Source organism: Acipenser ruthenus, chromosome 5 (genome assembly GCF_902713425.1).
Source record: "Acipenser ruthenus chromosome 5, fAciRut3.2 maternal haplotype, whole genome shotgun sequence".
NCBI lineage: Eukaryota > Metazoa > Chordata > Actinopteri > Acipenseriformes > Acipenseridae > Acipenser > Acipenser ruthenus.
Window position 1 is genome coordinate 56,920,698 of NC_081193.1, and position 269,144 is coordinate 57,189,841.

General features: G+C 39.6%; 1 protein-coding gene and 1 long non-coding RNA gene across 4 annotated transcripts; one reads left to right on the forward strand and one right to left on the reverse strand.

The window, feature by feature from the left end:
• Positions 1–19,382: 19,382 nt before the first annotated feature.
• On the reverse strand, positions 19,383–219,911 carry elp3 (elongator acetyltransferase complex subunit 3). 3 transcript variants are annotated; one of them, XM_034004543.3, is made up of 15 exons: positions 219,715–219,908; positions 214,175–214,274; positions 196,140–196,278; positions 194,769–194,839; positions 190,734–190,797; positions 181,513–181,581; positions 178,787–178,941; positions 166,989–167,150; positions 156,931–157,057; positions 126,593–126,786; positions 104,597–104,687; positions 86,333–86,398; positions 84,859–85,086; positions 58,323–58,404; positions 19,383–20,160 (listed from the first exon to the last, which is right to left on the reverse strand). In XM_034004543.3, exons 1-15 carry the CDS (start codon positions 219,734–219,736, stop codon positions 20,084–20,086), a joined length of 1,647 nt encoding a protein of 548 aa, XP_033860434.1. In that variant the 5' UTR covers positions 219,737–219,908; the 3' UTR covers positions 19,383–20,083. The 3 variants fall into 3 exon arrangements, with proteins under 3 accessions (XP_033860434.1, XP_058880740.1, XP_058880741.1); XM_059024757.1 differs by lacking the exon at positions 219,715–219,908 and adding an exon at positions 218,852–218,870; XM_059024758.1 differs by lacking the exon at positions 166,989–167,150 and having other exon boundaries at positions 219,715–219,911.
• A 39,222-nt stretch (positions 219,912–259,133) lies between these two features.
• Positions 259,134–261,458, forward strand: LOC131737195 (uncharacterized). Its single transcript, XR_009328780.1, has 3 exons — positions 259,134–259,324; positions 260,020–260,186; positions 261,189–261,458. It is a non-coding gene; the product is annotated as an uncharacterized LOC131737195 (long non-coding RNA).
• The last annotated feature ends 7,686 nt before the right edge of the window (positions 261,459–269,144 follow it).

Sequence of the window (269,144 nt, forward strand, 5' to 3'; positions counted from 1 at the left end):
ATTGTGAGGGTCTGGAACCAACTCCCCAGTAATGTTGTTGAAGCTGACACCCTGGGATCCTTCAAGAAGCTGCTTGATGAGATTATGGGATCAGTAAGCTACTAACAACCAAACGAGCAAGATGGGCTGAATGGCCTCCTCTCGTTTGTAAACTTTCTTATGTTCTTATGTTCTTATTTAATAACCTATATACTCAGGAATTTCCTTACAAACCACCTAAATTCAAGTTTCAGATTGGGGATGCTGTTAGAGTATCAAAACTAAGGGCCCCCTTTATAAAAGATTACGAGCAGACATACACGGATGGCATTTTTAATATATCCGAACGATTGGCTAGGAAACCCCCTGTATATAGGATTATGACGGAGAGGAAATAAATGGGACCTTCTATGAGCTTGAATTACAAAAGATAAAAGGGTCAGAAGGTAGACTGTTTACCTCCGGCTCCAGCATTGTAGGTTTCATTACACCAAGGCTACTGACAAGATGGATCAATCCTCCTTTTATGTGATTCTACCCAGTAACGCCTCAAAGGATATATTTACGAAGAACACTATAGCCGATTTTACTATACGGTTATCAAAACCTATGAATCTACAAGGAAAATGGGAAGTTGGATTAGCAGAGATCCAATACCCTTATACGTGGGAAAATATAAGTGATACAGAGAATAGATTTTTTACCCGTAATATAGATACGAATGTTAAAACAGTATTTAAAATAGCCGCCGGTTATTATGATACTGTAAAGGAATTAATAAACGCTATGAATAATGCTTTTAGAGATAGATTGATCGACATAGAGTTATTATACAAATCTGTAGAAAGAAAAGTTTATATACTTGGAGATGCCAAATTGTACCTGTATACAGAGGTTCAATTAGGAAGGATCTTGGAGTTCTATGAAGCCACCGCTGAAAAAGCTTATAAGAGGGGGTTTTATCCGGCAAACATTAGAGCAGGATTTTACACCTTGTATGTATACACCGACATAATAACTCATCAAGCAGTGGGGGATAGCTACGTCCCCCTTCTAAGATGTGTTCCGATTAATGGATCCCCCAATGAAATAGTCACAATAATTTACGACAGACCTCATTATGTGGTTGTCAGTAAGATTAGTTGGTGGGTTTACCGGGGCTCCGGTAATGTACGGGGCTGGGATTGGGGTATATTCAGAGGGCTTTTTAGAAAAGCTATGCCTTTACTTAGAAGGGGTTTTGATATAGCTAAACCTCATTTAAAGTCAGCAGCTAAAAATATTGTGAAGGATGTGGTGTCGAACGTGATAACATCCTACGCCACTCACAACCATGAGGAGTCCCAATCAGGGTCAGGATTAATGGTGATGTCAAGAGGCTATAGAAAAAAACATCCCAGTCCTCCAGGTGCTCAAAGCAGATCCTGTAAAAGGGCTAGACGAACACCTTCTAAAGCATTAAGCAGCAGCTCGCGGAGAAAGAGGTCTGATAAAAAAATGAAGGCTTGTCGTAAAAATAAAACTAGAAACATCTTTTAAAACATGGCTCTAGTTCATCATTTATCTCAAGAATGTGTAAAATCTGAACTCGATTTATTCACCGTACCTTACACCCAGACAAGTATAGATAAAAGCCTTTATGTTGAAATACCACCGCTCTCTGCCCTTTCGGACACCGCCCCTCTTGAATTTTATATTGCAGGAAACGGGGAGGATTATCTGGATTTCACAAAAGCAGATAACACTGATATAGATATCAATAACCCTGTAAGCATTATCAGCTATCCTATAGCTACAATTTTCTCACAAGTAGACATTTCCTTAGGCGAGAGATTAATTAGCCAGAGTGGTAGCATATCCTTATAGAAGTCTAATAGAAGTCTTGCTCAATTATGGTAAGGTCACCCTGGAATCTCAATTTTTGGCAGGGATGTATTTTAAAGACACAGCCGGCAATGTGGATGTTGGAGATCCTGCAGGGGCAAACGAAGATTTAAGACAAAAATGTGTTTATATCCGAAGAAGTCACGTATTTGAACTTTTAGGACCTCTACATTCTGATATTTTTTTTTAAGAAAAACTCATGTTAAACAGTCAAAATTAAAATGATTATGGCTAGTGTTTTGTTTAATGCCAGGCGATGCAAACCAGTACAAACTTCACATTTTAGAAGCATCTCTTTATGTCAAGAAAGTTAAAGTGTCTCCGGATGTGAAAATAGGACATGCTCAGGCCTTGATGACTTCAAATGCTAAATATCCCATTGAAAGGGTCGCTGTCAAGGTTTATAGCATTCCTAGAGGGCTCAGAGTTAGTAATCAAGAAAACATGTTTCTGGGGCAACTGCCTAAATTTGTAGTCATAGGTTCAACAGATAACAATGCCTTTAGTGGTGATTATGTAAAAAATCCTTTTAACTTTAAACATTTTGACGCCAACTTTATAGCATTGTATGTTGATGGAGAACAAATACCCTCAAAGCATTTTCAACCCAACTATCCGAATACGCACAACTCTGTTAGGGAGTATTATAGTTTAATACAGGCCACTGGAAGACTGAAAGACAAACCTCTGATTATCGATCGTTCCGATTACTCTAGGGGGTACACCCTTTATGCTTTTGATTTAACCCCCGACCAAGAAGCAGGGGATCACTTTTCTCTAGTTAAAACAGGAAACATGCGCCTTGAAATGCGCTTTTCTGTTCCGCTGCCGGACACTGTAAACCTAATCATCTATGCGGTGTTTGAGAACGTCATAGAGGTCTCCCAAAAAAAAGCTGTTCTCTTTGATTACTGATTAAATGAAATTGAGTCATTTAGCATGTCCATGAATACTTTACAACTTACCTCAATACTAACTAGTAACCCTTTTACACAAAAGAGTTTTTATGGGGTTTTAGCATGTGACCAACTGCCTAAGGGAAAAATTAATAAAAATCCTGCTTTGATCATCGTGAACACTCCTCAGAATCCTCAGAATTATCCGGGGGAACATTGGCTGAGACTTTATTTATAAGATGGGAGCGGTGAATTTTTTTACTCGTACGGCTACCCCCCTGTTTTCGGCGATTTTCCTAAAACTATTTTGGAATTTTTATTCAAAAACTCTACACAGACTGTATTCAACAACCAACAGCTACAAGGACCAAAGACTGCTACATGTGGACATCATTGTGTTTTTTTCTTTATCACCATTCTAAAGATCTTGCATACTGTGAAATCCTGAAACTATATAGTGAAAATGTTGATAAAAACGATTATATGGTCTACAATTTCATTCAAAAAATGTATCCCTCTAAATCAAAATATATGTGTGACGATGTGTGTGTACAGTGTGTAAATTCCTGCCAGCCTTTTAAAAACAAATGTTTTAAATGTTAAATAAAAATGCTGTTTGAGACAATAAATCTTTAAATCCTCTTTTTTATTGAATGTATTCATAAAAAAATCAACAAGCATATTTGACACAAGCATATGTACATAAAAAACACACTGAAAATACACAAGAAAAAAGATTTACAAATTAATAGTCTTCCCAGTCTTTTTTCTCCTTTTCCTCCCTCTGGGGGTCTTAAGGGGTGTAATTTTAAAGGCTTGCATACGGCTGCAGGTCTGGGTATTAGGGATCACAGAATTAGGGATATTTATGCATGCTAGACCCTCTAGGAATTCGTCCCAACCTGCGGGGGCCCGACGATCTGTAACATTATTGATCCCGGTGGCTGTTTTAATTAAATCAACCATGTGGGTCCCTCTCACCACATTACCCCTTAAAATAAACTCTTCTTGATCATTCCATGAAGTAGTACTAGAGTTATGGGTCATGGCATGTAAAATAAATTCAGCATTCCTCTTAGATCTGTGAGGGACGCTTCTCATAACATAATCCTCTATCTGAGAAAATTTCCCTTGAGCAGTACTTTGACCATCTTTAGGCTGTGCCTGGGGTACAGGTGTATTATCTGTGACAGCATCATTAGGAGGGGTTAACAATGTTAAAGTCTCTTTTTCATCCTGTTTAATCAATGTCAGATACCTTTGTAAAAAGCAGTATATAGTTTAATTTTTTCATAATCGCCAATATCAGTTTTCTGTAACACACTTTTCATATCGTTATCAAGGTGACTTTCCAATCTGTTGTTGGGGGACGAGGTACATTTTCTGAGCATTCTCCATACTTTTAACGTCTTGCTGTTAAAAGATCTGATAAAAAAAGGAATGGCAATGCCTTTTTGGTTAACTGTTGTTCTCTTCTTTTTTAGAGGTTGTTTCTTATTACATAACTTCTTTATTACGCCCTTTTCTTTTTAAAGTCTTTTTAATTGGGCGTTGGTCAAAGGGATATTCCCCCTTAAAGTGTTTATGGCTATTTCAACAATAGATTTGATAAGATCATCAGAGGCCTCTTGTAAAATGATTCTTCTCTGGGGTGACTAACCTTTTTAAGAGGGGGAGGTTACTTTTTATTCTAGCTGACATGTTGTCTGCTGTTGATAAAATAATATTATTAAGCAGCTACAGAGCTTTATAACCTCTTAGCCTTAGGGTTTTTTCATAATATAGGTGGCAGGCCAATCAGGTTGGAACAAACCTGTTCGTAACCGATAATCTTCAGGGGTCTGTGCTTTTAAATCTACCAAGAGATATCTGTATGGTTGTTTTGTCACATCTTCAAAGGTTTCTAGGGTGTTAATCTGCAGCTTGTCTCTGGGATTTTTAAAAATAATCATGTAATTAGCATTTAAGTTTATGGTACGACTCATTTTACCCCGGAAAAAACAAATGTTGTACTAGATATAATATACATAAATTCCTATGGTGCGTGTATTTTGTAAAGGTTTTCTGTATTTCATCATTTTCACTAGCCACCTCCATCAAATCATCGATAATGATTAAATTGACTTTGTTAGGGGGGAGTAAGGAATCCTCACAGACAGAGGGGGGTATACCTTCAACAAATTTTAAATTAGGAAATTTACAAGCTAATTCACCGTATCATTTTTGCCAGCAGCTATAACAGTATATTCTCAGGAATTTGCGACAGAATCTGTGAAGTTTTCTAAAAGTTTTTTCACAAAAAAGCTTTTCACTGAACCAGAGAGTCCCGATATGATCGCTGCAAAAGGGATGGAAAGACGTACATAGAAACCTCCTTCAGTATCCATAGGGCAACATGTTGTAGTCAGACTTCAATACTCTCTTATTGTACACAATCTGAAAAGTTTTCCTGTGTGGTCTATTTTCTAGCTGAAACTCTTTTTTATTTCTCTGAATTTGAGTCCCTTCAATCAAGATTTTTTCAGGAGGGGTGTCTCGATCAGGACTCACGAAATTCTGAACCAAATCTTTCAGAGACGAGAGATTAATAGTTTTGGAGTTTTCGTAATTAAGAGTTATGCCCTTAATTTTCATTTTTTTAAATTTTCAGGTTTTGCCGTCCTTTGTTTTACAGCCGTATGTTTTGGGTCCCCCTGAAACAAATTCTGTAATGTAATCACCCGGTTTAAGCTCGCTGGCAAATTCACCTAGATAATCACCTAGCAGGGGGTTCCAATCTCTGTGTTTATTCACAAAGATTACACAGTCAGTGTCATGGTAAAGGCACCTTCTCTGTAGTCAATCCATTAGGTTATACAGCTCTAAACGAGTATAAATATTACGACAAGCAAGTACTCAATACTCAATCGGGTCTGGAACCAACTCCCCAGTAATGTTGTTGAAGCTGACACCCTGGGATCCTTCAAGAAGCTGCTTGATGATATTCTGGGGTCAATAAGCTACTAACAACCAAACGAGCAAGATGGGCTGAATTGCCTCCTCTCGTTTGTAAACTTTCTTATGTTCTTATGTATTAACCCTTTGCGGTCCTATGTAGGACCTGGTCCGACATTGCAATTATTCCTATCCGGTCCGACATCATCAAAAAAACGCAAAAAACGGGTTTCTAGTCGTTTTTTCTCCAGAAAAAGCCAAGAAAACCATTCAATGGCTGAGTGGGAGTGACAGGAGCCGAGACAAGCCGAAAAAAGGGCGTATCTCATGAATAGTCATACTTGCCCCTGGCATCAGATAAGGGCAGCCATAAGGAAACAAGCTGGCTGCTGCTGAATCAGCGCACAGAGAATATCTCGGACATTTGCAGAGCTTTTTTGAGATGTTATAGTAATAAAATAATGACTTGGATCGCATTATTGAGGAGTTTGGTGATAAAACGAGTGATCAGGAGATGATTGATCGGTATGTACGATTATTATTATTATTATTATTATTATTATTATTATTATTATTATTATTATTATTATTATTACTATTATTATTATTATTTATTTCTTAGCATATGTGAAAGCTATAGCAAACGAAAGGGTGGGGCGGGGCTGGAGATGCCTAGTGAGTGCTTTGTTGATATGCAGGGCCTTTTAAACCTGTTTGACTGTGGAAAAAAATACTTTTAAACAGCGCGTCTAAAATTAACTGCGCATGTGAAAATAAATTGGACCTGATGCGCCTGACACGCACTTAATAAATGGACTGCAAAGGGTTAAATAATCCTATTAGTCCAAAGAATGTTGTGGTAACATTAGCTTCTTAAAATAACTTGAAATAGTTTTTTTAGCATTCTCTGTAATATTAATAGCAACCATTATGCAGGGCCAGGTGCATTATGTGTAGGCTCCAACAACCCTAAAACCTTTACAATTCGAACCTGTGCTAACATTTATTAGATTCAAAAACAACTTTAAATAGTTTTTTTAGAGTACGTTGTAATATTAAAATCAACCATTATGTGAAACCATTTGTATTATGGAAAGACACCGTTACCACCCATGACCGCATACCATTATGGGTTAATTTTCAGTGTAATATGTGTATAATATACTGATGATTAAACTTCTTTCCTATGTTTAGGGACTCCCTGTTTGTTATTAACCCAGGTTATTGTTATGGAAGGACTCGAACATGGTCAATAAAGAAACACATATATACACACACACACTTCTTTCTCTTTTTCTTCCTTTTTTCTTTTTTTATGTAATAGGCTATAAATCACATGCACCACAGAAGCCATTTTTAGGGGGTGGTCTATTTTTTGATGGATATCTGGTTAATGTCAGAAAAAAGGGGGTGGGACATAAGGGTCATAAATCACTCAAAAAGGTGGGGGAAAAGGGGTGATGCTTAAGGGCCATAAATTAACCAATAGGGGTGGGGCTTAAGGGCCATAAATTAACCAATAGGGGTGGGGCTTATGGTCATAAATCTATCAAAATGTGTAAAGGGGCGGGGCATAGAAAAGTGACAGACGCTGTTGTGCGTTACTACTTAATATTTACTATTTATTTATTTACTACTTAACTATATATAAATAAATAAAAAGAGTATATGTACTTTGTGTGGAAGTGAGGTGAGGTTATAGGCTGCTTGTACTTCGTATCAACTATTAAATGACACAAGTCTACTGGTGATCAACAGAAATACAGTCACTGCAGCAACTCTAGAACACATCACTCTATAGTGAAACAGACAGTTCTGAAATGACCATCATTACTTCAGCCAAGCAAATATAATAGTGATAGTGTTTAAAACCATTGAGGGGATAACAACAGTAGAAGCCTATTATTGCAGTGCAGTACAGTGATTTGTGTTCTCCAGGGGGATGTGAGCCCCTGGTCCCTACACAACCCAAGAATGCTCTTTTTTTATTAACACAACAATTCTGTATTTCCCTTCACCTGGTTTAAAAAGCAACAGACCCAGATATGATACAGTTAACCCTTTGCAGTCCATTGTCGGACTGGGTCCGACATTGCAATTATTCCTCACAGGTCCTTTGTCGGACTGGGTCCGACATCATTATAGCGACGCAATAAACAGGTGTTTAGTCGTTTTTTCTCCGGAAAAAGCCGACAAAACCATTCAATTGCCGAGTGGGAGCGACAGGAGCCGAGACAAGTCGGAAAAAAAAAAAAAAAAAGGCGTATCTCATGAATAGTCATACATGGTATCAGGTATCAGATAACGGGGCGTTCATAGTAAACAAGCTGGCTGAGTGCGTCAGCGCACAGAGACTATCATGGACATTTGCAGAGCTTTTTTCAGATGTTATAGTAATAAAATAATGACTTGGATCGCATTATTGAGGAGTTTGGTGATAAAACGAGTGATCCGGAGATGATCGATCGGTATGTACGACTATTATTATTATTATTATTTATTTCTTACATAGCTGAACGCTATAGCAAACAAAAGGGTGGGGCGGGGCTGGAGATGCCTAGTGAGTGCTTTGTTGATATGCAGGGCCATTTAAACCCGTTTGACTGTGAAAAAAAATACTTTTAAACAGCGCGTATAAAATTAACTGTGCGTGTGAAAATTAATTAGACCTGGCGTGCCTGACGCGCAGTTAATAAATGGACTGCAAAGGGTTAAAGAAAGAAGAATGTGCTCTAAATTAATATTTCTAGGAGTGCCATCCAAGGCTTTAAATCTGATTTCCTTTCCTCCTATTTTGAATTAGCAGCATTATCGCTGGTCCCCTTTTTGTGTTGAGAATTTTTTGGAATGCTGGAAAGAGAAAAATAAACATGCAAGGATACGAGGGGTCATTTTAAAACCCTGGTTAGAACTCATTTAACCTCCTTAGAAAAAATGAAAACTATAAAATCTCATAAGAATTAAAGTAGGTTGAGTGGAACATCTTAAACAGGAAGGAAAATACAATACTTTTGTATTTCTCTTAGGTTAGACCAGTGGTGTGCAAACTTTTTAAATGCCATTCCCCATTTTTTAACATATATTTTTGCGACCCCCCCCACCCCACACACACACACACATTAAAACATTAGACCTTCATTTTATATTTTAACAGGTGTTTTTTTCCTCGATTTCATGTGAATCACTTTTTTTTTCCTTAACCACAAAAAGTCCAGATTTAGCTAAAAAAAAATTTTAAAACTTGGTGATTCAATATTTACCAGACAGATAAATCTGGGTTTTCACAAAAAAAAAGATTTTGCCAGCTAAATCTGAAGCTAAAGGGCTATGCACACTGGACGAATAAAGTATGCACACCGAGAGCGAGGCAAACAACACGAATACAGTACATAAAGTACGAGTACAAAAAAAAATGACAACTGTAGCTAGTCATGAAACGGCTGTCTCATTGTGCTCCTTTTGTGGAGATAAATAAATAAAACACAAAGAAATAGAGTGTGGGTACACCACACGCTAAAAAAGAAGGAAACAGTTTGGTGAATACCACTGGCTTGTTAAAGCGCTAATGTGATTGTTATTATTGGTCAACATTAACATAACCCTGGTGTCAGAATTCTGAGAGTTCAGATTTTATACATACTCTTTATTTGCTCTGCCCAGACTCTTAAACTCAGGGGAGACGTTTAGGAGGACAGAGATGTTAATAACTCCTAGTGGTTCATGTTCGTGCACTGGACCCGCAACATATCCAGATGACTTTTAACAATCAAGAAATTCACACAGACTCATTTAATTTGAAGTTTTACGAATCAGAGTATGATCAGTACTCATTCGGTTTATTAACTGCTAAAATTGGATTGAGTAGTTACAGTCTACGTCGAATCCCAGCTGACAGACAACTTGGGCAGTCCAGTGTCTTAACAGATAGTAGCATTAACACTTCAATACAATTATATGTATTTGCAAGGCCCGCGGGCCAGCCAAGAACACATTACCTAAAGTACCCACTGCTATATCTCAGCACATTCAACAGAATACTCTCGTAATTCTAAAACATAGTGTAAATCCCTTATAGCAATGCATTCAATACATATGAGAAAAAATAATTGAATAAATGCTTACCCTTCAATACAAAGAAGTACAGCGTAAATAAAAGAACAGAACTGTCTTCAAGAAGCAGATGAAACTGAGTTCGATCAGCTTAAATGTCTAAGTCTGCAGAAAATGGTCCACTTTACCCTGCCAGGTATGATTGTGGTACCCCATTGTGATTACCTAGAAGTTTTATAGGATTTTCTCCTCATTGGAATACATGAGAAGCCTCAATTAAATCCAATCATTAATCTGTTTAGACAGTTCTTATTTTTTTGGCAAATACCAATTTTCAAAAAGATCCGGCCAACTTTTCAGAATTAATTGGAGTCATATACCAATAAATTCAAAACTTCATTGCTGGAAAACATGGATCGAGAATTGATTAGCAGTTTGCTATGCATGTGGACTGGCAGAGCTATACTGGTGTTCTTTTCTGAAAAGAGACTAATATTGCAGATAGCAGACTGTTTGGTTCAAATTGCATGTACTGCTAACAATTGATAAGAGACCTTGCGTCTACAAGCTTCTTGTCCAACATTGACTGCAAGCTAACAAGATAACAATGCTGTGGACCAGAAGGGGCCAGCAGCACAAGGTTGTACAAACAAGTCCTTTGACCTCCAGCCCTGACATGAAAGACGTTTGCCCTTCGGGGAGTCCACTGTGGGGTATAAAACTAATTAAACAGGTTTTTGCTTAGAATATACAGCTGGTTTATGAGGGGGTCATAAAGCTAGTCTTCGGGGGGATCTGGAAGGAGCCAGACACTTCAAAGGGGCTGATAAGAGATTTGTAGATTTGTATAAACTAATCAAGAGAAACTTGTTTTTTCCTGATTGGAGTGCACATGGTACATAGTGACCGGAATAATGCATTGTCCCTTTGCCATTGGTTGAGTGTTATAGGAAGAGGAGGAGAGAGACACCTATGCAGAAGGGTATTTAATGTCATGTAAAAGATGTAACAACTGGTAATCGGTTCTATACTTGGACTGGTTTCCCCGCATGTATGAAATAAACTTAACACTGATTAAGAAATGGCGTCTGTGCAGTTTCTTAAGAAACATCGATACTCACGTTTTAAGTTACATCATTCATATTTGTCCAACTCTGAACCATGATCTCTTCCTCTGTTTTCTCGACCCCCTCCTTTATCTGAAAAGTTAGGTGAATTAAGGTTCACAAGATCCTGATTATAATCTAATACAAAAAATACTACTTATATATGCATGCAAACACTATTTCTTATATGTGTATATATGACAGATGTGTTTAATATGTGACATCATCTCCAATTGATTACATTTTGCTAGATTAAGTAGTATGTGTTTCTCCTAGCCTCATATTGTGTTTCAATATGTTTTTAATGAGTCAGTTTTGACTTCTTATACTAATGTCTACCAAAGTATTTGACAAAAGATTGCCTCAACAATGGTCAGTTTAATTAGTTTCATTAAGTTTAAGTGGTAATAGTAGTCTTAAATTAAATGCTCGCTCTGACTTCCACAGTCCTCTGGCACTACAGTAAAGTCATGAACAAGCAATAACACTCGCCAGTTTAAATATTATGTTTCTTATTAGACCAAAATACTTAAAACATTTCATTAATCCTATGAAATCAAATAGATCTTTTTAGTTTAAAATATTGTTCTGTCTAAAAAAGGGTTAATCATTTATTTTTACTTATTGGCCTTTGTGTCTAATTTCTATTTCCTTGACCATTATAACCTTCAAACAGTGTCAGTTAGTACTGAACTTCTTTCGTCTTCAACCATAATTAATTTACTTCAGTTTAACAGTTGCTCCTAGAATTTGTAATATTATTTTATTTCATTGGTAATTCTTTCTAAGATTTGAATGGATGGTCCAGTTATTTAAATTTAAATACAAGCCAGTATTAATACATTAAACTTCTATAGTACTATAATGACTTAACTAAGTCTGACCCTGTCCTCTGTTCACACAAAATCCAGCCAAAACAGGTTTTTCTTAAGACCTCGGCTGTTGCCAATTTCAGTGTTAATTTATATGTTTCAAAAGGTCATTCTCTATGCTGCTTTCTCACACATATATCTATAGAATAAAACTCCTCTTTGAATCTTGTCCTTAGAAACATAAATCTATAGGTAGGAATAATGTCTGCTTTTTCAGCCGAAATTGTACCTTTTTATCAAGCGTCATGCTTTCTGAAGATAAGACATGCAAGCGGTAAATCGTTATTCTACATTTTTTCTTTAAACTCCCTCTCCTAACTTCAAGGCTACCTAACCAACACTAAATCACAAGCTTTCAGCTTAATGTTTTGATGAAACAATGGGTGAACTGACCTATTTCATGGAGCAAGGGAGCCATCTACTGGCAATACAAGGGTACTCTCTGCTAAACAGACCTTCAATGTAGAGGGGGATTTCCCCTCATCGAACAGGTCTTGTAAAAATTGCAGTATAATGCCATGGGACAGGTCGTGGGGTCAAAACCCTTAGGTAGGCACCACGTTTGAAAAACGCCCCACTTGTACCCATACTGGGAACACGTGGACGCCGCTCTGGCATTCTGTAAGGTGTCAATGACTTTATTAGATAACCCAAGATGGCTCAAATGTTGCCGCTCAGGGGCCAGACCCAGAGCTACAGGCTCGATGGGTCTAGATGCCACAACGTCCCCCGCGCCTGGCTGAGCAGGTGGCAGCGTTTCGGCAAGCTCCATGGCTGGCCACTGAGGAGCTGTATTAGGGTTGAAAACTAGAGTCTCCTGGGACAATAAGGGGCTACTAATAGCACCCTGGCAAGGTCTTGCCTGATCTTTTCCAGGCACAGCGGAAGCATGATGAGTGGCGGAAAAGTATACAGAAGCAGCCTCGCCCACTGTTGTGCCAAGGCATCTATTGTCAGCGGTTCCCCGTCTCCTGTCATGGAGAACCAGAGGGGACAAAAAGGTCCACCTGTGCTCCCCTGAATCGCTGCCAAATGAGGCTCACCACATCTGGGTGAAGGCTCCATTCTGTGGCTCTGGGGACTCCCCTTGAAAGGAGGTCAGCTGCCCAATTCCTCACCCCTGGCAGATGCACTGCTCGCAGTGAGAGGAGGTGATAGTGTGCACAAAGCAACAGCTTGCAGACTACCCGGTGGAGACTTGGTGACCTGAAGCCACCCTGGTGGTTTATGTAAGCCACCACAGTAGTGTTGTCCGTCCGAACAAGCACGTGTCTTCCCTGAACCTCCTGTAAAAAATTCTGCAAAGCTATAAACACTGCCTGCAGTTTCAAAATATTTTATATGGAAACCCTGCCACGGGGGTTTCCATACTCCCCTGCCATTCCACACGGCGCCCCAGCCTAAGCTGGATGCATCTGTGGTGATCACCTCCCTTCTGGTAATGCTGCCCCAGTGCTACGCCAAAGCACAGGTGGGCAGGCTGTGTCCACCAGGATAGCACCTGCAGACAGTGCCGAGACACTGTAAACAGGTGGCTTGGGTTCAATGCAGGCTGAAAAACCCTGCTGTTGAACCAGGCTTGGAAAGAAAGCATGTGCAAAGACCCAAAGGAAGGGTCTGGGAAGCTGCTGCCATCAAGCCCAGAAGCCTCTGAAACATCACATCTGTGAGCTTTTCATTGAACTGAAAAAGCTCCAGAGAAGCAGCTATTCTCTGCAGTCTGTCCTCTGACAGAGTGGACAGCATGGACCTGGAATCCAGACACACTCTTAAATAGGAGGCTGTCTCTAAGGGTGTGAGCTGGCTCTGTACGGTTCACTGACAGAATCAACAGATGAAGGTGGTCTGTGACGAATTCCATGTAAGCCACTGCCTACACCAGAGACTGAGCACAAATTAGCCATTTAATTGAGTACCCCAATCCCTCTGAGTCTCAATGGAGCCTCCATGCACTTCGAAAAGGCACGGGGAGCTAAAGAGAGGCCGAATGGCAGTACCCAAAACTTGTACACTGTCCCTTGCAAAGCGAACCTGAGGTATTTCCTTTGTCCTGGTTTTATGGGGATTATTGACTGCAACAGCTGCTGCATAGTCAGCATTTTGAACCTCCGTCGACTCAGATACAGGTTGACCTGCTTGAGATCGAGGATAGGTCTGAGGCCACCATCTCGCTTGGGCACTAGGAAGTACCTGGAGTAGAACCCTTCTTCCAACTGGAGGAGATCTATCATGTGAATAGCAATTTTTGCAGCAGAGCTGCTACCTCCTGAGACACAACTGCGGCGCCCTGCTGGTCCGTGTCTAAAGTCACGCCCCTAAAGGGAAGGGGACTGTGCTTGAACTGCAGTGAGTAGCCAGTCTGAACGGTATTTAAGCACCCAGATATTCATGGTGCACCGACTCCAGATGTCTCCCTGAAGGGGCCCTGGGCCTGTGGCAGCAAACCCTTGCTGCCTGGCTTGGATTGAGGCTTCTTCCCCCCCCGGGCGGCGGAACCTATTGTAGCCTTTGCAACGAGCAGCCACAGGCCGGTTCTGAACACCACCTCTGGCAGCAGGTGCAGCCGGCAGTGCCGGTCTTGGAGGCTGCTGCGCCTAAGGCGCCAGTTTGCTGCTGGTTTGAGCACTGGGGGTGGTCGCTTGGGAAGCAAGCTCACCAGCTCCTTCGTGGATACCTCGTGTCCGGTGAGAGTGCTGCAGCATCTCGTCCACCGCAGGACCAAAGGTATGCCCTGGTGTAATAGGGGCATCCAACAACAGTGCTTTGTCACCGTCAGGCATGCCTGCCTGGAAAAGTCAAAGCTGCTTGCATGTGGCTACCTACAGGCTGCCCATTCAGTCTTGACAGATGGAGCAGGTTCTTATTAACCAGGCACAGCTCATCCAGTTCTTCTGGTGAGGGCATGTGGCTGTCAGAGAGGGACCTCAGCAAATAGGACTGGTAGGCTACCAGAATACAATTAAAGTCTGGCTGCACTGGGGGAGTGAAGGTTCACCAGTGCCTCCTTTGTGTGCTCTGGCCCCAGGCAGGAAGAGCATCTGCCGTGCTTGTCCTCAACAGGCAGACTGGCCTTGAATGTCTCACAGGGATAAAACCCAGGCATTATGCAAGTAGCAATGCAGTGTACAGTAATACTGTACAGGTGCTGCCTCAGTCTGCTTCAAGACAGAAACGGGGCTGTTCAATACCTGAACAAGACCGGCTTGATACCAGACCGGGGATATAAGCCCAGAACCGAGTCAGTTTGGTACCGGTCCACCGTTCACAGCTACTGCGGGTAGCATTGTACAGGGATGCCCACCTGTGCAAGCTACTGGCAAAGCCACTCATTTAGTACTCACATGAGACTGAGGGAAGCCTGCTTGTTAGAATGAACTAACACCTCTGTTAGAATCGGGATGGTACCGGTTTGGTGACTTTAGCACCGGGCCGCTACGGTACAGTACCGGTGTGGTAACCTCGGTCCCAGTTCTGTAGCAGGTTGGTGACCTCGGTACCGGTATGGTATAGGTTCACCAGTTCGCACTGTACAGCAATGACCACCTGTGCAAGCTACTGGCAAAACCACTCAGTCAGTACTCACGAGACTGAGGAAAGCCTGCTTCTAAGAATGAACTAACAACCCTCGTATTGGTGATGCTAAGAGCTGTGGGAGGGATTGCAAGCAACCACAACTGAAGCAGCCTCTTTGTCCTGCGCAGCGCTGCTGCCGCTCTCACCACATGTGTGCCGCAGCACGCATTGCCTGCGCTTAGTCTGTGAAATACACAGAGAAAGAAAATACTTCTTTTATACAAAATACAGTAATAACAATTACTTTAATTATACAAACCGACTTGTAATTGTAGCCAAAACCAAAACGAGAATAAAATAACTCCAGCCGGAGCTATTGCAGCCTGAGGAGACATCATGAAGTCAGTCAACTTACCTTGCTTGATCCCTGGGAAGGGGTGACTCAAGCCGCCGGCTTCACACGGGGTACAAGGCTGCAGTAGGACATAACAAACAACAGGCTGTAGTGCACAATATACGCATATTTCATTGTTTTAAAAAACTATTACAGTTATTTTAAATAATTGTACAATATTATCGCACAAATTATGTAAAACAATAATTAGCAAACATTATATAGTCATACGCAACAAGTATTTATCTGATAGGCTCCTCCTGTCTGGTCAATTCTTAAAAGGAAAAATAACGCTGAGGTCTGTGAGCGCTGTCATTTTATGTCCTCGGGGGTGGGCCACGACTGCGTCACAGGCTCAGCTGAGCAGCTTTGGTATAGAATATTCAGGTTTCTGGTCTTTAGGAGGTAAACACCCATTAGGGAATGGTTACATTTCGCACTTGAAAGGGAACACCCCCAAGACAACCTGAAAGCATATAGCTTTCACATTAATGTTGCCCTGAAGCTGCTAGAAGACTCGACACAGCAATTCCATATCCTGGTCCCCTAAATTTTCTGTGTTAAGTAACAGTGGACTCAAAGTGACCTGCTGACATGCAGAACACAGGAAGATATTAGAGGGAAATTCATTTTCAGGTGTTACAGGCTGAAGATGTAAAGACAAACAAGCAAATGAAACAGATTGAATAAGTAAACACAATTTGCAATGTCTCTTATGTAAACATGTAATCTTATTTTGTATTGCTTTTCTGGGGAAGACCTTTTAAAACAGCAATAACCATTCTGGATTAGTTATTCATTAAAGAACATAGCTTTTTAATTGAGCCATTAATTTACTTTTTATTGACTACTATACCACCAATTTGTTCATTTTGTTGAGATTCATAAATCCCTACCCACAGCCTTTTGGGGTTAGTTAATGTGCTTTAGAATATCTAGTGCTAATGTACATTTACATATTTATTATTTCCTATTATGCACTAAAATAAATGTTATTTCATCACTAAATTCAATTAAGTTGTTATAATTCAACCACATTACTATAATTATGATTTTACCAGAAGTACAAATCTATAAAATGTGTGGGGCTAATTACGTTAGTTTGTTTAATAATTAATTTAAACACTTAATTAACTTGTATAATTAATACAGTTCAAATTAACGTGCGTTAATCAACTTGAATGAATATTATATGACCATTACCATATTAGATCACCGATTAAACACAGACAGTCTATTAGTTATCTGTTAAATAATCTGAATATTCATTCATGTTAATTAAGACCTCATCAATATTATTTTATTTAATGACGTGTAGAAGATCGAGGAATTACAATGAACACACAAAACACCCTCAACCACAACAAGGTAGGTTAAAATATTGTAGCGGTTTATTAGATAATAATAATAAGGGTACAGAAAGGAAAAAGTTAGAAAATCATCATGAGGTAGCAGTTCACATACAGTACATATCAAATGCAGCATAAGTCAACACCTATTCATTGAATGTATATGCTTCTCTAGATGTCGTTTTTCAATAATGCAATTAAACTACAGTACAAGTAGAATCCTATTGCTCTCCTAACATTCATTATAGGTTCAATATCTCATTCTAACACAGTACGTCAACTCATCTGTCTCAATCTCAGTACAGGCTGCGCGGATCTGCCGGCAGGTGATGACATCACTCTGCAGACAGTTCCCTCAGCTCAGCTACACAGACAGTGGCCCTGTGCTGACTGCTCACAGGCAAAATAACTCATTAAACACAAGCACTTATTATTGAAATGCAAAACCAATTTCACAATTACAATTCTTCTAATAACATATCACAGCTACGACTGGACTACAATTGTTTACTAACAATTACACAAGTATACTTTTGCAACACTTCAAATGACAATATGAGTTAATCAGCTTACTTTTTAACAAAGTTCAAACTCTGAGGTTTTTCATACATGCGTTAAAAACGCAAATTTAAGATAACTATTTTATCAATTTCTATGTGTTGTAATTATCATTAATTACTCTGGTTCCACAAGGGAAAGGTAAGGGAATTATACTCAACGGTTCCTTGAAGAAGACCCAAAGTCTGCTGAATAAGTCTTCCGTTGTAGTTATGTTCTCGCTTCGTTTCCGCAATTTTTCAAACCCAAGTTGGGCTCCTTTATCTTCAAAATCTAAGTGGGAGTTTCACACATGTCCTGGGTGGTTTCTTCTTTGAATGCTTCACCTCGCAGGCAGACACAGTCTCGTTATGCTGTGGTTACAACTGGGATAAGAAGGTTGTATCCGAGCCGGGAATGGTTTGTTTTGATGCGTAGATAAACTGACTCGCAGACGTCTCTTTTCCTATTAGCAGGAGTCCTGAACACGGAGCTTTCTCTGACGTTCATTTATTGCAGGGTACAGAATCTTCTTGCAGTCAAGAGGTATAAGCTTAATGCTATCTTCTCTTATGTTAGACTCAGAAACCAGGTCAGACCAACTCTGAAACCAATTCAGAACCAATTCAAAGTTCTTGCTGCAAGTTGCCAGTTCTTATAGGATTTTCGCACAAAGACCTGTAAATTTCCCCTACAACTGTCTTCCGTTATTTTTGGACTATGATTGACTCACCCTGCATGGGATGACTTCATTATGTAATTTATGACTTCCTTCGGTGTCTCCAACTTTTGCTTCCACAATAAATCCTTATCTCGGGCCCCAATCTAATTATTATCTTGTAGAGACCCTCGGTGTTAGGTTCAGCTTAAGTCCCCCGATTCTCGGCTCATTAACCCCCCCTCCTCCTTTGTGTAGGATGTTTCAGGAATTTCTCCAGCCAAGAGTCCACATGCTGTGCTGCATTCTGCTTGTTCAAGAATGAATCCAAGAGATTAGTTCAGATATGTCCTTATATAAAAATAGTTATTAGTTCCAGGCAATTGTGCCTACAAATGACTCTAAAATTCCATTTAGTTTCTGAATCCAGCCAATTTTCCCCCCAATTAGGAAATTAGATTGAATTTGCAGAGGCAGGATGGGATAGGGTTAGAAGACGACAGCAAAGATGTTAATAGAGGAAATGAGAGAAGAAAGCAAGAGTGATATGTAGAGGTATGGGTATGAAGGAAAGAAAGGGAAGTGAACTGTAGTACCATTTTTGGTGAAATAAAACTTTGATAAAAGCCACACAAAAAAAAAAAAGAGCACGGTAGGTTGGAAAAGGTTGAACTTTGTAGTTTTATTGCACCTATCTATTAAATAATGTTCTATATTCTTCCATGTTTATATAATAGGAGAAACCTTTTCAACATGTGGAAACTGAGAGGATTACATATTGAACAATAATGTTTTGTGCTGTGAGTTAGTGATCGATTTGATCAACCCCTAAAGCAGGTGGTTCATAAACACCAGTGTGAATGCACCAGTGTAGTAAAATGCTCAAATAAAATTCAAGGGTGGATTAACCGAGCAGGGTTCAATTTCATATCAGCCCCTTGTGGAAGTAGAATTTCACAAGACTTTGTTGCTTTAGTGAAATGACCAAAAACATTTAAAGCAATGTAACAGCTGGTGGGATACATACAGCACCAGCTGTAGGAGAAAAACAAGATGAACAATTAAACTCAGCACTCAGATATTTTAATAGCAAAGCAGAGAAGGCTGAGCTCTTACATCATCCAGTTCTAGCAGGTCTTGTTCCAGTCACAAATGCTTTTCCCCCCACTAAGACTGTATATACATTAAAGATTAAAACAGATTCAAAAGATTGTGTTGCTTTTTGATACATCATTCATTTTATTTCTTGAATTATAATTACATTTCCGTAAATACATTTCAGGAAAAATACAGAAATATTCCTTGGGACCCAATATGACTTTTTATTATTATTATTAAACAAGACACAGCATGATGTTGGCAGACAACTTGAATTTGCTGGCAGACAGAGGTCCTTTCTGCTTTGTGGACATTCTGTTGACCCCTTCTATATGAAGGTCACATAAACAAGCACTTATTATCTGGATGAACATGAATGCTGTGTTTAAACCTCTCTGGGACAACTGTTACTATTTACACTCCTATCAATACAAATATAATTTTGGATTGTTTCTAATTATTTCAGAAACAATCTGAGTGAAAATCTTAAAAATGAATTAGTCACTTATGTTTACATATTAATCTAATGGGAGGTAGGTAGCTAAATATTATAACTATGTGAATATTAGGAAATATAAGTGCAGTTACAATACTTAGCAAGGTCTTCATATACTGTAGGTATGTGAGACTCCAATGTCAATTGCAGTAGTTTTGCAAATTATCTTTGATGTGAAACTTTTACTACCAAAATACAAAGGTGAAGCATTGATTGCTGCAGTACACCATTACTTCAGGAAAGTTGTCTGTCTACCGAGTGAAAGGGGAGATGGCTGTCTGGCTCCTTAGTCATATGATGTAGTGGGTCTGTTTTCCTCAGTCCAGCCGTTTCACCATGTAGGGCCCTTCCAGTTCATAGCCAATCTTTCTGTAGTAGTTCCTGGTACCAACACCTATAAAAAGACAACCCTTTTTATTATACAGAATATCTTCCAAAAAGTATTAGGACATCATATCAATAAAATGAGAACAACTGTTGCCCCTTTTATCCAACTGAGACCCACTGGTCATTTAACCCTGACGTGCAGGGCTGTTCTAATTTCGGTGCCTAGGCACCAATGATGCAATCTCTCTTCTGGAATATCACATGGCAATAATAAGCTGTGGGGCAATTAAATTAGTCTTTCTGAGCTTTGCCATTGAATAAGGCTAGGCATCAGGAACATAAAATGTGTATCCCTATATGCCAATATTGATGATACACTTCAAAAACATCATACAGGAAACACGTCCACCACCGCATATTTTAAAGTAGAAAGATCAATAGGCTTGACTGTGGGTATAGTAAATTCTGTAACTTTTTTCCAACCATATTGCTTTATTTCGTGATAACACAACTCCAGGGATTTCATCTGCCACACTACACTAAGGCATACCGCAAAGGGTTAACCCCCTTTTAGAATGTACTAAACAAGACTTCAACCATTAGTCATCCTTACCTATTTCACTTATTGGCAGAATAAACTCTGTAAAAATTAACATTTTTCCAAAGCTTTTATACCTCTTCCAAGTTTTATTCCAAAATCTTTTTTTTCCATATCCTTAACTGTTCAATCTGTTTATTTATTAGTTAAAATAAGATGCCATGTATTCACAGAGAATCCTTGCAGAGGCTAAAGCCTACTGGAGACTGGCTCTTCCAAATTTCCAGCTCTATTACTGGTCTGCCAATATCCACAGTGTTTTGCACTGGTTCTAATCAGGTTCCAATCCAGACACCTGAGTGGCTGCACACAGAGTAAAGTTCTTATAAAGCCTCCTCCCTATCTGCTCTTTTATGTGCCCCACTTCCCTTATGTGTATCTAAATTTAGTAAGAACCAACTTGTTTGTCATTCTTTTCAGATCTGGGCAAAGTTTAGACAGCATTTCAGGTTACAGTCTTTCTCGATTTTTGCCCCCATTAGACTCAAATCACCTATTTTCCCCTTCAGTGCAAGACTCCACTTTCTATATTTGGCGTAATAATGGCATTTTGAATATTAAAGACATATATTGATGATAAGTTTGCCTCATTTGAACAGCTGTCACAAAAATTTGGATTGCCTCAAACATTTCTTTCGATACTTGCAAATTCGTAATTTCGTTGTGTAATATGTGCATAATATTTTAACTCTAAATTGTCCTTCACTAATTATATTACACATTTTATGGGAACAGCATATTGGGTCTGACATCTCGGACGGCATCTGGGAACCTATTCTGTTCAGTATGCATTCTTCTTCATTCTGTGCACATCATGGGCTGATCCAATTTAAAGTTTAGCACCGTCTTCACTTTTCTAAAACTAAATTAACCAGAATCTACCCTGGATTGGATCTGACGTGTGACAGATGCAAACAAGCACCTGCCTCTTATTTCATCTGTCCCTAGCAGACACCTTTCTGGTCTTCCATTTTTTAAACTTTTTCTCAAGTGTTAGACACACCCATTGATCCCTGTGACAAGCAGGCTGTAGTAGATGACGTCAGACCAGAAAGGAATACACAGAGACAGTAGTGGAGTGTGTTGAAACTGAGTCGCGGCAGCGCTCAGTGTTTTAATTGAACAAAATAAAAGGTTTAAACAAAACAGAAGACAGGACACAGCACTTACGCCAACATAAATAGACAAACAAAACGGACTAACACTCAACAAACGGTGGACGGACAGACACACAAACACGGTGAGTAAGAATAAACAAACAAGTATCGTGCCTCTTGCACTCAATAGCAATTGTTTAATCTTTTATATTTCTCCTCCTCTCTCTCCTGTTCACTACTCACCGAACACCCAACCCCAAGTGAATGAAACGTGCATCTATATATATACTGTTGTGCTGGGATTCAATTACTAATTAATTATTCACTTGAGTCCCAGCATGTGAATTAATTATGTGCAACCTCGTGCTCGCATATTAATTACTTTAAATGCACGTGAAGTGATGTGCAATCCTCGTGCCTCAATACAATTATACATTTTAAATAACTCGTGCTGCACACACCCATTTATATCCCATGCAGCCATCTCTATACACCAACATTAACACACCACACGCAACATATAACACAGAAATGCACACAGAGGTGGGACACATTGCCACATATACCCCCCCTTGTGCGCAGCACACATGGCCTCAACGGCCACCTCCCCCCTTAAAAGCCCAAAAGTCCAGCACAAAGTCCTGGGCCAGAACCGGAGGCTTCAAGGGGCCCACAGGTCGTAAGGCTGTCAGCAGCAATGCTGATAGCGGGGTGGCATACTCCTGCCACTCTTCTGCTGTTGGTGGCAGTTCCAGCAGCTTCCCAGCTGACAGTGGAAATGCTGTCAGCAGAGACATTAATAGTCCGCAGTCTGGCTCCTCCAGCTGGGGTAGTCCTGGCAGTGGAAAGGCTGCTTGGGGGTGGTCTCCTGACCTCCCCCCTTCTTCGTAGCCAGCAGCTCCGCCCCGTGGGGCTCCGGCCACTGCACTTTCTGCAGCGCAAGTGCTGCAGGGGTAGCAGGTCTCCTGACCTCCCCCACGATCTCCGGCAGCAAAACTACTGCTGGGGTTGGTGGTCTCCAGACCTCCTCCCCCTTCTTCGTGGCCGGTAGCTCCCCTTGTTGGGGTTCCGGCCACAGTACTTCCTGCTGCGATGCGGAGCAACGGCAGCCCCAGGCGATGTGGAGCAACAGGCAGCCCCAGGCGATGCAAGGCAAGCATCCTCGGGCGAAGTGAGGCTGTCATCCCTGGGCAAAGCGAGGCTGGCATCCCTGGGCGGTGCGAGGCTGGCATCCTTGGGCGGTGCGAGGCTGGCATCCTTGGGCAGTGCGAGGCAGGCATCCTTGGGCAGTGCGAGGCAGGCATCCTTGGGCGGTGCGAGGCAGGCATCCTTGGGCGGTGCGAGGCAGGCATCCTTGGGCGGTGCGAGGCAGGCATCCTTGGGCGGTGCGAGGCAGGCATCCTTGGGCGGTGCGAGGCAGGCATCCTTGGGCGGTGCGAGGCAGGCATCCTTGGGCGGTGCGAGGCAGGCATCCTTGGGCGGTGCGAAGCTCAGCTGCAGCTCCTCTTGTGGTGGAGGTGGAAGCAGCAAGCAGTCCTCCCATGTTGGGGAAGACAGAACCAGCAGGTATTCACTCTCTGTTGGTGGAGGTGGGAGGGGCAAACAGTCCTCCCACGACAATGAAGGCAAAACCAGCAGGTATTCACCCTCTGCTGGTGGACGTGGGAGGGGCAAGCAGTCCTCCCACAACGGTGGAGGTGGAACCAGCAGGTATTCACCCTCTGCTGGTGTAGGAGTCAGAGGCAGCTCCTGCTGCTCTCCTCCTGGTGGAAGCGGTTGAGGTGGTGGAGGCAGAGGCAGCTCCTGCTGCTCTGCTCCAGGCGGTGAAGGTGGGAGCAGCGTGTAGTCTCCTGGCGACGAAGGTGGGAGCAGCGTGTAGTCTCCTGGCGACGAAGGTGGGAGCAGCGTGTAGTCTCCTGGCGACGAAGGTGGGAGCAGCGTGTAGTCTCCTGGCGACGAAGGTGGGAGCAGCGTGTAGTCTCCTGGCGACAGAGGTGGGAGCAGCGTGTAGTCTCCTGGCGACGGAGGTGGGAGCAGCGTGTAGTCTCCTGGCGACGGAGGTGGGAGCAGCGTGTAGTCTCCTGGCGACGGAGGTGGGAGCAGCGTGTAGTCTCCTGGCGACGGAGGTGGGAGCAGCGTGTAGTCTCCTGGCGACGGAGGTGGGAGCAGCGTGTAGTCTCCTGGCGACGGAGGTGGGAGCAGCGTGTAGTCTCCTGGCGACGGAGGTGGGAGCAGCGTGTAGTCTCCCTCTCTTGCAGAGGACTGGTGCGGCTCTGCCTCTCTTGCAGGGGACAGGTGCGGTTCTCCCTTTGTCTTGGAAGGGGAAACCAGCAGGCATTTTTCCTCTGCTGGTTGTGATGGGGAAACCAGTAGGCATTCTTCCTCTGCTGGTTGTGATGGGGACAGCAGGCATTCTTCCTCTGCTGGTTGTGATGGTGGAGGCAGAGGCAGCTCCGGCTCCTCTCCTCGTGATGGTGACGGTGGGGGAAGTTATACCAGCAGGCATTCACCCTCTGCTGGTGGAAGTGGACCCAGCAGGCATTCACCCTCTGCTGGTGGAAGTGGAGACAGCAGGCATTTTCCCTCCGCTGGTGGAGATGGGGACAGCAGGCATTTTCCCTCTGCTGGTGGAGATGGGAACAGCAGGCATTCTCCCTCTGCTGGTGGAAGTGGGGACAGCAGGCATTCTTGCTGTGCTGGTGGACATGGGAACAGCTGCCTCTCGGGCTTTGGATTCCCGCGGTCCCCCCGTCTGGGCGCTGGACGCTCGCGGTTCCTCCTCTTCATACTTCATGGGGCATATGGCTAAAGTGTGCCCATAAGCCCCACAGCCAGGGCATAACTCTGCCGCGAGGTTCTTTAAAAAAACCTCCCAGTCATCATCCCCGACCTCCTCCTGCTGTTGCTGCAGTTGCTATTGTTGCTGCTGCAGCTTTCCTTTCCCCATTCTGCTCTATGGTCCTTCTACCTACCTTCCTCTCTTGGGCTGGTTCCTCCTCCTCTTGGAAGGGGCAGATCGCCACTGTGTGTCCATAGACCCCACAGGCAAGGCCCCCGAGGAGGTCCTCCAGCTGTCTCTCCAGCCTTCCATTTCCCTTTTTTTTTTTTTTGTACAGTACCCTTTCTCGCAGTCTCCATGGAGGCGTGGGTTCGAATCCCACTTGTAACACCACGTGTGACAAGCAGGCTGTAGTGGATGACGTCAGGCCAGAAAGGAATACACACAGACAGTAGTGGAGTGTGTTGAAACTGAGTTGCGGCAGCGCTCAGTGTTTTAATTGAACAAAATAAAAGGTTTAAGCAAAACAGAAGACAGGACACGGCACTTACGCCAAAATAAATAGACAAACAAAACGGACTAACACTCAAACAAACGGTGGACTAAGAGACAAACAAACACGGTGAGTACAAATACTTATTGTTATTATTATCATTTATTTTCCTTTCTCCTCTCCACACCCGTTCTCCACTCACCGAACACACAACCCCGAGTGAGTAAAACGTGCATCTATATATACACTGTTGTGCCAGGATTCTATTAATTACTAATTAATTATTCACTTGAATCCCAGCATGTGAATTAATTATGTGCAACCTCGTGCTCGCATATTAATTACTTTAAATGCTCGTGAAGTGATGTGCAATCCTCGTGCCTAAATACAATTATACATTTTAAATAACTTGTGCTGCACACACCCATTTATATCCCGTGCAGCCATCTCTGTACACCAACATTAACACACCACACGCAACATACAACACAGAAATGTACACAGGGGTGGAGCACATTGCCACAATCCCTCACCAATTGCTGCACTCTTTGGAGTTGCACCTGAAGGAATTGGTCTATCTCGGATGCAGTCTGACACTCTGGCCTTTGCAACTTTAATAGCTAGACGCCAAATTGTATACTGTTGGAAGCAAGCTGCCCCTCCTCTGTATGTCCACTGGATTAGGGATCATATGCAGCTGCTCCAGTTGGAGAAAATTAAATTCACAATCTGCGGAGCCAGTGACAAATTTTACTCGGATTGGCAACCTTTCCTCTTCTGCTTTGAGAGCTCAGATTTCTCTCTCTCCCCTGACCTCTTCGCACAGCCTCCTTGGTGCTAAATGCGACAAGCCTAACCTCTGTCCCTACTACGGTCTCTTCTCTCTTTTTTCTCTGCCTTTTCCCCTTTAATTTAATTATGAATTATATATTTTGGTATTTATTTTTTTCTCATGACATTTTGTGTTGATTTTACAGAATTGTAAAAAAAAAAAAAAAAAAAAAAACTGTTTATATATAAATATGCTTTTCTCTTCAGAATGAAGAATTATTTGAAGTCAGGAAATATACAGTACATTATGTTTATAGGCCAAAAATGACATTTTTTTTTTTTATTTGTTTGATTACAGTGGTGGCCACATTGAATGTAGTACCAAAACATAGTTAGTTTAACTGCTTTATGACTATTTATAGTATTTTTTCTATATACTTTTTTGTTATTGTTGATTTGCTATTTGTTGTTATATTGAATGCTATATCATTTGTATATAAATATGATTTGTTATTCAAAATGATTGAATATTTAATTAAAACAACTGCATTTATGACTTGTATTTATTCATACATTTCAAGGTTAAGACCATGGCTCAGACAAACTATTGTAGCTCCTCAACAGCAGAAGATATTTGAAATCTGAATTTTTGGGAAACATATTATTTATTATTGTTTTATTTTATTTTTTTTGAGGGGGGGGGGGCTTATAGGGACCACCTTGGTGTTTGGATTTTTCCCAGAGTCCTTGCACACATTTTTTCACAACAGCATTTTGAAAATAATTTATATGTGTATATGTAGAAGTACATGTAGAAAGTAAAGTATTTATATAATGTACCTAACTTAATGAGATTCCTGGGCTTGAATCTTCACTACCAGGTCAGTAAGGAATGTTGTCATTTTGCACTTTGAAAGTTGCTGATGGCAAAGTTCCTTTTTTTTGTTTACATTTTTTTTCACATTTGAATGCATTGCAGATAAATGGTGTCTCCATCATTTGACAAAACCTCCTGACAAATAACGCACTGGGGCTTTGGGTCATCCTCGGATCCAGTAAATGTAAATGGCAGTGCAGGTCCCTGCAACCGTTACCTCGTGTAGAAAATTAATTTATCCATTTCTAACGCAACTTATTGCGTATCACGACATCACTGCGAATCCAAGACCATGCAGACATCACCGCAAGGGACATTACAGCACCGACCATTACAGTGACTGCCCATAACAGCGCTGCGACATCACCATGATGGACATTACAGCGCAGACCACTACAGCGACTGCACATAACAGCGCTGCAACATCACCACGATGGACATTACAGCGCAGACCACTACAGCGACTGCACATAACAGCGCTGCGACATCACCATGATGGACATTACAGCGCAGACCACTACAGCGACTGCACATAACAGCGCTGCAACATCACCACGATGGACATTACAGCGCAGACCACTACAGAGACTGCACATAACAGCGCTGCGACATCACCACGATGGACATTACAGCGCAGACCACTACAGCGACTGCACATAACAGTGCTGCGACATCACCACGATGGACATTACAGCGCAGACCACTACAGCGACTGCACATAACAGTGCTGCGACATCACCACGATGGACATTACAGCGCAGACCACTACAGCGACTGCACATAACAGCGCTGCGACATCACCACGATGGACATTACAGCGCAGACCACTACAGCGACTGCACATAACAGCGCTGCGACATCACCATGATGGACATTACAGCGCAGACCACTACAGAGACTGCACATAACAGCGCTGCAACATCACCACAATGGACATTACAGCGCAGACCACTACAGCGACTGCACATAACAGTGCTGCGACATCACCACGATGGACATTACAGCGCAGACCACTACAGCGACTGCACATAACAGCGCTGCGACATCACCACGATGGACATTACAGCGCAGACCACTACAGCGACTGCACATAACAGCACTACGACATCATCACGCCGAACTACAATTCAATTCACAAACACATCACTTACCAGAAACTCCACCCGCCCCCCTCAGTATGCAGGTTTCAATATGACCTAGCAGTGTCAGTGAGACTCATATTGCACAATTGTAAAGCAGTTGCATACCAGGTTTGAAGATCTCTTTCAGATCGAAACGTTGATCTTAGGTATAATAAAAAATATAAACACTTTGGAGCATTATATAGAAAATAGGAGGCACTTTTTTACACAGAGAATTGTGAGGGTCTGGAACAAACTCCCCACTAATGTTGTTGAAGCTGACACCCTGGGATCCTTCAAGAAACTGCTTGATGAGATTCTGGGATCAATGGGCTACTGACAACCAAACGAGCAAGATGGGCTGAATGGCCTCCTCTCGTTTGTAAACTTTCTTATGTTCTTATGTTCTTATAAGTGTGCGGGTACTGTGTTTGTTTAACTTTAAAAATCTTTCTACCCTGCACCTTGAAAGACTTTGGATGTGTTCATGTTTTCTCTTTGTTTACTAGCAGCCCCCCATCCCATTTCTCAGAGCGTCCATTTGTAAATAACTTTAGCATAACAGAGGCAGAAGTGTTAAAGGGCCTAGGAGCTCTTAAAATAAACAAATCCCCTGGGCCAGATGAGATCCTCCCAATAGTACTCAAAGAAATGAAAGAAGTTATTTACAAACCGCTAACCAAGATCATGCAACAGTCTCTTGACAGAGGCGTTGTACCGACAGACTGGAAAATAGCAAACGTAATACCGATCCACAAAAAGGGAGACAAAACCGAACCAGGTAACTACAGACCAGTAAGCCTGACTTCTATTATATGTAAACTTACGGAAACTATAATAAGATCCAAAATGGAAAATTACCTATATGGTAACAATATCCTGGGAGACAGCCAGCATGGTTTTAGGAAAGGGAGATCGTGTCTAACTAACCTACTTGACTTTTTTGAGGATGCAACATTGAAAATGGATAACTGCAAAGCATACGACATGGTCTATTTAGATTTCCAGAAAGCTTTTGACAAAGTCCTGCATAAAAGACGAATTCTCAAACTGAACGCAGTAGTGATTCAAGGAAATGCATGCACATGGATTAGGGAGTGGTTAACAGGTAGAAAACAGAAAGTACTGATTAGAGGAGAAACCTCAAAATGGAGTGAGGTAACCAGTGGAGTACCACAGGGATCAGTATTAGGTCACAGGGATCAGTATTAGGTCCTCTGCTATTCCTAATCTACATTAATGATTTAGATTCTGGTATAGTAAGCAAACTCGTTAAATTTGCAGACGACACAAAAATAGGAAGAGTGGCAAACACTGTTGAAGCAGCAAAGGTCATTCAAAATGATCTAGACAGCATTCAGAATTGGGCAGACACATGGCAAATGAAATTTAATAGAGAAAAGTGTAAAGTATTGCATGCGGGCAATACAAATGTGCATTATAAATATCATATGGGAGATACTGAAATTGAAGAAGGGAACTATGAAAAAGACCTAGGAGTTTATGTTGACTCAGAAATGTCTTCATCTAGACAATGTGGGGAAGCTATAAAAAAGGCCAACAAGATGCTCGGATATATTGTGAGAAGTGTTGAATTTAAATCAAGGGAAGTAATGTTAAAACTCTACAATGCATTAGTAAGACCTCACCTAGAATATTGTGTTCAGTTCTGGTCACCTCGTTACAAAAAGGATATTGCTGCTCTAGAAAGAGTGCAAAGAAGAGCAACCAGAATTATCCCTGGTTTAAAAGGCATGTCGTATGCAGACAGGCTAAAAAAATTGAATCTATTCAGTCTTGAACAAAGAAGACTACGCGGCGATCTGATTCAAACATTCAAAATCCTAAAAGGTATAGACAATGTCAACCCGGGGGACTTCTTTGACTTGAAAAAAGACAAAAGGACCAGGGGTCATAAATGGAGATTAGATAAAGGGGCATTCAGAACAGAAAATAGGAGGCACTTTTTCACACAGAGAATTGTGAGGGTCTGGAACCAACTCCCCAGTAATGTTGTTGAAGCTGACACCCTGGGATCCTTCAAGAAGCTGCTTGATTAGATTCTGGGATCAATAAGCTACTAACAACCATACGAGCAAGATGGGCTGAATGGCCTCCTCTCGTTTGTAAACTTTCTTATGTTCTTATGTTCTTAAATAAACAGTGGTTGTTGTTACTGCTATTTTGGCCCCAAAGCTGCCTTTGGTGTGTTTCTTTTGTCCAGCGCCACCACAATATGTATAAACCTTCATTTGCCTGTTTGGCAGGGCACCTAAAAATGTAGTCCTGTAAGCTGCTAGAGAATAGATTTATACCATGTGTGTGTGCGAATACAGTGGTCTTCCAAAGTTTACAAACCCTAATTTATGGAAGTGTAGCAGCCTACAATTAGTGTTGAATACATGTATATAGTACATTCCTATAAACACCCCTATGTATTTATGGTAAATATATGTAGATGGTACATTCCTAAAATCCCCCTATTCTTATGTTTTCTAATAAAAAAAAGGTCATCTTGTTAGAGTTACATACTGTTTGTTTGTTGTGCTCTTGTAGCCCTGAATAAATATATTTTCAAAGAAACAAGAAATCACCATTTAATGTGTGCAACAGAAGCATACATTGGGAAACTTTTGACAAACAACTGTGGATATCGGCCAATTGCAATATACGCTGAGACATTGAGGGTGGAAGAATCGCTCAAATAAAGATATGAATGCACAATTAAATAATAACAATAACAACAACACCAATAATAATAATAATAATAGCTTCTGCTCGGAACTCGGATACAGGGGAATGGGGAAGAGCTGCAAGTCTCATGCTGTCACTGGAAGAATTGGATCAAGCTTGCGCCTTTGACAATTCAAAAATATTAGTGGATGTAAATGTCTCTGTGATGTATTTGTAAGGGTATTGTAATAGATCCTTTTATTAGAAATCGTGTACAGACCCCGATTAGCAGTAGTACTATAATAATAATAATAATAATAATAATAACAGCAGTGTGGAGTAGTGGTTAGGGCTCTGGACTCTTGACCGGAGGGTTGTGGGTTCAATCCCCAGTGGGGGACACTGCTGCTGTACCCTTGAGCAAGGTACTTTACCTAGATTGCTCCAGTAAAAAACCCTACTGTATAAATGGGGAATTGTATGTAAAAATAAATGTGATATCTTGTAACAATTGTAAGTTGCCCTGGATAAGGGCGTCTGCTAAGAAATAAATAATAATAATAATAATAATAATAATAATAATAATAATAATAATATTATAAGAACATAAGAATGTTTACAAACGAGAGGAGGCCATTCAGCCCATCTTGCTCGTTTGGTTGTTAGTAGCTTATTGATCCCAGAATCTCATCAAGAAGCTTCTTGAAGGACCCCAGGTGTCAGCTTCAACAACATTACTGGGGAGTTGGTTCCAGACCCTCACAATTCTCTGTGTAAAAAAGTGCCTCCTATTTTCTGATCTGAATGCCCCTTTATCTAATCTCCATTATTATAGGACTGCCCAGTCCCTGACCACATTCCGGCGCCTCCTTAAGACTCACCTCTTCAAACAGCACCTGTAGAACTCCTCTGTTGTATCCTGGGACACTATCACCCTTCATTTAAATATGCTTTATTTTGCTCTTATCTGCCCCCTATTTTACTGCATTTAATCCTGTACCTCAGAATATTGTAATCTGCCAAGTGTTTAATCTGTAGTATTTTGTACTTAATCATATCCTGATGTAACTATCACTATTTAATCATATCCTGATGTAACTTTCACTATTATCTGCTGTATTATTGAATTGTGGTTTGTCACACTTGAGAATTATTGTATTTCTTGTTCTTATTGTATGACTTATATTGTAACACTTGAATGTATTTGTATTTGCTTGCGATTGTAAGTCGCCCTGGATAAGGGCGTCTGCTAAGAAATAAATAATAATAATAATAATAATAATTTGTGACCCCTGGTCTTGGTTCTTTTTTCAGGTCAAAACAGTGCCCTGGGTCGACATTGTCTATACCTTTTAGGATTTTGAATCAGAGCGCCATGTAGTCTTCTTTGTTCAAGACTGAATAATTTCAATTCTTTTAACCTGTCTGCATACAACATGTCTTTTAAACCCAGGATAATTCTGGTTGCTCTTCTTTGCACTCTTTCTAGAGCAGCAATATCCTTTTTGTAACAAGGTGACCAGAACTGAACACAGTATTGTAGGTGAGGTCTTACTAATGCATTGTAAAGTTTTAACATTACTTCCCTTCACTTAAATTCAGCACTTCTCACAATATATCCGAGCATCTTGTTGGCCTTTTTTATAGCTTCCCCACACTGTCTAGATGAAGACATTTCTGAGTCAACGTAAACTCCTAGGCCTTTTCAAAGTTCCCTTCTTCAATTTCAGTATCTCCTATATGATATTTATAATGCACATTTTTATTGCCTGCATGCAATACTTTACACTTTTCTCTATTAAATGTCATTTGTCATGTGTTTGCCCAGTTCTGAATGCTGTCTAGATCATTTTGAATGACCTTTGCTGCTGCAAGTGTTTACCACTCCTCCTATTTTTGTGTCGTCTGCAAATTTAACAAGTTTGCTTACTATACCAGAATCTAAACCATTAATGTAGATCAGGAATAGCAGAGGACCTAATACTGATTCCTGTGGTACTCCACTGGTTACCTCGCTCTGTTTTGAGGTTTCTCCTCTAATCAGTACTTTCTGTTTTCTACATGTTAACCACTCCCTAATCCATGTGCATTCATTTACTTGAATCCCTACTGCGTTCAGTTTGAGAATTAATCTTTTATGCGGGACATTGTCAAAAGCTTTCTGGAAATCTAAATAAACCATGTCGTATGCTTTGCAATTATCCATTGTCTATGTTGCATCCTCAAAAAAGTCAAGTAGGTTAGTTAGACACGATCTCCCTTTCCTAAAACCATGCTGACTGTCTCCCAGGATATTGTTACCATATAGGTAATTTTCCATTTTAGATTATCCATTTTAGATCTTATTATAGTTTCCATAAGTTTACATCTAATAGAAGTCAGGCTTATTGGTCTGTAGTTACCTGGTTTGGTTTTGTCTCCCTTTTTGTGGATCGGTATTACGTTTGCAATTTTCCAGTCTGTCGGTACAACCCCTGTGTCAAGAGACTGTTGCATGATCTTGGTTAGAGGTTTGTAAATAACTTCTTTCATTTCTTTGAGTACTATTGGGAGGATCTCATCCGGCCCAGGGGATTTGTTTATTTTAAGAGCTCCTAGTCCCTTTAACCCTTTGCGGTCCTATGTTGGACCTGGTCCGACATCGTAATTTTTCCTTTCCGGTCCATTGGCGGACCCTGTCCGACATCATCAAAAAGACGCAAAAAACAGGTCTCTAGTCGTTTTTTCGAGTGAGACCGATAGGATACTGATAGACCCGACACCGCATAGATAACACGGACATAAACAAACATGATAGCTGCTTCCGCATCCAGCGCTCAAAGAACATCACAGACATTTGCAGAGCTTTTTTTAGATGTTATAGTAATAAAATAACGTCTTGGATCGCATTATTGTGGAGTTTGGTGATAAAACGAGTGATCAAGAGATGATTTATCGGTATGTACTATTATTAGAGACATTTGAAAAATATAGCGAACAAGGGGTGGGGCGGGGCTGGAGATGCAGTACTGAGTGTCCTGTTGATATGCAGTGCCTTTTAAACCTGTTTTACTGTGGAAAAAAAATACTTTTAAACAGCGCATCTAAAATAAACTGCGCGTGTGAAAATAAATTGGATCTGACGCGCCTGACACGCACTGAATAAATGGACCGCTAAGGGTTAATGTTAAAAAAAACAAAACAAAAAAAAAAAAAAACACTTAGTCATTCCAGCCGAGTTTGGAATATCCAATGCAGTGTACTACTTTTATGCACAGCGAAAAGAATGGGACAGCCAGAATACGTTTTTTTTTCCCTCCTGAACAGTGAACACAAGCAGTAGAATGAGCACAGATTAGAAAGATGTGCATTTACGTGAATGCTAGATGTAAAAACTATTTTTAAATAATGTTGGCTAAATTATGTATCATGTGGTTAAATCAGTTTGTTGTGTTGCTTAGTAATACATATTGTAATAACACAATGTGTGATTGTGTAGAAATTAGTTTTTCCATAAACTGCGTAACTGAATTTTGTTGTTTGCGGACAACCTGGAGTTTACTCACAGACCACAACGGACCACATGTTGGGAACCACTGCATTATATCACTGGAAACAGCTACTTAAGGCCTTTCCATGGATATATTTGGTTTTCTTTTCTGATTTAAGGTTGCCAAACTACAAGATCTAAAGCACAAGGGTAAATATACTAGACACAGAACATTCACAGCTGTTTTGTAGACCCTGATTAGCACACATTTTCCCTGATGTTCTAGCTCCCCCCGCTTTGGCCCAGGTTGGATTCCTGGGCAGGGAACTTCTTTTAACTGGAATTGATAGGTCGATTGGCCACCTCTTGTTTGTAAAATGTTTTATATTCTTACGACAAGATGAAGTTAGGCAATCCAACATTAGTGTGTGTGAAACTAGGCACTTAAGTGGTAACAATCTTTGCAGTTAACATTGTAGAGACTCATTTTTGGAGAATAAATGATAAATAAATGCCCCACCTCACAGCACAGTTTAACTTAGAAGAGTTCTGAGTGGGCTAAAATAGGTAAATCAGTCAACATACTTGTTAGAGGGCAGTCTATGTAAAACACCTTGTCACATATTTATTTTACATTATATTAAAGTACTTGCCCCATCAACCACCATCTACCTGGTGGTATTCTTTCTATAAACAATATATTTATTCCCCTGCATTTATTATTATTATTATTATTATTTATTCCTTAGCAGATGCCCTTATCCAGGGCGACTTACAATTTTTACAAGATATCACATTATTTTACATACAATTACATTATTTTTTACACATTATTTTTACATACAATTACCCATTTATACAGTTGGGTTTTTACTGGAGCAATCTAGGTAAAGTACCTTGCTCAAGGGTACAGCAGCAGTGTCTCCCACCTGGGTTTGAACCCACAACCCTCCGGTCAAGAGTCCAGAGCCCTAACCACTACTCCACACTGCTGCCCAAATGGATTTATGAAACCCATTTGGAAATGCAAGCTCACTCTGAAAGAAAAATATCTTTCTCTTTAATAAACTAATAATGTACCTGTAAATTATTAAAATAAGCAGGCCAACAGAAATGGAATTTGATTGGCTGCATGTCTTCAGAACCAGCAGGGCTGGGAGAGAGATGCTGTTTCCTGCGTCAGTGAGCAGTTCTACATTGTTCCGAATGAAAAAAACCTTTGCAAACCCATTAATTTAAAGAGTCAGAACATCATCTGTCCCCTCTTATCTCTAATTAGGGGCAGGTGCAGTAAGGCTGCCAGGGAACGAGAGGAGAATGGAGCGTAGTAGTGGTGGGGGGGGGGGGGGGGGGGGGGGCTGCTTCGGTATTAGACTTTTTGACACCAGCCGCTTTGCTTAAATGTGTCAAGAGAGAATTACTGGAATTATCTTCATTTTCCCAAATGTTTGAAATTTGTTTTTCTTGGCTTGTAATGTAAAAAAGAAAGGTAACGAGAAGTCTCTCTACTGTCAATTGAATAAAATCCCATGCAGGTTAACTCTTACAGCAGGTAGAACTTACTCGCTTATCAATTATTAACTGTTTAATTCTAATACCTTTAAATGTATGCTACAGCTTTGGTTAAAATTAGGTCTGCCATAGTTTATGAACCAACAGGATCATGAAGAAGGCAAACATGCAACAGAGAGTTATGGTAAGTATCTTTTTAATACAAATAGTGTAATGCTAGGCTACCAAATTAACTTAAAACTACTCCCCCTGGGTATTTTACTACAGTAGGTACAAATAGACAAGTATAGTCAGACATATATTGACAACAGACAGATAGGAAGGCAGTCAGACACATCCACCATGGTCTTCATCACATGCACAAACAGCAGCAGCAGAGCCTATGAAATGCGATATTGATTTGCTGGGACTGAACATCCATAATAAAATAATGGGTCGGCCAGCCAAGGGGACCTGTTTCCATATTACACTCTAAATTACAATACTTTACTGACATGTTATTAGGACTGAGAGAGAAATCATTTCTTGTACAGTTAAAACCATCACAAGAATGATAGTCAAGGCAATTGTCATTTAATTGATGGTCTTTCTGATCAGGTTCTATTACTTGACCAGCTTGAGTTGTCAGTAATTTCAATTGCGTATGCTTGAGACGAATCATATTAAATAGATGTATTTATTGGGGGCAATATATAACTAATTGTGCAATATAACAGATTTATGCAATATTAATATATATTTTTTTTAATTGGTTCACTAATTGTGCAATATAATAACGTGTGCAATATAACTATTCTATAGGTGCTAATGTGCTATTATTAGTTTAAATTGCTTAACCTTATTAATAAGAATTATTTAATGCTGCTATTTCTATTTGCTATGTGTTAAAGCTCATTTACATGTGCTAAGGCTGCTATTAATGTCTGTTAGGTGTTAATTATTTGTTCTAAAGTCCTTAACCCACATTATTATTACTGACTACCAATAATGTCTTTGTTGTGTTAACCAAACCTTCGTACTCCTGATTGGTAAACTGTGTGTAACTTTTATCAACCATTGTTGGTTACTGAGCATTTAATGTTTGTTCTCTGCTAACCAATCTTGATTGGTAAATCTCAATGGTCTTTAACCTATTATTCAATACCTTCCTGGGTTATGTCTTTTCCTCCCCAATAATGTTGTTGAAGCTGACACCCTTGGATCCTTCAAGAAGCTACTTGATGAGATTCTGGGATCAATAAACTACTAACAACCAAACGAGCAAGATGGGCCAAATAGCCTCCTCTCGTTTGTAAACTTTCTTATGTTTCCTAAATGCAATGCAGTTAGACTACCCTATGCTCTGATCTGTCCAGTCATTTATAGTTATAGACAGTTAACTGACCGATTTATTTGTGTTTTTTAGGTAAATTCATATTTAGTTAGTTGTTTGCTTTGTTTGATTTTTCATGGAACGAGCAGAGCATAGCTAGCAGTAAAATGTAAGATTTCTTAAATGTGAAATACTTTCTGTAACTGTTTGGAAAACTGGAAACCTATCAATCTAATGATTATGTAAATCTGATACAGATAATAAAATGTATCAGTACCAATTAATGACTATCTGTCATTACAGAGTTTATTAAGGTAAATCGTAGTAAAATCGCTGTTTTTGGTTGAGTTAAATACTACCCAGTGCCCTAGGAAAATACACCGTTACAATTTAACACCTGGGCTTACAGACTATTTTTGATGTATAGTGCTACCCCTCTGCCTCTTCTGTCCTGCCTGTCTTTCCTATACAGTATATACCCACTAACATTATACTCATCTCCATCACTCTCGGATAACCAAGTTTCTGTAACACCTATCACATCGTAGTTACTTGTTAGTGCAGTAACTTGAAGTTGTAGTCTCCCTTCTGTTTTTTTGTTGATTTCTCCCCCCTTCCTTTCCAGTTTAAATGCTTCTGAACCTCCTCGAGGAACCCTTCTCCAAGTAGATTGGTTCCCTATTTATTTAAGTACAGTCCGTCCCGCCTGTATAGATAGTCCTTGTTGTAGAATGTGGTCCAATGTTCAAGAAAGGTGAAGGCTTCCTGTGTGCACCACAATTTCAGCCATGCACTTAAATGATTTACGTAGTTTTAGCCACCTCAAAAAAGCTTTAGCCACCCCAGGAAAGTGACCAATAACATTATACATAGTAAAATTACATGAAAATCAGATTTATAAAGTTTTAGCCACTCCAGAAACATGACCAATCACACTATACATAAGGAAATTACATGGAAATCCGCTTTAAAAAGTTTTAGCCACCCCAGGAAAGTTATTATTCACACTGTAAATCAGCTTTACGTAGTTTTAGCCACCTCAAAAAAGTTTTTAAATATATCTTTTAAGCTGTATCTTATCAATAATAATAATCATCATAACAATATTGTGTTGTTGTACTCCCCCCCCCATTCTTGTGTATACAAACATTACACCCATAATCATTTTTTCTATTCCTTTTCTCTAATTATATATTTATTAATACATATTTTTTCTTGATGTTACTCTTTCATTTCTTGTTTTATTACTGTAGTTTCTTTTCACGCTGTAACTGAAACATTCAAATGTATTCTCTAGTGTTTACATATTGCTGTAAAAACTGCACTGAAAATTTGATTGAACATTGGAAACTCCCTTTCTCCCCTTTGCCTCAGGGCAGATATTTCTCTTATTTGTAACTCTGCAACATTGTTATTTTCTTATCTCTTACAAAACAGTTGAATGTTCAGGAATTGTGAAGGTGTCCTGCAGGAATCACAGCGGGATCTTTACTCCAGTCCTGCAGGAGTTATAGCAGGAATGTAGGAACTGCAATTGTGTTCTCAAGCAAATCCTGCAGGAATCAAGGCAGTTCTACAAAGCACACCAATTATGTATTAGTATCCTATTTTGGCCCATGGGGTATACTTACAACATTTTATGTGGAGAGAAAGTTGCCGTGTCAACATTGCAGCTGCCTCGCCGTGGTTTAATTATTTTTCATTTCATGAAATAAAAAAAATAATGATTCATTTTGTTTAGGAATAGAAAAATAAATGGACTTGTATTTTAAATTATGTATTTAACATTTAATCATAATTCGATGTAGTTCATTCTTTTTCTTTTTATTTACTAATTAAACTAGAAAGGAAGGGAGGGAGAAAACAAAAGAAACAGAAGGGAGACCACATCAAAACAAAGGCAACAACTCAGGTAAGACAACTATTAAATGTATTTATCTTAATGCTAGAAGTCTCAGAAACAAAATGTTAGAACTTGAAGCTAATGCACTAACAAGTAACTACGATGTGATAGGTGTTACAGAAACTTGGTTGTCTGAGAGTGATGGAGACGAATATAATATTAGTGGGTACACACTGTATAGGATCAATTAAAAAAAATATTCAGCGAAAAAAGGCACTTTACAGAGCGTTTAAAAGGGACCAAAAACAAAGTACACAGAAAGAGTACTTGGAACTGCAAACACAAGTCAAAAAGGAAGTTAGAAAGGCCAAGAGAGAGATAAAATCAGTATTGCTAAGGGGGCTAAAACCAATTCCAAAATGTTTTTCCAATATTATAACAGCAAGAGAACATTCAAAGAGGAGGTTAAATGTCTAAGAGACACAAAATCATAGATCAAGAAAAATAAATAGCAAATATATGAAATGATTACTTTTCACAGGTTTTTACAAAGGAGGACACGGACAACATGCCCGACATGTCGACCTGTTCCTATCCAATTTTAAATAACTTTAGCATAACAGAGGCAGAAGTGTTAAAGGGACTAGGAGCTCTTAAAATAAACAAATCCCCTGGGCCGGATGAGATCCTCCCAAAAGTACTCAAAGAAATGAAAGAAGTTATTTACAAACCGCTAACCAAGATCATGCAACAGTCTCTTGACACAAGGGTTGTACCGACAGACTGGAAAATTGCAAACGTAATACCGATCCACAAAAAGGGAGACAAAACCGAACCAGGTAACTACAGACCAATAAGCCTGACTTCTATTATATGTAAACTTATGGAAACTATAATAAGATCTAAAATGGAAAATTACCTATCTGGTAACAATATCCTGGGAGACAGTCAGCATGGTTTTAGGAAAGGGAGATCGTGTCTAACTAACCTACTTGACTTTTTTGAGGATGCAACATTCACAATGGATAATTGCAGCAAAGCATATGACATGATTTATTTAGATTTCCAGAAAGCTTTTGACAATGTCCCGCATAAAAGATTAATTCTCAAACTGAACGCAGTAGGGATTCAAGGAAATGCATGCACATGGATTAGGGAGTGGTTAACATGTAGAAAACAGAAAGTACTGATTAGAGGAGAAACCTCAAAATGGAGTGAGGTAACCAGTGGTGTACCACAGGGATCAGTATTAGGTCCTCTGCTATTCCTAATCTACATTATGATTTAGATTCTGGTATAGCAAGCAAACTTGTTAAATTTGCAGACAACACAAAAATAGGAGGAGTGGCAAACACTGTTGCAGCAGCAAAGGTCATTCAAAATGATCTAGACAGCATTCAGAACTGGGCAGACACATGGCAAATGACATTTAATAGACATTTAAAGTGTAAGGAACTGCACACAGGCAATAAAAATGTGCATTATAAGTATCATATGGGAGATACTGAAATTGAAGAGGAATCTATGAAAAAGACCTAGGAGTTTATGTTGACTCAGAAATGTCTTCATCTAGACAATGTGGGGAAACTATAAAAAAGGCCAACAAGATGCTTGGATATATTGTGAGAAGTGCTGAATTTAAATCAAGGGAAGTAATGTTAAAACTTTACAATGCATTAGTAAGACCTTGTTACAAAAAGGATATTGCTGCTCTAGAAAGAGTGCAAAGAACAGCGACCAGAATTATCCCGGGTTTGAAAGGCATGTTGTATGCAGACAGGCTGAAAGAATTGAATCTATTCAGTCTTGAACAAAGAAGACTACGTGGTGATCTGATTCAAACATTCAACATCCTAAAAGGTATAGACAATATCGACCCAGTGGACTTTTTTGACCTGAAAAAAGAAACAAGGACCAGGGGTCACAAATGGAGATTAGATAAAGGGGCATTCAGAACAGAACATAGGAGGCACTTTTTTACACAGAGAATTGTGAGGGTATGGAACCAACTCCCCAGTAATGTTGTTGAAGCCGACACCCTGGGATCCTTCAAGAAGCTGCTTGATGAGATTCTGGGATCAATAAGCTACTAACAACCAAACGAGCAAGATGGGCTGAATGGCCTCCTCTCGTCTAAGGTCGTCTCAAATGCTTGTTGTTTAATTGGGACAGACGCTTGTTTGCGATAGTTCTACTTCTCCCAAGGTGTCCCAATAAAGCAGCGCCAACTGTATTTTGCACATTTTTTAATTGTTCTTTTTCATTTTATTTTATTTTATTTTTTTGGTTACTTTTGGTACTTTTTGCATATATAGCCATATTTTTTTATTATTATTTATTATCCAATTTGTTCACATTTTTCCCATGTTCCCATCATGTTGAAGTCTCACTGAACATTGTCGGATTTGAGCTGGCCATGCTAAAATAAATTTTAGAAACAATAAATAATTATTTATTTCTAATCTGCACTAAACAGGGTGAGTCTCAGACTATTTAACTATTATTTATGAAAGCCCAGTGTGTGCACATTTATTTCATGTATGACATGTACCTGTATCCTTTATAGTTAGAGTTAAAGGCACACATCTAACAGTAAAAAAAAAAATAATATATATATATATATATAGATAGATAGATAGATAGATAGATATTTGCCTGGACCCTTTATTCCCAACCTGAGAATATATTATCACTGGAACAATCCATTAGTATACTATATCTTGGCTCGAATTCTGGACACATAATTGGAACCTGCCATTAGACAATCATTTAATGTCTGGACGATATTATGAGAAAAACATGTCATACATGTGATATGTTAAAGGGAAAGCGGTCATCTCTATCTGTACATTGTTCATTTGTAAATGTTTGGAAATTAGCCAGCAATATAATCTAGATGTATTAAATGTAAGTTATGGCTGAATGGAAGCTTGTGAATGCCTCTGACATTGCACAACAGAAAAACAGTTAGGACTGGTGATTCTTTAAGCACAGTCAATTATTTGTGACACAGAGCTAGTAGACTGAGATTTCAACAGTAAAAATGTTCGGCTGAACATTGCAAACCACTTGTTAAAGCATATCACCAAAAAACCAAAACCAACAGCTAAAATTAAAAATAAACAATTCAACCAAATGTTCAAGGAATTAGAAAATGCAGCAATTTTGATTACTACATACGTCTCCTATTGAAAACAGAGATTGCATAAATGACATAAAGATTGTATCCAAAAGTAGTCAAGAAACATCAAAATGGTGTGTCTGTGAATTAGCGGGATGCAAAGGAGATTCCTTGAGTTCTCGCTGATGTTTTAGGTTTTCAGGTTACATACTGGGTTGTGTTACGTAGTGATTTGAATTGTTCCTTTATATGCTACAAATTGTTTGTGTTCTCTGGTTCTGTGAGCACATTTTCATGTATTTGAATGTTATAATAAAGCAATATAAAAAACCCTTGCCTAATTGTTGTGGTGGGGTGTGGTAGTGAGTAACGACAGTGTCCTGGGTGTAGGTGCAACACACTGGTTTAATGGTGGCAACACACACATGTATTTACAGTACTAGTGCACAGCAAGTATATACAAAAACCACACAGTGGGTCAGTTTACAAGCAAAAACTGAAAAGCGTGACAACAGATCTCTCCCGCTTTTATGGTCATGACAGTTCTGCTTCCACGTTTACATGAGAGTTTATTTCAGAGAGAGAATTTAGTCGTCCAAATGCAAACAACCTTAAATAATAAAATAATGAGAGGGTTTATTTAAATATCACCAAACGCGCTGAAAAGAGATGCTGCACGATAAAGGATATCGTTCAAATAATGCATAGGGGTTTACATGAGGCTTTACGCGCTAGGCAGAGATGAAGAGAAGGTTACCCCCATCTGTCTAGAATGTAAAAGGCTTGCAGTTAAAACGGTTCATGCTGCCAAGAAGAAGAAAATAATAATAGTTATTACTATTATTGTTTAGAATTAGTTGTTCTAGAAATGGTAGAAGTAGCATGTGTACAAAAACTGACAGCACTCACCAATTCCTATTACTGCTTTTCTTATGCTTCTTAGGCTACTGATGTCCTTTCACAAACCCATATATATTAGTCTTAGCGAACTGCGTAAATGTTAATGTACTAAACAAAAGTATTATGCGTTTAATAATCACAAATATGCGTATAAATATGCGTATAAAATGTATTAAAAACAACTCATGATGTGTTGGTTTCAAACACAGGTACTTTGTTGAAATATTAAAATTAATTATGCAGAAAATGTGGAAACTTACACAAACACTGTTAATATAATAAACACATAATTTGTGTGTATTTGCTAATTAGTTATAAGGGTATATAAAATCATAGGCCTACTTTACAACGTAGTTGCAACAAAAATGGATGGATGGTGATGATGCAGACAACATTCTTTCAGTCTCATGCAATGGGTTTGCAGGAAAGGAATCGAGCATCTATTGCTTTCTTATCTAGAGCTGTCCCCTCTTATCTCTAATTAGGGGCAGGTGCAGTAAGGCTGCCAGGGAACGAGAGGAGAATGGAGCGTAGTGGTGGTGGTGGGGGGGGGGGGGGGGGCTGCTTCGGTATTAGACTTTTTGACACCAGCCGCTTTGCTTAAATGTGTCAAGAGAGAATTACTGGAATTATCTTCATTTTCCCAAATGTTTGAAATTTGTTTTTCTTGGCTTGTAATGTAAAAAAGAAAAGTAACGAGAAGTCTCTCTACTGTCAATTGAATAAAATCCCATGCAGGTTAACTCTTACAGCAGGTAGAACTTACTCGCTTATCAATTATTAACTGTTTAATTCTAATACCTTTAAATGTCTGCTACAGCTTTGGTTAAAATTAGGTCTGCCATAGTTTATGAACCAACAGGATCATGAAGAAGGCAAACATGCAACAGAGAGTTATGGTAAGTATCTTTTTAATACAAATAGTGTAATGCTAGGCTACCAAATTAACTTAAAACTACTCCCCCTGGGTATTTTACTACAGTAGGTACAAATAGACAAGTATAGTCAGACATATATTGACAACAGACAGATAGGAAGGCAGTCAGACACATCCACCATGGTCTTCATCACATGCACAAACAGCAGCAGCAGAGCCTATGAAATGCGATATTGATTTGCTGGGACTGAACATCCATAATAAAATAATGGGTCGGCCAGCCAAGGGGACCTGTTTCCATATTACACTCTAAATTACAATACTTTACTGACATGTTATTAGGACTGAGAGAGAAATCATTTCTTGTACAGTTAAAACCATCACAAGAATGATAGTCAAGGCAATTGTCATTTAATTGATGGTCTTTCTGATCAGGTTCTATTACTTGACCAGCTTGAGTTGTCAGTAATTTCAATTGCGTATGCTTGAGACGAATCATATTAAATAGATGTATTTATTGGGAGCAATATATAACTAATTGTGCAATATAACAGATTTATGCAATATTAATATATATTTTTTTTAATTGGTTCACTAATTGTGCAATATAATAACGTGTGCAATATTACTATTCTATAGGTGCTAATGTGCTATTATTAGTTTAAATTGCTTAACCTTATTAATAAGAATTATTTAATGCTGCTATTTCTATTTGCTATGTGTTAAAGCTCATTTACATGTGCTAAGGCTGCTATTAATGTCTGTTAGGTGTTAATTATTTGTTCTAAAGTCCTTAACCCACATTATTATTACTGACTACCAATAATGTCTTTGTTGTGTTAACCAAACCTTCGTACTCCTGATTGGTAAACTGTGTGTAACTTTTATCAACCATTGTTGGTTACTGAGCATTTAATGTTTGTTCTCTGCTAACCAATCTTGATTGGTAAATCTCAATGGTCTTTAACCTATTATTCAATACCTTCCTGGGTTATGTCTTTTCCTCCCCAATAATGTTGTTGAAGCTGACACCCTTGGATCCTTCAAGAAGCTACTTGATGAGATTCTGGGATCAATAAACTACTAACAACCAAACGAGCAAGATGGGCCAAATAGCCTCCTCTCGTTTGTAAACTTTCTTATGTTTCCTAAATGCAATGCAGTTAGACTACCCTATGCTCTGATCTGTCCAGTCATTTATAGTTATAGACAGTTAACTGACCGATTTATTTGTGTTTTTTAGGTAAATTCATATTTAGTTAGTTGTTTGCTTTGTTTGATTTTTCATGGAACGAGCAGAGCATAGCTAGCAGTAAAATGTAAGATTTCTTAAATGTGAAATACTTTCTGTAACTGTTTGGAAAACTGGAAACCTATCAATCTAATGATTATGTAAATCTGATACAGATAATAAAATGTATCAGTACCAATTAATGACTATCTGTCATTACAGAGTTTATTAAGGTAAATTGTAGTAAAATTGCTGTTTTTGGTTGAGTTAAATACTACCCAGTGCACTAGGAAAATACACTGTTACAATTTAACACCTGGGCTTACAGACTATTTTTGATGTATAGTGCTAACCCCTCTGCCTCTTCTGTCCTGCCTGTCTTTCCTATACAGTATATACCCACTAACATTATACTCATCTCCATCACTCTCGGATAACCAAGTTTCTGTAACACCTATCACATCGTAGTTACTTGTTAGTGCAGTAACTTGAAGTTGTAGTCTCCCTTCTGTTTTTTTGTTGATTTCTCCCCCCTTCCTTTCTAGTTTAAATGCTTCTGAACCTCCTCGAGGAACCCTTCTCCGAGTAGATTGGTTCCCTATTTATTTAAGTACAGTCCGTCCCGCCTGTATAGATAGTCCTTGTTGTAGAATGTGGTCCAATGTTCAAGAAAGGTGAAGGCTTCCTGTGTGCACCACAATTTCAGCCATGCACTTAAATGATTTACGTAGTTTTAGCCACCTCAAAAAAGCTTTAGCCACCCCAGGAAAGTGACCAATAACATTATACATAGTAAAATTACATGAAAATCAGATTTATAAAGTTTTAGCCACTCCAGAAACATGACCAATCACACTATACATAAGGAAATTACATGGAAATCAGCTTTAAAAAGTTTTAGCCACCCCAGGAAAGTTATTATTCACACTGTAAATCAGCTTTACGTAGTTTTAGCCACCTCAAAAAAGTTTTTAAATATATCTTTTAAGCTGTATCTTGTCAATAATAATAATCATCATAATAATATTGTGTTGTTGTACTCCCCCCCCATTCTTGTGTATACAAACATTACACCCTTAATCATTTTTTTTCTATTCCTTTTCTCTAATTATATATTTATTAATACATATTTTTTCTTGATGTTACTCTTTCATTTCTTGTTTTATTACTGTAGTTTTTTTTCACGCTGTAACTGAAACATTCAAATGTATTCTCTAGTGTTGACATATTGCTGTAAAAACTGCACTGAAAATTTGATTGAACATTGGAAACTCCCTTTCTCCCCTTTGCCTCAGGGCAGATATTTCTCTTATTTGTAACTCTGCAACATTGTTATTTTCTTATCTCTTACAAAACAGTTGAATGTTCAGGAATTGTGAAGGTGTCCTGCAGGAATCACAGCGGGATCTTTACTCCAGTCCTGCAGGAGTTATAGCAGGAATGTAGGAACTGCAATTGTGTTCTCAAGCAAATCCTGCAGGAATCAAGGCAGTTCTACAAAGCACACCAATTATGTATTAGTATCCTATTTTGGCCCATGGGGTATACTTACAACATTTTATGTGGAGAGAAAGTTGCCGTGTCAACATCGCAGCTGCCTCGCCGTGGTTTAATTATTGAATATGAAATATGAAATAAAAAAAATAATGATTCATTTTGTTTAGGAATAGAAAAAAAATTGACTTGTATTTTAAATTATGTATTTAACATTTAATCATAATTCGATGTAGTTCATTCTTTTTCTTTTTATTTACTAATTAAACTAGAAAGGAAGGGAGGGAGAAAACAAAAGAAACAGAAGGGAGACCACATCAAAACAAGGGCAACAACTCAGGTAAGACAACTATTAAATGTATTTATCTTAATGCTAGAAGTCTCAGAAACAAAATGTTAGAACTTGAAGCTAAAGCACTAACAAGTAACTACGATGTGATAGGTGTTACAGAAACTTGGTTGTCTGAAAGTGATGGAGACGAATATAATATTAGTGGGTACACACTGTATAGGATCAATTAAAAAAAATATTCAGCGAAAAAATGCACTTTACAGAGCGTTTAAAAGGGACCAAAAACAAAGTACACAGAAAGAGTACTTTGAACTGCAAACACAAGTCAAAAAGGAAGTTAGAAAGGCCAAGAGAGAGATAGAAATCAATATTGCTAAGGGGGCTAAAACCAATTCCAAAATGTTTTTCCAATATTATAACAGCAAGAGAACATTCAAAGAGGAGGTTAAATGTCTAAGAGACACAAAATCATAGATCAAGAAAAATAAATAGCAAATATAAGAAATGATTACTTTTCACAGGTTTTTACAAAGGAGGACACGGACAACATGCCCGACATGTCGACCTGTTCCTATCCAATTTTAAATAACTTTAGCATAACAGAGGCAGAAGTGTTAAAGGGACTAGGAGCTCTTAAAATAAACAAATCCCCTGGGCCGGATGAGATCCTCCCAAAAGTACTCAAAGAAATGAAAGAAGTTATTTACAAACCGCTAACCAAGATCATGCAACAGTCTCTTGACACAAGGGTTGTACCGACAGACTGGAAAATTGCAAACGTAATACCGATCCACAAAAAGGGAGACAAAACCGAACCAGGTAACTACAGACCAATAAGCCTGACTTCTATTATATGTAAACTTATGGAAACTATAATAAGATCTAAAATGGAAAATTACCTATCTGGTAACAATATCCTGGGAGACAGTCAGCATGGTTTTAGGAAAGGGAGATCGTGTCTAACTAACCTACTTGACTTTTTTGAGGATGCAACATTCACAATGGATAATTGCAGCAAAGCATATGACATGATTTATTTAGATTTCCAGAAAGCTTTTGACAATGTCCCGCATAAAAGATTAATTCTCAAACTGAACGCAGTAGGGATTCAAGGAAATGCATGCACATGGATTAGGGAGTGGTTAACAGGTAGAAAACAGAAAGTACTGATTAGAGGAGAAACCTCAAAATGGAGTGAGGTAACCAGTGGTGTACCACAGGGATCAGTATTAGGTCCTCTGCTATTCCTAATCTACATTATGATTTAGATTCTGGTATAGCAAGCAAACTTGTTAAATTTGCAGACAACACAAAAATAGGAGGAGTGGCAAACACTGTTGCAGCAGCAAAGGTCATTCAAAATGATCTAGACAGCATTCAGAACTGGGCAGACACATGGCAAATGACATTTAATAGACATTTAAAGTGTAAGGAACTGCACACAGGCAATAAAAATGTGCATTATAAGTATCATATGGGAGATACTGAAATTGAAGAGGAATCTATGAAAAAGACCTAGGAGTTTATGTTGACTCAGAAATGTCTTCATCTAGACAATGTGGGGAAACTATAAAAAAGGCCAACAAGATGCTTGGATATATTGTGAGAAGTGCTGAATTTAAATCAAGGGAAGTAATGTTAAAACTTTACAATGCATTAGTAAGACCTCACCTAGAATATTGTGTTCAGTTCTGGTCACCTTGTTACAAAAAGGATATTGCTGCTCTAGAAAGAGTGCAAAGAACAGCGACCAGAATTATCCCGGGTTTGAAAGGCATGTTGTATGCAGACAGGCTGAAAGAATTGAATCTATTCAGTCTTGAACAAAGAAGACTACGTGGTGATCTGATTCAAACATTCAAAATCCTAAAAGGTATAGACAATATCGACCCAGTGGACTTTTTTGACCTGAAAAAAGAAACAAGGACCAGGGGTCACAAATGGAGATTAGATAAAGGGGCATTCAGAACAGAACATAGGAGGCACTTTTTTACACAGAGAATTGTGAGGGTATGGAACCAACTCCCCAGTAATGTTGTTGAAGCCGACACCCTGGGATCCTTCAAGAAGCTGCTTGATGAGATTCTGGGATCAATAAGCTACTAACAACCAAACGAGCAAGATGGGCTGAATGGCCTCCTCTCGTCTAAGGTCGTCTCAAATGCTTGTTGTTTAATTGGGACAGACGCTTGTTTGCGATAGTTCTACTTCTCCCAAGGTGTCCCAATAAAGCAGCGCCAACTGTATTTTGCACATTTTTTAATTGTTCTTTTTCATTTTATTTTATTTTTTTGGTTACTTTTGGTACTTTTTGCATATATAGCCATATTTTTTTATTATTATTTATTATCCAATTTGTTCACATTTTTCCCATGTTCCCATCATGTTGAAGTCTCACTGAACATTGTCGGATTTGAGCTGGCCATGCTAAAATAAATTTTAGAAACAATAAATAATTATTTATTTCTAATCTGCACTAAACAGGGTGAGTCTCAGACTATTTAACTATTATTTATGAAAGCCCAGTGTGTGCACATTTATTTCATGTATGACATGTACCTGTATCCTTTATAGTTAGAGTTAAAGGCACACATCTAACAGTAAAAAAAAATATATATATATATATATATATATATATATATATATATATATATATATATATATATATAGATAGATAGATAGATAGATAGATATTTGCCTGGACCCTTTATTCCCAACCTGAGAATATATTATCACTGGAACAATCCATTAGTATACTATATCTTGGCTCGAATTCTGGACACATAATTGGAACCTGCCATTAGACAATCATTTAATGTCTGGACGATATTATGAGAAAAACATGTCATACATGTGATATGTTAAAGGGAAAGCGGTCATCTCTATCTGTACATTGTTCATTTGTAAATGTTTGGAAATTAGCCAGCAATATAATCTAGATGTATTAAATGTAAGTTATGGCTGAATGGAAGCTTGTGAATGCCTCTGACATTGCACAACAGAAAAACAGTTAGGACTGGTGATTCTTTAAGCACAGTCAATTATTTGTGACACAGAGCTAGTAGACTGAGATTTCAACAGTAAAAATGTTCGGCTGAACATTGCAAACCACTTGTTAAAGCATATCACCAAAAAACCAAAACCAACAGCTAAAATTAAAAATAAACAATTCAACCAAATGTTCAAGGAATTAGAAAATGCAGCAATTTTGATTACTACATACGTCTCCTATTGAAAACAGAGATTGCATAAATGACATAAAGATTGTATCCAAAAGTAGTCAAGAAACATCAAAATGGTGTGTCTGTGAATTAGCGGGATGCAAAGGAGATTCCTTGAGTTCTCGCTGATGTTTTAGGTTTTCAGGTTACATACTGGGTTGTGTTACGTAGTGATTTGAATTGTTCCTTTATATGCTACAAATTGTTTGTGTTCTCTGGTTCTGTGAGCACATTTTCATGTATTTGAATGTTATAATAAAGCAATATAAAAAACCCTTGCCTAATTGTTGTGGTGGGGTGTGGTAGTGAGTAACGACAGTGTCCTGGGTGTAGGTGCAACACACTGGTTTAATGGTGGCAACACACACATGTATTTACAGTACTAGTGCACAGCAAGTATATACAAAAACCACACAGTGGGTCAGTTTACAAGCAAAAACTGAAAAGCGTGACAACAGATCTCTCCCGCTTTTATGGTCATGACAGTTCTGCTTCCACGTTTACATGAGAGTTTATTTCAGAGAGAGAATTTAGTCGTCCAAATGCAAACAACCTTAAATAATAAAATAATGAGAGGGTTTATTTAAATATCACCAAACGCGCTGAAAAGAGATGCTGCACGATAAAGGATATCGTTCAAATAATGCATAGGGGTTTACATGAGGCTTTACGCGCTAGGCAGAGATGAAGAGAAGGTTACCCCCATCTGTCTAGAATGTAAAAGGCTTGCAGTTAAAACGGTTCATGCTGCCAAGAAGAAGAAAATAATAATAGTTATTACTATTATTGTTTAGAATTAGTTGTTCTAGAAATGGTAGAAGTAGCATGTGTACAAAAACTGACAGCACTCACCAATTTCCATTACTGCTTTTCTTATGCTTAGGCTACTGATGTCCTTTCACAAACCCATATATATTTGTCTTCCCGAACTGCTTAACTGTTAATGTACTAAACAAAAGTATTATGCGTTTAATAATCACAAATATGTGTTAATGTGGAACAAATATATTAAAAACAACCCATGATGTGTTGGTTTCAAACACAGGTACTTTGTTGAAATATTAAAATTAATTATGCAGAAAATGTGGAAACTTACACAAACACTGTTAATATAATAAATACATAATTTGTGTGTATTTGCTAATTAGTTATAAGGGTATATAAAATCATAGGCCTACTTACAACATAGTTGCAACAAAAATGGATGGATGGAGAAGACGCAGACAACACTCTTTCAGTCCCATGCAGTGGGTTTGCAGGAAAGGAATCGTGCATCTATTGCTTTCTTATCTAGAGCTTTCTTCCCAGCAGACACCCTCATCCACTTCGTCCCTATATAGACCTCTATTTGTGCATCGGCAGGACAGACGAATGCGGCCGCATCATCGTCCCTCTGTTTGGTGGGAGGAGGTTGTGCTTCACGAGTCTTTCTCTGACGAACAATGGATTGAAACATTTTGGGTCATCCGAGCTACGTTTGACCAACTGGTGGATCTTGTACGGGTGGACATGGAGCCGTCACCAATACATGTCCGTACACCTGTGCACTGCAGAAGCGAGTGGGTATTTCTCTGTACAAACTTCTCTGACCGCTGATTCGGCAGGACTGCGCATAGCAGAACGAGTGCCCACCTCAGTGGGAAATGGGGTAGGCACCTGCAGTTCTTTTGTTATTGTGCGCAGAAAATTCGGCGTGCAACGCAACCACCTCTTGGTGCTGTTGATCAGCGTGGTCCAGCCTTTCCAAGAGGTGGCTGCATTGCCGATCCTGCCTGGCAGCGGTGCGTGCAATCAGACGGTACATCCTTCTGTACTCCAGGCGCATCAGACGATGCTCCTGGATCAGCAGCTACAGCAGCTACAACGTTCAAACCAACTTTAATTTAAAGAAGAACAGTTGTGAATTGCTTCACAGCTTTTGTTTTACATGTGAATCCTAAGAATAATATGTGAAAAACAAAACATATCGCATATGCGCACACACTTAGCCTGACATGCGTAAAATGGCTTGATATCCCCAACCATTTTTTTTCCCACAAATTATTATTAGGATTCACATGTAAAACAGAAGCTGTGAAACAATTCACAACTGGTCTTCTTTAAACTAAAGTTGCTTTGAAAACGCTAGCTGCTGTGGTTGGGGATATCAAGCACTTTTAATTGACGATGGGACGGTGGTGTGTATATGCGATATGTTATTGTATTTCACAAATTATTCTTAGGTAAAACGAAGACCTAATGTGAAACAATTCACATTAGGCCTCCTTTAAATTAAAGTTGGTTTGAGCACAGTAGCTGCTGTGGTTGAGGAGATAAAGCCATTTTACGCGTGTCAGGTAGGTGTGTGCATATATGCGGTATGTTACTGTTTTTCACAATTTGTGTGATTCACATTTAAAGGAGAGCTTGTGAAACAATTTGGCGAGGCCATTTATTTTTCTTAAAAATATTTCCCAACATAAAACCAATGTCACCTTACAATAATTGATTTAGAGTTTCAGTGTTTTAAAATAAAATATCAAACAGAATGAAATTTCAATGTACCATTTGTAATTCAGTAATATGAGAGAATTGGTCAGGAGTCTGAATACTTTTGCAAGGCACTGTAATATATATATATATATATATATATATATATATATATATATATATATATATATTTTTTTTTTTTATTATTCATACAAGAATAAAATGTAAAAAAATATACAACTTTTGTGTCTGTTTTGCTTTATTGAATATGACTATCTAGTACACAGGAGTCTAAAGGGTGAATAATAATGTTATAAATATATTGACTTTTTTCTAAATATTATTTTCTACCAATTTCAGGAGTAAAAATACCAATTACTATAATTTCAAAATCTGGTACCTGGAGTGCACATTCATTTTTTGTAGTTAAAAGATTTCTTCCTAATTGATACTTGTTCCATAATTAACAATTGATTGTTAATTTGGTAATTGGATTTGGTTTGTGCTCTTTTGTTCTGCTTAGTTCAAACAGTTAAAATGTTTCTCTCATATTGTGGGAATGTCATGAGTTCTTTGGAGTTGGAATTTGAAATCCCACTTACAAAGTGTCTGTTGTAAGTGAAGATAGTAGTGAGGACTATGTTTTAGATGTGGAACATGAAAGTGGCATTAGATAAATACAAATGCAAAAAACAAAGGAATGTGAACCAGGACAGGAGAGTTATGTTTTAATGATTGTTTTGCCGAACCTAAAACAGATAAAGACCTAATTTCCTTGCCAGCGATTTGGTTTTTGAGAAGTACTCAGGCAAAATATACGTGGGTTGTAAGCTTGTTTGGACAACGGTTAAATGACAGAAATGCAAAAGCTGAGTTTACATGCAACGTCTTTGTGATTGATGGGGGATTTACCAAAGTGATGATGAAATTGCTGTTGTTCCTGAATCTGAAATCGCAAGCCTTTACATTTTAAATGTGTAAAACTGTAAATAGCTAATTGTTGAAATGATTGCCTAGAAGTTGGAATAATGGCAGGATGCACCATTTCTCCACTGGCTTTTACCATGGCAATGGAAGTAATCATTAGGGCATCAAAATGGGTAGTGGGAGGAGAGCGCTTGGCTTCTGGAATGCGACTACCACCAATTCCAGCATACATGGATGACATGACAACCATGACTACAACAGTAGCCTGCACTAATCGGTTATTATTATTTATTATTATTATTATTATTATTATTATTATTATTATTATTATTTATTTCTTAGCAGACGCCCTTATCCAGGGCGACTTACAATTGTTACAAGATATCACATTCTACATTATTCAGATATCACATTATTTTACATACAATTACCAATTTATACAGTTGGGTTTTTACTGGAGCAATCTAGGTAAAGTACCTTGCTCAAGGGTACAACAGCAGTGTCCTCCACTGGGGATTGAACCCACAACCCTCCGGTCAAGAGTCCAGAGCCCTAACCACTACTCCACACTGCTGCCCTGATTATTGGGCAAATTAACCAATAACATTGAATGGGCACGAATGCAATTCAAGCCCACTAAATCAAGGAGCATCTCTATAATTAAAGGTAAAGTAGTAGATAAAACATTCTTCATTAATGGTGAGGCAATACCAACAGTGTCTGAGAAGCCAGTGAAGAGTCTTGGGAGATGGTACGACGGGGATCTAAAGGACACAGTTCGTGTGGGGGAAGTTAGACAACAAGCAGTGGAAGTGTTGAAGAGCACAGACAGCAGCGCTTTACCAGGCAAACTAAAACTCTGGTGCTTTCAGTTTGGTCTACTGCCGAGGTTGCCGTGGCTGTGTACGAGGTTTCTTTGACAACAGTAGAGAAGCTGGAAGCTTTAATCAGTTCATACATCAGGAAATGGTTGGGAGTTCCACGCTGCCTCAGCATAGTGTGACTTTATGGTAAAGGAATACTGCAGCTACCAGTCCCCGCTCTAACCGAGGAGTTTAAGTGTGCCAAGGTCCGACTGGAAATGACATTAGTAGAGTCACTCGACAAATGCGTAAGGGAGGCAGCACCTGTGTTGAAAACTGGAAGAAAGTGGGCGGCAAAGAAAGCTGTGGAGGATACAAAGGCTGCCCTTCGAATTGGTGATATCATGGGGCAAGTTCAGCATGGAAGAGGGGGTCTTGGTCTCAGTTCAGCTCCTCCTACATGGCACAAGGCAGCCCCAGCTCAACGGAGGAAGCTGGTAGTCAACGAGGTGCAAAAGCAGGAGAGGATGAGGTGTATAAAGGCCATTTCCCAGGCCAAGAAGGGAGAATGGATGAGATGGGAGAGTGTGGAACAACGCAAGATTGGCTGGCAAGACCTATGGTCAATGGAACAGAGCAGGATCAGTTTCCTCATCAGGTCAACATATGATGTTCTCCCATCACCACAGAACCTAAACCTCTGGGTAGGAGAGGATCCCTCATGACCTTTGTGTTCATCACCTGCAACATTAAGGCACATTTTGACAGGATGTAAGGTGGCTCTTAGCCAAGGACGGTTTACTTGGCGCCATGACCAGGTGCTGCAGTGTTTGGCCTTAGCATTGGAAGACAAGCGTAACATGACAAATAAGAACATAAGAAAGTTTACAAACGAGAGGAGGCCATTCAGCCCATCTTGCTCGTTTGGTTGTTAGTAGCTTATTGATCCCAGAATTTCATCAAGCAGCTTCTTGAAGGATCCCAGGGTGTCAGCTTCAACAGCATTACTGGGGAGTTGGTTCCAGACCCTCACAATTCTCTGTGTAAAAAAGTACCTCCTATTTTCTATTCTGAATGCCCCTTTACCTAATCTCCATTTGTGACCCCTGGTCTTTTTTTCAAGTCAAAGAAGTCCCCCGGGTTGACATTGTCTATACCTTTTAGGATTTTGAATGTTTGAATCAGATCGCCGCGTGGTCTTCTTTGTTCAAGACTGAATAGATTCAATTATTTTAGCCTGTCTGCATACAACATGCCTTTTAAACCTGGAATAATTCTGGTTGCTCTTCTTTGCACTCTTTCTAGAGCAGCAATATCCTTTTTGTAACAAGGTGACCAGAACTAAACACAATATTCTAGGTGAGGTCTTACTAATGCACTGTAGAGTTTTAACATTACTTCCCTTGATTTAAATTCAATACTTCTCACAATATATCCGAGCATCTTGTTAGCCTTTTTTATAGCTTCCCCACATTGTCTAGATGAAGACATTTCTGAGTCAACATAAACTCCTAGGTCTTTTTCATAGTTCCCTTCTTCAATTTCACTATCTTCCATATGATATTTATAATGCACATTTTTATTGCCTGCATGCAATACTTTACACTTTTCTCTATTAAATTTCATTTGCCATGTGTCTGCCCAATTCTGAATGCTGTCTAGATCATTTTGAATGACCTTTGCTGCTGCAACAGTGTTTGCCACTCCTCCTATTTTTGTGTAGTCTGCAAATTTAACGAGTTTGCTTACTATACCAGAATCTAAATCATTAATGTAGATTAGGAATAGCAGAGGACCTAATACTGATCCCTGTGTTACACCACTGGTTACCTCACTCCATTTTGAGGGTTCTCCTCTAATCAGTACTTTCTGTTTTCTACCTGTTAACCACTCCCTAATCCATGTGCATGCATTTCCTTGAATCCCTATTGCGTTCAGTTTGAGAATTAATCTTTTATGCATGTCAAAAGCTTTCTGGAAATCTAAATAGACCATGTCGTATGCTTTGAATACGACACCTGTTCCATTAAAACATTACACACAAAAGACAACATTCCTCCGCCCAGGAAAGCAACCACCAAGAAAAGGTGTTAAAACCAATCCTCGCCCAGGACAACTGGAAGCTGCTAGAGACTGGAAAATGCTGGCAGATGTTCGTCAACGGCTTATTTTTCCACCTGAGATTGCCACCACTAACCTTCGACCAGATATTGTCTTGTGGTCTGGATCAGCACGCCTTGTTCACCTGGTAGAGTTAACAGTGCCATGGGAGGATGCTGTAGATGAAGCGTATGAGAGGAAGAAACTGCGGTATGCTCACTGAAGCGGAACAGCAAGGATGGAAAGTCCGGGTTTACCCAGTGGAGGTGGGTTGTCGAGGATTTGTGGCACACTCCACAACCCTGTTTCTCAGAGATGTCGGATTCAGTGGCCAAGAGTTGCGTCACACAGTGAAGAACTTATCTGAAGTAGCAGAGAGGAGCAGCAACTGGCTGTGGTTGAGATGGAAAGATTCTGGCTGGGGATCTCAAGCACAATAGAAAGGAAAGTTGATGTACGGGGAAGTAAGCTGGGCTGAGTTGAGTGAGGGCCAGAGGGGGGTGATGCTGGGATGCCAGAATCACCGTCGAGCCCTCTTGAGGTGTCGTGGGCTAGTCGACGAAACACTGAGGATGGAAGGTGCCCACTTGAAGACCCCAGAGATGTACCCAACAGCTCAATCCAGATGGTTGTCATGCTGATGCGCTGGGGAGACCGCACTTTGGTTGATCCCCGGAGCCAGCATCGCAGCCGTTGTGTGTGCTGATGCGCTAGGGAGGCAATAAGCTGATCCCTGGAGCCAGCATTACACTTCAGCCATCAACACCAGACAGAAGGATATCTACATCATCATATGGAAGGAAGTGCAAATGGATGGAGACACATATGGATCACATTAATTTACTGTAAAGCTACGTCTTGGTGCTTATCTTGGCGCTTATCTTGGCGAGAGCAGAGTTCAAATCAGCATGAAATTTTAACATCTACTCTCGTGTAATGGAAATCTTGCATAATAAAATGGTATTCGCTTTTCTGTTGAAATCTTTGTTTTCGTTGACAAATCAAGTTTTCTGTGGATTCGTAGCACAAACTGTGGCTTTGTTAATCAACAATATATCGGTTCTGCACTCCCCATCTCTTCAAAGCCACAGAGCCACTTTGTTAGAAAATTTGTAGAATTCATCAAATCAAAAAATGTGTAGAATTCATCAATCAAAATATCAAAGGGTGATGTCTCAGAAAAGTTAGTAAACCTTGCGTATTACACTTTTAGGTTATTCCTCAACATAGAGCCATGATATACAGGACATTTTATAAAGCTGTGTTGCTAGCTGAGTGACTAGCTTCATGTTTTTTTCCTAATAGTACACTGCTCGCACACACAGGTTGTTTGGGTGCTATGTTTTACATGAACTTGGTTTTCAGTGCTACCAGCTGAGACACCAGCAGCCTCTCAGATGTTCTCTAACCCATCAGCCTGTACCTGAATGCTCTGTAGCAACCTAATTGGCAGAGGGAGATGGAAGGCTGCATGCTACAGTCCAAAGGCTAATTGAGGTCGGGAGCATAATGGGGAGTCTGGCAACCTGTTCAGACAGACTTTCATTTAAGGAAAGCGCACTGCCAATCAACTATAAATGTCTTGTTTCAAATTCTGGAGAAACAGTTTCCAAGATATAGTCTTCAATCATCCAAGAGTGATAATGGAGTTACCAAGCATTACACTGTTCAGTGATCAGGTGTTAAAATACCCTCAATATAAAGTTACAAATGGATGAGTGATGAGCGATTATAAGATTCTGAAACAATGTAACTGTTAGATGAGATACCTCCAGTTGCAGGGTAGTGGTGGGGAAGTGCTTCAACAGATTATCTGTTTTTCATGATGGGACGATGTTGATGGTTTTCTCAGGTTGCCCCCCATCCCACCCCCCAGTCACAAGCATTAGCCTCAGATAGACTGTATTCTTCATACATGTGTAATTCCTTTCTTGCTGTATATATTTGTATATATATTTGTATATATTTTTCTTTTTTGTTTTGTAAAACAAAAAAAACAGTACAATTAAAAGAATAAAACATTTCTCAAAAGATGATATCAAATCTAATACATTTTAAATTATATTTTGAATAAAAAATATCACTTAACCTAGACTTTGTTGTTAGACTATTTATTTTTAAATTTTTTAGCCAATAGCCACAGTCCTCTCTGATTCTATCATTCCATCACTGAAACACAAATGTGTGTGCGTGGGCATGCTGTAATATAGTCACATCCTTTCCAAATTCTAATACCCTTCCCACTGTACCTGAGATGACTGCAATTTTGCTAGATCCATACTCTTCTTTCGCAATTCTTTCTGCTTCTTCCATCAGCAGCATTCCGAATCCCTGGGAATGGACAAAATGGACAACACTCAAACTTGGATGCAGAAGATGGCAAGCACTGATATTTTGATTTCTTGTTTATGTATTGAATTAATTAACATTTGTATTGCTATGCAGCCTGTTGACATTTTCATTGCAATATTTTACTATTTTACCATGTGCTGAAGTTGGTTATGTTGAGTATAATTAACTATAGGTTCAATAATTAATGTTAAATTGTGAAAAAAAAAATACTTCGTCTAAGGTAACACAATTTATTAAAATATGTTCTATTGTTGAAAAAAAATCCTACTAAAGTTGAACATAATAAAATAAAATAAAAATGTATGTCTCAATTTCTTCACTTTTGTGATCTTACAAAAAATACATGATTTGTTAGGATGGAAATGTAGTAGTGTGTTCTGGCAAAGGACTGTAAATAAATAAAAAAATAAACTCTACTCTCAAATAACTTGTTATAGCACTTTAGAGACAATGTGGTAAACACAGTCATAAAATGCTTGGCTGTGGGGTGACATCTATGACAAAAACACTTGGCTGTAAAGGGGTGTGGCAAAGTGGTGAGTGGATACAGGTGAGTGCAGTGCAGGTACAAATCACACGGACAATTACTAACAGGTGCAAGGGAGTTTATTGATAAATTACAAATGTCCAGAGCCTTAATGCAGACACCTGTAAATAATAGCGATGGAGTGATACAGCGGCGTGTATCACTCGGTATTTGTAAATCCCCGGGTTTGACCCGCAACCAAAAAGTCCAGTTTTACATACCAACACTAAACACAAAACATAAACACAGTTCTTAGTGATAGTGAAATAAGTGTAAGTGGTGTATTACAGTTCTCCGTGAAATGCAGGGGTGAAAGTGATGTTCGGGTTTATGGTGTAAGTCTAGTTTAAAACAAACAGACAGTTATAACAAACACTAACAAACAAAACAAACTCACGGTTTACAGTACGGTAACACAGGTTCCTTGTAGGTTGTCTCTAACCATTTTCCAAGGAACAGATCACATCAGCTATGACCCCTATTTATATCCTCGCTCATGACCCCTAGTTTAACGAGCGCATCCGCTCCTCCAATCCTCAGATGCCACACCGTTTAACGTCTAGGTCATTGAGTTTGGATACCGTAGCTGCTCCCCTTTCATAAATGACCAACTTCCACCTACCCTACGGAATAAATTGTCGTGCCATTTAGTTAAGGGTACTCTTTTCCCGTTACACAGTGCCCTCACAGGTCGAAAGGGAGATCTAACACCAAGCACCATTTGATCTATGTCACAAGGGGTTAAGGATACATTTTTGAGAGAAATGGAGAACATTAATTGCAGAAAAATTACACCTTTGAACTACCCTAAAACATCTCTGAAGCAAAGATTATATCCAATTTAAACATGAATTTTGGTATCAGTACCACTCGCACAACATTCTACAGACATTTAAAATGGACTTGTTCTGGTTCGTTTCGTTTGAAACAATGTATCAATGGGCTTGCTATTTGGTCCTTTTTTTCAGGACTGTGCAGTTTTCAAGTGCACTCGGTTTGTTTCGATATCTGGTCTGTGAAACGGATGTTTACAAATGTAACCTGCAAGGCATACTAGAACATAAGAACATAAGAAAGTTTACAAACGAGAGGAGGCCATTCAGCCCATCTTGCTCGTTTGGTTGTTAGTAGCTTATTGATCCCAGAATCTCATCAAGCAGCTTCTTGAAGGATCCCAGGGTGTCAGCTTCAACAACATTACTGGGGAGTTGGTTCCAGACCCTCACAATTCTCTGTGTAAAAAAGTGCCTCCTATTTTCTGTTCTGAATGCCCCTTTATCTAATCTCCATTTATGACCCCTGGTCCTTTTTTCTTTTTTCAAGTCAAAGAAGTCCCCCGGGTTGACATTGTCTATACCTTTTAGGATTTTGAATGTTTGAATCAGATCGCCGCGTAGTCTTCTTTGTTCAAGACTGAATAGATTCAATTCTTTTAGCCTGTCTGCATACGACATGCCTTTTAAACCCGGGATAATTCTGGTTGCTCTTCTTTGCACTCTTTCTAGAGCAGCAATATCCTTTTTGTAACGAGGTGACCAGAACTGAACACAATATTCTAGATGAGGTCTTACTAATGCATTGTAGAGTTTTAACATTACTTCCCTTGATTTAAATTCAACACTTCTCACAATATATCCAAGCATCTTGTTAGCCTTTTTTTATAGCTTCCCCACATTGTCTAGATGAAGACATTTCTGAGTCAACATAAACTCCTAGGTCTTTTTCATAGTTCCCTTCTTCAATTTCACTATCTCCCATCTGATATTTATAATGCACATTTTTACTGCCCGCATGCAATACTTTACACTTTTCTCTATTAAATTTCATTTCTTTATATCTTTATACTGTATAAAGATGGCAGCTATTGATGTATTTCTACAGTTTTTATTCTAGAATGTTTTAGATTCTTCCATATTGCTGTGGAAGAAAGCACTGGGGGGAGCCCTTCGCTAATTTAATTTATATATTTCTTGAATGCCCACAGTAGGACAACAATGCAGTTTCCGCAATTCTGCATGGTACTCCTACTGTCAGCATTAAACAAAGTAATTTACTTTCAGCTTGGATTTTGGTGTCTGACTAAATTTCTACCTGAGCTTCAGTTTCTTGCGCTGTCCTGTAGTTCAGGTTTACCAGATTTTCACAGTGAAAAACTGGAACAATTTTTTTTCTTCAATTCACTGACACCGTAGCAACTCTAAAGCCTTTAAAAATAACAGATACAAGAACACAATAGTTAAAAAAAATTAAAAATTGGGTGAAGTTATTGCAGATCATAACAACTCATTATTTTCTTTATATTGTAATCTAGTCAAAACATGTTAAATGTACAAAAAGCCAAATTTAAAAAAAGAGATCAGCTATTATAATTTAAACATATGGTATACACATAATCAGAATGATTAAACAAATAATCCATAAAATGGTTTATTTTATTTTTGAATGGCGCTAACACACACCCTAATACGTTACTCTGCTATTAACTTGCAGAGCACACTGATACAGGTTTGTACTTAATAAATAAATACAATAGCAAAACCGGGATGATCAACAATTTTACTGTTTCCGACCAGGACAAATAATGAAGGCTGGAAATGTTAGGTTATTATCATAACCTTGGTTCCCTGAAATAGAAATGTAACCATTACCTAACAGGCTATATCTCTTATAGCTCAAATTACCTGAGCATATATATCAAAACTGCTCCTTTAAGAGCCACGCATAAGGCTCAGTGCCATTTTCTATTCAGACTTGCTGCATTGGCGTGAACAGAGCGACCTTGAAGGGTAATAGTTACATTTCTATTTCAGGGAACCAGGGTTATGATAACAACCTAGAGTTGCCTTTCAAGTACGAAATTTAACCATTACCTAATGGGATAGAATACCCAAGCTGTCGCAAGTGAAGGACTTGCAGCACTGGCAGGTGTGCTAAAAACGAAGATAAACTGCCTTGAGGACCAATAAGGGTCCATGGCATATAGTCAACAGTACAGTGACGGAGATCCCTCATGCAGTGTATATGCTGCAAGGTTACATTGAGTTACCTCAGCGTTTAACACCAGAAGTCCAAAAAGGGTGTGTTGCTAACTACCCCAGGACTTAAAGTGGAACATAATAAAAATGTTTTAAAAATCAGAATGCGTGGCTGCTCTTAACACTCTGGTCCCAAAACCAGGGTTCTGCTGATCTACGGTATTCAGTCGGTAGAAGCTGGTAAAAGTATGAGGTGTGGCCCATTTACAAAACTCGAAAATGTTGCTGAATATGTCATTCAAGGTTGTTTTTCAAAAATCTATTTTGTCTGCTTGTTACTTTTTTTTTCTCAGCCAAGACAGAACATTTAAATGACTCATGTTCAATGGAAAATATATGGTAACAGTATCCTAGGAGACAGACAGCATGGTTTTAGGAAAGGGAGATCGTGTCTAACTAACCTGCTTGATTTTTTTGAGGATGCAACATCGACAATGGATAATTGCAAAGCATATGACATAGTTTATTTAAATTTCCAGAAAGCTTTGACAAAGTCCAGCATAAAAGATTAATTCTCAAACTGAACACAGTAGGGATTCAAGGAAATGCATGCACATTGATCAGGGAGTGGTTAACAGGTAGAAAACAGAAGGTACTGATTAGAGGAGAAACCTCAAAATGGAGCGAGGTAACCAGTGGTGTACCACAGGAATCAGTATTAGGTCCTCTGCTATTCCTAATCTACATTAATGATTTAGATTCTGGTATAGTAAGCAAACTCGTTAAATTTGCAGACTACACAAAAATAAGAGGAGTGGCAAACACTGTTGCAGCAGCAAAGGTCATTCAAAATGATCTAGACAGCATTCAGAACTGGGCGGACACATGGCAAATGACATTTAATAGAGAAAAGTGTAAAGTATTGCATGCGGGCAATAAAAACGTTCATTATAAATATCATATGGGAGATAGTGAAATTGAAGAAGGGAACTATGAAAAAGACCTAGGAGTTTATGTTGACTCAGAAATGTCTTCATCTAGACAATGTGGGGAAACTATAAAAAAGGCATAATTAAGACCTCACCTAGAATATTGTGTTCTGTTCTGGACACCTCGTTACAAAAAGGATGTTGCTACTCTAGAAAGAGTGCAAAGAAGAGCAACCAGAATTATCCCGGGTTTAAAAGGCATGTCGTATACAGACAGGCTAAAAGAATTGAATCCATTCAGTCTTGAACAAACAAGACTACGCGGTGATCTGATACAAGCATTCAAAATTCTAAAAGGTATAGACAATGTCGACCAAGGACTTTTTTGACCTGAAAAAAGAAACAAGGACCAGGGGTCACAAATGGAGATTAGATAAAGGGGCATTCAGAACAGAAAATAGGAGGCACTTTTTTACACAGAGAATTGTGAGGGTCTGGAACCAACTCCCCAGTAATGTTGTTGAAGCTGACACCCTGGGATCCTTCAAGAAGCTGCTTGATGAGATTCTGGGATCAATAAGCTACTACAACCAAACAAGCAAGATGGGCTGAATGGCCTCCTCTCGTTTGTAAACTTTCTTATGTTCTTATGATCTGAAACTTTGCATATGTCATCAGCAACCAAACGCACTTCAGGTATGCGAAGCAGAAGTTGCTGGGATAAATGTTACTATCAAAATGGCTGCCACAAATTTTACAGAAACGCACTCCTAACAGCAAACTGCGTTTATTTGAAAGCCGTTTGACCAACAAACTCCAAACTTAGTAGGCATTGTCCTGGTGACAATGGAATACAAATGTCAAAATGGTGATGTTTTGTAAAACAATATGGCAATATACAGACGTATATTTATGTCTTAAATTTAAAACTGCCTCAGTTGACAAACTGTTTACTTGACTAACTCCAAATTTCAGAAGCATCATCCCTGTCACTGTATCAATACAACTGACTTAAAAAAATGGTCTTGACCTGAAACAAAATGGTTGTGATACATTTTTTTTTTTTTTTTTAGAAACCTTTCGAAATCTTCTTCTGGAAACCGGTAAAGTGATTGATCTGACACTTGGCATCAACATCCATACCTGCTTCTAGTTTTAGGAAGCAGAAGTTGCTGTGATAAAATTTAATATCAAAATACTACCAACAAATTTGACGAAACGCGCACCAAACAAACTGCTTCTGCTCGAAAACCATTAAACCAACTTACTCCCAACTTGGTAGGCATCATCCTGGTGACAACATAATTCACAAAATGGTGTTGTTTTGTTAAACAAAATGGCCACCGGCCCTACATTTTATTCTTAAATATAAAATAGTTTCAGTTTTAAAAACTGTTTACTTGATTAACTCCAAACCTGAAAACCAGCATCGCTTAAGTGTTTGGTACTGGTACTGGGGATTGGAAGCCGTAAAACTGCCTGGTAGTTGTTATTATCATTATTATTTTCTTCCTAAAACTTTAAACTACTCCTGTGTGCACGCGGTGTAACCAAATCAACATGAAACCTGGCAGGTATCATCCCGTGTAGATTACAGTTCAGATGCAAAAAAAATTGCGCTCCTGCATCAACCAAGATGGAGGCCTGTGACCGAGCTGTCGTTGAGTGACGTGTGCGTGGTGACGTCACCTACCTGGAAGTAACAGAAACCAAACAATGGATGGCAGATGTGAAACTGAGCGCTACGGCACTCAGCTATTTTATTAAATAATAAATAAAAGGTTTAAACAAACACAAAACACACTAAACAAAAAGGCGCGTTGGCCAAACAAATAAAGCCTAGCAGTTGTTTAGCTTTTAATCTCCTCTCTCTCTCAAAACCCGTCTCGCCTCTGACACTCTCCCCGAGGGTAGAGAGCTGCAGGTTTATATACAGTGACCATCTCCCAATAGCAACAATTAATCAGTGAATTAACTCGGGAGATGGTCACCGTTTGCACGAGTTTAATAAGGATGAGTGACTGTCAGCCAGTTAAATAAATCACTAGCTGATCAGTCACGCATCCTCACAAGGTTTTCAAAAATACAAAAACAATAACACATACGCGGCGCTTTTATCTGCTCCGCAAACAATAATCCAAATAATAAGAAAACAGTGCACATATATATACACTACTGGTCAAAAGTTTTAGAACACCCCCATTTTTCCAGTTTTCATTGAAATTTAAGCAGTTCAAGTCCAGTGAATAACCTGAAATGGTACAAAGGTAAGCGGTAAACTGCCAGAGGTTAAAAAAAGAAGTTTAGGTTACCAAAAACTGAAAAATAATGTACATTTCAGGGTTATACAAAAAGGCCTTTTTCAGGGAACAAGTAATGGGTTAACAACTTACAGCTGTTCTGCAGCAATGGAAGTAAATTAAGCCTTGAAAGTTGATGCTAACAATTCCTACAGGTGTCCCAACTTTTGTTGATTACTTACAAACCCTCTGTCTGTATAAAAGCAGTGTTGGAACAGACTGTGTTACTACACCCTCTTAAGCATTATTTGGACAGTATTGTACTGCAGGAAGGAGTATATTGCTCTCATAATGGCGAGAAAAAGGCAATTAACAAAGGAAGACAGACAGACCATTATAAGTGTAGGTCTTTCCTTTAGAGAAATTGCAAAGAAAGCCAAGGTGTCAGTGAGTACAGTTTCCTACACCATCAAAAGGCACTTGGAAACTGGAGGAAACTCTGACAGGAAGAGGTCTGGCAGACCCAAAGCCACAACAGAATCAGAAGTCAAGTTTCTGAGAGTCAACAGCTTGTGTGATAGGCGGCTCACAGGACAACAGCTTCAAGCACAGCTCAACACTGGTCGAAGTAAGCAAGTCTCAGTTTCAACTGTGAAGAGAAGACTTCGAGCTGCAGGTTTGACAGGTCGAGTGGCAGTAAGAAAGCCATTGCTAAGATGGCAAAATAAGAAAAAGAGGCTTGCCTGGGCCATGAAGCACCGCCAGTGGACTACTGAAGACTGGAAGAAGGTCTTATGGACCGATGAATCAAAATTTGAAATCTTCGGTTCATCACGCAGGGTTTTGTACGCCGTCGAGTAGGCGAAAGGATGGTTCCTCGGTGTGTGACACCAACTGTCAAACATGGAAGCGTGATGGTCTGGGGCTCTTTTGCTGGATCAATCCAGAGTCGGAGACTTGCACAGAGTGAGTGGCACCCTGAACCAAAACTGCTACCACAGCATTTTGCAGCGCCATGCAATACCCTCTGATATACGCCTAGTTGGTCAGGGGTTCATCCTACAGCAAGATAATGACCCAAAACATACCTCCAGGCTATGTCAGAACTGCCTTAGAAGAAAAGAACAAGACAGTAGGCTTCAAATCATGGAATGGCCAGCACAGTCTCCAGACTTAAACCCCATCGAGCTGGTTTGGGATGAACTGGACAGAAGGGTGAAAGCAAAGCAACCTACAGTGTTGGGAAGAACTTTCCGAACAATATTTGATTTCCATTGTAGAAAGAATGCCACGAGTGTGTTCGGCTGTTATATCTGCAAAAGGTGGCTACTTTGATGAGTCAAAAATTTAGATTAAATGTTGTTAAACAAAACGATTACATGATTTCTTTTTTATCTCCAATTGTTTATTTGTTCTATGCTTTAATTTCAGAGTACATTGAGACATTAAACTGCGTAAATTTCAATAAAAACTGGAAAAATGGAGGTGTTCTAAAACTTTTGATGGTAGTGTATATATATATATATATATATAGGGGCGGGACACTCCGCCACACATGCCCCCCCTTGTGCGCAGCACACATGGCCTCACCAGGCCACCTCCCCCCTTAGTCCCCAAAGTCCCGGTTTACAGTCCCGGCCCGGGAACAGGGGCAGCAACGGGCCAAAGGTGGCGGCCATGGTGGGAGGTCCTCCTCCCACCGCAACAGCTGTAGCGGCCAGGCTAACTGCACACAGGCGGGCTCCTCTGGCCAAAGCAATCTTGCGGCCGCCCAGCGGCCCGTGGGGGTGGTCTCCTGACCTTCCCCCCCACTCTCTGTAGCCGGCAGCTCCCTCTTCTGGGGCTCCGGCCACCGAATTTCCTGCAGCGAAAGTGCTGCGGGGGAAGGTGGTCTCCTGACCTCCCCCTCCCTTCTTCATGGCCGGCAGCTTCCCAGGCGAAGCAGAGCCAGCGGCGACCCAAGGCGAAGCAGTGCCGGTGGCGACCCCAGGCGACGATGGCAGCAGCGGACCCTCGGGAGGCGACGGCAGCAGCGGACACTCGGGAGGCGAGGGCAGCAGCGGATCCTCGGGAGGAAACAGCAGCAGTGGGCCCTCAGGAGGCGAATTCGGGAGAGGAGCCCCAGGCGATGCATGGTAGGCATCCTTGGGCAGTGCGAGGCAGGCATCCTTGGACGGAGCGAGGCAGGCATCCTTGGGCAGAGCGAGGCAGGGCAAGAGCAGTCCTTCCCATGGTGGTGGAGGCGGAACCAGCAGGTATTCACCCTCTGCTGGTGGAGGTGTGAGGGGCAAGCAGTCCTCCCACGGTGGTGGTGGAGAAGGAACCAGCAGGTATTCACCCTCTGCTGGTGGAGGTGGGAGCAGTAAGCAGTCCTCCCACAGCAGTTGAGGCGGAACCAGCAGGTATTCACCCTCTGCTAGTGGAGGTGGGAGCGGTAAGCAGTCCTCCCACAGCAGTTGAGGCGGAACCAGCAGGTATTCACCCTCTGCTGGTGGAGGTGGGAGGGGCAAGCAGTCCTCCCACGGCGGTTGAGACGGAACCAGCAAGTATTCACCCTCTACTGGTGGAGGTGGGAGGGGCAAGCAGTTCTCCCACGGCGGTTAAGACGGAACCAGCAGATATTCATCCTCTGCTGGTGGAGGTGGGAGCGGTAAGCCGTCGTCCTACATTGATGGAGGCGAAACCAGCAGATATTCACCCTCTGCTGGTGGAGGTGGCGACTGAGGCAGAGGCAGCTCCTGCTGGTGGAAGCGGTGAAGGAGGCAGAGGCAACTCCCGCTGCTCTGCCCCAGGCGGTGGAGGTAGAGGCAGCGGAGGCAGAGGCAGCAGGTGTTCTTCCCCTGCTGCTGGAGGCCTAGGTTCTGGACCTGTGGGCCTTCCCCCCCTGGGTTGTGGTCGCCCGAGCTCCCCCTGTCTGGGCGCTGGTTGCCATATTGGATACTTTCAAGAATTTTGGACAATTTAAAAGAATCTTCTCAGTGAAACTTGGGGCACAGACTACCCTTATGCCCTAGATTTAGATTTGTTCAAGAGAAGTCGATTGGTCACATAGTCCTGTGGACATATTGGATTTGTCAAAAATTATTTTTTAATTTTTTTTTATAAATTTCTTATCACCAATTGTTTTTTTACCCCATTTTCTCCCCAATTTGAAATGCCCAATTTTAAGCCTGGTTCACCGCTGCAACCCCCCGCGCTGACTCGGGAGGGACAAAGATGAGCACACGCGTCCTCTGAAACGTGTGCAGTCAGTCATCCACTTCTTTTCACTCTGTAGGCCCGCCAAACAACTACCTTCGGAGCTACAGCGTCGGTGGACCACACAGCTCTGGGCCGCCTACAGACAGGCCCGCAGGCGCCCAGCCAGCCTACAGGAGTTGCTGGTGCACGGTGAGCCAAGGACACCCTGGCTGACCTAAGCCCTCCCCAATTGTGCTCCGCCCCTGGGAACTCTCGTCCATGGTCAACAGTGGAATAGCCTGGACCCGAACCGGTTTTTGGATGCGCCACTTGGGAGCCTCTGTCAACAATATTCAAGCGTCTTCTCCTCTGAAACCATTATGCAGATTGAAGCGAAACTTTGCATCCTGTAGGAACAATTCAATAATTGATAATGTAATGTTTTTATCTGGGTTGATTAGTTCTCTTACTAACACTATTTAATTGACGTGTTACAAAGATCGAGGATTTACTATGAACACATGCGCAGACACAAGGAATGTTCAATTAATAGTAGTATTTTATTAAGCACACAAATAACAAAACAGACATTAGAAAAGTCAGAAAGTAAATATCTTAGTCTAAGCACAAAACACAACTCAAAAACTCTCACTGCCTTAACTTGACTAGCAGGCAACTGAAATATGACACCGCCTGTCTCCTCACACACCAGCAGCACTCGAGCAAGCAAGCAGGCAGCCTCAACTGAGATGATGCAGACAATCTTAGAATATATCACATTAAGCTTATTAATGGTATATAGATTAAGTATATGGAAAGTTTACTTTTAAAGAAATTCTTCATACAACAATATGGGTTAGATTACTTATAGTTATTTATAGTTAGGACACATAGTTCAGTATGTCTGCCAGGAACCAAGGGGTCCTTTTTCTTAAGACACAGCAGTTTCATTAATTAGTCCAGTGATATCATTAACCCTTTGCAGTCCATTTATTAACTGCGCGTCAGGCACGCCAGGTCTAATTAATTTTCACACGCGCAGTTAATTTTATACGCGCTGTTTAAAAGTATTTTTTTTCACAGTCAAACGGGTTTAAATGGCCCTGCATATCAACAAAGCACTCACTAGGCATCTCCAGCCCCGCCCCACCCTTTCGTTTGCTATAGCGCTCAGCTGTGTAAGAAATAAATAATAATAATAATAGTCGTACATACCGATCGATCATCCCCGGATCACTCGTTTTATCACCAAACTCCTCAATAATGCGATCCAAGTCATTATTTTATTACTATAACATCTGAAAAAAGCTCTGCAAATGTCCATGATAGTCTCTGTGCGCTGACGCACTCAGCCAGCTTGTTTACTATGAACGCCCCGTTATCTGATACCTGATACCATGTATGACTATTCATGAGATACGCCTTTTTTTTTTTTTTTTTTTTTTCCCCGACTTGTCTCGGCTCCTGTCGCTCCCACTCGGCAATTGAATGGTTTTCTCGGCTTTTTCCGGAGAAAAAACGACTAAACACCCGTTTATTGCGTTGCTATAATGATGTCGGACCCAGTCCGACAAAGGACCTGTGAGGAATAATTGCAATGTCGGACCCAGTCCGACAATGGACTGCAAAGGGTTAATACATGTTCACATAGTAACCCTTTGACCAGGTCAGACATTACAATTTTACCTTTCTGGTCCGATGTCGTTTTTTCTCTGGAAAAAGCAGAGAAAACCATTCAATGGCCGAGTGAGACCGATAGACTACCCTTATGCCCTAGATTTAGATTTGTTCAAAAGAAGTCGACTGGTCACATGGTTCGGTGGCCATATTGGATTTGTCACAAATATTGTAACATCGTCTTCTGTGAAACAGTTATGCCAATTGAAGCGAAACTTTGCATACATAGCCTTGGCAAGGTTGTCTATCAAGCATGCAGCATCAGCTACACCAGTGCAGCCTAAGGAGTTTGTGCCTGCTGCACTTAATTGTGTGGCAGAAAACCTAGCTAGGTTATTATCATGTCTAATAAAAATTCTCAAGCCATTAAATATAAAGGAATCAAATGTAATGGTTTCAAGGGTTTCGCGGAAAATTCAAAGTAATTATTAAATTCAGTGTTTTCTACTCAACACCATGTTTAGCTATTTTTTTGCAGCAGTTCTTAGTTACCTGGTTAATTGTTTAAGTGCTTTTATTGCAATGCCCTGGTTCTCATTTAATTAATTAGCTTTGTCTCATTAAGCCATTTGACCAATTTCTTGATAACAGGCACCTGACTGGTTTGAGGGGAGAGGCAGTTTTTGTGGAGAGAGAAGGGTGTGGTGTTTGTTTGTTAGAAACCTATTCTAATCTACTGTGTTTTGAAGAAGAGAACGCTCGGGAAAGAAAGAGTATCTAAGACTTTAATCCTGATTAAAATTAACTTTCTTGAGCTGAGTTTTGCTTGGCATTAGCAAATTAAGAGTAATGTATTGACGTTTTTATCCACCATCCGGATCTCTGGACCTCGTCTCACCAAGCCGTTCCTGGTTTCCTCTGGAAGGATTATTCAAGGATTATCCAACCAATCTATTAGTCCAAAGAGAAGTTGTTTGCTGGGTGGATTTTTCCTACACCAGAGGAACCCTAACTCCGATGCTGCATCATTTCCTGAACTCTGGGTGTGAGATTACAAACTTAATATTTATTGCTGCTGGTTCATTTTTTACTGCTCTGGGCAATGACAATTTCAATAAGGACATTTGTATTGTTTTTGGGTATTTGGTTTTCATATTGATTACACATTTTATTGTTTTTTGTTTTAATTGTGAATGTATTTGTCTATTTGTTTTCTTTGGTAGACTCACCACCAGTATTTCTATTTCTATTTTGTTGTTCTACACCTCAATACACATTTATTACAGTGATTACTGTCTTACCCTGCATTTTTGTTCTTGGTTTCTGGCACTCAGCTCACCTACCTTTTAATTGTTTGTAATTATAGGTAGGAATGCAATTTCTATCAACTAGTTAAAATAATTGATTTTCCGCCAGAGCTGAGATTCTTACAAGCAAATCGCTACATAAAAACATGGCCGCCGTTAGCCAATCAAATTTCAGCTTTGGTCAATTTGCACATATTTGCACAAATGTTGTAGTCTCATGAATCTTCACAGAGTAGTGGAGGCCTATTTGAGTTAATGTGTGCTCTATAAAAAAAAAATGACCTTGACCTCTCATTAAGGTCAAATGTAAAACTAGCTTATAACTCCTTAAAGTGCACATAGGGTTATGGTTACTATGTAACACATTCAGCCCTTTGCGGATCACATTATTGAGGAGTTTGGTGATAAAACGAGTGATCAGGAGATGATTGATCGGTATGTACGACTATTATTATTATTATTATTATTTATTTCTTAGCATATGTGAAAGCTATAGCGAACGAAAGGGTGGGGCGGGGCTGGAGATGCCTAGTGAGTGCTTTGTTGATATGCAGGGCCTTTTAAACCAATTTGACTGTGGGAAAAAAATACTTTTAAACAGCGCGTCTAAAATTAACTGCGCGTGTGAAAATAAATTGGGCCTGATGCGCCTGACACGCACTTAATAAATGGACTGCAAAGGATTAGGAACCCATATAGGCTCTATTCAGAAATTACTCTGATCATGACCTTTGACCTCTCTTAAGGTTAAATGTAAAACTAGCTTAGACATGGTCATGGTTACTATGGTGTTTAAAGTTATAAAGCATCATGAGATGATGAACTAATGCAGTATTTTGAATTAAAACTGCTCCATAAAACTGATCTGTTGCTGACACTTGCGCTCCGTGGACAAGTACACCGCAGTTAGAAGCAGAAAGGAGGAATGACATCTTTAAATTAAATCTGGAGTTGCTTTAATCAGAAAACATTGCAGCTTAAAGCCTTACAGCTGCGTGTATTTTTCTGATAACAAGCTGAAACTCGGAGCAGCTGATTCAAATTCCGCGGCGTTCTGAGACACGGGGGAGGGGCGGAGCCCGCAGCACAAAAACACAAACAAACAAAAGGCAGGCAGTCTTCCCAACGACAGCGTGTGGAAGCGACATCGTGGGAGAAGTACAGTCGTAGACAAGTACAACGCAGTTAGAAGCAGTTGAAAGCAGGTTGACAGCTGCAGAAGCTAAACTAAACTTCCACTCAAAAAAAAAAAAAAAAATACATCATGGTCTTCAAGACAGTAATCTGTGACAACTGCATGATGTGGGGAATCTGAGAAAACCCAACAGAGCTCAACCAAGTTTGTGTAAAGTGCCGCACGATCCAGGACTTGCTTCAACAATTAAGTCTGCAAGAAAAGGAGCTGGAGGAAATGAGACAACAACAGGAGCTTGAGGAGCTGACACACCCACAATTCATGGAAGTCTGCACCCTAGCAGACTGAAAGCCACCACGGAGATGGAAGAGAGCAAATATATTAAATGATTACTTTTCACAGGTTTTTACAAAGGAGGACACGGACAACATGCCCCACATGTCGACCTGTTCCTATCCAATTTTAAATAACTTTAGCATAACAGAGGCAGAAGGGGCCCTAAGACTTTGATTTTTGATTGTCATTCGTGAATTTCTTTTAAAAAATACAATAAATTTTCCGGCCCCCTAATTATACGAGGAGATCAAATCTGATCTAGCCACTTACAGATAGGAGTCATGAAGTGCCAGGTCTAACCCATGTTTTCCCGGTGTTTATAGCAGGTATTGAATGCCCTATTGAAATGCACCAGAATTACATCTATTATCCCAGACAGATGCTCTCCATGATATAAAAGTGGCCTTTTACAAAGTGTCTGGCTTTCCAAATGATTTTAGGGCTATTGATTACACTCACGTAACACTGTCACACCCCACGATATAGAACATATCTTTCATAATAGGAAGCATTACCACTTCATTAATGTAGAAATGATGTGTGATGTGAAATTGAGGATTCTTGATGTGGTCGCCAGCTATCCTGGCACAGCACACGACTCGTACATTGGTACAGGCTGGTACAGGCTCTGGTACTGACCAGGTGACTGGTACGAGCTCTGGTACCAACCAGATGACTGGTACAGGCTCTGATACCAGCTCTGGTACCGACAGGAGTACCCTGATACCGACCTTGGTACAGAACGGGTCACTGGTACCGGCCCAGACATGGTACCAGGAGTGAGTCACTGGTACCAGCTCTGGTACCAGGACAAGTGCAGTGCAGATGAAGACATGAAAGAGCCACTGACAACTGCAAACATGCACTGTTAAACAGACAGGGACTGCAGTTGCCTGCTAACTAGAAAAAATCTCAGCAACGGCAAAGAGACACTCAGAATATTCTCCAGTCGAAAGCTCTCCTGCTAATTTGACAGCACAGTGTAGCTAAAAAGCCATTAACACTGGCAGTGTCTCCATAGCATAAAAAGCTGACTGGAAAAACAGCCAGCTAGCGCAATATACTGTCTGTGTACAGAGGCGGACTCTAGTACAGGGAGACAGCCTGAAAGAAAAACAGAAAACCATTAAAACTTGCTAAAATTTATATATATATTATTCATTAAAAATACAATATATTATAATAATAATAATAATAATAATAATAATAATAATGATATATACAGTGCCTATAGAAAGTCTACACCCCCTTTTGTTGCCTTACAGCCTGGAATTAAAATAGTTTGGTTTTTCATTTATCTACACATCCTACCCCACAACTTCCAAGTGAAAAAAATATTCTAGAAAATTGCAGAAAATTAATGAAAAATAAAAACTGAAATAGCTTGGTTGGATAAGTGTCCACCCCACTTGTAATAGCAATCCTAAATTAGCTCTGGTGTAACCAATCACCTTCAAAATCACACACTAAGTTAAGTGGCCTCCACCTGTGTTAAAATTGTAGTGATTCACATGATTTCAGGATAAATTCAGCAGTTCCTGTAGGTTCCCTCTGCTGGGTAGTGCATTTCAAAGCAAAGACTCAACCATGAGCACCAAGGCGCTTTCAAAAGAACTCCGGGACAAAGTTGTTGAAAGGCACAGAACAGGGGATGGGTATAAAAAAAAATATCAAAGGCCTTGAATATCCCTTGGAGCACGGTCAAGCCGATTATTAAGAAGTAGAAGGTGTATGGCCCCACCAAGACCCTGCCTAGATCAGGCCGTCCCTCCAAACTGAATGACCGAGCAAGAAGACTGATCAGAGAGGCTACCAAGAGACCAATGGCAACTTTGCAAGAGCTACAGGCTTTTATGGCCAAGACTGGTCAAAGTGTGCATGTGACAACAATATCCTAAGCACTCCACAAATCTGGCCTGTATGGTAGGGTGGCAAGAAGGAAGCCATTACTCAAGAAAGCCCACCTTGAATCCCGTTTGAAGTATGCAAAAAAACACTCAGGAGATTCTGTAGCCATGTGGCAAAAAGTTTTGTGGTCTGACGAAATTGAACTTTCTGGTCTAAATACAAAGTGTTATATTTGGCGCAAACCCAACACAGCGCATCACCCAAAGAACACCATCCCTACTGTGAAGCATGGTGGTGGCAGCGTCATGTTATGGGGATGTTTCTCATAGGCAGGGACTGGGGCACTTGTCAGGATAGAAGGGAAAATGAATGGAGTAAAGTACAGATTAGTACTTGAGGAAAACCTGCTGCCCTCTGCTAGAAAGCTGAAACTGGGACATAAGATTCACCTTTCAGCATGACAACGACCCAAAGCACGCAGCCAAAGCTACAGCGGAGTGGCTAAGGAACAAAAAGGTAAATGTCCTTGAGTGGCCCAGTCAGAGCCCCAACCTGAATCCAATTGAAAATTTGTGGTATGACTTGAAGATTGCTGTCCATCAACGCTCCCCAAGGAACTTGACACAGCTTGAACAGTTTTGTAAAGAAGAATGGTCAAATATTGCCAAATCTAGGTGTGCAAAGTTAGTAGAGACCTATCCCAACAGACTCACAGCTGTAATAGCTGCCAAAGATGCTTCCACCAAGTATTAACTCAGGGGGGTGGAGACTTATCCAATTATGATCTTTCAGTTTTGTATTTTTAATATATAATTTTTTTTCTCAATAAAAACTTTTCCCCTTAACAGTGTGGAGTACGGTGTGTAGATAAGTGGAAAAAAAATCCTCATTTAAATGCATGAAACTCTGAGACACTGACACAATAAAATCTGAAAAAAGTTCAAGGGGGTGTAGATTTTCTATAGGCACTGTGTATATACAGTGCCGTGAAAAAGTATTTGCCCCGTCTGATTTTCTGCATTTTTGCACATTTTTCACATTGTATTTGGTCAGATTTTTTTGTGGGTTGTAGTAGTATATAGAGGGAGTCTGAGAGAATGCTCGTCTCAAGTTTGCCAAAAAGCACCTGGATGATCCTCAAGAGTTCTGGAACAATGTTCTATGGACAGATGAGTCAAAAGTGGAACTTTTTGGCCGACATGGGCCCCGTTATATCTGGCGAAAACCAAACACTGCATTCCACAGTAAGAACCTCATACCAACGGTCAAGCATGGTGGTGGTAGTCATGTTTTGGGGATGCTTTGCTGCATCAGGACCTGGACACCTTGCCATCATTGAAGGAACCATGAATTCTGCTCTGTATCAGAGAATTCTACAGGAGAACGTCAGGCCATCCGTCTGTGAGCTGAAGCATAGCTGGGTCATGCAGCAAGACAATGATCCGAAACACACAAGCAAGTCTACATCAGAATGGTTGAAGAACAAGAAATGTAAAGCTTTGTAATGGCCTAGTCAAAGTCCAGACCTATTATTACACCGTGTAACAACTTCTTTTTTTTTTTTTTGTTCCTGGGTAGTAAGTGTTATTTCCTAATTGCTTATGCCTCAAAAGTATAGAAAATGGCTATTATTCCCCACAAACTTTGCTTTTGTGACCAGGACAGTGATATTTTGAAATTTACCTATTTTCCAGAACATTCCAGATAGATTCAGTGCTGAGTAAACTTGGAGAAACTTATAGAACTTTCCAGTACTAAAAATAGTAGTATAAATACAGGGGCCTTAAGCCCACCAGTTCAGTTTAGTTCCAGCTGCCTAAGTGGATACATATCTGCATTTTTCTGAGATGGCATCAAGAGGCTGCAAGCATCCGGCAGACGCACTTTGCTATGTCTGCGGCCAATTTATCAAGACAAGAGCGAAAAAGTACTCCGTGGAAGCATCTGCTAAGATGTGTGAGGCCTACAAGGCATATTTCGGCATGCCTGTCGGGGATCAAGACAAACCCTGGGCACCTCATTTCACCTGCGAGCACTGCAAAAAAACTCTGGAAGGTAAGATGGGCAATTGTTGCTCGGAATTTTATGTTATAAAATTTGTTAATTTTTAAAATTGTAAAAGTTTTTAATTTTAAAATGTTTTACAATTTTCAATGTTATTGAAAAAATATATCATATATGAAAAATGTTGCGATAATCTCTTACACATTAGTCATGGGTGAAATAAATGTATTTTTGTAGGATGGTACAGAGGGGAAAAGAGAGCCATGAAGTTCGCTATCCCAAGAATTTGGCGGGAACCCACTGACCACTCAAGCAACTGCTACTTCTGCATGGTGGAACCTTCCAAACGTCGAACTGGCAAGAATGCACCTGCTATCACGTATCCGGACCTTCCTTCATCCATCGCTCCGGTGCCACACTGCCATGAGCTCCCAGTACCCACTCCTCCGGAGAGAGAGCAGTCGTCTTTAGAAGAGAGCAGCAAGTCAGAAAGCGAGGAAGACGTTGTAGATCCAGATGACAATTTCAGAGGTGGAGCTGAGGAGAGAAACCCATACTACCCCAACGACTTGATTAGAGATCTTGGTCTCACCAAGTCCAATGCCGAGCTTTTGACGTCTAGGCTCAAGCAATGGAACTTGTTGGATGAAAGTGTGCAAGTTGCAGATCAGAGGAAGCATCACCAACCTTTTTCCAGCTTCTTCACCCGTCAAGATGGGCTCTGCTTCTGCCACAATGTGACCAGTCTGTTCGAGGCAATCGGAATCGCCTGTAACCAGAATGAGTGGCGCCTCTTCATTGACAGCTCATCCAGGAGCCTCAAAGCCGTGCTGCTCCATAATGGTAACAAGTACCCGTCTCTTCCCCTGGCTCACTTGGTGCACCTCAAAGAGGATTACAACAGCATCAAGACCTTGCTGGACGCCTTGAAGTATGATGAGTACGGCTGGGAGGTCATAGGAGACTTCAAAATGGTGGCATTCCTGATGGGTCTCCAAGGCGGTTTTACCAAGTTTCCCTGCTATCTTTGCCTTTGGGACAGCAGGGACACCAAGGCGCACTACCACAGGCGGGACTGGCCACAGCGGACCGAGTTCTCTGTGGGGAGGAACAACGTCAAGTGGGAGCCACTGGTGGACCCCCGGAAGGTGCTGATGCCACCACTGCACATCAAATTGGGCCTTATGAAACAATTTGTCAGAGCTCTAGATAAGGAGTCGGCAGCCTTCAAGTACCTTCAAGACTTCTTCCCTAAGCTGTCTGAGGCAAAGGTCAAAGCCGGTGTCTTCATCGGACCACAGATAAAGAAGATCCTGGAGTGCAATGAATTCCCCAAGAAGCTCACTAGTAAGGAGAAAGCGGCTTGGAACAGCTTTGTCGCAGTGGTTCGGGGCTTCGAGGCTGGTTGAGACTCTGGTGAAGAACTATGGCACAATGGGCTGTAGGATGTCCCTCAAAGTCCATATCCTTGATGCTCATCTTGATAAATTCAAGGAGAACATGGGAGCGTACTCGGAGGAGCAAGGCGAGTGCTTCCACCAGGATATACTGGACTTTGAACGCCGCTACCAAGGACAGTATAACGAGAACATGATGGGAGACTACATTTGGGGGGTGATTCGTGAAAGTGATTTACAGTATAATCGTAAATCTCGAAAAACTACTCACTTCTAAATCTTTTGTAGTCATTTTTGTATTACTTTAGTATAAATACATGTTAATTTGGATGCATATGTTGTTTTTTTCTGACTTTATGTGAACGAAAAGACACAAATTCGCCTGTTTTCTCATTGGAAATAGGTAAATTTTAAAATATCACTGTCCTGGTCACAAAAGCAAAGTTTGTGGGGAATAATAGCCATTTTCTATACTTTTGAGGCATAAGCAATTAGGAAATAACACTTACTACCCAGGAACAAAAATTGTGTTACATAGTGTTATTAATATTATTATTATTATTATTATTATTATTATTATTAATATTATTTGTTTATTTAGCAGACGCCTTTATCCAAGGCGACTTACAGAGACTAGGGTGTGTGAACTATGCATCAGCTGCAGAGTCACTTACAACTACGTCTCACGGAGCACAAGAAGGTTAAGTGACTTGCTCAGGGTCACACGAGTCAGTGGCTGAGGTGGGACTTGAACCGGGGACCTCCTGGTTACAAGCCCTTTTCTTTAACCACTGGACCACACAGCCTCCCATTGAGATGTTGTGGCAGGACCTGAAACAAGCAGTTCATGCTCGAAAACCCACAAATGTCACTGAGGTGAAGCAGTTCTGCATGGAGGAGTGGGCCAAAATTCCTCTACGGCACTGTGAGAGACTAATCAATAAACTATAGGAAGCGTTTGGTTGCAGTTATTGCTGCTAAAAGGTGGCGTAACCAGTTATTGAGTCTAGGGGGCGATTATTTTTTCACACGGGGGCATTGGGTGTTGCATAACTTTCTTTAATAAATAAATGAAATATGTATCACATTTTTGTGTATTTGTTCACTCAGGGTCCCTTTTATCTAATAATAGGTTTTGGTTGAAGATCTGATAACATTCAGTGTCAAAAATATGCAAAAATGCAGAAAATCAGACCGGGGGCAAATACTTTTTCACGGCACTGTGTTACCAGATTGGGGGATAACTAGCAAACTTGTCAAATTTGCAGATGACACAAAGCTTTGAGGAGTGCCCGAAACACCTATAGTCACCCAGGAAATCCAACCAGCTTTAGAATGCATACAGAACTGGGCAGAAACAAATCGAATTCAATGTCAACAAATGTAAAGTGTTACATGCTGGTCACAAAATGTACAATATAAATACCAAATTGGGTAGGGGGGGACCAGAACAGGCCCATCAACAGAAAGGCCCTATTTAGCAATGTTCACAAACCTCTAAGGCAATAGAAAAACTCTTTTGAGAAAAAGAGAAATACAAGAAATATGGAGTGGGCACTGGATTAATGTGATACTTTGTAATGCGTTACTTTGTAATAATTGTAAGTCGTCCTGGATAAGAGCATCTGTTAATAAATAAATAATAATTCCTACGTGGCCAGTCAGAGAGAGGAGGAGGAGGAGACGTCCCCAAATATTTAGAAGTCATCTGTCTTTTCTGAGCCTGTCTGACACGCAATGTATGCAGCAATTTCGTCTCAACAGGCAAACAATCACTGACACCTGCCAACTGCTTTAGCTGACCTGGAAGGAGACACGCGGAGAGCACACTGTTTGCCTGTAGCACTAAGGTACGCCCACCAACACAGAATAGGCACCTCTACATAAATCGTAAGGGGACCTATTCTGTCAACATGCAAGTAGTGTGTGATCTGTGATGCCAACAGCTACAGTAAATGTGCTCGTACAGTAATTGAGCAAACATTTGGAATCCTCAAAATGTGATTCCGATCTTTGGATGTCTCTGGGGGAACACTACAGTATACTCCTAACGTTAGCAATATCAACCTGCTTGTTGTGTTAACTGAACTGATCATTTGCTTTAATTAGACCTTTTTTTTCTTTTTTACATGTTTTCAGCTCTTAAACAGTTGCAGTTCAAGTTAGTTATAAAATGTTATAGCTAACTTGAAATATGCAACTGTTCAAGAGCTGAAAACAAGTAAAAAGGTATAATTAAGCAAATTATCAGTTCAATTAAGGGTATAGTTAAGTAATTTAGAGTTCAGTTGGAATGAAAACCAGCAGACACAGGGCATCCCCAAGACCGAGTTTGAGAAGCCCTGTTCTACAGGATATGTATTAGGCTATTTCAGATAACTTTTGAATCTTCAACAACCCACTGGTGACTACACATGTTGTCTGAAGTAAACCCACCTACTGTACCAGTTAATCAGTGTGTGCTAGAAAGCCTTGTCAGAACATGGGTCAGGTAAGGGCGCAGTACGGCCTTACCTGACAATTTCCTGTCTTTTTTGGAATCGTCAGCTCTTACTGTCAAGTAAAACGTAGTTTTTTGTGTTTAATATCCATTCTTTTTTCATTGGAAGACTTATATGCAATGGAAAGTAGATCCCTCCATTTAGATTGTAGTCCTCTCTGTATATCATAAAGGAAGTTTTTGGTTTGCAATCGATTCAACCATTTCCTCCCAGATACTTGTAACTCCGTTAACTAGGAATTTCAACATGTAAACCATAACGCTGGGGTAAATCGCATACAAAAAAAAATAGAGAAAGACTTTTAAGCGCTGCCTTTACTTTTTTTTGTTCAAATGCAGCTAGGGTTGCCACCTTTTCCACAGACCAAACCCAGACATATTTCTCAGTCAGCCTTGGTCAAAACTGTAATATGATTTAACACAATTCGCAGGTTGGTGATTCCAAGTCCTTACATAAAATATGCCTTTACCGTTAACAGAATGTATTATGCTACATTTATTATGTTACTGAACTAATTTGAAATCACGGAAACATCATCATTTATAACATATTTAAAAACACAATAATTGCAAACAGCATCCATCTACCTGTAATTTTAGGCAACTTGAAAACTGAACAGAAATAGTTATGCACGTACCTTACATATTGCTAATGCTGTGCTCCTTTTTGCACAGCATAGTCCTTTTAGTAGAGTCTCCTTAGCTTAAACGTTTAGCTGTTAGTCGCTGAAGTTGATTTGACAGGAAACCTACAGATTCTAGTTACTGACGCTTCGTAGAACAAAAGTGTAACAAACTATTGAAAATGTATTTTTTCTTAATTGGTAACATGTACCAGTAAGTTTTCTTAAAAGTAAAAAATAAACTTCGAAGTGTGCTTGCTCACTGGGGGTGCACAGTAGGGGCCACAAATTCCAAGTATCTGGGTGTGACAGGGTGGCTGGGTGGTGATGTCAGGACAGAAGCAGGAAGGAAACTGACACCAGCACTGCAGATCAAAATAAATTATGCGGCGCGCTGTTTTATTTTTAAATAACACAAATAAATAAAAAGCTCAAACAGAAAAAGACTTGCAGAGCAAAATAAAAGGTTTAAATAAAACAAATCACGAACACAAAATAATAAATACAGGTCAGGCTGGGCAGTCGCTGTCACTGTTCCTTTATATTTTTTAGGTTTTGTTTTACTCTCTCCTCGCTCTCTCTGCTCCTTTCATACACCCACTCAGTACTCCTCCCAGATCGCAGAGAGCTGCAGGCTCATATGCAGGTGACCATCTCCCGATTAGCAACAAAATTGATCACTTAATTCGGGAGATGGCCACCTTCTGCACAAGTTTATTAATTATTCCTGGCAGAGGACGAGCACCAATCTCGCCTCTGCCAGAACACGTTTTAAAATAAACAAAACCGCACTGCGCCTCTCCGTCATAAATAATAAATAAATACATAAACAAACAAACAAATACAAAATAACACAGGGGCGGAGGGGGAAACCCTGTTCTAAAAATAAATAAACAGAACACTGTACAGGGTTCCTTGCCCTGTTACATATCCCCCCCCCCCCCCCCCTTGTGCAACGCACACATGGCCCCAACGGCCACCTCCCCCATCAGTCTCAAAGTCCCGGAAGAGGGGGAAGCAAGGTGTTTCTGGGGATGGCCATGGTGGAATGTCCTCCACCCCCCCCTTCTTTGTGGCTAACCGCTCCCTCTTCCGGGGCTTCAGCAACATTATCTCCTGCCGCGAAAGTGCGGCTGGGGGAGCTGGTCTCCTGCCCTCCCCCCCCCCCCCTTCTTCATGGCCGGCAGCTCCCCTCCGTGGGGCTCCGGCCACCCAATTTCCGGCAGCGAAACTGCTGCGGGGGGAGCTGGTCTCCTGACCTCCCCCCCCTTTCTTCATGGCCGGCAGCTCCCCTTCATGGGGCTCCAGCCACAGCCATTTCCTGCTGCATGGCAGGACAGGCAGCAACCCTAGGAGAAGCAGAGCCGGCGACGACCCCAGGCAACAATAGCAGCGGCGAACTCAGGAGGGGAGCCCCTGGCCATGGAGGCGGCAGCGGGAGCTCCACTTCTCCCTCGTACCCTGTAACTGGTGCGGAGCAGCAGGCAGCCCCAGGCGATGCGGACGTGGCATCCTTGGGTGGTGCGAGGCAGGCATCCTTGGGCGGTGCGAGGCAGGCATCCCTGGGCGGTGCGAGGCAGGCATCCCTGGGCGGTGCGAGGCAGGCATCCTCAGGTGATGGAGAACTGGCATCCTCAGGCGACGGTGAACTGGCATCCTCAGGCGATGCACGACAGGGCGGCAGCGGACCCTCAGGAGGCGATTGCATGAGGGGAGCCAGTACCAGCGGTGGTTCTGGGGTTGGGCCTCTTCTCAGCCGCTGCGACCCGGCGGTTTTCCCCCTTGCACTGCTAAGCAACCTATGCAAGGGCCGCTGCGGACCGCCAGCCTTCTGTCCCGGTCCGTCCTGTTGTGAAGGGAGAGGCAGCTCCTGCTCCTCTCCCTCAGGTGGTGGTGGTGGAGGCACAGGCAGCTCCTGCTGCTCTGCTCCTGGTGAAGGCGGCAGGGGCTCCTCCCCTTCTGGCCACGAAGGCGGCAGGGGCTCCTCCCCTTCTGGCCGCGAAGGCGAAACCAGCAGGCATGCTCCATCTGCTGGTGGAGACGGGACCAGCAGGTACTCTCCCTCTGCTGGTGGCAGTGGTGGAGACAGGCAGCTCCTGCTGCTCTGCTCCTGTCGTCGTCGGTGGTGGAGACGGGACCAGCAGGCTCTCTCCCTCTGCTGGTGGCGGTGGGCACAGCAGGTCTACCTTCTCTGCTGAGGGTGGTGGAGGCGGGACCAGCATTAGCAACAAAATTAATCACTTAATTCGGGAGATGGCCACCTTCTGCACGAGTTTATTAATTATTCCTGGCAGAGGACGAGCACTAATCTCGCCTCTGCCAGAACATGTTTTAAAATAAACAAAACCGCACGGCGCCTCACCGTCATTAATAATAAATAAATAAATAAATAAATAAATAAATAAATAAATAAACAAACAAATACAAAATAACACAGGGGCGGAGGGGGAAACCCCGTTCTAAAAATAAATAAACAGAACACTGTACAGGGCTCCTTGCCCTGTTACACTGGGACATCATAAATTATATCTTTTTTAATTCTTGTGACTGGAGGTAAGAAGTATGCTCTGTGGTTGCAAATACATTACATTTTGCTGTGGAAGATATATTTTTTTCATTAGCTGCCATGGTTGTTTTGACCGCCAGTATGTAATGGTTAATCTATACAGCAGATAACTGCAATGAACTCAGTATATTTATATTTAGTGTTGTGTTGTGTATGGAATTGGTGACTGCACCTTTAACTGTGTACGGCTGTAATATGGGAAATAGCATGCTGCAGCTCACATACTCAGTGTTAGTGAAGTCTTGATCTGACAGCACATCACAGCCAGCTCTTATGTTTACCTGTTACCATTTATTTTTTCAGTGAAAAACAAGTTTAAGTTTCAGTGAATGTCTTCTGCTATTTACAATATTAAACACACCACAGTAAGCACATTGTCATATATTTTAGATATTTCAAAACCATTCTTTTTCATTACCACAAATCTGAAAGCTACAATTTGTAAATTGCAGTTTTTCTACTGCAATCAAGTAAGCTGCAGTACATTTAATTTTTAATTCCCTAATGTTTTACACTTCCTAATTACAGCTCCAAGTATTTCTATGCTTTCATCATTCTTAATGGTGAGTTTGAGACCTGCAGCAGCTGACCCTGCTTTAGACTTGGTATAACTGTGGCTGCTAAAGAGGAACAGTACTCGCACACCATACTGTTTCATAAAACTGGGGTTCCCGTATTCTGCTGGTGTTAATACAGCACCTCTGGACATCCAGGATTTTGTGTCCAGTCAGATTGTCCTTCTCGCACTTCAGTTTAAAACACCTTTTTGTCTTTACAGACTGATGTCATAGCACATTCATAAATATTGACATGTTTTTAAAGGGAGAGGCAGAATTTTTTGTGTAACCCTGCATTGACATCTATTTTAGTTGCAGTCTGGAGGCCTATATTTAGTTTTTTTATTTGGGTAGAGGGAGGGTTCTTAAACTGCAGGAATTGCGCGCACATCTCTTTTTTTTTAAAAAAAAAAGGAGGGGGGGAGGGGGTTCTGTCTGAATTGCGGGATTCCTGCAATTGCACACTGAAATGCAAGCCCTGTCCTTTAAGACCCAACTGGATAAAATTATGAGATTAATCAGCTAAAGGAACCACACAAGCTTAGATAGGCCAAAAGGCCTCCTTACGTTCGTAAAATTTCTTATGTTATATATCATGTTTGCGCCTCTAATCCAAAAAAACTTCAGCCCCACCTACAGACCCTCCACTTTCTCATTGTCTCATTAGTTTCCCACTCTGCCATTCACGAGTACCTGGTGCTGGAATTTGCCAGGGTCCCTACTGCTGATGGGAACCACGCTGCCGTAGACATGTAGCTCTCTCACAATGGAGACGCCCCCTTTCAGCTCGGGCCGGAACGACTCCGGTGAGCACTTCCGCAGGCGCAACAGCCCAATGAGAATGTCTTGTTGAGGGTCCTCGTAGGACAGGAACGTCTCCCAGCCGCTGTTCGCAACATAGTCTCTGCGCACCAATTCCACCTACCAGGAGAAACATAATTGCAAAAGACCCTTAAAAAAACCAGAACCTCCAAACCTGTCATTTTGGTACTAACAAATAGGGTGGTCTAGTGGCAGTCACACAACACAATGAGGTCCTTTTCTCACTGAAGGACTACTAAAACACGCTACTAACATAACATAGTTTTCATTTGGTGCACTGTATTTTATATGTGCACAATTATGGTACACAAGTTTGGTGGTCCTACAAAATAATTATGATGGATGCACAAACATGCATTACCACAGCAGCCATGGGAATTAACAAGATTATACATTTGTTTGTTTTTTTAAGAAAAATAAATGCCACCATCTCTCTTTGGGAATTAACAAGTGCATTTTAAAGGTTTGTTTGAAGTAAAGCTTTGAGGGCACCTGCTGGTCCCATGCCAGACAGTGGTCAATGACATGGACCACCATTTTCTGTGTGAATTTAACTGTTAAATTCTGACAGAAAATATAAAGTAGTGCCCTGCCCAGGGCGCTAGTATGAAGCAGTTAACCGTATTCTCCATTTGAAGAACACTATTTAATTAACTTTTCCCTCGTTTGCCCCTTCTTATCTGTGTGGAAGGTGTGATTACTCAAAGACAAGCCAGCCAGAAGTCACAGGAATGCTATATCCTTTTGTCATCTGTTTGTTATCTGCTGGTTACAGTGGAGACTTTCCCTCCACAGGACACCCTGGCCATCAACTTGTATTATTATTATTATTATTATTATTATTATTATTATTATTATTATTATTATTATTATTATTATTATTTATTTCTTAGCAGACGCCCTTATCCAGGGCAACTTACAATTGTTACTAGATATCACATTATTTTTTTACATACAATTACCCATTTATACAGTTGGGTTTTTACAGAGCAATCTAGGTAAAGTACCTTGCTCAAGGGTACAGCAGCAGTGTCCCCCACCTGGGATTGAACCAACGACCCTCCGGTCAAGAGTCCAGAGCCCTAACCACTATTCCACACAGTCTTTCTGTCTAAGAAAGGGATAAATAGCATTCCCAGGTACAGGACTCAACTGCATGTAGAGTTTCTGTGTTTTTATACAGCAAGGGTCACTCCTCTCTCCTCTTCTTGTAGGGCAGCTATTGGACAGAGCAGTTAACGCTACAATGATATATGTAGTGGGGGTGGAGGGAGGAGGGGACATTAACAATGTATATATCCATTTAAAATTAAGGTTTGAAATGTTTTTGTTGTCCCTTACTCACCTGATAGGGTCTCACTTTGTGATGGATTTCCTGAATCCCAACCTCCCTAGTTCGTACATCCCGACACTGAAAGAAATAGAAAAGGCCAGATACAATTTAAAAAAAAAACAACTTTCATATGCTTACAGACACCCAAAGCAGGAAATCTACATGTTCCTCTTTAGCATTTTACAAGAAAAAAACATGTATATGGTTCATATAGTCTAATTAGCAAATAGATATTTTGCATTTAACCAGAAAGGTTACAGCAGGTTAGCATCGAAAAGGATGCAGCGTTTATATACGTATAATTGGAATACATATAGTTGTAAGCAGTTATTATTATAGTTTGTGTTTTGACAAGCATTTGGGCTTGTAATTTTGTCGGTTGATGAATACTTTATCTCAATGATGATTATGTGTGTTTACACTATGATTTAATGTTGTATTGAGTAGGTTTTTTTTTTTTTTTTTTTTTTTTTGTAGTTGCAAAAATATAACCTCTTGAACTAACTGGAAGACCTGCCACCAGTCCTCAAATAGACACAATTATTGTTTAATATGCTGGTTTATTATTATTATAGCCTGTTACTATATTTACATATGACTATTAATTCTGCCCTTATAACTGAATGCAATGTACGTACCAATAGAAAGCAGCAACAAAGTAAGCAAACTTGTTAAATTTGCAGACGACTCAAAAATAGGAGGAGTGGCAAACACTGTTGCAGTAGCAAAGGTCATTCAAAATGATCTAGACAGCATTCAGAACTGGGCAGACACATGGCAAATGACATTTAATACAGGAAAGTGTAAGGTACTGCACACAGGCAATACAAATGTGCATTATAAGTATCATATGGGAGTGTGGCAGAGTGGTTGCAATGACGTCACAGACCAGGAAAGAGTAAATCATAAACAAAGAAGTGCTGGGCAAACTGTAGCGCAACCGGCGCACAGCGCTTTATTTAAATACAAAACAAAATATTTAAACAGAACAAAAGACAGAAACAAAAGGGCATGTTGGCCAAACAAAACAAACAAACAAACAACTGTGCTAACAAATATTGTGCTGGCGATTCCAGCACAATAGCAGTTGTTTTCGCTTTTCTCTTCGTTCCTTACTCCCTGAACACTCTCTCCCCCAGCGCAGAAAAGCTGCACGTTTTTATACAGGTGACCATCTCCCGATTAGCAACAATTAGTCAATTAATTAAATTGGGAGATGGTCATCAGTTGCACGGGGTTTTTAAATAATTAAACACAATAAACAAACACACGGCTTTTCGCCATCATCTCAAAATAATAACTAAGACGGACGGCTTCGTCCGCCTGCATAAAACTACAATAATAATAATTACAACAACAACAACAACAACAACAACAATAATACGTACATACATGAATAAATATAAAGGGGGTGGGCACTTTGCCACAGGGAGATACTGAAATTGAAGAAGGAATCTACGAAAAAGACCTAGGAGTTTATGTTGACTCAGAAATGTCTTCATCTAGACAATGTGGGGAAGCTATAAAAAAAGCCAACAAGATGCTCGGATATGTTGTGAGAAGTGCTGAATTTAAATCAAGGGAAGTAATGTTAAAACTTTACAATGCATTAGTAAGACCTCACCTAGAATATTGTGTTCAGTTCTGGACACCTTGTTACAAAAAGGATATTGCTGCTCTAGAAAGAGTGCAAAGAACAGCGACCAGAATTATACCGGGTTTAAAAGGCATGTTGTATGCAGACAGGCTAAAAGAATTGAATCTATTCAGTCTTGAACAAAGAAGACTACACGGTGATCTGATTCAAACATTCAAAATCCTAAAAGGTGTAAACAATGTCAACCCAGCGGACTTTTTTGACCTGAAAAAAGAAACAAGGACCAGGGGTCACAAATGGAGATTAGATAAAGTAGCATTCAGAACAGAAAATAGGAGGCACTTTTTTACACAGAGAATTGTGAGGGTCTCTGTTTCTATATATATATATATATATATATATATATATATATATATATATATATATATATATATATATATATATATATATACACACACACACACAGTACACCCTCACTGTAACGAACCTATTGGGGTCCAAGCCTTTTGTTCGTTATATCGAGGGGTTCGTTATAGCAAAAGGACAATCAAAATGAACGATAAACTGTTGGGAGTAAGTTAATGAGATGAGATTGTGAATAAAAGTAGAATTACATGTACCTGTTCGTTTCATGTATGCAGTATTCTGCCTTTGATTTATCCTATTTGTTAAATAATTAAAACGCAGTACAAAAAGCAAAAATCAATCTGCCATGAATCATTTCAAAATGCACCAAATCTTACATGCAAGAATCACAAATTGAGCTTTCATTCCAAATCAACCCGACATTATATTAGGGGTCCAAGCAACAAAGTTACTATAACACTATTGTAATTGTTAGGATTATTAGGCTTCCTAGCCGAAGGCTGGGGAAGCCTATTGTTTCTGTTAGGATTTTTATAATTTTTTTCTTCTGCTCTTTTGTCAAAAAATCTCTAAAATCAACACCGTTGCAGAGCGAAAATGAAGATCATAAGTCACATATGGTGTGGCGGCCACATTGGATTTCTTGAGAATTTTGGACAATTTTAAAATAATTCTTCTCCGCTTATCACAGAGATGTGAAACTTGGTGCAATAGATTACCCTCATGGCGGCCATATTGGACTTGTCAAAAATATTCAAACGTCTTCTCTGAAACGGTTATGCCGATTGAAGCGAAACTTTGCATATAGCCTTGGCAAGGTTGTCTATTAAGTTTGTTAAAAGCAAGTCGCTACATAAAAAACCTTGGCCGCCACGAGCCAATCAAATTTCAGCTATGGTCAATTTGCACATATTGTAGTATTCATTCATTTAAGGTACAATGTTGTAGACATTGTAGACATTGTAGACATCTTCATAGAGTGGTGGTAGAGACCTTTGGGAAGTTGTGTCAGAGCGAAGACAAAGTCATAGGTCACATGGTTTGGCAGCCATATTGGATTTTTCACAAATATTGGCCAATTGAACAAAATCTTCTCTAAAACCTCTTATGGTACAGATATGAAACTTGGGGCACATACTACCTTTATGGCCTATATTTAGATTTGTTAAACACAAGTCGATTGGTCACATGGTTCGGCAGCTATATTGGATTTGGCAAAAATATTCAAACGTCTTTTTATCTGAAACCATTATGCCGATTTAAGCTAAACTTTGCATACATAGCCTTGGCAAGGTTGTCCATCAAGTTTGTGCAAAGCAACTCGCTACATAAAAAACCATGGTCGCCGTGAGCCAATCAAATTTCAGCTATGGTGAAATTGCACATATTTGCATATATTACCTTGTTAACCCTTTGCGGTCCATTGTCGGACTGGGTCCGACATTGCAATTATTCCTCACAGGTCCTTTGTCGGACTGGGTCCGACATCATTATAGCAACGGAATAAACGGGTGTTTAGTCGTTTTTTCTCCGGAAAAAGCCGAGAAAACCATTCAATTGCCGAGTGGGAGCGACAGGAGCCGAGACAAGTCGAAAAAAAAAAAAAAAAAGGCGTCTCTCATGAATAGTCATACATTGTATCAGGTATCAGATAACGGGGTGTTCATAGTAAACAAGCTGGCTGAGTGCGTCAGCGCACTGAGACTATCATGGACATTTGCAGAGCTTTTTTCAGATGTTTTAGTAATAAAATAATGACTTGGATCGCATTATTGAGGAGTTTGGTGATAAAACGAGTGATCCGGAGATGATCGATCGGTATGTACGACTATTATTATTATTATTATTATTTATTTCTTACATAGCTGAACGCTATAGCAAACGAAAGGGTGGGGCGGGGCTGGAGATGCCTAGTGAGTGCTTTGTTGATATGCAGGGCCATTTAAACCCGTTTGACTGTGAAAAAAAATACTTTTAAACAGCGCGTATAAAATTAACTGCGCGTGTGAAAATTAATTAGACCTGGCGTGCCTGACGCGCAGTCAATAAATGGACTGCAAAGGGTTAAACGTCATGCATGACATCATCAACATACGCAACTGGCTATAAAACTGTCTATAACTTCTTATCGGCTGCACCAAAACGCATGAAATTTGACACGGATGTAGAGGGCTATGAGATGATGTGTCAGCCATCTTGGATTTAATGAAAATTTTGGACAATATTCAAAAGTCTTCTCATGAATGGTAAAAAGTACAGCTGTGAAAAATGTTGTACATAGTGCGCACATGTCCACGATTGATTCTACTTGAGGAAAAACGGATCAGTCACATGGTGTGGCAGCTATGTTGGATTTTGCATAAAACGCTTAAACAACAACTCCTCATGAGCCCTTTGGCTGATTGACGTGAATCTTGGGTATACGTTATCTTTGTGCTGTCCTCTAAAAAAAAGTTAGTCAAGAAAAGTTCCTACATCAACAAACATGACCGCCATGAGCCAATCAATATGGGTGACATGCCAGCTTTGCCCATATTTCACCCTGAAATGACACTCCCACTACTGGGGACAGCTGTTAACATGGAAAAGTCAGCAAGGCATAGAAAAAATATTTCTTGAAGCAGCCATTTTTTGCTGGTGTTTAAAAAGAACAGTTTTACTAACTCATGTAACAATTACAGTGGAAAGGATGATATTAATTCACAAGTACACACAGTACAGTATACAAAGACACATACTGTAAACTAAGAACATTTTAAGAACTGTTGCAGCTGCTTCCACGTGAAAAAACATAAAAACGGCACTATGCTTTTTAAACCACAAGACAATTGAAACAATAAAATATATACTACATGAGCTTTACAAGATACACGGATACAGTTTGTTTAAAAATTGGAATAGTTATTTCTATGACTGAACTGTAGTAAAAAGACGATCACAAATCCTGAATGTGTTGCAACGTAGCCGCGAGTGTAACCCATTTAAAACACTCATGATTGGGGTTGCAGCTTTGGGAGCGTATCTTTCATTGAACTAGTTATTTTTGTTAATGAAAAGTATACACAGGACTCTTCAGAATCGCTTGCTCTATGAAATTGCATTGTAACTGTAAAGATCGCATAGTTATTCATGGAGAATCCCCCCCAAAAAGCAGACATTTTAGTATAATTGGAGCTAACCAGCTTCTCTTCCATAATGCTGTTCGTTTACTTAAAATAACCTCGTGGGCTTGCAGTCAATACTGATACACACACTAAGAATTTGAAAAAAATGACCGTGATCTCAGGCTGTACAGAAATGTTCTGTAATCAGATTTTAAAACCTTGTGCAGAAGGTGGCCATCTCCTGTTGGAAAACATGGATCGAGAATTGATTAGCAGTTTGCTACACATGTGGACTGGCAGAGCTATACTGGTGTTCTTTTCTGAAAAGAGACTAATATTGCAGATAGCAGACTGTTTGGTTCAAATTGCATTTACTGCTAACAATTGATAAGAGACCTTGCGCCTACAAGCTTCTTGTCCAACACTGACTGCAAGCTAACAAGATAACAATGCTGTGGACCAGAAGGGGCCAGGCTCTAAGGGACTGCCGTTGGACCCAAAGGTTCACAGGGAGAATAAGAGATAATGCCACTGGACTCAAAGGGTCTCAGGCAAAACGGAGAGATAGGAACAAGGAAGATGACAAAAACCAGATGTATGGACCTTTTTGGGGCACCACCAGGGGTCTGAAGAATGCACTGAGTTCAGAGGTCGTCACACTAGATTACACACACAGACACACACACACACACAAAATTAAATATATGGTAACAGAATAATGTGTTGTCCCTTTGCCATTGGTTGAGTGTTATAGGAAGAGGAGGAGAGAGACACCTATGCAGAAGGGTATTTAATGTCATGTAAAAGATGTAACAACTGGTAATCGGTTCTATACTTGGACTGGTTTCCCTGCATGTATGAAATAAACTTAACACTGATTAAGAAATGGCATCTGTGCAGTTTCTTAAGAAACATCGATACTCACGTTTTAAGTTACATCATCTCCCGAGTTAATTAATTGTTTAAATTGTTGCTAATCGGTGCTCTCAGTTCGTGCTGGGGTGTTCAGAGGACGATCGAGAGCGAGAATGGAGAGTAGAAATAAAAGAAAGACAAGAAAAACGAAACTTAAAAAGGAACCGTGAAAGCTACTGCCCAGCCGGATCTTAAAGGACCTGTGGTGTATTGTGTTAGTGATTTGTTTTGTTTATATTTTTGATTTTCGATCTGTGAGCAAAGTGTTTGTTTAACCTTTTATTTTATTAAAAAAACTAGCACGCTGCGTCTTTTGCCTTTTTGTGAAGCTCTACAGGATCTACTCGGAGGTAGGCGGACAGACTACTCATATCAATATATAGATTATGTTTAATACGATATTCGTTTGGTTATTTGTATGTTTTAAAGTGTTTCTAGTATAAACCTACCGTGGAAATGTGTTAACAAGTCAATGAGAAAATTCAAAGTCTCGAGACAAAAGTTATACGCGGTTTGTAATACTTATGAACAAATTCTTTTTATTAAAGCTACCATGAATATGATTTCGGGAGAATGTTAATATATGAGAGATGTCAGTTATGTTCTACCATTTATTTTAATTATATTAAGTTGTATTTATAGGGCTGTGTTTACAGATAAATCGGGTCTGATTCAGTATAGTCTACATACGGAATTCAAGTGAATGGGTATACTGTACTGACAAGAATACTTACTGATATGGCGTCTATGTTATTTATTTATTTTTATTTCATAACTACAGTCATAGTTATAATTATTAAGACTAAACTGAAAACAACAATCGCAAATCCTGAATATGTGGCAACAAAGTCGCCAGTGTATTATTTAAAAGACGTATGGAGGTTTTTTTGTTTTTTTCACGGATCACAATATACATGATTAACCAAGGTGTGCAATATAACTAGCTTATGTGTAATATGCATGATTAAGGTGTGCAATATAACAGGGCTACTATTGATGTGCAATAATTACTATTTATGTGCAAACTATAATGAGTTTAACAAGTGTGCAATATGATGTTTTTGATTCAGCCGGATATAATGTTTATTGGGCCAGATGGTTAACTATTGAGTGCTATAATATAACTTTGGATATGATTTATTATGAAATGATTTGTTCTGTATTTGAGCCAATTGTCCAAAAGGTCTATTACCTGCAGAGCACAAAAAATGCTCCATTTGTACTGTCTCTCTGGGTTCTGTTCCAGCTTCTTCTCTCCTCTGTCCTGTTTATAATTCCTCGGCATAGGATTAGAGTGGTGTTACTCATGAATCGTGCACATGTTATGTCCTAGTAGCGGTTTGGTCACAATTACATATGGTGAATTGTGTATTTGCCAGGCACCCCTGATAGCCAGTCGTTACACTATTATCACTTTATATTGTTTTAAGAAAGCAAATTAAATGATAGTGGCATTAAAATATACAAGAACCAATACATGCTGTAGATTATATTTTATATTGCAAAATTAAGAATAGGGCACCACGCACGCACACACGCACAAACTCAAACAGAGTGCGATTTAGAATTTAGAACAATGGGGCAGTTTACAAGCAAAAACGGAAAAGCGTGACAACAGATCTCTCGCGCTTTTATGGTCATGACAGTTCTGCTTCCACGTTTACATGAGTTTATTTTAGAGAGAGAATTTAGTCGTCCAAATGCAAACAACCTCATTAATAATAAAATAATGGGAGGGTTTATTTAAATATCACCAAACACGCTGAAAAGAGATGCTGCACGATAAAGGATATCGTTCAAATAATGCATTGGGGTTTACATGCGCTAGGCAGAGATGAAGAGAAGGTTACCCCCATCTGTCTAGAATGCAAAAGGCTTGCATTAAAAACGGTTCATGCTGCCAAGAAGAAAATAATAATAGTTATTACTATTATTGTTTAGAATTAGTTGTTCTATAAATGGTAGAAGTAGCATGTGTACAAAAACCGACAGCACTCACCAATTCGCATTACTGCTTTTCTTATGCTTCTTAGGCTACTGATGTCCTTTCACACACCCATATATATTAGTCTTTGCGAACTGCTTAACTGTTAATGTGCTAAACACAAGTATTATGCGTTCAATAAATCACAAATATGCGTTAATGTGGAACAAATATATTAAAAACAATTCATGATGTGTTGGTTTCAAACACAGGTACTTTGTTGAAATATTAAAATTAATTATGCAGAAAATGTGGAAACTTACACAAACACTGTTAATATAATAAATACATAATTTGTGTGTATTTGCTAATTAGTTATACGGGTATATAAAATCATAGGCCTACTTACAACGTAGTTGTGACAAAAATGGATGGATGGAGAAGACGCAGGCAAACACTGGCTAGATTAAGTCTTGTATGGGAAGAACTCCTTCAGTCCCATGCAATGGGTTTGCAGGAAAGGAATCGTGCATCTATTGCTTTCTTATCTAGAGCTTTCTTCCCAGCAGACACCCTCATCCACTTCGTCCCTATATAGACCTCTATTTGTGCATCGGCAGGACAGACGAATGCGGGCGCATCATTGTCCCTCTGTTTGGTGGGAGGAGGTTGTGCTTCACGAGTCTTTCTCTGACGAACAATGGATTGAAACATTTTGGGTCATCCGAGCTACGTTTGACCAACTGGTGGATCTTGTACGGGTGGACATGGAGGGTACACCTGTGCACTGCAGAAGCGAGTGGGTATTTCTCTGTACAAACTTCTCTGACCGCTGATTCGGCAGGACTGCGCATAGCAGAACGAGTGCCCACCTCAGTGGGAAATGGGGTAGGCACCTGCAGTTCTCTTGTTATTGTGCGCAGAAAATTCGGCGTGCAACGCAACCACCTCTTGGTGCTGTTGATCAGCGTGGTCCAGCCTTTCCAAGAGGTGGCTGCATTGCCGATCCTGCCTGGCAGCGGTGCGTGCAATCAGACGGTACATCCTTCTGTACTCCAGGCGCATCAGACGATGCTCCTGGATCAGCAGCTACAGCAGCTACAACGTTCAAACCAACTTTAATTTAAAGAAGAACAGTTGTGAATTGCTTCACAGCTTTTGTTTTACATGTGAATCCTAAGAATAATATGTGAAAAACAAAACATATCGCATATGCGCACACACTTAGCCTGACATGCGTAAAATGGCTTGATATCCCCAACCATTTTTTTTCCCTCAAATTATTATTAGGATTCACATGTAAAACAGAAGCTGTGAAACAATTCACAACTGGTCTCCTTTAAACTAAAGTTGTTTTGAAAACGCTAGCTGCTGTGGTTGGGGATATCAAGCACTTTTAATTGACAATGGGACGGTGGTGTGTATATGCGATATGTTATTGTATTTCACAAATTATTCTTAGGTAAAACGGAGACCTAATGTGAAACAATTCACATTAGGCATCCTTTAAATTAAAGTTGGTTTGAGCACAGTAGCTGCTGTGGTTGAGGAGATAAAGCCATTTTACGTGTGTCAGGTAGGTGTGTGCATATATGCGGTATGTTACTGTTTTTCACAATTAGTCTTCTTCACATCAAAGTTGGTTTGAACGCTGTAGCTGCTGTGGTTAGGGAGATAAAGCCCTTTTACACGTGGCTGTGGCTAAGTGTGCGTATATGTGGTATGTTATTATTTTCCAGAAATTATTCTTAGGATTCACATGTCAAACAGAGACTGTGAAACAATTCACAATTGGTCTCCTTTAAATTAAAGTTGGTTTGAGCACTCTAGCTTCTGTGGTTGGCGAGATACAGCCATTTTCATTCATGTCGGGTTAGCTTGAGTCGAATATCAAACGAATATCAAACGTCAAGCTAACTTTACCGCGGTAGCATATTTTAGTTTAAAAAAGTAAATGACGGCTGGCGCAATTACCATATTGTATTGATGGGGCTGGTATTTCACAGGACGTCTGGGAGGATGAGGATTCCAGCAAATGGTCTGATGCCACTGCCACTGGCCGGTCACCCATTAACCGGTGCATTTCCTCCCAGAACTGAAATTGGGACCTAGAGCTTTGACCGCAGGACTGCAGGCGTTTTCTCTCCTGGAGGTACAGATATTTCAGTTTCTTGAATTTATCTCGTACCTGCAGGAGCGTTCTATTTATACCAAGTTCAGCCAGAGCACCGGTAATACTGGTGAAAATGGTGGCATTTCTTTGGCGAGGTCGATCCAGTTCATCCATAACCCCCAGGTCCGCAATAATTTGGAGGGGGGCACAAGTTTCCTCATCCGTCCAGCGGACCTGGTGTTGCGTGCGGTCAGAAGGGGTGGAAGCTTGAAACATCCTGCGGGAGTATTATTATTATGATAATAATGCTGGTCATAACGATCTAGTAGTTCTCATGCATCGTTCATAATACACTGAAATGAATAAATACTGGTATAAATCAACATCTCTATATGCAATTTATATATAATTTAGCCGTGACCCTCATCAGGAGAAGCAGATTGATAATAATGGATGGATGGATATTTAACTGATTTGTATTAGTAAGACTGGGATAAGGAAAATATTACTTACGCTACAGAGGACAGAAAGACCGTATCCCAGAGAAGAACGTTTTTTTACACAGGGGAAGTGGAGGAGGTATCGTGTTATTTCATGAAAGTATCGTTAAGTATTTTGCACGACTGTGGAGTTTGTTGCTATGGGACTAATTACGTCAATTAGCGCACACTTTACCGTGCTTTACCAAAGTGTAATGACACTTAAGTCACACACTTTTTTTGCCATGCACTTTTGGAACGAGCACAATCATGCGTCATTTGCGTGTGACACGTCATGAATGCACTATAGGAGCACAATTAAAACTTGCATGTAAACACCGCCAATGTTAGCCTCTTATATGCATTATTTTCAAAGTCTATATGACTGCATAATATTTAGAATTTTGTGTGCATCCAAATAAAATTTAAATTGGCTACTAACCAATAATTCCAATATTTGTGCCAAAATTGATACAGTCAGCACAGTTGTGATGATAATGTTTCATAACCAATGCGCTTAAATTTCACAATAACTGCTTGGAAGCCGTAAAGTTGCTCGCAACTCTAGTTTTATTAGTTTTGGTTATTTAAATAAACGGCGCACAGCGCGTCTTTTGCTCTGCAATACTGCCTGCGTTTTTCTTCCTGCTGCTGGCCTGACGTCACCACTACATCCATCCTGTCACAACATGTTTTGTTATGGTTTTGCATTTAAATGGTTTAAAAAACAAACAAATTTAAAGGCATTCAGAGAACTCCAGAAGGACGTCATTGATTACAAATAAATAAATACGCACCTCAAAACGAACATTGGTTTAACCCACGGTCTGCACTATTATCATCGATGTGTATGCAACAGAAGCCGCTGGTAGATTACAAAAACGATTAATTAAACTTAGGCTAGGTAGTTTGTTATCTTAGTATGTTTTTATTTTCTATTAATTAAATAATATTCATTGAAAAAGGCAAGACAGAACCAGATTTTTTTTTTTTAATTGTTTTGGTTTAATATAATATAGTAGGCTAATGTTAGAACATAAGAAAGTTTACAAACGAGAGGAGGCCATTCAGCCCATCTTGCTCGTTTGGTTTAGTAGCTTATTGATCCCAGAATCTCATCAAGCAGCTTCTTGAAGGATCCCAGGGTGTCAGCTTCAACAACATTACTGGGGAGTTGGTTCCAGACCCTCACAATTCTCTGTGTAAAAAAGTGCCTCCTATTTTCTGTTCTGAATGCCCCTTTATCTAATCTCCATTTGTGACCCCTGGTCCTTGTTTCTTTTTCAGGTCAAAGAAGTCCCATGGGTTGACATTGTCTATACCTCTTAAGATTTTTTAATGTTTGAATCAGATCGCCGCGTAGTCTTCTTTGTTCAAGTCTGAATAGATTCAATTCTTTTAACCTGTCTGCATCCGACATGCCTTTTAAACCCGGGATGATTCTGGTTGCTCTTCTTTGCACTCTTTCTAGAGCAGCAATAGGCTACAATATTTTTTTTCATTAAAAAGTTGTCGTTATTATAGGCTACAATATTTTTTTCATTAAAAAGTTGTCGTTATTTGTTGAAATTAATGTTCAGCTTTCATATTTTGTTCTGTACTACTCATTTAATCAAACTAAGTAGTGTAAGAAGTTGCTTGTATCGTTCATGGGGTTTTTCAAATCAAGTAAGCATATTTGTGTATAAAAAAACGACAACAGTCGCAGCCAGTTAAAGGCACTCAAGCTGAAATTGTAAAGTAATTTAAAAAGTAGGCTACAAATGTGGCAGCGGGCTGTCTCTCTTAGCGTGCATGTAAGAACTTGCAGACTTGATAAAACTGTGTTGAGAATTTAAAAAAAGCATTTTGAAATTTTCAACTAGAGGTAACGGGAGTATTACTGCACGCCCAGATGTTTCCGGGGCTGTGCCCTGGCAAGCCCCGGCACAAATTATGCACTGGTTTGCACGTGGGAACAGTACATTTGTGGAAATTACTGCACGTATGACGACTGCTGTCAGACCAGGAGCCTTAAAAATCCCAAATAGCGTGTATCTATTTTCATTATTGTTCATTTTAAAATAGCACAGACGATAAAAAATCACCTTTCTGCATCCTTTCTTTTATTAGTTAGTGGTTATTGTGGTTCCATTGCATATTGTTAGGAAATTATGTAGGCTCAAAACAAACTTAAAGGGACATTATGTCATCAAAAATAAAACCCAAAAACGAAGAGCCCTACTTATAGTAGAGTTTTGTTACAGAATACAGCACAGGACTGGACTGCACATATTGTACACAGTATAAGTGAAGGTTTGCATGTGTGTTGCATTGAAAACTGCACATTGTTGCATTGTTTTGCATTGTTTTGTCACTCAGGACATTTTTCCAGTGCAAATAACAGTAAGAAAACAACTTCCGATTTTGCCCCGCACCACTTCCGGTTTGTCGAATACACATCTGAATTCATAAACTAATAACACACACACACATACACACACACACACTGTTGTTGACTAAATACCCTTGCTGACACATCTGCAGTGCGCACGTGGTATCCTGCCTGCCTGCATTGTGCAGCAGCTAACTACAAAAACAAAAAAAAAAATGCAGCAGCAGGCCTTTTCCTCTACGGGCTGTATTTTCCAGATCCGCTGTAGAGTAGACCTCGCCGGCAAGCATTTTTCAGTGGGATGATCCCCTAGGACCAGGCTGTAGTTTTTGGCTGTAGCTGACTTCCTATAAAAATTCACTACAAATATATTGTTTACAGTAGCATCTTGCAAATGGTGTCCTTTTTTTCTGAACACTCTGGGGAACATTATAAAGTACTTCAGAAACCATACAATCTTTATTCTATGACCTGCGGGACCTTAAAATACTTCCTGAAAGTTCTGTTGAAAAATATTCATGTTTGGGTAGATTAAAAGCCATTGTTTCATCTGAGTGACTGCAATGACATAACACATGTTTATTCTCAGGGTCTTTATAAGCAATAATAGACACTACTCTCGATTTTATTTTCTCAAAATAAATATTTATAAATAAAATAGTTACTCATTTCCTTATCAGTAACAAGGAAAAAAGTGCCTGATACATTTAGTTCATGAAATAGTATACGCTTATATCTACTTGTTTCTTGATATTTATAAATGTTGTAAAAACATATATATATTGAAACACATGAGACAGCATAAATGTTGTAATATAATATCAAGTCAAATACATCAGATTAACATTGGTTCCCCCTTTTTATTCGCTCTAAACAAGTTTCTGTGATGTTTTGTTTCTGCTTTTGTCTCTGCCTGGCTGCTGTAAACAAGTAAATGTTTTTCTATGTGTAGGAATGGTATAAACAGGCTCATGCTAACAGCAGGTAAAGATTTTGTTAAGGTATTATTGTGTTTATTATACTGTCTATGTCCAGTAGTTGTTCTTTTTAAAGTGTTCAAGTAGTTTTGTCATTTTACCACTTTTACGTACAGTATTAGATTTTTTACAGTAATTCTGTAATCCAGCACACTGTCTAATCTGGCACAATTTTCCAATCCCAAACAACTCCAGACTGTACAGGTTTTACTGTTGTATGTCTTGCAGATTTTTTGGTTTCTTTGATTTCTCTCATCACACATTACTACATACTCTACACAATCACAAAACTCCCCAAAATAATTAGCAAATAAATAATGATTAATAAATACATCTTGCAGTCTAAGTGGTCTCCACTTCAACTGTGTAAATTAAATCACCACAATCACAAACATCCCATAACATTTGTCAATAAAAAAGAGTAAGTCTTGCTCAACAAGAATTAAAATGAACCATTAGGACTTTAAAACTATCAAAATCCTTGTTAAATAAACATGAAACCACAGTCTGGTCACTTTCTGGATGAAAATCAGGACCAGAGATTCATTTTAACAGCACATCCGGTTTTAGCCCCACCCACTTCCAATGACATCATCAAAGTAAATCCAAATACCAGTATTTGTACGAGTACTGGTTTCTGAGTACGATTACGAGGAATGGGTTTCCTGCACACCCCAAGTCGCAATATTGTACAGTATTAATGTATGCATACTAGCATTGACCTAGGCTCAATGCTGCAGTTGGTACAGTGAGCAACATCAGCAAAATTATTATTATTATTTATTTCTTAGCAGACGCCCTTATCCAGGGCGACTTACAATTGTTACAAGATATCACATTATACATTATTTCACATTATACAGATATCACATTATTTTTACATACAATTACCCATTTATACAGTTGGGTTTTTACTGGAGCAATCTAGGTAAAGTACCTTGCTCAAGGGTACAACAGCAGTGTCCCCCACGGGGGATTGAACCCACAAACCTCCGGTCAAGAGTCCAGAGCCCTAACCACTACTCCACACTGCTGCCCTAGTAAAATTGCCCTAAAATTGACATTTTAATTAGTTATCTGCAGCACTAGTAAAAGCAAGCATTGCTAAATTTCACTAGACTGAATGACTGGGATCAAATATCTAATGAATCATAGCCTGTCAATTCAGTTCCACTCTGTACAGGAGTGAATTGCACTGAACTAATCAAAAGGGGTTGCACCACTCAGTTTTGTTACAGGGATCAAACAAGCTGAATTTCTGGGGGGCAGCATTATTATCACTTGAAAAATAAGGTAATCTTTCAAGTCATAGAAAATTAAAATGAGAAATGATTTGCAGTGCAAACATTTTCTAAGAAGGAATTTTCTCATCCACATCCTTCACGCCAGGAGAGATTGAATAGAAAAGGCAGTTGTTTATGCAATAAGGCCCGACAGGGTGTCCGGATACGTTGAACACACGGACGCCTCGGGGCATTGTGAGGCACGAAGTCGAGTGCCTCCAACCCCCGAGAAGTCTGTATATTCAATGTATACAGACGCCCTGAAGGGGCTTATTGCATTTATAATCCAGGTCAAACAGTGGATTTGAAGAAATAAAAAGCATATATCATGTTTAGGGAAAAACATTAGTAGTTTTTTTATTAAATATCCTTACGCCAATAAAGTAGTCCCATTTATAACTTTGAACTACACACTAAGTTAAGCTGAGTAAATCAATTTTATTGGAACATGCAAAAGAAAGTACACCTGTATTTGATATTGTGGGCATTGCCATTGAAAAGATACACCAGGGGGTGGAGTTGAGACAGCACCTAGTTATTTTTTTCCCTGTCACTGACAGTGCAGACGTACTGTTTGAGCAGAACAGACGAGTGGAATAAAAATAAATGTGTCTTGGATTTCAGTAGTTTTTCAAGGTATGTGTCCGAGAGGGTTGGATAATGTGCAGGTGTCTGTGTTTTTCTGTAGTGTTTACAAACCGCTAAAAATACATTATTTTAAATGACAAAGTCGGGATGACAGTATAAAGACAGCAGTACATCTGTAACCATCCAATACTTTTAAATGCTGTGAGGCAGTGTTAGAATATGTGACAAGGCTCCAACTGTCCGTATCCATCCACTATACGGACAGCTGGAACCTTGCTCTGTGGCATGTGCCACATATTATTATGAGGCAATGAAAGTCTCATCTGCCTTGCTTAAGTGCAAGATGGGAAGCCTGGCCAGGCAGATTTATATACTTCAGTCTTATTCAATCTTTGATATTCGTTTTAATAATAACAAAAAATAAAAGAAATACGAATATATAAATATATGGAATGAACGTGTTCATGAGAAGTAGTTATTCACGAAGGTTTGGGACCTTTGCTGGTTTGATGGTCCGTTTGGGTTGTCTCGGGTTTTCTGAACGCTTTTTGGCACATGATCCCTCAGGCTTGCCGTACCTTTTAGAGGCAGGGTATGGTTTCTCCCTGGATTTAAAAGGGTTGGAAGGGACGGTAAGGGGAGACCCATTTCTTTTGTGTATGCTTTGGAGACTGGATATTCTATTATTTAGAATTTTGATTTATGTATCCTTAGTAGTGTAGTTCTATTGTGTTAGTCTGTGTTTAGCTTCTCGTCTTGTGTTTGGTGTGTAGGGTTGTTTGGCTGTCTGTAGAGAGAAACTGTAGCACAGTAATACTAACACAGGGTTTATTTCAGTTTATAATTTTTCTTTTGATACTTTGTTTTTTCAAGCCTGTTTGTTTTTTTGTTTTTGTTTTGTTACTTTGACTCATGTCTGCAACGTGGAGGATTTCAGCAGAGGTTGTAACAGCATCCGCAGATCATTAAATCAACTTGCGATCGGGACTGGGTGAGATTGAGCCATTGTTTTTTTTTTGCGTTCTGCTGGAGGATTACTATTTTTTGTCGATTGGCCATTTTTTTTTTTTTTTTTTTTTTTTTTTTTTTTTAAATTTAGTCGTCGCCAATTTTTTTATCCCGGTTTTCTCCCCAATTTAGTATGCCCAATTATTATCTGTATCCTCGGCTCACCGCTCGCAACCCCCCCTGCGACTCAGGAAACGGCGGCTGGAACACGGGTCCACCGAAACGTGCTCCTGCCAAGCCGTCATTTTTCACACTGCAGATCCACAGCAATGCTACCAGACCTATAGTGCCGGAGGACAACACAGATCTGGCAGCTCCACTGCAGAACTACAGGCGCCCTATCGGCCACAGGGGTCGTTGGTACGCGGTGCGCCGTAGATTAGCCTGCCGACCTAAGCCCTCCCTACCTGGGCAGAGCTCGGCCAATTGTGCGCCGCCCCCTAGGAACTCCTGTTTTGCTTGGATGCGGTTATAATTGGGCCTTCATCAGTTTTTTTTTTTTTGTTGATTGCAAGTTCAATTGAAGTCACATACGTATTCATACACATTACCGCTGTGTCATGCGTTGTGAACATTGACATTGATGGTCCATTTTCTTGCATTTATATTTTTGGGTATTGGCTGGGTAGGGTGTTAAGGGGACTTCTTGGTGTTATTGCAGGAGTTATTCATTAACTGTTTTCTTACAGCTTATTAGAATACTATGCTATAGCTTTAGCTTAATCTACTGCATGTTTTTACTAAGAGTTTTTTTTCTCTCTTGCTAACTTTATTTTACTTGTATACACTTTCGGGTGTCCTACTTTGTGGTTCTATTAGGCTTCTTATTTTCAATTTTGTCATATTTAGTTTCAGGTGTATATGGGTCTGGTAATTGTGCAATTGTTGGTAATTCCTAGAGTGCTAAACCAATAAAATTAAGCCGTTGGTGTCCTCTCGGATTTGAACTCTGGACATTCCTTTTTTTTTCCTTTATTGCTGTATCAGCTGTTGCATAGTATCTGTGGTAACTGTTCAATCAAGCTCGATCAATCACATCGCTTGTTTCATGTTCCATTGCCAGCCCTGGACTTCTTAAAACTGTACAGCGGCACATTTGCCACGCGTGTCAGGGGGGAGGCTGTGTGGTCCAGTGGCTTGTAACCAGGAGGTCCCCGGTTCAAATCCCACCTCAGTCACTGACTCATTGTAAATTGCATTCATGTAAAACATAAAATCTGCATCTCCCTGTTACAAGTCAGTTTTAGTGATCATGGGTAAGAGAGCAGCTCTGACAGGGGACTGACACTCAGTAGGACTACTTACAGTACTTGGTTGGAGGTGGAGGTAAAGGTCACTGGCACATAACAGCCTACTGTAGTTACTTATTTAGCAGTGCAAATATGAAATCTTCATTGAATTTGACATACCTATATTCACTTTAAGCCTGCTCGAAATCTCTAATAAGGCTGATATCCACTCATTTCCCCTCAATTTATAAGTCTTCTCTCACAGTCAGTTATACAAGGACAGTGTCTAATATATGGTTATTAATCCTGAAAGCCTCACCTCTGTGCCCAAATCCTTCATTCGAGCAAGTGCCAGCTCTCGCAGATTCCCATGTTCTACTCCAGAGCTCACAAGTGGCATTGGGATATCTCTGTTAAAGGGGAGAAAGCTTTGTTAGTAGTGCCCACCTCCGTCCGGTCAGTAAGAAACATAGGAAGTACCTTGAATAAACAGAACCCTAACATCGCATTTCCCTACTTTTGTCATTTTAATATCAACCCTAAATGATGCATTAACAAAGTTTAGTGCAAAGAATTCCTTTCCTTTTTGAGAATATATAATTATAAAGAAGATACCCTGTATATTGTAATATAGAGCACTACAAAAATAAAGGTGGCTATATTTGTGAACTTTCGTGACACGTTCCACACTCGACCCCTTACAGAGTAAGTAGTGGGGTTCCAAAAAATAGTGTTACACGTCCCCACATATTGCTACAAATCTTTAAATATCGTACCTGTATTTTTTTTTTTTTCTGTAGTACCCTGACAACTTTTTACACTTATAACTTTAACCCTTTGTGGTCCTATGTCGGACCTGGTCCGACATCGCAATTTTCCCTTTCCGGTCCAATGTCGGACCCTGTCCGACATCATCAAAAAGACACAAAAACAGGTCTCTAGTCGTTTTTTCTCCGGAAAAAGCCGAGAAAACAATGGCCGAGTGAGACCGATAGGAGCCGAGAGAAGCCGAAAAAAAAAGGGCGTATCTCATGAATACTGATAGACCCGGCATCACATAGATAACACGGACATAAACAAACAAGATAGCTGCTTCCGCATCCAGCGCTTAAAAAACATCACAGACATTTGCAGAGCTTTTTTTAGATGTTATAGTAATAAAATAACGACATGGATCGCATTATTGAGGAGTTTGGTGATAAAACGAATGATCAAGAGATGATTTATCGGTATGTACTATTATTAAGCGTTATTTGAAAAATATAGCGAACGAGGGGTGGGGCGGTGCTGGAGATGCAGTACTGAGTGTCCTGTTGATATGCAGTGCCTTTTAAACCTGTTTTACTGTGAAAAAAAACACTTTTAAAACAGCGCATCTAAAATAAACTGCGCGTTTGAAAATAAATTGGACCTGACGCACCTGAGACACGCTGAATAAATGGACCGCTAAGAGTTAAAGTCTGTTTCAAAGCTCTTTTCAAAATGGCCGCTCTCATGCACTGACAGTGTAAGGATTATTGCCCACATTGTCAAACAGGAACACAGCAATAATGATCCATGATAACAAGCCAGGTTAATGGTTACATTTCTATTTCAGGGAACCAGGGTTATGATAATAATCTAAAGTTCCCTTTCAAGTATGAAATGTAATCATTACCTAATGGGTGAGTATACCCAAGCTGTCGCAAGGGCAATATTGCAAAACAACTGGAATACTACAAGGCTAAGCTGAGAGGCTTCTCCATGAAAATCTCAATTTCTGAAAGAATACTATTTTTAGCATTTAAACATTTGCTTTACCAGCTAACAACACGTTATATGAAATCCAGTTGAACTTGCTTACCCTAAATTATGAAACACATGACACAGAGGTTTTTAAAAAAAAAGCTTTATTTACAGGACACAGACAAGTGCTACATTTAGCTCTTGTTAACAGGCTGACTGAGTACAGAATCTTTATTTTTTGCCAAATTTACCCTTTTTACCCGTATTTTTTCGTTATGAAGTTTGTTGTTTTTAAATTGGATATTTTTTTTATACCATTTTATTTTTACAATGGAAAAGTGATATTTTTTATTTTTGTAACAATTAGTGTGTGAATCACTCAGAAAACATTGATGTGTGTTTCTTTGAATTAACATTTCATCAACATAATTGGCTCTCTGTATTTATTTGTTGGTCTTGTATGAATGAGTATGAAAATCCCCTTGGTGCCCTTGGGTTGGATTTATATTTTGCCTTTTTGCCCCCTAGAACTGCCTTGGTGCCCCTGAATTTTGCCCAACGAAAGCAACATTGCCTAGCCCTCATGACCTTAACTTCGTGCCCTGTCCTTTGATATCGTATGCTGCAGAGAGCAGCCAGACACATGTTAAAGAGCCACTTGCAGCTTGCAAACCTCAGTCTGAGTATCACTGGGCTATGTCTAAAAGAGATTTTGCCAATCTCATCTAGGACAAGAACTTAAGTGGATTATAAATTGGGAAAACTGTTTATAAAGACTCCTGCTGTGAAGATCAGATAGGCTTGACTTTGTTAAACAAATTCAAATCTTTATCAGGTTAAGTACAAGCTTCAAACAGATTTTGTTTACACCTAATATCTTGAAACTGATAACAGGACCACGTAAATTTCCTGCCAGACTTGGTGTCTGCACAAGTCTTCGAATGGGTATTCAATACGAAATTTGGTCAACAATTGAGTAATACTGCCATCTCGTGGATGATGGAGATGGTTCAGTTTGGAATTAAATAAACATTGTTTTAAATGGGAAAATGTTAACTGTTATAAAAACATTATTCTTGTGAACTCTTAAATTTACATAAAAATGTAGGGTGTTAAAAGCCTTACTTAACCTCTTCTGTGCTACGGATGTACCTGGCACATCATAAAAAATGCTTTCCCTGTGCTATGGGTGTACCTGGTACGTCACGATTAAAAACATGGTTAAAAATAAAAAAAAAAAAAAGCTGGACTGCCGTTTTTTTCACTCATGGTCGCTCACCGAGGCATTATTATATAACATAAGAACATAAGAAAGTTTACAAACGAGAGGAGGCCATTAAGCCCATCTTGCTTGTTTGGTTGTTAGTAGCTTATTGATCCCAGAATCTCATCAAGCAGCTTCTTGAAGGATCCCAGGGTGTCAGCTTCAACAACATTACTGAGATATAAGGTTTTACTGAGATACAACATATTAGGTTGGTGGCTTTAATTTAATTATATTACACTGATAAAATATATTTGATGTGACGCAGTTGCTAAATGTAAATTACAGCCTGTTTGAACGCAAGCTGTAGCTATCTTTGGCTTATACTGTGAAACATCACAAATAAATTTAAACAATCTGTACCTAACTTTAGTTTTCTTTTCAATGAGGATAGTTAATAGAAAAGGTAGCTGTTTTATCGAGCTGTGCTTCATGAAATCAGCTTTGAAGTAACATCTGACTATTTGTCTACATCTTGTTTTGTTGATGTGACGGTAGCGGAAGATACTTCCTGCTCCCAAAAGTCACATGACACCATTATAATGTATCGAGTGTGTCGGAGGTACTTTTTTCTTTTGTCCAGTGGCATAAACATTAGGAACCACGTGTATTGTATAGAGTTACTGTGTGTGAAACCTTGTATCTCAGACTTGTTGTGTCTGGTTAAGGTTGGTTGGAGAGAAACTGTTAGGCTAGTGAGTTTGAGCATACGATTGATCTATTTTATATATTTTTCGAATACTGTATCTTATTTTTGTAATCCCTGTGGTCATCTTTCTTACTTTATAATTTTATATTCAATCTAATTTCATTTTTCTACTGTCCCCCAAAAACCTTGTATTCATCATTGTATATTTTATCTGATTTCTTTCCTGTTCATTTGATTTCTTTCTTTTCTTCTCTTTTTTTTGGAAAAATATATTGATTATAATTTATTGGATTTATTTTTTAGGTTATATATTTTTTCACCTCTCCACATTTCTCTCTACGATTTGACAACGATTTGCTTTTTTTGGGAGGGTGGCTTTTCGATTTATACTATAAAAAAACCTTTATATTATGTAAAAATATATTGTTTTGCAACTGTGAAAACGACTTGGCTTTGACATCTCTTTTTTGTTGTTTATTGAATTCTCTCCCCTCACAACACCTACAATTATAGTGGATATACAGTGCCCTCCATAAGTATTGGGACAGTGAAGTCAAAATTGCTATTTTTGCTGTACACTCAAGCAATATGAAAATACGATTAAAAGATGAAAGAGGCAAAAGTACAGAATGTCACCTTTTATTTCTAGCTGTTTTACCAACTAAGAATAACAGAACTTTCAGAGTTCCATCCCCCCATTTTATGTGAGCATAAGTATTGGGACATTTGGCTCACAGGTGTTTCTAATTGATCAGGTGTTTCCTGTTGCATTGTTTGTTCACATAAAAGAGCTGTGAATGTGTAGTCTCAGTTCTATCCTTTGCTTTTGCTTTTGGAGTCTGCGTTTGGTGTCAGTAGGCATACTCCAACATGAAGACTAGGGAGCTGTCTAAGAAAGAAAAGCAAGCGATTTGGATGCTAAAAGAAAAGAGGAACTCAATTAGAACCATAGCACAAAAGTTGGGCATAGCCAAATCAACAGTTTGGAATGTCCTGAAAAAGAAAGAAACCACTGGTGTCTTCAGCAATCGGCAATGACCAGGTCGGCCAAGGAAAACAACAGCAGTTGATGACAGAAAAATGACCAGAGCTGTGAAAAACAACCCTAAAATAAGTGTCAGTGAAATCACCAACAACCTCCAGAATGCTGGGGTGAAAGTGTCACAATCTACTGTTCGCAGAAGACTTCGGCAGCAGAATTACAAAGGCTGCATTGCAAGATGCAAACCTCTGATCAGCACCAAAAACAGAAAGGCCAGATTAGAATTTGCTGAAAAGTACAGAGATGAGCCAGTAGAGTTTTGGAACAGAGTTTTATGGACAGATGAGACGAAGATTAACCTTTACCAAAGGTGATGGGAAGGTAAAAGTGTGGAGAAAAAAAAGGAACTGCAGATGATCCAAAGCATACCACCTCATCTGTGAAGCCTGGTGGAGGTAGTGTCATGGCATGGGCATGCATGGCTGCCTCTGGAATAGGCTCACTCATCTTAATTGATGATGTAACAAATGATGGCAGCAGCAGAATGACTTCAGAAGTGTACAGAAGCATCTTGGCTACCAATGTACAAGAAAATGCCACCAAACTCATTGGGCGGTGCTTCACAATGCAACAGGACAATGACCCAAAACACACTGCCAACGCAACCAAGGAGTTTATCAGGGGAAAAAAGTGGAGACTGGCCAAGTCACTCCTGATTTAAATCCGATTGAACATGCATTTCACTTGCTGAAGAGAAGACTGAAGTCAGAAACTCCCCAAAACAAGCAACAGCTGAAAATGGCTGCAGTAATGGCTTGGCAAAGCATCTCAGATGACGATACAAAGAGTTTGGTGATGTCAATGGGTCGCAGACTCACTGCTGTTATTGCATGCAAGGGATGAATTGAAGTTGAATTGTCCCAGTACTTATGCTCACATAAAATGGGGGCATGGAACTCTAAAAGTGCTGTTATTCTTAGTTGGTAAAACATGTATGTCTTGAATCCACCAGAAATAAAAGGTGACATTCTGTACTTTTGCATCTTTTACTCTAATCTTTTACTTGTATTTTCATATTGCTTGAGTGTACAGCAAAAATAGCAATTTTGACTTCACTGTCCCAATACTTATGGAGGGCACTGTATATAGGATTACTCGCCAAAAAAAGTTTATAATTGACAGATTTTATTATCTCATTGTATATTTCAGATCAGATTTTGACTTCTCTCTTTTTTCTTCTTTTTTGTAAAAACTATTTTGATTAGTATTTATTGATTTATTTATTAGGTTATATATTTTTTTCACCTCTCCCTATTTCTCTCTAGGATTTCACAATAATTATTAGGGTTTTTTTTTTGGGGGGGGGGGGGGGGGGTTCGATTTATACTGTATAGCTCTAAAAAAGAAACTATCCTTTCCCAACATCCCAAAAACAACTTGTTGGACTTACTGGATTGATTTTATTTTTCATTTGCTCCATTTAAAATTATATAGATAGATAGATAGATAGATAGATAGATAGATAGATGATAGATAGATAGATAGATAGATAGATAGATAGATAGATAGAGAGATAGATAGAGATAGATAGATAGATAGATAGATAGATAGATAAACAACTTGGCGTCACAATGTATTTGCGTTTTTTTATTTATTGAATTACACCGTGTAACAATTTTTTTTTTTTTTTTTTTTTTTCCTGGGTAGTAAGTGTTATTTCCTAATTGCTTATGCCTCAAAAGTATAGAAAATGGCTATTATTCCCCACAAACTTTGCTTTTGTGACCAGGACAGTGATATTTTGAAATTTACCTATTTTCCAGAACATTCCAGATAGATTCAGTGCTGAGTAAACTTGGAGTAACTTCTAGAACTTTCTAAAACTTTCCAGTAATATAAATAGTAGTGTAAATACAGGGGCCTTAAGCCCACCAGTTCAGTTTAGTTCCAGCTGCCTAAGTGGATACATATCTGCATTTTTCTGAGATGGCATCAAGAGGCTGCAAGCATCCGGCAGACGCATTTTGCTATGTCTGCGGCCAATTTATCAAGACAAGAGCGAAAAAGTACTCCGTGGAAGCATCTGCTAAGATGTGTGAGGCCTACAAGGCATATTTCGGCATGCCTGTCGGGGATCAAGACAAACCCTGGGCACCTCATTTCACCTGCAAGCACTGCAAAAAAACTCTGGAAGGTAAGATGGGCAATTGTTGCTCGGAATTTTATGTTATAAAATTTGTTAATTTTTAAAATTGTAAAAGTTTAATTTTTAATTTTAAAATGTTTTACAATTTTCAATGTTATTGAAAAAATATATCATATATGAAAAATGTTGCGAGAATCTCTTACACATTAGTCATGGGTGAAATAAATGTATTTTTGTAGGATGGTACAGAGGGGAAAAGAGAGCCATGAAGTTCGCTATCCCAAGAATTTGGCGGGAACCCACTGACCACTCAAGCAACTGCTACTTCTGCATGGTGGAACCTTCCAAACGTCGGACTGGCAAGAATGCACCTGCTATCACGTATCCGGACCTTCCTTCATCCATCGCTCCGGTGCCACACTGCCATGAGCTCCCAGTACCCACTCCTCCGGAGAGAGAGCAGCAGTCTTTAGAAGAGAGCAGCAAGTCAGAGAGCGAGGAAGACGTTGTAGATCCAGATGACAATTTCAGAGGTGGAGCTGAGGAGAGAAACCCATACTACCCCATACTACTATGAAACAATTTGTCAGAGCTCTAGATAAGGAGTCGGCAGCCTTCAAGTACCTTCAAGACTTCTTCCCTAAGCTGTCTGAGGCAAAGGTCAAAGCCGGTGTCTTCGTCGGACCACAGATAAAGAAGATCCTGGAGTGCAATGAATTCCCCAAGAAGCTCACTAGTAAGGAGAAAGCGACTTGGAACAGCTTTGTCACAGTGGTTCGGGGCTTCGAGGCTGGTTGAGACTCTGGTGAAGAACTACGGCACAATGGGCTGTAGGATGTCCCTCAAAGTCCATATCCCTGATGCTCATCTTGATAAATTCAAGGAGAACATGGGAGCGTACTCGGAGGAGCAAGGCGAGCGCTTCCACCAGGATATACTGGACTTTGAACGCCGCTACCAAGGACAGTATAACGAGAACCTGATGGGAGACTACATTTGGGGGCTGATTCGTGAAAGTGATTTACAGTATAATCGTAAATCTCGAAAAACTACTCACTTCTAAATCTTTTGTAGTCATTTTTGTATTACTTTAGTATAAATACATGTTAATTTGGATTCATATGTTGTTTTTTTCTGACTATGTGAACGAAAAGACACAGATTCGCCCGTTTTCTCATTGGAAATAGGTAAATTTCAAAAGATCACTGTCCTGGTCACAAAAGCAAAGTTTGTGGGGAATAATAGCCATTTTCTATACTTTTGAGGCATAAGCAATTAGGAAATAACACTTACTACCCGGGAACAAAAATTGTGTTACATAGTGTATCCTCTCACAACACACACTGCATTTGTATAAGGTATAATTTTATTATTGCATTTTCTTTTATTCCTAATTTTATATGTACTGGGCAGTGGAGGTTTTATTTTGGTCAGTATGGGATTAGACTATATAAACTCGTGTGAGCTCCACTGGGTACACTCTGGCTACAACAGATTTATTTGAACACCACCCATGTAGTGTACAGTACGGCTCCAGAGAATCGGCTCACTTTTCTGGACTTTCAGACATCTATGATCTCAAGCCTCCTGTTTGATGCACAACAAATGCCAGAGACTGAAAGAGTGGAAACAGTAGCAAGACTTAGTGACACCATTTTATACGGATACTGCCAAGCGACGAAAAAGGTGCCATGTGTGTTTCCGCATTGGGCATGCAGAGGGATACATGGTACTACTGTTCCTGCTGTCCCTCTCAGCCAGACTGTTTGGAGGAGTGTTTTGAAAAATACCACATGGTACATGAGCACTGGAAAGACTAAAAATAAACCTCAGCCACTTGTTTTTATGTCACGCAAAAACATCACCTTGGGCTCCAAAAGGATTATACCACTTGAAATTAGGGTGGGTACTATGACCCATGGACTGCATTTTTCGAACACATTAAAAGCAGGTCCTAATATAATATGCAATTGCCTCAAATTGCAGAAGGATTACGGGTAACACACCATTGACATGCACGGTCATGTTACCCATTTCTAAAATCCTTATTTTGTGCAGTTTTTTAAAAAAGTATACTTATGGCAGTGTATCTCATTCTTTAGTGGCGTACTGGGCACATGAAATTGGGGTGGGTGCTATGAACCGTGGGTTGAATATTTCGAAGTGGAAAAGTCAAAGTTGCCTGGTGTCGGTCTAGAGCAAGTAAACCCACCAAAATCGACTAAAAGATGTACACATTGGCACAGGCATATCCAGCAGCTTAAAAGTTTCTACATTCTAACACCAAAAACAAGCATTTTAGGGACTAAATGTGATGCAGGTATAATACATTTTATGAAAAAGTAGCATTTTGTTTGCAATAATAGCTGTATATTGTGGTCACATGACGAAGTAGAAACTTCAGTCTGAAAAAACAAAAACAAAAACAATATATAGTTTGTCAGGGGTATCTAAAAAGGAACATATCCAAAATCACAAAATGCCTATAGCACAGGGCGTCACCAGGGCCTCAGCAGAGAAGGGGTTAAATCCCTAAAAATGAAGTAATTTATCATTCAGGAAATTGATTAAAATTAATTCATTCATTAGAATGATAATTAAGGGACTTGTATGATTTATTTTTGTACTGCATTGTGTGAAATTACATCATGAAAATAGAAATGTGATAATTAAGTAAGCATGAATACGTTATTTAAGTTATTACAATAAATAAAAAGTTATTTCACAACATAGTATTTAACTTAAGTGCATTTTGTTTGAATGAAGATGGGGAGGTATCTTTCTGATGAAGTTATGATGTCATCTAAATGGAAATGTTTTAACCAAGCTGAGAAAGCTATATAATTCTTCATTGTGAGACTCTTTCAACTTTTGTCAGTTTTAAGGAATGGTAACTACAATACCTTATGAATTTTCCACGGTGCATAAATCAATTGTATAATTAATTATTTTTAAATTGCGTATGAAGTAATATTTACCTATGTTGAATTACATGATAGAATATAAATGCATGGAATATATTTAGAATCTTAATTACAACTGAATATATGGTTAATTTGTCTTGAAAATACATGATTATACATTGAAAACGAATTACTACAATCTAATGCAATCTACTTTTAATTTTATTTTTGTAACTTTTCAAATAAAAGGTTTTACTTTCAACAAGATTTATTTGTTTTGATTTTGACTGTTGACTAGCACTGATATATGATAACATTGAATTGAATCAAAGTTGAATATCTAAACCTTAAATCATATGCCGAATTACTCAATCATATTTCTAGGCAGAATTTGATTACTGTAAAATACACACTCATATGTTCAGTGTATCTTTTGATTATATCTGAATATGAATGTAGTTTTGATGGTAAGATAGATGGTATGTGGTAACATACTAGATCATTTATAGTAAATTATAGCTAAGGGTGTTTGGACTTGTTTGACCTGAAAAAAGAAACAAGGACCAGGGGTCACAAATGGAGATTAGATAAAGGGGCATTCAGAATAGAAAATAGGAGGCACTTTTTTACACAGAGAATTGCAAGGGTATGGAACCAACTCCCCAGTAATGTTGTTGAAGCTGACACCCTGGGATCCTTCAAGAAGCTGCTTGATGAGATTCTGGGATCAATAAGCTACTAACAACCAAACTAGTAAGATGGGCTGAATCCTCTCGTTTGTAAACTTTCTTATGTTCTTACTTCTCTCAATTTATTTGCTCAAAATAAATATTTATCAATAAGTTATTAATTTCATTATCAGTAATAAGGAAAAAAACATACATTGAGTCTATATCCACTCGTTTCTTGATATTTATAAATGTTGTAAAAACAAATATATTAAAACGCATGAGACAGAATACATGTTCTAATATAATTATAACTCAGTGCCATCAGATTTACAGTGTTTCCCCTTTATTTATTGTCTCTAAACAAGTTCCTGTGATGTTTTGTTTCTGCTTTTGTCTCTGCCTGGCTACTGTAAACTGTCTCCGCCATTTAGACATTGAATGCCCCTCTCAGTGATGTTCTTATGTGTGTCTTGAGAATGTATCCAAATACATGTTTACTTGTCCCAAGATAGCTTAAGGATTTATGTTACAATTACTGTACAACAAATGTGCCTAAATTAAATGCTTGCCTGAAAAACAGTAAATTGCAGAATATTTTGTTTTTTATGTCTACCTTGTAAATAAAGTAATAAAAACAAATGTTGTTCATTGTTATAAGTTCTAATTTAACCGGTCTAAAAAAAAGTTTCCATTTCAATGTGTGTGGCCCAAGCAGTAATGTAATTACAGTTGATGTTATCTTCGATTTGTAAATGTTAGAAAATGTACATTATTTCTTACTTATTGATATTTAAGTTTCGGTTTAGTTTTCTTGATTATTTGAGCAGCACAGGGAAGTTGTTCAGAGCACAGTCATGAACAGCAACTTAACCCTTTGCTGCCGACTCGCTGTAATTTCGTAACTTTTGTTACGATGACAAAACACGTCATATCTCAGACGTCCAACCAGCAAAGTGTGTGTCATAGCCATGACGACGGGGCTTGTCATGACACCATTGGTTTAGGTCTAGGGTGGGCGGGTATAATATTTTGATTACAAGGATGAGTACACAGCAGATTCGAAGTTCTGTATCTCCGGTTTTACAATTCCAAGAGTGCTAATCTACATATCATCTAAACGGTAAGTACTTGGGCTAATTAGCCATATTATTTTTTTTTTTTTTTCAACTTTATATTCGTTTTTTTGTGCTGAGTACATCTGCAGGAGGGCCCTGACTGAGGAGGAGATCCAGGAGATGGACACCATGGAGGAGGATCTCCTTGATGAAGAGCTGCTGCGGGAGGATGATGAGGAGGAGAATGATCTGGAGGAGCCCCAGCCCAGAACTTCAACTGCAGGGTAGTTTTGAAAATAAATAAATACAGCACAATATGGAAGGTTTTTTTTGTCTGTCTCCCTCCCAAATAAAATTCTTAATATCAAAGTTTTATTTGTATATACTTTTTTTTTCAAATAAAAATAAACAAACAAACAAACAAACATTTTACTTGATAACTTGTGTGTTGTTTCTTTATTTTTATACTGAAATATAATTGTATCTCAAACAGGGCAATCATGTTTCCAATCTCACTTTAACCTAGTCTTAACCTTAACCTAGGGGTCTGCCTTTGCCATTTTGGAGGTTGATTTTTGTAAAATACTATACATTGCAATACCTTAGCTAGCTCTGCAACTGATTTCAGATTTGAAACCCTTGACAAACTGTGAAGCTACAATATACTCTAACTGTTTTTCTATAAAAATTGGAAAGAGTTTGAAATTGCCATTTTTTTAATTATTTATTAATATTTAACATTTGCCATTTTGGAAGTTGATTTTTGTAAAATACTATGCATTATAAAACCTTATCTAGCTCTGCAACTGTTCAAGATATTTCAATTCTGATTTCAGATTTGTGGATGCTCTAGTTACATATACAGTACTGTGCAAAAGTTTTAGGCAGGTGTGAAAAAATGCTGTAAAGTAAGAATGCTTTCAAAAATAGACATGCTAATAGTTTATATTTATCAATTAACAAAATGCAAAGTGAGTGAACAGAAGATCAATATTTGGTGTGACCACCCTTTGCATTCAAAACAGCATCAATTCTTCTAGGTACACTTGCACACAGTTTTTGAAGGAGCTCGGCAGGTAGGTTGGCCCAAACACCTTGGAGAACTAACCACAGTTCTTCTGTGGATTTAGGCAGCCTCAGTTGCTTCTCTCTCTTCATGTAATCCCAGACAGACTCAATGATGTTGAGATCAGGGCTCTGTGGGGGCCATACCATCACTTATAGGACTCCTTGTTCTTCTTTACGCTGAAGATAGTTCTTAATGACTTTCGCTGTATTTTTTGGGGTCGTTGTCATGCTGCGGAATAAATTTGGGGCCAATCAGATGCCTCCCTGATGGTATTGCATGATGGTTAAGTATCTGCCTGTACTTCTCAGCCTTGAGGAGACCATTAATTCTGACCAAATCCCCAACTCCATTTGCAGAAATGCAGCCCCAAACTTGCAAGGAACCTCCACCATGCTTCACTGTTGCCTGCAGACACTCATTCGTGTACCGCTCTCCAGCCCTTCGGCGAACAAACTGCCTTCTGCTACAGCCAAATATTTCAAATTTTGACTCATCAGTCCAGAGCACCTGCTGCCATTTTTCTGCACCCCAGTTCCTGTGTTTTCGTGCATAGTTGAGTCGCTTGGCCTTGTTTCCACGTCGGAGGTATGGCTTTTTGGCCGCAAGTCTTCCATGAAGGCCATTTCTGACCAGACTTCTCCGGACAGTAGATGGGTGTACCAGGGTCCCACTGTTTTCTGCCAATTCTGAGCTGATGGCACTGCTGGACATCTTCCGATTGCGAAGGGAAGTAAGCATGATGTGTCTTTCATCTGCTGCTGTAAGTTTCCTTGGCTGACCACTGCGTCTACGGTCCTCAACGTTGCCCGTTTCTTCTTCAAAAGAGCTTGGACAGCACATCTGGAAACCCCTGTCTGCCTTGAAATTTCTGCCTGGGAGAGACCTTGCTGATGCAGTATAACTACCTTGTGTCTTGTTGCTGTGCTCAGTCTTGCCATGGTGTATGACTTTTGACAGTAAACTGTCTTCAGCAACCTCACCTTGTTAGCTGAGTTTGGCTGTTCCTCACCCAGTTTTATTCCTCCTACACAGCTGTTTCTGTTTCAGTTAATGATTGTGTTTCAACCTACATATTGAATTGATGATCATTAGCACCTGTTTGGTATAATTGTTTCATCATACACCTGACTATATGCCTACAAAATCCCTGACTTTGTGCAAGTGTACCTAGAAGAATTGATGCTGTTTTGAAGGCAAAGGGTGGTCACACCAAATATGGATTTGATTTAGATTTTTCTACTGTTCACTCACTTTGCATTTAGTTAATTGATAAATATAATCTATTAACATGTCTATTTTTGAAAGCATTCTTACTTTACAGCATTTTTTCACACCTGCCTAAAACTTTTGCACAGTACTGTATATATATATATATATATATATATATATATATATATATATATATATAAACACTTGGAAAGAGATTGAAATTGGCAATTTTTAAAAATGATTTATTATTTTTTCATATTTCTATCATTTTTTGGGAGGTGTAGCTCATATGAAAAAAAAAAAAAAAAATCACCCCACAACAAAATAAATAAGGCTTGAAACACATATCATTGCATAGGAGAGGGACTTATGTTCACTTCCTGATAGTTTTTTTTTTCGTGTAACATCACTGAGAGGGGCATTCAATGTCTAAATGGCGGAGACAGTTTACAGTAGCCAGGCAGAGACAAAAGCAGAAACAAAACATCACAGGAACTTGTTTAGAGACAATAAATAAAGGGGAAACACTGTAAATCTGATGGCACTGAGTTATAATTATATTAGAACATGTATTCTGTCTCATGCGTTTTAATATATTTGTTTTTACAACATTTATAAATATCAAGAAACGAGTGGATATAGACTCAATGTATGTTTTTTTCCTTATTACTGATAATGAAATTAATAACTTTTATTGATAAATATTTATTTTGAGCAAATAAATTGAGAGAAGTAAGAACATAAGAAAGTTTACAAACGAGAGGCCATTCAGCCCATCTTGCTCATTTGGTTGTTAGTAGCTTATTGATCCCAGAATCTCATCAAGCAGCTTCTTGAAGGATCCCAGGGTGTCAGCTTCAACAACATTACTGGGGAGTTGGTTCCAGACCCTCACAATTCTCTGTGTAAAAAAGTGCCTCCTATTTTCTGTTCTGAATGCCCCTTTATCTAATCTCCATTTGTGACCCTTGGTCCTTGTTTCTTTTTTCAGGTCAAAAAAGTCAGTGGGTCGACATTGTCTACACCTTTTAGGATTTTGAATGTTTCAATCAGATCGCGTAGTCTTCTTTGTTCAAGACTGAATAGATTCAATTCTTTTAGCCTGTCTGCATACGACATGCCTTTTAAGCCCGGGATAATTCTGGTTGCTCTTCTTTGCACTCTTTCTAGAGCAGCAATATCCTTTTTGTAACGAGGTGACCAGAACTGAACACAATATTCTAGGTGAGGTCTTACTAATGCATTGTAACGTTTTAACATTACTTCCCTTGATTTAAATTCAACACTTCTCACAATATATCCGAGCATCTTGTTGGCCTTTTCTATAGCTTCCCCACATTGTCTAGATGAAGACATTTCTGAGTCAACATAAACTCCTAGGTCTTTTTCATAGTTCCCTTCTTCAATTTCAGTATCTCCCATATGATATTTATAATGCACATTTTTATTGCCTGCATGCAATACTTTACACTTTTCTCTATTAAATGTCATTTGCCACGTGTCTGCCCAGTTCTGAATGCTGTCTACATCACTTTGAATGACCTTTGCTGCTGCAAGTGTTTGCCACTCCTCCTATTTTTGTGTCGTCTGCAAATTTAACGAGTTTCCTTACTATACCAGAATCTAAATCATTAATGTAGATTAGGAATAGCAGAGGACCTAATACTGATTCCTGTGGTACTCCACTGGTTACCTCGCTCCATTTTGAGGTTTCTCCTCTAATCAGTACTTTCTGTTTTCTACCTGTTAACCACTCCCTAATCCATGTGCATGCATTTCCTTGAATCCCTACTGCGTTCATTTTGAGAATTAATCTTTTATGCAGGACTTTGTCAAAAGCTTTCTGGAAATCTAAATAAACCATGTCGTATGCTTTGCAATTATCCATTGTCGATGTTGCATCCTCAAAAAAATCAAGCAGGTTAGTTAGACACGATCTCCCTTTCCTAAAACCATGCTGACTGTTTCCCGTGATATTGTTACCATATAGGTAATTTTCCATTTTGGATCTTATTATAGTTTCCATAATTTATTATAGTTTCTATAATTTTACATATAATGGTCTGTAGTTACCTGGTTCGGTTTTGTCTCACCTTTTTTGGATCGGTATTACATTTGCAATTCTCCAGTCTGTCGGTACAACCCCTGTGTCAAGAGACTGTTGCATGATCTTGGTTAGCGGTTTGTAAATAACTTCTTTCATTTCTTTGAGTACTATTGGGAGGATCTCATCCGGCCCAGGGGATTTGTTTATTTTAAGAGCTCTTAGTCCCTTTAACACTTCTGCCTCTGTTATGCTAAAGTTATTTAAAACTGGATAGGAACAGGTTGACATGTGGGGCATGTTGTCAGTATCCTCCTTTGTAAAACTTTTGAAAAGTAATCACTTAATATATTTGCTATTTTTTTTCTTCATCTATGATTTTGCCATTTGTGTCTCTTAGACATATAACCTCTTCTTTAAATGTTCTCTTGCTGTTATAGTATTAGAAAAACAATTTTGGAATTGGTTTTAGCCCCCTTCATTTCGATCTCTCTCTTGGCCTTTCTAACTTCCTTTTTGACTCTGTAAAGTGCCTTGTTTCGCTGAATATTGTTTTTTAATTGATCTATTAAACCATTTTGGCCATTTTGTTTTAGATTTAGATTTGTCTACTTTTGGGATGTATGTTTTGCACCTTTAGTACTACATTTTTGAAAAACAGCCATCCTTTTTCAGTGGATGTTTTCTCTATTTTACTCCAATCTACTTCTGTTAGTCTCTGTTTCATACCTTCATAGTTTGCTTTTCTAAAATTGTAAACCTTAGCTTTAGTCATTACTTTTTAGGTTTTTAAAATCACTTAAAATGAGACCATGTTGTGGTCTGAGTTTGCCAATGGTTCTCTGACCTCTGTTTTAGTTATTCTGTCTTCGTTATTTGAAAAGAATAAATCAAGGCATGCCTCCCCTCTAGTCGGTGCCTTAACAAATTGCGTTAGGAAGCAGTCATTTGTCATTTCTACCATTTCAATTTTATGCGTCGTGCTCCCCACTGGATTTTCCAATTTTATATGGGGGAAGTTGAAAACCCCCATTAGTATGGCTTCTCCTTTCATACACGCATTTTTAATGTCATTGTATAACAGATTATTTTGCTTGGCGTCTGAATTTGGCAGTCTATAGCATGCTCCTATTATTATGCCCTTTGAATTTTTGTCCATGATTCTGACCCATATTGATTCTGCATTGTTTTCTTTGTCCTGATTTAACCCTCTGCAGTCCATTTATTAAGTGCGTGTCAGGCACGTCAGGTCCAATTTATTTTCACACGCGCAGTTAATTTTAGACGCGCTGTTTAAAAGTATTTTTTTTCACAGTCAAACGGGTTTAACCCTTTGCGGTCCATTTATTAATCGCGCATCAGGCACGCCAGGTCTAATTAATTTTCACACGCGCAGTTAATTTTAGACGCGCTGTTTAAAAGTATTTTTTTTCACAGTCAAACGGGTTTAAATGGCCCTGCATATCAACAAAGCACACACTAGGCATCTCCAGCCCCGCCCCAGCCTTTTGTTTGCTATAGCGTTCAGCTATGTAAGAAATAAATAATAATAATAATAATAATAATAGTCGTACATACCGATCGATCATCTCCGGATCACTCGTTTTATCACCAAACTCCTCAATAATGCGATCAGTGTCATTATTTTATTATTATAACATCTGAAAAAAGCTCTGCAAATGTCCATGATAGTCTCACTGCGCTGACGCACTTAGCCAGCTTGTTTACTATGGACGCCCATTATCTGATACCTGATACCATGTATGACTATTCATGAAATACGCCTTTTTTTTTTTTTTTCCCGACTTGTCTCGGCTCCTGTCGCTCCCACTCGGCAATTGAATGGTTTTCTCGGCTTTTTCCGGAGAAAAAACGACTAAACACCCGTTTATTGCGTTGCTATAATGATGTCGGACCCAGTCTGACAAAGGACCTGTGAGGAATAATTGCAATGTCGGACCCAGTCCGACAATGGACCGCAAAGGGTTAAAAGGCCCTGCATATCAACAAAGCACTCACTAGGCATCTCCAGCCCCGCCCCACCCTTTCGTTCGCTATCGCTTTCACATATGCTAAGAAATAAATAATAATAATAATAATAATACTAATAATAATAATAATAGTCGTACATACCGATCAATCATCTCCTGATCACTCGTTTTATCACCAAACTCCTCAATAATGCGATCCAAGTAATTATTTTATTACTATAACATCTCAAAAAAGCTCTGCAAATGTCCGTGATATTCTCTGTGTGCTGATTCAGTCACAGGCAGCTTGTTTCCTTATGGCCGCCCCTATCTGATCCCAGGGGCAAGTATGACTATTCATGAGATACGCCCTATTTTATTTATTTTTTTCGGCTTGTCTCGGCTCCTGTCGCTCCAACTCGGCCATTGAATGGTTTTCTCTGCTTTTTCCAGAGAAAAAACGTCTAGAAACCAGTTTTTTACGTCTTTTTGATGATGTCGGACAGGGTCCGACATTGGACCGGATAGGTATAATTGCAATGTTGGACCAGGTCTGACATAGGACCGCAAAGGGTTAACACCTGGGCTTCAAGACTATTTCTTATGTATAGCGCTACCCCTCTGCCTCTTCTATCCTGCCTGTCTTTCCTATACAGTGTATACCCACTAATATTATATTTGTCTCCATCACTTTCAGACAACCAAGTTTCTATAACACCTATCACATCGTAGTTACTTGTTAGTGCAGTAGCTTCAAGTTCTAACATTTTGTTTCTGAGACTTATAGCATTTAGATAAATACAATTAATAGCTGTCTTACCTGAGTTGTTGCCCTTGTTTTGATGTGGTCTCCCTTTTGTTTTTGTTTTCTCCCCCCTTTCTAGTTTAAATGCTTCTGAACCTCATCAAGTATACTTTCTCCGAGCAGATTGATTCATTTTTTGTTTAGGTGTAGTCCGTCCCGCCTATATAGATAGTCCTTGTTTGTGGTACTAGCACAAAGGATAGTAGCTTTTGAAACTTGCTAATCCTGATGTAAACTCACAAGTCCTTATGTGAAGTTCCTGAGTTGGAATCAACAACAGTTGGGGTCCCTAAAAATATTAGGCTTAAATTTTATTTTCCCCCAAAATAAACACTAATACATTTAAAAAAAAAAAATTAGATTATAAAAAAAAATTAGATTTTTAGCTGTGTCACCTTGTCGACCACGAAGGTCTGCCTGAAATTGACACCAATGGACACAAATAAAATGTTTATTTTATTGTTCATTACATGTGTTGCTATTTACAAAAATGCTGGCTGGTTTGTGGAGTTGGGGGTTAAGCCTGTGAGTGATAAATAGCTATGAATTACTATCTATAATAACTAATATTCTCATGTACACACACACACACACACAGTCTTCACTAAAGTCTCAATTTAAGACAGTACGTTTCACTGTAGCCCTCAGGAATGAAATTGTTAGCTAGGTGGTATTTTTTTTTTTTTTAAATCAGCAGTGGGAGGAAACCGCTTCAGTAAGTACAGTAGAATCTGCCAGAATTGATGGACGCTGAATCTACTAGGCGGGATACTAAAAAAAAAATAATACAAAAGAAAAACGAGGGAAACACAGATTTTTTTCAAGAAAGCTGGGGGACTTTGAATAAATGGATATGAATTTCTGGTATAATTCTGGAAACGCTGAGGTTTTCCCACAATGTAAATATCGGTACATAAGATAAATACAGTGTTGCTATTAAAATCATACTATTATACTGTATTGGTATAAGAAAAAGAGTGTTTTAACCCTTTGCGGTCCTATGTTGGACCAGGTCCGACATTACAATTTTCCCTTTCCGGTCCGACGTCAACCACAGGTCTCTAGTCGTTTTTTCTCTGGAAAAAGCCGAGACCGATAGGAGCCGAGAGAAGCCGGAAAAAACAAAAAACAAAAGGGGGGGGGGGTGGGGGCGGATCTGGGCAATATACATAGCCCCGGCACCACAGACACAGCCATAAACAAACAAGATAGCTGCTTCTGCATCCAGCGCTCAAAGAATATCACAGAAATTGCAGAGCTTTTTGAGATGTTATAGTAATAAAATAATGACTTGGATCGCATTACTGAGGAGTTTGGTGATAAACGAGTGATCAGGAGATGATTTATCGGTATGCACGACTATCAAGAGGTATGTGATAAATACAGCGAACAAGGGGTGGGGCAGGGCTGGAGATGCAGTACTGAGTGTCCTGTTGATATGCAGTGATTTTAAACCTGTTTTACTTTGAATAAAATTACTTTAACAGTGCGTGTAAAATAAACAGCATGTGTGAAAACAAACATGTTAAATAAACTTTAAACATGTTACTGCTGTTTATAGGTAAGAACTCAACTTTATTATGAATATATTATATTATGTTTTAAGCAACTTATTACGATAATGTTCATTATGGCAATTTTTTCTTTATTAGTTTTAAAATGTTTAGTAAAACGTGGCCTATTTTTTTTATCTCGTTAGTATAACCGGCCCCCTGCTAATCTTCAGTCTTTTTTTTTTCATTTGTGGAGGGGGGTGGAGGGGGTCACAACAACCCGGTATAAATGTTCCACATCTTTATAAAATGACTTTACACTTACTTCAAAGATGCAATATGTTTCAGTCAAATCAAACAGCAAATAAACTTTGCATCCCGTGCAGAGGGAGAAAACAGAAGTAAAACGTCAGTAAGTGGGGTTGGCATTGCAGGAGAGATGAAGGGAGGTTTCAGTTCCGCGTGACTGTTTTGTAAGCATTATGTAAGCACAAAAAAAAATAGCAAATATATTAAATGATTACTTTCACAAGTTTTTACAAAGGAGGATACAGACAACATGCCCCACATGTCGACCTGTTCCTATCCAATTTTAAATAACTTTAGCATAACAGAGGCAGAAGTGTTAAAGGGACTAGAAGCTCTAAAGATAAACAAATCCCCTGGGCCGGATGAGATCCTCACAATAGTACTCAAAGAAATGAAAGAAGTAATTTAAAAACCGCTAACCAAGATCATGCAACAGTCTCTTGACACAGGGGTTGTACCGACAGACTGGAGAATTGCAAACGTAATAGCGATCCACAAAAAGGGGGACAAAACCGAACCAGGTAACTACAGACCAATAAGCCTGACTTCTATTATATCTAAACTTATGTAAACTATAATAAGATCTAAAATGGAAAATTACCTATATGGTAACAATATCCTGGGAGACAGTCAGCATGGTTTTAGAAAAGGGAGATCGTGTCTAACTAACCTGCTTGACTTTTTTGAGGATGCAACATCGACAATGGATAATTGCAAAGCATACGACATGGTCCATTTAGATTTCCAGAAAGCTTTTGACAAAGTCACGCATAAAAGATTAATTCTCAAACTGAATGCAGTAGAGATTCAAGGAAATGCATGCACATGGATTAGGGAGTGGTTAAAATGTAGAAAACAGAAAGTACTGATTAGAGGAGAAACCTCAAAATAGAGCGAGGTAACCAGTGGTGTACCACAGGGATCAGTATTAGGTCCACTGCTATTCCTAATCTACATTAATGATTTAGATTCTGGTATAGTAAGCAAACTTGTTAAGTTTGCAGACGCCACAAAAATAGGAGGAGTGGCAAACACTGTTGCAGCAACAAAGGCCATTCAAAATGATCTAGACAGCATTCAGAACTGGGCAGACACATGGCAAATGACATTTAATAGAGAAAAGTGTAAGGTTAAAGGGCATTCAGAACAGAAAATAGGAGGCACTTTTTAACAACCAAAAGATGGGCCGAATGACCTCCTCTCGTTTGTAAACTTTCTTATGTTCTTATGAATGCTTGTTCATCATTGCTACACCCCGTTAGCAAATGTACTTTTCCTGCATTTTTTAACAGAAGACTGTGACCGTGAGAGTATATCAGTACATTTATTTTAAGTACTCACCAGAGGACTACTGCGACAGACATGAACTAGTCCTCATCTGATTTAATTCGCCTTGGGTGAGCGTGAGTCTCTAACCCTGCTCCAGTACCTTGTATTTAATAAAATGTCTCTGATCTGCCAAGAGGCAATGGACACATTAAAACGAGTCCTGGCTAAGCCAGAATTTAAAAAAAATAGAATAAGTGGCATTAGAAAAATAAAAATAAGGAATGTGAACCAGGAATGGATAGTAAAGTTATTGATCATTTTGCCAAACCTAAAACTACTTCTGTAGTGTCAGAGAAATATTTAATTTAGGAATTTGATATTCTGGATCATTTTCTGGTGCGCAAAGGAAGGTTGTCATTATGAAGTAGGTACTCCAGTAAAAAGTAAGTGCAGAAAAAGATGAAACGTATTTGGAAAATCGGGTTTACTTGGCGATGATGTGTGCCAAAGTGCAGCTTTGCAAGCTCTGCAGGCATCTGGCATCTTTTATGTTTATTTTTCAGTTTGTCAGGTAAAAAATGTTTCTTACACACAGGAGGCCCGCATTCATAAAGTTTGAGAATCGCTGGAATAAAGCAATGTTTTGTTTGTTACACATCACACACACTATATTTGAACAATTCACTTTGTTTAAATATTTAATGAACAAATGAACTAATGAATAAAATTAAATTAAATGAAAGATGGCCAACCTCTGAACACGGTACACACGTGTCCATGGGGGTACCAGTGCAAGGATGCGGGCCACCAGTTCCACAAGTGTGCTTGGCGAGTAGCTCTTATAGCGCCCCGTCTTCCAGAGCTCATACAGTCCAGTGCCTCGGATGACCAGTGTTGGGTATAGCTTCATTCCATCAGGGCGAAATGCAGGGTTTTCAAAGAACTCCTGCAGAAAGATAAAGAACTGTCAATGTCAAAGACATGGGTAAAATAAACCCCAAAACTCAAGGGAAGAAATGAGGCATAGCTAGCAGAACTGTATCCAAGTACAACTACCACATGACTGGATGGTATGATGCATCTTCCACCACTTAATGATGGACTTCACTGTGCTGAGAGGGATAATCAGCACCTTTGTACCCTTCTCCTGCTCTGTGCCTCTCTACCACTTTATCCCTGACTTGTTTCGAAAGCTCCTTGGTCTTCATGGTTGATTTGTTGGATCACTATGTGAGTTGCAGCTTGAAAGTCTTTATATACCTGAGGGAAATTATCTACATGTTAAAGCACTTTTTGAGTACACACAGGCTGAAACCATTTCACTAAGTTTGTGACCTTTCAAACAAATCATTTGCACCGGAGCTGATTTAGGGCTGCAGTAGCAAAGGGGTTGAATATTTATGCAACTGAGATCTGTTTCTCTGTAAATCTTACTTATTTATATTATATATGCATTTTTTAATCAATGTGGTGTAGTTTGTGTAGATTCTACATGTAAAGTCTAATTTGAAAGCGTTGTGCAGTACGCTGCCAACAAAATGTGAAAACTTTGCAGGGGGGTGAATACTTCTCACTGTGTATATATACATATATATATACATATATATATACATATTATACACACACATATATATATATATATATATATATATATATATATATATATATATATATATATATATATATATACATATATATATATATACACATATATATATATATATACACACACACACATATATATATATATATACATATATATATATATATATATATATATATATATACATACATACATACACATATATATATATACATATATATATATATATATATATATATATATACATATATATATATATATATATATATATATACTAGGGGTGAGACCGAATAGTCGAACATTCGACTATTCGATAACGATGGCACCTATCGACAAGTGAATCCAACATTCGAAAGCTAAAAAAAAAAATGTATATATTGATTTTATTTTAAAGCCTGTACTGCTGATTGGCTCTCTATGTAGCGGTAATGAAGATTGACTGGAGGGTGGGATTTGTTATTTCTTGTCTGTGATTGGCTAAACTAGAACGTACCTCGGCTAACGATGGCTTACTCACAGAAAAGTTCTGCATAGAAATACTCTGACAAAGTAAATGAAAACACTGTTAAGTGTAAAATATGTGCAGTGCAATTAAACTACCACAAATCTACAACTGGTATGTTAACCCACCTAAAAGCCAAACACCGTTCTGTGACGCTAGCAACGACAGAAAAGAAAAGAGGACCGCAACAAACCGCCATTGCATCCTTTGCGGTGAGGCCTCGTCAGTGTGACAACGTACGTGATGAAAAAACATCAGCCCTTATTGCTAATATGGTGGCAAAGGACATGCTTCCCATAAGTTTTGTTGAAGGTGAGGGATTTCGGGAGTTGATGAAATTTGTGGAACCTGAATACACACAATCCATGCACGAAAAATCCTGCACTTACGATTGTAAGTCGCCCTGGATAAGGGCGTCTGCTAAGAAATAAATAATAATAATAATAATAATAATAATAATAATAATAATAATAATAAAACAATTACCACTCGACTCGAAAAAAATGCATGCCGATTCAGCAGCGTCTGTCCGCAGAAACTTGTCAAAGGCTGAGAAGGTGGTGATTACTACAGATGCGTGGACTGCACCGAATACCGAGTCGTACGTCATAATAACCTGTCATTTCATCGAGGATTGGGAAATGAAAAACGTAGTTCTACAGACTCGCGCCACGCCAGAGAGGCATACAGCAGAGAATCTCGCAAATGTGTTAAACACCGCTGTAGACCATTCGGGTTTAACTAGGGGGGAAATCACTGCCTGTGTTCACGACAATGCCAGCAACATCACCTTCGGAGTTTGTTGAATGGGACTCGAATTTGTGCTTTGCACACACTGCAGCTCGCCTTCAACGATGGCTTTAAACTTGGTGCCATATATAATGTAGTCGGTGCGGCCAGCCGTCTTGTGTCGCATTTTCATCACAGTGCAATAGCTACTGAGGCTCTGAAGTTGAAACGAAAACAAACAAACTCTGCCTGAGCACCGTCTGCTGCAGTATTGCCGGACCTGATGGACATGCTGATTAAAGAAGAATAAGTGAACATGATGATAATAATGGACATTGCTAGCCTAACTATTCCTAAAGTATTTCGCTGTTATGACCGGAAAACATATTGCCACAAGGATGCTAATGTTAAGGCATTTGCCTCGCAGCTCACATTGCTAAACTATTATTGAATGAAAATTAAATTAATAATTGAATAAAAATTACTTTTTTTTTTTTTTTTTTAATTGTCACAACCTTTATAGTTCATTTGAAATTGTAATTAACGGAAAAGCTTGTGACAATATCGGTAAAAAAAATAACACTTGCTTGCAAAATACGAGTGTCTCACACGAGAGTTGACGGTATGCTTATGTTATTGCTGCTGTTATGGCATTTCTGTATGTTTCCTAATAGGAAGGTATTTTTTACATAGCCTAATGTTTATTTAACAAAGTTAGATAAGTATTTTAAAATAAAGTTCAGAATTTATTGCAATTGCAATAATTGTCACTTTGTATTATTTCGCATTTAATGTACGTCTCATTTTGAATGGGAGGCGGGCGGGGGGGGGGGGGGGGGGCGACTATTCGATTAGTCGACCTCAACAGCTGTGGAATTATCGATAGTCAAAATATTTGTCGTGCACATCCCTAATATATACACACACATATATATATAAACATATATATACATATATACATACACATATATATATACATATACATACATATATATATTATACACACATATATATGTATATACATATATATATATACATACATATATATACATACATATATACATATATATACACATATATATATTATACACACACACACACATATATATATATATATATATATATATATATATATATATATATATATATATATATATATATATATATATATATATATATATACACACACATAAATACAGGTAGTGGACAAAGAAATGGAAACACTTGGGTAAATGAGGGACAACAAGTATATTGAAAGCAAGGACTTCCACACAGGTGTGGCTCATGCGTTAATTAAGCAAATAACATCCCAGCATGCTTAGGCTAGCATGGCTGCAAGAGGAGACCTCAGTGACTTTGAAAGAGGGGTAATTGTTGGGGCGTGTTTGGCAAGAGCTTCAGTGACAAACACAGCTCAACTTGCTGATGCTTCACGAGCAACGGTGTCGAAGGTGATGTCGGCATGGAACTCCGAGGGAAAGACATCATCAGCAAAGGGCAACAGTGGACGGAAGCGCATACTCCAGGATCGTGATATCCGTGCATTAATTCGAAGTGCAAGGCAAAACAGGTGAGCAACTGCAGATCAATTCACTGCAAATTTCAACCTGGGGTGCGAGCAGCCAGCCAACGGTCCGCCAAGAACTCCACAGAGCGGGATACCATAGTGGCCCAACGTCCTATTAAGTGACTTTACACTGGTGTTTGCATTTTTTTTGTCCACTACCTGTGTGTATACACATATATATTATTTATATATATATATATATATATATATATATATATATATATATATATACCCCGAGCATCAAAAGAAAATTATCACTATTATAACACATTTATTTTCAAAAGAAAATAAAGTATATAAATGATGGACATTGACGAAATGTTTTTGGTTTCTTTTTAATCACTCGATCATTCATCTTTGACCATGACACGCTTGAGTGACTAACTGAAGCATAGGCACTTAATCACCTAAGTAGTGAGACAGTTGATTGGACACTGGATATAGAGTAATTTCAGCTGCTGAATTGCAAGCTTGAATAAAAGCAATAAAGAATATCACTGAAAAAAAAACAATATGCCACGTCTGTCAAGAGAGCAGCACCTTCGTGCAATACGCCTTGTTGACGCAGCGGCCATGTTTGGTTGAAAAAGAGGCTTGGTGTGCGAGCAACTGTCATGGCCGCCACAGCTACTGATAATATCACTATGTGGACGAAATCTTTAATATGTGTTCCTCAAATAAAAGTTGAAGAAATTGATAACACTATGTAACACAATTTTTGTTCCTGGGTAGTAAGTGTTATTTCCTAATTGCTTATGCCTCAAAAGTATAGAAAATGGCTATTATTCCCCACAAACTTTGCTTTTGTGACCAGGACAGTGATATTTTGAAATTTACCTATTTCCAATGAGAAAACGGGGGAATTTGTGTCTTTTCGTTCACATAAAGTCAGAAAAAAACAACATATGCATCCAAATTAACATGTATTTAAGAACATAAGAACATCAGAAAGTTTACAAACGAGAGGAGGCCATTCAGCCCATCTTGCTCGTTTGGTTGTTAGTAGCTTATTGATCCCAGAATCTCATCAAGCAGCTTCTTGAAGGATCCCAGGGTGTCAGCTTCAACAACATTACTGGGGAGTTGGTTCCAGACCCTCACAATTCTCTGTGTAAAAAAGTGCCTCCTATTTTCTGTTCTGAATGCCCCTTTATCTAATCTCCATTTATGACCCCTGGTGCTTTTTTCAAGTCAAAGAAGTCCCCCGGGTTGACATTGTCTACCGGGGGGACTTCGATTTATACTAAAGTAATACAAAATGACTACAAAAGATTTAGAAGTGAGTAGTTTTTCGAGATTTACGATTATACTGTAAATCACTTTCACGAATCACCCCCCAAATGTAGTCTCCCATCATGTTCTCGTTATACTGTCCTTGGTAGCGGCATTCAAAGTCCAGTATATCCTGGTGGAAGCGCTCGCCTTGCTCCTCCGAGTACGCTCCCATGTTCTCCTTGAATTTATCAAGCATCAGGGATATGGACTTTGAGGGACATCCTACAGCCCATTGTGCCGTAGTTCTTCACCAGAGTCTCAACCAGCTCCACATAGTTTTCGGCCTTGTGATTGCCCAGGAAGCCCCGAACCACTGCGACAAAGCTGTTCCAAGCTGCTTTCTCCTTACTAGTGAGCTTCTTGGGGAATTCATTGCACTCCAGGATCTTCTTTATCTGTGGTCCGACGAAGACACCGGCTTTGACCTTTGCCTCAGACAGCTTAGGGAAGAAGTCTTGAAGGTACTTGAAGGCTGCCGACTCCTTATCTAGAGCTCTGACAAATTGTTTCATAAGGCCCAATTTGATGTGCAGTGGTGGCATCAGCACCTTCCGGGGGTCCACCAGTGGCTCCCACTTGACGTTGTTCCTCCCCACAGAGAACTCGGTCCGCTGTGGCCAGTCCCGCCTGTGGTAGTGCGCCTTGTTGTCCCTGCTGTCCCAAAGGCAAAGATAGCAGGGAAACTTGGTAAAACCACCTTGGAGACCCATCAGGAATGCCACCATTTTGAAGTCTCCTATGACCTTGATGCCATCTCAGAAAAATGCAGATATGTATCCACTTAGGCAGCTGGAACTAAACTGAACTGGTGGGCTTAAGGCCCCTGTATTTATACTACTATTTATATTATTGGAAAGTTCTAGGAAGTTCTAGAAGTTACTCAGCACTGAATCTATCTGGAATGTTCTGGAAAATAGGTAAATTTCAAAATATCACTGTCCTGGTCACAAAAGCAAAGTTTGTGGGGAATAACAGCCATTTTCTATACTTTTGAGGCATAAGCAATTAGGAAATAACACTTACTACCCAGGAACCAAAAAAAAAAAAAAAATTGTTACACGGTGTAATTGGGCAGATAATAATGCGAGGATTCCAAAAAACATACAGCAGAAAGGGTACAGCAATTGGGTCGAGGGTTATATTCATGAAGTAGAAGGTAAATTAGCAAGCGTATTTGTGATCGGAAAGTGAATAAGCTACTAACCTATACTAGATTCGTAAAATATGTTTAGATCTCTCAGTTTCAGTTGGAGAACGTTTACTTTAAATAATATTGATGTTGATATCAAGCCTCTGTTTGTTTCATGTTTATTTGTTTGGTATAAGCATGTGTTAATTGTTTTCTAAATACAGTTAAGAGGCAGGAGAATGAATGTAGCGTTAGGGCTAAGGCGTTCTCCGGTCATATCTGAAAACTTAGGCTTGGTTTGTTTCTCCAAACTTAGTTCTGTTCAGTTATTAATCCCATTATTAAGATTCTGTTCAGTTGTATACTAATCCGCTGTTCCATTAGCACATTCAATGTTTTGTGTGTGGAACACGTGTAAGTATAATAATAAGAAGGCAAGTAAAGACATTTTTAAAACAAGAATCAAACGTCCCTCTTTCTGTTATTCCTGTACAGTTTATTTTGCGTTAATGTAACGTTAAGGATCTCCTTTCTGACCAAGTATTGTGTAACTCAAGCATATTTTTTGTCAACTCGCGTTACTAAACGTTTTTGTAATTTTGTTCAGTTGTCCTTAATAAACTCTTTTAGTACACTTGGTGTGTCATATATGTTTTTTTAATACAAACTGGGCATTGCATCCCACAAGACACATTCCCTTTAGTATCCATGCATAATCTCAAGCTTCTGCATCTTACTTACCTATTGATTAGGACTGATTGGAAATGCTCAATTGGCTCCCGGACAATATAACTGAAATGTAGTCAAATTTGTGACTATAATGAAGAATATGTACATTCACACAGAAATGAAAGTTGAGCTTTCTCTTCAGAAAATATATATATATATATATATATATATATATATATATATATATATATATATATATATATATATATATATATATATATATATATATATAAAATTAAATAATACATGTACAGAATTTGGAGTTTTAACATCTAAAAAGGGCAATGTGCACAGGGTTACTTCTTAAATCAGAACCACAAAACGGAACGCAACAGTGCAACGCCATAACTTCTCTCCACTGCAGTTGGAGACATCAGCGACCGGAAGCTAGCAGCTGCACTCCAAGCCTTGTTTTGAGTCTGGCGTGAATAAGGTGTATGGGCATGTTGAAGGCTGGACAAGGGCAGCGTACTGTGGCTCGTCGTCTTGATTGCTCACAGCCAGCAATTTCAAACCTGGTGAGACGGTATAACCAGACACACACTGTCAATGACCACGAACTGGGAGAACAAGAGTCACAACACCTGCCCAAGATCAACAGATCATTTTGCAGCATCTTCGTGATGTCAATTATTAATCAGCACAATAAAAAGTGTGTCATTTTTCTATCAATTTTGAATTTTATCCAAATATAAGTGATAAGTTTCTTTTGATGCTCAAATGTAAGTGATACGTTTCTTTTAATGCTCAGTATCTATAAAGAGCGCACTTACTTTTTTAATGGAACTTTGTATCACAACTGTCCATCTCTTTCCCTTTCTTGCTAGGATGTTAATAATAGCAGCTCCTATGCTCTGAGACAGGTTAACCGTGTCTCTCTGAGGGAAGGTAATTTATAATGTTGATAAAAGGCTATGCTCCAAGCAGAAGATAATAGCGAGAGGAAAATATGTACAAATCAGAGCTTCACATTCCAATTCAGTAGTTTGTCATTCCACTTGCAAAGGTAACTGGCTGCTAAAAATACCTTTCTCCCTCCACCCCCTCTCTGATCAACACTCCTCACATTTCTCCGTTATCTGATCCATTACCCGCTGATCAGTGCAAGATGATCTTACCTAATCCCTCACAGCATAAAAGGTGCACTGCCGTGCCTTCCAAAACTTGTCTTCCAGGTCCTCAAACTCAAGGTCTAGTCTTTGAGAATCAGGTCAGAATCTGACAATCCAATTCAAGTCTACGTTTTTGGCAGTCAAGTCCTCGTCTTCTAAGCACATGGATTCAATATAAAGCAAAAGTGCCCAGTTTTGAAGAAATGCAGTCCTTGTGTGTGTGGCATCGCAATGTTCCCTAATTTTTATAGTAGCAGAAGTGGAGGTCGCAATTATTAAATATGAGGTATGATTTAAGTATATCAAGTCAACAGTTCAGATGCTTGTCCTAATTTCTATACTCGGGCAGCAATATAAAGTGTTTATTTAAAGTATATTATTTCTACATTGTATATTGATTAGTCCTTCATATTTTTCTTCATAGATTTGCTTTGTTAGTTATTGTTTGAGCAAAACATTGTATCTTTTAATCACCCCCTCATTCATGTATTATTCTTGCACTAGTTAACCTGATTGGATTGCTTCATTAGGACACTCAACCTGCTTCTTGGAGATTATTTCTATAAAAGATTTGAAATTCTCTGATATGCGTTTGGTCCAGCTATTACTCACATTATGAAAGACGAAAAAAGACGTCACTGCCCGAGTACACAAACAGCAAAGTGACTGACTTCCGAAAAAAAAAAAAAAAATGTCATTGCCCGATTTCGAATTAATGTGACATACAGGCAGCCATTTTCAAAGAAGCGTCATTAGCTTCCTGAGGAATTGAAGAGAAGCTTTTACAGTTTCAGCATTTAGCTATTAGGCTCAGTTCTAACAAACAATACCAGCTTGGACAGATCGGAAATGCTGATCAGATGCCTGTATTTTCTGACATGCCAAGCAATACCACAGTTCACAAAAGGGTGAAAAACAGGTGCGAGTAATCACAACGCTTTAAGCCAAGGGGGACACTAGTCTACATGTTGGTAGAAAAATGTAGAAAGGGATACTTTTTTGTATAAAATCACATGCAAGCTACAAGTTTCAGGCAACATTATGTCACAAAATAAATCAGCCAATGAAAGTGAAGTGGCATAAAGTCGAACAAATTATTAATACTTTACTATTATGAACCGTTTTAAACAATGTTGTGTTGATATTATAGTTTAATATTAGAAAATTACAAAAAAAAGCCAGTTTGGTACCAATGCTGAAGCATTAGAATGTTCATGTTAAACTGCAACTGTGTTAACGATATGCTAAGGATGTGTTAATATGTTAAAGGTGTGTTAGATATGCTAAAAGTGTGTTAACGATATGGCTTTAACATGTTAACGATATGCTAACAGTGTGAACGACATGCTAACAGTGTGTTAACGATATGCCAACGGTGTGTATAACAATATTATGTTTAAGTTCCGAGTTGTGTTTTCAGTGGTCATTGAGTATTAAATAAAGGCTTTCATTTGATACAACTTAATAGTAATGGATAAAGTGAGTCCTACTTTTTGCTTAACCCTTTGCGGCCCATTTATTCAGCGCGTCAGATCCAATTTATTTTCACACGCACATTTTATTTTAGACGCGCGGTTTAAAATTATTTTTTTTCCCCCACAGTAAAACAGGTTTAAAAGGCACTGAATATCAACAGGACACTCTGTACTGCATCTCCAGCGCCGCCCCACCCCTTGTTTGCTGTATTTTTCACATACCTCTTCATAGTCGTGCATACCGATAAATCATCTCCTGATATCTTGTTTTATCACCAAACTCAATAATGCTATCCAAGTCATTATTTTATTACTATAACACCTCAAAAAGCTCTGTAAGTGTCTGTGATATTCTCATGTTTGTTTATGGCCGTGTTATCTCTGTGGTGCCGGGGCTATATGTATTGCTCAGATACACCCCTTTTTTTCTGCTTCTCTCGGTTTCACTCGGCCATTGAATGGTTTTCTCGGCTTTTTCTGGAGAAAAAATGACTAGAGACCTGTGTTTACGTCTTTTTGATGCTGTCGGACAGGGTCCGACATTGGACCGCAAAGGGTTAAAGCCATTTGAACATTGAAGTTCAGCAGATGCAACTTGCATATATTGTTACACAGTTACCAATATCTGATTTGTAGGAAAAAAACTGCATAATTAGGGATTATGTTCAAAATAATATAATAATAAAATTAAAAAAAACTATAATAATCACATTTCAACTTCTCTCTATTTACAATTAGTTTTATTTACACATTTATTTACACAAACAACAAAAACATTCAAGCCAAAAATAACAAATTCAGAACAAAAATGATGAGGGTAATGGTAAATATTGTTAATACAACCCTATATATATATATATATATATATATATATATATATATATATATATAGTAAGACAGCAGGGAGGGGGTTAATTTCCTCCCTGCAGAAAAACATGTGAAAATGCACTCCCAGGGCAATTGTTAATTGATTTATTGTTTAATTATCCCCTGCACCTGGGCGGCAATGGTAAAGTAGTACCAGGTGCAGGGTATAAGAGAAGAACAGTTACTTAGTTCAAGGCTACTGAGTAGAAGGAGGCAGAAGAGGTGCTCTGCTTCCGAGCAGTCAAGAAAAGGTGGATGCAGTTTAAACCGGTGAGGTTTTGTTTGGTTGTTCTGTGTTTGGTGGGGAAACGGCTTCGCCGTCCCACTTAAAGTCAGGGTGTTCCGGAGAGTTTAGTTAGTGCTTATAAAGAGCTAGGTGTTTGTTTTGTGTTTGTTTCATTTTTGTGAATTAAATAGCGCGTCAGCGCATAAAAATCCATTCCTGTGTGTGTTGGGTCAGTTTTTAAAGGGGGCAACGAACCCAAGTGGAAGCTGCTCGGTTACAATATATATATATGAATAAAGCGTATTTTATTATATTGAAAAAAAATGCTGGTGAAAATTATGTGGACACTAAAAAAAAAACATCTGTGTATTGTTTTCTTTGCGATGTCCATCAACATTATAGCCACAATTTCTACATACTGTATGTAGAAATTCTGAAAAAAAAAATATAGCAAATATATTAAATGATTACTTTTCACAGGTTTTTACAAAAGAGGACAAGGACAACATGCCCCACATGTCGAACTCTTCCTATCCAGTTTTAAATAACTTTAGCATAACAGAGGCAGAAGTGTTAAAGGGACTAGGAGCTCTTAAAATAAACAAATCCCCTGGGCCGGATGAGATCCTCCCAATAGTACTCAAAGAAATGAAAGAACTTATTTACAAACCACTAACCAAGATCATGCAACAATCTCTTGACACAGGGGTTGTACCGACAGACTGGAAAATAGCAAACGTAATACCGATCCACAAAAAAAAGAGACAAAACCGAACCAGGTAACTACAGACCAATAAGCCTGACTTCTATTATATGGAAACTTATGGAAACTATCATAAGATCTAAAATGGAAAATTACCTATATGGTTACAATACCCTGGGAGACAGTCAGCATGGTTTTAGGAAAGGGAGATCGTGTCTAAGTAACCTGTTTGACTTTTTTGAGGATGCAACATTGAAAATGGATAACTGCAAAGCATACGACATGGTTTATTTAGATTTCCAGAAAGCTTTTGACAAAGTCCTGCATAAAAGATTAATTCTCAAACTGAACGCAGTAGGGATTCAAGGAAATGCATGCACATGGATTAGGGAGTGGTTAATATGTAGAAAACAGAAAGTACTGATTAGAGGAGAAACCTCAAAATGCTGCAAGGTAACCAGTGGTGTACCACAGGGATCAGTATTAGGTCCTCTGCTATTCCTAATCTACATTAATGATTTAGATTCTGGTATAGTAAGCAAACTTGTTAAATTTGCAGACGACACAAAAATAGGAGGAGTGGCAAACACTGTTGCAGCAGCAAAGGTCATTCAAAATGATCTAGACAGCATTCAGAATTGGGCAGACACATGGCAAATGAAATTTAACAGAGAAAAATGTAAAGTATTGCATGCAGAAAATAAAAATGTGCATTATAAATATCATAAGGGAGATACTGAAATTGAAGAAGGGAACTATGAAAAAGACCTAGGAGTTTATGTTGACTCAAATGTCTTCATCTAGACAATGTGGGAAAGCTATAAAAAAAAAAGGCCAACAAGATGCTTGGGTATATTGTGAGAAGTGTTCAATTTAAATCAAGGGAAGTAATGTTAAAACTTTACAATGCATTAGTAAGTTGTGGTCACCTAATTGGAGACTTATCCAATTATGATCTTTCAGGTTTGTATTTTTAATATATCATTTTTTTCTCAATAAAAACTTTTTTCTCTAACAGTATGGAATATGGTGTTTGTTTGAAAGGTAACAAAATTAGTGAAATGGTTTCAGTCTGTGTGTACTCAAAGTGGTTTAATTTCCCTCAGGTATATAAAGACTTTCAAGCTGAAACTCACATAGTGATCCAACAAAGCAACCACGAAGACCAAGGAGCTTTCAAAACAAGTCAGGGATAAAGAGGTAGAGAGGCACAGAGCAGGAGAAGGGTACAAGAACATTTCAAAGGTGTTGATTCCCTCTCAGCACAGTGAAGTCCATCATTAAGAAGTGGAAGATGCATCATACCACCCAACACTACCCAGATCAGGTCGTCCTCCCAAACCGGGCAAGCAGGAAACTGGTTCGGGATGTCACTCTGAAGCTAACAATGACCTTGAGAGACCTGCAAAGTTCTGTGTCTGAGATGGGAGTCAGTGTTCACACATCAACAAGCCACAAAGCTGGTCTGTATGGACGGGTGGCAAGAAAGAAGCCATTTCTCAAAAAGCCTCATCTTAAAGCACATATGGAGTTTGCGAAAAAGCATGTAGATGATACTGCAGACATGTGGAAAAAGGTTTTGTGGTCAGACGAGTCAAAAATTGAACTTTTCGGTCTAAATTCCAAGTGTTACATTTGGCGCAAGCCCAACACTGCGCATCACCCAGTCAACACCATCCCAACGGTCAAGCATGGTGGTGGCAGCATCATGTTATGGGGATGCTTCTCTTCAGCAGGGACTGGGAAGCTTGTCAGGACAGAGAGGAGAATGGATGGTGCAAAGTACAGGCGAATCCTTGAGGAAAACCTGTTTGAGTCAGCCAAGACTCTAAAACTGGGGAGGAAATTCACATTTCAGCAGGACAATGACCCGACGCACAAAGCCAAAGCCAAAGCCACACTGGAGTGGTTGAACAAGAAGAGAATTAATGTTCTTGAGTAGGGCTGGGTCGGTATACCAGTTTTTCGGTTTACCGCGGTTTAGGTACATTACGGTATTAATACCATTCATTTTATTCTGCACCGCAATTATCGTAATTCCTTTATACACCAGTTAACGCATTTTTTCAACTGCAAACACGCTTCTTCTAAATCAAGCGATGGTACTTGCAGCCTTAGCAAAGTTTCTGAGGAAGATCCTTTTGTGAACTGATACTGTATTTTGATGATGGTTTTGAAGCAAACTGTTAACGACCAGAATACAAGTTTCAATCGCTGCGTTCTGTTACAAAGAGCTTGCTGCGCCGGCTGCTCTTGGCTACTGTCTTTCTGACGTCACACGCAGCTTTTAGAGAAACGCCTTCTCCAAACCTTGCAGCGCAGCACACATTTTCAACGTGCTATATTTTGTCTGGATTATCAACAGTCAGTTTAATGTAATTGATTAACATTAACTTTATTGTAAAATTATACATCATTTATCACAGATTTAATACATTATGTTTGTTTAAATAATTTATTTATTTAATATATCGTTGACAAGGCTGTTCACGGATTCATTGTATAATGAAAAAATGTTGTTCGCCTCCGCTAACAAGGTGGCAACAGTAGTTTTAGCGGTTATTTGCATTACGATGAACAGGTCAGTCATGATCTCTGCATCGTCCCTTTGGTTCACAGCTGTAGCCAGCCTCCTGCAGTAACATTTCAAAGCTGCACTGGGCTATGCAGAATCTGCACAGATTTCTGTGGGTTGTTAGTGACGTCTACAGCGCATCTCTGCGATTCTGTGCAGCACTGTGGAAATCTAAGAACACGACCAATGTCTCAAATAAAATGAGCACAGACCCGCGACTGCAGCAGGATAGCCTACTTAGTATCAATGTAGTTTTGTTTAACCCTCAGTGCACCACGTCACAGCAAGTGCTCTACGCCACAGGACTACAGCTGTCACACGTAAATAACAGCGTAGCAAATTACTTAATTTTACACCCAAAAATGTATATATTATATGAAACCTATATATCACAAGAAACGCAAGACATTAGAGTGTTTTGTTCTTTCTGTTATTGATATATTACAAATCAAAAGATATATTCAATTTTGCAAGAAATGCATCTATCTGTGCAAACAGATCGGAACCGCAGAGCACAGTAAACGTACTTGCCCTCGAAAGCCTTTTCTTTTATATAAAGATTGTTCAATATGTATACCAACACAAATAAGTGTTAATTAAATATAAAAGCATATGCAAAACTACTACTACTACTTTGAGTTGTGGAGACATCTGAATTGGCATAGGGAAGCTTATTCTCTTTTTCAGTGGTTTGTAAATCCAGTTTGGTGAAGTCAGTTGTTTTTGTGTAGTAATCTTGTTCTTGTACTTGGTTTAAAAAAAAAAAGTCCATGGCCATGTTTGATAGCTAGGGTACATCCAACATGTGTAGGCCTTAAAAAAAAAAAAAAAGTTTTCTACAGTCTGTTGCCACGCAGTGTACCAACAAGCTGGGTTTCGTGCTGATAAGTGAAAACTGAAGCGAGTGGTACGGATGTGTAAAAATTGTCAGTAATCAACAGACCATCCATGAGAGACATAACAACATCATAGGGCTGGCCAAATTCATTCTTCTGTGTCGTTTGAAGCACCTGTGTACAGTTTTAATTTGTATACGTACCCGTTTGTACTGTCAGCAAGCACCCACAGCTTTATTCCAAATCGGTGATGTTTTTTGTTTGGAAGATACTGCATAAGTGACGTTCGGTTTTTCAATCCAACCAGGCTTTCGTCGATTGCAATGAATTCATTTAAAACGTGGTACTTCGTAAGAAGAGACTCCACTTTAGTAAGTACTGGTCGCACTTTGAATAAACTGTCGTAACCAGGTTCGTCTTTTTTCTTTTGGTTTTTGTTCAAGTGCAGGTTTGCAAGACAAAAAAGAAACTTGTCGCAGGACATTATTCGCGCGAATCCTGGTGTTGCTTGTAGTGCATCTTTCGTGTTCCAGTATTCTTTCATATCACTTGTGCAATGTTGTGACGTGTAGCCATCAATCCAATAACACGTTTTAGTATTAAAATACATTATTTTTTGCTATACATATTTTATTTATCCGGTTGAAACAATATACAACTAATCTCTGCTCTTAAATAATAACCTGTGGTACATGTTTGTGTTTTAAGCAACAAGACCGATCATTAACAATTATATTTACCATCAGCTAAACAAAGTTATGTATAGGGTTGTCACGATACCAGAATTTTGAACTTCGATACGATACCAGTTCAGTTTCACGATACTCGATACCTCTTCAATACCACGGCAAAAAAAAAAAAAAAATAATAAATCTTAACACGCAAAATAAGAGAACATTCCTTTAATAAAGGCAAACAATCTTGACTCTAGGTCAGACGGTGCAGGTGCAGTAAACGTAATTTGCATATTATCACTTAAGAAAATGTTTTGTGTAGAACTATGATTGACTGGCCCTTTAATAGTTCTGCTTGTTTTTGGTAGTGAAATAAAGAGGATGAAGTAAAACTACACAGTGGATGAATTTGAGATTTTTATTAAGTGATTTAGGTGAGTGCTCTGTACAGTACTGATGGAGAAAAGTTCTCAAATAAGTTTTTACTGTTATTATATTTGTGCTTATAACTGTGACTACAGGGGTTTCATGTAAGTACCACATGTGGAATAAATCAGCACAAACTGGGGATTCAGAAAATAAAAAAATCCATTGTTTGATTTGATACCCACTAAATATAGTACAAAAATGTAGGGCAGCAGTTTGGAGTAGTGGTTAGGGCTCTGGACTCTTGACCGGAGGGTTGTGGGTTCATTCCCAGGTGGGGGACAGTGCTGCTGTACCCTTGAACAAGGTACTTTACCTAGATTGCTCCAGTAAAAACCCAACTATATAAACGGGTAATTGTATGTAACAATAATGATATCTTGTAATAATTGTAAGTCATCTGCTAAGAAATAAATAATAATAAACAAAAAACTAATGAATGGCAGGATGAAAATAAAATATGCTTTTGAGAAAAAAAGAACATTTGTTGTCAATAAATATTTTTTTCAGTGCTCTGTGAGTAGAAAAAAAAAGTATTTTACAATCAAACTTCAAGGTCTTGGGTACATGTCTAAAATGAAATAATTAAAATTGGAACACCAGACCAAAAGTTACAGCCATTTATAACAAAACTATAGAAAATGCAAGAAATGCAAAATAATATATAAAAGTAAAGAAAATGATCAAAAACAAGGGAAACGCTATCTTATTTTATTTTTCAATGTTTTCTTTGCTATCCTGTGCGTCTGCTCCATCCAGTGCTCTCACACAGCATGAGCAGTCAGGTCAGATTCTCACCGACGTAGATGCCCATATTTGGTATAATTAGAAAGCCACAGTCCGCCCCTTTCCAAGATTGACAGCCATATGCGCCTACGATATACCGCTCTCGTGTACTACGTCTTAGAAGGCCGAGCCCGGGGCGACCGCAATAAAGCTAGACTAAGCTCAGAGAGAAATCTGTGACGTGTGTTTGATACACTGACAGATAACTGGAGTCGTTTCCCCCCAGGTGAACAGCAGATAGCGAGTGAAGTGGCAGCGCTGTTTTACAGTTTAAATCCTGTTCCTGCATGGTGGCTGAGAGGTGCAAAAATACTTTTTTTCATGCGTTCCCATGACGTGTTTCTACAAGTCTCTTGTCATACAAACACTGTGCTATTTCAATGTAATTTTTAAAAAAATATATACATATATATTTTGCTTGTTTAAAGAAATGAGCTAACTAGGAAAGCTACCGATGTATTAGCTGATAACTTGCTTGCTCGCTGGTTATCTGTAACATTAATGTGAAAACAGACAAATACTATCTATCACTCCAACGTAGAGCACAACATTGTAAACATTAGCGCTAAGTTAGCTAGCTTGCTTTCTTAATTTCATATTTCCCCATCGTTTCCATTGAGGACATGTATTTTTAACTTACATATGTGATGCATTCATTCAATAATCTACGCTGTCGCTAACCTGTCTGAATTATTTGAAGAGGTCAGGGTGTCTTGTCCGCCAAATGCTTCACTAAATTTGAGGTGTTGCCTCCTTTTGTTGTACCGTCTAAACCACCGTTTGCATATGGGCTTGGGTGGATCTTTTGCTTTGCCCTGCTCATTCGCTTCATAAGCGAAATACTTCTGCTGTTCTCTTTTTCTAAGAGCACGGGGCACTGAGCTTGTGTGCCTCCCATCTTAACCTTTTACTCCTGAATTCTGGCTGTTTCGTTGTCGTTGTTTCCATCTGGAGTGTATAGTGTCCCTGCGCGGACAGAAAGGGAAGCTTTTTTTTTTTTTTTTTTTTTTTTTTTTTTTTAAGTAATCGACTCCGTCTTTTACATGAAGGACGCAAACACGAAATGTTCATTATACAAGTACAGAGTGCTCCGATACTTTCTGTTTTTCGGTATTACCGAATGCATAATTAATGAAGATCAGAACCGTTTTTTAAATTTGGTGTTGCGGTAGTATCAAAGTATTGGTATTTTTGACAACCCTAGTTAGTCATTTATTTATTTCATTGTATATGTTAAAATTGATTTAAAAAACTACAGCACCATGTCATTTTGAGCAAATAATAGATCTCAATACTGCTGAAGTATAACATTGAGTGTACAACTTTAGTTTTTTTTTGTTTTTTTTTAATTCTGATTGCCTTTATAAAAAAGAAACGTACTAAGTTATTTGGCATAGTAAAATAATAAATAGCAAATGTTTAAATCATTCCATGAAAGGAAGTGTGATTTGTTGGTTTTATTTTTGTGCATTACAGTAATTTAAGTGATTTACATTAGTCTTTCTTCATTTAAGCCTTTATTTTATAACTTGCATGATGTACTGTATATCGTGATATTAAGGTTACCACAGTGTTTTATTTAACGGTTATCATACCGTGCAAATTTTATACCGTCCCATGCCTATTCTTGAGTGGCCCAGTCAAAGTCCTGACTTGATTCCAATCAAAAATTCATGGCGAGACTTGAAAATTGCAGTCCATCGACAATCCCCAACAAACTTATCAGAACTGGAGCAATTTTCCCATGAAGAATGGGAAAAATGTCACCATCCTACTGTGCAAAGCTAGTAGAGACCTATCCAAAAAGACTCCTAGCAGTAATTGCTGCAAAAGGTGCATCCACCAAGTACTGACTTAAAGGGCTGAATACTTATGCAACCAGTAAATTTCATTTTGTACATTTACTTTGCAAGTTTTGCTGACATTTAACATCCTCCTCATAAAACAGTGTTCAGTTTAACCAATACAACTTTGAATAAAAAAAGTTAGTTTGAAAAGCTGTGCATACATTATTTAGAATTCAACAACATGTGAAAACTTTGCAGGGGTTGAATACTTCTGCAAACCACTGTATATATATATATATATATACATATATATACACATACACACACAGTGCCTTGCAAAAGTATTCAGACCCCTGACCAATTCTCTCATATTACTGAATTACAAATGGTACATTGAAATTTCACTCTGTTTGATATTTTATTTTAAAACACTGAAACTCAAAATCATAAGAAATTGCCCTAACGAGGACACAATTACCTTACCATTGGCCTCCACCTGTGAACCATTAAAGTTGCTGTCACATTTTCTGGATAAAAACCCCACTGTTGAAGGATCAGTGGTCAGGCTGTGAATCTGAAGGAATACTTTTGCAAGGCACTGTATATATATATATATATATATATATATATATATATATATATATATATATATATATATATATATATATATATATATATAAAAGAACATAAGAAAGGTTTACAAAACGAGAGGGGGCCATTCGGCCCATCTTGCTCGTTTGGTTGTTAGTAGCTTATTGATCCCAGAATCTCATCAAGCAGTTTCTTGAAGAATCCCAGGGTGTCTGCTTCAACAACATTACTGTGGAGTTGGTTCCAGACCCTCTCAATTCTCTGTGTAAAAAAGTGCCTCCTATTTTCTGTTCTGAATGCCCCTTTATCTAATCTCCATTTGTGACCCCTGGTCCTTGTTTCTTTTTTCAGGTCGAAAAAGAACGGATCTATGAAAAAGATCTATGGCGTTTATGTTGACTCAGAAATGTCTTCATCTAGACAATGTGGGGAAGCTATAAAAAAAAGGCCAACAAGATGCTTGGATATACTGTGAGAAGTGTTGAATTTAAAATCAAGGGAAGTAATGTTAAAATTTTACAATGCATTAGTAAGACCTCACCTAGAATAATGTGTTCAGTTCTGGTCACCTCGTTACAAAAAGGATATTGCTACTCTAGAAAGAGTGCAAAGAAGAGCAACCAGAATTATCCCGGGTTTAAAAGGCATGTCATATGCAGACAGGTTAAATGAACTGAATCTATTCAGTCTTGAACAAAGAAGACTACGCAGTGATCTGATTTAAGCTTTCAAAATCCTAAAAGGTATTGACAATGTCGACCCAGGGGACTTTTTTGACCTGAAAAAAGAAACAAGGACCAGGGGTCACAAATGGTGATTAGATAAAGGGGCATTCAGAACAGAAAATAGGAGGCACTTTTGGGGTATGGAACCAACTCCCCAGTAATGTTGTTGAAGCCGACACCCTGGGATCCATCAAGAAGCTGCTTGATGAGATCCTGGGATCAATAAGCTACTAACAACCAAACGAGCAAGATGGGCTGAATGGCGTCCTCTCATTTGTAAACTTTATGTTCTTAAAACCCGCCATTTTACCCCTATACCAGCAATGGTATGGGGGCATAACAAAATAAGGTTTCACAAAATAATAACACAGTACAGTGATTATTATTAATTAAATACTGACTATTTTTGTAATTATAACACTGTTTGGACATTCACTTTGTCACCCTACACCACTCACCACCTGACAGGCATGTATACAAAGAGATCAGACTGGAAAAAACCAGAATAGACAGCAAACCTTGACATACGCAGGTATGGCATGGTACTGCAAGTGCTCTTTCATTTGATGTACATGCGTACATCCCGGAGCTGAAGTGGTTAAACAATTACATAAATAATATAAAACGTCTTGTATTTTTGGCCAAAGCCAAAACTAAAAATAAATAACTCCAGCCAGAGCTATTGCAACCTAGGAGGAGAGCACAAAGTCAGCCGACTTATGTTGCTGGACCCCTAGAAAGGATCAACTAGCCGCTGGATTCACAAGGGGCACAAGGCCACAGTAGGACGTAACAAGCAGAAGACTGTAGTGCACAAACCACTTGTAATTGTAAAAACTATTACAGCGATTATATTAAATATCACATTTAACTTTGTTAAAAAGTGTGGGGGGGGACTGAAGGACTAACTGCCGAGCGTTGAGAGGCAAATTTATTTATTTAAAAAAAAAAATTTACAATTAAGAAGCTAAGAAACAAAGCAAACCGTGCTGTTGTGAAGTTGCAGTTTTAGTAATTACAAACCCACAAAATTGGGCAGACGTTTCAGTATAAAATGTTAAATATGTACTTACTGAGCACGCATTCATTACAAATACATGCAAGTAGCACCAAATGGTTTAGCATATATAAAAAAGGCTTAATTCTGAAGCAAATGACTTTTTTGGCTGAATAAAACAATTTCAACAGTATATATTTGTATTTGGGCATTTCCATGCTAATGGAAACTTTACACATGTAAATGTTTGAGTAAATTGACAAGTGTCAGCTCGATTTCTTTGAGATTAAATATTACAATTAGATAAAACACACACTGGAGATATAGTGTAGATAACTTTGTCTGAAAAAACTAAGTTGAAGAAATTTTATCTGGACATTGAAGTGTATACTATCCCTCTCAAACGTGATCCAAACTTAACATGGCAAACATGATGACTTACAGGGTGTTTTTATAAACAATATTGTCACATTTATGTCTAATTCAATTGATTATTCTAATCTAGAAAACTTAAAATATTATCGTAAGATTTTATATCGGGACTGAAGAGAGTCGTCATTTTGCGTCATATTGTTATTACTGTTATTGATCTGTTGGTTTCGGTCCTTAATGTTGCGAACATGATTGTGTTTAGGAACTATCACTTACTTGCTGAAGTCTATAATTATTTCGTGACGTACGTCTTCCATCTCTCTGGATTAATAAAAGAAGGTAAGTTTCTTGATTTCTACAGCAAATTTGACCGAGATTGATGAAGCGTGTGTTTAAGTATATCTTACAAAAAAGCTGTGTGGACGGAAGCGTATGCCTTTCCATGTAAACTTTCCATGTACCATGCTAGTAATAATAATAATGTTATGCAGAGGTACTGTTTATTATGCGGAGGGGTAGCGCTATACATAAGAAATAGTCTTGAAGCCCAGGTGTTAAATCAGGACAAAGAAAACAATGCAGAATCAATATGGGTCAGAATAATGGACAAAAATTCAAAGGGCATAATAATAGGAGCATGCTATAGACCGCCAAATTCAGACGCCAAGCAAAATAATCTGTTATACAATGACATTCAAAATGCGTGTAGAAAAGGAGAAGCCATACTAATGGGGGATTTCAACTTCCCCGTATAAAATGGGAGAACCCGGTGGGGAGCACGACGGACGAAATTGAAATGGTGAAAATGACAAATGACTGCTTCCTAACGCAATTTGTCAAGGCACCGACTAGAGGGGAGGCATGCCTTGATTTAGTCTTTTCAAATAACGAAGACAGAATAACTAAAACAGAGGTCTGAGAGCCATTGGCAAACTCAGACCACAACATGGTCTCATTTGAAGTATTTTTTAAAACCCCAAAAGTAATGACTAAAGCTAAGGTTTACAATTTTAGAAAAGCAAACTATGAAGGTATGAGACAGAGGCTAACAGAAGTAGATAGGAGTAAAATAGAGAAAACATCCACAGGAAAAGGATGGCTGTTTTTTTAACAATGGAGTACTAGAGGCACAAAACAATTAAATCCCAAAAAGTAGACAAATCTAAATCTAAAACAAAATGGTTTAATAGATCAACTAAAAAAAATATTCAGCGAAAAAAGGCACTTTACAGAGCGTTTAAAAGGGACCAAAAACAAAGCACACAGAAAGAGTACTTGGAACTGCAAACACAAGTCAAAAAGGAAGTTCGAAAGGCCAAGAGAGAGATAGAAATTAATATTGCTAAGGGGGCTAAAACCAATTCCAAAATGTTTTTCCAATATTATAAAAGCAAAAGAACATTCAAGGAGTAGGTTAAATGTCTAAAGCCCGCCGCACACAGCCCGACTCAAGCCGCCCCAACTCATCTCAACTGGCCGTACAGAGTTTGGATGAATCGTATCAGTGTGCGTGCACTTAAAACCAAGATTATGCAGATTTCAGTCGGGATGTCTTCAGATTTGAAGATTGAACATGTTGAATCTTTTTCAGACGCAGTTTCGTTCAGATGTGATCAGTCTGTCTGTGTGCAGCGGTTGCCGACCAAGACTGAGTGAGACCGATTACTCATAAGGGTGTCAATCAATGGTGAAGCAGGTTTAAGTGACGTAGCTTGTCATATAACTTGTCATACAAGATGGTGGAATATTGACAGCTTTAGTTCCACAGGTAAAAATACATTAGTCTTGAATTGCTCCGAGTGTCCCGAATTAAAAAAAATACCAGATATGTGCATATTTGAATCGTTTTTTTAGGCGTTTACTAAATCAAAGGTAAATTATCAATTTACCTTTTTATTATCAATCTACTGGCAGCGTATATTTTCTTACTGCGCAAAACAGAAGTAACTGGTGCGTCGATCTCCAATAGGTCACAAATCACAAGCCCCTAGATCCACATGCTGAGAAAAAAACACCATAGTCAAATAAAAAAATCAACAGTTTGGATTTTATTCACCACAGGCTAAAGTCTAGTAGACAAACTATACAAAAAGTCAAACACTGCCTGAAACGTTTGCACGGTGTAAATGGTCAATAGCTAAATTAATAGGCTAAGCGCTTCTTTTGGTTGCCTCGCGGCGCTGTCTCCACCGTCTAATCAGCATACGATGCCATGCATAATATGAGGGTCGCTATGTTGGGCTAAGTTAATACAAAAATGTGTACAGGGCAGTATTAATTCAATTTGCATACATAGAAATCACCAGTATCTAGTTGTGGTCAGTAATTCAGTCTTAGCAGTGTGCGACACCCAGTCGTAAAAAACTCAACTGTAACGTCAAACCAAAACTGAGCAAAACTGATCGCAAAATCTGTGCATACTCAGAAGAGATGAGTCGGGACGGCTTGAGTCGGGCTGTGTGCAGCGGGCATAAGAGACACAAATGGCAAAATCATAGATGAAGAAAAAAAAATAGCAAATATATTAAGTGATTGCTTTTCACAGGTTTTTGCAAGGAGGCCAGGACAACATGCCCGACATGTCGACCTCTTCCTATCCAATTTTAAATAATTTTTGTATAACAGAGGCAGAAGTGTTAAAGGGACTAGGAGCTCTTAAAATAAACAAATCCCCTGGGCCGGATGAGATCCTCCCAATAACACTCAAAGAAATTAAAGAAGTTATTTACAAACCGCTAACCAAGATCATGCAACAGTGGGGTTGTACAGACAGACTGAAATTGCAAACGTAATACCGAGCCACAAAAAGGGAGACAAAACCGAACCAAGTAACTACAGACCAATAAGCCTAACTTCTATTATATGTAAACTTATGGAAACTATAATAAGATCTAAAATGGAAAATTACCTATATGGTAACAATATCCTGGGAGACAGTCAGCATGGTTTTAGGAAAGGGAGATCGTGTCCAACTAACCTGCTTGACTTTTTTGAGGATGCAACATTGACAATGGATAATTGCAAAGATGCTCGGATATATTGTGAGAAGTGTTCAATTTAAATCAAGGGAAGCAATGTTAAAACTTTACAATGCATTAGTAAGACCTCACCTAGAACACTGAATTGAATCTATTCAGTCTTGAACAAAAGAATATGCGGCGATCTGATTCAAACATTCAAAATCCTAAAAGGTATAGACAATGTCGACCCAGGGGACTTTTTTGACCTGAAAAAAGAAACAAGGACCAGGGGTCACAAATGGAGATTAGATAAAGGGGCATCAGAACAGAAGATAGGAGGCACTTTTTTACACAGTGAATTGTGAGGGTCTGGAACCAACTCCCCAGTAATGTTGTTGAAGCTGACACCCTGGGATCCTTCAAGAAGCTGCTTGATGAGATTCTGGGATCAATAAGCTACTAACAACCAAACAAGCAAGATGGGCTGAATGGCCTCCTCTCGTTTGTAAACTTTCTTATGTTCTTGCCATTTTAAATTTTTTTTTTTTTTTTTTTTTACTTTAAATATTGAGCCAAGTTTTGCACTTGACTCGGATTGTGTATATTATTTGAAATATTTAAGAAGGGCTGACGAGAAGAGGCCTTGATGGACGTGGTTAAAGAAAGGGGCTTGTTACCAGGAGGTTCCTGGTTCAATCCACTGGCTCACTGTGTGTAACCCTGAGCAAGTCACTTAACTTCCTTGTACTCCGTCCTTCGGATGAGATGTAAAAACCATGGTCCTATTGTAAGTGATGCATAGTTCACCCTCTAGTCTCTGGAAGTCGCTTTGGATAAAAGCATCTACTAAATGACCAATTAATAATAATAATAATAATAATAATAATAATAATAATAATAATAATAATAATAATAATAATAATAATAATAATAATAATAATGTTAATGGTACATGCCTTTAAAGTAAGGTGACACTGGCTGCAAAAGAAGGACTGAGACACTTGTAGTTTTTTATACAAAAATAAGCTTACTTGACTTGAAAAACGTCTTAACCCTTTGCAGTCCATTTATTAAGTGCGCGTCAGGTCCAATTTATTTTCACACGCGCAGTTAATTTTAGACGCGCTGTTTAAAAGTATTTTTTTCCCCCACAGTCAAACTGGTTTAAAAGGCCCTGCATATCAACAAAGCAATCACCAGGCATCTCCAGCCCCGCCCCACCCTTTCGTTCGCTATCGCTTTCACATATGCTAAGAAATAAATAATAATAGTCGTACATACCGATCAATCATCTCCTGATCACTCGTTTTATCACCAAACGCCTCAATAATGCGATCCAAGTCATTATTTTATTACTATAACATCTGAAAAAAGCTCTGCAAATGTCCGTGATATTCTCTGAACGCTGATGCAGTCACAGCCAGCTTGTTTCCTTATGGCCTCCGTTATCAGATGCCAGGGGCAAGTATTATTCATGAGATATGCCCTTTTTTTTTTTCGGCTTGTCTCAGCTCCTGTCGCTCCCACTCGGCCATTGAATGGTTTTCTCGGTTTTTTCCGGAGAAAAAACGACTAGAAACCCGTTTTTTTGCGTCTTTTTGATGATGTCGGACAGGGTCCAACATTGGACCGGATAGGAATAATTGCAATGTCGGACCAGGTCCGACATAAGACCGCAAAGGGTTAAATGATGCAAGCAAATTCCTACTTGCTTTGATTGAATGAATAATACAAGCTTCAATATGAAATCTGAAAATGTATTTCAATAAAGAACACCACATTTAAAAAAAACTGTAGCCTACTTCCCTAAAGTAAAAATGGGTTTCTGTTATTTTGAAATACCACTGCTTCAGATTATTATTAGTGCTTAATAACAGTAACAACATTTTATGTATAGTTGGTGCTGAACTTAAACCCTGTGTCGCAAGTTTAAGTGTTGTTTTAATTCTTAAATTATTTGACTTTAATTATTGTATAACGTGTTTCGTTCAAAGATGAACTTCCTGTGTTGACCTAGAAGCGATGGAATCACCAGTGAACTCCCTTTGGGCGCTACATTTAAAGCAAAACAAGCATGAACTCGCTCTCTCTCTCTTGGATTTGAAAACATCTCACCATGAAGTGATCACGGAGTCTTCGCTTCAATGGGGACCCATTCAAGCATCGTATATAGCTTCATCCTGAAGATTTCTCATCTCTACATCCTGCAATTCTATGGTTTCCAAGACCACCATCTGCATTCCAAGCTTTGTTTTTCAACAACGACAGAATAAGTATTACATTTAACATTCAAGTAAAATACTATTTGTTTATATAAGAAATATCTACATGCAACCAGAAGAAGAAAAAAAAACATTTAATACAACATATCACTTTGCTAAAGATTAAAAATATAAACAATGTTACTTTGATGAACAATTAAAACACGATAATACTTTAACTGAACTGATATTGTGTGTATTTGAAAACAACTACAAACTTCGGAACTATTTCAACATTAACTGAGTTTGTCTACAAGTATGAAGTAACTAATATTACAACTCAGTATTATATGTAATTGAAAATGCTTACAACCAATGAAACAAAAACACAGTCTTCCTCCCAACACAACAGACGCTGCTTAACACCGTTACTGTACGTGTTATGAATCCTCCTTGCACATATACTGTATGTAACCATACAAATCCTGCATGCATATGAAATTGTTTTATTTGTGCCTGTCTATAATTGTCAATATGATTTCTAACTTTTATATTCTACTTTTCTTAGCTTAATAAACATAATGTGTCGACTTTCTTTGTCTACAGTACAGTACTCAAGTAAGCATTTATGATTGATTTGAGATCCTTAAACCATATTCTGTAATCAGTCGCGTACCTGCCCTAACCGTTTATCCGCCATGACCAACCTCTTCAGCAACGTTAGTTTATTATTGAACAGAGAAAATTTGTTCAGGTATTCTAGATCCTACCAAAGGTTTCATACACTGTGTTGTATGTACTCCGTGCGCTGCCATTGCTGATAGTGTCACATGAGCTGTTCAGTGTGTTGATATGTAAAATAAATCCCATTCGCCTGTGGGGCATATCAACTTCAACCTCCATCTCGATCTCCTGCCTGTCACTCAGCAGTGAATGCACGCACCCACACGGCAAACGGCTACTAAATACAAAGTACCTGTAGTACTTTGTATTTAATCACATCCTGATGTAACTATCACTATTTAATCATATCCTGATGTAACTATCATTATTACCTGCTGTATTATTGAATTGTGGTTTGTCAAACTTGTACTTTACTTGAACAAAGGTTATTGTATTTCTTGCTCTTATTGTATTACTTGTATTGTAACGCTTGAAATGTTTTTGCTTACGATTGTAAGTCGCCCTGGATAAGGGCGTCTGCTAAGAAATAAATAATAATAATAATAATAATAATAATAATAATACTCTGTCACAAGCATTAAAACCCTGTATCTTTGTAAACAAGGGATTTAGGGGAGCTCCCTAATAAAAGCTGAATCTCAAAACAATAATTGTGTGAAAACAGTAATTGTTACAGCTGTGTATAATTATTATTATTATTATTATTTATTTCTTAGCAGACGCCCTTATCCAGGGCGACTTACAATTGTTACAAGATATCACATTATACATTATTTCACATTATACAGATATCACATTATTTTTACATACAATTACCCATTTATACAGTTGGTTTTTTTTTTTTTTTTTTTGTTTTTTTTACTGGAGCAATCTAGGTAAAGTACCTTGCTCAAGGGTACAACAGCAGTGTCCCCCACTGGGGATTGAACCCACAACCCTCCGGTCAAGAGTCCAAAGCCCTAACCACTACTCCACACTGCTGCCCTAGCAGCATTTAAAACAGGATTCATTCATCCGACTTTTTACATATCCATCCTTACTCTGGTCCCACTGCAGTCAGACATGCAACGGATTACTGTATATATAAACTTTTAATATTAGTTTATTGACAGTTATCAGACTGGCTAACCTCTCTTTATCCAGAATCTAAAAGCATATTTTTATAACTTAGCCTCATATTTATTTTCTATGTTCATAGTTCTTTTGATATATTTGATAAACAGAATAATGGAATTATGAATATCATTTTATAATGAATAGGATACATGTTGGACTAAAACCGTATATTTATATTTAAATATTAATCACATAAAGGAGACATCTTCCTTTATATTATATTACTGTTAACTAATGTTTGTATTTTAATAACATAGTGGGGTTTTTTGTCTAGGATATTAAGGTATTAGGCCTAATGTTAAATATTATATCTTACTAAATATGCACGACAACCCGTTCATGGCCCCTCAGCAAAAATAATAAACTGCCTGGTTCTCTCTCTTTTTTCAATGCATATAATTTAATTAATATAACATAAAAAACAAACTAAACTAACAACTTAATATAACTTAAAAAACAAGCTACTAACAACCAAACGAGCAAGATGGGCTGAATGGCCTCCTCTCGTTTGTAAACTTTCTTATGTTCTTATGTACATTTAAATGTAAACCTACTTATTTTTAAACACAGTCCTTTCAGCAATGTATTTCTGACATTATATATTTTTTTGTGTTCCCTGAAAAAACAGACAAGAGTTGGAACGGGCCAAAATGAAATAATCAGATATGCGTCACACTCGTTTACCGACACTGAAGTCAATTTTATAGGGTCGGATGTGAGTGCTGACTGTAGTACATTTTTTATATTGTAACTAATATTGTAACACAGGCTTTAAATATACTGAAAATGTTGATGTTGTTCAGTACACATTCTTTTGGGGGTTATATGAAATTTGCTGGTGGTACATTAGATTATATATTTACTAAATGGTGGTAGGCGAGCAAGCAAGGTTTGGGAATCCCTGCTCTAGCAAATTAAACGTGATTAGCTGGAGTTAATTTTGCATATCATATTATGAAACATATTAACATGATCTAAATAAATGCAATAATTGCATAAAACATTCTAAAATTACGTAGGACATGTCTAAGCATTTAACATTTTAATACAAAGCAAATATTATTACTAGCGAGGCATGTATCAGATTTCCCATGAAGTCCATTCAGCGTAGGTATCTCAAATCAGTCAGGCACAGCAGTACATTTGAAGCAAACAGTTCAGTTCTTTTGTCCTTTTTTTAAAAGATGTGCATTTTCAAGTATATTTAAAACAAAGGCTTTGTGGCTTGTTACCGGTAATTAAAAGCAGGATCTTAAGTTGTCGAGTCCAGAGACAGGAAGCAGCAAGGTAGGGTTGGAAAGATGGAATGCTCTCGAGGCACGTGTCTGTATTTTTATAGACAGGTCAATAGGAGTGGCCCCCAAGTTACTGTCAATGATTTGATTGACTTTTCGTGGTCCTTGATTGGTAAATTACGACTTTGGGTGTTCTCTTCAGAATGAGGGCTTTTTCTTTTTTTTCTCTCCATGTGTCCTTGTTATTTGCTGTTCAAATTATGCATTTTGGATAAAAAGTCTTACTTCGCCATAACTAATTTGATACCTCAATTTCTTATACGTTTTAGATTCCCTCTCCCTACGAGATTTCAAACATGCTCATATTAAAATGTTATGTCTTGTTGTAAGCATGAACCTTATTTAAAATGCATTTATATTTCCTATTTGTCATGGTATGTCATTGGAAAACCTTTTGAATGTTCGTGCATCAAGTTGTTTTTAGAAAAATACCTTTAAAACAATTTCATCCGCGTTATACAAATGCCCACGATAATCTGTTACTTTTCTTGTGTGTTTATTAATTTAACGCACTAGGGGAGTTTACTCCTTATAACCCAATTCCTTGGTATTACATTGAATACAAGTCTGTTCCTTCCAAAAACACTATTTCCATTATCCACAAGATGGCAGTGTTTTGCTATATTTGACAGGTTCGCAAATTATCCTGGTGATGGTAAATCTGCGATACATACTAAATCCTAATCCACAATATTGTCTGTTACTTTTGTAAACAAAGGACATCTGTTCTAATAAAAACAGCATTTGTTTAGAGTTTGTTCCAACTAGCCGACTCACAGCAGGGGCTTTTGAAACCAAGTTGTAAAACTGGCCTCCACAGACTGTAATCTAATTAAATCAATCCTTTCAGAAGGTGTTATTCTCTTCAAAGAATGGGCCTGAAGTTTGGGGGGGAGAATTTTGAAACTCACACAGCGATTGTCTCAAGTCTGTTAAAGTGTGAAAAACCCCACACAGACTGCAGCTTAGAAATTGAGTTGCAGACCCGAATACATTAAAGGAAAATGAATTGTATTAATAATTAAAAATGTTCTCCACAATTCATGCAATGAATGTCAAAACTAAAAAACATGCATGAATGCATGACAAAATCCCTGGCTAGCGAAGGATCATTCAAACCTTAAAAATGAACACATGCTCTTACTCACTATGAACTGCTCTACATCTCTCTCCAGACCCACATTGGGCAGATCCGGCATCATGTGTGCCACCACTTTGAAGCCAGCGTCTTTTGCCAGGTGGAAGGACTCGCAGACAGCCCTGACTGTGTGTCCCCTGCAGATAAACAGAGAAAGGTTAGACTTCCAACAGCAAAGAAAATGTTAAGTTATTATCATAACCCTGGTTCACTGAAATACAAATGTAACCATTACCGCATGGGTATTACCTCTGAAGACCCGGAAACCTGAATAATTTATATCAAAGCTGCTCGACGAGCCTGTGACACAGTAATGGACCGCCCCGAGGACATAAATTTCCTACCCTCACAGGCCTCAACGTAATTTTTCCTTCAAGCCTGCTGCAATCATGAACGCAGCGACATTGAAGGTTAATGGTTACCTTTCTATTTCAGGGAACCAGGTTTATGATAATAACCTAACATTCCCTTTCAAGTACGAAATGTAACCATTACCACATGGGTAAGTATACCAAAGCTGTCGCAAGTGCAATATTGCAGAAGAACTGGAATGCTACAAGGTAAGCCAAGAGGCTGCCTTGTGCGTTACCATGCGGAACCCCAGTAACAAGTAGCTAGGGCTAACGTATTGAGGGAGAAACTCACCTCTATGCCTGTGTCGTAAGCGTCGACTGAGAGCCAACCTTAACACTCTAGTTCCAATACCAGGGTATTGAGGATCCACGGCATTAAGTCTGTAGGACCCAGTAAAGGTATGGGGAGTAGCCCACACCGCTGCATTGCAAATGTCCTTGACAGATGCACCTTGGAATAAAGCCCACAAAGTGGCCATGCCCCTGGTGGAATGGGAAGCAAGCCTTTCTGGATGGGGCAAGTTGGCCAGCTCACAGGCAGTCCTGACTGTCTGCTATCATTTGGACAGCCTCTGATTTGACAGGGTTTTAACTGCAGTATAACTGCCATGGGACAAGTCGTGGGGTCGAACCCCATGAGGTAGACACCATGTCTGAAAGACGCCCCACTTGTACCCATACTGGCATTTTGTAGGGTGTCAATACCCTATTGGATAGACCCAGGTGGCTCAAATGCAGCTGTTCAGGGGCCAGACCCAGAGCTGCAGGCTCAATGGGTCGGGTTGCCAGAAGGTCCCCAGTGCCTGACTGAGCAGGTCAAGGTGCTTGGGCAGTCTACGGTTGGCCGCACTAGAGCTGCATCAGGGTTGAAAACCAGTCTCCTGGGCCAATAAGGGCTACTAGGAGCACTAGGAAGGCATATACAGTTGCCTCGGCCACTGGTGTGACAAGGCATCTACTGCCAGCGTGTCACTGCCTCCTATTATGGAGACCCAGAGGGGACAGTGGGTTGATTCCTGGGAGTCAAAGAGATCTATCTCTGCTCTCCCAAACCTCTCCCAAAATGAGGCTCACCACCTTGGGGTGAATCCTCTACTCTGAGGCGCTGGGAACTCTCCTGGATAGGAGGTCCACCGCTCAGTTTGTCACTACAGGCAGGTGTATTCCCGTAGTGAGAGGAGGTTCTCGTGCGCCAAGAGCAAAGGCTCACTGGGCCACACTATGGAGACTGGACAACTTGAGGCAGCCCTGGTAGTTGATGTAAGCCACCACTGTTATGTCTGTACAGACAAGCGCATGTCTCCCTCGAACCTGCTACAAAAAATTCTGCAAGGCCAGATAAGCTGCCTGCAGCTCTAAAACATTGATGTGGAGACCCTGCCAAGGGGTGTTACTCTGAAAAGTCACTACCATGAGCGCTCTTTTTAGCTGAAAGAGCTCTAAGCAGTTGACTATTCTCTGCACTCTGCCGTCTGACAGAGTGGACAGCATGGACCTGGAGTCCAAGCAAACTCCTAGATAGGCGGTTGTCTGAGAAGGCGTGAGTTGGCTTTTCATGATTCACATAAAGCTCAACGGTTGAAGGCGGCCGGTGACAAATTCCATGTGGGCCTCTGCCTGTGCTGGAGACTGAGCACAAATGAGCTAGTCATCCAGATAATTGAGCACTCTGATGCTTTTGAGTCAATGGGGCCAGGATAGCTTCCATGCACTTCGAGGCACCAAATGGCAAGACGGGGAACTCGTCTTTGAGGTCCACCATGGTGAACCAGTCGCCTTGCCTGATAAACTGCAACAGCTGTTGCATCTTCAACATTTTGAAACGCCTTCGGCTCAGATACAGGTTGACCTGTCTGAGGTCGAGGATTGGTCTGAGGCCATCATTCCACTTGGGCACTAGAAAGCACCTGGAGTAGAACCCTTCCTCCAACTGGAGGGGGTCTATCATGCGAATAGCCTGTTTTTGCAGAGCTGCTACAGCCTGATACACCACCGCAGTGTTTTGCGGGTCCATGACTGATGTTGGAGTCACGGACTGAAAGGGAGGGGGACCGTGCTTGAATTGCAGAGAGTAGACGGTTTGAACGGTAGTAAGCACCCAGATATCCGTGGTGCACCGACGCCAATACTCCTGATGGCTCCCTGAGAAGGGCCTCTGGACCTGTGGTAGCAAAGTCCTAGGGCTGCTGCTCGGCCTGTGGCTTGATCTGAGACTTTTGTCTCTGCGCTGGGCGGCGGAACACATTGGAGCCTCCACAGCAAGCAGCCGCGGGCCGGTTCTGAACACCACCTCTGGCAGCAGGTGCAGCCGGCTGTGCCGGTCTTTGAGGCTGCCGGGGCCTTAGCCGCTGATTTCCTTTGTGGATTCCATTGTGCGGTGAGAGCGCTGCAGCATCTCGTCCACCTCGGGACCAAACGTATGCCCTGGTATAATAGGGGCCTCCAACAGCGGTGCTTTGTCCACGTCAGACACGCGTGCCTGGGAAAGCCAAAGCTGCTTATGTGCAGCTATCAGTGTAGCCAGGTTCCTGCCTACAGTCTGCCTGTTCAGTTTTGATACATGGAGCAGGTTCTTGTTAACCAGGCGCAGCTCATCCAGCTGTTCTGATGAGGGCCTGTGTGTCAGAGAGGGACCTCAGCAAATAGTTGTAGTCGAGGAAGTAAAGATAATAGTTTAAAATTAAACATTGGGTGAATTTATTGCAGATCATAATTCTTCATATTGTCATCTAGTCAACACATGTTAAATTTACAGATTTAAATGTACAGATTTAAAAAATAGATCAGCTGTTACCATTTAAACATACGCACATAATCAGAATGATTAAACAAATAATCCACATAATTATTATTTTTTTTTTGTTATATATACATATATAAAAATGTAGTAGTCGCCAATTGTTTTTTTTTTTTTTTTTTTTCCCCACTTTCTCCCCAATTTGGAATAGCCAATTATTTTGCTGACTCGGGAGGGGCAAAGACGAACACACACTGTCCTCCGAAGCGTGTGCCATCAGCCGACCACTTCTTTTACACACTGCAGGCCCACCACGCAGCCACCGCGGAGCTACAGCGTCAGAGGACGCAGCTCTGGGCAGCTAACAGGCAAGCCAGCAGGCACCCAGCCAGACCACAGGGGTCGCTGGTGCGCGATGAGCCGAGGACACCCTGGACAACCTAAGACCCCCCCCACAGGCGTTGCTTGGCCAATTGTGCACCGCCCCCTGGGAGCTACTGTCCACGGTCAGCAGTGGAATAGCCTAGACTCGAACCAGCGACGTCCAGGCTATAGGTTGCAGATGCACTACTCGGGAGCCCCTATTTATTTTATTTTTGAATGGTGCCAACACAACCTAATACATTACTCTGCTATTAACTTGTAGAGCACACTGATGCAGTTTTGTACAACAGCAAAACCGGGACAATGAACAATTTTACTGTTTTCTGACCAGGACAACAAATAAGGCTGAATCTGTGACAATCTCAGTTTTCACAGGATGTCTGGTAAGTAACCCTAATGTAGTTCCCAGAGACATTTTTTGCTTTTTGCTCTAATTGTTTCCTCAGAATATGAACTAAACTACGTGCAAAATGTTTACTTCCGAGTCTGGTTACTTTGTTTTGCCCACTGGATCCATTCCATCATGCATTTAACATGTGTAATTGTGATGCGTTAATTAATTTAACAAGCATCTAACGAGCACCTTGCACACAGAGGCCATAATTGTATGCACAATAGTGATGCCTTTTAGTCTTCCAAGATTCTGAGTATACATACTTTCACGTGGCGCCATTTCTCATTAACTACTGAGTCTGAGAATGAGCAAATGCAGGAATAAATAAATACATTTAAAAAGCACTTGCAAGAACTGTAATTTCAAAAACTGTTTATTTTACAGTTTTCAGAAGTTTGTTTCTGTTGCAATTTCTGTAAACAATGCGATTTCTACAGTAAGTTGTATTTCTTTCAATTTTAATATTTTTTTCAATTCTGTTAACTGTTGCTTGATTAAAGTAAATACAAATAACAATAATGTATTGGCATTAGATTGTATACAGTCTATTTAAGACTTAATATGTAATACTGTTGTAGCTCTATTTTATCAGAATGTGTCGCCACAAGAGGCACTCAGATGAGCTAAAAGCTGGTGAGTGCTTAGGTGTAAAAAGTGAAAGCAAACGCAGAGTTAAACCATTAATGCCTACATATTTTATACAGTGGATCTACGTTGGCACCATGCCTTTTAGCATCCTAAGACTGAATGTGAAGGAATTTTACAATTTTCAAATTTTTGCATTTGGAACATGTGACTCTCTTCAATTACTACTATGAATATGATTTTTTCGAATTATGATAGCTAATTTTATTGTAAGTGCTTTGGTAGCTTTAGCAACCGGTATGCATTAAAAGGTCAAGACATTTCGTGTTCGATATACATTATGTTGTAAAGTATAAAGATATGCAGTTAAATCAGTAAAGAGGAATTTAAGCTGCTGACAACAGGATTCAACTCAAGTCACAGAAAATGACTGGTATGTACTGAAATACTAAAACAAAACCAGCACTTCGTTTATAATCAAAATAGCAAACTGGTTCTCAACAAAAAAGAGCAAAACTGGGTGGGGGGTTGGGGGGGATTCCAGGTTTTTTTTTTTTACTATGGAAATCTGGTAACCCTAGTTTTTATGGCATTGACAGACTGTGCACTCAAAAAGAAGAGTCAATGCATAAGCTTACTGCTACTAAAAGTTTGCAATAAAAACTATGAATCGCAATAAGATGTGGCTTACTCACCCCTCCACTGTCCTTTGTTTTCTTGAGGGGGGGGGGGGGGAGTGTAAATCAATGATTGATTCTGTAACTGCTTCATCGTTCGGCTTTCATCACCAACATCGCTTGTAAGCTCGAAATGGATTGGTCCATCGCAATTCAGAGTGTCCATTAAAACATAAGTCTGGAAACAAAATGCCCTCAGACAACTAACATTTTACTCAACTTACATACCTAATTAATTGTAGAAATCGCCAGTATTTTACTGGAAAAAAATAAACATTTTGAATACTATTCACTGGAACATAAGAAAAAAAAATATTTTTTTCTTTTTGAAATAACTATTAGGCGGCTCATCTGGAAAGGTAGACACCAATTTAGCCACCGGCTGGAAATGAGAAGGTTGTACCAGAACAAGGTTGGAGGCTGTGTGGTCCAGTGGTTAAAGAAAAGGGCTGGGAACCTGGAGGTCTCCGCTTCAAATCCTACCTCAGCCACTGACTCATTGTGTGAACCTGAGCAAGTCAATTAACTTCCTTGTGCTTCGTCTTTCGGGTGAGACGTAATTGTAAGTGACTGTGCAGCTGAAGCATAGTTCACACACCCTAGTCTCTGTAAGTCGCCTTGGATAAAGGCGTCTGCTAAATAAACAAATAATAATAATAATAAAAATAATAACAATAATAACAACAACAACAAGTACACCCGAGCCGTGCAGCGAATGCACTTGCTGAATAGGCACACTTGCTTGAGGTTCACCTTCAGGACTCGGCACTGCGTGTTGGGGCAGATAGCCTCCACCGGTGGAAATTGGGCCAGGCCCAGCTTCTACGGATCATGCACCCTATATAGGTTGTCCATTGACCAGAAAACAGCAGGATCTCAAAAAGAAAATCCAGGCGCACTAAAGGGTACATGGGAGAGGTGGTAGGCTGATCAAAGATGGACTGCCTTGTCTCACCTTGTGTATAATAATATAATATAACAATAATATCTTTATTTTTATATAGCACATTTCATAATGGACCACCATCACAAAGCAGTTTTACAGAGGTAGGCTGTGAACTGTGCATTATATGCAGTTACTTACAATAGGACATTGATTTAACTTCATCCGCAGATTGGAGCACAAGGAGGTGGTCACACAGTGAGTCAGTCAATGGCAGAGGTGGGATTTGAACCGGTAATGATCTGGTTACAAGCCCTGGACTTTAACCACTGGACCACACTGCATCCTTGTGTAGACTGATGTGGCCCTCTTGATCAGCGGTAAAAGCTCTGCCGGCAGGGAAAGCTTAACCACAGGGGATGTGCTGTCTAACCATGTCCTCAGATGGGAACGCCAGGTCCTGTTCGCCCCCCTCATCGATGAACAGCTACTGTCCTGTGTGCGTCATCCGGTCTCAACTGGCAGAGAGCCAATGGGTGAGGATGCAGCCATCTCTCTACCAAAGGGTGATGGGGAAGAGCGCTGTGCAGGTGTAAGGGACGCAGAGCGCTCTGTAGAGCCATGGGAGAGACGTTTCTCCAGCGTGCGCTTGGAGAAAGGTGCACAAAAAACTCACAGAAACTGCAGTTAGTCAGTGCCTCTTTGGCTTGCTCTGGCCCCAGACTCTAGCTGATGGCTTCACGAGGGGCACAAGGCCGCAGTAGGACAAAACAAACATAAGAAAGTTTACAAACGAGAGGAGGCCATTCAGCTCATCTTGCTCGTTTGGTTGTTAGTAGCTTATTGATCCCAGAATCTCATCAAGCAGCTTCTTGATGGATCCCAGGGTGTCAGCTTCAATAACATTACTGGGGAGTTGGTTCCAGACCCTCACAATTCTCTGTGTAAAAAAGTGCCTCCTATTTTCTGTTCTGAATGCCCCTTTATCTAATCTCCATTTGTGACCCCTGGTCCTTGTTTCTTTTTTCAGGTCAAAGAAGTCCCCTAGGTCGACATTGTCAAACCTTTTAGGATTTTGAATGTTTGAATCAGATCGCCGCGTAGTCTTCTTTGTTCAAGACTGAATAGATTCAATTCTTTTAGCCTGTCTGCATACAACATACCTTTTAAACCCGGGATAATTCTGGTTGCTCTTCTTTGCACTCTTTCTAGAGCAGCAATATCCTTTTGTAACGAGGTGACCAGAACTGAACACAATATTCTAGGTGAGGTCTTACTAATGCATTGTAAAGTTTTAACATTACTTCCCTTCATTTAAATTCAACACTTCTCACAATATAGCCGAGCATCTTGTTGGCCTTTTTTATAGCATCCCCACATTGTCTAGATGAAGACATTTCTGAGTCAACATAAACTCCTAGGTCTCCCATATGATATGATAGTATCTCCCATATGATATTTATAATGCACATTTTTATTGCCCTGCATGCAGTACTTTTCTCGATTAAATGTCATTTGCCATGTGTCTGCCCAGTTCTGAATGCATTTTGAATGACCTTTGCTGCTGCAACAGTGTTTGACACTCCTCCTATTTTTGTGTTGTCTGCAAATTTAACGAGTTTGCTTACTATACCAAAATCTAAATCATTAATGTAGATTAGGAATAGCAGAGGACCTAATACTGATCCCTGTGGTACTCCACTGGTTACCTCGCTCCATTTTGAGGTTTCTCCTCTAATCAGTACTTTCTGTTTTCTTCATATTAACCACTCCCTAATCAATCCCAATCCAACCAACAGGGTGTTGTGCACAAATACGTGCGATTAGTAAAACTCATTCAGAGATTATTCTCAATATCACATATAAAACACAATAAATGCAAATATAAGGCAGAAAAAGTAACAAATACTTATCTGAACTTGGCTCTCCTGTTTCAGGTCAGTCTTGAAAGGAAAAATGGTGTTGAGGTCTGTGAGCACAGTAAATGTATGTCCTCGGAGGCAGGCCATGACTGCGCCACAGGCTCGTTGATAGCAGCTTTGATATAAATTATTCAGGCTTCTCGGTCTTTAGGAGGCAAATACCCATGCGGTAATCATTACATTTCGTACTTAAGAGAGAAGCAAAACTGCTCATTACTCGGAGAAAACACCCATGCACAAGTTGTCCTTCATGTTTTTTATTACATTCTTAGACAAACTATTGATCAAAGGGGTATAACATGGAGGAAGATATTCCATCAATACAGTAGCTCACCACTAGTGGCTGGAGTTGGAGGTTGAGTGATTATCATTCTGTGCAGCAATACTCAACAAAACAATGACTGACAAACATGCAGTTCTGTTTTTTTCGATTTTTAGAGAGTTACCATTCTTGAAAGGACATGTGTTTCACAAATTTCTGAATGTTGAGAATCTTCGGGTAGGTGCACCAAGTGGACAGCAGCAACATACAGTCCACAAATGGACAAAATCTCTTCATAAATAATTTTATCTTCCTTTATTCGTATGCAATAAGGCCCGACAGGGTGTCCGTATATGTCAAATATACGGACGCCTCAGGGCGTTGTGCGTTATTGCATTTATAATCCAGGTAAAACAGTGGATTTGAAGGGGGAAAAAGCATAAATCATGTTTAGGGCAAAAAATTATTATTTTTTTTATTAAATATCCTTAAGCCAATAAAGTAGTCCCATTTACAATTTTGAACTCCACACTAAATTAAGCTGAGTAAATTAATTTAACTGAAACATGCAAAAGAAAGTACATCTATTTTTGATAGTGTAGATTACCATTGAAAAGATTCACCAGGGGGTGGAGTTGAGACAGCACTTTTTTTTTTCCTCTCAATGCAGACTGTTTGAGCAGAACAGGACGTAAGGAATACATATAAATTCAACGACGTCTCAGGTTTCACAAGTATTTCAAGATCTGTGTCGGAGAGGGGTGGATAATGTGCAGAAATGTCTTTGTGTTTTTCTGTAGCTTTTACAAACTGCTAAAAATACATTATTTGAATTGACAAAGTTGGGGTGAGTGAGTTCTGCTGTCTTCTAGTTCATTTAATTGTTCTTCTATCCAAACCAGCATGTCTACTTACTACTATTGGGATTTTTTTGCTGGTAATGGGTCACTCAGTTTTATAGTTACAGCTGTACATCTGTAACTGTAAACAAGATGGCTACCGGTACTTTGACCCTTAGCAGTCCATTTATTCAGCGTGTCTCAAGCTCGTCAGGTTCAATTTATTTTCACAAGCGCAGCTTATTTTAGACGCACTGTTTAAAAGTATTTTTTTTTCACAGTAAAACAGGTTTAAAAGGCACTGCATATCAACAGGACACTCGGTACTGCATCTCCAGCCCCGCCCCACCCCTTGTTCGCTGTATTTTTCACATACCTCTTCATAGGTCGTGCATACCGATAAATCATCTGCTGATCACTCGTTTTATCACCGAAGTCCACAATAATGCAATCCCAGTCATTATTTTATTACTATAACATCTAAAAAAAGCTTTGAGCGCTGGATGCAGAAGCAGCTATCTTGTTTGTTTATGTCCGTGTTATCTATGTGGTGTCGGGGCTATCTGTATTCATGAGATACGCCCCTTTTTTTCGGCTTCTCTCGGCTCCTATCAGTCTCACTCGGCCATTGAATGGTTTTCTCGGCTTTATCCGGAGAAAAAATGACTAGAGACCTGTTTTTTACGTCTTTTTGATGATTGGACCGGTAAGGGAAAATTGCAATGTCGGATCAGGTTCGACATAGGACCGCAAAGGGTTAAATTCTGTGCGGCAGCGCAGCAATTTGGAATATGTGACAAGGCCCCAACTGTCCGTATCCATCCAATATACGGACAGCTGGAACCTTGCTCGACCAATGACTTGTTTCAAGTTCCATTGCCAGCCCTGGATTATAAACATAGTTATACATCAGGGAACCATTAAAATTACCCTTTCCTTTTCACACTCTAAACCAGTGGTCCTTATTAAAAAATTTCAAACATTTAAAACTTTTTCAGGGACATGAAGCCTGTGTGTCTTTATTTTTCTCACCTGTTGGTGTCTCTGGCCACATCCTCATACACGCTCTGCACTCCAATTTCCAGCCGTGTGCAGCCATATGACAGCATGTCACTGAGGTGTCGCTTCAGGCAATAATCTGGTCTGGTCTCTATCGTGATCCCCACACACTTGGTGTTACTGCGCTCTGAGTACCTAAGGAAGAAGATACTTTCACTATTAAGTCATTATTTTTGTTACGTGGAACACATTTCAATTAACTCAAAATTACCACTGTATGGGGCTCCCGAGTGGCGCATCCAGTAAAAGCACTCGCTAAAGTGCAGGATGCGCTCTATAGCCTGGACCCCTGTAGTCTGGCCGGGCGCCTGCGGGCTTGCCTGTAAGCTGCCCAGAGCTGCGTTGTCCTCCGACGCTGTAGCTCTGAGGCGGCTGCACGGTGAGTTCGCAGTGTGTAAAGAAGCGGGCGGCTGTCGGCACACGCTTCGGAGGACAGCGTGTGTTCATCTTCGCCCCTCCCGAGTCAGCGCAGGGGTGGTAGCGGTGAGCTGAGCATAATAAAATAATTGGGCATTTCAAATTGGGGAGAAAATAATAAAAACTAATTGGCAACGACTAAATTTATAAAAAAAATAAATAAAAAAATTACCACTGTATAGCAGTTCCGGACATTCAAGCTTTTAGTGTCAGTGTTAAACATACCTGAGCTTAACTAGACACATCAATCATCTTTAGTGCATCTATGGATAGACTGAAAAGCTGGAATGGATCAAACTGATAACCAATTAAAGACTTCTGCTACATTAAAATTACATAAGTTGAGAAAAAAATATAGCAGTATGCAAAATGTAACAGGACTTGTTGCACTGTTTTAGAGGAGAGCTTAAAATAGGGTTTTCAAATAGTATGTGGCACCTACAAGGTAGTAGGGGGCACCAATGTCATCGAGGTGCATTGGCACATTTGTGCATAGTTTAAGCATGTGAAAGACTAGTAGTGGTCTGCTTGTAGTTTCTGACAAAGTACTCCATTAGTGCAATGAAGGAGCTTTATTTCATTTCAGCACTACTCACAGCAGGGCAAGATCAACAAGAACACAAATGTACTTTAGGATCACCAAGGCCCCTGCAATACAAGGCTGGAAAAATAACTGGTAAAATCGATGAGATACTCTGATGCAAACTATTCTCCTTCACTCAACTTAAATATACCCCTACTGCTTTAAATCACACAAGTTATTAATTATTTATTTGTATTATGTATTTATTTAGAAGTTATAAAGAGTAGTGTGCAATACTTTGGGACCACCCCACTAAAAATTACCTTTGGAAGCTATAAACAAACTAGAATGTAAGCAAAGTCTGCATTTTAAATAAGTTGAGTGCACAGATAGCTGAACGATGGGAGAATGCAGCAACCATCCATATATAAATCAACAATAGTCTAAACATCTTTCAGAGATTATCCTTTCTATTTAATTAATTATCGTTTGATACAAAAACTATTCATAAATAAGTTACATCATTGCATACTGTAATGGAATGGGTAACGACAACATATTTATTTAGCTGCTGTCTTTATCCAAGGCGACCCACCTATATTAATTATTGATGATTTATTTCTTTTGCTTCAGTCGCAATAACTCAAGATATTTAAATACATACATGATAATATTTGTAATGTTGGATTTCTACAATGCATGTTAAGGCTTAAGCTATTTGAATATGAACAGAATGAAACAAGATTCATGCTGAAGCCGCTTCTGAACAAAAAAAAAAATCTATACTGTAGGTACAAAGATATCGTCTTTCATAACAATAAATCAAAAGCAATATGTATAACAATTTGTGAATTTAACAAAAACAATAGACTTCAAAAATACTGTTATTCAGTGATTCAATCTTTTTTTGTATACCCAGTAGACGTAACAATGTTGGACACAAATATGAAATATGCAGAGTTAAAGTACTACAAAGACGCAATAAAAACAAATAAAATCAATAAACTTTGGTGATTGTCGTAAAATACTGTATTACTGTATTAACATTTTTAACAAACTGCAGTCGTATCATATTGTCATGTTATTTTGGATATACATTATTTAATGAGAGCTCAACAAAATGCATTTTATAAATTAATTTAAATATCCACTGCATGAGTGAATTACGATTTTTCTTTTTTTTGTTGTGTAATTATTGACACCACATGATGTGCGAAACTTGCATTTTGATGATCTATAGCTCCAGCTTGCAAGAAAGAAATACAATACCCCAAAATAAGCGTAATATTTTTAAATAAAAGTAGCCGGGTCAGACGTTGACCTTGTGAGGATGCATGACTGATCAGCTACTGATTATTTAACTAGCTGACAGTCACGCATCCTTACTAAACTCGTGCAGACTGTGGCCGAGGAGTAATAAGATAATTAACAGCTAGTTGACCCCTCAGCCAGAATATAAAAACCTGCAGCTGTACGCGCTCAGTGGGAGAGTGTCAGAGGCGAGACGTGCTTTGTGGAGAGAAAAACAATTGCTATATTTAAATATACTTGTTTCGTTATTGGTTGTTTGTCCAATGTGCCCTTTTGTTTAGTGTTTTGGCGTTTGTTTTGTTTATTTAATAAAATAGCTGAGCGCCGTAGCGCTCAGTTTCACCAGCGCCATTATCTGTTTTGGTTTCTGTTTCTGGTCCGTGACATCACCACACACACGACACTCAACGACAGCTCGGTCACACATGGGCTGCATACTAGTTTGTGTTTTGTCATGTGAATTAAATAAAGAGAATAGGAAATGGATTGGGCAGTAACTCTTGGAAAAAGAAAATGTCTAAACAGAACTTGAAGGTTCAGTATCATGAAAAAGTCATCATCATATAATTTCATAACAAAATCCATAAACAGGTCAATTACCTTAATAGCTTAGCCATTGTGAAAAAATCAAAGAGCAGCATAGAATCAAATGCATCTGTCTATCAACTATAAGGCATTATGTGGTCTACAGTATACCATTGTTATGGCCAGATGTTAAAACAATGTAGTAGTGAAATGCTAAAAAAAAAAGTTACAAGACTTCAATATGACAGCCATTTTAGGTCAATGTCACGGTCACCAACACATTTAGCATGCAGGGCTTATATAACCCTGCAAATATGAAGTCGCCACTAATGGTTTCTTAGATATGAGCCTTTGATACTGTGACAGTGTTAAGTCTTTATCACCTTGAAAAAACAAAGTTGTATAACACCAATATGAAAGCCATCTTGATCAAAGTGTCAAAGTGAAGGGTACAATTCAATTTTGCCTAAGGGAGTAAGAGATATGTTCTAGTGTTGGTAGATTTTCAAATTCAAAACAAGCTTCCTTCACGGGGATGCTTAATACACTAAAATGAATTAGAGATTTCCTTTAACCTGATGGGTCAATTGGTAAAGAACCTCGAATGTTATCTTTCAGACTATGTTTAATCACTGTTCCAAATCAAGCCGCTGGAAAATATGTAAATACAGTATTTGTGTATTTTACCTTTTTTTCTGCTTTATGAAAGAAAATCTGTTCGCCCTCTGAATGTTGTCTGTCAATGTCCTATATGTTCAATCTATCTATTTAAATATGTTCAATCTATTTAAATTTAGTATAGAAAATAAAGTTAAACAAATAAATACAAATACAGAGAATAGTGTTTGCTGTCAGTGGCAATATAGTAACCACAATAGCAACTACTCTCTCCACTTTGATTGACGAGTTGAAGAAGTCAAACAACTGGATGCAGTCTGATTACTTTCAGCACATCATAACAACAATACAGGCACGGTGCTCTCTTCTCTAACAAAGCCAGGAAGGAGGCTTTGAATAAACTTTATGAATACACTGTGAACAAGTACTGAACAACAGCACGATCAGCATTAACACAGATACTCTACTAGATATTTTTATTACTAAAACTTTTTTGTATTTGTTTTTAACTTAAATAATGAAACTTACACAAATAGACAAACCTGTACTCAAATCCTAATTAAAAATAAAAACATTAGGTGTACTTTTATTCTTTTACATGTTTTACAAACAGTTCACAAACCATGTTCGCTTTTCTGTACGAGGTACCTGAACTGAAGAACAGCTCCATAAAGTGTACAATCTTTTTTCAGTACTGAGGTATTATTTAAGCTATTGGAAATATCCACGATGCGAAGCCTGAGTGAAGGCTACCTAACCAGACCACACATGGAATTCTGAGCAAACCGCATTACTTGTGGAATAATGAGGAAAACATCTGCATTCATTGCAACAAAAACTAATGCTGCATAAAATCATTAACAAAACAAACAGAAAAACTTCATTTAATTTTGTTTGAACATATCCATTTTCTCATAGCAACAGAACCCTCATAAGAGGGCTTTACCATCTGGTAAGGCCCTGCTCGTTATGTTAAACGCCAGTGAGGCTTGGTGGTCCGGTGGTTATAACTACCCAGCTGGCAATTTCCATGCTAAAAATTGTCTTTTTTTTTTTGCAGATTTTTCATTCTTAGCCCTCAAAAAAGCAATTGACTGTTCAAAATATTTTTTTTTTTGCTATTTTTTTTTTTAAAATAACACTTTTATTGTTATGAAAAACAAATATATTATTTCAATACAACTTAAATAACAATGTGTTTAAATGTAGCACTAGAACAATATAGAATGGATAATTACAACATGGTTTACTTAGATTTCCAGAAAGCGTTTGACAAAGTCCCGCATAAAAGAACATAAGAGTTTAGAAACGAGAGGAGGCCATTCAGCCCATCTTGCTCGTTTGGTTGTTCGTAGCTTATTCATCCCAGAATCTCATCAAGCAGCTTCTTGAAGGATCCCAGGGTGTCCGCTTCAACAACATTACTGAGGAGTTGGTTCCAGACCCTCACAATTCTCTGTGTAAAAAAGTGCCTCCTATTTTCTGTTCTGAATGCCCCTTTATCTAATCTCCATTTGTGACCCCTGGTCCTTGTTTCTTTTTTCAGGTCAAAAAAGTCCGGGTCGACATTGTCTATACCTTTTAGGATTTTTAATGTTTGAATCAGATCGCCGCGTAGTCTTCTTTGTTCAAGACTGAATAGATTCAATTCTTTTAGCCTGTCTGCATACGACATGCCTTTTAACCCTTTGCGGTCCATTTATTAATTGCGCGTCAGGCACGTCAGGTCTAATTAATTTTCACACGCGCAGTTAATTTTAGACGCGCTGTTTAAAAGTATTTTTTTCCACAGTCAAACGGGTTTAAATGGCCCTGCATATCAACAAAGCACTCACTAGGCATCTCCAGCCCTGCCCCACCCTTTCGTTTGCTATAGCGTTCACCTATGTAAGAAATAAATAATAATAATAATAATAATAATAGTCGTACATACCGATCGATCATCTCCGGATCACTCGTTTTATCACCAAACTCCTCAATAATGCGATCCAAGTCATTATTTTATTACTATAACATCTGAAAAAAGCTCTGCAAATGTCTGTGTTTTCTGTGCGCTGATTCAGTCAGCCAACTTGTTTACTTAAGACCGCCCCCGTTATCTGATACCAGATACCATGTATGACTATTCATGAGATACGTCTTATATATATATATATATATATATATATATATATATATATATATATTTTTTTTTTTTCGGCTTGTCTCGGCTCCTGTCGCTCCCACTCGGCAATTGAATGGTTTTCTCGGCTTTTTCCGGAGAAAAAACGACTAGACACCTGTTTATTGCGTTGCTGATGTCGGACTCAGTCCGACAAAGGACCTGTGAGGAATAATTGCAATGTCGGACCCAGTCCGACAATGGACCGCAAAGGGTTAAACCCGGGATAATTCTGGTTGCTTTTCTTTGCACTCTTTCTAGAGCTGCAATATCCTTTTTGTAACGAGGTGACCAGAACTGAACACAATATTCTAGGTGAGGTCTTACTAATGCATTGTAAAGTTTTAACATTACTTCCTTTGATTTAAATTCAACACTTCTCAATATATCCGAGCATCTTGTTGGCCTTTTTTATAGTTTCCCCACATTGTCGAGATGAAGACATTTCTGAGTCAACATAAACTCCTAGGTCTTTTTCATAGTTCCCTTCTTCAATTTCAGTATCCCATATGATATTTATAATTATTATTATTATTTTTTATTTCTTAGCAGACGCCCTTATCCAGGGCGACTTACAATCGTAAGCAAATACATTTCAAGTGTTACAATACAAGCAATACAATAAGAGTAAGAAATACAATAACTTTTGTTCAAGTGTGACAAACCACAATTCAATAATACAGCAGATAATAGTGATAGTTACATCAGGATATGATTAAATAGTGATAGTTACATAAGGATATGATTACATACAAAATACTACAGGTTAAACACTTGGCAGATTACAGTATTCTGAAGTACAGGATTAAATGCAGTAAAATAGGGGGCAGATAAGAGCAAAATAAAGCACATTTAAATTAAGGGTGATAGTGTCCCAGGATACAAACAGAGAAGTTCTACAGGTGCTGTTTGAAGAGGTGAGTCTTAAGAAGGCGCCGGAATGTGGTCAGGGACTGGGCAGTCCTGACATCTGTAGGAAGGTCATTCCACCACTGCGGAGCAAGGGTGGAGAAGGAGCGGGCTCTGGAGGCAGGGGAGCGTAGCGGAGGTAGAGCCAGTCTTCTAGTGGAGGCAGAGCGGAGAGGTCGAGTGGGGGTGTAGGGAGAGATGAGGGTCTGGAGGTAGCTGGGTGCAGTCTGGTCAAGGCATCTGTAGGCTAGTACAAGAGTCTTGAACTGGATGCGAGCGGTGATCGGAAGCCAGTGGAGCGAGCGGAGTAGTGGAGTAGCGTGGGCGAAGCGAGGCAGAGAGAACACCAGGCGGGCAGCAGAGTTCTGGATGAGCTGGAGCGGACGGGTGGCGGACGCAGGGAGGCCAGCCAGGAGGGAGTTGCAGTAGTCTAGGCGGGAGAGTACCAGGGCCTTGACCAGAAGCTGGGTAGCATAGTTGGTGAGGAAGGGTCGGATTCTTCGGATGTTGCTCAGGAAGAATCAGCAAGTGCGTGCCAGAGTGGAGATGTGCTGGGAATAAGAGAGGCAGGGGTCCAGGGTGGCTCCAAGGTTCTTAGCGGAGGAAGAGGGAGAGAGTGTGGTAGATTCCAGAGGAACAGAGATAGAGAGATCAGAGGAGGGGGAGGAGGAGGGAAAGAAAAGGAGGTCAGATTTAGAGAGGTTGAGTTTGAGGTGATGCAAGTGCATCCAGGAGGAAATAGCAGACAGACAGGTAGAGATACGGCAGGAGATGGTGGAGTCAGAGGTGGGGAAGGAGAGGAAATGGTATGAGAAACCATAGGATGCGATGAGGGGGCCCAAGGAGCGGGTGTAGAGAGAGAACAGGAGAGGACCCAAGACTGACCCTTGGGGGACTCCAGTTAAGAGAGGGTGAGGTGTGGAGGTTGCTCCACGCCAGGTTACCTGGTAAGTGCGGTTGGAGAGGTAGGAGGAGAACCAGGCCAGAGCAGTGCCAGAGATCCCCAGGTCAGCAAGAGATGATGGTAGAATAGAGTGATCAACAGTGTCAAAGGCAGCAGAGAGGTCGAGGACAATTAGGATAGAGGAGAGAGAGGAAGCTCGGGCACACTTAAGTGAGCTGGTGACAGACAGGAGGGCGGTTTCAGTGGAGTGAGCAGAGCGGAAGCCAGATTGGAGAGGGTCAAGCAGAGAGTGGTTGTACAGGAAAGCAGAGAGCTGGCGGTGTACAGTCCGCTCGAGGGTTTTGGAGAGGAAGGGTAGGAGGAAGACAGGACGGTAGCTCTGGAGGGAGGTGGGGTGGAGGGTAGGTTTTTTGAGGAGGGGAGTGATAGAGGCTTTTTTGAAGGCAGAGGGAAAGATACCAGAAAGTAGAGAGGTGTTGAGGAGGGAGGAGATGAAGGGGAGTAGAGCAGGAGCAGCAGCTTGAAAGAGGTGAGTGGGGAGGGGGTCCAAGGCACACGTGGTGAGTTTGTGACCCTTGAGCAGGGAGGAGAGGTCAGAGTCTGAGAGGGGCAAGAAGGTGGAGAAGGAGGGCGAGTTAGTAGGGGATGTAGTAGGTGTAGGGGTTGGAGCAGGAGGGATAATGCACATTTTGTATTGCCTGCATGCAATACTTTACACTTTTCTCTATTAAATGTCATTGGCCATGTGTCTGCCCAGTTCTGAATGCTGTCTAGATCATTTTGAATGACCTTTGCTGCTGCAACAGTGTTTGCCACGCCTCCTATTTTTGTGTCGTCTGCAAATAGGAATAGCAGAGGACCTAATACTACACTGGTTACTTGGCGCCATTTTGAGGTTTCTCCTCTAATCAGTACTTTCTTTTTTCTACATGTTAACCACTCCCTAATCCATGTGCATGCATTTCCTTGAATCCCTACTGCGTTCTGTTTGAGAATTTTTAAAAAACAGCCATCCTTTTTCTGTGGATGTTTTCTCTATTTTACTCCAATCTACTTCTGTTAGTCTCTGTTTCATACCTTCATAGTTTGCTTTTCTAAAATTGTAAACCTTAGCTTTAGCCATTACTTATGGGGTTTAAAAAAATACTTCAAATGAGACCATGTTGTGGTCTGAGTTTGCCAATGGCTCTCTGACCTCTGTTTTAGTTATTCTGTCTTCGTTATTTGAAAAGACTAAATCAAGGCATGCCTCCCCTCTAGTCGGTGCCTTGACAAATTGTATTAGGAAGCAGTCATTTGTCATTTCCACCATTTCAATTTTGTCCGTCGTGCTCCCCCCCTTAGTATGGCTTCTTCTTTTCTACACGCATTTCGAATGTCATTGTATAACAGATTTTCTTGCTCAGCGTCTGAATTTGGCGGTCTATAGCATGCTCCTATTATTATGCCCTTTGAATTTTTGTCCATTATTCTGACCCATATTGATTCTGCATTGTTTTCTTTGTCCTGATTTATCACCTGGGCTTCAAGACTATTTCTTATGTATAGCGCTACCCCTCTGCCTCTTCTGTCCTGCCTGTCTTTCCTATACAGTGTGTACCCACTAATATTATATTCGTCTCCATCACTCTCCGACAACCAAGTTTCTGTAACACTTATCACATCATAGTTACTTGATTGAAGTGGATTTGACAAGTTACATCAATAAAGGATCATAGCTTTCACCTGGATTCACCTTGTCAGTCTATGTCATGGAAAGAGCAGGTGTTCCTAATGTTTTGTACACTCAGTGTGTGTGTATGTATATGTATATATATATATATATATATATATATATATATATATATATATATATATATATATATATATATATATATATATAAAATTAACTATAAAGCTGCTCCATCAATAATATTGAATTGCTCAATGATAAATATCATATTTTAAATGTATAAGCAGCTAGTTTATTTGCTGCATAATAACAATATTTAGACTCCTGTTTGTATCTCTCCCCTTCATTTCAGACTTATAAATAATGTTACTAGCATTTTGTTTGACAGTATATTTAGATTTCCCCCTGATGCTGTTTTTCATACAACAGATAAAGGTTGTTAGCATTCAGAGAAAGGTGTATATGTTAAACAAAGCATGGCATAGTAATAACGGGCCACAGTCAGTGACCCCCACCCCCATTCAAATTTTCAGAAGGTTTGGAGTCTGTGCCCCAAATATTTGAGACATTCTGCTACCCTGGCTGTATGTTTTCTATGAACCATTTAAAATTGCTTCTCAGGCCTAGTATTGCCAATGCTGCTTGGACACTGTCTGAATTCAAAACTGTTCTTAAGTAGATATCGCACGCTAGTGAAACCAATATGAAAATACAGTTGAGTTAAAAGCAATAGCTTTGATAAATCTTCTTTTTGAAATGGCCTTGCTGGTACTCTACGGGAGGATCTTACTTATGAATGCGAGTCGATTAAATGTACCTAATTGCAAAAAAAACAAGCTACACTTATATGGAGCAGAAAGTCATAGGTGGTATCACATAGCTCTTATAGAGGAGCCCTTCTTAACATATGGCCCGTTTGCAATTTGGGGTAATGGAACGTCACTAAATAAATAAAACAAGAAAAATTCCCTCTATGTCCAATAATCCATGTAAAAGATATCCAATAAGCCATTCCAATTTTCTTTTAGTTCATGTTTTGGGAGCCCCTATAGACAAGAATGAATATTAATCGATTTGGCAGTCTCCTTCTCTGTATCCCTCCCCATTCCCTTACTGTAATGCCCCATTTTTGGTTTTCCATTTTAAAGTGAGCTCAGTTGCACCTGCCCTTAACCCTTTGCAGTCCTATGTCGGACCTGGTCCAACATTGCAATTATTCCTATCCGGTCCAATGTCGGACCCTGTCCGACATCATCAAAAAGACGCAAAAAACGGGTTTCTAGTCGTTTTTTCTCGAGACAAGCCCGAAAAAAAAGGGCATATCTCATGAATAGTCATACTTGCCCCTGGCATCAGATAATGGTGGCCATAAGGAAACAAGCTGGCTGTTACTGAATCAGCGCACAGAGAATATCACAGACATTTGCAGAGCTTTTTTGAGATGTTATAGTAATAAAATAATGACTTGGATCACATTATTGAGGATAAAACGAGTGATCAGGAGATGATTGATCGGTATGTACGACTATTATTATTATTATTTATTTCTTAGCATATGTGAAAGCTATAGCGAACGAAAGGGTGGGGCGGGGCTAGAGATGCCTAGTAAGTGCTTTGTTGATATGCAGGGCTTTTTAAACCCGTTTGACTGTGGAAAAAAAAAACTTTTAAACAGCACGTCTAAAATTAACTGTGCATGTGAAAATAAATTGGACCTGACACGCCTGACACGCTCTTAATAAATGGACTGCATCAGCGTTTGGGCTGTGCTCTGGAGGGAAAGACAAATACATCACATTGCAATGCTGGCAGTCAGAAGAACTAATCAGCTTAGAGATGAGTTTGAAACTTAACCCTTTGCGGTCCATTGTCGGACTGGGTCCGACATTGCAATTATTCCTCACAGGTCCTTTGTCGGACTGGGTCCGACATCATTATAGCAAAGCAATAAACGGGTGTTTAGTCGTTTTTTCTCCGGAAAAAGCCGAGAAAACCATTCAATTGCCGAGTGGTAGCGACAGGAGCCGAGACAAGTCGGGGAAAAAAATAAATAAAAAAAAAAAAAAAGGCGTATTTCATGAATAGTCATACATGGTATCAGGTATCAGATAATGGGCGTCCATAATAAACAAGCTGGCTAAGTGCGTCAGCGCACTGAGACTATCATGGACATTTGCAGAGCTTTTTTCAGATGTTATAGTAATAAAATAATGACTTGGATCGCATTATTGAGGAGTTTGGTGATAAAACGAGTGATCTGGAGATGATCGATCGGTATGTACGACTATTATTATTATTATTATTTATTTCTTACACAGCTGAACGCTATAGCAAACAAAAGGCTGGGGAGGGGCTGGAGATGCCTAGTGTGTGCTTTGTTGATATGCAGGGCCATTTCAACCCGTTTGACTGTGAAAAAAAACACTTTTAAACAGCGCGTATAAAATTAACTGCGCGTGTGAAAATTAATTAGACCTGGCGTGCCTGACGCGCGATTAATAAATGGACCGCAAAGGGTTAAACCACTCAAATGTCAACAGTACCAATCAGAAAGAGCAACCTACAAATCAGGCCAGTTTCTTCAACTGCTCAGAGTGCTCGGCTTCACTCTGGTCACATGACTAGGCAGTCCACAGGAGAGCATGACAAACAGAATTACTGCAGTCAATAAATGTGTGTTCACTATAAACCCAAAAGAGTACACTGCTGGCATAGAAAGTGAGCCTCTTACCTTACAGCCTCAGCCACATTGTTGGAGGTGTGTCCAGACAATGCGTCATGCAGGTTCCTGATGAAGTAGTCTCTGTATTCCTCTGCTAGTGCCATGAAGGTGCCACCCATCACGATAAACTCCACCTTGTCCACACTGTGCCCCAGTTGCTTCAGCTACACAGGTAGCCAACAGACAGCAGTCAAACAGAACAAAAACATAGGAAGATTACCAGACCACTGAAGTGATACCAGGAAGTAGCAGCAACTTTTACTTCTGTAGCATTCTCAGAAATAAGAATTTCAACAGAAGGGGAGCATTAATAATAAATGTCAGAGCTAACAAAAGACAAAAAATTTATTTCAAAACATCGGCTGCATTTCTTTAACCCTTTGAGTAGTACGAATGTACCGGTATGTTCGCTGCTATCTGGTCCCCAGGGAGTACGAATGTACTGGTACGTTCTGCAACTTAAAACTTGAATTACTGAGCCTACAAAATTCCTGATCACATAATATTGTAACATCTTTTATTGGTCTCTAGCGCCCTCTGCCAGATATTGACTAAATTACATATAATAAACCCAGTCACAAAAATGTCAGTGTTTGTAAACCGGCGAAAATCACTCAGTGAGAAAGTATTAGTAATAATACTGAATTAAGATTCTGATTTAAATTCAAATACATACAATTCTTCCAGTGAATCGGATGTCAGCGAGTGTGTCAGTGAAGACATAAGCGAAGAATGTTTACCACCAACATCAAGTAACAGCGAAGAGGCGGCGCCAAGCTCTGTGCATTGCTCCATGCTTCAAGGAGTATCATACGCTAAGCATTAGACACTCTCACTCCCTCCGCCCCCACAACCTGATAACCCAGATATGATTTATTCATCTCCTCTCTCTTTTTTTTGTTACGACGCGTTGTGGTTGTTCCACTCCGTTTATTGTTTATTGCCTACGTTATTTTTTAGTTAAAACCTTTCCCTATGACTAAATAAAAAAATACATTTAGCTTGTTTGTACGCTGTACTCATAATAATCAAGTACATGCAGAAGACGGAAAAAAATAAAAACGTACTCCCGTAGGACCGGCAGTGCATTTTAAAACTCACTACTCAAAGGGTTAACCACTTCAACACCATGACGTACACTCGTGTGGACGTCAAATGAAAACCCACTTACAGTACCATGCCACACCTGCGTACGTCAAGTTTCCCATTCTATTCTATGATCAGTTTCTCAGTCTAGCGTTTTAGGTTTCATTCTCCAAGGCAGTGCTAGTACTGTGGAATGTGTAATGAAAGTCGGGGGAGGGTCAGGTGACATTTGTATCCAATTGCGTGTCATGTACGATTCCAATCTAGCTGTAGGCGTTTAGAAGACAGATATATTGCGGGAAGCCATTCGACTTTTACAAGTATTATATATATATATATGTGTTTTAAATTATTTTTTGTTTTACTTTTAGTTTTACTTGTTTAGTTGTAGTTTATATCGTTTTTAACGAAAGCTAAACATGGCAACGTAAGTGGTCTTTCTATAATGAGCAAAGGGAGTGAAGTTGGTTCGGAGGATTTCGATACCAGCGACAGTGATGCTGACTTATCACTGAGCGATGATGATGAAGAGGATGTGGAGCCAAGAATAGTACAAACTGTACGAACAGAAGAGCATGCAGCTACTTTACAGGTAAGCCAGCTGCAAACAGGAAGCTGTTTGGTTTGAAACGGCAGTGCTGTGACGAAATACTATCAAAACACAGCACTGGGTACAGGCAATGCGGCAGCCAGATCCATCACAATGCCTGCGCAAAGTAACTGTGTACATGCATTTGTGACTATCCCTCCAACACAAGGGAAGCAGAGACCGCAACAAAGGTGCAGGGTCTGCTACGAAAATGAAAACAAAAGAAAAGGCACAAGAAAAATATGCAGTGATTGCGAAGGCAATCCCGGGTTCTGTTGTATTGAATATTTCAATAAATGGCACAGAGCAAGTCCACAATGGCACACGTTTTGATGACCTTTGATTTTTATTTGATAATTACTGTTTACTGATTACTATTATTAGCAGTGTTTTTGTTTTCATTGTAAAAAAAAAAAAAAAAAAGTGTTTTTATCTCTATATTGAATGTGGGTATGTAGTACACAGGAGCATAAAGGGTTAATGAAAAACACAGTTTAGGTCATTTATTTCTGTTTTATTCATCATAAGTTAACATTTTATAGCAATTACAGGTTTGATACCTGGGAAGGGGTTTCATTTTTATATCTGGAGTTGAAGTGGTTAAAGTGGATGTAGCGGACAAAATAATTTCATAAATCTTAAATGTCACGCATTTCCATTTGATACATTGTCCTCAAATGTGTTTATAAAAACATATGTTTGAACAAACATGCATTTTAATATTAAAATATGGTATATTGTATTACTTTAGGTTTAAGAACTTCCTCAGTATGCTTATCTAGTTCTCAGGATGTCTGTTACTGTTTCACATCCTAGGTCATTTCACCTCAGCAATGTCTTTGGAGTCAAAGCAGTAAATCAATACGGGGAAGCAGTTGGTTGGTTAATGACAGGAAAGAAGGCTTTGAAGGTGAAATGGCCAAAGGAGTGCAACACTAAATGAAAGCAATGCATTCAAACAGAAATTGTATTAACCTAGTGTAGTACTAGACAACGTGTTAAATGTATGATATTATTTTAGCTACTACCTATTTCTAAAAGTGTCTAACAATATACTGACCTGCTCTACACGATGGCGTGTCTGAAGGAAAGGGTCATATCGAGCACGGATCGCTCTCATTGAAGTCGGCTGTGAAGGGAAGCAGACAGTCAGAAATACGTAAAAAGTCTAAAGAAGTGAAACGTATTGCAGGGCTTGCAATTAACTTCTCCATACACTAGCCACCAGGGCTAGTGGATGGAAAAAATCACCAGCCTCACAGACATTTTACAGATCCAGTATAAGATTTGTTGATAGTTCACTAAAATTGCAGTTTTAACATGTGTTGCAATGTGTGTTTAATATATTAAATAAGGGAACAAAAAAGCAATCAACATCAAGCATCTAGCTCCGCGTCCATGACAGCACTATCTGTAGGGGTCTACTTAAATCGCGGTAAATTTACGTATTTTTCACAGGTATGTTGCGGAATAAAATTAGGATTTTGCGGACATTTCGTGGACCTGTTTAAACATTAAATAAACCTAAGTAGACAGTATTTCAGAACATTATAAAGCCTTAAAATAGTGGTACTTGCTTCCTTACTAAAACAGAGTGCTGTCATTTGTTAAAGGCAAACATGCAGCATTCCCCAGCAGTTGACTTGCCCATACACTGAGACTGCACGTTCTGCATCCACTGAATTGGTTGGAAGTTAAGGGAAAGCTTTGCCAAGTTATACAGATGTGGAAATCAATTAGAAACAGCCCAAAATCTCGGTTACACAAGGGCATCTGGCATACTTTAATAAAGGCAATGTATGCAGCATGTTCCTTGTAATATTTGTCCCACCCAATAATTTATTTTATAGTACCGAGTCAAAGCAAAGAAAACGTGGCTATTCAGGTCTAAAATTCCATACTGCGAAAAAGTAAGCAGCAGGTTGAAGCGAGGTGGCTGTGCTGGATCGTTTTAGTACCGATTTAACTTGCAGACAGGAATACTTTTTGTCTGGGCCGACTTTCCAGTTTGGTTTCTGAAAGCTGTTTATTTTACGTTCTGTTCAGAAGTCTCTGTAGTAGTCTGCATGTACAGTTTCTTTGGGAAATATCTTGAAACGATCATCAGCCGAAATATACTTTGCTTTTTTTTCATCCATTTCTACGACTGTACCTCCAATGCTGAAAACTAGATTTTAGCAACCTAAATCAAAACAATGCAGCACCAACTTTGTCCCACCCCCTACTGCACAGTACAAATCACATAAAAGCAGTAAAGATGCACTGATAGGCTGATTGAAACTTTGTCAATTGAATAGTAAACAAGAACGTTAATCGCTTTGGAGAATTTATTTTGTAAATGTTATTTGTGTTCGTTTGTTGTTTATTTGTTTGTTTTTTGCTTAAGTGCAATGCACACAGGACAGCAATAAAAAAGGGCTATCTGCAGAAGGAAGACACGTAGTTTGCGTCGCTTGCGTTGTGCAGTAGTTCATTTAAAACAAGGTTTATTTTTTTCCTCTCCGTACTTGTTTGTTTGCATTGGCCCCTAAGAGGTGAATTTCGATGTGACCCCTCAATTTCACGATTTCCGCGAAATCGCGATTTAGGTAGACCCCTAACTATCTGTAGAACCATCTGATATCACTGACAGGAAATTTGCACCTTTTATCTTGCAGCAGCCTTCTTTCTACCTCAGCAATATAGTGCATAAATACTCTTGCTTGTTTGTCATTCCTGTAAGTACTTCCAAGATTTAGCCCTTTCTGTTCATCACAGAGTATAAAGAGCATACATGGGTTACTATACGTGTTCAATAGTAACCATGACCCTATCTGCACTCTACAAGGAGTTATTAGTCAGTTTTGTAAGTTGATGCTGTCATACAACGTGGCTGCCATGTTTTTTATTGCAGCAACTTCCATTGAACAAGTGTAAAAGCCAACCATACTTAGATCATGTATAGCAATTTTCGTTTCAATCAAATAAGCACTTTGAGAAGATGATTGTTTTTTGATGATTTTACACTTACTGTATTTTTATGACGTTATCCAATGTGTCCGCCATACCACAAAACCAATCTGCATCTTATGAACAACAGTTAATGCTGGACTATCCCTAAACATGTATAGCAAGTTTCACATCTCTGCAATAAGTTATTTGATACGTAGACATTTTAACAAGCTCCGCAAAACACAATATGGCTGCCGAACCATGTGACCTATGACATTTGTTTTTGTTTCTGTAACACCGTCCCATGGGCATCTACCAACCTACCAATTTTCGTGAGTTTCTGAGAAACTTTGGGGAGGAAGAACAAGCACAACAACAACAACAACAGGCTTCTCCAGCCTTTGGCTAGGAAGCCTAATAACAATAACTAGAAGTTGCCAGCAACTTGACGGCTTCCAAGGCATTCTTGTTCCTATCTGTGTTCCATAATAACCATGAACCTACCTGCACTCTCCAAGCAGTTATAAGCCACTTTTGCATTTGACCTTAAGGAGAGGTCAAACTAACCGTAAAAGATCATTTATGCTCATTTTGGCTTCAATCAGAACTCTGCATGTTATATTCCTAGCCTATGGCTTGGAAGCCTAATAATAATAATAATAATAATAATAATCCTAACAAAAACAATAGGCTTCCCAGCCTATGGTTTGGAAGCCTAATAAACATAAAATCGGGGACACTGCTGCTGTACTCTTGAGCAAGGTACTTTACCTAGCTCCAGTAAAAACCCAACTGTATAAATGGGTAATTGTATGTAAAAATAATGTGATATCTTGTAACAATTGTAAGTCGCCCTGGATAAGGGCGTCTGCTAAGAAATAAATAATAATAATAATAATAATAATAATAATAATAATAATAATAATAATAATAATAAGCGGCTTCTTGTGGTGAGATTTTCGAAAGCAGTCTTATTTCACCAAAGTCGGCATTCTAAATTTCACCACAAGAGAGCAAACTTGCACCACCCCCAGTTAAAGACCAAACATATATTTTTTTCGTGCTTCCATGCACTGGATCACTAACCAATAGCATACCACTGCCACCACCCGGAACCCCAGGATACTACAGGTAAAAAGATAAGGTGCAATAGGTATAGATTATGGCTGAAAAAGTGAGCTACTCAACACTTCAGAGAAAAAGGGAGGGACAAGACCATAAAAAGTTAAAAGTTTTAATTAAAAAAAAAACACATCTACAATAAAAGAGACATCTAACTACTATAAATCAAGCACTTAACTATCAGTCTCTGTATTCTTCAATTATTCAGACCTGAACTTAACCATACTATATAAACCTATTTATGCATTACACATTCCACTATTTGCATTACCTATAGTGTTCATATAAAACACACCAGTTTTTGTAAAACAACAAGTCACATCTAATACATTACAAACATACAAAACTTGCAATTATATTCAAACCACAACAAATCAAAACCAATTCATATCAACACACATCCTACATTAAATAATAAAACATAATCACTTTATATAAATAGTGAGTATTTCAAAACTACTATGTGTAAAAATCATACATGCGCAACACACTGAGCTGCTTCAGTATAACGTTTACCAGGGACAGTATTTAATACAGGGTTAAAGTAGGTTTAAGAAAGAGCTGAAGTTAATATTCCAATATAAAACTAGTATTACTGAACGGGTTTTATGTAACTTTTACCAGGGACAGTATATAATAACAAATTAGTCGTGGGTTTTAAGAAATTACTACAGTTAAATGGTATAACTAAAAAGTATTCACAAGTCAGTCGCCATACATATAAAACAAAGAGGAGGGAAAGAAATGTGAGATTTGAGAGACAGTCTTACTAAACTCTGTAGGTATCGCGCAATAACTTCCAGAATTTGTTTCAAAGCATGTCCGGGTTTGGTCTGTGGAAAAGGTGGCAACCCTACTTACAGTGTGTGTCTGTATGTGTACAGTTCTGTATATGCCCGCATGTCCACAAGGTTATTATAAGTAAACAAACATTACAGCAGAAAAGCTGCTCAGCTCCAATTATACTAAAATGTCAGTTTTTTGGGGGAATTCTCAGTGAATAACGGTGCAATCTTCACCGTTACAATTGTCTTTCATAGAACAAGCGATTCTGAAGAGTTCTGTCTATACTTTTTGTTACCTAAAATAATTAGTTCAATGACAATTACGCTCCCAAAGTTGCGCCACCCCCCTCATGCGTGTTTTAAATGGGTTACATGCGCAGCTTCGTTGCAATACATTCAGGATTTGTGATTGTTCTTTTACCACAGTTCATTCGGAAAAGTAACTTTATTCCGATTTCTAAGTGGCTACTGTTCAACTGCAACAGCATTTAACAAACAAACAAAAAAAATTCTCAGTTTACGGAACATTTCTGTACAGCCCGAGATCACTGTATTTTTTTATTGAATACTCCAAAGAAGCGCAAACTATATACAGTCAGTTATCTTCAATGCGCACAATTTATTTACAAGCTGTTTGCCAGGAAGCTTGTCTTCCTGCTCTGGATTCAAGGCAGCAAGCTTTTTTTGTGTGTTTGTTTGTTTATACAGTGAATACAAAGCATTTTCAAAACTGATTCGCTGGTAGAATGGGACCAGCAAATCAGATGCTAGTTAACACGAGCAGGAAAAGAAAAGCACGCCCACTGCTTGTCTGTGGCAGAAATACTGTAAAAAGCAATGCAGCGCGTTCGGTGCAGTTTCATTGATAAATTTAAATAATGTACTAACTATGCGTGTTACAAAAATGTAATTATTGAATCGATTATCCAGTATTTATATCGATGTACAGTACTGTGCAAAAGTTTTAGGCAGGTGTGAAAAAATGCTGTAAAGTAAGAATGCTTTCAAAAATAGACATGTTAATAGTTTATATTTATCAATTAACAAAATGCAAAGTGAGTAACAGAAGAAAAATCTACATCAAATCAATATTTGGTGTGACCACCCTTTGCCTTCAAAACAGCATCAATTCTTCTAGGTACACTTGCACACAGTTTTTGAAGGAACTCGGCTGGTAGGTTGGCCCAAACATCTTGGAGAACTAACCACAGTTGTTCTGTGGATTTAGGCAGCCTCAGTTGCTTCTCTCTCTTCATGTAATCCCAGACAGACTCGATGATGTTGAGATCAGGGCTCTGTGGGGGCCATACCATCACTTCCAGGACTCCTTGTTCTTCTTTACGTTGAAGATAGTTCTTAATGACTTTCGCTGTATGTTTGGGGTCGTTGTCATGCTGCAGAATAAATTCAGGGCCAATCAGATGCCTCCCTGATGGTATTGCATGATGGTTAAGTATCTGCCTGTACTTCTCAGCCTTGAGGAGACCATTAATTCTGACCAAATCCCCAACTCCATTTGCAGAAATGCAGCCCCAAACTTGCAAGGAACCTCCACCTTGCTTCACTGTTGCCTGCAGACACTCATTCGTGTACCGCTCTCCAGCCCTTCGGCGAACAAACTGCCTTCTGCTACAGCCAAATATTTCAAATTTTGACTCATCAGTCCAGAGCACCTGCTGCCATTTTTCTGCACCCCAGTTCCTGTGTTTTCGTGCATAGTTGAGTCGCTTGGCCTTGTTTCCACGTCGGAGGTATGGCTTTTTGGCCACAAGTCTTCCGTGAAGGCCACTTCTGACCAGACTTCTCCGGACAGTAGATGGGTGTACCAGGGTCCCACTGTTTTCTGCCAATTCTGAGCTGATGGCACTGCTGGACATCTTCCGATTGCGAAGGGAACTAAGCATGATGTGTCTTTCATCTGCTGCAGTAAGTTTCCTTGGCCGACCACTGCGTCTACGGTCCTCAACGTTGCCCGTTTCTTTGTGCTTCTTCAAAAGAGCTTGGACAGCACATCTGGAAACCCCTGTCTGCCTTGAAATTTCTGCCTGCATAACTACCTTGTGTCTTATTGCTGTGCTCAGTCTTGCCATGGTGTATGACTTTTGACAGTAAACTGTCTTCAGCAACCTCACCTTGTTAGCCGAGTTTGGCTGTTCCTCACCCAGTTTTATTCCTCCTACACAGCTGTTTCTGTTTCAGTTAATGATTGTGTTTTTAACCTACATATTGAATTGATGATCATTAGCACCTGTTTGGTATAATTGTTTAATCATACACCTTATATGCCTACAAAATCCCTGTCTTTGTGCAAGCGTACCTAGAAGAACTGATGCTGTTTTGAAGGCAAAGGGTGGTCACACCAAATATGGATTTGATTTAGATTTTTCTTCTGTTCACTCACTTTGCATTTAGTTAATTGATAAATATAATCTATTAACATGTCTATTTTTGAAAGCATTCTTACTTTACAGCATTTTTTCACACCTGCCTAAAACTTTTGCACAGTACTGTATATAATGAGGAATGGACACCTGTTAATCCATTTGTGTATCTCAATCACAACTGAGAAACACGTTAATAGTAAAATTGGTTTAACTTACGTTTTTTTTTTCTATAAAACAACTAAATGGGCTTGTGGAAGGGTGGTGGGCAATTCACTGACATACACGGGAGACAGAAGTTTTATTTGACAACACTGTACTGGTGCCCAGTTTTATTATTTTTTCAGTCTTTTTTTATTCCGCAGAGGGCGCTGTTGTCCGTGGCCTGAGTACCGGCAACAGTACACAGGACCACAGAAATACCAATGCTGGTAAACAGTCAAACAAACTGGCGCACTCACAGGTGCTCAAAATAATAACGAAAACAGTAATAAAACTACAGAAGTGCTGCTTACGCAGTGCCCCCACTGCCGCTAAGCCAGTCAGAACAGGTCTTTGACCTACGCTCAGTTATCCTATACACTGGGGTGGCCAGAGTTCCCCGTACAGCTACACGTGTCCCCTCGGGTACGTAATTATCGTTTACTTTAGTTTCTTTCAAGGCAGGCTATCTCACTCAGCCGTGCTTGCCTGTTCTTTGTTCATACTGACGTCTCCCGCCAGCGTCACTGGGTATCCTCTCTCCAGCCATCCAAATGCACAACCAAGCGCAGTTCTTATCGGCCGAGCAATCTCCCAAGGCCCGCCTCTCAGCCACTCAGAGAGAGGGAAAGCCCACACACCCTCTTCCCCACCTCTCCGTATCATCGCCATGACTGACAGGCGAATCTTACAAGACTGCTGCCCTCTATCTGCAGTAATACGCATGTGCCAAATATTCAGCACAGATCTCCCCCCCGTTACAGGGCTTTTAAATGGTAAGTCTTACTTTTTTCATTTAAATGCCAAAGTGACTCACCTTTATTAATTTAAATACAGTTACTCGTCATAACTATTATAATAGTGTGTCCAGCAAAACGCTTTATTTTTTAATTATAGCTGTAATAAAGATTAGTCGCTTATTAACATGTTGCGATCTCGTATGTACATGAAAAATAAAGGCTTGGTCTATTTAAAAGCCCATTAAGTTGTTTGACAGAAAAATAACTAAATTAAATCAAATAAATTACTAAAATTAAGCCTTATATACATAAATGTATAAAAACAGTGAAGCAATATGAAAAAATAATAGCATCGGCGGCACGATAATGGTCTGTTTTGATTAGAGGGCGAGCATTAATTGCATTATTGCAGCAGTGTGGAGTAGTGGTTAGGGCTCTTGACTCTTGACCGGAGGGTTGTGGGTTCAATCCCCAGTGGGGGACACTGCTGTTGTACCCTTGAGCAAGGTACTTTACCTAGATTGCTCCAGTAAAAACCCAACTGTATAAATGGGTAATTGTATGTAAAAATGATGTGATATCTGTATAATGTGAAATAATGTACAATGTGATATCTTGTAACAATTGTAAGTCGCCCTGGATAAGGGCGTCTGCTAAGAAATAAATAATAATAATTATTACAGAAATATTATGCATTCTAATTATTCAAACAGTGCTAAAATCCAAAATCGCTCATTTATCCTACTTACTGTATATAAGAGAGACCATAACTAGTTATGTTCACTCCAAACTGACTATTCCAAGTACAGTATCACGTTAATTCAAATAATCAATATTCCGTTAAAAAAAAATTAGTAATAACAATAGTTTGTACTTATCTGACTGGCAGCAGTAAAAAAAAAAAAAAAAAATCTGCATGAACAGTTCTAAACATTATTTTCAGCTTTTCAAAATTAGCCGCTTTGAGTTAAGCTAAAGCCTTCTCTGCTTGTGTAGAGGCTAAGGTGCTGCCTGCACTGCAGAAATCCCCATGCAATGTTGATGGCACTTTGACAATTCATGCTCTTTGACACTCTCCAACTTCCAGTTACTTGTTCCTGCCACAAATTAGATTATTTTTTTTTTCTCTCTGGTGAATACAACCGGCATTCCGAACAGTATGTTCTGGTTGGTATTGTCGAAAACTAACCATTCTGAGTTTGTCCGTTGTCATCAATTCTCATTAATAGTAATGCTAGAGGGCGCAAAATCATTTAAACTCAAGCCAAGCAAAAAATAATAATAAAAAATAAAAAAACTGATCCGCCACTGTGGCGTGTAAGTGTCAAATTTACCCGGGTGGGCGGGTGCTAATTTTGAACCCTGATATTGACAACAAAAAAAACAAAACACAGTTTACTATACATCAGTGTGTCAGATTTTAACCTCAATGTGCACACCTTGTAGCTAACAAAATAGTTCTATACAATGTCTCTGCCATGCACTTCCATTCATCATATGGGTATGAAATGGGCATTTGGAAAGAATATTATAGCAATCATTTTTTTCCATTTTACTACACTAGGTTAAAGAAAAATACTTTTAGACTGTCTTGCACTTCCTGGGTCATTTCACCCCCACTGGCTTCTTCCTGTGAGTAGCCAATCAGCTGCTTCCCACAGTGACTGGCATACTTTCAGCTACAACTCACTGACCCAGAATACACTACTGAGGTGAAATGACCCAGGAAGTACAAGTGCAAACAGATAACCTAAGAATAAGTTTCCTTTAACCTAAAGTAGTACTAGACATCATATTTTAAAATTAGAATATGTGTGTGCTAGAACATATGTTTCTCTCAAAACTGCACATTTGAGATGTAGCTGAAGAAGTGCAAAATGTGTAAGATATGGAATTATTTTAGCTACAATTACTTTAAAGACACTGAAAAGTATGAAAAAGTACGTCAATATAAGCAATGCCAAGATTATAAAATAGACATTATTATTCTTTTATGGACATAAATGGAGAGGTAAAAGTAATGTTAACCAAACTGATGCATATCTAACCTATTAGCAAACGACAGGCAATTTATCAGTAAATAATGTTGTTGAGAGAGGGCTGAACAAAATGACAACTTACCTCGTAACCAGTGTAGGACTGCGTTGAATATTCAAAGTCCGAGTCGGGACCACCAGGGCAGTAACTGAAATAAAAAAATCATATCTTTTACATTTTTTTAAGTAAAGATAGGTTGGGACTGCAGGTACAACATGGCTGAAAGCAGAGTCAATTGACTCAGTTTGCTTAAATTCTCTAAGGTACCTTAACTCTCTTTGTAGATTCTGCTCAACAAATAAATATATATATATATATATATATATATATATATATATATATATATATATATATATATATATATATATATATATATATATATATATAAATAAATAAATACATAAATAAATAAATAAAGTAATAATCATATGATTATATTCATTTGTGTTGTGCCACAGTAAAAATTGCACTTTTGCATTCTTCTATTGAAATCTTTGCAAAACCATTTTAGAAACACACACATCAAATTGTTCTAATAATCTAACAGAAAACACTCTGGTGGAGTGATAACATTTGGGGAGTTTATGACTCTGTCAAATCACTTACACACACACTTTCACACACACACACACATAAAATATTACACGGTGCCTATAGAAAGTCTATACCCCCTTTCAAAGTTTTCACCTTTTGTTGCCTTTTAGTCTGGGATTAAAATGAGTGACCACCCCCCTTGTAATAGCAATCGTAAATTAGCTCAGGTGTAACCAATCGCCTTTAAAATCACAATCCAAGTTAAGTGTCCTCCACCTGTGTTAAACTGTAGTGATTCACATGATTTCAGGATAAATTCAGCGGTTCCTGTATGTTCCCTCTGCTGGGTAGTGCATTTCAAAGCAAAGACTCAACCATGAGCACCAAGGCGCTTTCAAAAGAACTCCGGGACAAAGTTGTTGAAAGGCACAGAACAGGGGATGGGTATAAAAAAAATATCAAAGGCCTTGAATATCCCTTGGAGCACAGTCAAGATGATTGCTAAGAAGTGGAAGGTGTATGGCACCACCAAGACCCTGCCTAGATCAGTACGCCCCTCCAAACTGGATAACCAAGCAAGAAGGAAACTGATCAGAGAGGCTACCAAGAGGCCAATGGCAACTTTGCAAGAGCTACAGGCTTTTATGGCCAAGACTGGTCAAAGTGTGCATGTGACAACAATATCCCAAGCACTCCACAATTCTGGCCTGTATGGTAGGGTGGCAAGAAGGAAGCCATTACTCAAGAAAGCCCACCTTGAATCCCAATTTGAAGTATGCAAAATAACACTCAGGAGATTCTGTAGCCATGTGGCAAAAAGCTTTGTGGTCTGACGAAACTAAAATTGAACTTTTTGGCCTAAATGCAAAGCTTAATGTTTGGCGCAAACACAACACAGCGCATCACCCAAAGAACACCATCCCTACTGTGAAGCATGGTGGTGGCAGCATCAATGTTATGGGGATGTTTCTCATCGGCAGAGACTGGAGCACTTGTCAGGATAGAAGGGAAAATGAATGGAGCAAAGTACAAATGCTCCATTCAAGTCCTTGAGGAAAACCTGCTGCCCTCTGTTAGAAAGCTGAAACTGGGAGGGAAGTTCACTTTTCAGCATGACAATGACCCAAAGCACGCAGCCAAAGCTACACCGGAGTGGCTAAGGAACAAAAAGGTAAATGTCCTTGAGTGGCCCAGTCAGAGCCCTGACCTGAATCCAATTGAAAATGTGTGGCATGACTTGAAGATTGCTGTCCATCAACACTCCCCAAGGAACTTGACAGAGCTTGAACAGTTTTGTAAAGAATGGTCAAATATTGCCAAATCTAGGTGTGCAAAGTTGGTAGAGACCTATCCCAATAGACTCATAGCTGTAATTGCTGCCAAAGGTGCTTCCACCAAGTATTAACTCAGGAGGGTGGAGACTTATCCAATTATGATCTTTCAGTTTTGTGTTTTTAATATATATATTTTTTTCTCAATAAAAACTTTCCCCTTAACAGTGTGGAGTATGGTGTGTAGGTAAGTGGGAAAAAATTCCTCATTTAAATGCATGAAACTCTGAGGCACTGACACAATAAAATCTGAAAAAAGTTCAAGGGGGTGTAGACTTTCTATAGGCACTATGTATATACAGTGCCGTGAAAAAGTATTTGCCCCCTGTCTGATTTACTGCATTTTTGCACATTTTTCACATTGTATTTGGTCTGATTTTTTGTGGGTTGTAGTAGTATATAGAGGAAGTCTGAGAGAAGAAATGACACCAAAGTTTGGTGATTCTTTCATTTGTTTGGTGTGCAAGGTAATCAAACATTCAAACATGCAATCTTCAGGTGTGAAAAAGTTATTGCCCCCCCCCCCCCCTAGTTAACTCAACCCAATTAAAGGGATAATTAGGGTCAGCTGTTTGAGTACTATGGTTAACAACCAGGCCTGATTTGGGCCAGCCCTGCCCAATATAAATCTGACTAACTTTGGCCCTTACCATTAGAGTGAAGTTGTCAGCACACAGGTTCTAGAGGCACATCATGCCACGAACAAAAGAAATTCCTGAAGACCTCCCGAAAAAAGTTGTTGATGCCTATCAGTCTGGAAAGGGTTACAAAGCCATTTCTAAGGCTCTGGGGCTCCACCGAACCACACTCAGAGCCTTATTGTCCAAATGGAGAGTGTTTGGGACAGTAGTGAATCTTCCCAGGAGTGGCCCTTCTGCCAAAATCTCTCCAAGAGCAAGGAGTAAAATCGTCCAGGAAGTCACAAAGAACCCTAGAACAACATCCAGGGATCTGCAGGCCTCTCTCGTCTCAGCTAAGGTCAGTGTTCATGACTCCACCATCAGAAAGACACTGGGCAAAAATGGGATGCATGGCAGAGTAACAAGGCGGAAACCATTGCACACTAAGAAGAACATGAATGCTCGTCTCAAGTTTGCCAAAAAGCACCTGGATGATCCTCAAGAGTTCTGGAACAATGTTCTATGGACAGATGAGTCAAAAGTGGAACTTTTTGGCCGACATGGGCCCCGTTATGTCAGGCGAAAACCAAACACTGCATTCCACGTAAGAAGCTCATACCAACGGTCAAGCATGGTGGTGGTAGTGTCATGGTTTGGGGATGCTTTGCTGCATCAGGACCTGGATGCCTCGCCATCATTGAAGGAACCATGAATTCTGCTCTGTATCAGAGAATTCTACAGGAGAATGTCAGGCCACCCGTCCGTGAGATGAAGCTGAAGCGCAGCTGGGTCCTGCAGCAAGACAATGATCCCAAACACACAAGCAAGTCTACACCATAATGGTTGAAGAACAAGAAATTTAAAGTTTTGGAATGGCCTAGTCAAAGTCCAGACCTAAACCCCATTGAGATGTTGTGGCAGGACCTGAAACAAGCAGTTCGTGCTTGAAAATCCACAAATGTCACTGAGTTGAAGCAGTTCTGCATGGAGGAGTGGGCCAAAATTCCTCCACAGCGCTGTGAGAGACTAATCAGTAACTACAGGAAGCGTTTGGTTGCAGTTATTGCTGCTAAAGGTGGCGTAACAAGTTATTGAGTCTAAGGGGGCAATTACTTTTTCACACAGAGGCATTGGGTGTTGCATAACTAATAAATAAATGAAATATGTATCACATTTTTGTGTCATTTGTTTACTCAGGGTCCCTTTTATCTAATATTAGGTTTTGGTTGAAGATCTGATAACAGTCAGTGTCAAAAATATGCAAAAATGCAGAAAATCAGAAGGGGGGCAAATACTTTCACGGCACTGCAGAGAGAGAGAGAGAGAGAGAGAGAGAGAGAGAGAGAGAGAGAGAGTGAGAGTGAGAGTGAGAATCATTTTGAATGTGTGTTTTACAGATTTGTAAGGGTTAGTATGTTCTAAAGTAGATCACTGTAAAATAATCTTTCAGGTTTAAAAACGTACAGTGATCAAGGCAAAATTGAGGATCCATCAATTTCTGAAGCCATCATTGGCAAGATGTTTAAAAAATATTGGATGTGTTTTTGTTTGTTTTTTAGTGTCTCAGAAGGAAATGTTCATTTAATCTTGCTAGTGCTATCAAATACACCCTTTTAAACCAAACAGATACTCACACACAGATGTTGCCTGTGAAGTTGATATGAGGGCAGCGATGAGGCTTGCACATGACTGCTACCACTGCAATCTGCAAAGATTTAAATAAAAACACAAAAATGAGATCTCACAAGCCAAACATATCCTACACAGAAAATCTGTTCTGTCTGCATGAGTGCAAAGTCTGTATTTTCTGACAGGAAGATTTTTTTTTATATGTAAATGTTATAAAACTACTGCTTCTTACTATTTAAAAAAAATAAAACAATGGAAGTAACAGAACAAAATCAGGCCCTTTATCAGATGCATGTCATTTTACACAAGCAGCAGAACTAATACAATGTCTTTTTTATATGGTTGCAGGCTATGGCTAAGGCTATGATTTTGTCACGAAGGTCACGGAAATTGTGAATTTGAATAAAGTCAGTGAAATCTTAGAAATGGATGTAAAACACATTTGATTAGGCAATCCCTTTATTTCCTTTAAAAAATGCACTGAAAATAAAAATGTGAGTATCTGTAAATTGTTTGGTTGTGTATGCACACATTTCAGCCAATAAGATTTGTAGCTGAGTGAGCAAGTGTGTAAATGAGTGGAATGGAAGTTTCAGGAGTGAAATTGGGTGAAAGAATGGCGACATCAAGTGCAAGCATTGTGGCAAATACCACTGCTAAGCAGAGAAGTGAAAAATATCCAAAGGGGACATTTTACAAAAGTAGTGGCATGATGTTTTGTAATGTTCCTGTGGATTAGAAACAAAAATTGAAAGCGCTTTACATAAACGGAAGCTACAAGCCATTGAATCTGCAGTAGGAAAGACAGCTAAAATGGTGAGTGAGCTGTTTTCTGTAAAGAACAGAAATTTATACCGACTTACATAGGTTCTCTTTAAAACATGCTGTTTCAGAATCGTGGAAAACTCAAACTAAGTTTTGTACTCTAAAGTAATGCTCTCGTGTATGATGCTGTATCTAGAACTGCATTGTTTGGTGACCTTTCCATGATTTCTTGTTTTTTTTTCCCCCACACCTAGCCTAAAATTACCAAAATGCCAAAATCAGAGCCTTAGCTATGGCAAATGTTCATTAATTGTTTCAGTATCTCAGACATAAAATTGTGCTTGTTATATAGTTTCTATCCTCATTTCACAACCTGAAAAGTATGCAATATTTAAAAAATTAGTAGGGATGATTCCCAGCGGTATTCTAAACAGAGAAATAAGCACAGCTGGTTAGTTTAGGCATAAAATTTGAAAGCAACTACTTTTTGTACACATTTTATCCTCCACACACAGGATATCAAAGAGCTCAAGTATTGTGGCTATCCCCATTACTTCTAGTCTTTCAAAAGTTTACCACCACCCCATATTGTAAAATATTACACCCCTTACCCCACTGGCTGTGCGTATAGGTTTGGCCTTCAGTTTGGGAACAAGTGCCCTGCGGTGTTGGGGTGGCACAGCAGCAATGATGTCCACAAGTCGTGGCTGAGCTGACAGCCCATACTTGGATGATGTTTTTGTCTTCACTCTGAAATAAAACATCCAAAAACAAAAACTATGAGGCACATTACCTTAACTCAAATGAGAATTGCTCTTTTTCAGCATTTATACCCTAATAAGTCATTCACCTTTTACAGTAAAGGAAAAAAAAGAAAAAGGGTGGCTGTTTTTTAAAAATGTAGTACTAGAGGCACAAAACAAAACATCCCAAAAGTAGACAAATCTAAATCTAAAACAAAATGGCCAAAATGGTTAATAGATCAATTAAAAAAAATATTCAGCGAAAAAAGGCACTTTACAGAGCGTTTAAAAGGGACCAAAAACAAAGCACACAGAAAGAGTATTTGGAACTGCAAACACAAGTCAAAAAGGAAGTTAGAAAGGCCAAGAGAGAGATAGAAATCAATATTGCTAAGGGGGCTAAAACCAATTCCAAAATGTTTTTCCAATATTAGGCCTATAACAGCAAGAGAACATTCAAAGAGGAGGCTAAATGTCTAAGAGACACAAATGGCAAAATCATAGATGAAGAAAAAAAAAAAAATAGCAAATATATTAAGTGATTACTTTTCACAGGTTTTTACAAAGGAGGACACGGACAACATGCCCCACATGTCGATCTGTTCCTATCCAGTTTTAAATAACTTTAGCATAACAGAGGCAGAAGTGTTAAAGGGACTAGGAGCTCTTAAAATAAACAAATCCCCTGGGCCGGATGAGATCCTCCCAATAGTACTCAAAGAAATGAAAGAAGTTATTTACAAGCCGCTAACCAAGATCATGCAACAGTCTCTTGACACAGGGGTTGTACCGACAGACTGGAAAATAGCAAACGTAATACCAATCCACAAAAAGGGAGACAAAACTGAACCAGGTAACTACAGACCAATAAGCCTCACTTCTATTATATGTAAACTTATGGAAACTATAATAAGATCCAAAATGGAAAATTACCTATATGGTAACGATATCCTGGGAGACAGCCAGCATGGTTTTAGGAAAGGGAGATCATGTCTAACTAACCTACTTGACTTTTTTGAGGATGCAACATTGAAAATGGACAACTGCAAAGCATACGACATGGTCTATTTAGATTTCCAGAAAGCTTTTGACAAAGTCCCGCATAAAAGATTAATTCTCAAACTGAATGCAGTAGGGATTCAAGGAAATGCATGCACATGGATTAGGGAGCGGTTAACATGTAGAAAACAGAAAGTACTGATTAGAGGAGAAACCTCGAAATGGAGTGAGGTAACCAGTGGTGTACCACAGGGATCAGTATTAGGTCCTCTGCTATTCCTAATCTACATTAATGATTTAGACTCTGATATAGTAAGCAAACTCGTTAAATTTGCAGACGACACAAAAATAGGAGGAGTGGCAGACACTGTTGAAGCAGCAAAGGTCATTCAAAATGATCTAGACCGCATTCAAAATTGGGCAGACACATGGCAAATGAAATTTAATAGAGAAAAGTGTAAAGTATTGCATGCGGGCAATAAAAACGTTCATTATAAATATCATATGGGAGACAGTGAAATTGAAGAAGGGAACTATGAAAAAGACCTAGGAGTTTATGTTGACTCAGAAATGTCTTCATCTAGACAATGTGGAGAAGCTATAAAAAAGGCTAACAAGATGCTTGGATATATTGTGAGAAGTGTTTAATTTAAATCAAGGGAAGTAATGTTAAAACTCTACAATGCATTAGTAAGACCTCACCTAGAATATTGTGTTCAGTTCTGGTCACCTCGTTACAAAAAGGATATTGCTGCTCTAGAAAGAGTGCAAAGAAGAGCAACCAGAATTATCCCGGGTTTAAAAGGCATGTCGTATGCAGACAGGCTAAAAGAATTGAATCTATTCAGTCTTGAACAAAGAAGACTACGCGGCGATCTGATTCAAACATTCAAAATCCTAAAAGGTATAGACAATGTCAACCCGGGGGACTTCTTTGACTTGAAAAAAGAAAAAAGGACCAGGGGTCATAAATGGAGATTAGATAAAGGGGCATTCAGAACAGAAAATAGGAGGCACTTTTTTACACAGAGAATTGTAAGGGTCTGGAACCAACTCCCCAGTAATGTTGTTGAAGCTGACACCCTGGGATCCATCAAGAAGCTGCTTGATGAGATTCTGGGATCAATAAGCTACTAACAACCAAACGAGCAAGATGGGCTGAATGGCCTCCTCTCGTTTGTAAACTTTCTTATGTTCTTAGTACATATTTGATTGGGGCTCTGTGGCAGGGCAAAAGCCCTACTTGTGTAAAGAGTGTGTGTGGGAATGCAAGGTTCCCCTTCAAGTACAAATGTAACCATTACCATATGGGTATTTACCTTGTAGAGACCTGAAACCTGAATAAGATATACCAAAGCTGCTCTGTGAGCCTGTGACAGTCATGGCTCGCCCCCGAGGGCACAAAGGCACTGCACTCACTGATTTCAGTGCCATTTTTCCTTTCGACTGACCTGACCGGACAGCCTTGTTCAGATAAGTACTTGTTACATGTATCTGCTATATAAGTACTTGTTACATGTATCTGCTATATAATTCACATTTATTGTGTTTTTACACAAATCGTATGTGATATTAATATAAATCACTATAATAGTTTTTACTAAATTACACAGTTTGTGCACTACAGCCTGTTGCTTGTTACGTCCCACTGTAGCCTTGTGCCCGTGTGAAGCCAGCGGCTAGAGTTGCTCCTTCCCAGGAATCCAGCAACTAGGGATGGGAATTTTAAAGGTTGAAACTAGGGCTGTCAAGCAATTAAAAAAAATATTCACAAGTAATCTCAAGATTAAATGTTTTATCTTAGTTAATCTTGGTTTTAATCGCATATTTAATTGATACAATTATTGCATCCATTTCAGTCAAGTTTGGACATTCTTATCTTCAAGAGCTGCAGACCCCATATGTCCCCGAGATCTTCTGACAGTCTTTAACATTTGTTTGAACTCTGTCAGTGCCAGGGCATTTAGTTATAATGCCTCGTCTTTGGAACTTGCTCCCGATTCATATCAGGAATGCTCGTACCATTAACCCTTTGCGGTCCATTGTCGGACTGGGTCCGACATTGCAATTATTCCTCTCAGGTCCTTATAGCAACGCAAAAAACTGGTTTCTAGTCGTTTTTTCTCCGGAAAAAGCCGAGAAAGCCATTCAATTGCCGAGTGGGAGCGACAGGAGCCGAGACAAGTCGGAAAAAAAAAAAAAAAAAAAAAGGCGTATCTCATGAATAGTCATACATATGGCCCTGGTATCAGATAACGGGGCGGTCATAGTAAACAAGCTGGCTGAGTGCGTCAGCGCACAGAGACTATCATGGACATTTGCAGAGCTTTTTTCAGATGTTATAGTAATAAAATAATGACTTTGATCGCAATATTGAGGAGTTTGGTGATAAAACGAGTGATCCGGAGATGATTGATCGGTATGTACGACTATTATTTTTATTATTATTTATTTCTTACATAGATGAAAGCGATAGCGAACGAAAGGGTGTGGTGGGGCTGGAGAAGCCTAGTGAGTGCTTTGTTGATATGCAGGGCCATTTAAACCCATTTGACTGTGGAAAAAAATACATTTTAAACAGCGCGTCTAAAATTAACTGCGCGTGTGAAAATAAATTGGACCTGACACGCACTTAATAAATGGACTGCACAGGGTTAAATCTTTTAAATCCTGTTTTAAAAAGTATTTGTTTGGGTCTGTTTATTTGTAGCTGAATTGCATATTAGACACAGGCTTTTTTATATTTATTTTGTAAAGCGCCCTGGAATGCTTCCATGAAGAGAAGGGGTAACGGGCAACATTCTCTCACACGACAGCCAGCCCAGGTTTTTGAGTGAAGTGTCCCCTTCGCGTGGACAACGGGACTGCAGCTGATCGCAGACATGCATTTGCAGGACAGCCCCCATGGGGATTAATGGACTATAAGGGTGCATTGATATGATAGGTGGTGGGATGGGAATGCATGCCTGTGATTGCAGGAGCGAAATGTAAGCCTGACAGAAGAAGGGGCTGGGTGAAGAGTGTGAGTTTTGGAGCTGTGGGAGAGAATCGGCTTTTTTTTTTATTGCCAAGTCAGACAAGCAGAGGCTGTCAGCTTTGTGTGTGTTACCTGACTGTTTATAAAACCCTTTATTTATCCTGTGTTTGTTATTGTTTACTGCATTTCAGTGGCAGCTGAAATGCAGTAAACAGTGACAGCTCATGACTTTGAGGCACAAATCACCAAATAGTTATTACCTCCCCCACTCAATGACTAACATACTAAAAGTAAATTTACTTTGTTCAGCTGATTGCATATATGCCTCCGCTGAGAGCATTTTAATGCATTCAAATAGACTGCAGTCACTATGTAAAATATACCCCCATCAATTAAAAAAAAAAAACATTAGCACTGTAAGCAACACACAACTTACAGAATTGTGGATACAAGTTTTTATAATCAATTCGCAAATCACAACCTTAAAACCACATAGTATTTAGTTCTAAACTCATTAACACAAAACGAACAAGGCAGCTTGTCATGTCGTGGCAAGAAATTTACAGTTTTACGCCATTAACCCTTTGCGGTCCTATGTCAGACCAGGTCCGACATTGCAATTATTCCTATCCGGTCCAATGTCGGACCCTGTCCGACATCATCAAAAAAACACGTTTCTAGTCGTTTTTTCTCCGGAAAAAGCCGAGAAAACCATTCAGTGGCCGAGTGGGAGCGACAGGAACCGAGACGAGCCGGAAAAAAAAAGGGCGTATCTCATGAATAGTCATACTTGCCCCTGGCATCTGATAATGGAGGCCATAAGGAAACAAGCTGGCTGTGACTGCATCAGCGCTCAGAGAATATCACAGACATTTGCAGAGCTTTTTTCAGATGTTATAGTAATAAAATAATGACTTGGATCGCATTATTGAGGCGTTTGGTGATAAAACGAGTGATCAGGAGATGATTGATCGGTATGTACGACTATTATTATTATTATTATTTATTTCTTACATAGCTGAACGCTATAGCAAACGAAAGGGTGGGGCGGGGCTGGAGATGCCTAGTGAGTGCTTTGTTGATATGCAGGGCCATTTAAACCCGTTTGACTGTGAAAAAAAATACTTTTAAACAGCGTGTATAAAATTAACTGCGCGTGTGAAAATTAATTAGACCTGGCGTGCCTGACGCGCGATTAATAAATGGACCGCAAAGGGTTAATGTATGTGCTTAAATATGGAATATATAACATGCATACATATAATAGTATGCATTTGTATTTTATTCTATTTGGCAAAACATTATCTTCTCACTTTTTTTTTTTTTTTTTTTTTAGAACCTACGCTATACAAGATCATAACTATTTACAGTATTGCGTTTACAAGTATTGACAGACTTCTTTCTTTTTTCGTATCCAGCAGGCAGTATGTATTTATTTTATTTTATGTGAATCAATGTGTTCCTCGACGAACAATAGTTTTGTTTAAGCCGGGCCATGTAAAGCTGTCAGTCAGATCATTAGTTTAACAAAGCAAATTACAACTTTGATAGAAACAAATAATCACAAACCCAATAACAACGATCTTCAAAAAAAAGCAATTGGAGTTTAAAATAGGAGGTGTCATAACAAATACACTGTAGTCTATTATTTTTTATCCATTTGGTAGACGCCTTTATCCGAGGCTTACATTTGATTATTTAACTAGTGATTAATTTGTGCTCTCCAGGGCTGAGCCACGGCACCTCTTGGTTTCCCCCTTTAGATATGAAAGTTTTTTTTTGTTTCGCTCTCAAATGTGTGTTTTTATTTTTTTTTGGTACATTCATTCTATTCAAGCAGCAGCAACGTACAGACTTTAATTTTATTAATTACATTACAAATTAAGGACTGGTGAGCAACACTACAACCCAGCTAACAGGGTAATACTGTAAAGTGCCACTGCATTCTCCGTTTCACTTGTTCATTTCTCTGACCGCTGACGCTGTGTGTGTGTGTGGAATGGAACACTGACAGTTTCGATGAACTCCCAACCCTATCATAAAGTGTGGGGGGGGGGGGGGGGGGGGGAACGTATTTCTTAAATGAACAAATTATTATTAGTTTCCCCAGTACTGAAGGCACAAACACTAATTATTATCACTGATTACCAGTTTTATCCAGACAGAAACACAGATGTGACCCGTGTGTGCTGAACTATAGGCTATTCAATGTCTCCCTATTCAGTGAAATGGAACGGTCGAAAGCAACGCTGCCAAGCACTGGTTCAATTTTGGTAAAACCAGGACCCCCCCTGAAAATATAAATACCTCGTTGCACATCTACACCCCCGGGACTGTGTATGCAAAGTGTGGTTCCTTAATTGGCAGTACTTTTTGAGATACAGGTGTATACAAAAGCATCTTAATTTTTTTTTTTTTTTTTTTTTTAAACAGCTGTTTTTATCGCCTGCATCTCAAAAGTATTTCACAAAATGCTACCCAGTTCACAGGGTTTGTTGAGCCTGTCAATCACCACACACACCAATTTTCATGCATATCGATAGATAGATAGATAGATAGATAGAGATAGATAGAGATAGATAGAGAGATAGATAGAGAGATAGATAGAGAGATAGATAGAGAGATAGATAGATACTTTTACTTTTTCAAAAGACTTTATTGACTTTTGGTACAAAACACAATAAGAACAAAAAATTACATTACTTTTTCTTTAAATATTCACAAGACAAAATTTAAAACATTAAGCCATTATAAATAAATAAATATTATAAATATATATTAAGGGTTTCTCCTTCAGTCTCACAGAGCACACCCCCAAACACCAATTTAATTGGAAAGAGTCTAAGTCGTGCATCATGCGGTGATAACTGAAATCCAGCTTGATTCTACTAATCACCAGCATTCTAAAAACAGTAAGAGCATCTGTTTCCCCAACCTGGGCAATTTGAGCTTTTCTAGATTTTAAAATGGAGAGCTTGGCCTGCCCCAAAAGGAAGTTAAGTAGCTGGCACAGATGTTTCTTTTCCTTAATATAAGGCACACCAAAAACAAAAACACATTCGGAAAAGACCACATTCAGTTTAACAAATACATTATTGAGTACAGAAAAAAGAGAAAACAATCTTTTACAAAAGATGAAACTATGAAAGACTCTCTTTGTAAACAAAAAGGACATTTGTCAGATACCTTTGGGTCTAGTATGCAGAGGTAGGCATTAACAGCGAGAATCGTGTGCAAGAGTCTCCACTGTAGATCTCCCAGCCTCTTTGACAGGGGGGGTTTATAAAAGCTTCTCCAAGCCGGCCTGACCTGCTCCTCCACCTTCAACCGCTCTCTCCAAGATGTATCTGGAAGGCCTTGTAATTGCTTCTCGTGTCTTAGCTTAACACATAATTCATACAGTGTGTGCCCCGTCACACTTGACAGGGGGAGATCTGTCAAGTTCTCGATTTTAAATAAATGCCCTTTGTCTCCCGTGTCTCGGCTGATAGCTGGGGAGATCTGTATGAAGGGGAAAGGTGTTTCACAGGGGAAAGAGATACAGTTAGTAAAGCCCTTTCTTAGAGTCTCATTCTGTGCATTTGATAATGCTGCATGAATCTGGGAAAGCAGCAACCCAGCTACCCTCACAGACCGCAACCCCAAGGTTAAAGACAAACTCTGTGGACTTCTCCAATTAAAACTCTCCAGATCTGAAACATGGCGTAACTTGATGACCCCGGCCTTTATCATTACACTTGTAAAAGCCTGTGATTTTAACATTTCTACTTTAAAAAGAGGATTAAAAACCAGAGGTCTCTCCAAAAGCCAGTAAAAATCTAAAGCTACTTCATTCAGACCCACCCTCAGACTCTGCCATGCTTTCAACACACTCAGATAGTAGGCTGGTAGTTTGGAGCAAACAAACACAGCAGTGTCTAAAAAGAAAATATGCTTCCCAAGACCCAGCCCTCCAACTTGACGAAAGAAGAGTAAAGCCACGTCAACCCAGGGAGGCTTCTCACTGCTATAGAGCATTTTTTGGACAGCCTGCAGTCTAAAAGCAGCAATCCTGCTGGACAGGTCCATCTATCCCTGACCCCCTTCATCCAGAGGTAGGTACAATATGCTTTGCCTTAGCCAATGCAGTCCATCCCAGAAAAAACTTAAAAATTCACTCTGGATTTTTTTCAAAAACGCCTGGTCAGGTTCTACACATATGCACCTGTGCCAGAGCATGGAAGCAGCCAAGTTGCTTATTATTAAAACTCTGCCCCTATACGAGAGCTGTGGCAAAACCCAGCGCCACCTCTGCAAACGCCCCCGTATTGCCTCCAAAACTCCCTCCCAGTTCCTCTCAGCTGCTCTCGCACCTCCCAAAAAAACCCCTGGGTGTCTAAACTCTTCCCGGCTCCACAGCAATCCACCAGGCAACACTGGAGGCCCAGGCTTCGTCCATTTCCCAATTAAGAAAGCCCCGCTCTTCAACCAATTAATTCTAGCAGATGAGACTCTTTCAAAAAGCTGTTGACTGTCACAGAGTTTATCAACATCTGCCTGGCTGGTTATAAAAACTGAGATGTCATCTGCATAGGCAGATACTTTTATGGGCAGAGCCAGACTACCTGGGATGGAGAGCCCTGTTAGAACATGCCTGAGCCTGCAAATAAGGGGTTCGATGGACAGGGAATAGAGCATTCCCGAAAGAGGGCAGCCTTGTCTAATACCCCTGTGAACTGGGAAAGGTGCACTCAGCTCCCCGTTGATCTTCAGCAGGCTGAAAATGTCACAGTACAGGAACTGTATGTGGGATAGAAATCCCAGGCCAAATCCAAAGGCTTCAAATACCTTCCATAAGTACTTGTGATCGACTCTGTCAAAGGCTTTCTCCTGATCAAGAGAGATAAGCCCAGCAGGGAAAACGAAGAGCTCAGAGGCAGCCAATGTGTCTCGAATTAAAAAAATACTGTCAAAAATGCTTCTACTGGGCACGCAGTAGGTTTGGTCAGGATGAATAATACTTCCCATTACAGTGCTCAACCGATTAGCGAGGGCTTTCGATATTATTTTGTAATCAGAGGCCAACAATGACACAGGCCTCCAGTTTTTGATATGGCACAAGTCCCCTTGTTTTGGCAGCAAAGTTATCACTGCCCTTCTACAACTCAACGGCAGCTGCCCTTTCTCCAGACCTTCTGCATAGACTGCATGTAGATCTTTCCCAAGCAAAGTCCAGAAAGACTTGAAAAACTCGACAGGTAGTCCGTCCAGTCCTGGAGTTTTTCCTCCCTTCAGCCCCATGAGAGCGTCAGAGAGCTCCTGTACAGTCAGAGGTCTGTCTAAAAAAACCTTTCTCCTCTTCAGAGATCTTCGGCAGAGTCTCCAAGAAACGCTGTGTCTCCTCCGGCTGTCCTTCAGCTTCCGCTGTGAATAGCTTTGTGTAGAAATCCACAGCACATCGCCGGATCTCTCTGGGCTCCCTCAACTCGTCCCCTGACAGTGTCTTCAGGCAGTGAATTACTTTGCGCTGCGCACTCTTTTTCTCCATGCCAAAGAAAAACTGTGTTGGCGCATCCACCTCTGCAAGGTATTGCACTCTAGACCTCACCAGCGCCCCCTGCACTTTGACATTCAGCAGCTCAGCCAGCTGCTGTTTTTTATTTTTGAGGTCTTGAATCGTCCTACTATTGGGATTAGACTGTAGAGCTCCCTGAAGCTCTAACATGTCTCTCTCCAGCTCTTCCAGAGTCTCAGTCATCCTCTTTGTGGCATTAGCAGTGTACTGCTGACAGAACAACCTGACCTGCACCTTCCCCACATCCCACCACTGAGCCAGAGAAGAAAAAGCAGATTTCTGCTCTCTCCACCGGTTCCATAGAAAAGTTAGGCATTCTTTAAAATGCGTATCTTTCAGCAGCTGAATGTTAAAATGCCAGTAAGAACGTTTTGTCATTTGGGAAGGCACTAAAACATGAACTGTAAAAGACTGTGATCAGAAAGACCGGTGGGAGAAATAAAACACTTGGTAAACAGGCTAAAATGCTGCTTAAAAGTATAAAAACGGTCTAATCTCGCTAAGGAGACCGTCTTTTCACACACTTTGACCCATGTGTACTGTCTATTTGTACCATTGAATGCTTTCCACACGTCAGACAAGTCGTGCTTATTTAAAATCATTAAAAGCTCTTTGGCAGACTGTGGGTGTGGCTCAGGGTGATTTCGATCATCTGAACAATGTACAGTGCAGTTAAAATCACCGGCTAAAAACAGGACTTCCTCACTTCCACAACCGTTCAGAACTGTATCTAAAATCTGAAAAAAAGCAATCCGTTCTCTGCCCTCATTTGGTGCGTAAATATTAATAAAGACAAGCGAGATTTCACCGACTTTCGCTTGCACTTTAAGTAACCGCCCCTTCACTACCTCAGTGACATCATAAGAAACTGGTTTAAAGTCTTTTGAAAAAAGGACTGCCACCCCAGCACTCACACTAGATCCGTGACTAAAAAAAGTCTCCCCCTTCCAATCCCTGGCCCAGTCTATTTGATTCCTAGAATCAGCGTGTGTCTCTTGCAACAAAATTACTTTCAAATCTTTCTGCTCCAGATACTCAAACAACGCGGCTCTCTTTAAATCATCCCTACACCCGTTTATATTTAATGACCCAATCTTAAGAGAGCTCATGTTAGGGAGAGATATAAAGATACAAACAAGAAAGAAGATAAGAAACCACTTATCCATGGGAGAAAATTGAAAAGAAAACGGTCAACTGTTTTAAGCAGTTTTAGACTGCTTATTAACCTTTGCAATTAGGTTCTTTAGACGCCAGCGCTCCTGCTCAGAAAGACCAGAGCCTGAAACTTTCTGTAACAAAAAACGTGCCGACAGTAAAAACATTTTAATATTAGGAAAATGGTCTTCAACACTGACCCCCCTCCTACCTTTAGTAAGTTCTAAAAACGTTTTAATACTGCCCACGCTGTAACCAGCCTCAGTGCAAGGGGGCTCTGCCGTCAGCGAACAATCAGTCTGACTTCCCTCCTCCTCACTGTCAAACTCTGAGCTCTCCTCTGGATCCTTACAGGCAATACTAACACTCCACGGTGTGCTCTCGCGGCTTTTTTCAGGTTGAGAGCTATCGGATACACTTGAAGCATAATCCGTGTAATTTGCTTTTTTCTTAGTGACGACATCTGCAGTCACTTTTCTCTGCCTCTTTTTTCTCGGGACTTTAAAATGAAACGCCCCGCCACTCGCTTCCTGCTCCTCACTACGCTCCATTCTCAGACTCTTATCGTCTTTCTCTACCTGAGTCTCCATTTCTGACTCAGCAGAGACACCTGCTTTCTCAATCTGTTCACTACTTTTCTGTTCCACACTGACGCTTGCTGCAGCAGCTGCAGCCAGTGTGGAAGTCTCACCAGTATTAGTGTCAGTAAGTCCACTGCCCGGTTTTTCAACCCCGGCCGACTCACTCACACTCTCCTCAGCGTTGCTGTCCCGATTCAGACTCCCGCTAGCCTGCACTGTGTCCTGCGCCTTACTTCCCTCTTTAGCCGGGGTTTCAGAAACCACGGAATCGCTCTCAGCTCCACGCTCCTCCGGCTGCCCAGCTTCATCTCTCTCCCCTTGCTCACCCTCATTCTCCTCGCCCGCATTACCTCCTTTCTCAGGACAGTTCTTAACAATGTGTCCCTCCTTTTTACAGTGAAAACATCGCATTACATCAGTACTGGCAAAAATGACATATTCAATATCATCTGCCTTGAATTTAAGTGCAACGTTCAGTTCCTGATTCACGTCATTAAAAATCATATTGACATGTCTTCGGAACGACACTATATGCTTTAACTGCGGGGATTTGCAGCCAATCTATTCTCTTGGGGCTGGATACAATTTTACCATACCGGGAAAGCGCACGCTCAATTAAATCATTTTTTAGAAACGGAGGGACATTCGAAAGAATGACTCTTCGGGACGGTACAGACAGCGGTGTAACCGCAACAAAAGTATCGTTTACAACAATGCCTTTTTCAACAGCCTTTGCAACAAGACTGGTATCACATAAAAAAGCAACAATTGCTCTGTTCATTCGAGACGCAGACACAATACGCTCACACCCAACCACATTACCTAAAGCTAGCACACACTGTTCCAGCGAGGTAAACCCCTCCGTCACCATTTTTACCCCATGGCGGCGGCTTAGCTTTTCAAACACAAAGTTTGGGGGAGATTCCCTCCCCTTTGAATTGGCCATACTGGCCTATTAAGCTGACAAAAAGTCAGCTTATTTGTTAACAAACACCCCAGAAAACAAAACCCGATATAACACCTATAAGAAAAAGTAAATAACCATAAAGCAAAAAGTAAGAAAAAACAAACGCTCACCTACTCACTCTACACACCTCTCACTCTCCCGCAGCAGTACACACTCACTCCTCACTCTCCCAGCATGCACCACTAGACAGATAGATAGATAGATAGATAAGAGATAGACAGACAGACAGACAGACAGACAGACAGACAGACACAGACAGACAGACAGATAGATAAAAACACAGACTAACCGTTCTAATATAACTGTCAAATACTTTGGTCCTAGAAGCCCACTTCAGTATGATCATGTTAACACAATCCCGGTCCTTAAAAGGGTTAAATCATAATATAATATTAGAAAACAATTCAGTACCGTCAGCCAATCAGCTTCCAATTCTAGCAGGCTCTAATATACAGTAGATGCCCGCTGGAACATCTCGTCACCAACTGTGAATCAAATTTAAAGTCAATCCTCGCACGTGCTGGCTTTTTCTTTTTGACTTGCTGTATTTTTAAGCATAGTTCACATTTATTGGACAGTAAAGAAAAGACACAATTGGTCCAAATTAATTCTATTATCCACCAAAACCAGCCAATCAATACTTTGCATCGACGAAAGCAACCAGTCCTGTACCTGCAACTGCAGAGAGCCAATCACAGACTGTCAGCTCGACTGCCGCACAGACACAGCATCTTTCAACAACAACAAAACGAGACGCGGACAGTTCGGTAATATTGCTCCATTCATATATAGATTCAGGAGAGAAAGGGTTTGGCTGAAGGTAAAAACATGGTGAGCTAGGAGGCATTTTATAGTGGTATTTAATGAGAGATTGTATTGGTAGTTCAGACTCCATCGTACACGGACTGTTCAGTAATTGCTCCGTTCATTCCTCAGACAATGTCCTGATTAGAAATAGGTGTTTAAAACCTTAACAAGTTAATACAAAATAAAAATCGATTTACTAAATAAAAACTCATTGTTTTTGTCTTTACATGTATGTCATCTTTGTTGTTTTTATTTAAAAAATGTTCAGGACTATTTTCTTAGAACATCTTTTACTCAGCAGAAAGGCACCCGACGAATCAGTACAAGTTTAAGGTAAATCTAGGTTTTAAGGTGTTTTTTTTTTAAAAGAAAACAATGGTAAAAAATAATTTTCTATAGCGATAGTGCCCTAATTATAAATAATAATAATAATAATAATATAGTGCTGGGACAAATATCCGAATATTCAGAGTATTCAGAGTAGATGTTCGTTTTCGCTACAAATGACAAATACCTTGCACTTATTTACCGTCTCACCAGAATTTGCGCAACAGTTTAAAAAAATGGCAAATGAAAAAGAGCTCTGTGTGGTATGTGAGATTAATATACATAAAATAAACACCGAATCAACACAGCAGCTCTTGAGCCTCTATTTAAAAGTTTTAGAGAGCAAAAAGTAAACAAACCAGATTATGTGCGCGCACGCACAGTGATCTCTATGGAAAGTAATCTGGGACAAAAATGCAGGCAAGCAGGTCATTCTGAATTGCCTCACTTAAAACAGTCCCAGCACTAATACTACTACGACTACTACTGAGAGGCCACACATTTCTGAGCCCCTCAGTTTCCACATTAAAAACCATTAAAAACAGTTATTTAAACTTTTTATTTTCTAAATCGTTTTATAATTTAAGGTTATCTAAAGCAGTAGGGCACCTTTTTTGTGGAAAACTTTTTGATTTAGTGTTTTTATTTTTATAAAAAAAAACATTAGTTTTTCCTTTCTCTCCCTGCACTTGCCTGCATAAGCAAGTGCAGGAGAGATTTTTCTTTCTTTAATTTTTCCTCTTTTAAAAAACACTCCTTAATTAAACTTTTAATTTTACCTTAAAGATTTTATTTTTGTCTTTTTATTAATCTTATTTTCATTTATAAAACTGTTTTAGTTTTTGTTTTAAAAATTGTTTTGTTTTAAAAAATCCCCTCTCTCTGCTGTGTACAGAGTGGGGGAAGGGCAGGCAGGGAGCACAGGCCGTGTGCTTCTTTGTTTGCCCTCAGTTTGATTTTTAATTTTTCTTTTAAGTTTAAAACTAAAACTAAAACTAACTTGTTTTTTTATTTTTTAATTTTCCTTTTGGGGGCCCCTCCTGCGCCCCATCGTGCTGGCAGACGTGATCCACCCCGACCAGTCCTACACGGTCCCGAACCTGACGATTTTTGATAACATCTTTCTGGTTCGGGACCTCCTGCACTACTGCAGGAGGACCGGTCAGTCGGTCGCCTTCCTCTCTCTGGATCAGGAGAAGGCGTTCGACCGGGTGGATCACGAGTATCTCTCCGGAACCCTGCGAGCGTTCGGATTCGGGCCGCGCTTTGTCGGCCTGTTCCGGATGCTGTACGCCTCTGCTGAGTGCCTCTTGAAGGTGAACTGGTCCCTGACCGCGCCCCTCGCGTTCAGGAGAGGAGTACGTCAGGGCTGCCCTCTGTCCGGACAACTGTACGCGCTGTGCATCGAGCCCTTCCTCTGCCTCCTTCACAGGAGGCTCACGGGGTTGGAGCTCGGAGCGTCGGCCTACGCTGACGACGTGCTCCTGGTGGCCTCCGACCCGGTTGACCTGGAGAGGATGCAGAGCTGCCAGAGCGTCTACTCTGCCGCTTCCTCTGCCAGGATCAACTGGGACAAATGCTCCGGGTTACCGGTAGGTCCCTGGCGGGTGGACTCCCTCCCCGTCGCGCTCCAACAGTTCCAGTGGAGCGCGGACGGCTTCAAATATCTGGGAGTCCACCTGAGCCCCGCGGAGACCTCGGTCGCAGCCAACTGGGTGGAGTTGGAGGACAAGTGGCTGCTAGGCTGAGGTCGTGGTCGCGTCTGCTGAAACTGCTTTCCTTCAGGGGCAGGCCTCTGGTGATAAACCAACTGGTGGCGTCGATGCTTTGGCATCGACTCACCACCATGAGCCCGCCCCCTGAGTTTGTGGCCAGGGTCCAGAGGAAGCTGACTGACTTCTTCTGGGCCGGAAAGCACTGGGTCTCTGTGGCGGTTCTGAGCCTCCCTCTGGCCGAGGGAGGGCAAGGGTTGGTGTGCATCAGGAGCCAGGTGCACACCTTCCGCCTCCAGACCCTGCAGAGATACCTATACGCAGACCCGGCCCCGCAGTGGTGCACGCTGGCGTCCCTCCTTTTACGCCAGCTGCACGACCTGGGCTACGACCTCCGGGGAATCCGTCTCCCCGAGCTTCCGGTCTTTTACCAGGACCTGCTAAGGACCCGGAGTATGTTTTCTATCGGCCGAGGCGCCGTTCCGACCGAAGACGATGAGCTCCTTCTGGAGCCCCTGCTGCACAACCCCCACCTAGGTGTGCAGGCATTGGAGTCCCCCTCGGTGCGGCGCGCGCTGATCTCAGCCAAGGTGACCAGAGTCTGGGATCTCCTGGATCGCGAGCAGTCGGAGTGGCTGACTCCTGAGTCGTTGGTCGCCAGGGCGACTCGAGCGACCGTCAGGACAGCCGGCCACGCGATCCGGGAGTGCAAAGCAGCGTTGCACCCAGACTCTGTCAGGTATCTCGAGGGAATTCTCAGGACCGGTGAGCCACCTTTGCAACAGGAACCCAATAAAACAAAACAATTTGAAATACAATAAGTGTTAGTAATTTCTTCAAATTCCTCGTTGCTGGAGGAAACACCAAGCTTTGACAGGTCACTTGGGTTTCTATCCGGTGTTCAAATCAGTTCCAATACTGGGGGGGGGGCTTCTGTTCAGCTACGACAGCTGTGTTAAGCCAGCATATCCACGAGGATATTTTCAAGTAAGCAAATAACATTACGCAGGTTTTTTTTTTTCTCTCTTCCAGTGGGTACTGTTGAATTGCAACTGAATCTGACCTGATTTCTCTAAACACAGCCCTATAAATACAATTTAATATAATTAAAATAATCGGTAGAACGTAACTGACATCTGCCATATATTGACCTACATATATATATATATATATATATATATATATATATATATATATATATATATATATAGTATATTATTAATTATAAAAGTCAGTCAATCGAAAGCGCTCAAGCGTACAGGTGGAAAATGTGGACGTGAAATGTGTATGTTTTCATCTGCGGTTCAGACTTTCAATATTGGCAATAGGTTTTTTATTTTTTATTTATTTTTCGCGTAGATGCAGCTCTTAAAATAATGTTTTCTTAGTTTACAGTATGTATCTTTGTATAATATACTGTGTGTACGTCTACATTAATATAATCCTTTCCATTGTAATTACTGTGTTTTAAGTTACATGAGTTAGTAAAACTGTTCTCGCACCAGCGAAAAATGGCTGCTTTCAAGAAATATTTTTCCAAGACTGTACTCACGTTTCTATGGCAACAGCTGCCCCTAGTGGTGTGAATGTATCATTTCAGGGTGAAATTTGGGTAAAAGTGGCATGTCACCCATATTGATTGGCTCAAGGCAGTCATGTTTGTTGATGTAGGAACTTTTCCTGACTAACTTTTTTAGAGGACAGTACAAAGATAACGTATACCCAAGATTCACGTCAATCAGCCAAAGGGCTCATGAGGAGTTGTTGTTTAAGCGTTTTACGCAAAATCCAACATAGCTGCCACACCATGTGACCGATCAATTTTTCCTTAAGTAGAATCAATCGTGGACATGTGCACACTATGTACAAAATTTTTCACAGCTATACTATTTACCGTTCATGAGACTTTTGAATATTGTCCAAACTTTTCATTAAATCCAAGATGGCTACCACACCATGTGACCAAAGGCCGCCATATTGACCACGACACAACATCCTATAGTCTTCTACATCCATGTCAAATGTAATGCGTTTTGGTGCAGCGATAAGTTAGGCAGTTTTATAGCCAGTTGCATATGTTGATGATGTCATGCAGCGTGGACGCCATGATTTTCACAGTAGCAACTTCCCTTGAACAAGCGTAACAGAGGACCATACTGAGATGTTTTATTCCAATTTTCGTTTCAATCGGATAAGCGGTTGAAACAAAACCTGAACGCTGTCGATTTAAATATACATGAATGTGGACAGGTATATGCAACTGTATTGGTACTGTAACAGTATTAAAGTGAGTTAGGCCAGAAAGTGGTTTCGTACCGGTATATTTTATACAGAAACAAACTGTACTAGTATCGTACCGATACAAGTGTGAACCAGGCTTAATATACATCAATCCGGATGTAGTTAATTTACATTAATCTTTACTGTTTTTTAAGGTCTATGTAGTGCATGATTATGCTAGTACTTTTGTTACTGTTGTAGTGTGACACTAGGCAATACTTTATTTTGCACATCATATGAATACATTGAATTCCACAGGAATTCTACTTTTTTTTTTTACATTTTCTGCGGTCTTGAGTGACATCCACGCATTTTCATCAAAAACCGGCAGCCATGTACTCCGTCTGGCCCTGCACATGACTAAGGTGTTAGCAGTATACATACAAAATATTTTAATTGGAGACTCAGTGTATTAAAAGTGCAGCAGCATTTAATGTGTACTGAATTTGAAGGCAAAACATTAGACATGTGGTCCTTATCAATCAGAAACGTAAATGTATTTGACATTACATCGCTAAAATATAAAAAACTAATCTGGACTGACTTGTTGAGGTTGATGTCTTTCCCCTCCTCATGGGCTTCAATCAGCTGTTTAATAACATCTGAAATTGTCATCATCATCAGCTCTGCGTGGCTAAGATCACCTGCCAAGGAGAAAAGGATATTTAAGTATGTTTAAATGTACACAAAGAAGTTTTCAGAAATGTAAAAATAAAAATGAAATTGTGATAAAGTCTTGGCAGTTACCATTTCAGATGTTTTTAAAAAATTTTTTTTTTTTGAAGAACAAATATCCTACTCAGTTGCCGGCCTGGTGCATGTGGATAAAATCTAGGATATCACAGATATTTTGCCTATTTGTTTTAAAAGGAGGTGACTTATCTATTAAGACAGCTGTTCTCAACTGGGGGGGGGGGGGTCAAACTTTCTAGTGGGGCACGTTGAGCATTATATTACAGTATTTATAGCAATAATAAAAACATATTATATATTACATGGATAGTAGCTATAATAACACTGTGCCCCATGCTATAAAAAAAGTCTCTGTCAATAGTGATTAGCTTGAGGCAAAAAACGTTTGTCTCACAAACTCAATACGCTGTCCTGTTTTCAACATCCAGCCGACAAAGATGCTCAAAAATGGGACATGCGAAAAAAATCTACTTGCCCCCTCACCATCCCACAAAACACACACAAATAGAATATCACTTTTAGGATTTTGCTTTTATTAAAAGAATGAACACAATCAAATTAGTGATTCATAATATTTTTTGCTTCAGGAAATCAAATAAATAAAACGTAATTCAGTCCATACAAAACTGAGCCAATCTAATTTTTGTTTTGTGCGTGACACAAACAAAAATAAGAATTAAACTTAGGGGTGGGAAAGATATCCAAATAGCCGAACAAATATTTTTGCATGTATTCGAACACGAAAATAAAATATTTGTATTCGTCAGAAATGTGTATTGTGCGTTTTTTTTTTTTTTTTATTACATGTTTTTTGCAAAGTAAAAAGTACATTGTGTATGTACATAATGTGGGGTTTATTTTAGTAACAGGCTACTGTAATAAAATGTTAGTGTCTGCTGTGTGAAATTACATTGCTGAAAACAGCCGGAAATAAGCATCATGTGTGTTTGCTCTTCCGCTTCATTCAGATGTTGCAATACGGCAAGTGGCAACAGGCCTCAGTCTGACATGTGGAATTACTTTGACAAAAAAAAGTGAACAACGTCTGTGCAAGTGCTAATAGTTGCTCTCGATGCCCGATTTAAAATGCTTAAGTTTCTTTCTGATGTCCAAAAAATATAAACCAAAAGAGAAATAGAGTGCAGAGTACGCACCCGCAACCCAGAGCTGGCAAATACTGCTCTACCTGGGGTTTCAGGTGCTGTTTTGGATTTGGGAAGCGAGACAACATCGGCATTGGCTTCCGTTAGCAACACTGATGCAGTTACCACAGAAAATACCCGCCGTGGCCAACAGAAAGCAAAACACAACTACAGCAGTTTATTTAGGGACGTAGATGAGGAACCGGACATCGTGGACGACCGATCTGAGTATGATATTTTTTGCAAGGACACAAACTATCTGTCACAGAAGACCCGCCCTTATGGTGGAAGCAAAATGCCTCGCATTTTCCAACACTGTCCCGATTTGCAAAGGAAATGTTATGCATACCGGCAACATAGACCTCGTCAGAGAGGGTTTCTTCAGCAGCCAGTAACACCGTTACAAAGAATTCTGATTTTGTTTTTTTCTGATTTTCTGTTGGACTGTAAGTGAACAACGCAAGGGTATTGTTAACAAAATGTTAATACATTTAAATTTCTTTATTGGTTTGTATTTGTTAGTTACGAAAAGGCCTGAAGTACTGCTGTAATGTCAATAGTATATGCAAGTGCTGTGTTTTTGTTATTTTCAGATTTTTTTGTTTAAATGTCAAATATACTCCCTGACTATCTCTCCACTTAAAATAATGTGTTTCATTTAATGTCTTTCTAAATTTCCAAACGAATATCCAAACGAATATATTTATCTTGGACGAATATCCGAACATTAAAAAAAAAATGTTCGTCCCACCACTAATTAAACTAAAAAGATTCAAACTGTCAGACTTTTAGGTAGGGTATCACTAAAGCACACTTATGGAGACATTTCTGAAGAAAAATAAATTGAATGTAAAAAGTAAGTTTTAAAATGTACTCAAAACTAGGTAATCGTAGGGTATATTTCATTTCATTCTCAGCTGTTTAGAAAGGTACAATACAGTATACTTCCATGGATATTTGTCCTGATACACAAGCCGAAAGTCACGTTATGTCAGTCAGACCTCAAACAGGTAGAATGTTCACTGGAGCGGAAAAGTTAAAGGATTGGTTTCTAAACTACATTACCAAGAAGAATGGCAATGACACTTGTTTAATACGTTTTGGTTTCCTACATGGTCATTGGATAGAGAGAATTAATTTTTTTTTTGTGGGTGTTTCAGTGGGAGACTGAGGTACTCAGCAGAGAGTCAGAATTCAGAGAAGGTAGCAGTTTAGTAAGAGTGCAATGCTATGGAGTATTTTCTGGGATACTGCCGGCACCTTGCAAAGGACCATATGGACCGACTAGAGGGGAGGAATGCCTTGATTTAGTCTTTTCAAATAATGAAGACAGAATAACTAAAACAGAGGTCAGAGAGCTTGAAGTATTTTTAAAACCCCAAAAGTAATGACTAAAGCTAAGGATTACAATTTTAGAAAAGCAAACTATGAAGGTATGAAACAGAGACTAACAGAAGTAACTAACAGAAGGCATGTCGTATGCAGACAGGCTAAAAGAACTGAATCTATTCAGTCTTGAACAAAGGAGACTACGCGGCGATCTGATTCAAACATTCAAAATCCTAAAAGGCATTGACAATGTCGACCCAGGGGACTTCTTTGACCTGAAAAAAGAAACAAGGACCAGGGGTCACAAATGGAGATTAGATAAAGGGGCATTCAGAACAGAAAATAGGAGGCACTTTTTTACACAGAGAATTGTGAGGGTCTGGAACCAACTCCCCAGTAATGTTGTTGAAGCTGACACCCTGGGATCCTTCAAGAAGCTGCTTGATGAGATTCTGGGATCAATAAGCTACTAACAACCAAACGAGCAAGATGGGCTGAATGGCCTCCTCTCGTTTTGTAAACTTTCTTATGTTCTTCTTATGAGTAACTTCAAAAGTTGTCTTAAATAATTAAGTCAATCTATAGCTTACAAACCTACAACCACCTGATTTAAGTAGTTTAAAAAAAAAAAAGAAATTGCTTAACCCTTACATATAAAATAGTTTAACACGTTTCAACTTCTCATTTCATAGGATTGCAGTACAAAGTGTTTGACATTATTGACAGGCTTTAGTTTTAGCTGTATTTATGGATTACAGTTTTATGAAAGCAGGAGATGGCAGATGACATGACAAAACCCCATTCAATTTCTCAAAGTAATTACAGACCTATAAATAACTCGCCTGGAATGTCCATCTCCAAAGCCCCCGGTTTTTCATTCCTGGTGACATCACCCAGGAGTTGACTGCTATTCGTAGAGTGCAGACGCGTTGGATGAGCGGAGCCTAAAAAATTGCTCTGGGAGAAATCTGACGCACCGCCCCTAGACGCGATGCAACGCCCCGCCCTAGTGCGTGAAGTTGCATCCACACTGGACAGAGCGAAATGAATGACGCGAGCGAAGTCGCAGAATGTCAGTCCACACCAGATGCGACTTGGAAACCATCCAAAAGACTGGAAATAAATATATGACCCTGCCCATGTATTCCTATTGGACATACTAGAGATGGGCTGTCCCATTACAAAACAGGTCTTATTTTTATAAAAGGTTACCACCCTGACCTCCGGCAACTCCATTGTAAAATAAAGGTTGGACTTGTAAAAGCTATAGATCAGTTATTGAACATCCCTATATATCCAACAGTTGTATTGTTAGTAGCAGTAATTGTACAGTTGTAGTAGTAGTATTTTTGTTGTTCATGGTACCAGTAGTCGTAGTGGTCTGATTTGAACCCAGGTACAGCTCCAGAAGACAGCTGGACAACAGTAGTATAGTTGAACTGATATTTTAAGCAAAATAATTTTATTGTTAGACATTTATAAAACTTACTGCAATTGTGTTTCTTTACAAATTACTTTAATCCTTTTTGTTTATCTTTTTTTTTGCACAGACGGTAACAATTTGACCTAATAGAAATTCGTAAGTGCAGAGAGGTACTACTGTATTAACACCAGCAGAATACGTGAACCCCAGTTTCTTGCAACAGTTCGGATGGTGACCAAACGTGAGTACTATTGTGTAAAAATGTAGCTTAATTAACAGCTGCATTTAAGAAATGTAGAACAAAAACAGCGGAAAACTAAAATAAAAACACACGAGGTTTATCTGTTGCACACGTGCCACTAACAAAATGTATTGGAAGCTTAAAATAAAGAAAATAATTAATGAAGAGCTGTAAGCAGCAAAAAGCTCAACAATTAAACAAAGTAAATAAAAGGTTACCGCATCAAGCTGAAAAACAAAATGTCTGTTAACTCCAATAAACCAACGTTTTCGCCAGCCAAATCGTAGAGTGCATAAATAAAGTTTTGAGCCAACACAAACTGATTTAGATTTTTTTCGTCTGTTGCATCTTGCATCCCGGATACAGTACACAATATTTAATTACACTGTTTACCGTCAAATAAGAATGACTTGATTGCGCAGCAGATTCCCCAGTTAGATGATGAGCTGATAATATATCTTCAGCCAAAGAAGCAGGCACGGTAATTTAAGTAGGCCTACAGTTACCATAATCAAAAACATTAATGTAGCGTGAGTTTTGTACTAAAGCTGGGTCACCTGTTGCAGGGAAAACTAATTTTATTTCTCAAACTATCCATTTTAAGAAATGTGAAAGCACAACGCACAAATACTGCTGTAAAAAAGCCACTCGCTAAATATAGTTCTCAGATTGTGCGAATGAAAATATCTGAAATATGACAATGTGCTTGCTGTGGTGTATTTAATATCGTAAACATAGCATAACCAACTAAATTTAAATGGTAACATCTAATCATAACAGCTGTTTGAAAAGTTTGAAAACCACTTGTCTAATCAATATAACACGCCCTGATATGTAGTTACAACATATTAAACAAATCTGTTATTAATAAAGCAGAACGCGTAAATCAAATAAAGAACATGACATTATTTCAAATTCCATCCATTACGACTGCTGATTGTTTAAATAAATAAATAAATAAATAAATAAAAAAAACATGTTACATAAAAAAAAGATTACACTTTACAAAAAAGCACTATCTCCTGGATTTCACTGACTGGTACTACAAATAAACAGTTATAAAATGAAAGGGTAATTTATATATATATATATATATATATATATATATATATATATATATATGACACACACAGAGAGAATGTTGTTGTTTTTTTTTTGAAAACGCACTGCAAAATGCGACTAGTAAATAATAAAGTAATATAACACTTTCTACACATGACAAGGCCGCATTACTTTTCAAACTCGCTTTTTCTTACTTTTCTTTTTCTGTTTCACCATAATGTGTTCTTGATGGCTTTCGTATTATACAATCCTTAATCCCAAAATGAAATGTTATCAAAAACAAAGTAGATATATACAGCCAATATAATCGGCTTGCTGCTGTCAGAAACCACCCATGCGGCCGTAAAACTTGTGGAAACTGTCGAAAACGTCGTTCTTGCGTCCTTGTGGAAACATTGCTACCCGCAAACTCCGTTCCTAGCAGAAGGTAGTTGTCTGCTCTGGATTCATTCTGACAAGTTGTTATTTAATATTTTTTCCTTTTATTACAGTGAAAATGTGTGTGTATATAAATAATTAAAAATATTGTATTTATTTACAGGTACTTCAAATATAAATTATAAACACATATACATAACTGAGAACATAAGCACAGAGGTGCACATTTTGTAACATTTTATGTGAATGTACAGATATAGCTTGGGATTTCTTTGGGTTTAGTCTATCATCTGAATGAAAAAAGAACTTTAAATCTTGAAAAAACTCAACCCCCAGTAGAGATAATTTTTTCTGTGTTTCTGAGACAGACAAGGTCCAAATACATCCTTCTAGGGCAGGTACGTCATTGGCAATGTGGTAAAAAAAAAAAAAAAAAAAAAAAATGAGGCTGTTTTTCATGTAATTTACCGAAATGTATATTTTAAAAACTAGGTGTGGTGGTAAGACAAATGACAGTAACTTGAGTTTTACACATTGGATTAACTCAACAGTGGTATCCGTGCATTGAACAGAGAATTGTGAGGGTCTGGAACCAAGCTGCTTGATGAGATTCTGGGATCAATAAGCTACTAACAACCACACGAGCAAGGTGGGCTGAATGGTCTCCTCTCGTTTGTAAACTTTCTTATGTTCTTCTTATGTTCTTAAGACCTGTATTTTTATTTAATATGTCAGTGTAGGGTAATATGATCATGTGACATTATCAGAGGTCAAAGGGCACATCCTGTTTTGGGACTTTTTAAGTTGAAATGGCTGAAGAATGTGTTCCACCTAAGCTAGAAGTGTTTAAGTAGGTTTATAATATTCCTCAGATTATGTGTCAGTTGTCACAGATGTCCCTTTCTGACATAAATGTGTATGGTTTTTTGAACATTCCATGACAATGTCAACCCGCGGTGCAGAATTCTGATTCTCTCAAACCCTTGCAAGTTATACATCTATGGAAAGCTTTTTTGTCTCCCCTTTTATATTGCACATCATGTTTTTCAATATTTTCATAGGTAGAAGACATATTATAATTATTTACATCTGTGCTGTAACATAAATTCTTGTATCCTTTCAAAGGTACCCACTTTAGGTCTATCAGCAGTATCAGCCTTAAGCTTCCTCAGTAAAAAAAGCATTTTCAGCAGCTACTAAGATTTTTGTTCTATTATACCATTACAATCAACCTGTAATTATCTCTAACAGAATATTAACGATGACTGCCAGAGAAATGTCCACTATGTAATGCGTTATTTATTGTATAATAATAATAATAAGCATAATAATTATAAATGTGCAGGACATAGGAGACACATTATTGTTCCTCCATAAAAGCATCAGGGATTCCTTTTCACCTTACTCTTCCTCCTCATCCGCTTCATCATTACTGCAAACAATACTTGGCTGTTCATCATCCTGTATATTGAAAGTGTTAATTGGCACTCCTCTGATGCCATGCAATCGCACGATTCAATACACAAGAGGCTGTGGGCTTACACAGGCAGGTGTTTCTGGTGCAAGTTGACACGCCACACTTACAAGTTAAGAGCTCCAAACTGCATCTGGAGCTTCCTTCATATACTCCGGCATCAGAAGACCACACTTATCATGCTGGCATCTATTCCCTCTGCTCGGATGAAATCTAGGAGGATGTGCACCATAGTTACATACTTCCCAGAACTGAGACAGCTTTGTCTTACTGCTAAACTGCTTCTGAACATTTGCAGCAGCTGCATAACTGGATTTAGCTTGCTTGCAAAATTGCTGACTGCAACACGCTGGGAAGCATATGTGCCCTCTCTGAATGCCTTTATTGCTTCGTCATACTACTGACCAGTGACCTGATCCTTGACGGCTTCTTGGACATCTTGTTGATCACAGCATTTGCAGAATGACCAACTTGTGAGTATGGATGCCTCGGTTATATATGTTTCCTTTTAGAAGACTTGCAGCAGTGTTTGGTGCATAGACACCCGATTCAACCGGAAGATCTTCCAAGCCAGAAATATTATTTTGCTTTACTTTAATTTGATTTGAGTAATGATTTCTCATATATTTTTTATATCAATTTAGAATCTGAAACTGGGGGGCACTGGATTTAAACTGGAAAGTCCAGACCCCTAAGGCCCGCCCATAACGCTGGGCCTGTTCCTGATAGATGACAGGTTTGTACCACTCCATGTAGATATGCGCGAGGCCCACAATGCAAATCATATTGGACATTGTACAGAGTACAGAGTACAAATACCTACAGTACTACAGAACAATGTGGATACAATTTAAAGGTATGAAGTTTATTTTATAGATCAAAACTAAAATTAAATAACAATTTAAAAGGTAACCAGTGGTGTACCACAGGGATCAGTATTAGGTCCTCTGCTATTCCTAATCTACATTAATGATTTAGATTCTGGTATAGTACGCAAACTCGTTAAATTTGCAGACGACACAAAAGTAGGAGGAGTGGCAAACACTGTTGCAGCAGCAAAGGTCATTCAAAATGATCTAGACAGCATTCAGAACTGGGCAGACACATGGCAAATGAAATTTAATAGAGAAAAGTGTAAAGTATTGCATGCAGGCAATAAAAATGTGCATTATAAATATCATGTGGGAGATACTGAAATTGAAGAAGGGAACTATGAAAAATACCTAAGAGTTTATGTTGACTCAGAAATGTCTTCATCTAGACAATGTGGGGAAGCTATAAAAAAGGCCAACAAGATGCTCGGATATATTGTGAGAAGTGTTGAATTTAAATCAAGGGAAGTAATGCTAAAACTTTACAATGCATTAGTAAGACCTCACCTAGAATACTGTGTTCAGTTAAGGTCACCTCGTTACAAAAAGGATATTACTGCTCTAGAAAGAGTGCAAAGAAGAGCAACCAGAATTATCCCGGGTTTAAAAGGCATGTCGTATGCAGACAGGCTAAAAGAATTGAATCTATTCAGTCTTGAACAAAGAAGACTACGCGGCGATCTGATTCAAACATTCAAAATCCTAAAAGGTATAGACAATGTCGACCCAGGGACTTCTTTGACCTGAAAAAAGAAACAAGGACCAGGGGTCACAAATGGAGATTAGATAAAGGGGCATTCAGAACAGAAAATAGGAGGCACTTTTTTACACAGAGAATTGTGAGGGTCTGGAACCAACTCTCCAGTAATGTTGTTGAAGCTGACACCCTGGGATCCTTCAAGAAGCTGCCTGATGAGATTCTGGTATCAATAAGCTACTAACAACCAAACGAGCAAGATGGGCTGAATGGCCTCCTCTCGTTTGTAAACTTTCTTATGTTCTTAAAACATTACGATTTTATATGATAACAGACAATGACCTAAAAGGATATTAAGTTTATTCAGTGTCTATAAAATGCTAATGTAATCTGTCATGGAGAATATGTTTTTATAATGTTAACCCTGGAGAAGGAATTAGAACATTTTGAGTGCTGAGTGCCGGTGTTGTGAAATATCTTGCATTCCACCCCCCAAGTATTATATCAATTTGATACCAAAATAGAAGTAGTTGGGGGTTTCCCAAAAAGTCATTACATTAACACAACAAATTAACCCTAAAACCACCAAATACAAAATAAGTTGAAGTACTTTCTCATTTAATGGTAACCCTATAATATCTGTAATATTTAGCATCCCATCAGAAAAAAGAATGGGAAAGTCTAAGAAAGGGTAAATCAGCACAGCACACACCTTCCATTGCTACCAAATACAAAATAAGTTGAATTAGTGTCTCATTTAATGTTAATTCTTGAAAGACAGAGGGTGCCAAATATTAGGCTATATCTGTATACCATACTAATACTACTATGACTACTGGCAGGTCATGCTTTTTTGAGCTCCTGCAGTTCAATTTAAAACATTAAAAAACAGTGATTTAAACTTTTTATTTTTCAAATCTTTTTATAAATTATTTTGTTTAAAGTAGTAGTGCACATTTTGATTTAAAAATTCTTTGTCATACAATGATACAAGATATACTGTATATAAAAATAAGGCAGAAGCAACAATAAATAATAATAAAAAATAAAAAAACAGCAATTGTGATCATGATAGCCTTATGCAGTACTTTGCATTCAATATCACAGACATCCCTTCAATATTAAATCTGAGAGAGCAGGTCCAATATATTTCAAAAAGGGATCCCAAATTCTATGGAATTGTTCTATCTTGTTAGCCTCGACAAAGCAGAACCTTTCAAGTGGCAGCATACTGTAGACGGCTTTATACCACTGCAGAATTGTAGGTGATCTATCTGAAATCCAATTTCCGATTGCATACCACAAATACTCTTGACTTCCCTACATATTTGATCCCAAAATTGCTTTAGATGAGAACAGGACCAAATACAGTGTATGTATGTCCCAGGTACCTTTTTACACCTGGTGCATACTTGTGACTTTTGTGGGTTAAATTTATGTAATTTATACTGAGTGAAATGCAATCTATGAATAATTTTAAATTGCCTTTCTGTTGTTTGGTTACTTGTCAAGTTTGAATGTATCCGATTGATAATATCTTCCCACGTTTCATTATCTATTGTTATGTTTAGGTCCTGCTCCCATCCCAGCCGACTCACCCCACAATCCAATGTGGTTACCAAATACAAGCATCATAACATCTTGATATAAAGTGTTTAGTTACCTTGTCAGTAGTTAACATTTTTTCTATAATTGCAACGGTGTAGTTAGAGGCATTCCTCATAAGATTAGAAGTGACACAGTGTCTGATTTGCAAATACCTAAAATAAATGCTGCGAAGGGATATTAAATTGCTTTCCAAGCTGGGCAAAGGGTTTCAGGCAGTTATTCCCCCCAAAGGTCACACACAAACTTTATCCCACTTTTATCCCAAAGCTTATAGCCAGCATCTGACAGACTTGGTTTAAAACTTGGTTTCCCCACTATTGCAGCCAATAATTGACCGAACCCTTCCTTGTTACTACATCAGACTCCAACCATGTACAATCTGCACTGTGTGCAAACCATTCTCTGATGAATTCCAAATGTACAGCCCAATTATAAAATTTAAAATTAGGGATTGCCAGACCACCCATTTTTATTGGTAGTAATTTTTTGAGATCAGAGGAGGGGGAGGAGGAGGAGGGAAAGAAAAGGAGGTCAGATTTAGAGAGGTTGAGTTTGAGGTGATGCGAGTGCATCCAATAGGAGATAGCAGGCAGACAGGTAGAGATATGGGAGGGGATGGTGGAGTCAAAGGTGGGGAAGGAGAGGAAAATCTGAGCATCTTCAGCATAGAAATGGTATGAGAAACCATAGGATGCAATGACGGGGCCTAGGGAGCGGGTGTAGAGAGAGAACAGGAGAGGACCCAAGACTGACCCTTGGGGGACTCCTGTTGAGAGAGGGTGAGGTGTGGAGATTGCCTCACGCCAGGTTACCTGGTAAGTGCGGTTGGAGAGGTAGGAGGAGAACCAGGCCAGAGCAGTGCCAGAGATTCCCAGGTCAACGAGAGAGGATTGTAGAATAGAGTGATCGACAGTGTCAAAGAAAGCAGAGAGGTCGAGGAGAATTAGGACAGAGGAGAGAGAGGCAGCTCGGGCAGAGTTTAGTGAGTTGGTGACAGACAGGAGGGCGGTTTCAGTGGAGTGAGCAGAGCGGAAGCCAGATTGGAGTGGGTCGAGCAGAGAAAGCAGAGAGCTGGCGGTGTACAGTCTGCTCGAGGGTTTTGGAGATGAAGGGTAGGAGGGAGACAGGATGGTAGCTCTGGAGGGAGGTGCGGTTTTTTGAGGAGGGGAGTGATAGAGGCTTGTTTGAAGGCAGAGGGAACGAGACCAGAAAGGAGAGTGGTGTTGAGAAGGGAGGAGATGAAGGGAAGTAGAGCAGGAGCAGCAGCTTGAAAGAGGTGAGTGGGGAGGGGGTCTAGGGCACACGTGGTGGGTTTGTGACCCTTGAGCAGGGAGGAGAGGTCAGAGTCTGAGAGGGGCGAGAAAGTGGAGAAGGAGGGTGAGTTAGTAGGGGATGCAGTGGGTATAGGGGTTGGAGCAGGAGGGGGTGCGGGGGAGGGAGAGGTGTTAAAGAGTTTGCGGATATCTGAGATTTTAGAAGAGAAGAAGGAGGCAAAGTCTGGAAGGAGGGGGGTTTAGGAGGGAGGAGAAGGTAGAGAATAGTTTACGTGGGTAGTTAGTGGAGGCTTGGATTACAGATTGGAAATAAGTACAGCAGGGAGTTTGGTTCTCTTCCATTTCTTTTCAGCAGATGTGATTCTTACTGAGCGGTGCGCAGAGGAGAGCCAGGGTTGGGGAGAGGAGGGGCGAGCAGGTTGGGAGGTGAGGGGACAGAGGGAGTCGAGGGAGTAGGTGAGGGAGGAGAAGAGGGTGGAGGTAGCAGAGTCTATGGAGAGTTGTGAGAAGGAGTCGATAGGAGGGAGGTGAGAGAGGTTGCAGTGGAGGCAAGGACAGAGGGGGAGAGAGAGCAGAGGTTACGGCGAGAGGTGACAGTGGGGGTGAAGGAGCAGGGAGCGAGGGGAGAGAAAAAGAGATGAAATAGTGATCAGAGAGGTCCAGGGGGGTGACAGAGAGGGTGGAGGGGCAGCAGGCCCTGGAGAAGGTGAGGTCCAGTTGATGGCCAGCTTTGTGGGTAGGGGGGGATGGAGAGAGACAGAAGTCGAAGGAGTGAAAGAGTGCATTGTGCTTCTCCATCATGAGGGGAGCGATAGAGAACCGGAGGAGAGGAAGGAGGACACAGAGTCCACGTGCAGCATGGGCTCAGAGAGTCTGTCCGCCCCTCCTCCAGATATCCCTGCGATGGAGCTCCTTGAATTCTTGGAGGCCACCGTCCACCACAGGGATAAGGTACAGCTGGCCCTGGACAAATGGGGGGATTTCCAGAGGATTCTAAACTCTGTGAAATCCTTCCTCAGGGCCAGCCACGCCAATAAAACTTCGGGCACGAACGTGCATATTCGTGCCCAAAAGTTACACGACCAATTGGTAAACTTCGGGAGAACTCAGGCTCTCCCATGAGTGTCACCGACAAATCCTGACAGAAGATCATGTATCAACATCGGTACTGTGAACGTCAATGGGTGCAAGGACCATTTCCGCAGGGCCCAGGTAATCTCCTTCCTGAAAAAAGGAGATTACTCTGTGTGCCTCCTGCAGGAAACCACACGACTCCAGAGGCTGAAGCCAACTGGCATCTGGAGTGGGAGGGGAGAGTGTTATTCAGCCACCTCACTGAATCATCTTGTGGGGTGGTGTGGAAGGGTGTGGGTATTCACAGACACGGGAGACAGAAGGATGTACTTGAAACACCGCACAGGTGCCCAGTTTTATTTTTTTAATTTTTTCTTTTCAAGTGCATGTTTTACGCCTCTGTGGGCTAAAAATAAACAAGATAAAACTGGACACCTGTGCGGTGTTTCAAGTACACCCTTCTGTCTCCCGTGGCCTGAATACCAGCGATGGTAGACAGGACCACGGAAATACCCATAGGTAAACAGTCCCGTTGACGCACTCGCAGGTGCTTTCAAATAATAATAATAACAAAAGGTGAAATCAAAAAGAGAAAATAAAACACAGCAATCAAAACTACACAGAAAAGGTGCTGCACTTGGCAGCGTTATCCCAACCGTCGCTACCCGCACGGCCCGGGTCCCCGTCCTACACTTCTCGGCTCTCTCAGTCTGCTTTTTATGTACTTTATGGGGTCTGCCCAAGTTTCCCCGCTACAAATATTTTTTTCTAGTTTTTTCTCTTTGGGGTTTCTTGTCGTTTTCTTTTTCTTTTACCAGCCATGCTCGGTCATGGAGCAGAGCTCCCGCTGGCTCGTTATGTCGTTATAGGGGCAGACCTGAAGGAACAACAGAACATTATTTATAGGGCCAGCAAGCCCACCAATGCCCGCCTCTCAGCCACTCAGAGAGAGGGAAAGCCAACACACCCTCTCTCCCACCTCTCTGTGTTACTGCCATGACTGACCGGCAGATATTGCAAGGCTGCTGCCCTCTTCCTGCAGCACTATGAACGCACCAGAAGAGTCAGAACAGATCTCCCCCCGTTACAGGTGGCGACACTCTTCTGGTCCTTCGTTCCTACGGTACTCGATGTGGTAAACGTTATGCCGGGCCATCTGTTACACTACCGGATCCGGGACGGAGACAGTATCGTTCACCTCTTGAACGCGTACGCTCCGTCTTCAGGTTCGGCGAGGGTCCAGTTCTTTTGCTGGATGTCGACCTACATGACGAGCTTGTGGTCCTCGGGGGGGGGATTTCAACTGCACCCTTGAGGCCGCGGACAGGGTGGGGCAAGAACCCTACCCGCTCTCGTCGGCAGCTCTGAGGAGGCTGACTGCTCGGCTCTCTCTGGTTGACATCTGGCGTTGGCAACAACCAGACGCCTCACCATCACCTACACCAGGGTGAGGGAGGGGGCGGGTGTCTCAGTCCCAGATCGACAGATTCTACTTCTTGCGGAACCACACTCATTGCGTTCGCTCCTCCGACATAAGGCCAGCACCGTTCATGGACCACAACCTGATGCTGCACTTTAACAACACCTGTTGGAGGACGAGCGCTTTGAGTGGTCTTTCCAGGACTTTTGGTCGGTCTGGCACGGCAGGTGATCTCGCTTCCCCATTTGGTGTCAGTGGTGGGATGTAGGGAAAGCACAGATCTTCTGTCAGGATTACACAAGGGACACAGGCGGAAGAACTCACGGATCGAGTGGCTGGAAAGAGAGCTGCTCGATCTGGAGAGCAGCCTGGCTCGCGGGGACCAACTTGAGCAGAGCGCGTACGAGGAGAAGAAAAGCACCTTATGGGACCTGCAGCTCCAGCGGTCCCGGGGGGTGTTTGTGCGCTTGCGGGTCCAGTTCCTTCGGGAGATGGACCGTTGCGCACACTTCTTCTACACGTTGGTGAAAAAGAAGGGAGACCAAAAGAACATCTCCTGTCTTTTGGCAGAGGACGGCTCCCTTCTGACGGACCTGGAGAGCGTGAACGAGAGGGCCAGAGCTTTCTACTCTGCTCTCTTCTCTCATGGATCTTCTCTCATGGATCCAGTCAACTCCGATGCATGGGACGGGCTTCCTATGGTCGGCGAGGGCGTCAGGGATGAGTTCGAGGGCCAACTGACCCTTGCCGAGCTCTCCGACGCCCTTAGTCTGATGCCTTACAACAAATCGCCGAGCATCAACGGACTGACCATAGAGTTCTTCAAAAAGTTTTGGGACTTGCAAGGGCCTGCCTTTGCGCGGGTCCTGTCGGAAGTCTACGAGACTGGGGAGATGCCCCTTTCAATGAGGTGGGCTGTGATTACGCTGCTGCCCAAGAAAGGGGATCTGCGCTGCCTCAAGAACTGGCTCCCGGTCTCGTTGTTGTGCATGGACTAAAAAATCGTGGCCAGGGCCACCTCTCATCAAGTCCGTGCTGGAAGACGTGATCCACGCCGACCAGTCCTACAAGGTCCCGAACCAGACGATATTTGACAACATCTTCCTGGTTCATGACCTGCTGCACTACTGCAGGAGGTCCGGTCGGTCGGTCACCTTCTTGTTTCTGGATCAGGAGAAGGCATTCGACCGGGTGGATCACGAGCATCTCTTCGGAACCTGGCGAGCATTTGGATTCGGGCCTCACTTAGTCGGCCTGTTCCGGATGCTGTGCACCTCTGCCGAGTGTCTTCTGAAGGTAAACTGGTCCCTGACCGCACCCCTCGCATTCAGGAGAGGAGTACGTCAAGGATGCCCTCTGTCTGTTCAACTGTACGCGGTGTGCATCAAGCATCAAAGAGGAGGCTAAATGTCTAAGAGACACAAATGGCAAAATCATAGACGAAGAAAAACAAATAGCAAATATATTAAGTGATTACTTTTCACAGGTTTTTATAAAGGAGGACATGGACAACATGCCCCACATGTCGACCTGTTCCTATCCAGTTTTAAATAACTTTAGCATAACAGAGGCAGACGTGTTAAAGGGACTAGGAGCTCTTAAAATAAACAAATCCCCTGGGCCGGATGAGATCCTCCCAATAGTACTCAAAGAAATGAAAGAAGTTATTTACAAACCACTAACCAAGATCATGAAACAGTCTCTTGACACAGGGGTTGTACCGACAGACTGGAAAATTGCAAATGCAATACCGATCCACAAAAAGGGAGACAAAACCGAACCAGGTAACTACAGACCAATAAGTCTGGCTTCTATTATATATAAACTTATGGAAACTATAATAAGATCCAAAATGGAAAATTACCTATATGGTAATGTGAGCCGTAACAATGAAGCTAGCAGTAATTACAGTATTTTGTTAGTGTGCGTATATTATTTTGTACCTCAACAGCTCCCGTAGCTAGAGAGAGGAGAGAGAATGCTGGGAGAAAAGGAGGAGTTGGTTGTTGTGCGGGAGACGTGGTAGAGTGCAGATCAATTCTGACTGCATCCCGTTACTTTTATTATTTTCTAACTGTAATCGTATCACAGTTTCTATACTGTCTGCTTGCCAACTACGTTGTGTGTTTCCACTATTGCTGAGCCTTACAGAGACTGTATGCAAGATCAAGCGCCTGGCCTGTTTCATTTGTCCACGCTACGGATCCCCGGGAACCGAAGGTAACCCCACGGCCTTACATATTTCTTGGTAGAGTGGTGGTTAAAAAAAAAAAAAAAAGACGGAAAGCAACGTGCGCTTGTATTTTTTTCCTATTGAGACTGGCATTTTTGTTTTCGGACATTTTTATTAATTGCCTGGCAATATTGTGGATTATTGCTTTAACTTCGGCTATATATATATATATATATATATATATATATATATATATATATATATATATATATATATATATATATATATAATTTTGATTTCCATTACACGAGAGTAGATGTTAAAACTTCATGCTGATTTGAACTCGGCTCTCGCCAAGATAAGCACCAACTAAGACGTAGCTTTACAGTAAACTAATGTGATCCATATGCGTCTCCATCCATTTACGTTTCCTTCCATGTGATGATGTAGATATCCTTCTGTCTGGTGTTAATGGCTGAAGTGTAATGCTGGCTCCAGGGATCAGCTTATTTTGCCTCCCTGGCGCATCAGCACACACAACGGCTGCGATGCTGGCTCCGGGGATCAACCAAAGTGCGGCCTCCCCAGCGCATCAGCATGACAACCGTCTGGATTGAGCTAAGTAGGGTACATCTCTGGGGTTTTCAAGTGGGCACCTTCCATCCTCAGTGTTTCGTCGACTAGCCCACGACACCTCAAGAGGGCTCGACGGTGATTCTGGCGTCCCAGCATCACCCCCCTCCGTCCCCCACTCAACTCAGCCCAGCTTACTTACCTGTCCCCAGCCAGAATCTTTCCGTCTCAACCACAGCCAGTTGCTGCTCCTCTCTGCTGCTTCAGATAAGTTCTTCACTGTGCGACGCAACTCTTGGCCACTGAATCCGACGTCTCTGAGAAACCGGGTTGTAGAGTGTGCCACAAATCCTCGACAACCCACCTCCACTGGGTAAACCCGGACTCTCCATCCTCGCTGTTCCGCTTCAGTGGCTAGTTGAGCATACCGCAGTTTCTTCCTCTCATACGCCTCATCTACAGCATCCTCCCATGGCACTGTTAACTCTACCAGGTGAACAAGGCGTGCTGATCCAGACCACAAGACAATATCTGGTCGAAGGTTAGTGGTGGCAATCTCAGATGGAAAAATAAGCCGTTGACCAACATCTGCCAGCATATTCCAGTCTCTAGCAGCTTCCAGTTGTCCTGGGCGAGGATTGGTTTTAACATCTTTTCTTGGTGGTTGCTCTCCTGGGCGGAGGAATGTTGTCTTTTGTGTGTAATGTTTTGATGGAACAGGTGGCAACTTATTGGTCATGTTACGCTTGTCTTCCAATGCTAAGGCCATATATATATATATATATATATTTGTATGCTGCCAGCAACAATACTGGATGACGATCGTACATAAAGGCTTTATAGTGCAATACGCAATTGTATGTGCGTTACTATCAGCATTGATCAAGCTGTGGATTACAGGAGCAAATTTATTTATTTTTGTTTCGTTTGTGAAGACGTTCAGCACGAGTGTATTGCATCAGCCAGCACTGAATACTGTAGATGAAATGGAACCACGTCAGCATTTCAAATTTTGCTTGGAACTACACTGCAGTACAGTTCATGAAACAAGCTATCTGTTTAAACTTTTTTCTAACAATTTTTTTTTTCCCTCTCTCTCTCATCGACTGTAGTAACAGTAATGTGAACATTCTAGAAACTGCAACGGGTAACCTGTACAAAACGAACGCTGTTGTTTATTTTTCTAACTAGAAAGTGACAAAAAAAACACAAAATGGCAGAGGAAGAGGCACCCACTCCTGCAGTACAGTTTAAGGCTATACTACCTCCACATTTTACTGGTGATGGAAGTGAAAGTTTCTCTCAATGGGTCCGCCGTTTCCAAGTGTGCTGTGAAACCATGACTGGTATAGGGAAAGAACAACTTGCTAAACTTTTACCATCTAGATTGGCAGGAGCTGCATTCAGTTACTGGGACAGATGCTGTGAAGAATAACTATGATGAGGTATGTAAGTATGCAGTCTGTTTTTGGACAAAAACATGTTCTTAGAACTTTTCAGAAATACTTAAATGCCAGACCTGCACTTAAATGCAAACCCAATGAGCAACTTGAAGTTTACGCTGCTGAATTAAGACGCCTAGTACAACAGGCTTTCCCTGAATATGGAGAAGTAGCTACAGCAGGGGGAACTTTCAGATGTTTTATTGCTGGACTTGACCCTGTGTTGCAAGCTAAAATATACAAATTTGGATCTACCACGCTAGAAGAAGCACTTAAAATAGCATGTCGGTGTGAGAGGGCACATACAACATTACAAGTTACTCCTCCAACTTGCTTCAGCTTAAGTAATACAGCAGCAAGCCACAGCCCTGTAGTACCAGCAATGACAGCATCCTCTACTGTTTACAGCCTATCCGATGCTACAGCAGATAGGCTAGCCACTCAACTCGATAAACTTACATTTAAAGTAGAGCAATTACAGTCTGAGGTAACTTCACTAAGACATTCCTACTCGGATCACAACAAGAAGCACACTCGCAGTAAAGCAAACTATGCATAATCACCCGACCGGAATAGCAGTTCTGTCTCACACAAGAGAACACCATCTTTTGAGAGGGACCGGAACGATGACCCCAGTCGTTACTACAGTGATCATCAACACCCATCATGTGGCACATTCCATAATGCACGAGATGAGAAATTTTACACCCGAGCATGAAGTCCAACACGCAGTGACTGTGACTGCTACAGCAGGTCCACTTGAAGTCCAAGCCCACATGATAGGTATGAGCGGCCAGACTACAGACGCGAGGAGAGACCTCCACAGTATTACCGTGACCTCCACGACAGATCCAGTCAGAATCCCAGTCCACGTGACCGGTATGAGCTACCAGAGCAGAGACGTGAAGAGAGCTCCCAGCGGTTCTACCGTCGCTCACCGAGTCCAGTACTACAACAACAACCAAGGCGAGTACATTTTTCGGAATCGCAGAGTTCGGGAAACTGCCACTACTAACTATAACTTTAAGACTTGGCACAAAAGCACTCAACACCAATGTTTATGAAGTACGCAACTGTAAGCAAGATGTATTGCTGGTATGGGACTTTCTAAAGGCTCATAATGCTACTATTGACACTGCTCAAGGTGTATGCACAATCTGGAATGAAACACTTCCACTGTTGAATTCCTCAAAGTCATCGCCCTTCTGTTGCAATTTAACCACTCTATCTCCTGTTGCCGTACCGCCACTAACAGAAGTCATTGTTGCAGCGTCTGTTAGGTCTTCTATTAAAGGAGGGACAACACTGCATGGATTCCATGGCGTCCTGGAACCTCACCTACAGCTAGAGGGTGACCTTGCAGTTGCCCGTAGCTTCTCATCAGTGGAAAAAGGTCTTACAGTAGTTCACCTGCTCAACCCGACCCACCATGATGTGCAATTACCACGGGACACTCAGGTAGGCCAGTTCTATGTTGTACGTAACTTGCCTTTGGATCTCTACCAACCTATAGACTACGCTGGCAAATGTAACTACAAGCACAACTACATCTACTGTCAGCTTACCCAATGTACACATTGACAAAGACAGCCTCACTACAGCTCAGCATTTGCTAGTTAATCAACTCCTAGTGACAACCATGACATATTCAGCTCCAGTCCTACTGACTACGGCAGAACTGATCTAATTAAACATCAGATACGTACTAAAACTGAATCTCCTGTCAGACAGCGTGCGTATCGCACCTTGCCACCAGTACGTGAAGAAATTAACGACCAGGTCCAAAAGTTATTGGATGCCAATTTGATTGAGCCTAGTCACAGGTCATACAGATTTTGTATTGACTATAGAAAACTGAATTCCGTTACCATCAGGGAATCCCACCCCTTACCACGGGCTGACGATAGCCTGGATGAGATCTGTCAGCTGTTTCAAACATCTGTGCTGTTTTTGGGACATGTTGTTTCACAGAAGGGCCCTGTAGTTACAGCCAAAGTACTTCAATGGCCTCGACCAACTACTGCCACAGAGGTAAGAGCTTTTATTGGTCTGTACTACCGATGTTTTATTCCGCTTCATAAATTGACTCAAGCACATCCCATTTATATGGAATGAGCAATGTGAAGAAGCCTTCAAGTTCTTTCGACAGGCACTGTCAGAACCACCAATACTTACCTACCCAGACTTCAAGAAACCGTTTATACTATACACAGATGCATCACATGATGCTGTTGGCTCAGTGCTAGCTCAAGAACAGCAAGGTGTTGAAAAAGTTGTCGCCTATGCGAGTCACGTGTTAACAAACGCAGAACGCAAGTGGTCTACCTTTGACAGAGAATGGTGGGCTATAGTGTGGTCAGTACAACGCTTTTGCCATTATTTATCTGGACTTCCTTTCACCATTGTGACTGACCTTCATCCATTAGTTGGTTTACGGAAGCTACCAATTGAGCATAACCCGACGGGCACGATGGGCTCTGGAGTTAGACGTATATAATTGGGTCATCAAGCACTGAACAGGAAAAAGTCATACGAACGCAGATTCTCTCTATCGTCGTCCAAGAGATGTCAAGGAAGCACCTACAAAGATGGACATGATGGCACATGCAATTACAACTCCACTGACTCCAGAAGCAACTTCAACAGACACTGCGGAAGTGCTGCTTATTCAAAACTTAGTTGACATGTCTCAGACACTGGCTGCTGATCTGCTGGGCCATCAAAGGGAGGATGTAATACTCTCCCAGGTTCGAGAATGGTTAATCCAAGGAAGAAGACCGTCTCTCTGTACTATCCGAAAACATGCACCACACAGTATTAGGTCCTCTGCTATTCCTAATCTACATTAATGATTTAGATTCTGGTATAGTAAGCAAACTTGTTAAATTTGCAGATGACACAAAAATAGGAGTGTCAAACACTGCTGCAACAGCAAAGGTCATTCAGAATGATCTAGACAGCATTCAGAATTGGGCAGACACATGGCAAATGACATTCAATAGAGAAAAGTGTAAAGTATTGCATGCAGGCAATAAAAATGTGCATTATAAATATCATATGGGAGATACTGAAATTGAAAAAGGGATCTATGAAAAAGACCTAGGAGTTTATGTTGACTCAGAAATGTCTTCATCTAGACAATGTGGGGAAGCTATAAAAAAGGCTAACAAGATGCTCGGATATATTGTGAGAAGTGTTGAATTTAAATCAAGGGAAGTAATGTTAAAACTTTACAATGCATTAGTAAGACCTCACCTAGAATACTGTGTTCAGTTTTGGTCACCTCATTACAAAAAAGGATATTGCTGCTCTAGAAAGAGTGCAAAGAAAAGCAACCAGAATTATCCCGGGTTTAAAAGGCATGTCGTATGCAGACAGGCTAAAGGAATTGAATCTATTCAGTCTTGAACAAAGATGACTACGCGGTGATCTGATTCAAGCATTCAAAATCCTAAAAAGTATAGACAATGTCGACCCAGGGGACTTTTTTGACCTGAAAAAAGAAACAAGGACCAGGGGTCACAAATGGAGATTAGATAAAGGGGCAGTCAGAACAGAAAATAGGAGGAACATTTTTACACAGAGAATTGTGAGGGTATGGAACAAACTCCCCAGTAATGTTGTTGAAGCTGACACCCTGGGATCCTTCAAGAAGCTGATTGATGAGATTCTGGGATCAACAAACTACTAACAACCAAATGAGCAAGATGGGCTGAATGGCCTCCTCTCTTTTGTAAACTTTATGTTCTTATGTTCTTAATAAACAGACTGTGTTCAGTTTGAGAATTAATCTTTTATGCAGGACTTTGTCAAAAGCTTTCTGGAAATCTAAATAAACCATGTCGTATGCTTTGCAATTATCCATTGTCTATGTTGCATCCTCAAAAAAAAAATCAAGCAGGTTAGTTAGACATGATCTCCCTTTCCTAAAACCATGCTGACTTTCTCCCAGGATATTGTTACCATATAGGTAATTTTCCATTTTGGATCTGATTATAGTTTCCATAAGTTTACATATAATAGAAGTCAGGCTTACTGGTCTGTAGTTACCTGGTTCGGTTTTGTCTCCCTTTTTGTGGATCGGTATTACATTTGCTATTTTCCAGTCTGTCGGTACAACCCCTGTGTCAAGAGACTGTTGCATGATCTTGGTTAGCGGTTTGTAATTAACTTTCATTTCTTTGAGTACTATTGGGAGGATCTCATCTGGCCCAATGGATTTGTTTATTTTAAGAGCTCCTAGTCCCTTTAACACTTCTGCCTCTGTTATGCTAGAGTTATTTAAAATTGGATAGGAACAGGTCGACATGTGGGGCATGTTGTCCATGTTCTCCTTTGTAAAAACCTGTGAAAAGTAATCATTTAATATATTTGCTATTTTTTTTTCTTCATCTATGATTTTGCCATTTGTGTCTCTTAGACATTTAACCTCCTCTTTGAATGTTCTCTTGCTGTTATAATATTGGAAAAACATTTTGGAATTGGTTTTAGCCCCCTTAGCAACATTGATTTCTATCTCTCTCTTGGCCTTTCTAACTTCCTTTTTGACTTGTGTTTGCAGTTCCAAGTACTCTTTCTGTGTGCTTTGTTTTTGGTCCCTTTTAAACGCTCTGTAAAGTGCCTTTTTTTGCTGAATATTTTTTTAATTGATCTATTAAACAATTTTGGCCATTTTGTTTTAGATTTAGATTTGTCTACTTTTGGGATGTAATTGTTTTGTGCCTCTAGTACTACATTTTTAAAAAACAGCCATCCTTTTTCTGTGGATGTTTTCTCTATTTTACGCCAATCTACTTCTATTAGTCTCTGTTTCATACCTTCATAGTTTGCTTTTCTAAAATTGTAAACCTTAGCTTTAGTCATTAGTTTTGGGGTTTTAAAAAATATTTCAAATGAGACCATGTTGTGGTCTGAGTTTGCCAATGGCTCTCTGACCTCTGTTTTAGTTATTCTGTCTTCGTTATTTGAAAAGACTAAGTCAAGGCATGCCTCCCCTCTAGTCGGTGCCTTGACAAATTGCGTTAGGAAGCAGTCATTTGTCATTTCCACCATTTGAATTTCGTCCGTCGTGCCCCCCATCGGGTTTTCCCATTTTATACGGGGGAAGTTGAAATCCCCCATTAGTATGGCTTCTCCTTTTCTACACGCATTTCGAATGTCATTGTATAACAGATTATTTTGCTCAGCGTCTGAATTTGGCGGTCTATAGCATGCTCCTATTATTATGCCCTTTTAGTTTAGAGATAAATCAGGTCCGATTCAGTTGCAATTCAACAGTACCCACTGAAAAAAAAACTGCGTAATGTTGTTTGCTTACGTATAATAACCTTGTGTATATGCTGGCTTCACACAACTACACACATGTTCACACACGGTAAGTATTCGCTTGCTCTATCAAATAGAATTGTATAGAAGACCGCACGGCTATTCACAGCGAATCCTCCCAAAAACGGACATTTTACTATAAATATTCTCTAAAACACTGTGTATCATTATTTAATCGCTGTTTAGCAGCTCAACGTGAACCGCAGATGAAAACATACACATTTCACGTCACATTTTCCACCTGTACGCTTGAGGGAATTCGATTGACTGACTTTTATAATTAATAATATTGAGAGGAACGGTAGTTCCTCATACAAGTTAGAAAAACTTGTTAGAAACTACCGAGAGTCTCTATACAGCTCAAAGAGTTTAGCTGTTTTACCCTGTTGCAGCGGCAAAACTAAATCACTTAGAATTACCATCTGTACCAGTATCAAAAGTCTGAAATTTTCTTACCTCAAATGTGAAAAAAAACATACATACCTCTTATACACAACGTTATTCTCCTTCTTCTTCTTCCTCTTCCGTCTACTTTAAGACTATTCAAACAGAAAAGCTAAATAACTGGAATTCTACCAATCATGTGATTCCACGTGTTGGTCAACGTCGAAACATACCAGGGTGTGCAAGCAGTTTGATATCCACACCATTTATATTAAACAAATTATTTATGGTTTAAAACAGCACATATCGCAGTGAGAAAAAAAAATGCCGTGGTTTGAACTTGCAATATGAACTTAGCCCACTGCGCCGTTGTTGAAATGCATTCTTTTTTTAAGTTTACATCCAAGCCTGACCAGCCTCGATTTCCTGTCTGAAAATTTCTAGTTTCCTGTTTGTTAGGGTAGATACCATAGAACGGAATTGCACACAAGAGTGGCATGTAGTTTCCTTGTCTAAATCTCTGATCTCTGATAAATTGTAGTTCCTCGTTTAATTAAAAATAAAGGAATTATTTATTTTGTAGAAATAAATAAATGATTTAAATAAATGCATAGAGGAATAAATACATTTAGAAATAAATATTTTTAAATAAATAAATGTAGAAATGAATACATGTTTATAGTATAAATGTATAAATAAATTAATAAATAGCAAGCTAGAAAAATACATGTCATATTAATTGATTTGGCTGATGCGTTTATCCAGAGCAATTTACATTTATATACCTATATAAAAAGTACAAGTTTCATGTAAAAAAAATAAAAAATAAAAAATTGCAAGTTGCCTAAAAATTAATAGCGCATCAAAGAAAGTCACCGAAGTTGAAACATTTAATGGTAGCTACTGAGTCAACATTTACATTGTAACGTTTAAAACAATCTTTTAAACTGTAACAAACAACGGTCATTTAAATGTGTTGGCTGAAAAAAGTAACAAGCAGACAAAACTGATTAAAACTAAACAAGTTAATGACAAATTCGGCAACATTGTCGAGTTTTGTAAACCTTTAAAACTTGTATACAGTAATTAAACGGACTGTGTTGTATAGCGTTATGCTGACTTTGAAAAACAAAATGTTAAAAACAGGGTTTAGTGCAAGTGACAAAACCGTTTTTCTTTACACACACTAAATTATATGAGACGCGCACGCAAGCATGCTCTCACACACAGACAGACAGACAGACAGACAGACACACTCACGCACGCACACACTCATACACCGTCACTACAGTGTAGCAGTGGTTAGGGCTCAGGGCTCTGGACTCTTGACCAGAGGGTCGTGGGTTCAATCCCAGGTGGGGGACACTGCTGCTGTACTAAAATAAATAACAATAATAATAATCGTGCATCTTGTTGCAGTTTCAACACTCGTGGTTTGTCTTTGTTGTGTAAAAACCTGTCCATATGCAGAAACTGCTCGTGCTGCATCCACAGAGTTTGGTGGAATTGACAAAAAACAGCGTGCAATTTTTGCCATGTTTCGGAATCTGATTTCATACCTCAGCCAGAAATCACCAATATTTACATTTTTCACGGTAGGCAGTCAAATACGTGAAATCGTGAATTTTCCGTGGCCTTATACAACGAGACACTAGTGATCCATCGCTTGCAGCATCTGTGGAGTAGCGGTTAGAGCACTTTGTTCTTGACTGGACGTTTGTGAGTTCAATCACATGTGGGGGACACATTGCTGCTTTATCTAGACTGGTCCAGTAAAAAACCTGACTGTATAAATGGGTAATTGTATGTCACAATTGTAAGTTGGCCTCGATAAGTGTGGCTGCTAAAATAATAATAATAATAATAATAATAATAATAATAATATGCGTGTTTGGTTGGTACTTGGATGGGAGACTGCCTGGCAATACCAGATACTTCAAACTTTTCTTTGAAGTTTTACTTGTATTATTAACAAATAGTAGATTAAACAGCAAAAATGAGCTGATTTACTTTTAATTTATTGAAATGAACCGCAAAGGGTATTAATCAATATTGAAATAATTGCATAACAGAATTTATAAATATATTTATTTCACACCTCCACCCGCTGTTTTAATTGCATTTGGATCACCAGACACCACCTGATACGTGAGCAACAAACTCAACAATGCATTGAACATTAATACATTTTAAAAACAAAACATCAAAGTCACAGCATGCATTATATTCGGGCCGGGACATTTCAATTTAATGAGAATAAGCAGAGTGTGACATTAACAGAAGTGACATTAAATTTGACTGTATTATGGCTACGTCTGTCTTCTTTTCATACATTTATACTGTAAAACACGAGGCTGAAGTTGGCTTATTCGCCAGCTTCTTATTCGCAAGCTATCAAGTGCATAAATGTATTTGTCTACGTTGAAGAAGTAACCTTGCATTTAAAGGGTTAAATCACTTTGGGCCGCCGATTTCTCTGCAGGTACCTGAAGAGGGGCAACCCTCCTACAAGCCCCACTTGTATTTAGCCCGGCCCAACGTGGTTTACTGGGGCAGAACAGAAGGCAAAAATACCACATATGCCAATTGCACAGCTTCTTCGCTGGAAAAAGCTCAGCTTCCTATTCGCTCTTTATGTATCTACGTTGAATAAGTACAGAAATCGGCGGCATAAAGTGATTTAACCCTTTAAATGCAAGGCTTTTTCCAGCGAAGAAGCTGTGCAATTGGCATATGCGGCATGTTTGCCCTCCGTTCTGCCCTAGTAAACCACGTTGGGCCGGGCTAAATACAGGTGTAGCTTACAGAGGGGGTGCCCCTCGCTGGGTACCTGCAGAGAAATCAGCGATCCGACATGATTTAACCCGTTAAATGCAAAGCTACTCATTCAACGTAGATAAATAAATAGCGAATCAGAAGCTGAGCAATTGGCATATGTGGCATATTTACCCGCTGTTCTTTCCCAGTAAACCACGTTGGGCCAGGATAACTACAAGTGGAGCTTGCAGAGGGGTTGCCCCTTGTCAGGTACCGGCAGAGAAATCAGCGGCCCAACGTGATTTAACCCATTAAATGCAAGGCTACTTATTCAACATAGATACATAAAGAGTGAATAAGAAGCTGAGCGATTGGCATATGTAGCAAGTGTACCCGCTGTTCTGCCCCAGTAAACCATGTTGGGCCGGGCTAAATATAGGTGTAGCTTGCAGAGGGGGTGCCCCTAGCTGGGTACCTGCAGAGAAATCAGCGATCCGATTGGCTACTTCTTCAACATAGACAAATACATTTATGCACTAAAAGCCAGCGAATAAGAAGCTGAGCGAATGAGAAGCTGGAGAATAAGAAGCCAACTTCAGCCTCGTCTGTAAAACCACAGACGTGTGAAACGTTTGTAAGTAAATGGAATGTGTGTATAGTAAAAAAAAGTGCTCTATTCCTAAACACCAGTGTTTATACCTCATTATACCTGGACTCTTGACCGGAGGGTTGTGGGTTCAATCCCGGGTGAGGGACCCTACTGTTGTACCCTTGAGCAAGGTATTTTACCTAGATTCAGTATAAACAACTGGATAAATTGGTAATTGTATGTAAACATAATGTGATATAATTGTGACAATTGTAAGTTGCCCTGGATAAGGGTGTCTGCTAATAAATAAATAATAATAATTTAAATGCAATCTGCTGAACTATTTGCATTTGACTTGGTATTTGTATATTCTGAAATATAAGAATTTGCATTTGAATTTCAAATCATGGGAAAGCTTAAAAAATATTTCAATTTTAAACACTTTTCAATAATAATGCTCATAATAAAGTAAAGAGACTTTTCAGTATTGCTGGTAAAGTTGATCAACCTGAAAGATGCAAACTAAAGGACACTTTCGAGAACTTCATGTTTATTAAACATAACAAACAAAACAAGTAAAAATAATAATTGTGCAATGCACACATATATAAATATATACATATATCTCATCATTTATGTCAGTTTTTCACAAACCTGGTCCTATGGGCCCACTGTATCTGCTGTTTGTGTTCCAACTGAGTTCTCAATTATTAAATTGATCCCCCAATTGAACTAACAATTAGTGACTTAATGCAATGTCAGACATAACTTGAAATATCCAACTCTTTTGGCTGCTTTCACAAACCCTGATCAGCACAAATCTTGGACTACTTTACCTGAGTTAACATTAGGTAGTCCTAGATTAGTGTTAATTGAGGCCTGTGCAGCCAGCCAGTTCTACAAATAATTCAAATGTTCTGATTAGACATTTTATTAATTCAATTGAGGGTTCAATTTGTAATTTAAAGCTCAGTTGGAACACAACTCAGCAAACACTGGGTCCTCAGGACCAAGATTGGGAAACACTGTTTTATGTAACTTGCTTCCTATATTGGTACATACCTGTTAATTATTATGAACTACGTGATTACTGTGTTTATGTTGTTATTATATAAACTGCTTTCCTTGTATGTCACCTTGGATAAAGGCCTCTGCCAAATTCATGTTAATAAATTAACATTTGTTGTATGGGAAAGTATTTGAAGTCCATTTAGCATTTGTCACATATTTGCATTTGTATTTAGTTTGGTAGTAAATGTATCACATTTGCATTTGTATTAAGCCAATTTGCAAGAACATTGACATTGCCACTGGTCTCATCAATTTCCTACTATCTGGAAAACACAAGTATGCTCAAAACCATAACCATCAAATTTAACAATGGAGTCACCCATACCTTTCAACATTTATGCTCAAAGTTTGAAATCATGGATAGAGTCTACATTGTTCGAGAGCAGTTCCCAGTCATTGGTGCTCATGCAATCACCATTCACAAATGTCAGGGGATGACTAAAAACAGTTATGATGGATCGTGGTAACTCCATTTTCTCCTATGGACAAAGTTTAATTGCACTTTCCACAGTTACTTCCTTAAGCGGTATCCACCTTATCAACTTTGACCCCTCCTGCATCTACACATGTCAAACTGCAGTTGAAGACTACCATCGGCTCAGAGGGCTTTATTGTCCAAAGTTGAAAAGCTTGAAGGAGACTAACACGCACAAGGGACACAAGGTAAAAGATCATGCACATTTCATTCACTGAGCCATCATTAATGTTCAGGAACAGCAAATGCCTCAGTCTTCTAAGAGAACATTGCACTTACACATCCATTTAGAGGCTTGAGCAACCCCAATTTCACCTCATGCTATGCAAATGCAACATTGCAGTGCCTTCTTCACTTGCAACCTCTGAAGGATTCATTAAAACAGTCAACAAGAGGCTATCAAGAGCTTTGTTCACAAATATGATCACTTGCCATCCACTGCGTCTCTAACTACTGTGGATATTTGTCACTTAGGAGAACCTTTCAATAGATGTTGCAGAGTTTCTCACCAAATTGTCTGAAATTTGTCCTGAAGTATCTTGCATGGTTTCAGTCACAATAAGTCATGACATTCTATGTACTACATGTAACTATTGCTCATCAAACCGAGAGGTGTTGTATATTTATCCTCTACATGTACCTGCTGGTACAGATTCCATGTGTTTGGCAGTGATTCCTGGTAGCAAATGTAGGCAATGCAAAATTTCTCCAATCATGAAACGTGAACTTATTCAATCAACAGGGAGACTGATTGCAGTCCAACTTATGCTTTGGGAAACCAAACCAGACGGGACCGTTACAAAGTGACACAATGCTAAGTTTACTGCTGTGCAGAAGAGCACAATTACTGTGGACAACAGGAATTACCAATTAGCTTCCATTATCATACACCAAGGACAGGGTGTTACTTCAGGACACTATATGTCTGTTCTTGCTGTGGGTGCTACTGGAAAATGATGCATGCAAATGATGCACTTATTGAAGTCAAACCATAAACGAAATGTATATGGCCTTTTATGAAGAGATCTAATGCTTTACAAATGCCTTAGCCTAAGTTCATAAGACCACTATATCAAAGAGAATAATGTTTTTTTCCAGCATTAAAATGTGTTAGTATACTACCCTTTAGCACGGACATGCATATATACCTTTTAAACCATTTATAACATTGTAGTTTTGTACCTACATAAATATCAATATATCAATACCTACCAAAATAGACATTGTTTTCACCTCTCATGCAACTATAAGAATATAATGTTTACACTTTCAATACTGTCCAGAAGTCCCTTCTACCATTATTTTAATTAAATATTTTCTCATTTCTCTTATATTACTCTACTTATTATTCTCTTGTCTTGTCTGTCTGTCTATTTACCATACACATTCTCGAATATCTTTCCCTCGCTTTATTCATTATTTGATGAAAAAGAAGTGATATCTATAACAAAAACATTGTCAATGTAAAAAAACAAGTTAGAAAAAACGCAACAGCCGTTTAAAGGGGTGATATCAAACACAAAAGCCCAAGTTAGGAGAAGCAATTAGGCCATTCTTGTCAAGGATCAAGCAAATAGGCACAATTGGAAAGGTGCTGGGGCCCAAGATTCACACAATTCTTGCTTCTAACTTGGTGCCTTTTTTGATCACTTTGCTCCACTTTATCACTCCACTTGAAATGCTCTTTGTATGACTTGAAGTGACTGAGACACACACTCACACAATGAGACACACTCACACAGAGACACACACACTGAGACACACACACTCAGACTGAGAAACATACACACACACACACACTGAGACACATATACATAAACTGACATGGGACACACACTGAGACACACAAAATGACACATACACACACACACACCGAGACACACATACAACAACACACACAGTCTCAGTGTGTGTGAGTGTGTCTCAGTCACTTCAAGTCGTACAAAGAGCATTTCAAGTGGTTTGAACTTGCAACATGACGTTCTTGAAGAGCACACGACCTTAGTCCGCTGCGCCACTGCACATTTCAAGTGGAGCGATAAAGTGGAGCGAAGCGATCAAAAAAAGGCGCCAAGTTAGAAGCAAGAATTGTGTGAATCTTGGGCCCCAGCACCTTTCCAATTGTGCCTATTTGCTTGATGCTTGACAAGGTTGCCCCAATTGCTTCTCCTGACTTGGGCTTTTGTGTTTGATATCACCCCCTTAAACGGCTGTTGCGTTTTTCTAACTTGTTTTTTTTACATTGACAATGTTTTTTTTAAAGATACTATATATATAGGTCAATACATGGCAGATGTCAGTTACGTTCTACCGTTTATTTTAATTATATTAAGTTGTATTTATAGGGCTGTGTTTAGAGATAAATCAGGTCAGATTCAGTTGCAATTCAACAGTACCCACTGGAAGAAAAAAAAAAACCCTGCGTAATGTTGTTTGTTTAATTAAAATATCCTCGTGGATATGCTGTCTTCACACATCTGCACACATGCTCACACATGGCAAATGAAATTTAATAGAGAAAAGTGTAAATTATTGCATGCGGGCAATAAAAATGTTCATTATAAATATCATATGGGAGATAGTGAAATTGAAGAAGGGAACTATGAAAAAGACCTAAGAGTTTATGTTGACTCAGAAATGTCTTCATCTAGATCTCAATGTGGGGAAGCTATAAAAAAGGCCAACAAGATGCTCGGATATATTGTGAGAAGTGTTGAATTTAAATCAAGGGAAGTAATGCTAAAACTTTACAATGCATTAGTAAGACCTCACCTAGAATACTGTGTTCAGTTCAGGTCACCTCGTTACAAAAAGGATATTACTGCTCTAGAAAGAGTGCAAAGAAGAGCAACCAGAATTATCCCGGGTTTAAAAGGCATGTCGTATGCAGACAGGCTAAAAGAATTGAATCTATTCAGTCTTGAACAAAGAAGACTACGCGGCGATCTGATTCAAACATTCAAAATCCTAAAAGGTATAGACAATGTCGACCCAGTGACTTCTTTGACCTGAAAAAAGAAACAAGGACCAGGGGTCACAAATGGAGATTAGATAAAGGGGCATTCAGAACAGAAAATAGGAGGCACTTTTTTACACAGAGAATTGTGAGGGTCTGGAACCAACTCTCCAGTAATGTTGAAGCTGACACCCTGGGATCCTTCAAGAAGCTGCCTGATGAGATTCTGGTATCAATAAGCTACTAACAACCAAACGAGCAAGATGGGCTGAATGGCCTCCTCTCGTTTGTAAACTTTCTTATGTTCTTATGTTTTTAAGTATTCGCTTGCTCTATCAAATAGAATTGTATAGAAGACCGCACGGCTATTCACAGCAAATCCTCCCAGAAAACGGACATTTTACTATAAATATTCTCTAAAAACACTGTGTATCATTATTATATCGCTGTTTAGCAGCTCAACGTGAACCGCAGATGAAAACATACACATTTCACGTCCACATTTTCCACCTGTAAGCGATTTTGATTGACTGACTTTTAGAATTAATAATATAGGTCATTTTAGGTAACAAAAAGTATCCACAAAACTCTTCAGAATCGCTTGCTCTATGAAATACAATTGTAACGGTAATATATAAAGTGTTTATGTTTTATTATTTAATATAGGATGTGTGTTGATATCAATTGGTTTTGATTTGTTGTGGCTTGAACAGAATTGCAAAGTTTGTATGTTTGTAATTTATTAGAAGTGACTTTTGTTGTTTTACAAAACTGGTGTGTTTATATAAGCACTATAGGTAATGCAAGTAGTGTAATGTGTAATACATAAATAGGTTTATATAGTATGGTTAAGTTCTGCTAACGGTCAAATTTAAAGCTGGCTGTAAAACTTCTCATAATTTCTTATTGACTGCAGATAGTTGTTATATACCATGCAGAGTTCTGATTGAAGCCAAAATGAGCATAAATGATCTAAGTATGATTATCTTTTACGGTTGTTCAAGGGAAGCTACAGTACAAAACATGCCTGCTGTGGGCCAATGACATTTCAGCATTGATCATCTAACCAGTGATTCCCATATTTTTGCCAAAATTGACAGTCAGCTGTGTCCAAAATGATTTGTGATGATAACGTTTCATCTATAACAACCAATGCGCTTAAATTTCACGCTAACTGCTTGGAAGCCTTCATAGTTGCTAACAACTCTAGTTATTATTATTATTATTATTATTATTATTATTATTATTATTATTATTATTATTATTATTATTATTATTGATTTTCCTTCAATGGCCTGTAGAATAATACAGGTGTTTAATAAGTTTTAATAAAGGGTGTTATTTCACTGACTTTTTAGTAGTTCTATAAAGAAGTTCAGTATTTTGATTCTTAAATTGGTTTTATTTTATATATCTACCATGTCTCATGATTTGAGTAATTCTGATTTATCTCCTCCATTTAATATTTGCAGTGTTGTTTCAAATTCTAAACATTATATACATACAACTTTTGTTTACCAATCCTTGTGTTTCCTTTTTTAGATTTGACTGGCAAACTGTATCTCACAGACTTTGGAATAAGCAGGAAACTTGATGTTTTACAAACTACTTTGCTCACACAAGCAGCTGGTACTCAGTGCTGGACAAGCCATGAACCACTAGGAGAGAAACAAAGTGGCAAAGTCAAATACAAGAAAGGATCAGATATCCAAGTAAGTTACAAAGCATAAGTTTTGGTTTTGAAATTGATACTAGCAGATAATGTATTCTGCTTCCTGTTTTAAATCACCAAAACAAAAATAGTTGTGTACAGGAAGATCCCAGAGTCCTGAAAAATACCTCTTATGGGAATAAGATGTATCTTGATTTTTCAGTGTTATTTTCATATAAATATAACACTTATCAATGAATTATTTTTAGGTAGCCGACTGCCTGCTGCATTACATTTTGACAGATGGGCAACACCCCTATCAGACTACAACACCTTACATCAATGATCTTGATGGACTGCGCAACAATTTCAAAAAGGGAATCTTTACGCAGCATTATGAACAATGATGGATCAACCAAAAGAGAATAATTAACAAAATGCTGAAGAATGTTTACAGGCATTCAAATGTTGAAGAATGTTTACAGGCATTCATATGTAAGTATCTACACTCAACAACTTATTCAGAAATATGCACATTACTAGCAGTTGTTTTTATCAATAACATGATAAAAGCAGCTGAAAAATTTTCATAGACATCTATATTATTTTGGTTCTTATTATATTTAAGAATAAAAATTTTTTTAAAAATCATTATTTTATAATGGGGATTTTATAACCACACTGCAAGAATTATATTATATTATATTCCTTTCTGGTAATGTATCATTCAAAATATACTGGTAAATCTCAAGATGAAATAAAAAGTGATCCAGCTTTTATGCTTAGTTTTCTGTTTCTTTAAGTTCTTTAAACCTAAAAAAAATCAACTGTTTTATTTATTTATTTATTTATTTTTATTTTTTTACAGCTTTTCCAGGTGATGACATTGTGACTGTGGAGCACACAGAGAATGAAAATCAGGCAAGTTCTATCTCCATTATGTGCATTATGCTTCATTTTAACAGTAAAGATTCTTGCCTATATATATATATATATATATATATATATATATATATATATATATATATATATATATAAAATATATATATGCAAAATTTATACGGATTGAAAATTATCAAATTTTATGGAAGCCCTGAACCACAAGGTGAAAAAAAATTGAATGGGATTATCTTGTACGTACAAGAAACTGTCTGTGTTCACGATTTGTTCACGAATTGTATTCAGTGTAATTGTCACAAATGTATTATATATAATTTAAATAATAATGTTTGGTGCAATAATATGTTTTATTATTATTATTTTAGGGAGATTTACTTCAGAGAGAAGGACCTGGTCAAAAATGGAAAAATAAATGGTTGAATGCCATTTAAAACCGTTCATTAAAATGATGAAAGCGGACTGTGAAAAGTGCATCGCTGAAAATCCCAAAAGTACCACTAAAATGTGATTGAGTTCTTCTGACTGAATCAAAATTCTGTAAAATAAATAAATAAATAATTAAATAAATAAATAAATAAATACTTGTTCAAGTTAATACGTTTGGTTTGAATGTCTACAAATAAGTTGCTCTCTTCTATTTTCAAGCAATAAATGTGTTTTTACTCTAATTTCATTTGCGTCACTTTATTATTGGATAACTTGAACTCTTTAAATTACTTTTTGTGGTTCCACTTCGACAGTGTTAAAACACACATAATTGCTCTCTGGTTCCTACACATGAAATGTATGACATTTAACAACAACAACAAAAGAAACTTTACCAAGGTGTGTGATTAAAATCTAGCATACAATTCTCTGCACTTTATAGAGTCCAATAACATTGCTAACAGCATTCATTTTTCTTCTTGAATATTTAATAGTTTATTTTTCCAGTTTCTCAGAATCCTTCTACAAGGAAGTGCCCACATACTGTAGATAACAACAGTTTGTGTGTTAGTGTAATACAAGTATGATTGTAAAATGCATGGTAGGTAATTGGTATAATTAGTGTACACTATCATCAATAATTTGTCTGTAATTCTGTTTATATAATACTGTGGCAATGTGCCCCGCCCCTGTGTGCATTTCTGTGTTATATGTTGCGTGTGGTGTGTTAATGTTGGTGTATTGTAGTTGGCTGCACGGGATATAAATTGGTGTGTGCAGCACGAGTTATTTAAAATGTTAATTATATTTAGACAGGGGGATTGCACTTCACTTCACATGCATTTAAAGTATTTAATATGTGAGCACGAGGTTGCACATAATTAATTCACTTGCTGGGATTCAAGTGAATAATTAATTAGCAATTGAATCCCGGCACAACAGTATATACAGATGCACGTTTTACTCACTCAGGGTTGGGTGTTCGGTGAATGGAGAACGGGTGTGGAGAGGAGAGGAGAGGAGAGGAGAGGTGAAAGTAAAGTAAAGTAAAGTAAATTGATAGTTGTTTTAAACTCACCGTGTTTGTTTGTCTGTTCGTCCAGTCTGTTTAGTGTTAATCCATTTTGTTTGTCTGTTTTATTTGGCCTCAAGTGCCATGTCCTGTTTTCTGTTTAAAACCTTTTATTTTGTTTATTAAAACACTGAGCGCTGCCATTTGTGTTTTCAGTTTCACTCCTCACCACTGCCTCTATGTGTGATTCTTTTCTGGTCTGACGTCATCGCTGCAGCTAGCCTGTCACAAATACCTTATCATATTTCTAAAAAATATTCATTACAATATAGTCCTCACCTAGATAAAATGACCTGGAACGACGCTCACACACTGCTGTGTGTGTTTGTGCAATATAAGTACACTATGCCAGTACATTATAGGTAAGTGGTATAAAATAGTTATAGTAATTAGGCTGCTAACTGTGTTTTCAAGGTTCTATCAATATAAAAGTTCACCAGGTTCATAATCTTAATATAAATAGCCCCCACATTATAGTCCCCACTTAGATAGTATGGAGCGACACAGGTCCCCACTTGGATAGTATAGAACGACACTCGCATACCAGTGTGTGTAAAAGTATAGTGTAAGTGAATATTGTCAGTAATGGGTAGGAAGGAAAATTCATGAATAGATTAATATATGTATACAGTGTAACGTTAGGTTACCTACGGTAACCCTGGTTCCCTGAAAGAGAAGACGACCACCAACATTAAGTATGGGATATTCCCTGCCCTTGAGGTAGGTAATACTGAGCTCTCTATATCAGAGCTGCCGAAGGCCGCTTCCTGTGATGACGCACTCGGTCCCGCCTACCGAGGGTATAAAACCGTCACTCACCGGAAGATCTCCCTCTTTTTCCGCCGAACCCGTGAGGGCGACCGGAGAGACCTCATGGTTGGTGGTCGTCTTCTCTTTCAGGGAACCAGGGTTACGGTAGGTAACCTAACGTTCCCTTTCAAGTCGAAGACGACCACCAACATTAAGTATGGGATAATGTATACCAGAGCCGTCGCGAGGGAGAAGGAACGGCAGCATATGAAGGACGCACAAGCGCTGTCTAACCTAGAGGTTAGCGGTGTGAACTTACACCCTCAAGGACCCTTGTGCCCACAGATGGCACAGCAGGATCTACCACATTAATGCGGTAGAATCTGGTGAAAGTATGCGGCGTAGCCCAGCTAGCCACAGTACAAATCTCAGACATCGAAGCGCCCTTAAAAGGGCCCACGATGTAGCCAACCCTCTAGTCGAATGCGCAGCTACTCTACCAGGTGGGGGTAACCCAGCTCCAACATATTCAGTCGACACCGTGTCTGCAATCCAGTGTGACAGACGCTGCTTAGAGGGGCTGTCCTAGGGTCAGTGTTCCGTGACAGACAAAGAGCTGGTCAGATTGACGCAGCTCTCTTGTCTTAGCACGTAACATCTCAATGCCCGTACTGGGCAGAGAAAATTAAATCTCTCATCCTCCGTTGAAGCAATGGAGGTGGATGAAAAGACTCCAGTTCCACAGACTGGTTAATGTGGAAAGCTGTAATGACCTTGGGGAGGAAAGCAGGGTTGGTGCACAGTGACACTCCGCTTCCATCCTCCCACACACGTATGCAGGAGCTGTGAACAGACAGCCCCTGCAGCTCAATGATCCGCTTTACGGAGGTGATAACTAAGAGGAAGGCTGTCTTCATAGACAGATGCTTCAGCTCAATGGAGTTTAAGGGCTCAAACGGGCCTTCGTGAGAGCCTCTAGCACAATATTAAGGCTCCATTTGGGGAGAACAGTCCTCCTAGGAGGGCGTAATCACCGTGCGGCTTTAAGGAAATGGGTAGCCAAAAATGCGCACCCGGGGACATAGAATCTATGGGGGCATGGCAAGCAGAGATAGCCGCTGAATACACCTGCAAGGTGGAAGGTGACCGTCCAGCACCAAGCAGTTCCTGCAGAAACTGCAATATGACTGGCCTAGGGCAAGTGATGGGGTCATGGTTTCTAGCCAGACACCAAGCTTGAAAATACTTCCACTTATAGGTATACAAAAAACCTAGTGGAGTCCGCCCTAGCGCTCTGCATGGTACCCACAACTGCGTCCGATAGCCCTAAGGCTAGCCAGCAGTCCCTTACAGGGGCCAGACCCATAGCTGGAACCTGCGTGGCTCCGGGTGCCAAAGAGAGCCTTCCGCCTGACTGAGGAGATCCAACAAAGTGGAATCTCCCAGGGCTGGCTATGTAACAGCTGGCACAGGGTCGAAAACCACATTCTCGGCCACCTGGAGAACTGACTTTTCTCTAACCCCACTTTTCCTAGAAAAGCCGGGAGCAGCGGTATAGGCGGGAAAGCGTACAAAAAACGCTTTGGACCACTCGTGGGCTGCTCTCAGTTCCCACGCATTATATCCAGCGATCCGACCAGGGTCCGTGAACTCATCCACCTGCCCAGACCGGCCCCCCAACAGAGTTGGGTGCATCTGTCATCACCAATTGACAATTGTATATAACTCCTATGCTTGCGCCTTCGCTCAGAAGAGAGGCTTGCTTCCACCAGCATAGGGCTTCCCAGCCTAGGCGAGACATGGTCAGCTGGCGGTGTCTGTAGCGCTTGGGGTGCGGCCTAAGGCACTGAGCCACACTTGGATCGGGCGCTTGTGGAGTAACCCCAGTTGGGTGGGTGATGAAGCCGAGGCCATCAGACCCAATAGTTTTTAACACAACACCAATTATACTGTGAACCCTTGCTGAACAGGGCCAGACAGTTGCAAATGGCAGCCACTCTGTCGTCCGACAGGCAGGCTTGCACTGTGTGGGCCACTGCTCCTTCCTGCGATTGGGCAGATCAACCAGTCGTTCAGCTAATTCATCACCCTGATCACTTGCAGCCGCAAGGGAGCTAGGATGGCATCCATGCACTTTGAAACGTGCAGGGGCTAAGGAGAGGTTGAACCACAGCACAGAAAACTCAGGATGCTCCCCTGTAAGGCGAAGCGGAGATACTTCCTGTGCACTAGATGAATAGCAATGTGGAATCTGTGTTCTTTCAGTCCAGTGTGATAAACCATTTGCCCGGCCAGACAGCCTGCCGAGTACGGCAGATGCCAGCGCGTAACATCCGGGGTAACCACCGGGATAGGCGGGGTCAGCTCCAGGACCGGCGCTATTGGCTGAGCTAGGGCCACGGCAAGGGCTTGAGCCTGCTGCCTGGCCAGGCCCAGCGCCGCGTACAGCTCAGCCATGTACTGAAGCACTCAGGCACCAAGGGTGCAGACACACCGAGGACACTGAGTGAGGTAGAATACAGTACTGGTACACCGAAGCATCGGGGCACCGAGTGCAGGTGTTATTCACATGCTGTGGTGCTAAGCACTGAGGCATGGAGCATCTAAACACCGAGGGCGCCGACTGGGGGAGCCCAGCCTTAACCATGTGAAGTCAACACAACCTGGGGTAGCGCAAAGCATACACCAGGATGGATACCCAGACTCGAGTGGCTGCGGTAGGCAACCAGGAGAGCAGTACAGGGGAGCGCACTGTGCTGCACCATGGTGCAGAGCGGCGATAACCTGGTTCTGGACCGCGTGCAGTCACACAACGCGGATAATAATAATAACGAGGCAGCGCATAGCGTATGCCAGGGTGGAGCACAGGCTCAAGGAGCTGCAACTTGTTATTTCTTAACTGCAAAGGCAGTAACCCAGCCATTCAGCTATGGGAGAAACACATTCACCATGCCAGGCGGGTGACCAAGCGCGCCGAGTAGGCGGGCTGAAACAAGCCGGTGGATTCGACTCAACTGTGGGACACAGCAGAGCTGGGTCCCCGTGGAAGAATCAGCTTATTATTTATTGCTAACTGCCGGGCAGTAAGAAACAAATGCGCACACACACCACAGAAGCTGTGTGGATAAAAATATCAGTCACCACGGCAACGCGGTTAACTGATTTTGTTTTGTTTTTCCAGCCCACTGAGTATGCGGGCTGAAGCAAGCCTGCGTATGTAACTCAACAGCTGGGCGCAGCAGAGCTGCCGGTTAATATCATACCAAATTTTATTTATTTATTTTTCTAAACTGCAAGGCAGTAAGAAAAAACACATCACACACACACACAACAGCAAGGTTGTGAGGGTAAAATAGCAGTCACCACGGCAGCGCGTGTGACTGATTTTAAACAGCGCACCGAGTAGGCGGGCTGAGACAAGCCAGCAGAAGCCGCTCAACAGCGGGGCCAGCAGCGCTGGGTCCCAGTGGAAATAACGCTATTTTTTTTTTTTTTTTTTTTAAACTGCAAGGCAGTCAAGAAACGAAAATACACCCTCCACGCAAGCTGTGCGGGTAAAAATAATTACCACGGCAATGCGGGTAACTGATTTTGTTTTGTTTTTACCAGCCCACCAAGTAGGCAGGCTGAAACAAGCCGGCGTAAGCATCTCGACAGCGGGGCTCAGCATAGCTGGATCCCGATGGAGGAATCGCGCTTGTATCGTTTTTTATTATTTTTAAAAACGCATGGCAGTGAAACAAAAACACACATACACGCCAACAACGGCAAGCTGTGAGGGTAATAAGCAGACACCACGGCAACTTGGGTGAACTGAATATTTTAAGCACACCGAGAGGGTGGGCTGAGGCAGTCCAGCAGAGTCAATTCCACAGCGGGGCACGGCAGAGACTTAATAGCAGAGGAAAGCAGAAAACAGCGATCGCTGTAAGGCTTTCAGCAGACTGCAATCGCAAAGCGATGTAGGCTGTTAAGCAGAAAAAAGAGTAAACACAGCGTAGTAACTGGACAGGGGTGTCTAGCCTGGACTACGTGCAGTCACACGACCGGGGCAGCGCGTAGCTTACCGCAGAGTGAAGCACCTTCTACAGGCAGAAGGCAACGAGGCACCTCGTGCATCGAGCACCCGAGGCGCTATGCACCCTGATGTACTAAGCACCTGCCTACCGAGCACCATACGTCCTGATGCGTATGATGCGTCGCAGGCCGTACAGGGAAGGACCCCGATATGGTGCTGACTGTACATTAGCACTGAGGCACTGCTCGCACTACGTTGAACACTGGTAAGTGTTAACATAGCGTGTCCACTCACTAGCGTTACAGCAAGGTATGCTGAGCCCTGTGCGCACCGAGTATCCTGTTTTCACAGATACTGTGCAGCACCATGAGCTATGTGCCAGGTTGAGCAGTGCTTACGCAATAACCCGTGCGTCCCAAGCGCACTGTGTACTGCATTCGAGATGCTAGGCAGAGTCCTGAGACAGGACGTCTGGCTTGTGCATAGCACTAAGCACTGCTTTCACTGCGTTTGACCCACAGGTACTAACACAGTGTAAATTTCGCTAGCGCTACAGCTAAGGCCATTAACATCGCCTACCCTGCGCCGGGTACCGTGGGCACAAGTGCACCGTGTACTACACAGCGTATGGGCACTAATGTACAACCAACTACGCCTGCACCGTGTAATATGTACACTGCATGCAGCGCTTGAGCTGAGCTCCGTGCGCTCTGGTATTACCGTGCAGCACCACGAGCTATGCGCTAGTAGAGCAGTACTTACGCAACGAGCGCAACGTGCACAGAGGGTATGGTTATCCTCTTGTGGGATACTGGCGTTACAAGCCGTACAGGCATGGAACCCCGGCATGGGTCTGTTTATATTCAGCATCTTTTTCATTTTTTATTTTTTTTAAACGATGCACAACAGACTAGGCCTGCACTATACCGTGCAGCACCATGAGGTATGCGCTAGCAGCTCAATGCCTACGCAATGCGAGCAACGTGCACAGCACTGCTCGTCCTCGAATGTTCCAGACGCCTTGCGCAGCGGGAGCGGAACTGCGTACACTGCGCTCTGTGCGTAACTTTTTGGAAAGGAGCAATGAACACCTGCGCGTTGTATGCGCTGTGAATACTATTCTACGTACACTGCGTACTGTGAACAAGTACCGTGTGCGTAAAGCTCCTACGCTGGCGTCAGATAATACGCAGCCTGTGCCAAGAGAATCAGGCTATGCGTGCGCCGCTGTACTGCAGCACCGGAGAGGACGCTACGCAAAGTGCGTACCCAGACCGCGTGGTCAACACACACACCTGGTCAGTGCGAAGCGTGTACCGGGGGGAACAGAGGTCGAAGCCACGGTGGGTGAAGTTTTTGTCAAGCAAAAATTACAGTTTATAAGAAGGAAGTAAAGGAGAGGAACACACCGAACACACATGAACCGACACACCGCAGCGGTCAGGTTCGGCCGCCGGCTCCGCTCGGATGGGGATACGGTAGTACCTAGCCCCGAGGAAGGAAGCGCGGCTGGGTCACTCGACAGTGGGGATACGGCAGGCCTAGCCCCGAGGAGGATACTTGTGTGACTCTCTATAGGAAAAGTCAACTCATTCGTGGGTGGCTGCACAGACAGCCACTCACATACAACAGACAGCAAAGAGAGAGAGGCCCGCCCAGGGGGGGCCGCTGAAAGACAGAAAGACAAAAAACTCGGTCTTTTTCAAGAGTCGTTGATCCCGGGAAAGCGGCAAGCCAGCTTTCAGCACGAATGCTAGGAACTACAACCGACCCGAATGGACTCGAGGGCTCTTCCTATCAACACGCTCAGTTCTAGACACAGAAGTCTTACCTTACCGTCTTGAGAAGGAAAAAGAGGGAGATCTTCCGGTGAGTGACGGTTTTATACCCTCGGTAGGCGGGACCGAGTGCGTCATCACAGGAAGGGGCCTTCGGCAGCTCTGATATAGAGAGCTCAGTATTACCTACCTCAAGGGCAGGGAATATCACATACTTAATGTTGGTGGTCGTCTTCGACTTGAAAGGTAACTTGCCTATAACAAGGACCCAAAGTAGCGATTTACTATCAAAACACACTGCTTAAAACGTACTCTGCTGTCGCGTACTCCTCGGATGTTAAGTACGACTATCGAATTCACAACAAGTATTGTATGCGTTTATTACATACAGTCAATCCACTCTCAATAATAAACCTTCCATAAATGTTGTGTTTGTTTGACAATTGTATAATAAAGTATAAATACTGAAAGCTGCAAGCTTAAAACTAGCTAAATCCATTCCTATTTGCTGCTGTAGTCAGTGCTGTTTCTGCAAACTGTAAATCCGACACTAAGGGAATGAAGTAGCCAAGATATTTTAATCACGCTCAGTACTGCATTTAAAAAAAAATTATAATATTAACTTCGGCCTTTCTTTAAATTTCAATGAACATGACATAAGCTTATCCAAAGAAAACCCAGATGAAACTGTAGAAACAGAAATGCAAGCAAGTTGAAAGTTTCACCGGCTGCATTTTTGTTTTTAACAAATGCAGTAAATAAACTACGTAGCCTACAAATCCTGGACCAAACCATTAGCATTATAGTAATGAAAAATATATATTTTTTGCTTAAAATACATTCATAATAAAATCTTTATTTTTGTGATTTATAATAATTTAGCATGCTGTGTGAAGGGTGTTTCTTATTGTACATTATAAGAGATTTCGCACAGATAGCGAAGCCAGAACCTCAAACTGCACAAGACAAAAAAAAAATTCTTGCCATTTCAGAATTGCCAGAAAAAAAATCACACTTGCTTGAAAACTGTTTCTGTATTATTACATTTTATATTTTGCTTATACATATACTATGTACAGAATCTACATTTGTTAGTTGTTATTGTTTCTTAATTTACTGTATAAGTGCAACATTTTCTTAATATTTTTCTTCTTAATACTGTATTGTATACACATTACTTGAAAAAAAATATACAGTATTAGATCATTTAGTTTTAACTTCCAAATGTTCTTAATTTGCAAATACAGTTTTGTGCTTTTTTTCTACAAAAATTACCAAATTAAATGGATATAACATACCTTGCTTATAAAGGTATATATATATATATATATATATATATATATATATATATATATATATATATATATATATATATATACTGTATATATGTATATATATATATATATATATATATATATATATATATATATATATATATATATATATATATATATAATATTGATAGTGTGATACCTTATTGGGTTCATAATTCTCTGTGGAGAAACTTTACAGAAACTTAGATAGTATTGAGTGACATAAGTCCCCACTTGGATAGCGCAGAATGATGCTCACACACCAGTGTGTGTAGGTGTAGTATAAGAGTGTGTTGTCAATAACGGGTATGAAGGAAAATTGATAAGTAGATTAATAATTATTTTGTATTCGAAGTATTAGTGCTATACCTTATTGGGTTCATAGTTCTCTGTGAAGTGGAATGGAGTCCCCCTTTAGATAGTATTGAGTGACACAAGTCCTCACTTGGATAGCGCAGAACTGTTTTTTATATTAAATGTATATCTCAGGTTTCAAAATGAATTTCTTTCCCCAATTTGATTTTTTTGTATATAGTGCCTTATAATTAAATTACTGTATTTTAAAATGATATGTTATGTAAATATTATAATTTAGATATTAAATATGATATTTATATGTTGATATTTAGTATGATAAAAATTAGCAGTTAATTAAAATTAAGTAGAAATAATCTTATGGTTATAATTAGTTTAGCTAAAAATTACAAAATAGCTTTTTAAAACATTCTCATAATCATTTGCAAAGATTCTGTAATCTAGAGTAAAGAATTAGAACTTAAAAACTACTAAATGCTGAATTGTAAGAAAGAGGAAGATGATTCTGCAACATGTCTGTGTAATGGTTGTGAACAGCAGGACTCAGAGTGGCTGCTGCTCAGACACAGTCCTACTGCAGGCTGTGCAGGTCCCCACTTTGTAGCGTAAACGTGGTTTAAGTCCCCACTTGGTGGTTTATTTTTTAAATATATTTTTTCTAATTTAAACAAATATTATCAATGTTGAGCTTAAAACATAATTTTCTATATATATTTGGTTTAAAGAAAATGTTAGGAAGTTATGGTGCCCACTTGGCTGGTGGAGAATCATAGACCCAACATGATTGGTAGATGTCCAGTTATTTAGCTTTTCTGTTTGAATAGTCGCTAACAAACCAGTCTCACGACAGAAACGTTAACAGGTTAACGTTTCTGCATTTCTGCTTTCTGGGGGGAAAACCTTACGTGGGTAACGTTTTCACTTTCAAACACAATGCTTCGCGGCAGTTTTTGTCGAAATTCTCTGATTAAACACAATGTACTTTGAAAGTCAGCCATGTTTTTCCACCGCATCTACGGGCATTGGCTTCACGTACCCGGTAAGCAATACATTTTTCTCATATACGTTTCAGTGTAGAATTTAACAGTAGCTTTTCACTTGAGAGATGGTCGAAATGTCCCTTTTTAATTAAAAAAAAGAAGTTAAATAAATTAGTTGTGGATCCGCAACTGTAGTAACTTACTTCGTGAGATTTGGAGTGTGTTTTGTCTGGTGGGGATGACGGGGACGTCAAATCAAATAAAAATAAGCTTTGTTGGCATTACAAATATACGATGTTTATTATGATACGGTAATAATTTGTATTGTGTACATAGTTGCCGTAAAATAAATTAAGTAAAGTAAGCTTATTTAAAAATACTAATATATTAGCCAAGATAAAATACAAATCCATTCAGACATCCATTCAACAAGGAGGGTGCGAGTGAGATACGGCTGAAATGCATGAAATTCGGCCTCAGCATTTTAGTCAATATGATACATCTAAACTCACCTTTACTTTTTACCTGTTAATGACATTTCCCTCGTGGTGGCCTGAACACTGCCATAACTACCCCTCGCCCTTCCTCCTACCTGCCCCCCTGTCACAGATGTGCAGCAGTGGGCTGCTTGTGGTAAACATTTACTCATGTGCCTCTACAGTTTCTCTCTCTCTCTCTCTCTCTCTCATTTAAAATATTTTGATTGTGCAATTATTAAAAATTGTTCACATCCTGTACAATTTTGCCTCAACAGCAACAGCTGAGGACAATGAGGCCGGTCTGTTTGTAAGCATAAAACAAAGAACCCATCATCTCTACCATCAGACTGGTATGTTAAAAAGACTTTGGCAGAATTGATTCCCTCGACGAAATTTTGGCAGCGGAAAAGTCACACCTGGCCTTGGGAATTGCATGGCAGTGGTATGTTAAACATTTTAAAAGTAAATATTTTGAATGCATAATTATTGTAGTTTGCACTATGCATATCTATATATCTGGGCGTGTGTGCGCGCATGTGTAAAATTAGACCGCTGTTGGCCTCTACACTAAGAAAAGGGTCTTCGACAAATTCATGCTCTTAAGAAGACTGCATGAGGAAGTAGTCATTCTGGTGAGAGATGAAGCAGCACTGGGAGTACTTGAGGAGATCCGCAGGAACTTTGAGAGACTTTGCATTGCAGCTGTCAGATGACTTAAGCAGACACAGTAAGTTCATATTAACATGAATATATATTTGAAATAGAATGCTTTGCAGGGACTTACTGTAAGTCTTCTGGTTTTCTCATATATAAACATTTCTGGTAGGAAATACATGTTGTAGTTACTTTCAACAATGAAGTAGTTTAACTTTGCAATAATTCTTGCTGACATTTTTAAAGATAACAGCCTCCTCACTTTCCAAGATTTAAAATGGCAATATAATTTGCCAGGTACCTTTTTTTTTTTTTAGCTTTGTCTGCATTCTGCGATGAGTGCCTATGGGGTGCCCTGGGGAACAGAGTTACCATTGCACACATTACATACTGTGCTGGATAAAAAGGGTAGAACAAGGGGCCTGGTCTCCTCACTTTACACTTCTGAAAGTTACTTACAAACCCTTTAGTGATTCATACTATTTGGAATAGAGACTTATCTATTGTTGGTGATGAAATATCTTGGGATACTATTTGGAATATTTTAAATTGTGCATCCAAGAACCCTAATCATCAGTGTATTCATTTAAATTTTCCTCATAGGACATATTTAACCCCCTTTTAAAATTTAAAAAGGGGAAGCCTTTGCATTGTTTTTTGCGCTGTTACATTGAGATCAAGATAAATATTGTGATCACAAAAAAAACAATTTTGCAATGACTTCTATTGAATAATGTCCATCTCCTACCTTTGTCACTAATCCAGAAACATGTTTATTTATCTATGAAAGGCTGCCCTTTGGGACTTGCTGAGGAGGGATACAGTGGACTACATTGTGTCGTACAGAGGAGAATCAGTGAGCTCAGATCCCACCAGGACAGTGTCAGAGACACATACAGTCGCATTATAGGCCTGGATGCCACTATTCTAGATGAGGACATTGAGAATGAAGATTTTGAAAGCAGCCAATGTGACAGTACAGGGGAAGAGGAAGAGGAACCATAGCAGAACTGACTGTGTGTTTGGCTTAGCTGGATGTTTACTTTAAATAAAATAAAGTTTGAGTGCATTTTCTTGGCCTTCTCCTCAAATTAAATTGTGAATGTTCAGTATGCATGTATGAATGTTCTATATGTGTATGCATATAAGAAGAACATAAGAAGAACATAAGAAAGTTTACAAACGAGAGGAGGCCATTCAGCCCATCTTGCTCATTTGGTTGTTAGTAGCTTATTGATCCCAGAATCTCATCAAGCAGCTTCTTGAATTATCCCAGGGTGTCAGCTTCAACAACATTACTGGGGAGTTGGTTCCAGACCCTCACAAAAGTGCCTCCTATTTTGTGTTCTGAATGCCCCGTTATCTAATCTCCATTTGTGACCCCTGGTCCTTGTTTCTTTTTTCAGGTCAAAAAAGTCCCCTGGGTCGACATTGTCTATACCTTTTAGGATTTGGAATGCTTGAATCAGATCACAGCGTAGTCTTATTTGTTCAAGACTGAATAGATTCAATTATTTTAGTATGTCTGCATATGACATGCCTTTTAAACCCGGGATAATTCTAGTTGCTCTTCTTTGCACTCTTTCTAGAGCAGCAATATCCTTTTTGTAACGAGGTGACCAGAACTGAACACAATATTCTAGGTGAGGTCTTACTAATGCATTGTAAAGTTTTAACATTACTTTCCTTGATTTAAATTCAACACTTCTCACAATATAACTGAGCATCTTGTTGGCCTTTTTTATAGCTTCCCCACATTGTCTAGATGAAGACATTTCTGAGTCAACATAAACTCCTAGGTCTTTTTCATAGATTCCTTCTTCAATTTCAGTATCTCCCGTATGATATTTATAAATCAAATTTTTATTGCCTACGTGCAGTACCTTACACTTTTCTCTATTAAATGTCATTTGCCATGTGTCTGCCCAGTTCTGAATGCTGTCTAGATCATTTTGAATGACCTTTGCTACTGCAACAGTGTTTGCTGCTACTCCTATTTTTGTGTTGTCTGCAAATTTAACAAGTTTGCTTACTATACCAGAATCTAAATCATAAATGTAGATTAGGAATAGCAGAGGACCTAATACTGATCCCTGTGGTACTCCACTGGTTACCTCGCTCCATTTTGAGTTTTCTCCTCTAATCAGTACTTTCTGTTTTCTACATAGTAACCACTCCCTAATCCATGTGCATGCATTTCCTTGAATCCCTACTGCATTCAGTTTGAGAATTAATCTTTTATGTGGGACTTTGTCAAAAGCTTTCTGGAAATCTAAATAAACCATGTTGTATGCTTTGCAATTATCCATTGTCAATGTTGCATCCTCAAAAAAATCGAGCAGGTTAGTTAGACATGCTCTCCCTTTCTTAAAACCATGCTGACTGTCTCCCAGGATATTGTTCCCATATAGGTAATTTTCCATTTTGGATCTTATTATAGTTTCCATAAATTTACATATAATAGAAGTCAGGCTTATTGGTCTGTAGTTACCTGGTTCAGTTTTGTCTCCCTTTTTGTGGATCGGTATTATGTTTGCAATTTTCCAGTCTGTCGGTACAACCCCTGTGTCAAGAGACTGTTGCATGATCTTGGTTAGCGGTTTGTAAATAACTTCTCTCATTTCTTTGAGTACTATTGGGAGGATCCCATCTGGCCCAGGGGATTTGTTTATTTTAAGAGCTCCTAGTCCCTTTAACACTTCTGCCTCTGTTATGCTAAAGTTATTTAAAACTGGATTGGAACAGGTCGACATGTGGAGCATGTTGTCCATGTCCTCCTTTGTAAAAACCTGTGAAAAGTAATCATTTAATATATTTGCTATTTTTTTTTCTTCGTCTATGATTTTGCCATTTGTGTCTCTTAGACATTTAACCTCCTCTTTGAATGTTCTCTTGCTGTTATAATATTGGAAAAACATTTTGGAATTGGTTTTAGCCCCCTTAGCAATATTGATTTCTGTCTCTCTCTTGGCCTTTCTAACTTCCTTTTTGACTTGTGTTTGCAGTTCCAAGTACTCTTTGGGTCCTTTTAAATGCTTTGTAAAGTGCCTTTATTCGCTGAATATTTTTTTAATTGACCTATTAAACCATTTTGGCCATTTTGTTTTAGATTTAAATTTGTCTACTTTTGGGATGTAATTGTTTTGCGCCTCTAGTACTACATTGTTAAAAAAACAGCCATCGCTTTTCTGTGGATGTTTTCTCTATTTTACTCCAATCTACTTCTGTTAGTCTCTGTTTCATTCCTTCGTAGTTTGCTTTTCTAAAATTGTAAACCTTAGCTTTAGTCATTACTTTTGGGGTTTTAAAAAATACTTCAAATGAGACCATGTTGTGGTCTGAGTTTGCCAATGGCTCTCTGACCTCTGTTTTAGTTATTCTGTCTTTGTTATTTGAAAAGACTAAAGGCATGCCTCCCCTCTAGTCAATGCCTTGACAAATTGCGTTAGGAAGCAGTCATTTGTCATTTCCACCATTTCAATTTCGTCCGTCGTGCTCCCCACCGGGTTTTCCCATTTTATATAGATAGATAGATGTGTGTATACTTATGTACATAGTAGTAATAATCATCATCAACGTAGCATCGATGGAGACTGAAGGAATCCTCTGACATCCTTTTGTCCTCTTCCTTGAATAATAATATCAGTATTCATTATTAAATTAATATCTTATCGTATGTCTGTATAAATAGATAGATAGGTGTGTGGGAGTGTGTTTGTGTGTAAATATAAATGTGTAATAACCATTTTCCTGACGGACTCCAGAAGAAGGAATCATCTGACATCAACCACCACAGAACCCAGGTTTGCAATGAGTGGGTGGGTTAAGATTGATCTGTATCCAGATCTATGACAATCAGGCAGTAGGCAACAGGAGTAATACCTGGATGTAATACAGTTGGTAAATTGAATTTTTGATGCACAACAGGTGGTTAAAACAAACTAAAATAGAAAAAAATAAAAACAGTGTAATGGTTATATCTGTCAATGGTAGAATCTGTATGAGTCACACTTCTGATTTTATGGGCCCTAAGACTATTGTAAGTTGGCCTAGATAAGGACTTCTGCTAAGTGACTTAATAATCATAATAATATTAACAGTAAAAATAAAAAAATCGCACACTGGTGGCTACGTGTAATTTATTGGTGGGTAAATTAGGTTGATCAAAGTACTGTACACTGTAATGCAAGGTGTAAAGGTAAATGATGCGTCTTCAACGCAATGAAACCTGCCTATGATTAAGTTGTTCACAGTGCTTAAGACTTATAATTGTATTATATACTGTAACAAACTGGTGGGGTACCCTGCGGTTACTCCTTTGCTGCTTCCACCGACTGGCACAGACACGTAGAACTTTCAGGCAAGTAACTTTTATTTACAATATTCAGACACCAACACTTTCCTTTTATAACTTATTGCCCTGTACGGGTCACTAACTGACTCACTTCTTCGCCCCTCTCTAACTATTTCAGAATACCATGTCCTGTAGGCTGAGGCCTGTACAAGTCCTCCCAAGAGGGCTGAGTCTACGGAAAGGGGTCACCGTAGGCTCTCCCAGCGGTAGTAGCTTTGTATTCCAAGTAGTCAGACGGGCTCCCTCGACTGGCGTGTTTCTGCAACACGGGTAAGTATCCACAGACTCCCCCTTGCTGGAGTCTCTCTGCCACACAGGTAAGGACGGCGCCGACTCCCTCTGCTGGAGTCTCGCTGCAACACAGGCAGGAATAAAGAAAACACTCTGCTGGAGTATGGAACGAGCCCCTCTGAAGAAGGGCTCCTGGAAGGCCACTCCTGTGACCCACCTCCAAAAGACGTACCCAACAGTGTTAATGAATAATATCCAGACTGTGGGGAAAGGACCCTGGCAGCCAATGTTCTAGTAGATTCCAGAACACACACAAGCGTCCCAGAGTCCACGCCCAATGTCCACACACCTGTATATAATGTGGTTCCTGTACGTCTCACAATAAACTACGTCCTGCAAACCAAACTGTTGCCTCAGTCCACTTTTTTTTCAACCCGCTGCTTCTGCAGCGCGTGCATGCACAATTTCCCTTCGGGTCCCGGGTATTTTACACAGTCAAACAGACGGCAGCTGTGACGGTGCCCAACCGTCACGGAAACTGCGGCACTACTTCAAACTCAATACTGTGGAGCGGCGTTTATCTAAAAACGTTTCATAAAAATAAATTAAACTTGTCGAAACAAAAGACTACCTCACCAAGAGGAAAACGCTCACAGTTTACCAAAACAAAACTCTTATTCAAACCAAACAAAACGTTCACTTTACCTTACGATACTTTGTAACACACTCTTTACTTTCGGGTTACTTTTCAGCAGGACGATCCGGCGGTGCTCCCCACAATCACCCCCTCCTGTCCTGCCCTACTTCCTTATATACCCCAGGAACCCCGCCCTATCCATTAGTGCTCAGGTTCCTGGGTGCTGTTTGTTTGTTTTTTTTTTTAATGGCGCCGCCATTTCTTAAAGGCGACGCTACTCTTTCTTACAATACACACACACATATACACACACATACATACATATATACATTATATATATATATATATATATATATATATATATATATATATATATATATATATATATATATATAAAAGAAAAAAGAAAATGATATTTCAGGTACTTAAAAAGGTAGAATAATTGATTACAAATCAATTATCAGGACGTTTCGGACTACAAATCCTTCATCGGCTGAATACAAAAAAACAGTTTTTTTTTATTTCTAAATATATTTATTCCTCTATGTATTTTTTAAATAATTTATTTTTCTACTTAATAAATTATTCCTTTTTATTTTTAATTAAACGAGGAACTACAATTTATCAGAGATTTAGACAAGGAAGCTACATGCCCCTCTTGTGTACAATTCCATTCTATGGTATCTACCAAACAGGAAACTAGATATATTCAAACAGGAAATAGAGCATTTCTAAAATCGAGCAGAACCTTCAGGTTTTCAGCAAAAGCTGGTCAGGAGTGGATGTAAGCTTAAAAAACGAACGCATTTCAACAACTGCGCAGTGGCACAGCAGGCTAAAGTTGTGGGCTCTTCAAGGACGTCATGTTGAAAGTTCAAAACACAGTATTTTTTTCCTGTGATATGTGCTGTTTTAAAAGATAAATAAATTGTTTAATATAAATATTGTGGATATCAAACTGCTTGCGTTCCCTGGTTTATTTTGACGTTGACCAACATGTGGAATCACATGATTGGTAGATGTCCAGTTATTTAGCTTTTCTGTTTGAAAAGTCGCTACACACTCTTAAAGTAAACGGAAGAGGAAGAAGAAGAAGAAGAAGAAGAAGAAGAACAACAACAACAACAACAACAACAACAACAACAACAACAACAACAACAACAACAACAACAACAACAACAACAACAACAACAATTTTACCTTAGTTTGACAACTTATATCTCATTGTGTATAAGAGTGTGACGGAGAGCGAATTAATCCGAATCAACAATCTCCCTCTCGACCGGTGAGGGCACTGTACAACAGGAACTGCGGGCTTCATACTGAATGGTTGGGCAGTTCATTCCGGGGACAGTCGGAAGCCGGCCATTCAGAAAGAGGGCGGCGTTACAGTACCTGGAGTCATCGCCCTAGTACGGTGAGCGAAGTTTCATTCATGAATTGGAGGAGACGTGATTGAACTAGCTATCGGAGGGGGCGGGGCTTAGGGTACTTTAGGGGGACGTGACGCCGTAATCGCTTCCTTTGTTGTGGTTAATGGGAGGAGATAAGGACGGAACCTTGAATGAAGTGTGGTTCCATTGATAAACTGTTGTGTTTGTTTTGCCAGACGGCTGATTCGAAGCCGGAGCTGCAGCGAGAAGCCAGCCCGGACCTGAACGCACAAGAGCACCAGCACTCAGAGCACCGCACCTGCACCAGAGCACACAGTCTGGAGACGTGTGGTTGTGACTGTATTTCTTGTTTTGTGTTGGAATTATTATTTCGGGACTGCAACCCCCTTTTGTTTTGTCGCCAGCTTTATTATTATTTGAGTCCAGTTTTCGCTGGCAATACCCATTGCTGGGTAGAGCCAGCTTTATTATTTGAATCCTCGTCAAGGAACATTAAAGAAACCTGACTTGTGAACTTTGTGTTTGTCCTTTGTTGGAGCACCTGGAATCACCTGTACACCGGAGCACTACAAACCACATTGCCACAAAGAGGTATTTACTTTTTTTCACATTTGATGTAAGAAAGTTTCAGACTATTGGTACTGGTAGAGACGGTAATTCTAAGTGATTTAGTTTTGCCGCTGTAACATGGTGAAAACAGCAAAACTCTTGGAGCTGTATAGAGACACTCTGTAGTTTCAACCAAGTTTTTGTAACTTGTATGAGGAACTACCGTTCCTCTCAATAATCAAATATAAAGCTGAAGACTTTGATACCCAACGGTGAATATATATTGTATATCAAACTCAGACTTTCCAAAACAGACAAGACCAAAACTGTGGTATTTTCTCGGATACTGCCGGAACCTTGCAAAGGACCATATGGACAGCTGGAAATACAAAATCAAAATGCATGGCTGAAATCGTGGTGCACACAGGAAGGCTTCATCTTTCTTGAACACTGGAGCACATTCTACAACAAGGACTATCTATATAGGTGGGACGGACTGTACTTAAACAAAAAGGTAACCAATCTACTCGGACAAAGGATCCTTGAGGAGGTCCAGAAGCATTTAAACTAGAAAGGAAGGGGGGAGAAAATAAAAAAACAGAAGGGAGACCACATCAAAACAAAGGGAACAACTCAGGTAAGACAGCCATTAAATGTATTTATCTTAATGCTAGAAGTCTCAGAAACAAAATGTTAGAACTTGAAGCTACTGCACTAACAAGTAACTATGATGTGAATGGTGTTACAGAAACTTGGTTATCTGAGAGTGATGGAGAAGAATATAATATTAGTGGGTACACACTGTATAGGAAAGACAGGCAGGACAGAAGAGGCGGAGGGGTAGCGCTATACATAAGAAATAGTCTTGAAGCCCAGGTGTTAATTCTGGACAAAGAAAACAACACCGAATCAATATGGGTCAGAATAATGGACACAAAGGGCATAATAATAGGAGCATGCTATAAACCGCCAAATTCAGACGGCGAACAAAATAATCTGTTATACAATGACATTAGAAATGCGTGTAGAAAAGGAGAAGCCATACTAATGGAGGATTTCAACTTCCCCTATACAAAATGGAAAAACGCGGTGGGGAGCACGACGGACGACATTGAAATGGTGGAAATGACAAATGACTGCTTCCTAATGCAATTTGTCAAGGCACCGAATAGAGGGGAGGCATGCCTTGATTTAGTCTTTTCAAATAACGAAGACAGAATAACTAAAACAGAGGTCAGAGAGCTATTGGCAAACTCAGACCACAACATAGTCTCATTCGAAGTGATTTTTAAAACCCCAAAAGTAATGACTAAAGCTAAGGTTTACAATTTTAGAAAAGCAAACTATGAAGGTATGAAACAGAGACTAACAGAAGTAGATTGGAATAAAATAGAGAAAACATCCACAGAAAAGGGATGGCTATTTTTCAAAAATGTAGTACTAGAGGCGCAAAACAATTACATCCCAAAAGTAGACAAATCTAAATCTAAAACAAAATGGCCAAAATGGTTTAATAGGTCAATTAAAAAAATATTCAGCGAATAAAGGCACTTTACAAAGCGTTTAAAAAGGACCCAAAGA

Bases quoted from the DNA above. Each gene is read 5' to 3' on its own strand.
- elp3 (XM_034004543.3), bottom strand. From the start codon at position 219,736: ATGGTGAAACAGAAAAAGAAAA. The intron at 196,279-214,174 runs GTCAGTCCAGAT...GTTTTATTTCAG, and splicing joins AAAGACATCAACCTCAACAA to AGTGAAGACAAAAACATCAT. The intron at 126,787-156,930 runs GTGAGTAAGAGC...ATCTTTCTGCAG, and splicing joins GAGATGTAGAGCAGTTCATA to GAGTTCTTTGAAAACCCTGC.